Source organism: Cyprinus carpio, chromosome B7 (assembly GCF_018340385.1).
Source record: "Cyprinus carpio isolate SPL01 chromosome B7, ASM1834038v1, whole genome shotgun sequence".
NCBI lineage: Eukaryota > Metazoa > Chordata > Actinopteri > Cypriniformes > Cyprinidae > Cyprinus > Cyprinus carpio.
Window position 1 is genome coordinate 37,136,727 of NC_056603.1, and position 205,427 is coordinate 37,342,153.

The 205,427-nt window shown below is 37.7% G+C and overlaps 3 protein-coding genes and 1 long non-coding RNA gene across 7 annotated transcripts; 3 read left to right on the forward strand and 1 right to left on the reverse strand.

Annotated features, from left to right (window-relative positions):
* Nucleotides 1-30,773: 30,773 nt before the first annotated feature.
* Nucleotides 30,774-69,845, forward strand: LOC109094166. The gene is made up of 2 exons (XR_006155262.1): nt 30,774-31,037; nt 69,583-69,845. It is a non-coding gene; the product is annotated as an uncharacterized LOC109094166 (long non-coding RNA).
* A 5,063-nt stretch (nt 69,846-74,908) lies between these two features.
* LOC109064314 (zinc finger protein 609-like) lies at nt 74,909-133,446 on the forward strand. 4 transcript variants are annotated; one of them, XM_042728515.1, is made up of 9 exons: nt 74,909-75,300; nt 83,583-84,451; nt 111,557-111,782; nt 124,187-124,274; nt 126,300-128,607; nt 128,746-129,064; nt 129,681-130,019; nt 130,426-130,504; nt 131,017-133,446. In XM_042728515.1, the coding sequence occupies exons 2-8, from the start codon at nt 83,708-83,710 to the stop codon at nt 130,497-130,499; spliced, it is 4,098 nt and encodes a 1,365-aa protein (XP_042584449.1). In that variant the 5' UTR covers nt 74,909-75,300; nt 83,583-83,707; the 3' UTR covers nt 130,500-130,504; nt 131,017-133,446. The 4 variants fall into 4 exon arrangements, with proteins under 4 accessions (XP_042584449.1, XP_042584450.1, XP_042584447.1 ...); XM_042728513.1 differs by having other exon boundaries at nt 74,911-75,300; nt 129,666-130,019; XM_042728514.1 differs by lacking the exon at nt 74,909-75,300 and adding an exon at nt 75,373-75,738 and having other exon boundaries at nt 129,666-130,019.
* A 780-nt stretch (nt 133,447-134,226) lies between these two features.
* On the forward strand, nt 134,227-154,242 carry LOC109064313 (GRAM domain-containing protein 2A-like). Its single transcript, XM_042728517.1, has 11 exons — nt 134,227-134,419; nt 138,805-138,906; nt 145,413-145,470; nt 147,086-147,158; nt 148,097-148,200; nt 148,948-149,046; nt 150,948-151,019; nt 151,123-151,191; nt 151,404-151,575; nt 152,406-152,499; nt 154,131-154,242. Exons 1-11 carry the CDS (start codon nt 134,322-134,324, stop codon nt 154,240-154,242), a joined length of 1,053 nt encoding a protein of 350 aa, XP_042584451.1. The 5' UTR covers nt 134,227-134,321.
* A 6,540-nt stretch (nt 154,243-160,782) lies between these two features.
* On the reverse strand, nt 160,783-182,909 carry LOC109066759 (neuronal acetylcholine receptor subunit alpha-7-like). The gene is made up of 10 exons (XM_042728518.1): nt 182,551-182,909; nt 181,704-181,843; nt 180,081-180,125; nt 179,448-179,557; nt 168,259-168,338; nt 166,898-167,065; nt 165,051-165,245; nt 163,345-163,431; nt 162,099-162,208; nt 160,783-161,972 (listed from the first exon to the last, which is right to left on the reverse strand). Exons 1-10 carry the CDS (start codon nt 182,603-182,605, stop codon nt 161,436-161,438), a joined length of 1,527 nt encoding a protein of 508 aa, XP_042584452.1. The 5' UTR covers nt 182,606-182,909; the 3' UTR covers nt 160,783-161,435.
* Nucleotides 182,910-205,427: the final 22,518 nt, after the last annotated feature.

The window sequence follows — 205,427 nt, forward strand, 5'->3', positions numbered from 1 at the left end:
TGAAGGGTGATGTTCGATGCGAGTGAAGTACAAAGCCTATTTCATATTAAATTATATTTTAGCATCCAGATACGTCGCGAATATGAAAACATTTGGATGTGTGCTGAATGAGAGAGGTAGGCATCAGTTTCACTTAATTTATAGGCACAGTTTAAAATTTATAGGCACACACCCCTCCCCCCAAAAATGAGAACCAATCATAATTTTGTGTGAGCTATGAATAAAATATAAGAATTAAAGAATTCATATTTTCTCATTTTATTTGTATTGTCTTGTTATTTTAGTGGGTAGAATAAGTACATTTTGGGATAAATTATTTTCAATTATATTTAAGCCCCATATCCTTGAGAGTCGCAACTCATGATTCTCAACTTGTCGTAATAGATGAGAGGACTCTCTTTTCGTTACTCTCCCGCTTTAGCAAGTTAACTGAATAATGGAAATGTGTCTCTTTTTTTAAATAAAACCGCTAGATACTATTGTAAAAATGTGGCGGACTGATCACTGCTGGCTGAACTGGACAGGCGATTTTCACATGAAGTGATGGCCTTGAGTGTGGCGTGTGATGCAGTATTCAGTTGTGAGTAAAATGGCATCAGTCCTCTACTAAGCATGTACGCAAGCCTTAAGATTCACCCTCAGCTTGTGACAGTAGAAATGGATCTTTTGAAATTTGAAGAGTACGGAAGGACAAATATCCAAACTTTTTCAGACTACACTCGTAAATATAAAGGGGCTTCACGATGCCATAGAAGAACCTTTTTGTCTGAATGGTTTCATAAAGAACCTATAACATTTGAAGAACATTTCTGTTTCACAAAAGGTTCTTTGTGGCGAAAGAAGGTTCTTCAGATTACAAAAAGGTAAGAAAGAGATGGTTCTTTAAAGAACCTATGACTGAATGTTGGGCCCTATGAAATCCGTTTTATTTTTTCCCTAATTTCGTTTTATTTTTTCCCAAATTCATTTTTTTCCTTTTTGATTTTTCTCTATTTCTTTTTAATGGTTAAATTAAATTTTATTAATCAAAAAGCATGTCTAATTAATTAAAATCATGAAACTTATACATTTTCACATCAATTATTTAAAATTATTAAAAGTATAACAAATATTACGTTTAGGCCCGCATAAAATGTTTTATTTTTTTATCACCATATGGTTTATTGTTACCTAATTCTGTGTTTTAGCATGTCTAATTATTTAAATGCATAAAAACAACTTAATTTATTCAATTTGTTCTTAAAATAGCCTTTTTTCCCCTCAGAAATTGTGTTGTGTATTTAAATTTTTCTGGTTATCAAATGAAGGCATAAAACGTTAATTTAATTTATCTTGATTTTATTGAAAATTAAGCAAACTTAAACAAACTGACGCTAGTTTTACTCAAATCAAACAGTCAAATGCTCATGAAGTGACTCTCAGGGCAGTTCTGGAGATGTTCTTCATGTATTTACGTCCTCATTTAGAGACACGGCAGACGCTGAAATCACCGCGAGCGTCACACGCGCTTCCATATGTGTGTAATAAATGAAGCTGCGCTTCTGGGCCATTCATTAACAGAGACACGCAGAACATGCAGGATTCATATTTAAATCAACTTTCCAGCTTAATATTTACAGATACTAGTCCATATCGCGATTTGGTTTATGTGTAATGACCTACATTTGATTAATTCATTCAAAATTTGACAAATTCCGTGACATTCCACATTAAACTGTAAATTCCATTTTTATGACTGGATTCTGCGATTCCGTCCACGTTTTCTGCATCGCGGCCTTATTAATCCGTATATATCTTTTTTTTGACTGTATTTTGCGTTTTTGTGAATGTTTTCTGCATCGCGGAACCTTTTGAAGCACCTTATTTTGAAGAGTGTACTGCAGCCTGCCCTTTGGTTTCTCAGTTATGAGGAGAATAAGAAACTAGCTTGAATCTTCAGTTTTTCTGCATCGCGGCACAGGACAGATTCTCAGATCTTTTCTACCACACATAGAGAACGATTTGACTGAAAATATTAGTGATAATATTAGTGCAAGAAAGAAATCATCTATGCAATTCGGAAAAAGAGGCGGCTTTTAGGTTTGTTTTTAGGTAAGCATTAGGTATGTTTTTTTTTTTTTAATCTTTATACAGCAGTCATTGTTAATTCTAAATGTATTTTAATGTAGAATATATGTAATATATGAAATGCAGAACATATAAAAAAGTACTCCTGGCTCGTCTTCCAGTGGGTGCCCCCCCCCCCCCCCCACACACACACATAAAAGTGAACCTCGTCTATGAATTAATTTGTTTTTGGCTTGACATTTATATAGCCTAAATGCTTTAAATCACCTTAACTTAAGAGGATTTGTTGTGGAGAGAAGGGAACTTTAGCTGTGTTTATAATGTTTGTAAACATTTTGCTTTACCGGCATTTTAGCCTACATTATTTCTGAATGTAATCATAAAATGCGATTTGCTTACACTGTAATAATAAAAATAAAATAAAATAAAAATAAGTGTGATTTTAACTAAAATTTTGTAAAAACGTTACAGAAAAAAACGGTTAATAGGTTAACAGTCAGTTCCCGTACTATATACAGGGAAAAACTGTATTACCTGACACCTGCATTATTATGGTGGTTCTCAGTATGTTAAAGGTAAAAAAACAGATTTTAATAGCAGTGTGCGTTGTTGAATTTACTGGTTTACATTCAAATTTTCTTGTTTGTAAATTACAGTTTTTGGCCGTAAATGTGTTTACAGTTTTTCTGTATTTTTTATAAAAATTATTTTGTAACAACTATAGATTTTTTTTTACAGTGTAGCCTATGTTTTTTTCCTCTCAAAACCCAATTTTATATGAGTAGCATTGTTTAACAATGCAGCAAACATTTTTAAATATCTTGAAAAAATAGTTTAATGTCTTTAAAGCGTTAACAGTTTTTCTCTTTTGTTTAGTAGGCTACATTTGGCCAAAATCTAGAAAAGATGATGCTGTATTAGCTATGATTAAACACAGCGGGTTAAGATACCAGATCTTCAGTTTATTTCTTTTTTTCTTTTTTGAGTAAAGAAAACACTGTACTTTATTATTATAGGCAAAGAAAAAGTAAAAAAAAAAAAAAAAAAATGTTATTAAGTGGTTTCGGAACGATAATAATACATGAGGAACGCAGGAAGAGAAACGATAATATATTGATTCTGCTCTGAGTGAACCGATTGAATTTTTTTTTTTTTTCAAGCCCTGATTTTAAACCTAGATTTGAAAAATAGAATTTTAGAAATACATGTAAATATGTTGCTGCTAAATAGTGACATAAACTATGGTTTAATTTTTGCTCTGTGTGCTTTTTTAAGACAGATCTTAATAATCTGAATTTGCAAACTCAGGCTTTAGATTATCAGTAAATGATGGAGAAAGACATTCTTTAATGTGTTAACTTGTAAATCAATTCCAGATGCTTCTTCCAACAAATGTAAAGTGATCTGCTGGCTTTTGATGGCAGAATTTAATTATAATCAAAGCATAAGTATAAAATATCAATATAGAAGGAAACGATCACTAAATATTTGGCACCTGAGTCACTTGCCATTCTTTTTTAGGTACTCGCGAATGTTACATTAGCTGGGCCACCTTTTTGTGACTTGAGCTAAAGAAGCTAAATTTGTGACTTTAATATTGTCAGATTTTATCTCAATGCATTAAAACCGAATGCACTGCATTTTGAAATGCACATAGACACATTTCAGCATATACAAAATGAGAGGTTAATCATGTTAACTGCAGAAAATCATGCTATTAATTGGGATTATTTTAATCTATTAGCCCTAGTTGTTATTTGGAAAAGGTGCTTTGTCTATTGAGATGCAGATCAAAACAGTTAAGCTGCCCCTTATAAGAAGACAGTGGCCGGTTGGCAGGGGGCGGCAGCCCTCGTTAGTTCAAGTTAGAAGGCCAGCTGATGCCTGTTTCCTTGTGTGGTAATGTGATATTTATATGCTGAAAAGCCTTCCTCAAGTGGGAGAGATGCCCAGAGTGGCTGAACTGGATCTGAGCCAAAGCAAGACAGTTCTTTTTCTCTCTCACGCTATCTTATTCTCTCTTTCTCACTCTCTCTCTCTCTCTCTATTGCCCTACCTATCCTCCCCCCGCAGACATTGTTTTTCCCTGTCAGTATAGAGAGTAAGGATGTGGTTGTTAGGAATTCAATTTCTCCAGTAGCTGCCTTCATTATCTATTGTGAGAAGAGGTGCTTTGAAGCCCTCTCCCTCTCTCAGTGCTGGGCGTTTTGCCGTGCTGGAGAGGTCAGAGTGTATGTGACTGTGCAGCACTGTGTAGAATGTGGCCAGTGGAGTCTGAACATACTGAATTACAAGCTCAGACAGGCTTATGACTACAGCACTCTTCTGTAGGGATGGGAAATGTTTGGGTACTTAATGATCCTTATTCTGATTCCTATTAACATTTGTAGTCTCTCAGTGTTTCTGTTAATAGTTCCTTTATGGAAGAACTTTTTTTTTTTTTTTGGAAATTAGAAAGGCTTATTTTAAAATATTTGGAAATTAAATGTTCACCCAAAAATGAAATTGCTATGGTTTTTTTGTATGTTTTATTTTTAATTATTTATCTGTGTAATACAAATTCATATATTTGGAAATTAATATATTTGTTTGAGCAGCCCAACTGGACCTGATGTAAATTTGGCTCAACTGATAGTGTTTTTGTCCAAATAATGGACATGGGGAGTATTTCAGTTTTTTCAGTGTAATTGTTTTGTTTAGTGGAGGGTTAGGCAACGTCGGTCCTGGAGTGCCGATGTCCTGCAGAGTTTAGCTCCAACCCTGAAAAAAACCCCTCACTTGTCTGTAGCCTTAGTAATCCTGAAGACCTTGATTAGCTTGTTCAGGTGTGTTTGATTGGGGTTAGAGCTAAACTCTGCAGGACATTGGCACTCCAGGACCGACGTTGCCTACCCCTGGTTTGGTGGTACAAATTAGGGCTGGTAAGTGATAAATTTTTTTTTATCAAATTAATTACAAATTAATCGTACATCAAATTTGACTGAGAAATTACTCCCAAAAGATAATTTAAAGGAATTTTTGTGTAAAGCATCAAATAGACATTACAAAAAGTAGCTTCAGCAAGAAACATTTTGTTGCTCATGTGCTCTTTTGAGTAAATGGTGTCACAATTGTCATTTTTGGGTGGGTGGACTATACCTTTAATAATTTATTTTATTAATTTGATTATTATAACAAAGGAAATATGAAATTATTTATTTTATAAAATGATACTCTAAATAATAAACTAAAACTGCCAGTAGGTGGTGTTAAATGTCTTTGATTAAGTCATGAAGTCATTTATTAATTCATTTGATTTGTTTAAATGGCTGATTCATTCAAGAGTGAAGTAAATTATTTTTTATTGCATGGTCCATTGAATAATTAGGCTTGTTCGACCATCACCATCAGTCCGATCGGTGTGTGACATCAAAGTACCGCAAGATCTATAGAGAGCGGATGGCTCCTTATGCTTTTGAATCGCTCTCACGGTACTTTTGATGTCAGTCTGTGCAGCGCCGCTTCAAATCCAATGTGCCAAATGGTTCACCCAATTCGTTCAAAACGTGTATTAATTAAAATGTCGCTGTGTGTTGCTAGGAGACAAACAGTTCTGCTTTGTCTTTATATTTTCATTGGCAAAATTGAGCAAAACAGAAAAAATGTGTCTAAAATAACAGTATTAAATTCTTACTTACTAAACTGTTGTATAAGATCATTATCACATTTGCACTCGTGTGATATTTCACTTAGCCTATTGCTTGTGTGAAATTGCTTATGATGTAAATATGAGACAAAATCTCAAACGGGCATTTTTGCCCCATATCTTGAAATGTAGGGACATTCTAACTACGTTCTCTATGCTCCATCATGCAGTGAGTTGTTGTGAGTTGTCCTGCCTCATATTTGTCATCAGTCAACTTTATGACATGTCAGATGACCCACATTGGTCTGAGGTGAGGCAAGTGCGTTAAATGCATTAATAATTTTAATGCGTTATTTTTCACCGTAATTAATCTAATTAATGCGTTAAATTATCAGCCCTAGTACAAATATTTCATGCTATTTATGTAGAAATGGTAAATTCATGTTTAAAAATGTTAAGTGCTGTCAATCGATAAAAAATTGGTTGATCACATGGTTAATCACATATTAATATAATATATTTGTATTGTCATAATTTTACATTGAATCTCCAAGTTAATGTAGAAACAACATAAAGATGGCATATTTAAAATGTGTTTAATGGCATTCTATTACTAAGTACCTTATTATTAAAGGGTTAGTTCACCCAAAAATGAAAATTAGCCTGTGTTTTACTTACTCTCGAGGCATCCTAGGTGTATATGACTTTCTTCTTTCAGACAAATCCAATTGGAGTTATATTAAAAATTGTCCTGGCTATTCCAAGCGTTATCATTGCAGTCGGCAGGTGTTTCTGTTAAACAGTCCAAAAGACGTCAAATAAAGTGCACGCATACATAATAAAATGTGCCTTAGACGACTTCAAGTCAAGTTGAGATTTATTGTCATTCCACTACATGTGTGGACATACAATGGAACGAAATGTCATAAAGGGGGTGAAAATAAAGCCTCCTGTAGCAAATCCATGAGTTTTCGTAAGAAAAATATCCATATTTCAAACGTAGTAAACACTTTTCTCTCACTTCATCTAACTGTCATAAACGGAAGCCATTCCAGCGGATGACGCAATACGTAGCGTGTAGCGTGATTAGTGATGAACACGGAGAGAGAACAAAAAGCTATTCACCAATTAGAAGCACAAAATGAGGATTTGTAAAGAAAAAATGTTGGAGAATTTTGATATAAGCCAAGTGGAGAATGGTTTTTCTTTGCTAAAGGAAACTTTCCTTCTTTTGCTTCTGTAAACAAACTCGCGAGACTAGCTTATCTCAGAGGTGCGCGTGCTGTGCATACTTCCTTCATCATCCCCCGAAACGGCTTCCACTTTAATTAACCCTTTAATGCAGGCCAGCATGATTGATGCCAATACTGTAATACTGTTACTGATTTCTCTATTAAATGCATTTTTCCCTTTTAGCCATTAATTATAGCCATTCAACATTACAGTATAATTTAAAGGTGACATATCATGAAAATCTGACTTTTCCTGGTTTCAGGTGCTATAATCATGTCCCCGGTGCATCTACCAACCAAGGAAATGTAAAAAAAAGATTAACTCAGTAACTTTGTTTTGGTAAGCCTTTTTCTGCAAGTGTCTTAAAAAATTAGCACGTCTAATTTCGCTCCCCTAATGACGTTGCAAAGGGATCTCACTATAAAATTACCACCCGTTAATCTGTTAGTTTCCACCCACGGCACCGTCAATTTGATTTCATAAGTGACAACGGTATACCAGTTCTAATGCCATGGTGAATGTTTGAGCAAAACATGTTAACTGTTCTGCCTTTGGCTGCACTGACAAGCACAGAACAGTATTTAGGGTCCCAGCCTCAGAGGAGACAAGAAAGCAGTGGATTTATTGATTTATTTACTGTATATTATGCTGCTGCCACACAGATCTAATATAAAAATGTGATTTCTTTCCCAGCTGCTTACCTTCACAGACATAACCGACTGTTTTTGTAACACGTGTTTTTAATGTAAACTTATGTGTGAATGAGAACTAAGTTTAGTACTCACATGCCCTGTAACAACCGCTTTCTGTCCATGTGCTTCGGATGTGTGCGTTTAGAAAACGTATATCAGAAGTTTAAACTAATGTGTCTTAAAACGCATGATTGCAGCGCATTAAACATGATAATCTAAAGCAAACAGATATTTTTTAGCAGGTACGAGCTGTAATGGCGCAGCTCTATTCTGGAAAAGGGGGCAGGGAGCAGCAGCTCATTTGCATTTAAAGAGACATGCACAAAAACAACCTGTTTCTGCTTCCACTCAAAATAGGCATTTTCAAAATGATATAATAAACTTTTTTGTTTTGCTCTTTGTTTTGCATCAGTGACACAGACAGCAGCAGGTATCACTTTAAAAGCTGTGCTGTCTTTTTAAAATCTGATGCACAGGACGCAGACTTGACAAACATCCAGTTGTCTCTAGGGCTGTCCTCGACTAAGGATTTTTCTGGTCGACTAGTAGTCATTAATTTGAAGCATTAGTCGACTAATTTACGTTTATTAATAAACCATTTAAATCATTATAATGAGCCTTTAATTGCCTACATAGGTTAATAAGCACTTAAGTACATGCATAAAGCTTGCCACAGCGCACCGACTGAAGTAATGATTATGTATGTGTCAGGGGAAACCAGTAAGGAGACTGCATTAACATTTTAATAATTTGATAAACTAGTGCATTCTTTAGGGTCTTTCGCACTGCCGGACTGCCTTTTTCGAGAACCAAATTAGCTCCTGCTCCGGAGCAGGGTCTAACCAGCACAACTGGTACTACCCGTGACGTAAGTATACATTGATTGTCCAAACGCGTACGAAAAGGCCCTCACCCACCATGATTTAAAACGCTGTGTAAACATACTGTAAACATTGTGTCAACTTATTTTGCAAGTATGGAGAACAGCGATAGATGGACGGACGCTGAAGTGCAGGCACTTGTAGCAAATGTAGCACTGCCAGTTGTTGTTGGAGATTCTCAGTCTTCCTTTCCATTCTTTCAATCGCTTTACGTATACATCGACATTCCATGTCCATTATTGTGAAACCCACGAGACACAACAAAAACACAGCTTCGATCACAGCGTCCTCCATCCTCCTGTTGTTAACGTTGTTCTTCTTTGTTTTCATTGTTGAACACCATGCACAAATGACGTCGCTGTCGACCGGCTTGCAGCACTTCCTAGTACACACTGTCGGTGTAAATGTAACCCTTTAAATGGAACTGGGAAATAGTTCGCGCAAAATCATCCCAGTACTTTAGTACTGTACATTTAGTTCTGGAACTAAAGCAGTGCTAAAGGCCCTTTTGTTTTCAGCTTCAGAGATCCGCAAGCTTCAGAAGTCGGCAACACTGACTCGTCATCTGCAACTCGCAGGAGTGAAGCGTCTGTATGCATGTTTCATACAGATTACATAATCTGAGATTTTGTATTCCACTTGAATTGTTTCATTTGAAAGTAGTCATTTCACTCTCTATAGATATATTTTTAATGTCTGTAAGGCAAATATATACATAGTTTTGCACTCAAGTTCACAGACTGAGATGGCAGAAAGCGCATCCTGTTTGCTTTATTTTACAAAGGCGGTATTGTGCTCACACAAATACACACATAAATAAACGTAGAATCTTTACAGAATCAAAAGATGTATTACATTTATCTGTATGACCAAAAATGATGGAGTATTTTAAGAGCAAGTGAGTGCACCAGCGCCTCCATCTGTCCTGCAGTGAGCTACTGTTCAGCTTATACACAGACACTTGAACAGCACATATTTCTGTAGGTTAACATTAGATTGAGCGGACATGTATAGTTGCTAATACTTACATATTTCAGATGAAAAGCCATATTTGAGGTCGATGAATGGTAGGCGAGCATTCTGCGACTATTACAATTTTGGTTGACCAAGCTTCTTCTGGTCGACTAACAATCGACCATTAGGGGGCAGCCCTAGTTGTCTCACAAATCTTTATGGTCATTTAGAACTTTTTAAATAATTTAAGACTGTGTTTACAAGGTCACTTGCCAAAAACAAATTACATTTAGACATCATTTAGTGTGTTTTTGTCTGTTGTCTGCTGTCTGAAGTGGCTTTCTGTGCATGCGTGTTGGATGCCTGTGTTCACATAGAGCGACTTCAAAGACAGCACGTCAGTTGTGAATTAAGTTTTCTTTTGCATCTAATCATGCTTGATAGTGTTGTCATATAGTCTACTGTAACACTAGCAGAAAGGTTGCCAGGAAAAAAATGAATGCTGCGTCAATTGTGTGAAATGTTTTAATGTGTTAAACTGAAAAAAATTATTAATTGCACAATTAACGTGTTAATTTTGACAACCCTAAAATTTCAACAAATTAAAATACTCTAGTAGTGCAGGGATACTGACAAATTCTGAGGTTTTTTAGAACATACATAAAGCATTTTAGAAAATAAACTTAAATACAGTACAAAGTGAAAACCTGATGTTTTTATCAATTATAGGGACATTCAGATTGGCCGAAAACAGCCCATGCCTGTTATCTTGGACAAAGCTTTTATTGTAATAATTAATCTACACCTTTTAATTTAGATCAGTGTTAACAGCAATTAATGGTGCTTTATCCTACATCAATGTTGTTTCAGTTGGCCGATTGATTTGTTCTTGAAGATCATTGTTATGGTCAGCGAGGGGTCGTTTTTCACTTGCCCTCATGAATGGAGGTCATGTGGAGTCCAGCAGGTGCTCTGCTGGGTCTGTTAAAGAATTGTGGCCCTGTCCCCCACACAGCAGTAATGGCAGGTGTCGGCCTGCACCACAGCTATTGAACTGAGGCAACGTTAATGCATCTGACGTTCTCCTCCCTTATCCCAGCCGGCCCTCGGTTGTGAGCCACAAGCTGTCAGTCAGAGAAAGACACAGGATGTGCAGAGCTCACCTAGTCAGCCATACACTGCAGCGCTGCTCCATAGGCATCTGTCTTCCTGACAGACTGAGCAGAGAGACCTGCTGAGGGTGTCGTGGGTCAGAATGTACAAACTCAGCTGTGTTATTCTGGAAATGCATGTCCCTCTAAGCCAACCCCAACCCCGTCAGGGCTGCACCTTTTACGGGAAGGGATGTTGCACCCTGTTAAGCACTGTTCCTCAAAAAACACCTCCTTCTTTTAAGGGATTCCCTAATGAACTGCCCTGCAGAACTAGTGCTTGTTCTAACATTTCCTTTTTCAGCTGATCATGTTGTGGCTGAACCCTCCCTGGTCTTTTCGATTCGCCATTTCTCCAGGTCTGTTTAATGAGGTGTCAGTAGAGCTAGGTGGGATCTGGATGAAAGGCATCATCTCGTGGTCAGTTAGTCTCCGTCTTATGGGACTTTGTGGGAGCAACTGGAAGTTCACCGCAGGGCAACGGCTTCCAGCAGACATAGATGGGCTGAGGTCCAGAACCTCAATCAAAGCAAACATTCAAGTCTACTTACTGACATGCTCATAAACATATCTCTTACTTCATGTCAAGACCTCTGGGTGAGGACCTGTGAAGAAACGGTTGCTCATTGGACTGTTGTCATTTCCCAGTTCTTCACATGGTCCATGTTGACAGATGAGGCGAGATTTGTGGGGCTGATAAGATTTATTTCAAAAGTGCACTAAGTTTAACAGCTGAGCTTTGATCCAGATGGAAAGACTTCCCTTTAATAACACTCTTGAGAAAAACCAAGTTGTGATTTTTATTGGGTTTCGATGTCAAACTCTCTCAAAGGCGTGAGGTTTGCTATGTATGCAGTTTAGCAGCTCTCATTTTTTTTTTAAATAAAGATAGAGTTTCACATGTGCTCTTTGCAGCATTTGAGTTCAAAGCTAATAGGCATGTCCATTTTGGTGGTTTTGACTTCTCTGGACACTGACAGTTAAATCAGCAGAATACTTGGGATGAGATGGAAGTTAATGGACCACATTCTGTCTAAATCACTTAGAGGGCTCACCAAAGAGTCACATACACAGCTACACATTCAAACGTGATCATGAGGCTAGAGGCTAAATAATTTGGACTGCATGCACATCCAGAGTCCAGGCGGACCCTGCTGTTGGCACTGCACAAGATGTAGCAGCAATACAGTAGAGCTACACAATTAATCGAAATCAAAATTAAATTGCAGTTTAAATTGTTCAGTTTAGTGTGATTTATGTTAGTGTGAAAGTTGTTATTTGCAGCTTGTCAGTTAGGTATGGTTTGTGATCAGTAGTAAATGCTTGAGTAGTAAATGACTGAGCGGCTTATAATGTGGATTTGAAAAAGCAACACGCATCAAACACTGCAGATGTTTGATCACAGAACCGTGCTTCACTAACAAGCTTCGCATTAAAAAATCATACATACTCTATGCAAGTATACAAATCCTGACGTGAATGCTTGGCCAATGCATTGCAAACATTGTTGATCAAACCTCTGTACTCAAGGAAGGTATAATAACAATTAAATGTCTGTTCCAAATAAAATTGGATGTTTCTGTTCACACATTTAGCTATTGTTAAAGATTCTCTTTACACTCTTGCCTCGACAGCTTCCTATATTGACCCAAGTTGCACAATGAGTTGCAATTTGACACATTTTGGAATGCAAATTGCACGTAATCTTCTTAAAAATGCAACACTGAATGTTCTGAATTGAAAGTCGACTTCAAAATAGTTGCCCTCCCAACTCACAACTAGGACAGACATTAAGCTTTGTTGTAACCAAAAACAACCAAAAAATAAAAGACAAAAAAAAGTTTAAGTTGTTTAAGTTGCTGAAAAGGCATTAAATTTTTGTGCTTTACTGATTGGTCATTGTTGACACTTCCATATACTCAAGTACTCCTCAAAACAACTTTTAGGCATTACTGTATATCAAGTATGCATAGCATCAAATGTATGGAATGCCAAGTCTGCCAAAATAAAAAATATATAAATACATAAATAAATATACAAATAAATGTAAAAAAGAAAAAAATAAATAAATATATATATAAATAAATATACATAGAAAAGCAAAAAAAAAAAAAAAACGAAAATAAATAATTATTTATACATTTATTTTCTTTTTTATGTATATATTTATTTTTTCTCCATATTTATTTATTTCTTCTTTTATTTATTTATACATTTATTCATTTATACATTTATTTATTTCTACATTTATTTATTTTTACATTTATTTATTTCTAAATTTATGTTCTTCTACATTTATTTATTTCTTCATTTATTTCTTCCTACATTTCTTCCTGCGTAGGGTAATGAGGAGGGCTGGGTTTACCTCAGACATAGCAATCGAGCTCAGAGTAAGCGAAGGCGAAGGGTTGAGGCCACAGTGACACCCTGTGGCGAAATACAATAAGTATCACTGACGTTGATACGGTCTGTGACTGCGAGGTATATGGTTAAAATCTTACTGTGTGACATGGATATGCTCGTCTTTATTCCGGACATGGTCGTAGAACATCGTTTGGTCTGGATTTGTAAAATGTCCTGGGCTAACAAACATGAAACAGGGACTCTGAAACAGGGAAGCGCTTTATTTTTTCCATTTTTCGGTCAAAACTCACGGAAAGGAAGCAGGGCACATAGGCTACAGTGAAGTCAACGCAAGCATATTGACCAATGCTTTTGAAACGAGACCATTGCATTTGAATGTAGCCTAATTTCCAAAAACAATACTGACAGCAACAGCCTTATTAAATGTATGAACGTCACGTTAATCCACATCGATAAATTCAGTTAGAGGATAAGACTGTAGCCTATAGGACAGTTAGCCTACCACTAAAATCCAACCAGAGCTTCATCAGAGCCATCAATACAGAAGAGATCTTAATGCATTTACACAGCAATTAGCCTACAAGTGCATACAAATATTATGAAGTGTCTTACGCCTACATTTTGAAGACATAAATATGACATGATGGAATCAATGAAGTGATAGCCTACGTTTAATATGAAACTAAAACAGACACCAGGTGGCAGAAAGTCACTGTCTTAATGAGTGAGTTCAATCCACTCGTTTGATACACCGAATCGAAAACAACTCGACGTGTTGAAGCGATTTGTTTCTGGTCATTTATATTTAGGCCTATGCGTTATCTAATTATAATAGACTAATAATAGACTAATAATAATAATAATAATAATAATAATAATAATAAATAAATGACCAAATGTTCAAAAAGTTGGCAGAGAGGGGTCATGTTCGGGGAAACAACATAATTGTTGATAGGCTATATTTTTCGGGGCCATGGGTTTAATGCGCAAACCTGCGTGACCATATAGCAACTATTCAGAAATGGAAATAACGAATGCATTAATATTTTGTTTTGAATTTAAGAAAAGTCGATTGAATATTTACAGGTTTTATCTCGTTATTATTTTCAGAATAGTAACGTCTTTGTAACCAACCACAGTGATCAAAAATCTCTATCTAATAGGCTACTTCAAAGATCAAATCAAATTATATATTGTAAAAGTTTGTAAAAATTTATGTAGCCCAAAAACATAACAAAAAATAGCCTACATAACTTTTTAATTATTATTATTATTATTATTATTATCATTCTTTCTTTCTTTTTATTATTATTATTATTAGGCTATTGTTATCATCATCATCAGCAGCTGGCAAAACCATAATGGAATCTATTTAAAGGGAATGATGTGTGGTGGGGAGTTTGGTCAAACTATTGCAGTGATAGCCTACTGCGAATATAACGGGTTGAAATAAAAGACGTCGCCGTCCACAGAGACATTTCTATGTGCACTATTTCATCCGTGAAAACCTTAGTCCCCTGGCTATCATGTCAGAATCTGCAATTCAAAATAAATTTTGCCTGCCACTGCAGCAAATTCAGCAGCTTTTAGATATTGTTGTTGGTCCGACTTTGTCAAGACAAACCCGACGGAGCTCAGCCCCGAAATTCAACTGCTGTCGCTCTTCTCTTTCTTTTACTTTCCGCTGTAGCTGTTGGGTCCGTGTATATTTTGGTCATTCGATTTTCTATTTAAAAAATAAATAAATAAAGATAAATGAGAAACGGTTTGATTTTCGTTTTTTTTTTTTTCGTTTTGTTTAAGAAACGGAAAAAGAAAATGTAGCTGGATTTTACGTATTTTTGTTTGTGGGTAAAAAATGAGATTATGTTTTAATATTTGTTTGAATGTGTGGGTGGCGCTGAAACGCCCCTTTCATCCCTTCTGTACCGCACCGACAAGCGGCAACCGCAAGCTCAGCAGTTCATTTTCACCAGGAGAGAAGCGGCAGACAGCAGAGTTTATTAATCCTGCGGATTCTTTGCTAGTGGTGCTTGCAAGATAAAATAATAATAATAATAATAATAATAATAATAAATTAATTAAATTAAAAAAAAAAAAAAAAAAAATAATATTATATTTTTCCGGCTGCTACATATTATTGACAAAGCAGACTTGACAACTTTATTCATAAAACACCAATTGAATTTTACTTTAGCCGGTGATCTACAACGACATGGAATAAAATATAGGCCTAGCTACTACTAATTTTTTGCCTACTTATTTTATTCTAGGCCATTCATAAAAAAAATAAAAATGGGGGAAAAATCCAACCCGCACATTTATAATAAAATGTATATTAAAATAAGTTTTCCCCATAATTAGTCTACTTTAAATGTTTTAATTAGAGGCTATAGGCTACTTAGAATTATGAACTGAATTCACGAATTCTGTAGATGACCTTTTGAATATAGTGATGGTGTGACATAATTACAGATAATGAGTTCAGACGGGAAACACTGCACCTCTGGTTGGTTTCATTTGAATTACATAGGCCTAAATATAAAATTATTATTATTATTATTGTTATTCTATTTAAATGGCTTATTTTAAAAGTAGACATGTCCAGCTAGACATGGTTCGTCTGATGCATGAGCCTGGTTCATTTCTGACGTTTCAGAAAGAAGTTAATGTAGACCGAGATGGCAGAAAGCAAATCCTGTTGAGTTTTTGTAAGGTTTTAATGTTATTTAGGGCAGGGCCGGCCCGAGGCATAAGCGAACTAAGCGGCTGCTTGGGGCCCCCTCGCCACCAGGGGGCCCCCCAATAATTTTTTTTTTATTTATTTATTTTTTTTACAATTAAATAACTTAAACAAGTGATATAAATGAATGAATGAATGAATAATGAACGAATAAATGAATAATTCAAGACAAAAAAAACTTATTTACCAACAACTGCTGCTGTGTCTGCTAGCGTTTTACAATTCGTGCATTGACAATTCGCGCCGGAACGCAAGTGCGCGTCACTGTAATAAATGATAAACCCATGTCACAAAAAGGATGTATCCCTCTGGTGCCGAAAAGAGAAAGAAGAAAAGGACATAAAGGTGGCTTGTCGTTGTACGTTCGAGAGTCTCAAATTTAGGGACCGTCTCTAAAGTTACATGCGATATTGTTATACACTTTTCCAACGTCAGTAGCATTTGAGGAGAATGACTTACAGTCATAAAAACCACTGTAATTGTTCATCTAGGTGTCAGCTATAATGCACAGTTGAATATAATGTTGAATATTTATTAAAACAAACTGTAAGACATATGTAAATTATGCTACTTTTTCACATGGGCTCAAAGGCAAATTTGAAGCTCATTAGCATTTGAGGAGAAAGACTTGCAGTCACCTTATACATTTTTAATATATATTAAAATAAATTATAAATCATTTAGGTAAAAACGAGGCCCGTTTATCACTTTCAGGCACATTCCTGTTAAAGTTTTTTTTTTTAAGGTTCCCTTACAAAAATTACCCATGGGTTTATCAATATCACCACAAATCATTGTTCTTGTAGCCATGGCAACTGCAAATTAACCATGGTTTTGTTACTTCAAATAATAATTTACAAAGAAGTATTAATATACTGTAATATTTTTGTTGTTGTTGTTGTTGTTACAGACCTAAGCCATCAATAGCCTTTAAATTAACTTCATATAAATTATTGCATTATATATAAAAAAAATATGAGGCAATAATGATTGGTTAATAATAACACTGTTAAAATACATATTGTAGGCACATACAAAATAAACAATTTATGTACATGTTATTACAAATGCCTGCACAGGAAGCCAAATGCCATGTAATTGCTGCTGTTACATTTTTGCTATAGATTACATAGCCTATATAATTTCTTCAATTTGGCAAATTATTTATTTCATGTTTTGTGACAGTTTGTATTCAGAAGTTTAAGAGTGAAGTATGTTAAGTATTGATTTTTATTTATTTTGTATTAATACATAACCTCACTGTATTCATTTATAATGTAACATTATAGTGTGACATTTGTGTCAATAATCTTGAAGCACAGGTGACTGCGCATGGTGGAAGGGGGGCCCCCAAATCAAATTCTGCTTAGGGCCCCCACGAGGCTCGGGCCGGCACTGATTTAGGGTGTCTTACGACCCAAACTGACGGAGCTGAAGCTCTTTCCTGTTATCGGGATGGAAGCTGTGGATCGGGATCCGCCGATCGGAGAAGTGCAGCAGACTACACTCTACAAGATAAAGCTTCAGTTGCTGTTGTTTGTATAGCAAATGAAAACATGTTCTGAGGTTTTTCTTAATAGGCATAGATTAAAATTAGTAGGCTAAAAATCTGCACATTTCATGCCATTGTAGATCCTACAGTTAAATTTCAAATGTCATTGAATAAATGAATATTCTGTTTGGTCAAAAAAAAAAAAAAAAAACCCCTAAAAAAAATTAAAAACTCAAATGCTGTCTGCCGCTTCCTGGTGAAAATGAACTGAGCTTGCGGTTGCCGCTTGTCGGTGCGGTACAGAAGGGATGAAAGGGGCCTTTCAGCGCCGCCCACACATTCAAACAAATATTAAAACATAATCTCATTTTTTACCCACAAACAAAAATACGAAAATTTTCGTATTAACTAATTTTCGTTTTCCGTTTCTTAACATTTATCTTTATTAATTTTTAAATAGAAAATCGAATGACCAAAATATACACGGACCCAACAGCTACAGCGGAAAGTAAAGAAAGAGAAGAGCGACAGCAGTTGGATTTCGGGGCTGAGTTCCGTCGGGTTTGTCTTGACAAAGTCGGACCAACAACAATATCTAAAAGCTGCTGAATTTGCTGCAGTGGCAGGCAAAATTTATTTTGAATTGCAGATTCTGACATGATAGCCAGGGGACTAAGGTTTTCACGGATGAAATAGTGCACATAGAAATGTCTCTGTGGACGGCGCCGTCTGCGCCGATTTCAACCCGTTATAGACGGTTTCATCGGGCGCACGCGCCTGGACCTAAGTTAACTTCCGGTCTGTGTTATATCGGTCTGGCTGCGGTCCCATTTACAAACGCAGTTAAAGCCAAGGTGATGAGTAGACTGAAGTTGGGCTCAGGTGGTTGTGCTGCGGGATGTGTTTCCCATACATTTATTTATTTTTGGAGACTCGACACAAATTTTAAAACTGATCAATTTTCAAAAAGGCTTCGTTAAATAAACATGAGTAACGTAACATTACGTAACGTACTGCACGTTTAATAATAATAATTCCTTACATTTATGTTTAAATATCAAAACGAGGCACAGTTGTTTTTATATCGCTGTATTTCTGAAGTAGGACTTGCATGTTATATGCCTGATAGCAGCGTATGAGCGTACCAGCTCTGCTTTGTTTACAGCTGTTACTGGGGAAATCTCTATTTCTCGCGCTTTATGTCTATGCTTTAAAACATCTCCTGCTGGCAAAGAATGAATTTGCATATTCATTAAGTCCGCCTGATCCACGCAGCAAACATATTTTGTTTGTTATCAAAAAATATCTACTCTAGAGGGACTTGACTGTTGTTATTGATTCTATTTGGAGTCTACCGGAAGTTAAGTTAGGTCCACAAAAGCGCTCACGCGCATTAACGTTTGTTTATGTTGATGCCGTTGAAACCGTCTATATTCGCAGTAGGCTATCACTGCAATAGTTTGACCAAACTCCCCACCACAATCATTCCCTTTAAATAGATTCCATTATGGTTTGCCAGCTGCTGATGATGATGATAACAATAGCCTAATAATAATAATAATAAAAAGAAAGAAAGAATGATAATAATAATAATAATAATACAAATTAAAAAGTTATGTAGGCTATTTTTTGTTATGTTTTTGGGCTACATAAATTTTTACAAACTTTTACAATATATAATTTGATTTGATCTTTGAAGTAGCCTATTAGATAGAGATTTTTGATCTCTGTGGTTGGTTACAAAGACGTTACTATTCTGAAAATAATAACGAGATAAAACCTGTAAATATTCAATCGACTTTTCTTAAATTCAAAACAAAATATTAATGCATTCGTTATTTCCATTTCTGAATAGTTGCTATATGGTCACGCAGGTTTGCGCATTAAACCCATGGCCCCGAAAAATATAGCCTATCAACAATTATGTTGTTTCCCCGAACATGACCCCTCTCTGCCAACTTTTTGAACATTTGGTCATTTTATTTATTATTATTATTATTATTATTATTATTATTATTATTATTAGTCTATTATAATTATTTAGATAACGCATAGGCCTAAATATAAATGACCAGAAACAAATCGCTTCAACACGTTGAGTTGTTTTCGATTCGGTGTATCAAACGAGTGGATTGAACTCACTCATTAAGACAGTGACCTTCTGCCACCTGGTGTCTGTTTTAGTTTCATATTAAACGTAGGCTATCACTTCATTGATTCCATCATGTCATATTTATGTCTTCAAAATGTAGGCGTAAGACACTTCATAATATTTGTATGCACTTGTAGGCTAATTGCTGTGTAAATGCATTAAGATCTCTTCTGTATTGATGGCTCTGATGAAGATCTGGTTGGATTTTAGTGGTAGGCTAACTGCCCTATAGGCTACAGTCTTATCCTCTAACTGAATTTATCGATGTGGATTAACGTGACGTTCATACATTTAATAAGGCTGTTGCTGTCAGTATTGTTTTTGGAAATTAGGCTACATTCAAATGCAATGGTCTCGTTTCAAAAGCATTGGTCAATATGCTTGCGTTGACTTCACTGTAGCCTATGTGCCCTGCTTCCTTTCCGTGAGTTTTGACCGAAAAATGGAAAAAATAAAGCGCTTCCGTTTCAGAGTCCCTGTTTCATGTTTGTTAGCCCAGGACATTTTACAAATCCAGACCAAACGATGTTCTACGACCATGTCCGGAATAAAGACGAGCATATCCATGTCACACAGTAAGATTTTAACCATATACCTCGCAGTCACAGACCGTATCAACGTCAGTGATACTTATTGTATTTCGCCACAGGGTGTCACTGTGGCCTCAACCCTTCGCCTTCGCTTACTCTGAGCTCGATTGCTATGTCTGAGGTAAACCCAGCCCTCCTCATTACCCTACGCAGGAAGAAATGTAGGAAGAAATAAATGAAGAAATAAATAAATGTAGTAAAAAACATAAATTGTAGAAATAAATAAATGTAAAAATAAAATAAATGTAGAGAATAAATAAATGTATAAAATGAATAAATGTATAAATAAATAAAAGAAGAAATAAAAAAAATATGGGGAAAAAATAAATATATACATAAAAAGGAAATAAATGTATAAATAATTATTTATTTTCGTTTTTTTGCTTTTCTATGTATATTTATTTATATATATATATTTTTTTTTTCTTTTTTACATTTATTTGTATATTTATTTATGTATTTATATATTTTTTATTTTGGCAGACTTGGCATTCCATACAAATGTAGTAAACAGGCTTTTACTGAATGTCAACATAAATATCTTATTTTAAGCTTTATCGAGCACCAATTTAAATTTAACATTGCTCCCTGACAAAAATCGCTTTGAGAATATTAACATAGTGGGCTTGTTGTGTCTAACTCAGCGTCTGGTCGATTCTTAGGCGACCTTGTTTTCTCGTTGCTTGTGGTTTGTTCTCAAAGGTGAGGTCATAGGCAAAGCTCAGGGGCCTGAAACTGAGCAAAACATTTAGACTACATAAATCTTACCACCATAATAAATGACCTCATAAAATCTATCATCATCTTGGGAAACAGCATTTTTTTCCCCATTCGCTAAGCCATGATTTTCAGTAAGTGAAGGTCTGTCGAATGCTAATGTAGAACCTGCAATTCGGCCAGCTCTGGCTCCATTGGAAGCCTGCTAGTGTTTCATTTTGCTTATGCGTTTTCAGTGGGAGCCTGATTCAGTGACTCTTTTTTCGCATTACCACAACGGTGGTTTTTACCCCTGCGGGCCGCTGCCCAGCTGCTCCTGGAAGTTTTGTGCTGCTGCCTCTGAGAAGAACATTACCTGTTCAGTATGCATTAAGGCGAGCATTTACAATCAGCTTGATTGACACAGTGGCAGCTTGTGAAGCGGTAATAGCTGGACATGAATTTTCTTGTGGCTGAGACATAAATTATGTCAAAACACTAGTGGCAGTGTTGGACAGTGCTGTATAATTAATTTGCGCTCCAACTTGACACCAGTTGTGTTTGTGTGTGAAGGAGTATGTTTAAATATTAATCACTTCAGAGCTCTTCTACTAGAGAGAGAGGAGCTCTGTCTGCCATAAATATAAATAACTGCATTTCAAATGTTTCCGTTTGTCTGGAAGGGTGTAGGCCTGCTGTGGGCCTCTTTATTAAAACCTGACAACATGAGAAAACCACATTCAGATTTCAGTTTTTCTCCAATGTAGTGCAAGATCCTATTTCTCTTCAAAGACTTGACCCCCCTGGACCCCAAAGCAATTCCACTGACTGAGACAGCTTTTAATACAGATTCACTATTAAGTGCATGATTAGAAATAATAGAAAATCATTTTACCATGTATTTAGTCATTAAAGAGTCTTTTTTATTATTATTATTTTGTACTGTTCTCTGAGGACCACTTATAATGTTATCAAGATTTTTACAGCAAAGAACATAATATTTTAGAATAGGCTATTTTCTGTCCTCTTTTTGACCCACCTCATCTAAACGTTCTGTTTAGGCGTGGCAGATTGTAGACTCAGAAGTACATGCCCACCGCTATTATTGGCTAACAGTTGTGTATGTTGGACAGCCTACATCCTTCATAATAGACAATAGTGTTTTAGGTTAAAAATAGATAAATACTCAGTACAAACAATCTTTAATAACAGACAAAGCATCACTTAATAAAAACACTTAAGGCTGGTTTATACTTCTGCTTCGGGCATACGCCGTAGCCTCTACGCTGTAGGATGTGCGTTTGTTTTCATTTAAACTTCTATGTCATTGTCCGCACCGACGTGCAGTACACATGAAAACCGCTAGTCTGCAGTGTCCACTGGCATGTTACTTTTGTAATCCGCAGACCACGACAAAAGCTGAAGAAGCAGCAGCTTGTTGGAGAAGCATCAGCTGTGACGGTGGCAAATAAATATCAAATAACAGATAATTTATTTAAAACTACAAAAAAGAGATGACCATGGAACCGCAGAAGATGGCATTTTTTGTTTGTTGCGGACAACAAAGTAAAGTAATGCTACATTTTATAATAAATGATAAGACACTTGTTCTTTGCTTTGTTTTATTTTGTAACATTAAAACATATTAAAGTGCAAAACACACACACAAAACTGAAATGCATACGGAGGGAGGGGTAATAGCCCCCAACTGCTCCCCATGCGCTGCATCATAAATGGCTGCCCACTGCTTCTGGGTGTGTGTTCACGGTGTGTGTGTGTGTGTGTGTGCATAATGCCAGGTTCACATTACTCAGTTTGCAGTGCATATGTAGTGCTTAATTTTTCCGTGCTCATGTTAATGGATTAAAGTGTTCACACTGCACATGGTTGCGGTCCGGCAGTGTGTTCCTGTAGCAGTGCAGAGATCTTTTCCGCACCGAGTCTATTTTTGAAAAATTAAAGTAACAGCGCATTGTTTGAGGAAATTATGAACATAGATTTGCACAAAAATGTAGTAGTTACACCATAAATGCTTATAATTAAAGTCTACTCTGTTTCACAGTCAACGGCAAAGCATTGGCTTTGGCTTTTTGGCTTTTTGGAGGTAGTAAATCAAAGTTCTTCATGAACCGCAGGATTCCTTGTAATAAAGAAATTGCAATTGAATGCAAAAGTAGAGATGACTGTTTCTGTCAATGGTAAGTTTTAATTTAGAATGTCTGTGATAATATAAGAAAAGTAGTTTAAATGTTTTGCCATTTGCTTGAGCAACTTAATATATCAATTTAGAAGTAGGCCTAAATGCAAAAGTAAAAAGCATTGAATAATGTATTTCTTATATTTATTGCGTTTAAACACGTATATGAAAGACTGTAAAAATAAAGTTAAACAAATCTCTTTCTTTGCGTTTTCTTTTTATCTGCCAGTTTATCTTAATGTTAATTGGTTAAGAAAAGCTCTTTTTAAATTTAGCTAGAAAAATATGATAACATGCTTTGCATGTATGCAACCATAAGAAGTTGAGCTGATGAAAACCCATCTTAAATGCATTAAACAACAGTCATCTGGCAGTAGAACAAGCTGCATAGGTTTGTGATTTAGCTTGAAGCACTTAATATAAAGCATGTATCATGTATAAGACAACTTGGATCTTCCACTTTTCCAGCAGCATCTCACGATGTGTCCTTAGTTATTTTTCACGTGTGTTTGCAGCATCAAAGTATAGCAATATAAATGATAATGTCCCATTCTAGAGGGAAACTCAGTTTAAAATTACATTTCACACACAGAGAAGTTCAACGCTTGCAGTGGTTAAAATAACACTGTATAATGGAAAGGCCCATGCTGAAAAATTTCTATACAAATAGGTGTACTGTTATACCTATATTATGTATATTATGTGTTTTCTTCATGGGACATGATTTGTTTTCTAAAAATATTCATATTATTATTGTATCTTCCATACAATGTCAGTATATAGTGAGCATGTTCCAAAAAAGATAAAAATGCACCATTTAGGTCACTAATAATTCCCACCTCTGTGAACAATGATGACTTAAATTTGGGTCTGTTCATCACACAAAGTTTATTGTGCATTTCCCCCTTCCCTTTTGTAGTTGACAACTGTCTTAAACATTGCATTAATTAACACTTATTTTACACAATATTTTCTCAAAATTCACTGCAAAAATGTTTGCTATCAGTTGACAAGCTGTCAGTTTTGACAAGAGCGAGAGCTAACATTTTTATTAAGAACAATATCAGCCAATTAGTCAGCCTGTCAAGAATGTCTATCAGTTTCATTGAGGTATAATAGCAGTAAGAGCTCAGAAAGCTGTCCGTTCTTCTTGGTATTTCATGGTTTATTCACTGTTAGCCGTCATAAAGCTGGAATGCTGCTCAGGCATTATTCTCACTATAGCTCCCAGATGGTCTTTGGCTTGCAGGGGTTTACAGGATTTTTCCCTTGTTTTGTTTTTTGAAAAGGCTGCTGAGCTTTTTATTTTCCACTGAGAGTTGGTCTTATGCTAGTGAAGAACATTTAAAAATGTTGAAATAGAGCATGAAAGCAGTGATCCTGACAACCTTCTTTTTTCTCTATTCCCTTTTTCTTTTTAAGGACCTCTTCCTTAGTGCCTCTCCTGTATCAGGAAGTCTGTGCCAAAGAAGCCTTTTTATTTGGCCGAGATTGAGTGCAGCCAAGCAGGCCGGCCCTATTACCACTGCGCCACATTGCAGGAGATTGCTTGCCTCGGCCATCTAATTGCGGACATCGGCTGAAGGGCTGTTGCTCTGCAGTGGTGAGCAGACAGCCAGTCTCAGATTCATTGCTCTATTGGCTAGTTAAAGCACCAGGCTGTCTTTGTTTGGGGACATGGGGAGGCTTATAGGCTATGGTGTGCTCTGTCTGCTCACTAATTTTATAATGTTCCCTGGCAAGGGCTGCTCATCCTTTGATGCCCTCCTCTGCACTGGACAGTATGAATCTCTCATCACACTGCTTATAGCTGGGACACACTGGCAGGATCCCAGCCTGGAGAAAAAAATAAAGTCTTTCCACTTATCTGGCACCCTGTCAACAGATAGTTGTGGCTACGCACACATTTTGCACTCTGCCGGTTGAGTGTTTTGGAATACATTTGGACATGGTGTGAGCTGTCTAAAATGCTCTTCGGTGAAGGGCTTTTACATCATGTTTTCCATTTTAAAGGAGTTTTTGTGGGTTAAATACAATTTAAGCTCAGTTGACAGCATTTGTGGCATGATGTCAGTTGGCGCAAGAAGGTATTATCAACTCGTTACTCAATTTTTTAAAAACGAAAATGTGTGTACAGTATTACTCTTGCAGTGGAAGCTTAGCAGGCAATCATCCAGAACCAAAAAATAAAATAAAAAATCCTACTGTCACACTGTTTTGAATTAATAACCATAACACTTAAATCAATAGGTGACCAAAATATAAATTCTGTGCTTAATTATTCACCTTTGTATTGCCCCAAAGCCATTTGACTTTCTTTCTTTCATTCATTATACGCAAAGCAAGTTTTGAAGGTTGTACTAGTTAATCTTTTCCATACAGTAACAATGAACAGTTTTCAGGCTTTAAAAAGAAAAAAAAAAACAGTATAACATTTAAAATGGAAGTAGCCCACATGACAGTTTCTGAAGCTATAAAAATGCTTTGTGTGATGAACAAACCAAAATTAAAGTATTTATTCTCAGACAATTTTCAGATCCATTGAGCTGTTAATTACTGCGTCCCGATCATCTAGTCAGTGAGTTGATAAACTTGAGGAATTTATTTGTCAGACTGGTGAATTGTGAATGAAATCATTCATGCCGGTGTTTGAACCAGATAAACCGATTAAATGGAATTACAATTTTGCAGTAGACTCAAAACATGAATGGCGTGAATATCATGAGCACGTCAAGAAATCAGGGGCAGATGTAGAGACTTTCGTTGATAATGACTTGAAATTGTGGTCTGTTCCTCACACAAAACTATTATAAAGCATCAGAGTGCAATATGGTGCACAGACTAATGGAATGATGAGGGTTTGTAAATAATAACAGAATTCCTTAAAAGCTGATATATTTTGTAATTGCAAATATAATGGATGTTTCCAATCTCCTAAACACTGTCACCATTTGCCGTATTTTAGCAGAGTTAAAAATTTATATTGCATAACCATTCACCTAAAGTGGTAAATTTTTAAGATTACATTATAAAATCTGCTTTAAAACCTAGACTTCCAAAATGGAAATTACAAACCTATGAACAGAACAAGCCTACACTACATTCTAATAGGCAGCAAGCTACATCTACATCCCATAGAGCTTAAGTTATATTTAACCCACAATATTACATTAATGACTGATGCTGAGATTGTATCTTATCTCAGTGATACGCCTGAAGCTTTTGAATGCAAGCCCTTATTCGGGGGATGGATATGAATGTAACATGACTTTTCAATTAGTCAGGTATTGAAACTGTCACGCGGGGGAGGGGAGAGCTGGCCAGTGCAGTTCAGCAGCATTAAATCCTAATTAGCCATGGAAGGATGAAAGGGAAGCATTTTTGAGTTCATTCTTTGATCAAGATTATTAGATTCTGAACATTAGCCATATATATCTCTTCCATTTTGACTATAGGCTTCTTTTTGTTAAGGCAGTTGGCTTGAATTTGAGATTAGTTTCTTTGTCAAACAAAGCACCTCCTTTCTTGCTTTTATTCACTGTTTAATTTGAGATACATATATAGAGGCTTTAGGAAGGTTGTCTTGCAAATAAGAAGACTGAGGCAGAGCATTGAAGGAAGCTATTAACGAATAGTGCTGTTATTCTTTTGTTCAGTAATCCTCCCACCGGCTCATCATGCAATCTGTCATCCTTTTAAATAAGTCTTAGCCCACACGCTAATCTTTGCACTCTGCAGTTACTTCTCCCATTAAAATTATTTTAAAAATAGAGACTTTTCAACGTAAAATCAAAATGGAAGCTTTTTTCTTTCTTAATACATGTTCCAGGTTTCATTGTGCACAATTTATCAGTGCACATTTCTCCAAAGAAAACAAATGAATTTTCTCTATGAATCACTCCCCCTCTGAAATGACGTTCTGTAAGGTATGACCAAAATCTTATTTCATGTAACATTAGTCATTTAATTTTATGTCACAATAACGTTATATATCATGATATAGTTGTTGTTTTTCTTTTATTTTTGTTCTTAAAAATAAGAACAGACCCATAATGAAATACAAATGAAATAAACATTTCTGTAAATTTTCTGGTGACAATAGTGATCAGGTGCAATTGAATGATCAGATGTAAAAACAAAACACTGCATAGTGTTTGCTGTAAGATTTACATTAAATTTACATTACATTAAATTAGATTCTAAGTAAAGCAATGTAAAGTGATTTTCTTTGCATCTTTTGTTGTGTAATTATCATTAACAGAACAGACAGCAGCAGGTATATCAGGCAGCTGTCACTTTAAGACCAATTGCAAAGATCCAATGTATTGACACGTCTGCTTTCTTTCCCTACTGTTACATTCACTAGTGGGTTTTTTGACTGATTTGGATTTTTTGTTGGCGGATGCTGACAAGACAATGTACATATTCTCTTTTGTGGCTTTTTGTGCTTAACCATTTTTAACATCAAGCATGCCCCGCATTTATATGCATTGCTGAGCCGGAGACGAAACATTGTCAATTATACAGAAAAAGCTAAAGGCGAAAATTGTCCTTTGGAGAAAGCAGCTAGTTACACCACAAGCTATGTCAGGTCATCTTATTACACTGAAGCTACTTCATATTTGTTTTATAAATAGTAAATATAAAAAATATTCAGCCAGTATTGTGTATTCTAATTAGTTTTAATACGTTTTGGCAAACAGAGAAACAAAGACCCTCCAAAAGAGGCACAACATTAAATCATAATGCGAGACTGTTGCTGCTAATCAATAAAATAACTTTGATACTGAGAAGCTGCATGATTACAAAAACAGCAACACCACAAGCTCACTAATGAGAAATGTAGTTAAACAAACACCTTTGCTATTTGTAGATAAACTTGTTATCCACAATGACTAGTGTATCATTTATTGTATTTTCAAATAAGAGATTTGACGTTGGAGTCTAAAAGGAGATTTTGCAGCCACAATGTTAAAAACCAGGTTCAAAAACACTGACACCTATTTATGATTACTATCACTGTTTTCTTAATTTCTGCACACCAACTACAGCTGCTTTTGATGTTGTAACTGTGCTGTTTTATGTGTTCAGTTATTCCAAATATTATATTTTTGTTATGTTTTTGTTACAGTGATTATTTTTTGACAATCAAGTGAAGTTCCTAGTTTCAAAATAGTTAATATATTAATTAGTGCTGGGCAATGATAAAAATTTGTAATCGCGATTAATTGCATGATTTGTCTGCGATTTATCGCATTATGCACAAAATTCAATAATGGATTAAAAAGTAGTGTATTGCGCACTATTTTATTTAAAAGTACTGCTATATTAACAAAAGTGCAATAACATTTGGTTTTCAAACACTTTAAACAAATAAGGTTCATTTTTAACAGCAGTATTCCTTTTACAAAGTATCAGTTAAAATATTTATTGTAAATCTCAACTTAAACATGTAATCAAATTAAATGGAATCAAATTAAATATAAAATCAAAGCTATTTGCCAATGCAAGGGCATTAACGTTTATTAGAAAATATTTTATAGTTTGTTATAGAAAAACAAGTTATGCTCACAGTCCAGAGCCATTATAACAGGCACCTTCCGAGTAGCGACCTGCGCTATCACGGGACACAATGCAGCAGAGTGTGGCATGGGACAACACTTGATGGGCGAGTGCGGGCGGGTAGAGACTCATCTGTGCGGGATGCAGGAGAATAAGGGTGTACTCACACTAGGCAATCTTAACCGTGCCCGAGCGTGTTTGACCCCCAAAGCCCGGTTCCTTTGACTAAGTGTGATGGCTCTGTGCCCAGTTGGGAGAGGTGGGCCAGAGCGCGGTTCAGTTGGGCTCGAGCACATAATTGCATAATTGCATAATTGCCTGTACATTTCTGTGTCTGTGCCAAAAGTGATAGATCTGTAAAGCAATATATTGTGAGAGGGCCGTGTGTTACCGCATCCCAAACGACTTAAAATAATAAACCACAAAGTTAACAAAAGCGATACACTCCACTGTGCTGAGCGAGAGCGCTTCTCTGCTGTTTTCTCGTGCTATCGGAAACTTCCTATTTCCCACTTATGAAGTCGTGATTACAAGCTAGTTGCATTCTTTTTTGTTAAAAATAACAGTGAACAGTGGTTTGTGAATGTTGATGCTTAGCCTAAATAATTTTATCGGGAGTGTATAATTTTCATGTGAGTGCTGCTGCAGTCTTAGGCCAACCCCAAATGCTCTCATTGGTTGAGACCAGAGTATGTGAGTGGAGCGTAGTGTTGAGTTGAACACAGTTCTGTGCGGTAAGGCTCGCGGCGAAGGCTTTTGTGTTTGGAGCGTCGTGGTTTTCACTGCATATTTAGCAAGAATTCACATGTTAAACATATTTAGCAGTAGCTTGATACAGATGGATCGCTCAGATCGGAAGGTTATAATGATGGCAATTATTGAGCGGGAAGTTACAGGCTATTTCTCAAGGAGTTTGTCTGTTCTTTTTACTGAATATTTTCGGCACATTCACACGCAATCGCTTTTGCAATAATGCATTCAAACAAATGTAATCTTACAGTGCTACTTCATCTGTATCTGATTTTTGAATCAGCAGAAATCTGTAAGAAATGCATTTATCTGTAGATAAAATGACATAAATGTACTGTTATTTTCATTACAAACAAAATTTGCACAGCAGAAAGCAGCAATTATACCTTTTAATGCTGACAACCATGTTATTAGTTTGGCATGTGTTAGGCACACAATAGCCTAAGCCACTTTAAAACTCTCCTGTTATTTTATTTATTTTATTTTAATATAGGCTACGTTATGAACATAACATTTCAAACATACTGAAATACTCAAGCCACGGAACGAAAGGGGAGCGGTGTTTCTGGTATAAGTGAGTGCGGAGTGGAGCGAGAACGGGAAATGGTGAACCCGGAGCGGAGCTGGAGCGGAGTGATTATTAAATGCTCGGAGCGCGGAGGGGAAATTGTTGCCGCTCACTCCGCTTGCATACTCTGGTTGAGATGCGTGATGACGCCCATCCCAAGCCAGTACTGATCAACATCCCACCCCTCCTGTGACCCATGGTTTGGCTGTATGTGTATTCAGAGCCAGTGAGCAACAGACTTTCAAAATAATAATAATAATAATAATAAAAGCTGTGTTAATGCACCATAAAATAATGTTGGCGTTAATTAATTAATGCGTCAACGCGATAATAACGCGTTAACTTGCCCAGCCCTAATATTAATATCTTTTTTTTTATAATCTTTTTCTTGCATAGTTTTGATCATGGTTTTTGACAAGGGCATGTTACACACAATAATTCTGATGACATGTTCAAGCAGAGTTTTGAATTTGTGTATACAACAAAATGTATATTTGTCTTTTTATTTGTCACACTGCAAGACCGTTAAATTGAATTGAAGAAAGGTTATTAAAATGCCATAAGAAAAATAAAAAGAATTGTTGACCACTAACAACTAAAACCAGATATTTTCCCTCATATTTTATACATTTGAAATTTTTAATGTAAGGTAGGTATTTCCACATTAAACCTTACATAGTTTAATATTAGGGTAAGAACAAAAACCTTCAAGGTACTTGTCAACCTCTCATCTGCTGATCTTGAAGCGACATTTCCCAACAAGCATTTCAATCAGATATGTGGGCGTATCACAACACGAGTGTAAGTAAATCTAGCAGTGGTCGAATTTATCCACATTTCCTGCGAGACACCTCAAGTATGCAGAGGGACCTCATATCTGCAGCACTCTTAAAAGCCCTGATTGTGTCAAGCTCTCTTTGGCGCTTTTAGTGTGGGGATGGGGGGTGGAAATAGTGTTGTGAAAAGCTTGTGCTTCTTGAATGCTGTGATACAATCATACGACTCTCTGATGGTCTGGAGGAAATAAGATGACCTGTGCCTTCCCCCGACAGATTAGATAGATGTCACCTTTCTTATGAAAGTGCCAGTCAATTTCGTCTCTCCTGTGTGCTGCCTATCAATTACGGGGAAGAGAAGCCTTTCAAAGCCACTGTGCTTTCTGTGCATGGTAACCAAGTGACTGAACACAGCTCATTGTTTCCTCTCTCTCTTTTCAGTATCCCCAGATCGGCGAGGAGTCGACTTCTCCATTTGTCTTCATTTGTTCCAACCCCCAGGAGTTGGTGGTGAAATTTCCCATGAAAGGGAAACACAAGATTTGTAAGTCCTGTCTGACTCTTTTCATGTGCGGGCTTTAGTTGCTCACCCTTTCTACACTCTCAGATGCACATTTAAACATATGCAGTAAACCTAGTGAGCAGCCCATGGGAGCAACAATTTTAAGCGTCATATAGGCCACCACACACACACACACACACACACATGAGATGCAACAACATATACACACACACACACACACACACACACACACACACACACACACACACATATACAGAGGTATATAGCTTCATTATGCTCCCAATAAGACACTTTTTAACCAAATTCTAAGGCAATATCACACATGGTACTGTGTAGACGTTTTTAGATTCTTAAAAAAAAGCATTTATTTTCAAAAGTTTCATTATATCCAGTTATGTATATAATACAATATTTGCACAAGGAATGTTGGCGCACCAAAGCAAAAGATATAACGTTTTAAATCAAATGTTTTTTAGAAATATCTAATGTACTCTCCTGTACATTACCTAATATCATTACTGCCCCAAGCCTGGTGAAAATATGAATTTGTTAGATTAGGCAAAGGCAGTGTTGCTCATAAATAATTTTGTATTTTTTGTATTTTGAGTTTGCCAAAGTGCATAATGCCAAACTCGAAAAATAAGTGTTCAGTGAGAAACTATTTTTCTCATCTAGACTGTAGGCATCGAGGCAGCTCACTAGTTTTTGAAACAGAGCTATGACGTTGCACATCATCTACTGCTGTAATTGGTCTTGCAGGTATTCAAAATATTATTTTCATAATTACTTTTGTGGATGTTTGTTTACTCCACATGCAAGATTATGTATAGTGTTGGTGGTGAAATATCCCTGGGAAACACAAGATTATTCTTTTCTTCTCTCGTGCTGGTTGTCCTTATCAGTTAATGCTTATAATACTATGGAGACTGATTGCTTGAAATCATACCATAGTGTATGATTGAAGAAGGCGGTTAACGTAAAAATATTAAAACAATATGAAACAAGTAGTTGTTGGTCTAAATAAAACAAATGTTCTCCAGCTGGACCCTGGATTTGATGTCCCAGCTCAGGATAGTCACTAATAAATGATTTGGGAAGCTTCAGAGTGGTAAGGCGCATTGCATTTACAGTGTTAGTGATCAGCCCTCCATAAAAATAAAAAAAAAAGCACATGGCTGTGTACTTCTGGGAGGTCCTGCACCAGCTGACCAAGTGCCATTGAGATGAATGGGACTGCTAATGGAAGAATGTTAGCTTTCTTCTAAGAACGTTAAACCTCCTTGTTCCAGTCACATGACCTAAGATTTGTCACCAGACAGCATAAAAAGACCTATATGAAGAAAGAAAAGAAAACTTTGACCTGCAAATAAGCCTATATGAATGCATTGTTTTTCATCCACAGTAATGTTCACAGGAAATCTCTGCTCTTAACGGAGATGGTTTGGTGCCCTTTTCCCAGTCATTCTTCACAGCAGCTCGATCGTAAACAGTGGTGTTATTTCACAGTACAGACTGGAAGCATTTCACACTTGGATAGTATATGCGTGACGGTTCCTCCTTAATCACATTTACACATTCTTTTCTGTTTAACCTGCAAATAAAATTGATCAATTAATTATACAACTTCAGTGATAGTAAATGCGTGAATTCTCGGGTGGAAAGCATCTCTGACAAGCATGGGTGATTGCTTTTACAAGAGCAGTTGTGACTCACTGTTCGGGGTCTTTTGTTTTCACATAAAGGAAGCACAAAGCCAGGCCCTCAAAAGCGATCCTCCCCTCTGACATTCGAAACTCCCTCCTTCCTCCAGCAGCTTTTTATATCGTAATGGAGAATTTTATATCCAATTTGACCTTGTGTCTAGCCACCATTTCCTATTCATTTTCATTCTCTCCTAAGCTGCCACAGCTCTCCGGAGAGCCGACCTCTGTGAACTCCTCACGGGGTGAATGGGGGAGGAGATATGGACTGATAAGCTGGGAGAGCAGTGACGAGTTAGAAGTGACCACAGAGATGTCCTGGCCTTTATCTCCCACTATGTCTTCCATGGTTTATCCAACATTAGGGTCAAGGTGTCACCCTTTTGGTCCTGACGCTCTGAAAAAGGCCTGTGAGCCAAAACGCTTCTATTTATCTCCATGTGTAAAATAAAACAACAGAAATTATTAGATTTTCAAATGCAAATCACAGCTGAATTTTGAAGTAATAGGGTTTATGCACCAAAATGTGATATTATATGAGATAAGAGAGTGTGGTGTATATAACCTTTTTTTTCCATTTTCTGTACCCTATCATCCCAACAGTGTGTTGATATATGGATTAGCAATCACAAAAAAATGCTTGCTGTCTAGGAGAACAAAGCTGTTATGGAAAACTGACTTGTATAATAGAACGCCATCCATCTACCCCTCATTGTTGCTGGAATTGCTGACATTTAGATGTGGGGAAATTTGGACTCTGTCATTCCATTACAAGGAAATTTCCATTCGCTGATTAAAATGACTGTATTAAAGCTGTGTGGGTGCTGAGGTTTCTGTTCATCAGGCACCAGAATCTTTTATCCTGTCATTTCATCTCCTCACTGAAGGTCATCCTCGCTACATCGAGCTGTCGGAGATATCCTGACGAGTGGCTTCAGCCATGTGTGAATATTGCAAGCTCACATCAGTGATTCTGTTACATGCTAGCCTTTTAAAGGCTAAAGGTTGTCTCTCTCTTCTTGCTTTATTCGAATCAATACGGTTTCATTATCCAAACAAGCATGCCTTGCAAGCTGCATGCATTAATAATATGCAGCCCAGCTTCTAAGCACGCTGTGCTGAACTGCTTTGCTGAAGGACAGACTTGAAGTAGATGATCTGTTTATTTCCTCGAAGGAAACCACTTTTGTCTGAATTAACCAAATAAAGCTTTATTTTAAATAAAAAGGTCACCTTTTAGTGCTTCTGGAGACTTATAGCCTGGTCTCTGACTATAATGGCATAATGTCTGGTTCACTTGGCAGTTTATTCTGGCTAGAACTACTATCCACTTCGACCAAGAGGAAATTGTCTGACCAGAATACAAAACAACCAATTGCAGTTTGTTTAATTTTTCCATGCCGTTTAAGGGCAACTTTATCTACAAAAGTTGATACCATAAAAATAAACTGACTCTCAGTCTTTGAAGTTATTGTTTCATTTCAGTTAATGAAAAAAGAGCTGATATTTGTTTTATTCCCTAACAAATTTGGGAACCCCTGGACTATTTCACAGACTGAACAAAGTGAAATACTGTTCCTCACATGGATATCTAGTTACTTCCTACTGAGATCTCTCAGCTCCTTTAACACTTTTTACCATATTTGAATCCATTCTGCAGATTTCTGCCAGATTGTCCCACACAATCGGTTCAGAAAAGTGTGCAAAATCACCCACCAGTTACCACACCACCCACTAGCTATACCTTACCGAGGGGCTACAGTAGCCTGAGGCCATCAGCTTATTGACAACTTCTACTCTTATCGCCCTTTCTTTTACTCTCTGCAGTGCCCTTGTTTCTTTTTCCCTTCATTTCTCCACTGTCTTTTTTCATTCTCTTCCATAGGGTAAGAAAAAAGAGGTTTTGATTTATTCATGGACTCCTTTTTTATATTCATGTATTTTCCAGGGCTATCTGGGTGCGGTGGAATTTCTTGCTTCAGCAGCTGCTGGGATGCTCGACAGAAATCGGGTTTCAGGTCTATTGAGCCTTGCGGTGGGGGAAGGGAATGTGTATTGGGGGGTTATATATTACCCAGGAAATGTGCAGCAGGCTTCAGAGGTGACAGGCTGTGTTTATTACAGATCTGTCACACAGCTAATGGGCAGCCGGGAACTGGCTGCTTCACTAATGTGAAGGAGAAGCGTGCAGTGAACAAGAGGACTTCAGTGCTGAGAGGAGGGCTCCCTCCCCCCACTTTGCCCTTTAAACTCAAAGCAGTGACAGTGATCCGTAAACAGGGAAAAGGTGAATGGCGTATCCGCATACAGTGCTGCTGACACAGAATAGCATACGTTGTTTATGTACACTTCCGTTCAAAAGTTTGGGATCAGTAAGATTTTTAATGTTTTTAATGGAGTCTCTCATGCTCATCAAAGCTGTATTTATTTGATTAAAAATACAGAAAAAACAGTAATATTGTGAAATATTATTGCAATTTCTAATATTGGTTTCCTATTTTAATATACTTATTTATATAATAATTTATTTCTGTGATACAGTGCTGAATTTTTATCAGCCATTACTCTAGTCTAGTGTGCTGCTTTTTTCTTTGATTCTTTGATAAAAAAAAGAACAGCATTTATTCAAAACAGAAATCTTTTCTAACAATATAAGTCTTTACTATCACTTTTAATCCATTTAACACATCCTTGCAGAATAAAAGTATTAATTTCTTTAAAAAAAAAAAGAAAGAAAAAATATACTGACCCCAAACTTTTAAATACTACAGTAGTGTATGTTGTAACACAACATTTCTATTTTGAATAAACACTGTTCTTTTTAACTGTTTATTTATCAAATAATTCAGAAAAATGTATTTTATGTCATTAAAGTATTTTATGTTGTGAAACTGTTTACAACATTGATAATAAATCAGCATATTAGAATGATTTCTGAAGGATCATGTGACACTGAAGTCTGGAGTAATGATGGCGGAATGATGGTGTTTTGAATGATGGGATTTAATTTTTTTTTATAGTATGTTTAAATTGTATACTTTAATTTAATTTTTAATATTATTTTTCAAATTTTGATTTTTTTTTTTTTTTTTTACAGTATTTTTGGTCAAATAAATACAGCCTTGATGAGCACAAGAAACTTCGGTAAAAAATATGAAAAATCTTACTGATCCCAAACTTTTGAATGGTAGTGTATGTGATACTCTCCAAAATGGCGGCAGGGTGATGTGGAGGAGACGAATTGTTGAATTAAGTTGTTATTTTTGTTTTCTTTGTGCACAAAAAGTATTCTTGTAGCTTCGTAAAGTTACGGTTGAACCATTGATGACACATGGATTATTTTAATGATCTCCTCGTTATGTTTCTGAGCAACATGAGTGTGAGTAATTAATGACAGAATTTTAATTTTTGGGTGAACTATCTCTTTAAAGTCAAGCACCTAGCACGTCTTGTTTTCTGTTCTTAAATGACAAATCCAAAAATTGGAAAACAACAGGGTAATGTGTAAACAATCCAACCAGCTTGTTGAATTCATTGGAAGTGGAGAAAGGCTGGAAAAGCATGTTGAATTTTCACTCCCCTAACCTAATGCTTTTCCAGGAAACTACTTGGCACAATCATGTGTCCCTATATTATTACAGGGACAATCCCCCTAGAGAGACCTTGGGTTAAGTGCCTTACAAGGACACAGTGATGTTGGTTCATGGCTCGTTCCTTATGAGGCTCGAGCCAGAAACCGTCCAGTACACGCTACTCCACACCAGCCTGTTTTTGCAAGCGAATGAACATAAGACATTATGTAACATTTTCATGTTCACAGTGAACTAGTGTTTTTGGGAAACTGTTGGGTTGACTGAGTCTGTACTTTAGAAATTGGCAGAAATTAAAATGAGTCTCCTTTTAATAAGTTGTAGTGTTGTGCACACTAGTGCGAATGTTGAAAGATTTGAAATTGTTAGCATTAGCACAAAGATAATTTTTTAACCATTTTTTTATTTTTTATTTCATTGCATCTTTAAAGGGGTCATCGGATGCTACATGCATTTTTACAAGTTGTTTGAACTGAAATGTGTGTTGGCAGTGTGTGTACACATCCACCCTATAATGATAAAGATCCACCCAGTGTTTTCTTTTTTTTTATCTCATTAAATCATTTCCCCTTTCTCATATCAAGCCATTCTCAGATGCTTGTCTGTGTAATGTCACACAGACCCAGGCCCTCCCACGATAGTTTTAGAAAATAACCTGTTTTTTGAGAATATATTGAATTCCCTTTTTTCTGACATAGTGGACATGGTTATTTTGGTGGGTAAATACCACATTTACACATGCAAATGGACTAAAAGTAAACCCTACTTTACTATATTTCATAATTTTGTGAGAATATTTCAAAGTTTGCTTACAAATACTTTAAAGAGAACTAAGTACAACCCTAATTCTAGAAAAGTTGGGAAGTTTGTAAAATGATAAAATCTGTGATTTGTTAATTCTATTTAACTTTTATTTAATTGACAAAAGTACAAAGAAAAGATTTCCAAAATTTTCACTGACCAACTTAAATGTATTTTGTAAATATACACACTTCAAAAAAAGTTGGGACAGAGGCAAAGTTATATTATATAAAATTAAATTATAGAATAACCAAATAAACTGTTTTGACAGCAGCAGGTGAATTGGTAATAGGTGAGGGCATCATGTTTGGGTATAAAAGGAGCTTCTCAGTCTTTGCAAGCAAAGCTGTGTCATGGCTCAAAATATGTTTATGTTTACAAAATAAAATTAAGTTGGCCAGTGAAAACATTGGAACTTTTCCTTTGTACTTCAGTCAATTAAATAAACGTTAAAGAGAACAAACAACATTTCTTGATTTTATGGCATTTCACAAAACATCACAACTTTTCTGGAACTGGAGATGTAGAAAGATGGGATACATATGCTCCTTTTAGTGCTGTATACTAAAAATAAAGGTGTTTCAAAAGGTTCTTCAAGCAATGCCATAGGAGAACCATTTTTGGTTTCACAAAGAAGCATTCAGTCATAGGTTCTTTAAAGAAGATCTTTTAATAATCTGAAGAACCTTCTTTCACTACAAAGGACCTTTTGTGAAACAGAAAGGTTCTTCAGATGTTAAAGGTTCTTTATGGAACCATTTAGATAGAAAGGTTCTTCTATGGCATCGTGAAGCACCTTTATATTCAAGAGTGTACTATTTTATATATTTGTTATAATCAATTAAATTTTAAAACTTGCTTTTTTGTCAGTGTGGTGTGCCAGCTATAATAATAATAATAAAATATCTTTCTTAAGCAACAATGAGCATGATTTCTGAAAGATCATGTGACAGCTGGAGTAGTGAAGCTTAGCATATGAGGAAAACACATTTTAAAATTTATTATTTATTATTTATTATTTATTATTATTATATTAAAATAGAAAGCATTTTTTTTTTAATGGTAGATTTACTGTTTTTACAACCTTTTTTTCTATTAATCCATTAACAAATCTTACTGACCTTTTTTAATGGTAGTCCATATTATAGGCTATGATTTATTTATAATATATAAACCTATTTCAGAAGCATGTATTTTAACCCAAATATAACAGCCCACATTAGCCCATACATATTTATTTATTTATTTTTTGTCATTGAATACCACATGACAATCATAATATATTTGATTTGACTGTACTTATATCATTATCATTAGTTACACAAAAAAAAAAAAAAGCCATGTGGATATAAATTAGGCTATATTTGTGAGCTTTGAATAAACTCTTTAGAAATTTGTCATTCCATCCAACTGCAGCCAGTCAGCAAACAAAAAGCTATCATAATCTTTCTAAATAAGAAAAAGCATCTCATGCTTTATCGTGTCTAAATGCTTGCTATTGTTTTAAGTCTAAAAGCGGGAGTATCGGTGTAAACTAGCAGCTAACATGCTGTGAACGGCACAGCATTTTGCGTTACAGCACATAGATCCCGTTATAATCAGTCATTCAGTAACTGAGTGCAAGCGCTACTGTAAACAGATGCCGCATTCTATTTCTGACGCATTCCACACACTTGCACTACCAACAAGTTGACAAATTGATATAGAAATTGTGATTTGATGCATCCAGTGTAGAGACGGCGTTAGGATGTGGCAGGACATTTTAGTGTTGGGCAATAGGGTCATTTTTCGTCAGCCCGTGAGATCGATGATACATGATATTATCGTGCATGGGTGGAGCAAGAGAGAGACTCTTTGTTCTTGTCATAGCATAACTATTTGGTGTTTAAACAGTGCAGGTGTGCGAGAGAGAGCCTATGGAATCACCAATAATCTAAAAAATATTCTTTCAAACATACTGATAAAGTAACGTTAAATATAAAAATACTGTATTTAAAACAGCTAGTTCATATATAGTCAGACACAACTGTCATATCGCGCATCCTGTGACAGATTTGCCGCATCTGTGCACAGAAGTTATCAGTCTAAATGTTCTGCAAAATCAGTCAACAGTGAAAATCAATAGTAGATTTCATTTAAAGTTCAACAGTTTAACACTAATATTGGACGAACACGTTAAATATAAAGTATTCAAAACAGTTAAGTTCATATATTTGGAGTAAAGTTAAATTGAACTGATGCATCAGTCATACAGCGCTCCGCACCATGCGCCTCATGACGAGCCCGACGCACCGCCACAGAATCAAGAATGAGATAGAGTCTAACATAACTGTGGCATTAAACTCAGTTAGTGAGGGCTCATTTAAAATATTACACATATATAGGCCCTTCAGATTACTTGTTAAAGTGCAATGAAATACCTTATATCTGCAGATGATGTACATCTGTTTGTGGATGGAGACTTCTTCACCGGCTACAGGCTCTAATCCTCATTTGCGCGCCGAATTATAATAGGCCGCCAAATAAAAAGAATAATAATTATTATTATTGTAATTTAATACATTAATAGGAGAATGAGCCTAATATAGTCTTAACTATCGACAGAGACATCAGCTATCATCGATATCTCTGACTATCGTTGATACACAATACTATCATCTATCGGCACAACCCTAGGCCATTTTCTCTTGCAAGCTTCAGCTCATACATCTTTGGTGTAAACTCGCCTTAACCAAACGGCCCCCAAGAACGTCTCAGCGCCCCCCTTTCAAAAATATTGCTTCCAGCACCCCCCGATGCTCTCCAAACGCCCCCATTGAGAAACACTAATTTAAAGGAACATGGACTAAAACAGCTTGCTGAAAACAGAGCTGATTTTGACAGGGTAAAAAGGGGGTTGTTGTACACTACCATTGAGAAATTTTAACCAAAGTATGTTATAGACTTTTCATTAAGACCCTAAAGAATCATATCAACTTGTGGAAAATGGGCATCTGATGACCCCTTTAAGACCACACAACCCACTGAATGGACTCTTCATATTCATATTTCTACTTCTGTTCCTCACAGCCTTGTTTTCATTCATGTCACATTAAATGTGACGTTTACCCTGAATAAGATCTGTTAATGTTTCTTAGTAACTGAAAACAAATGTAGTCTGCTTTGAGAGGTGTCCTGGAGGCCATGTGGAATAGAGTTTAAGAGTTTAATTGCTGACTACTTTTCCAGGCTCCCACACAGGATTGTTCACTCGTATCGTGCTGTGTGATCAAAATATCAACAAGCGGTTTAATATGCTTGTATATTTGTCTCTGTGACACAATCCTTCAGTGCTAAGAAGGCTTGCTAGCTTTTAAAAAGAGTAGACCTACTACATAAACACATAAAAGATATGTGCATGGGAAAAGGGAATGGGGGAGACTGTTTGACAGTGCCAGAAAAAACCAAGCAAGCAAGCCTTTGAAGGTTCTGTGCACTCAAGCGGTGATCCAAGAATGCAGTTGGTATTTGGCTACGAATTGAAAGAGATGTAGCTCTCATTTCAAACACAGTTCAGCCTAGCATGAAATAAATGATGCAACGAGACGCAGATCCTGTTATTTAAACATAGTTTGCTTGTTTGTTTTGTGTTGTTTTCAACATCTTCGACTAGTTTTTAAAAGGCCTGGCCCAGATCTGTGGGTTTCCACCTAGTAGACCCACCAGTTAATGCAGTGTGTTCCAAGCACATGTCAACTAAGTAAAACTGTAATAAAATTAAAATTAAGAGAGTGAGTGTAGACCACTTTCTGCTACAGTACATCTGGTAAAATCAGTGTTCTTGAAATCGTATCAAATACATTTGTGCTAGTTATCACCTAAATATACACACTATAAATGGCATTTCTTTGGAATTCACTTTCTTTGGATTCTTTGGTATGCATTAATTATCTGTGTGAAAAACAGTATGAAAGACTGAAATGTTTATGCACAATCAGGGTACACTAATACTCTTTAAAGCAACATTGCTTCTGTGAGTAACTGGCAAACCGCGCTCCGTTTTGAAATGATTAGAGCACAAGGAAAGGAATCGTGTGGGCAATGCTTACTGTATTACATCTATTGTACTGAGCTTTTTTCATCAAGGTTTTCGTTGGCGAGTCTGATACTCTAGTGCTCTCATCTAACAGACACCCGATAGTGAGTGCCATTTAGGATCACCAATAAATAGGTGTTTTTTTTTTTTTTATTATTATATAAAGAAGAGCTCATGTTCAAATCATGCACATAATGCAAATACTGGAATATATTTATAGTGCTTTATAGTATTTTTCTTTCTTTTTTTGTCCATCTCGGATTTGGCTTGGTCCCATCTGATACCCATTCTGTCAAAAAAGGTCTGTATTGGACCGATACTGAGGATCAAATCGGCAAATAAAGATTAAATTAATACCTAGTGTCACCAAGTGGTATTGCAAAAAATAATGTTTTTCAGTCCCCTTCAAGTCTCTTCCTCATCTTAAGTTTTTCAGAGATATTGGTTGTCCTGGCTTAAACTCATGCTTTGACATGTTGGACCCCTCAAAACCGTCCAACCTCACAGCAGGAAAGCGCCAAAGTCTACAAATGGCTTGCTTTTAGCTGTCTCCACTCATTACGCTGGAAAAGTATTTCAGCACTGAATAAAAAAAAAAGAACCCTTAATGTCTCCCCTTACAGAATGGCAGTACTTCTGTGGTACTGAGAGGCAGATCTGCAGTGATCTGGCATGATGTTGCCTTCCATTTGTTACCAGTAATGACCGCTCTGCTTAGAGAGCCCAAGTCCTCAGAGAAGAGCGATGGAGATTGTTTCTATGTGCAGGCTGCCTGCTGCTCCCATGTTTCTCATGCTGTCTGAGGTTTAATTTTCCCACTGCAGCACGTATGAATAATGACATGAGGCAAAGAGCCCTCTTCTTTATCTTAATTTAATCCTAATTTACACAACAGCCAACTGCAATAGAGCACTAGTAATAGTGTGGGAGTACTGGAGTCCCACACCATATGATGACAAAGATTACAAGATTTCAGTTTGGTGTTGTCAAGTGTGCTTTTACAGGCTCATCTGTTGACAAATACATCTACTACTTTTCTTACTGGAAGTAGAAACCCTTGACTCTGTGCCCTCAGCCTCTGCCAAGATGGCCATTTAAGCTCTTAAAAAATTAATGCATGAGCAAGAGAGAGGAAGATGGTGGGAGTAAATGGAAAGACTGTGTACACAGATGAAAGTCGAGTTGCTGGTCTCTGGTTACTGTTGTTGCTCATTTGCACCTTCCATCTTCAAGTGTTGCATGAGCACTTTTGTTTGACACAAGCTTTTCTCTTAAAAAAAAAAAGAAGAATCAAATGTCTAAAAAAACACAAATTAAAAAAAGCTGCTTTTAAAAATAACTGCGTTTGTGTGGACAGGACTTTAAACTTCCATAATAACCTTTTTATTTTTATTTTCTTTGATGCCTAAATATTCTTGCCTATTTTTCCCTTCAGTTGCCTTATAAAATGTTTGTTGACTTGGACTAGTTGGAATATTGGATATCTATTCAAACTGTGGTCTGCAACATTTGTTCTTAAAGAATTTTGGTTTTAAAAACATTGTATTAATACAACCAAATAACTGCAGAGGTTTAATAGGAAAATTGACCATTTTGGATTCTAAGTGTTTCTTGAGTTCCAAATCAATGCATTATAGTAGGCTTAAATTAGATTTTGTTGCAAATGAAGCTGTATTTAGTTTGGATCGTTTCCTTTTTAAATTAAGCCATTTTCTTAATGGTTTTTTAAGGTTGAGGCCATGTTGAGCAATTTGTCCTTTCTGGCATTTTCCTAATTCGATTAACTACTACCAAATGACAGATGAATTAGCTCAAAAGTGCTGTAGAGTTTGATTGGATGCATTTTATATATACAAAATATATTGAATGTAAATTGTGCAATATACCCAGACACTATCTTACTGTTTTTCGTTATTTTTCCTTGCTCTCCACAGCCCTATCACAACATGCCTTACACACTAGGTTGCCAAGCACAACACCTTAAATGAAAGCTTTGTTGTAACCACTTCAAATCAGTGGGTGTTTCCCTCTTCATGCTGCATTACTCCTTAAGTGGCTTAAAAACAAAGGCAGGGTTATCCTTTGACCATTTACTCATTGTGCAAGTCTAACTGGAGAAGTACAATACTACTATAGGTCAACACAACTTGATGTACATGGTTGTAAATTGTTGAAAAAAAACATTTGACTTGTCTAAGCAGATTGGTGTAAAACACAGAATTGCTGTGAATATTTAATGTTATGTGATGTATGCTTACTGCTGGTATGATGTAGCTCTCAATTAACTTCAGTATCTTTATACCAAGAATCTGTCCAAGAAATTCAGTGACAAATAGTTACACATTTGCTTAGCGGTCAGAGGTCACAACTGTAATAAAGCTTGCTGGTGTTCATAAGAAAGGCAGAGCATCGGTGCATCACACATGGCTTTCCTTCATGCTACGTTTCTGTTCTGTTGAATGTGAAAGGGTCTTCAGAGAGTCCTCAATGGTGTGTTGTGCTCTGTTCTCATGCTCGCCATGAATATTGCATTAACACATTCCCCACCATATGTGGGCTAGGTGCCCTGGCTACTGCTGCAAGTGCACTCAGCATGCAGTGAGAGTCACTCCCTTGCCCTGACCTGCCAACAGCAGCAGCTCTGTATTATGTACAGAAAACATTCTTTTAGTTTTGTTGACAAGCTCCAACATGGAAATTAGTAGAATATGTATATTCATGTTTGGGTGTTCTAACTGCCACCCAGTGCAGAGTTAAACACTCTTTGAAACTTGATATAAATAAAAATGTCTGTCTGCTTCCTTCTGAATGAGAATAGTTAAATTTGACATTTTTGTGCCAAATATCCCAGTAAGGGATTCTCAGACCTTTTCTGAATGGCCTTTCCTAAATGTTGATATTCCAACAGTGCAGTTAGCCTGATTGATTATCTCAATGATGTTATCATGCTTGGATCAATTTTCGTGGCTTATGTGCTCATTACTCTCAAATCGAGTCTAGCCGGGACTTTGACCCCAGGGACGTGGCAGAGGTGCCCCTTTAGTAGGCAGTGTAGGTTACAGTATGATGGGTGTGTATTTCACTACATTGTGAACATTGTGTCGAAATTCATTTTACATTTAAGCCTATTATGCATCTGCAAAAACTACTTCATAATGGGGTTTAATTTTGTAGGTAGTGTTTCGCTCCTTTTCTGCTGATTATTGAACTTTGCCTTTCATGGTTATTGTCTGCAGTCAGTGCACTGCAAAAAAAAAAAAAAACCCTGACAATAATTATGTTTCTTTCATATTTTGTTTTGGTGGACTAAATCTGTTATGCTGCTGTTGGGAATGACATACAGGAAATCACCATTAGCAGATCTAGACAGGTGGAGCTGGGGGAGGACGGAGGGTTTCTGATAACACGCTGCAAGACTTGCGTAAAGCAAGCAGAGACAAACTATTTAAATGTTAGCTACCAGATTGCATTAAGGACCTAGATTTGGGTGGAGTAGTAAGTGAAGGAGTATTTAAATTTTTTTTTGTGGATTGCATTAAGGGTCAGTCGCGTGTTAAATTCATTCGCGAAACTACCGCCAGGTGACGCAAAGGGACGGATTGCGAACTGAATGTAATTGTAAAATGAGATCAAAAGGAGGAGGTAAAACAACAATAAACATAATGATATAACATTGTACCATCTTTAAAAACCATTAAAAAATGTACAGTGAGTTAATTTCAAAATGTAGGATAGTCTTAGGCTACAGTCTACTCATCAAAAATTAAAAGAAAGACCTTTACACAAAGGATCTTATGCTTGCTATTGTTATTAAACAGTCATTAAATATAAGGCCTATATATACAAATAAAAAGCTAAATTTTTTCATTTCGGTTCATTCTTGGTTTAAAAAAAATCCTTCCGGTTCCATTTGCAGATCGAAATGAGAACGGTCCAGCATTTAGCAATAATTATTGTTAATTCTGTTATTATTCTTGATTTTTCAAACTGCTGACACTTTGCATTTTTGAATTATGCCTTTACTGTGTGACCAAAAATTTTGTATTTTCTGTTTCAGCTGTTTGATCGCGCTGGTGCCTCGCGCACATTCATTGGAAACAGTAGCCGTTCACGCGTGCCATCCGGCGCGAGCAGCGGTCCACTTTGGCATATTTTTCCTAATGAATAATAGTTAAGCTTGAAATAGGCAACATCACGAATATGGAAACGTTTGGATTTTTCCCGAATGAGAGGCCAACCTTACCTTATGGTTCGCTTTAAATTATTAATCTTTTTTTTTTTTTTTTTTTTTTTTTTTTTTTTTTTTATTTATAGTTAAGCCTAGGCTATATTATTATATACTGCAATTTTATTTATCCATTAGAATTATATATTTGTAATTATTGTTCTGTTTCTGATAAATTTGTTACATTTAAAGGATTTGTTGTTAAGTGAAGAGAACTAAAAATATCCTGTTGGCACAATATAACATTATTAGGCCAGCCGTTATTATTTCTGAATGTAACAAAATGCAAACTTATACATGACTTATATTTTTTTTTTTTTTTTCCTCTCACAAACTTAATTTATTTTTTAGCCTGTTTTAAAAATAAATAAATAAATAAATAAATAAATAAATAAAATAACATGCAGCAAACGAAAATAGGCGATTAATCGGTTAAAATTTGTTACTGTGGGGTAATTATAATTATTATATACTTAGGAACAGAGTCTGGGCCTAATCTAGGCTATCCAGGGTTTTTTTTTTTTTTTTTTTTTCATTGCATCTGAAAATGACTTTGTGCAGCACATTCACTTCGCACGCTCAACCTGCCTCGCGCGTTGCTCAGCTGTGGACGATTTAAAAATTTTGCTATAAAGGTTGCTGTCCCATTTTATACATGAATTGTTCATTAAAAAAAATCGAATTATATTGATAGTTCTAATTATATTGTTAACACAAGTTCATTTAGGCTATTTAACATGCACTGTGACATTTTACCCTGTTTTAACTTATAAACTCCTTGAGATTTTAAAGTCAGTTTAAGTGTATTGAAGTTCAAGTAAATTTAAAAAAAAAAAAATAAAAAAAGGTTTTAAATGCTTAAAATATTTCTATGAATTAATAATATGTTATCAGGTTTTAATTGCTTAAATTATTTATATGAATTAATAATATGTTATCATGTTTATTCTTGTAGAAAATAAGTGTTTATTCTTTAAGAAAATATTTGTTTTGCTTCACCTATTTATGTAAGCTACAATTATTCTAAAAAAAAAAAAAAAAAAAAAACAATGTAATTAATAAGTGCCATCGGCCTGAGTAAATTTTACCATTATAGAATTGTGACATTTCATAGGTTAGTGATTTAGGAGGTGAAAATACTGTGAAATTACAAATGTCATGGGATTTTAAAGCAAAACAACTGAAGGTCTATGAAACGTTAGCCAATAAAGCATTTTTTTTTAACAATGGAACTTAAAGTTTTGAACTAAAATATTATTTCAACCATATAGCCTGTGAATAAACAAAATGCATACTTTTCAATAAAAGAAACACTGAGAGTTTGGTTCTGGTGTTTGGATTTGTAATTTTTTTTTTTTTTTTTCTCTCTCTCTCTCTCTCTCTCTCCAACTCTCTATTTAACAGCATTAACTTACAATGAAATACATCTTCCTCCAGGTAGAATGAATGTTTTTCTGTCTTGCTAAATGTTGGGCTCATGATCAGTAAGTTGTATTTGCTCAAACTGATTTAGTTAAATCAAAACTTGCGGACTTTGAAGCTGGGTCAGTTAGCGCGAGTCCCGCGCGCTGTGAATCGGGAGCAGCTGATGGAGGACTCCGCTTGGTCTTAAAGCCTTCCGCAAACGCTACGTTCACAAATAACAATGATTTTCGTAAAATAATGATTAATTATCAATTGATAATTTGTTATTATTATGGTCTTGTGAAAACAATAATATGGGCTGCGGGAAAATAATGAATAAAAAGAGTAGGTCTGCTGTGAGTGCAGGCATGTTTCAGCTAAGTAACATGAGAACACACCGTTCCTCACAGCCAAAAAACAGACCGAGTTCAGTTCAGCTCGAGGGGACTGGGTGGGTAGTTCTGTATAGCTTGTGGGGGTTGATATAAATGTGTGAATCTCTTGGTCTTTCATATGCACAATGTCTTATGAGGGTATCAAACTTGCAGAAACAGGTTTTAGATAGGACTCGTCACCTCGTCTCATTTGGTTTTAGGGCAACTTTGAAGAAAGGTTTTGATCCACTTCAAATGTTGACTACTGTATAGCGCAATATAGTTTTTTAGTTATTACAACTTCAGAGGAAGTTGCCTTAACTCAAAAAAAAAAAAAAAAATTTGCAAACTGTTGCGTTAATTTTATTTTGTTTCGTCTAAACAATATTATTTTTAGACTATGAAATATAAATTCTCACAGAATGTAGCCTTTTTATAACCATATATTGTCTTTTTATTTATTTATTTATTTATTTTTTTTGTAGCCTATTTACAATGCACAAACCAGAAGCAACAATATCTGCAGAGAAGGTTTGGCCATTTTCAAAAAAAATATATAAATTTTATTTCAATTTTCGTTTTTGTGTTTCAGAGGAAAAATCAGTGTTAAGGCATCTCTCCATTTACACGACCGTTCTGAAAGAAGAATTTATGCAAAAGCGTATAAAATGCTTTAAAAACTTTAAAAGAGATGTCTAGAGGGGTATTTAATAGGTCTGCCTCCCATGTAAGATTTTTCTAGTTACTAGTCGTTCATTTGTCATTATTCAACTAATCGCAGGTTTATATTACATTTACATCTATAATCCATAATGAGCCTTAATATATTCTGTGCTCAAGCACATGCATTAGGTTGGCCCCAAAGCACAGGCAGAAGTAGCCTAATAATTGTAAAAAAGGAGACATTTTAATTATTTATTAATAAACAAATGTTTTCTTGTCGGCTGCTAGATGAAATTCACAGTGCTGACTCTCTCCACATGGACGTGCCTTTAAATAGAAATACAACCTTCACAGATTACATAATGCTTTCGTTCTGAAGTGATTCGTTTAAAAGACATTTCAAGCTTTCTGTAGATATATTTATCATGTATGTGAGACACCACAATTTTAAGTTAATTCATTATCAGGAAAAAAATTCAAGTTGATCTAGAGGGCGCCTCCCTGTCCTGCATGCGCATTAATAATTTTCGCACAAACACTTAAATATGAATAATTATTCACATTTTGCATATGCATTACAACGTAAATTATTTTTTACATGCAATTATTCAAAATAAAACAAAACAAGATTTGTAATGAAGATAAAACAAATGAGAATAAATGCTGCGCGTGCACTCAGCATCACTCGCGCCGTCTCGCCGCGCAAATCTTGCACACGCAGACATTTTACACACCTGCATTTAAATGTGGCTGCAATTTTTTTTTTTTTACTTAAATTAAATCTATGTAAGCAAGTAACGGTGGCTCCCTTTAAAATCACTGAAGTTGTCTATTAATGAAGCTCTTTTTTACATCATTTGAACTTTGGTGATTATAATGAGAGAACTTGAGTTTAAACGTGAGGACATTTTATTAATCAGTCCATTCTTTAGAATTTCAATGATTTAGCTAAATCGTGCAGGTTTAATTTATTCGTTTCTTGTTTTAATTAGGCCTAAATAATGGGAACGAAATTACAGTGCCTCACGTTTTACTAAAATAAAGAAAAATAATTTATATAAACACGCAACAATTTCTTAATCAGTGTACAGACAAATATATTTTCCCAAGAAGTTGTCTGTCAAAATAAAGGACAGGTAACGAATAACAATTGCATTTTGTTTTATTAAAGGAATTTTAAAATATAAATTAAAATATAGGCCTACTATATGAGATATTGACATTTTGCATATAAAATCCATGTAGCCTAGCTCACTAAAATAGGCTACCACTTTTAATGCTACGATGCAAAGTAAACCACAATTTATTTTTGAATAATATAACACATAATTCATATTATATAAATAATACTGCACACCTATTAAATGTGTCAAATATAAAATATGGTGTAATACTGTTTAGCTTAGAGAAAATATAAGCACAGGCTCAGGCACAGGGCTTGACATTTATCTTGCTTGAATTCGTTCTAAGAAATGCACATAACTTCATAATTACCAAACTTTCATCTGTGAATATTAAATATTTTAACAATAGTGTTTTTCTTTCATTTTCCCTGACTGCAGCCGTCAAATGTAACACATCAGCGAGGCAAAACTGACGTCTATTTGTGAAAATGTGATTTGATGCGCTTGTTTGAAAACTTGTGATTAAAGCGCCACTCAGCGGTCAAAAGCTGCAAATGCACTTTGCAGACGCCGCGGCGGCGGTACGAGCGGCGGTACGAGCGACGGTAGAAGTAAAGTTTTGGATGTCCACCTACTGTTGAGAAGTTGTGATTTATTTAAATGTTAGCTACCAGATTGCATTAAGGACAAGATATTTTGCAATAGAGACATTTACGAAGCAGTACAAAAAAAATTGTCATTCTGGAATTTATTGCTCTGCAGTTTAAGATTTACCCTCCAAAAATAAGTCAATTTTTAAACTTTTATACATTTAAATTCAGTGATAAATTTCTATGGGGGAATATTTGAGTGGGTCATGTTATGATCCTATAACAGTCTAGATCAAATAAAAATTTGATGTTTATCTGCTTTCCCCCAGGGCATCCAAGATGTAGGTGACTTTGTTTCTTCAGTAGAACACAGATGGAGATTTTTAAATGAAACCGTTGCAGTCTATCAGTCTTATAATGTAAGTGGATGGGAATCACGGCTAAAACATACAATAAAACAAAAAAAAAAACACAAACAAAACAAAATTAAACCCTGCAGCTTGTGACGATACATTGATGTGTAAAGACACAAAATGCTCAGTCTGTGCAAGAAACTAAACCGTATTTATATAGTTTTTTTTACCTCTGATTCACACAATGTCTGAACTGTTAGAACTCTCTTGAGCTGATTATTATTTGTGTTTTTTTTTTTTTTGTTTTTTTCTTCTTGCTGTATGGCGGATCGCAGACTTAGAAGTGCATTACCGCCACCTATCTCTCAAATGGACCGTTGACACTCCTAATTGAGAATGTAGATAGACTGTAAGTGGTCCATTTGAGAGATAGGTGGTTTAATTTGTTTTTGTTTTTGTATGTTTTTTTTTTTTTAGTCTTATTGTATGTTTCAGCCGTGATTCCCATCTGCTTACATTATAAGACTGATAGACTGCAACGGTTTCATTTAAAAATCTCTATTTGTGTTCTACTGAATAAACAAGGTCACCTACATCTTGGATGCCCTGGGGGTAAGCAGATAAACATCAAATTTTCATTTTTGGGTGAACTATCCCTTTAAGAATATGAGTGTTTTTTTAATCTTATGTTTGTAACAGGAAAATAATATGATTGTCATCCAGTTAACTTTTTATTGACACCTTCAGGTAACAAAGAATTTTAGAGTGCTATTATGTGTGTATGTGTATATATAGTGGATCATGTCGTGATGTATTGTAATGGCTTCAAGTTGTGGATTGTATATTTGAAATTGGCCAGGGGTGGGTAGGCTTGGTGCCATTTTCTTGATTTGGGCCACTGCCCCTCAAAATGTCTGTGCACAACCCTGTTTGACCCTGAACTCATGCGCTAACCATGCTTTCACACCTTAGTGAGTTGGGCTTTGGCTGCTTAAGTTCTACACAATCTTTCATTACCAAGCAATTTTCTGCATATTCCTGTCATAATGTGCACTTATCTCTGAGCAGCTGGCCCTTCTGCTAACGTTGATAAAACATCCAGAAATAAATTGTCTCTGTTAAAATTATTTTTTTCCTCAACCAACCATGTGCAAGCAACTGTAAGTTGCAGTAATGCGATATAATGACTAACGTTAAAAATGAAGATCTTTAATGTTACTAGGGCAACCATTTTACAAAAGGACAATCTTAAGAATGCACTAGAATGGACAATTTTAATAGTGAATAAGACTTAAGTTTTCAATTTTTAAAAATAACAAAAATAAATGTATGATAATAGTGCATTGGACTGACACTATATTCTAAAGATTTTTAGTGAACAACTACTTACATTTTGATATGTTCCACACATAAATAGTGCAAATGTACAGTAAATACATTTTAAATTTCCCCTTTTGTGTAACAAAAGAAATTTGTACAAGATGGAGAAAAATGTGACTTTTATATGTTTTTTTTTTTTTGGTATTACTGTAATGGTTAGGTTCAGGTTTGGATCTTATATTTTTGTTTTCATACAATTTCCCCATCTTGTATGAATTATGACTGGATTGGACAAGTGACTAAATCTTTCATGTTAAAATGAGTTTTAGTTCTAACCAACCACAGCAATGCTGTATTTCTCTTTAAGTGTAGATGGAAAAATTAGTTTTTCACTGAAAACTGTCACGTCCTGCCTGATTAAAATATATAATATTCTTGTTTGCTTTTTTTGGATGCATTGCTGATTATTAAACCTTGCTGAAAAGTCACTGAATGTCACGGCTGTCACTGTGAATCCGGCATTATTTGGGGAGCTTGAAAAAGAGTCAGCACTGGTGTTAGTCATCTTTAATGTTTACTATCTCTCTTTTACCTGGACAGCAGCCACTGCCTGAGCTGAAAGAGGAATGTGTGTCTTTGAAAGACTTGAGATATGGCTGGAATTTCCCCAAAAGGCTGCCGCAAACAAGACCGGCATGGCAGGCATTCCCTTTCTCTAATTGGGCTTTCGCAATCAAAGAGAAATGCTTTTTCAAACTGTCTGGTAGAATTTCTCCAGTACTTGAAAGCTACTGGACGTGCTTTTCCATTTGAATCAGACTCATAATTGAAGCGTGGCAGAGGAGACTGAAAAGATGTCCTTGTTAAGCAATCAAACAGTGTTTTGAACTGAAGATCCAGCCCCAGATCGTGACTGCAGTAATTAGAGAGCTTTTTGGTTATATTTGGAAACGCACTCATGCTTGTCTCTGGAGGGAAAAGCTGCTGCTTCTCTACTGCAGTGCATCAGCTGTTCACCTTCAGGCTGGATTTCCTGTTTTAAACACATTAAGGTCTATAGCATCAGAGCAGAACAACAAAAGAAAGTGGATCACTGCTGAAAAATCATCCAACGCATGTTGGCCTTAAACTATTTAGCCATTCAGACAGTGACATATTTTTTTCCTGGCCTTATTTACTTGTGCTTCAGTTGTTTGTTTCCACAATGACCTTTAAGTTGGTTGTACTCTGGTATTGACAGCTTACATGTGTGCTGTTCTAGAAACATGACCCAAAATGTTTAATAAAAAAAATCAACCTACAAGAAATTGTGGCTGAAATGTTGCAGCTGGCATGAAAAATACCATAGAACAGCACTGTTTCAATCTGATTCCAAATTATGATCACTTGGTTGCTTAAAAACAAACAAAAAAAGTTTGTTACAATGGAAGTCTATGAGACATGAAAAGAATAAACATTAAAATAAACGTGGTTTCAAAATGATATTTTAATGTCATTCTCATCTTAGTATGCAAGTTTAAGAATTATATACCAGCATTCTCTATGCAGTTAAACCTTACCAACAATTACTAGAAGTTAATTCTGCTAGAACTGTAGCCATTTTTGTTTGTTTTAACAAACATCATAGTTGCAGTTAAAATTAGTACTTGGAGCCCACAATTAGTAATTTACAATTTACTAACTGCATCACAACCGTTTCACTATTAGAGAAAGATCATTTGATAATTAGAGTCATTTCCTATTGATGTTTTCCAGTGTGCTCTACAGGGACGAGGCTGTCTTGATGACTAAGTTTACACACAAACACACACTTCCTCATGGTAATTATCAGATCTTTATCTTATCTACAATATTTTGTGCCAGTGCCCTTGAAAGTGTGCTGATAAAAACCATGGGCGAAATCACACAGCGCTTAGAATGCCTCTTTGTTTTACATTTCAGTGCTTCCCACAGCTAGCCCCAGCTTTGTGTTGAGCTCGTTTTAATCTCCATAGCTCTTGTTGAGCTTATTGTTGTGCTTTTGAAAGAAGTGTATTTACTCTCAGAGAGCTGTCTGTAGCCACCTCGGCTGAGCCCAGACCTCTCTCAGCAGGATAATCTGCAGTCTGATCTGCTCACCCCTTACATAGCAGCCAGCTATGTAGCCGTCTTTGTGGCGTACAGCGAGTGGGGGAGGGGCCCTCGCTCCTGTCTCCCCATGTATGGACTAGTTCTCTGTGAGCTGAAGAGGCCCTGAGTGCTCATGTTTATACTGAGTCTCCACAGGCTTTGTGTTTGCCGGCTATAAGATTCACACTTTGAGAACAGCACTCGTGGAATTTTGAGGTTTTTTTGAAGAGTCTGAGGAAGCACCAGTGAGGATTTCTGACATGTCTGATGTTGTTGTTGCTGTTTTTCTGCTTCCCATAATGTCTCAGAAAAAAAAACATTATTTATATACAGCTGCAGTCATACGTTTATAAAAATTGCAGAATATGTCAAATAATTAATGTTATGTTAGATGTTGTTTTATATGGGTTTTTGAAAAATCTCTCTTTTGCAGTTTATAACTTAGCTATCCTTAAATGAAAACAATCTGCAAAGTTGTTAATCAAAAAATTGCATGATAAATAAAGATATTGTCTGTCAAAAGAGAGGGTCGGTTCTGAATCGCCGTAACGAGTCGTTATATTTTTGACTCTTTTGTCTGTTACCGGTGTACGTCACTGGGTACTCATTTGCATAATCCCCACCTGCCCGCGAAATACGAACAGAGTCTGATCTGCCCACAAACACTTTTGCTATTAGTGCGTTTACATCATGTTGAGAAGACGTTCAAGGATACCACAGAAATACAATTCGAGCCTTTTGTTGTGTGTTTGTCATTTTATCAAGAACTGCTTCTCTAATCTGGGCTTTTATCTTCGTTGGCTTCTAACTCTTCTTAATTTGGACTAACAAGCTCTCTGAACCACGACCTTTAAGTAGTACGATTGATACGTTAGGTGTACATTTTCAATTGAGTGCTAAAAAATATAATTTTTTTGTGCCAATATGTGATGTATACCTAGTGCAGCTTTAGGTTTCCAGGTAAAGCACGATATTACTGTCTTACTGAAGTGATGTCGCAGTGAACCTAAGAATATGTCGATTATTGTAGACTGACGTTGTTCTAATTACTTTTTTCAATAATAAAGAATGTAGTGTAGCACACAGACTTTATAATAACTGTGAAACTGCTGTTTATTGTGCTGCACTGGCAGTTACAGGGTTAATGCGGGAGAGATGAGTGATTTCGGCTGGTGCTCCTGTGATACAACTGTTCTGCGTTCTGATTAAAAGTTAAGACCAAGCGTCTTTTGTCTGTCGTTCTTCAAACATTACAGTAGACATATTTTGGTTTACAAACTGTATTGTTTAATCAGTTAGTCACGTTAGCACTCGGCTAACGTATCCACCTAGTGTTCACAGTTTAGCAGCTAAACTTTAGCTGTGGGCACGATTCGCTTGCATAAGTGTTTTTGTATTTTATGTCATTATAAGAACGGATTGATTATATTATTGTTTTATGTAAAGGTGCTTTGTCAATGGTAGCGCTGGCTAACTGGCTCAAGGACTCATCTCTGTGCCAATCACAACAGGTTTGGCCAGCTGACCAATCAGAGCAGAGTAGGCTTGAGGAAGGGAGGGGCTTGCTCCGAACTTGCTTGAAACGAATCATTTCCTAATCATTGGCAAATGACTCTAATATTAAATGTATATTCTGAGAAAATTAGAATGTTTTCTGACCTTACATGCATTTAAACCTGATGTAGGGGACTACAATACAATATTGGGACACTTTAAAATACCATCTGACCTGCTCTTTAATAATTTGAACACTTTTGCTCATGAGTTGCTTGTTTGTTCTAAACAGTTAAACTGCCCACTATTCTTCAAAGATAATTCTTAATTCACTAATTCACTAATATAATTCTTCAATAGTCCTGCGCATTCTTTGGTTTTCCAGCATCTTCTGCATATTTGAACCCTTTCCAGAAGTAACTAAATGATTTTGAAATCCATGTTTTCACACTGAGGACAATTCAGGAACTCCTACACAGCTATTACAAAGGTGGAAAACATTTACTGATGTTCAAGAAGGCAGTACAGTCCATTAAGAGCCAGTGGGTATATGAAACAGTAGCAAATTTTTTTTTTAGAAAATATGTTTTAATTTGGTTTGTTTTTCTTTGTTTTAAGCACAAACCTCACAAAATTGTTAGATTTATGCTTACATGGTAAAAAGCCATTTGCCAGCAAGATAAGAAATTCAAGGATGATTTAGATATTTTTACTGGCCGTTTAGAAATTTTTACTGGAAAACAAGACAAAATAGTGATTTTTTTTTTTTTTTGGGCTCCCATGGCTCTGTGTGTCTAAATAGAAACTATACATCACAGAGTGCACTCATAATTGCTCCTGACACATTTACTTGTAAAAGCAGTGGCTGTGTAGAGGTGTGCGATATACTCCTCTGATGGACTCTCCGTGTATTAATGCTTTGTGGCGTTAGACTGGCAGGTTTCCAGGGCTGCTCAATGAGGCAGCACTCAGTCTGCTGAGCTCTTTCTGCCTCGCGTCACTCTGTTTATTCTTCCCTGCACTCTGGCAAACCAGTTGAGCTTCTGGAATACACTCCTTCAGCTTCTATCTCTGTACTGTGTCCACAGTTACCGTACCAGTCAATTCCTTAACACCCAACACATAACCTTCCAACCCGAGAACCCATTTTGATGATTACCAAGAGCGTTTAATTCCACTGTCTGTGCACACAGCCTTTGGGGAGCCAAACTGACCCAGTTTCTGTGCGAGTCCACATTTAGACTGGCTCCGTAGGCTAAAATCATCTATCCTTGATCTCACCCTCATAAACAAACAACCAATATATATCATCCTTTGCTGCTTTCCTATGCCTTAAATTAGTAGTGCATTTAAACTACAAACACAACTGTTAGATGTAGAACTCTTTACCTGTTTAATATGTTTGAGATCTGGTTTTAAAAAGGCCAAATGTGTTTACTGATTGCTTAAAAAATGCCTATGACTACACCAATAATGTCACAAATTAATTGTGTGCATTCCTAATCATTGTCTTATTTTTGCAAAAATCACCATTTACAGCTATACTCTATACCTATATATAAATACAGGCATCACTAAGTTTTGCATTTTGAGTGCTGTGGTCTGTCATTCCTCCTGAAAGTGCCAAATGACTGTCTTCTCAAATACACTGCTGAAAGACATGGATCCGCTTTGGTAATTTGCTGCAAAAATGCTGCTTAACACAGCTAATGCAGAACTGATTTTTGAGAAGCTTTTAAGCCTATTACTTTCCACTTTCCACCAAACCATACACAGATAAAAAATAGAAGCAGTGTCACTAGTGCTTTCAGATTTTGAACCTGGAGTTTTTCTAATCCTACTAATCCTTTCTGGATATCAGCATCAGCCATTTAAAAAAAAAAAGTCTTATCTGTCTGCTGATTTTAACCCTATATAGTGTTAGTGAAGCGTAATTGAGTTGTGAGTCATTTTCATGCTGCATTGAATTGTTAACCTTAAATGTTTTAATACATGTCGTGACAACCAACTGTTTATCAGTTTTCCTCCCCCACTGTCAGGTAATATAGCTGAGTGTGTGTGCTTGTGTGTGTTCGCTCTCTGGCTTGTGCTTAAATAGAGGCACAGCCATGGCGGTGAGTGGAACCAGTGCTTAGTCTCTGCAGGGAGATGTCAGGCAGAGCATGCAAGGTGAGTGCAAGCCCTGGATATGGTCAGAGACAGAGAGAAAGTGTGTGTGTCTGTGTGTGAGGGGGTAGTGAAGCTCAATTTCCATTTTTATTAACAATCCTGTTACCTCTGTCAGGGAGACGGATGGACGGGAGCTGGTGGATCAATGTCACTCTCCCTCCAGCATGCCAAAGAACCAGCACAAGCACACCATTAACTGCTTCCTGTCCTACCCCTGGTCTGTGCTCAGCCCACAAGGAAGGGCTATAAATACTGCTTATGTTACCTTTCTCAAGGTCTTATCAAAGGAGCTATAGTCTTTAACAGATACTACAATGCGATTTCTTGCCATTACACTGCAGGTAATTGATTGTTCAAGTGCTCGCTGTTAACTTAATTAGTGGTGTTTTCGAAGGCAAGCAGGACTATTGCTATTGCTCTTATGGGGGATTAGGGGTTTGTTCATATCCTTAAATCTAAGTGTTAAACTTTGGTTCATAGCTCATTCTGTTACAGACATTAATGTTTGCCTTAAATCACATGCCTTGTTGAGAAGAGGTGTGTTCTTATCTTTGTAAGCAGTCTGGCTTAGAATTTTTACCTTGGGGATGAACAAACAGGTGTAAAAATCCCATTAAGTTTTATAGAAGGAGGGATCCATGGCCATCTAGAGTTTTTTCAGTCAGCAAACACCCTAGCAGCAGCATTGTTCCACACTAATAATCATGCAGAACACCCTAGCAATACACTGAATACTGTAGCAACTGTATAACAACATGCTAAAAACCACCCACAACACCGTAATAGTATGTATTTCATGGTCCAATACTACTTAAAGGGATAGTTCACCCAAAAATGAAAATTATCCCAATATTTACTCACCCTCAAGATATCCTAGGTGTATATGACTTCCTTCTTTCAGACAAATCCAATCAGAGTTTTTTATTATGGATGGATGCTCTTTATTTCACTTCTTTTAGACTTATGAACTGTAACACCCGCTGACTGCCATTAAATAGCTTGGAAGATCAAAGACCATTTTTAATATAACTCAATTGGATTCGTCTAAAAGAAGAAAGTCATATATACTTAGATTCATTTTTGGGTGAAATAACCCTTTAAGTAACTGTAAAAATCTATTTTATTAACTTCTAGTGCAAAATCTGTGCAGTTGTTCTGTTTATTTTACTGTCGTTTTTCATGGTTAACAGAAATTACTGCAGGAAGATGAACAGTTGGAGAAGTGTTCGGAAAAACCTCTCCTGCTGGTTTTTGATTTGTGACTCACTCACGCCAACAAGAAGAGGACCCCTGGTAGTTAGTGGGGATGATTTCTCCCAAAGAGCCATTCACTCTGACGTCTCAAACTGTAACGGAGCACAAACCATGATGGATTTTGCATGCACGATGATGTGTTTGCAAGAGGCTGTGTGTGCGTTTGGCTATATCTCATGAGACTGGTATAGGAGTGTGTCTGCTGATGAATACTGTGCTTGTCTATTCAAACTATTATTTTGGGGAAAGGTTTGGATCCCTTCCCTGCTGAAAAGACCAGCAGACTCACCTAATCATGAGCGTGAGATACTGCTGTGCTGATGTCAGGTCAGGCTACATGGAGGGGCCTGACTAGAGCCCTGCACGGGGCTCAAATTTAGGCCTTAGCCCAGCCCCGGCCCGTGTCTGACAGCTTATCAGAATTACCGGCCCGAGTCCGACCCGAGCCCATCTTTTTTTCCCCTTCTCCCAAAACAGCTTATTACTTTTCCAGCTATTAAAATAGTTTAGTTTTGTATGAAATGGCAAAGTGATTATATTTAGTTTCATTTTTTTATTAAGTTAATTTAGGAAATGTTTGGAACATTTTTTGTTTGTTAAATATAAGTTTTTGTTTTCTAAAGTAACGACCAAGTGGCCAGCGGCAAACAGTGAGCCTATGTTTGATCAATTTAGCCTTCTTAAATCATCATGACTTTCCTAAAATAAAATCTATAGATATAAAACAGTTCAAGCATGTAACAATGTTTAAACGTTAAACCTAGATAAATGAAGTGCACTTTGCAGGATATGGAGGTGCCAGCACAATCACTTTTCAGTGAATACGCTGTCATTTTTGCTCATAAAGGTAAGAGTAATACATCATTCGTAACTGTAAATGGTCTTCTTTTATTTGTGTGTACTCAAAATATCAACAAAACGTTGTGCTTTTATAAAATATAAAGGCACCTCTAATGAAGAGGTGGCCAGTGGGATCGGCAACTTCATCCTGGCGACATAGACTCAGAAAACACTATTTATAGTAAATAATTCAAATATCACCTTCCTCTTTTCCCCTGACACATTTACGGTAATTACTTTTGCTGAAGCTTTGCGGCAAGCTTAAGCCTATTGTGTGCATTTGAACGCAGAACTCTTCAGCTGCGATGACAGCACGCATGCTGCTGCTGCTGGACACTAAACACCGTCGAGACGCTCTCGACAGTCGTGGTAGCACAGTCTTGTGTTGTTTCCACCAGCGCATCATTTTTTTCATCACTAATTGATGGTGTCTAAAATATAAAAATAAGGAGAAGCCTAAAACGGGTCCGAAGCCCGGCCCGCGTCTGAACTATGACGTGAAAATTGGCCTGAAGCCCGGCCCAAGGGGCGTAAAAAAAGTCTAAAATGCAGGGCTCTAGGCATAACGATCACCTCAAACTGAAACCTTTTGGAAACTTTATTTTTAAGAGTGTATGCTGGTTGACCACCTCTACCAGCCAATGTCTGCTGGTGAACAACATGAGTATGTCGGTCCACAACCACCAAACCTGAACAAACCAGTACCAGCATGGTACATGTCTAAGCTGGTCTTTTCAACTGGGCAAACCCCTGCTTCATTTCCAATTGATGCACAGAACACTGTCGACCTTAGTCTGGGTGTACACCATATTTGACACATTCTTATATTTTCAGCATATTTTGATCAATGTGTCTTTCCAAAAAACTGCAGAGGACAAAAATCTCAGGAAAGCATGGAAGAACTTATTGTTACTATCTATCCCTCACAGCCTCACATTCAATATTAATCCACCCCGGCTAAGGTCTGAACAGTATGTGATTTTGCCTATGTTTTCCCATCTTTATTTGTTCTCTCTTAGTCTAGCTCTGTACCAGCCACACACACACACACACACGTCTCCATTTGCCCTTGCAGCAGGGAAGGTTCAACTCTCCCTCCCCCCCAGAGAGCAGATTTGCACTTGAGCTGACCGTTAAACATGCTTTGCTGGGTTGCCATAGGAGGGCTCAGCACAAAGGTACTGGTCCTGACCCCCGAGTGGCTGTTAGCAGGGCTCCTGCAGTCTCTGGGAGAGAAAGAGAGGCACTCACATTGAGCTTAAAGATTCTCAGGAAGCTGTCAGTACTGACACATTTCTCCCTCTGCACTGCTGCACATATATGCAAATCTCAGTGCCTCAAAAAAACAAAGCACCAGATAACCCTCAATTTATTCCCCCCTTCTCTTTCTCTCTCCTCCTTTCTCTCATCTGCTTTCTTTTGCCACTGCTAAGCTAATGATGATTTTCTTGCCCTGCCTCCCCCTCACAGAAGAGAAGTGGAACGGAGAGCTCAGCAGTGTTTGAGTGTGGGGGAGCGGTCATGTACTCAAGTGTTTCTCATTAATGAATGATAATGGAGCCATCATGTCTCACGTAAAGAGCTCTGTGACTAATTGTGCTACACTGTTTGCTCACAGAATCTGCCTGATCTCTCTTCCAGAGGCTTTAGTGAGTTACTGTCAACAACATATTTGTGAGATTTTCTCACCTGGATGTAGTTTTGACTCGTGGTGTGTTGCGGAATCGCCCTAAAAAGAGACAGCTTTAATAAAATATACAGTGGTATCTGTAGCTTGTTAAAAATAGTCTACTGTGGTACTATCATGTTTTTGAACATTGTTGGTCTTTGTTGGTATGTGAATAAGATGGTAGTTTGTCAACAAGCTAGAGCTATACCATTGTATATAACATTGTAGGGTTGAAACATTACTCATGCATAATTAAAAATCTTGGAAAAGAGTCTTAAGATTGGTACTATGGCAGAACCATATATATTGTGGACATGGTATCATGGTAATACCGTGGTATTTTTTTGCGCTTTTCCACTGCATTGTACGACTTGGCTCAGCACAGCTCAGTACAGTACGTCACGGCTCAGCTCGGCTCGGTTTGCATTTCCACTGCAGTTTAGTGCCGCTTTAGAGTGGGCGGGATTATTCACATGTCGTTATAGTTGTGCCGACTCTAATGCCGCGACTCCTAAAAAACGTTTTCATTCCGCTTCGACCCATCAAGCTCTCGTGGATCCGCTCCTCTGAGAGGAACATCTGTACGTCCTCAACAGACAACGAAACAGCAATTTTTGGTTGTTAAAAAAAGTGCGCTTGTTCAAAACAGCTGCATTCGATCCTTCGTTGGCTGTGCTGATTTAAATCTAGTGGTTCTGTTGTGTTTGTGTAAAGGTTTGATTGTTACAGGTAGTGACTATACTCTCCTGCCAATCCGTGATCAGCAGAGTTTACACGTAACGTTTTAGTAATGGTACGGTTCACTTGGAACCTCAACAAAAGGTTGTACTAAAAAAAGTACCAGGTACTGTACCCAGTGGAAAAAAAAACAAAAGTGAACCCTACCGAACCGTACCGTGCAGTACCATGCAGTGGAAAAGTGCCATATGATACCTTGGAGTACCATGCAAAAACACCAGTATGTTTCTTAATATCACCTTAAAGGGGAGCATTAATGTACAAGAACAACAACAAAGGGCCTAATGGTGTGTTCACACCAGATGCGAAGTGAATATGTCTATCGCGTCATTTTCTTTATATGAGTTTTAAATATGTCTTTAGTGTTGATGGATATAGATTAGTCTAAGTGTGTTTTTTTTGTTAATTGTGTGGAGGAGGATGAGTAATGTTAGGCTATTGATCCTGCATTAATGTGTGTTACATTTTACTACTGTATATATACTGAAATAATAATTATTTTTTATTATTGATAGCAGCATCTCTGTAGCCATGCTAATAAAATACAACTACCACTACAACTGATTTTAATTGTTTTCTATGCTCCAGACCTATATCATAACAGATGACTACCGGATGTGTCAATAAGCTCTCCGCTGATTGGCTTTACGCGTCATGCAAATTTTCCGCTCGAGATGAATTTTTTTAACTTGTGCGGAAGATGCGATTGAGGCGAATATCACGTCTTTGCATTGACTTTAGCTGCATTCACACTAGCAGTGACTTTTGTTGCTGCATGTCGCCAGGGGTTGGCGATGAGGTCACTAGTTGGAGTTCTCACGTTGACAGCAAATCAGTTTTCTTACCACTAAATACAAACATTTTGGAGGCAAAAGACTAAATACAATATAAATTGAATCTGTAAATAAAAACAAAAATGAATGATGATGGCAAGGATTAGGCTCTTTCCATCACTGCTGAGCTGAGAGGAAAACGATCACGTGAACTCGGTCTTCTTTCCTATTGGCTGTTGCTCTCCAAAGTCGGTCTTCATTTGCATAAAGTTGAAGGATTCTGAACTTTGTCGCTTTGCTGGACACACACAATCCGTCGCCAATGGCCGTTGTCACTCGTGTTGCCAGAAATCACCAGCTTTCCATTGAAATGAATGGGATCGTGTCGCCTTGTCATTGCGTGTCACTTGTAGTGTGAACGGGGCTTTTGTATGTAATCTGCTCGCACAAATAATTACAATTGCATTTGGTGTGAACACACCATTAGACAGAACCTTTTGGCATTCTATTCTTTACTTCCATGATTTTCATAGATAGAAAGATAGATAGATAGATAGATAGATAGATAGATATTTGTGTTTTGTTTTTGGCATTCTGCTTATAATGTCTACATTGCTTTATGGAACAGAGTGAGTATGTTTGTGATTGGGATTTAGTTTAGTCTAGGGTAGTGGAGTTGGATTTTTTCTTTGCTTAGCCCCAGGCTCTTGTGCTGACAGAGAGGGGAGGTGATTAATTGCCTCAGAGGGAACAGTTGCAGGAATTATTAATGGCTGCAGGATTAATCTGTTTTCTCTGTTTGGCCCATTATTATGGGAGACCCTGGTGGTTGGAAGATTTTTCTCTTGGTCTGGAGCTCCCTGGCAGCTCATAGGACTGAGTTGTGTCTTTCTTTTGATCAGTGTCTTTTCTTTGTCTTTCTCTTCATGTGTCTGGAAAATTCCCATCTTCAGCTGGGTGTTTCGGCAAACTCCAAACTCTGTGTGGCAGGTGGAATTGATTAATGTCACAGCATATTAGGGAAAGTGCTGTAAACACAGTGTGTCCCTGTTTCAACATACCAAGCACTGTGATTCCTCTGTATACCTATCCTAGTCTCTGTGTGTGGGTTTGCATCTAAAATGGGGAAATTGCATTGAATTTTATGGAACATGTGCTTCTCTCAGCTTTAACCCTAATACCCAGCCCTTGAATCTGACACCACAGAAAGCTTTGCAGACATTAAAATGACCATCTTTCACAATGTTCAACATGTTGCCTGACTCTTGCATGTTTTTGTTTTGTTTTGTTTTTTTGATCATGGACAAACTCGTTTTACTGTATTTAAGTACATTTAGCGGAAAGTACTTAAGATGTCCACAGAATTCTGGCTGCCTTCATTCATAAAATTCTACTCATTGCTTGCTTCTTGCTTGTTTGTTTGGTAGGTAATTTGGAAAATGTGTTCATACTTTTTTCTTTTTGTTTTTTTTTCTTTTATTTTTTTACCAATAAAAGTGTTGTACTCTAAATCTTCTTCCAACAGATTTAAAACACGTTTCATGTGGATCTATTCATACCTATCATTTTTTATTTATTTTTTTATTTTGATCCAATCCTGAAGCAAGGGAAGAAGTATTTCAGTAAATTATAACAAGTAAACCAGCTGAGAGTCTCTCTTTCTTTCCAGGAGCCTTGAGTGCATTCAATTTACTGCATTGAGGGAGCTGTAAGTGTCTGTGAGCATTCATGACATGCTCTAATCATTAAGGTACTTAGAGTTAGATTGGAAAAATTAGCTGGATTTCCCCAGACGGTGATGCGATTCTCACTTGACTCTGCTATGTGTTATCCATGATTGAGACCTTCAGAGTTTGTCAGATCCTGAATTGAATAATGATTTGTTTTCTTAGACTTTGACTTGGCACAATATCACAAGTAGAGCACCAAAATATGACCTGTCTATCTTTATTACATTATTACTTCTAGTCATTTATTCAAGCTCAACTTAACACACTAACATGGATAATACCTCTAGAGGTAGATCACAACTCTCCAGCTGTCTGTGTTTATTACCCCTACTGAGTGCATGTGTTGATGTCCCTCCACCTACCTTTCATTGCCCATGGCAACAAGACAAACAGCCTTTTCAGGAACAGATATGATTGAATACAGCAAAAACTAGAGAATGTTTTCCCTTGTACTGTACCTTTGGGGATCTCCAACAATGAAATCCATCTTGAACATTTATAATACCATTGGATTTCTGCCACTTGTGGTCTACGTGGACACCTAAGTGAAACATCATTAAATGTAATCAAGGCTTTAAAGGGGTCATATGACGTTGCTAAAAAGAACATTATTTTGTGTATTTAGTGTAATGCAATGTGTTTATGCGGTTTAAGGGTCAAAAAACACATTATTTTCCATATAATGTACATTATTGTTTCTCCTCTATGCCCCGCCTTTCTGAAACGCGATGATATTTACAAAGCTCATCGTTCTGAAAATTGAGGTGTATGCTGATTGGCCAGCTATCCAGTGCATGGTGATTGTCCGACTGCCTCAAGCGTGTGATGCAGATGTTACGCCCCTTAACATACTGTGATGCCGTCTCCCAGCAGGACGAGACTCAGTCCAGCTGCTCTGCTCGTGCACATCCCATCATCGTTTCTGTTTTAGCAGTTCAGTCAATGTACTGTTAGGAGTAAGTGAATAACTTGGGATATTGGTTTATTTCGCATTAGAGGGACTGTTAGACACGTTTATAAACTGAAAAATTTAAGTAATTTGTGGATTAGTGCATACTGGAGATGCGAAACGTTTCAAACGATTCAGTTTGATTTGGTGAACTGGTTCGACCGGTTTACTAAGAAGATCTGGTTAAATAGAACGATTCGTTCACGATCCGGACATCACTAGATGAGACAAAACCAATAAAACCCATTACAAATGAGGCATTTGTTGCATCTAGTGGAGACATAATTACAGATTATAATGACTTATACTGTCTTTTTACGCATTGCGTTTCATATCGCTGGGCATAAACATAAAACCATGTCTGCATTTGTGATCAGAGAAACAACAGGCCTACTCTACACTGCTCAAAACTCACATTGGAATCATCATTGGAAAATTATTTGAATATAAAAAACTTACTTACAGGCTGTGAGTCAGAAGCGCCAGACTGTCCTTGCAAAGTTGGAACTGTCAAACTTTATAGAAACAGCCATTGTGCCACAGACGCATTGCAGGATACTGGTTCAGGAAACAGTCCTCATCCTCCATAAAATGCGCAGCACACTTCTGAATATTTGGGTTGAACTGTCCTGGAACAGTGTTGTAAATACAACTTAACCACTGATTTTTGTTGTGTTTTGGAAGGCCAAACAAAGTAGTTTCACTTTCACAACAAAACACACAGCGACTCCACAACATGGTGGCAGTGGCAACAGAGAATAAAAGTTATGCCTTCTTTCTTTGCGTGAACATTTGGGCGGCATTATGCAAATCTTCCCACATCATGACGTAGACATGTGGGGGCATGTTAGAATTAGCTGTTTTAGGTAGGAGTGGTTGACTCTTAAATTTTATAAAGAATATCTCTTTGGATTTGAGACTTTAGTCTTTGCAACTTTACAGATCTTCTTTATGCACCAAGAGCTTGTAACACTCCAAAGAGAAAGGAAAAATTGAAATCGCATCATATGAACCTTTAATGAGATTAAAGAGGCAGTTTACCAGAAAATGAAAATTCTGCATTGTCTAGAAAGTTATGGGCCATCCAGTAATTACAACCTTAATACAATCAGCTAACTAATATTTCATGTGGTCTAGAGAAATTATAAAGCTGAGTTTCATCAACATATCAGTAATAGCTAATGTCATGTTTCCTTGTAATATTACATCTGGGAACAACAAAGGGCAAGAGACAGAGCTTTGTTGCACTCCATACTTAGCTTACATGATTATTAGGGTGTAACAATTTAAATTTCAGTCTTTTTCTCTCACAAACCTATTACATGACTTTAAATAAGTATTAAGGATATAGTGCTGTATTTATTTATTTTTCAGTCTTTTTCTCTCACAAATTTATTATTTTAGTTTATGGTTGATAAGTTTTTAGTTTTTTGTTTTTTTTTATTTTTTTTTCTATTTATGATTTTGTTGTATGTAATTGATAAAATGACATTGGAAATTCTATTTTTTTGGTGCGCTTGTTCAAAACAGTTGCGCTTGATCCTTCGCTGGCTGTGCTGATTTAAATCTAGCAGTTCTGTTGTGTCTCTGTGTCGTAAGTTCAGTGACGCAGATAGTGACACTCTCTACGGCCAATCAGTGATTGTGAGTGAGTTTACATGTCACATTTTGGTAAACAGTATACCAGCTACTGTACCCAGTGGAAAACCCGCCAAAAGTGAACTGTACCATGCAATGGAGTTCCAGCAAAGCCCCGGACACACTGCACCTATTATTGGGCTGGCTCCCTTGCTGCAGTATGGGTAATAAACTGCTTCAAAGCAGCCCCCAACCAGAGCAGTCAATGGGAAATTATCTTGCTAGATCGATGTTTGGGCTATTAGAAATTGCCTCACCAGCTAATGCAGAATAATGGGACTCAGCAGCTCAATGCAACCAGAAGTGCTACTGTTGAAATGCGTTTGTGCTGTGACATGTCTATAATTATACAGAGTATATAATATTTCTATAATTCTTAAAGTTTTGATTAAACATTATCCCAGAAAAATCTTGACTGATTTTAAATATGCTTTTATTGCTCATTCTATGTTTAAAAACTGTGTTTTATAAAATATAAAGAACTCTTTCTTTTTGTTGTTGACCTGATCTGATCTGTTCATTCATGTCTTGGCAGTGTGAAATTATCTTCTTACTGCATTGTGACAGCTTGCTTTGAAATAGCATTCAGATACATGTTCTGAAGGATTGCTTACAGGTTTTTGCTTTCCTAGAGTCAAACTAAAAGACAACAACTGATAAGCTGGCTTTAGTGTATGTCATGTTACGTGATTCAAATTTTGGTCAGGTAACATCTTTCATCAGTATGAGCTGTTTGAAGTGAGCCAGATTTTGCAGTCAGAGGCTGACAGATGCTACTGCTGTACATATTGTGCTGAATGCCGGCCAAATCATCTGAAAAAGCGGCCAGCTAAGATCAAGGGTGGAATTGAAAGTCTTTGTTTTCCCACAGAATAGAGATGCTGATGTCAGCCAGATCAGCATCATCTCCTTTCCTATCGATTGAGTGGCTCCAGTTTCAGAAGTGAAGACTACACAGAGCCTTGTGCAGGCAGCTCTTGGCCATGGTAATACAGCATTAGGCATCACAAAATCTCACCCCTGAAGAATCTGAATGAACAACTGACCCTAGCCCACAGATCATACAGATCAGATTTGCTTGAAATTGAGATTTCTTGATCCTTTCTGTTCTTGCCCTAGTAAAAAAAAAAAGTAATTTATTTAAAATAAATTTATTTCATAATAAGTATAGTTCAAATCTATGAAAGAGGTCATGTGACGTTGCTAAAAATAACATTATTTTGTGAATTTGGTGTAATGCAATGTGTTTATGTGGTTTAAAGGGTTAGTTCACCCAAAAATGAAAATTTAGGCTGCGTTTTACTCACCCCAGAGGCATCCTAGGTGTATATGACTTTCATCATTCAGACGAATCCAGTCGGAGTTAAATTAAAAATTTTCTTTGATCTTTCAAGCGCTATCATTGAAGTCAGCGGGTGTAGCATTGCTTCATTCCAAAAGATTTTAAATAAAAACAGCCCATCCATAAAAAATATTTTCTCACACTGCTCGGGGGTTGAACAAAGGGTTCCTGTAGTGAATCAATGCATTTTTGTAAGAAAAATATCCATATTCAAAACATAATAATCACTTGAATCTAGCTTGCGCCAGCAGTTGTACACAGAAGCAGTTCCGGAAGCATGACGTATGGGGTATGTGCCGGTGAGTCTCGTGAAAAACAATGTTTGTTAACAGGAGCAAAGGAAGCAAAGTTTCCTTACTGTAGCAAAGGAAAACCAGTCTCCTCTTGGCTTATATCGAAATCATCTGACTTCTTTTTTTACAAATCCTCGTTTGTACTTCTAATTCTTGACCATTGTTCTGTTTTGATCTCTTCTCTGCGTTTCCGCGTGCGTCACTTCTGAGCGATGCATGCGCAAATCTGACCTCTGTGAGTTTCGTTGCTTTTACAACGAAATACACAGTGTCTCCACAACATGGTGTTGGCTGCAACAGCAAGAATAAAAGTTATGCTTTCTTTTTTGCATGAACATTTGGGTGGTGTTATACAAATATACTTTCCACATTGTGACATAGACATGTGTGGGGGGGGGGTGTTAGAATGAGCCGTTTTAGGTAGGAGTGGTTGAGTCTTAACTTTTTGGATTTGAGACTTTAGTCTTGAAACTTTACAGATCTTCTTTAAGCACCAAGAGCTTGTAACACTCCAAAGAGAAAGGAAAACTTGAAATCGCATCATATGACCCCTTTATAAAGTTAAAATTATTTATTGAAGCTCAAAGAAATATGAATACCATTTATACAAACACTCTTTACTGTAAAGAGAAAATAGCAGGACAATTGCTACAGCATCAATCAAAACTTTTAAAAGAAACACTCTTTTAAAGAGAAAATAGCAGAAAATTGCTACAGCATCAATAAAACAACTTTATTACATATTTATTTCCTTACAAGATTAACAGAATGCATTAGAACTGCATTTGGAGAGAAAAGACATTTGGACAGATTAAAAATCAGAAAAAAAAAATAATAATAAAAGATTAGACATGATGGAATATTTTAATCTATTGACATCCATACAGATGGTACTACCGTACATTATACAGCAGAGCAACTTTTTACTGTCTTCTCAATAACAAATTACATGAATTGTGTTGCACATCATTCTAGGAAGAAAATTATAGCTCTCCGAGCTGTTTTCTAAATGCTAGTTGGTTGTGAGTCCGTATTCCCAAAATTTCTTGCTCTTCTCATGCAACAGATGGGCTATTCTGTGAACGTATCATCTAGATTTAAACCTGTCCCTGAGTAATCATGTGTAAGTGTGACATTTACAGCACTGCGATCCCTCTATGTATGATGAGAAAGTGTGAAAAAGGTGTTGGAAGTGTGAACGTGTGTGTAAACAGATTCATAAATTCTCTCTTCCTGATCCCAGCCCTCACCTCAGCAGGGCAGCTTTTCGTTGTTTGACAGGGAGCTTTGAAAAGGTCACTGGGACTTGAATCACCATTAACCTCACCCCTCCCCATTCTCTCACACAGGGAAACTGGAGAGCCAGAGCCACCAAAGTGCCAAGAAGTGTTTAATGCAGCCAGCGTGACCTAAACAAAGCCACGGTGATCAAGAGACGAGGAACAGAGAGTCCCTTTGGAAGCCTCACGTTGGCTGTGTCATGCAACAGTGGGAATCACCATGTCACATATGGGACGTGTGGGACTAATGGTGACATCAGTAGCACGGCAAACGCACAATCATTCCCTGATTAAATGTTATTGCTTTTCCTGCAATAAAAGGCTGAAGACTACTTGCGTAATGGTTCTTTAATGCATTTCAGTTGGAAAGCATTTTAAAATATTATTTATTTGTTATAATTTAGTCTTTTGGGTTATTTTGCGTATAATACTGCTGTATAATTAACCAGCTCCCTTTTAATCTCAATTGGATTTCCAGCTCATAAAGTCGACGGTCTGAACCTGAACCGGTTGGCTGAGCATGGAATTTTCTGCTTACTAAAGAGGCAATTGTGCTGGAGAGCTCATATTGGAGCTGCTCTTGTTATTTGGGCCACAATGGCTGTCAAAGCCAGAGTCTCTCAGGTTTTAGGCCTGCTGCTCTCAAAGTGATTTAGTGGCCTCTTTGTGACACAAGCGTCTCTGCACCAGAAAGAGCAAAGACTGGCTCCATTAACGGTAGATTGCACGATGGGAACTGCATTAAAGTATCCTGCCGTGTATTGAGCATGCATTTTCCTCTTCTTGTGCAAAATGGGCCATCGGTCTTTCTACGTATTTCAACACGGGTAAATACATCAGCATGATAAATGATCAGCTAGCATCTGCAGTCTGTTGAATATATAGACTTTTCTGGGATTGCTTTGTTTTCATTTTGGTTTTTATTATGTTGTGTGAATCTTTCTTGGTAAATCTCACAAATATGAATTAAAATAAGTAAATTCCCACCAATTCCTGCCATGTGAAAAAATTATCATTATCATTAATGTAATATAATGGTGAAAAATCTATCCATCTATCCATCCATCTATCTTCCACAGAAAATCATGGAAGTAAAGTATGGAGTGCCAGAAAGGTCTGTATTAGGCCCTTTGTTGTTCTTGCACATGCACCCCTTTAAGATGTTATTAAGAAACATACTGGTGATTTTGCATGGTATTCCAAGGTACCAAAAAACACAATGGTATTACTATGATAGATTGAAATGCAGATTTATTTATTATATTTTATATCTCACCGTAGTCTAAGGATTGAGAGAGAAAATGTACTTGATTGTCATGAAAATACTGTCACAACATACAAATAGACAAATAGAAAATATTTAAGAGTAGGTATCATTACGGTTTTATGATCTAGGTGTACATTTTACCAGTTGTTACCTACAGTTTATACAAACATTATGGTCATCGACCAGTGGTTGATATCTCAAACATAATAATAGCATGCTGAATAATACGATCGCATTATGATTCATTAAATAAATAGAACCGAATGTCAGGGTTTTACTGAATCATATTATGTAAACCTAGTGTTTATATTTAAACCTGTAAATTCATCTGAAACTCACGCACATGTTTATTATGTGTTAAAATTGTAATCTTAGTTCAAATGGAACATAGGCAGCATATTCCCCAAACCTGCAGCTCCTGTCAAAAAACAACCAGACCGTTATTTCCAGCGTGACGATTGAGTCTGTCCCAAAAATACCTCTCAATGCGCCCTTGTGGACTCGCGCCAAGGGCCCTATAGGTCTGCACTACATGACGTCACCAAAGTGTGGACTCTGAGGAAGTCCACAAGTCCGGAGTGTGCCATTTGGGACAGGGCTTTAGGATATCAAGCCTACTCCACGCAAGGAGAGTTAGCATCAAAATGGATGTGTCACTGACCAATAACACAGAGATGCCAGAAGTATCTATTTGCGGTCTAATTTTTATTCAGTACTATGGAGCATCCAAAAGCCATCACTCAGTTAATTTCGATCAGCACTATTTAGCCCTTCCCAGTGCTAAAATTGTCATGGGCCCTTTGTTTTTATTGTTTAAATGCTTATCTGAATGTAAAATTAACATTTAATGCTTATAGATTTAAAAGCAATACTACTAGTTAGTCTTTTAGCTCCCTTTTCAGAAACATGTGGTTCACCATCTCTCTGTCTCTTATACAGAATTGGCAAAAGTTAAAGTATACAAAAAGTTAGACTACTTGTTTTATAAGAGAATGTGGAGTAAATACCTGACATTTATCTAAGGTAAAGGGTAATGACCTGGTGGTGAGATGCAAAATAATATACTATTTGATGACAAACTTTTCACATTCTCATTTTACTTATGTATTTATTTATTTTTAATTCTTTTTGCAAGTTAACTTTCAATTTATTTATTTGTGCAACTTAACATTCAAATGTTTTTGTTTTTGTGGATTCTAGCAATCAACATTTGTGACTGACATGTTGGCTGGGTGATAAGGTGAAGGGGGTTGAAAAACAATATTTATAAAATGGAGAGTGCTATTCTAGAGAGGTAAAAATATTAAAAAGTATGAATAGATAAAGAAAAATGGATTTATGTTAATCCCTGTAACTGTTAATTGCTGTGTTATATATTGCTTGTCATTGTAAATGTTAAAAGTGTCTTAAATGATCACACAACGCCTTGATGTGTTATGCTTATTGTTATTTCAGTTTTTAGTGATAAATTAGCTATATGAGCTGATTAAGTCTTAAAATTTAATTAAAATAAAACAAACATTAAATCCAGAGAATGATCCCATGATGGAACCCCTAAAGGGTTCTATATGGAACCTTTTAGGGGTTCCATATATGAAGCGCCTGATAGAACCTTTTAAGGTTCTATATAGAACCTTTTCTTCTAAGAGTGTTGCCTAAAGCCAGAGAGCAGCTAATCAAACACGGTCATCTCAACAACCTATGGGGTACCGGGCACTCCTTTGTGCCAAAATACAAAAGACATTTTCTGAGTGCTGAAGAGCTTCCAAAATTCAGTTTCACAGAGCTGTTGTCGGCGGTGGGCTTCGATGCACGGCCAATGCTTGGGATTTATAAATGAAAAATGATTACCAATAAAACAACAGTATCATGAAGCATTGAAACAAATTCTCTGCATTTGTTCAAAACAAACAGTATGAGCTATTAAAAGCATGATTCAAGTGTGAAGGAGCTAATTATCTTATGAAAAGCTTATGTTTTTGCATTTGAATTAGGGGGCATTTTAAAAGAGGCTTAGGTTGTAGAAGGAATGTCAGCAGCAGGTCTTCCTGTTCTCAGTCAGCACTTTCCTTGCAGGCATTTCCTTCTCTTACCACTGTTTGACAGGCCTCACTCTGTTAACCCCGAATAAAAGAAAGTGCAAATGAGCATACCCGTAGCTACAGACACGACGCTGCCACCCAGGCACCCAGAAATAGAGTGAAAAATCTCTCCCCAGGGCTGAGTTTATGATGAAACCTGGAGCTGCTTGTCTGTTATCAGCCAGTTGGAATCTAGCATTGTTTAGAGGAGCTTTCCAGTGTTCACTGAGCTGTGGAAATAGTAAACGAGTAATAGCCTAGCAGCACATCAACAAATAGCATTTTTACATTATTAAGAAATCTTTGAGTGTTAAAGATGCATGGAATGTAGGTGTTTTTTTGCTATATTTAACACTTAAACTGATATGCATGGGTTTTGTCAGTCTACTGCACAGTAGCAAAATGAGTCATTAGGTAATAAGTGTATGCCCTTAGTGTCTTTAAAAATGATTAATCCCTTTCTATCATGTCAAAAGCAATGCTGTCAGTCATCATGTACCAACTGAAAGCAAAAACATTACAGATAAATCACTCACCAGCAATGTTACTGTACTACCAAATGTGTTTGATAATTTAACTCCATCCTCTTTTAAAGGGACTGTTCATCCAAAATGTAAATGCGGGCATAACTATTTCACCCTCATATCAGTTAAAATATGTATGATTTTTTCCCCTCTCTGAAAAAGGATATGTAGCAGAATGTTCACGCTGCTCATTTCCTATGAAACATATACATAACTGGCAACCCGATCCCACAGCAATTCATACATATTTTACAAAGTGGCTAATTCATGTGAATTCGTACGACCTCACTCATACGAATTTGTATGTTTTTTTGCTAAATCATATGTATTTTACGAGTTCCCCAATTCGTATGAATTCGTACGAATGACCTACCCCTAACCCCGCCCCTAAACCCACCCGTCACTGGGGTCTATACAAATCGTACAAAACCGACCGAGTGAGGTCATACGAATTCATATGAATTAGCCACCTCGTAGAATACGTATGAATTGGTCGTGAGATAGCGATGTAATTCCACGTGCAAATGAGGTTTCTGAGCTACAATAGAAGGGAAGATTTTCAGTGAATCTCTGGAAACAAGAGTTTGCCAATAGAGTTTACAAATGTTTTCAGGGTTTTATGTTCAAAAGTCAGCCAAAATAACTAGATTGTGACAAAAACTGAAACCAAATAAATAAGTAAATAAAAACTTTTAATGCACTTATTTTTTTCATCAAGTTGCTAAGGAAAAATGTCTTATTTTTAAATGATTATCAACTATAGACATTAAAAAAGATTAAAATTAAAATATGCGATAGTATCTCAATACTAAAATAGCCTGATTTGATAATTTATTATGAAGGTAAAAAGCACTGTCTGATCAAACTTTTTATCACCCATAATTAATTTCTTAAAGTGACCCTAAAAGACACTCTGTTTTGCAGTTATTAAAATGTAATCTTAGAATAGGTGATGACAACTGTTAATATTATCTATTTTTATCCATCAGACTGTTTCAACTCAGATAAACAGACTGCTCATAATTGATTTATGGAATATGAGGAGTTACATGATTACAACTCTGAAGTATGTTTATGTCATTCATTACAAGATTATATAAACAATTGTGACTAAGGCACAAGTGATAATTCAATCACTGAAAGACTAATTAATTGTAAATGAATTGCAAAAACAAATGAAACCAAAATTAAACTACTTGGAAACATTTGCTTCTAATTGAGTTTTGTCTGAAATTGTACAAACAGTTTATCATTTCATATTAAAGACATACAGTATAAAGAGTTGCTATGTAAAAAAACAGGATCTGGAGATTAGAGGAAAATAAGTTAAGGCAGAAAAGACACTACGTTTCTGAATGCGTTTTAAACGCTTTGGACTCGCAACACATTCAAGCACGTGGGAAGTTTCAGAAAGAATGTCTGGCAGCGGTGGAATGGAACGACGATCCAGCTTCCGCGTCTTATCGCGCACTGCGCGCGTGGGGTTCAATCCATGCGGATCATTCTCCTGGATTTCATGGCGCTTCCTCCTCCTGTCCTTTAGTTACATTGTATCTCCCTTACTGAAAGGAGCAAGGGATCTAGGACTCAACTCAAGGAAAAAATGAATGAATACGTGAAAATGGACGTGCCGATATGTTGGATTTATCGTCCTGGAGTTTAAGAAAGACCTATTTGAAGAACGCTTTGAGATTTAGATCCTGCTATGCCAGTTTTAAGGCAGTGTTTCCATTTCTGAACGGGATCTTTAGGAGTGTGGTGGCTGCTGGCCTTCCCTTTCTCTAGTTGCTGGATGTGTTGGAAAGTGCACTGCTTTAGGATCATTTTTGGAATTCCGTACGCAAATCCAGAGGCATTTCCACCTTTCTCTATGGAATGTACATAAGTATTCTCTGGATAGGGGTTCGCGTGTGGGGTAAGTGGCGCTGGGATTAATGCATTTCTTTTGTGTGTGTGTGTGTGTGTATGTATGTGTGTGTGTATATGTGTGTGGGTAGGGGGTGGTGTTTTATTGGTGCAGATGGAGACTGGAGGTGCTTTAGCCCGCTAGCTTAGCTCGGTTGGTTGTCATTGGCTCACACATGCTTTGACCACCTTAGCGAGTCATTTCTTTAAGAGCAACGCGGACCAATGCGTTAGAACCGCGCGTTAGGTGCGACGAATCGAACAACGAGTTCCAGTTTACTCGATTACACCAGTAATATTCTTTTTTTCCCCTCGCGAATCAAGGAAATACACGGATTATGGAGTCAATAAACACTCCGACAGTGTTTAAAACAGCACTGGCTTGTTTATGCTGGAGTTGCGGTTCTCTGTGGAAGAGCTCGAGTCTGTTATGAATGTCAAAGGATGTGTGAGTATCAGCAGATTCATAGTGAATCACTGCTTTCAAACACATATAAGATACAACCTCCAGCAGCCATGTCTTCAGAGCAGCCCCCGTACACTAACAAAAGATACCATGGTATTACCATGGCTTTGTAGACATGGTACCATGGTAATGTCATGGTTTTTGGACGTGGAGAATACCATGTTTATGAACAAGTATTACAGTATCCTTTTAAGTAACTAAGAGTAATTGAAATGTAAATAATGTATGTCAAAGTACCATGGTATTAACATCTGATACCATCTTTATAACTCATCTTATCTGCTTGCTTGATTTTCCCACTGGTTCAGAATAATTGTATCAAGCCATAATTCTGCTAGTTTTATCACTGTGTTGATTGAGTAGAGGCCAAATGTGTTATCTTTATGATGGGGATTATAAGCTCTGTGGCTAATCTTCACTGCTTTACACTCATCCTTGTCAGAAACGGTAGTTATCTTTCAGGTAAATTAAAAATGATTTGTTTCTGCAGGCTAATGGGAAATACATTTCAGTGTCACCATACATTGTTGGGAATTGGACATTTTGAAACATTTGTATTACCATGATTGTTTTAGGTGTACGATATTACAGGGTTTCTTTGGGTCTTAAAAAGATATTAAATGTTGTAATTTGCCCTTCCAGATATTAAGATATAAAAAGGTCTTAAATCAGGGCAGAAACTCTTAAAGGTGACCTAACACACACAGTTTCACCCAATCTCATGTTAATCTTGAGTATCTATAAAGTAGTATTGCATCCTTCATATCTCGAAAAAGTCTTTAGTTTTATCATAGTTATAAAAGAAAGATACAGTTCTCCGATTCTCTCCGAAAACAGCCGAGCTCCCGGAGGCGCGCGGCCCGTGGGCGGAGCTAAAGAGTGACGAGCACTTGAGAGCTGATTGCCAACAAAACAGAGACATTTGATGCAGTTTAACTTACTTTCTGCAGTTCTGAATCATGAACGGGATCTTTTATAGCTGGGACCGCTCCATCTTTCAGTATCAAACGATTTGCAAATCCAGCGTCGAACTGGGCCTTGTTTATAAAACGTTCATCAACAAACACACTTGCGAAACTCGTTGCTGCCCCGAAAAAACAAACTACATACACTGTTTATGTAACTCTGGGTTCTTCTGGAAGCTGAACAAAGTTATCTTTACCTTACAAACAAAAACACACTTCTTTGGAGACATTCTTCACGAGCGAGTCCAGTGCAGCGCTGCCGAGTGAAGCACATTGATTGGTGTGCTCTTGTTCTCACTTTGGTCGATGTATGTGCGTGGACATGCTTTTCCGGGAGAAATGCCCATATAAGGAGTTCCACCCTTCATTACGCAATGATCGAAAAACTTTCAGAAACTTGTAAGAAACTCGGAAGTGTGTATTTGGCACAGAATCACTCTATGTCCAAATTGTTTTTTGAAACTTTGGCCATGCTTAGCATGAAAATCCAACTCTTTAATAGTGTAAATAACTCTGAATGCAATAAAACAGCATTAGACCTCCCATTTAAATTCATAAAGTGATGGCTTAAAAAGTTGGATGCATTGCAAAAATATTAAAGTGTTTTTTCCTAATACAAATATCAAAACATCTTTAAATCAACATGCATTTACTTGAAATGCAAATTGAACATGCAAGGTCTCGTTTTCTGAGAAAGTGAATCAGATTTAGTGTAAATTGGCAGATGTTTGCTCTTGTTTTAATCATAAACTCCCTTAACTTTGATCAAATTCTCATAAAACAAGACTTCTTATTTTATATCATTTTGTTTTTCAAGTAAATTTATCCATTTATAAATCTTTAGACATTTGCAAATGAAAACAAGACAAAAATACTGATAAAGAACATCACTATTTTCCAGTGTGATTAAAAATAAATAATGGATATCTGCTGGATGTTGTATTTTCAAACCTCGAAGCATTGCTAATACGAGACGTTTACTTGCTTATTTAGAGATCATATTGACTTACCGTTTTCCATCATTTTTTTCCCCTTAAATTTTCTCTACTTATAAATATACTTATAAAACCTGCAGAAACCCTGATATTATCACTATGATATTATTTGACATACCATGGCCATGTGAATACATAGGTATGTCAGTCCCATCATGGTTCCAAGTGCAACTATTGTGCACTATTGAGTGTGTGTGTGAATGGAACTGAAATGCATTTACCCTATTTTATCTATTTAAAGATTCAGCACAGATATCAAACAGCATCAAGTGAAGACAGATATCAAATAGCATCAAGTAAAGACAACATTTACAAAGCAGAAAAATCATTGTATATAGCATATGGAAAATAATCAGCTTTGAGAAGAAAACCCAGAGTTCATTTGATCTTAGAAAGAAGTGTAATGAAATGTAATGAAGCACTGGTGCAGATACATGCTGACATATGTTGAAGATGTTTCAGAAATCATTTAATGAGTCTGAACTTGACTTTCATAAATAAAGTATTTTATTTTATTTTTTTACATTTTTATCCTTTGGTGAGAGATTATGTTAATACGATGTAGCACGCACATTGATATAGGTTGGTTATATTGGCCACACATTATCTGCCTTTACGTTGCAATACTCTGATATTATTAGATGGTAATACTATGATCCTCAAAGGAACTTCATTCCATGACACCATGTCCAAAAAACATTGCAATAGTTTCATGTCATCTACTTTCAGTATGATTTGTTTTTATCAGTAATAGAGTACTTGTGTGGAGATGAGTTGGCAGTCAGCCGGAGGGCAAATCTATTACCTGCATCTCAGACAGTTTCTCTCTCTCTCTCTTTAGCTGTTTAGTGTCTGTAGAGTTGAGATTTGTCTGCAGGTCAGAGCTAGATGTTTACTATCTACACTTTACACTTAAAAAAGCTTTTGCTCAGCTTTGGTTTAGACATTTGTGTTTTAAAAAAAAAATGTTTTTTAGTCCATATATCGTAGTGCTTCTACCACAAACAAGCTTTGATATTGAAAGTTCTCTTATCCTGTGTTAGGATAGTCCAGAGAAATCAATAGGTCGGAGCCGATGGGAGCATACAGCTGGAGATATTGCTGTAGCTCTGTAATGTTTGTGAATGCTTAGAAAGATCCATACACTCATTATGAATTTACTGTTGTCACCACCTAAGCTATGCACATCATTCAGTTCAGCATTTAATCTTTATTGACGTTACAAGTAGTCTGTTATGCACTTTTGTTAGATTGTGCCTTTAAGTTATCTTTCTAATGCAGATCAATGTTATTCTCTGTCTGTTTTTTTTTTATGACATCAATAGGGATGATAATTCTAATTAATTTTATCAGCCATATAAAATTGGACAACATTGTGAAAAGTGTGATGATTTTAATGTACTTTTATCTGGCATTAAAGGGATACTCCACCCCAACATTTTTGTCATTAATCACTTACTCCCATGTCGTTCCAAACCCGTAAAAGCTTTGTTCGTCTTTGAGAAACAATTTAAGATATTTTGGATCAAAACCGAGAGGCCTGGGACTGTCCCATAGACTGCCAAGTAAATAACAGTGTCAAGGTCCAGGAAATTTATGAAAGTCGTCTTCAGAATACTCCATCTGCCATCAGACGTGCAATCTGGGTTATATGAAGCGACGGGAACACTTTTTGTAAGCGAAGAAAACAAAAATAACAACTTTATTCAACAATTCCTTTGTCAGCGGTCTCCTCTGTGTCTTTCCATATCACCGTATGCTCTTCCGTATCATCAGCTTTCTTTCAAATCAAAGCTAAATACACGTAGAAATAGCGCGTCCTTATGGCGTGGATGATACAGAAGAGCATATGCAGCATACGGTGATATGGAGAGACTTGGCAGTCTATGGGACAGTCAAAGGCCTCCCGGTTTTCATCCAAAATATCTTAAATTGTGTTCCGAAGACGAATGAAGCTTTTACAGGTTTGGAACGACATGGGGGTAAGTGATTAATGACAAAATTTTCATGTTGGGGTGGAGTATCCCTTTAAGTTTCCTAAAGACAGCCTGTCATTAATTAACAGCCTGAGTTTGTGTTTTAATATCCAGGGCCCTATGAAATTCGTTTGATTTTTTTTTTCCTAAATTCTTTTTTAATTTAATTAATTTTTCTGGATTCTGTTTTTTTCCATTGTAATTTCTTTTATAACTCCTTTTTAAATTTTTTCCCTTTTAAAGTAAATTTTATTAATCAAAAAGCATGAGTAATTAATTAAAATCATGAAACATATACATTTTCACATCAATTTATTAAAAGTTTGACAAAAATTATGTTTAGGGCTCACCATATTTTTTATTGTTACCAAATTTTGTGTTTTAGCATGTCTAATTATTTGAATGCATAAAACAACTTAATTTATTCATTTGTTTCTTAAAGTAGTCTTATGATTTTTTCCCCTTAGAAATTCTGTGTTGTGTGTTTAAATTTTTCTGACTATCAAATGAAGGCATAAAACATTAATTTTATTTATCTTTTAATTAGTGAAAATTAAGCAAACTTTATTTTTTAGCAAACAAAGGAGATCTACAATTACAATTAAAACATGGAAGAAACATGGAAGAAATGTTGTGTGATTATTCCTTAAAAAATAATGTTTGTTTCATTTTAGTAGTAGTAGGAGGCTATGTGCATTCTACTGAAAAATGTCTTCAAATCAAACCGGACTTTCATTTTGATGGCTTGCCGTAAATACCTTTACAGTTCTGTGTATGTGATATGGCACCATTTACACACACAGAGACATGCAGAACATGCAGGATTCATATTTAAATCGACTTTTGCAGCTTAATATTTACAGATACTAGTCCATATCGCGATTTGATTTAAGTGTAATGGCCTACTTTTAAATAATCATTCAAAATTTGACAAATTCCGTGACATTCCGCGTTAAACTGTGAATTTAATTTTTATGACTGGATTCCGCGGTTCTGTCCGCGTTTTCCACATTGCAGAAATCATAGGGCCCTAAATATCTTATGTTAGTGGAATTTGATTCTTTCTAATTAGTTCCAATGAACTTTTATAATAAATCTGTTCTAAACACTAATTCAACATGTTATTAGAAATGTTTCAAAAATCTCTGTATGGCTTAAAAATGCTTTAAAATGTTTTAGCGAAATGTAGCTATTTATTACTATTACTGTGTTGTTGCATCGGTGCACAAATGGACATTATATCGCATTCTTCCTTGTATAAATGAAGCAAGAAAGCAAGCCTTTTTACACAGATCTATACTCTATTTTAATTTTTTAATTTAACTTCTTAAATTTACATACTTGACAATAATGGCTGTTTGATCAAAATAAGTTCCCTTGTTCACTATTTTATATGATTTTAAACAGAAAAACAAATATCAATATGCATATTACATATTGTGATCCCAGAAACACTCATTCTGTGATGCCATGTTTGAAAGGGCATTGAATAAGCTGTACATCTCCTAGACTTTTAAAGGGATCAAACAGGCTTTTCACATGAAACCACGGTGCACAGGTTAGCTACAGATGTTACAAACTGACTTTGACCCCTTTGACTGTTAGTTCCAGCAGAACATCTGGAGTCTTTAGATCTGCCCACTGTGAAAGAATGACCATCTGGGATTATGTAGAGCACGCATGGTCGTCAGATGATGGCTCATCAATGAAGGGGCCTAAAATCAATACAAGGTTTTGTGTCTTGTTCTTGGTGGGCTTTGTCATTTGCAAGGCATAGTTACAGAGAATCCAATGGCTCTGTTGCAGTAGAAACCAAATCCTTATTTAAATGGCAACACAATTATCTCCATCAGGACTGTCAATCTAGATTCACAAAATTCAGGAGGATTTTAAAATTTTGGATGCTATGGATGCTACGGTTTTCTTAATATCAATGAAAAATTTCAAGACGTGTATTAGACATTCAAGCTAGAAGCACAGTCAATTCATGTGAGATGCTTGATTGGGGAATTTCAGTGTCTGAAACGATATTACTCACATTCAATTCCACTCTGTGGCTTTTGTGATGATCAGAGACTTGTGAAAACCTAAATGAAAGGCTGATACAAGCTCCAGCTTATTGAACAAAGCCCTCTCCTCGCTGAACTGATCTGCTGTTAAGCTTGGTGAAGCATTTCAAACATGGATAGACATAGTTAATCAGATTCTTACAGATTTAGTGTAAGGCTGCGGTTTCATTTTTATTAGAACACTGTTGTCGTTGCTTACCAGCCCTTGTTTGCAGCCCCAAGCCCCTTAGCACTGCAGGACAAATTCTACAGACTTGAGTGTTAATTATTTACACTGTCAGAAGTCAAAGTGCATGCTCCTTTGACTTGTGTGAGCTTACTTGGACGTATCCTTGCTAAGCAGAGATGACCTGTGAAAAAGAATGGCTGCCTTAATTAGTTTACAGACATAAGGCATTGAATGAAGCCCAATGTCAGCAGACACATGCTCTTAACCAATACTATGGCACAACATATAGGTCAGAATGCTTATAATTTCACACATCAGTGTTCTGTTTAGAAGTGAATGGCTTTGCAAAAAATGTTACCATTGTTATCCAAACCTTGCTCGCTCTTCAGAGTGTAACATTGTGCTTTTGTTTGCAAGATTATAGATGTTTGTTAATGACTAAAGTAGTGGTCAAGTGGTAATAGGGTTTGTGATAGCCGATGGATGCTGATATTTAGAGAGCAGAGAGCACTGGCCGATACAATGCCATGCCTATGAAAAAATTAAACCCCATTACCAGTGTTTATTATCTGTTGGTATGATTTTGGAAATGGCAAAAAAATTAAATTCCAATTGTAAATCTTAAAATGGCAAAGTAAAGAGTAATTTTACTTTGGGCTGTGTTTCCCAAACTATTGTTGCAAGTTCCGAAGTTACCAATAGAGATCAATGTAACTAAAAACCATAGTTAGCTAACGATGCTTTTGGGAAATGCACCCCTGGCCAATATACCAGTCCCAATATAGGCTATCACTGTACTAATAAATGAAAAATGTTGTGTGTGTGTGTGTGTGTGTGTTAAAAATTCCACATCTTCATAATCACCAAATTATCATCTATTTTTATGTTTGCGAAGGTTGCATTTTCAACTTTATGTGCTTTTTTACTGACAGGACTCTGCATATTAGTATCTGAATAAATAGTAATATGAAACAGCATAGATATTTGAGTATTGTTTCTACCACAAGTGTTGTTTAGAAAATCTTTTGCAAATGTTTCTTCACCAGATACCACAGCAGCACAAGTTATTTACATAAGTTGAAGTGTGTGGTGCAATTTATTTTACTGTACATGCACTTACAATGTACAATGTAGTGTTAATCAAGAAAGTACTTAGTAATGTAAGGTAACTACATGCACTTAACATAGGTTAAGTTAAGGTTTATGGATAAAAGCATCTGCTAAATTACTAAATCTAAATGTAACCTAGTTATTACCCAGTTATTACTATATGTACGTAGTATATGCATGCATAACAGGACTGTAAAATAAAGTGTTACTGAATTTGATTTGAATATGATGAAATAACAATACTGTGTAGCTCAAAATAATGGCAAGAAAACAAGCCTGTTTGTTGAGTTTCTCAGATTAACAAGGAAAATATGGATTGCATCTGGTTAAGACACTATAACTCTCATGCTTTTCTTTTATTCAACTTGTGTACTATGTAAAGAAGGTTATGTATACTATTTAAAAGTCAATGTTATTGCTTACAATTTGCTCTTGTGTGGTAAGTCAAGTCTGTGTGTAGTGCTGCATATTTATCGCTTACCATTTCATTTTCAGACTACAATTTCAACCCAGATAATCCCTTTTGTATGTCTCTCCTCTAGGGCAAAATGTGGGTGACTGGGAAGTTGACATCAATACGTTGAGGCTACTGTTCTCCTTCTCCCCACACCCTGGCAGTCTGAGGAATCAGACGTTACTGTGACAAACCTGGGCCGCTGGCACTAAAATGTCCCTAAGTGGTGGCACTGCAGGCGGGAAAGGTGTGGACTCGAATGCGGTGGACACTTACGACAGCGGTGATGAGTGGGATATCGGGGTTGGAAATCTGATTATTGACCTTGACGCTGACCTAGAGAAGGACAAACTCGAGATGTCTGGCACCAAGGACGGAGGGGGAATGGCAGCTCCACCGAGCGCAGTAGCGGCTCTGCCAGACAATATCAAGTTTGTGAGCCCGGTGAGCGCCCCTCAAGGCAAAGAGGGCAAATCGAAATCGAAACGCAACAAAAATTCTAAAGACAATAGCAGCAAGTCTTCAGCTGCAGATGGAGCAAAAAAGGACCATCAGGGACGGACCCAAGGGGAGGTTACTGGTGCGACAGGTAGTTCAGGAGGCGGCAACTCCACTCCTGGCAAAGGCGTCGAGAAGGGCACCAAGGCCTCACGCGGCGTGCCCAACAGCAAAAAGGAGAAGGAAGTATCGAGCGGGAAAAACAAGAAAGAAAAAAGCGAAAGCGGACCAGTTGCAGTCGTGGCAATTGAGAAGGAGATAGTAGCAAACGCTCAGGCGTTTGGAAGCACACGCAGCACGCCCTTTGACAATACACAAAATGCAGACATGGCTGTGACAGAGCAGCTTGGGAATAACGCTCTGGAAACTGTTGGAATTGTCTCTCCATTAGCTATTAAATCAGAGCCAGAGGAGCTTGACGGTGAATGCAGAGCTTTGAAGAAGGTGAAAAATGAAAAGGTAAGCGCGGAAGGCCCGCTTGTGAATTTGAACTGTTTAGTGGCTAATGGAAATTGTGTTATTGAAGTATTGATAACGGGAGTCAATATTAACGACCTAGTCGCCTGAATGCAAGTAAGCTGTTTCCTCTGCGGTCATGTTTTCTTTGCATCGCATGTGCTTTTTGATTGACATTTTGCCACTTTTATGGATCAGATAGTAAAGAGAGGACTGGATATGATATGCGGAAGAGGAAGGAACAAACTGAATAAATGTTGTGAGCCTGATTCAAAATTGCATTATGCAAATAAGCATCATGGTTATTTAACCACTAGGTTAAAGCTCTGGCATTTAAAAAAAAATCTTTTTGAAGGACTAAATAAATTGTCATAGTTTGTGTAAAAAAAAAAATGCAGTATTACGCAAACACTATTACATTACAAAATTGTTTGCTTGGTTTTCTTTTTCTTCCTGTGGTTCTGATCTTTGAATAGAGGGAAGTTTAGGCCTGGTTTGACTGTCCATGTCGCTTAATCCCAGGAGCCAAAGATGTGGTTGAGGGGGTAGGGAAGAGCTCAGACCCTCCTAACCCCACTGGCCTTAACTTGCAGTGGGGGAAGGGCTGGAAGAAGGTCATTTAACTGCATGTATACAAGCTTTTAATCAGAACAGCTTCTCTGCTTCTGGGGATCATTAAAATTGGGAAGGAAATACCAATTAAAGCTTCAAATCCAGTTTCAGATCTTAAGAAGCTAAGTGATGCCAGAGTTTGTTAGTCACTTTTACATTGGCCTTTTATCTGTTTGAAACTTAATGATGTATCTTTTTGCAAGTACATACTGTTCGACTAAAAGAACAGCTGTGGATTGTCATATTCATTTCAGGATTATGTTTGCTACTGTTGTGCTTTGTTATGGGGACTGGCCAACATTGAAATTTCAGTCACGGTAAAGAGCCTACCTTGTGACATTTGGAAATGGTTTAAAAGCCTATTTTAAAGTCACTCCCTAAGGTTTTCTGTCTTTTTGATGAGGTGCTGTGACAAGATAAATCTGTGGTTGATTAGGTCTGTAACTATAATTTCAGATCGCTAAAGAGTAGCCTAAATGTTGTATTGATGACCCAAATGATGAAAATCAAAGCCAAATCCTGTGCTTTCCCCAGATTTCCAGAGTCTTCTTTGAAGCAAGTCAGTACAAAATAGAGCTTTGCTTCCCGGTGTTTGTTCGAAATCACATGATTATTTCCCCTTGTGTCAAGTAGATATTAAGTAATTACAATGTTTAAAACTCTAAAATAAGTATGAAATGATTTGTATAATAAATTCAATTGGTAGCGATTCTTCATCTGAGATGTAGAGCACTGTTTTACATTTTATGCTGTGACAGTTGATTTTACACTGGTATTTCATATAATTTAGGTTCCTTTAGGCCACTTTTAAGGAAAGACATTCAACATTCAATATCTTGTACGTTCAATATAATTTATAAACTGTTGACTGATTAATAGATTTTCTGATGTTTTCTCCACCTTCATTTTTAGTATCTGCAAAATCCAATAGACCAACCTCTGTTTTTTAGTTTTGGTAATAGAGAGGGTGGTGCAAAAACATGTGTTTTCTTGATAGCATTTAAAATGTTTTCTTATGGCTCATGATGCAGCACGCAAAAGGTAATTGATTAAAGAATACAAGGTGGCAAAATGTCAGCCATTAAAGCAATGGCAGATCTGAGAAACAAAGCCTTTTCGTGGTGCTTTTCCCTCAGCTTTGTACATGGCGACTTCTAGTATGTCTGGATGGGTGTTAAAGCCAGCAGCAAGGGTGGGGGAAGGGAACGCGGTGAGCTCGCACTGCTAATTCAGCTCATGAAAGGCTTGAGCAGTGAGAGCAGCTGTCCTCCATTGTCAGCCAGCAAATTTCCAGCATGCCTCATTTCACCTCTCAATGTGAGCAGAGAGAAAGCTAGAGGGCAGAACAGAGGGGGATAAACAAACAGAGACCAATAAATGAGGGAAGGAATGACTAAATGAGAGAAAACTGTTGAATGCCTCAAGTTGCCGCAGTGCTTCCAAATGGAGGTGAGGAGAGATCATGTGTTAAATGCCAGCGGTGAAGTCTGCTTGTAGCTTTCCGAGAGGTTGGAAGGTGCTCTGCTCAGATCTGCTGAGAAAAAAAGGCCACTCGAGGGCCAGAGGAAGGAGAAGGGGGAACAAATGACCTGGCTAAATGAAAGAGGGGAAGGGGGGTTGCATTGTAAGTGGATGAAGTCTTTAACTTCCTACACATCAAGGAGCTTGTCAGCGCTCCCACAGTTCCACTGAGGCGAAAGAGGACTGCTGAAGACATCAGGGCTGCTGCACAGTTCACATGCTTGCACTACTTAAAGTATAAAGTATTAATTGGGACACAAAACCACCATATTAAGTGATACTATAACAGTTGAAATTTCAAAATTCCAAAGAATGAGCCATTAATTGTTGGTTCCAAATTTTAGATGAACCACAATTGCGAAAGAAGCGTTCTGGCCAATGCCAAAAGCTGCTAGTTTTCTTCGTTTTATTGTAAAATATTATTTAAATAAATACTATTTTGTAATAAAAAAAAAAATGTTAGTTTTTTCCCCCCCCTCAATGTTATGGTGCTTGTAGAAAATTTAAAGGGGTCATATGATGCAATTTAAAATGTTCTTTTCTCTTTGGAATGTTACAAGCTCTTGGTTCATAAAGAAGATCTGTAAAGTTGCAAAGATTAAAGTCTCGAATCCAAAGAGATATTCTTTAGTCCACCACGCCTACCTAAAATGGCTAATTCTAACACACCCCCACATGTCTACGTCATGATGTGGGAAGATTTGCATAACGCTGCCCAAAAGTTTAAAGAAAGAAGACGTAACTTTAATTCTCTCTGTTGCGACCGCCGCCATGTTGTGGAGACGCTGTGTGTTTCATTGTTAAAGCTAAACTACTTTGTTTGGCCTTCCAAAAGAGGACACAACTAGAAATCAGTGGTTAAGTTGTATTTATAACACTGTTCCTGAACAGTTCAAACCAAATATTCAGATGTGTGCAGTGCATTTTACGGAGGACGAGGACTGTTTCCTGGGAGAGTAGCCTACAATGCCATGTCTGTTTCTATAGAGTGGGGCAATTCCAACTTGGCAAGGACAGTCTGGTGCTTCTGACTCACAGCCTTTAAGTACGTTTTTACATTTAAAAAATTTGCCTCTGATGATTCAAACATTTTGAGCAGTGTAGAATAGCGCTTGTTTGTCATTTCTCAGATCACAAATGCAGACATGGTTTTATGTTTACGCAGCACGATACGCAACGCAACGCATAAAAAGACAGTATAAGTCATTATAATCAGTAATTATGTCCCCACTGGGTGCAACAGAAATGGGTTTTATTGTTTTTGTCTCGTCGCGCTGGGACACGGCATCACAGTAGAGGTCTACATGGGTCCAAATATTCGTACCCGAAACCGAAGAGACCCATAAATGTGCTACACTGAACCGACCCGGACCTGTCTATTATTTTGAAAGTTGGACCCGGGCCCGTGCAGAACCCGAGAAATGTCTAAAATGTGCTACCCGGAACCGACGTGGACCGTCAATTATTTGAAACTGGACTCGAACCCGGCCAGGAAGTCACAGACCAAACTGGACCCGATCTGCACATAATCCACAGCAAATTGCTATTAACAAGTCGATAAACAAGTTGCGAAAATTTAACTTTTTGTCTTACCTGATGTAAGAAGCCTTCTCCCTTGTACCTGACTGTAATGCACAGAATCCTCCTCGCCAAGAAAGTTCCATCCATGTTATTCCTCTCTTGCCAATTGAAATGCTTAATCCACTCATTATTCCAGCTTCAAAAGTCCACTTGCTGTCACGGTGACGGATGACAAATGCGACTTTGCAGTTTTGCATTTTTTGTATCTCGAGTCAACTTGCATAATAATTTAGACTGTTTACCCATTTGGATTATAATAATGATTGCTCATCCAGTGCCATGGCTGCTGACGTTAGCTTTAAGATTCAAGATTATTTATTATTTTTTTATTAGCTTTACTTATTTGCTATCATCTCTGTGCTCTCTGAGCCGAGTCTGAGCAAAAATTTTAGATATAACAAGACGGTTCATTCATAACATTATTATAAAAATTGGAGAAACTGCAAAGCGCGGTATTGCGGAATAAGTTCCAATTGTCAAAGGTAAAGTCATTGCATCGGGTGTTTTTTTTTTTTTCCATCTTATTTCAGATTATCGACTCTCACTTTTCTCATCGTAATTTTACAAGTTGAAAGTTACAAAACAACACACGTACAGCGCTGACTGACTCTGATAATGGCCGGGTGTTCTCAAAGTCTAATCGACTCGGGTATTACACATAATGTTAAACGGACCCGGGACCGAAGTAATAGATTGGGACCCGACACGGCTGACCATTAAAAATATAGCCTTGAACCTGTACGGATCCCGGGTCGGGTCTCAGGTCCTGTGTGTAGACCTCTACATCACAGTATGGTAAGAGGCGTAACATTTCCGTCATACACTTGAGGTATTCTGCCAATCACAACGCACTGGGTAGCTGGCCAATCAGCTTACACCTCGCTTCTCAGAATGGTGATCTTTGTAAAAATCGTTTCAGAAAAGTGGGGCATAGAGGAGCAACAATAATGTGTAATACATTGTGTTTTTTGAACCTTAAACTGCATAAACACATTGCATTTCACCAAATACACAAAATAATGTTATTTTTAGCAACATCATATGACCCCTTTAAAGGGTTGTCATAATGTACTCATCCTCATGTCATTACAATCTCTTAAGACTTACATTCATCTTCAAAATATAAATGGAGATATTTTTAATGAAACCTGAGAGTTTTTTTTTCTCCATTGAAATTCCATGTAAGCAAAACTCCATATGAATCAAATATAACGGTTACAGTAGCTTGGGACGATGTCAAATAAGAGTACTGTGTGGACCCTAAAACCAACTGGGTTAGAGGTGTGCCTGAATCCGTTTTCAGAATGGCGCGGAAAACAAATAACGCATTCTACAGAGCCACTAAAGGGACATGGTTAGCCGCTTGCTAGCAGTAGCCTTTTACATTACAGTACATAACATTTCACTTGCCACATAAACAGAGTAAGGAGAGATGACTGATAGAATGATGGCGAATGATTTGCAGATCCTGAGCAGCACAGACAAACATCTTGTAAAATGTGTGGTAAATACTGCAGTGCTGCTCCATATGTGTGATCGCGAATCTCGAAAAACAAGTGCGCGGTCAAAAGCGATTACAATGCCCCACACATTAATAACGGCTCCCTGATAAACTCAATTCTTAGGGGTTTGGATTTTTAACAGAAATGTGTAACAATTTTTGAGTGAACTAACCTTTTAAAGATTAGAACATATATAATGTACAGTTTAATATATGTATAGCTATTTATTTTGAAATTAGCTAAGATGGCTGCAGGAGCAATTTAACATTTAAAAAATTAGGAGAAACAAGCACATTTAATTGTCAACTATTCAGTGCCAATACTGATAAGTCAATACAAAATCACTAATATTGCTTGATAATCAGTATGGTTCCATTATGTTGTGCATATTTAGTAAAACTGTTTTAGCTTCAGCCTTGGATTGTTAAAAGAGTTGAAAAAGAAATGCTGCATGTTCCTGTCTGGTTTTGTGAACAATCCTAGCCTGAAGCACACTTTGAGAAATCCACTGCAAACAGTTCATCATCCCAGAATCTTTTGGCATAGATTATGCATTATGTTTGAGATGCACTAATCCTACTCTGGCTGACTGCTTAGGATGCATATTATGAATCGTGATGTGTTCGTTTAGGGTATGTGGTCTGATCATTTGAACAGCTCTCACGATACAGAATGAGGGTGGTAACTTGCAGTGATTGGCTGTAATTTTTGTAGAAAACTTTACATAATGCATAGCATGTGCAGCACATTTTCAAAATGAAAATTTATTTAGCCTCCTCCTTTAGCAAAAACAGCTGTTGTATAAAGTAACCCGGTGCTGTGGGGGTGGCCATTGAATCTCTTTGTAATGGCAGTTCTTTCATTTTGACAAGCACAATACTTTAAGCCCTTTGGCTGCTATGAAAAGTGGAACATTATTGTTTGATCAAGAAAATCACAAGATCTCATTCTTACATCTTCCTTGTACTGCAGAACCTGTAAAGAGCTGCCATTCAATGTTGCTTAGTCTTGTGTGTATGACATCTTTGTGCTCTGGCATTGTGTGTCGAGTTACTCTTGCTCTAATGAGGTTAGTGTCACTGGAAAGATCCTTTTAAGAAGATTAGAGGGTATTGTTGAAGATTTCAGCGACAGAATGATTTAGCATTGCTTTGTGCAGGAGACAATCCAGGCTGTGTCTAGTGCTGCTTTAGTTCGCAATTTACATGTCTATGCATATTGGCATTAAATGTTGCATAAAAGTCAATTCTGGTACTTGTAATTATGATGGTGTGGTTGAATCTGAAATGTTAAGTTTGTATCTTACTTTAACTCTTCTTACTTACATGAATTTAATTGTTTTTAATTTCTGAATTGAAATGAATTTGGATAATTTTTAGGAGAAATTAAAATTTCAGCATGACACAAATGTCTTGAGTTCATAATTATATAGACTTATTTGTATTTTAAAAATGTTTTTCCAATAAACCACGTGTGGTCAAGTAGTGCCCCCCCCCCCACAGTCTCAGTTACTCATTATGTCATGTAATGCTATGGATGTTTTATGTGGAGAGAACGTGCTGTGAAGTATGTTTTGCTGCTTCAGGGGTGCAGAGTGCACATGTGAGATGAAAGGCTCATATTCCCATAATCAATGTCAGCCATGACCACAGCTCTGTATGCCACCCCTCTCTTTGCTCTGAACACTGAGCTCATCCACATAATTCTGCAAAACTATGTATCCACTAGGGGTATAACGGTTCTCGGTAAAAAATTGAAGCATACCGTAACCACCGTTCGGCAAGTACTTGCACCTCGGTTGGACTTAAATCTGACAATGCATCTGTAATATGTTTTTTTTTTTATAAATAACAACACGAAAAACAGACAGAGTTCGGCTAATGTATGTTTCTGTTAATGGATTCGCATTCTGGCTTCCCAATACAGTACAACAGCAATGAGAAAAAACAAAAAAACATGAACAAACCAGTTACTCTTTTTTTTTTTTTTTTTTCAATGCGAGTGGCGTATGCTGGAACCAGTCATTTATGCCTTCGTCACCTGTGTGTTGATAGCGTGCGTGTGCAGGTGAGGCCTGAGTAGCACATGTATCTGTGTTTGAACTAGTGCTGGGTGGTATACCGGTTTATACCGAATACCTGTGTTTATTTTGGTTATATGAATTTTAATATACCACAATACCGGTGTATGCTCCTTCACAATGTTTGGAATGCAGGGTGGCGCGACACTAGGGAAAAAATGTGTGGTAAACTCTCATTCAATGAAATCTTCAGTTTCGCCATCAGAGGATGGCTGGGGTTTTTCACTGATCATATCACGAGATGTGATCCCTGTGGGAGTTGCCTCCTGTAGTGAAACTTTGCACTGTTTTCATCACTATGGGAGCATAACAAATTGTAGGTCATGTGATAACGCTGCATTCTACAGTTTAAAACCAAAAAAGGAGAGTCATTTCAGAAACTTAGCCTAACTTAGAATTAAGTATTAATTAAAAGCTTTAAAAAAAGCTACATTTCAGTAAGGCTTGATAAACCTTTTAGTAATCAAATTTAATGTATAATTTAACTTAAAGGGATAGTTCACTCAAAAATGAAAATGCTGTCATTAATTACTCATCCTCATGTCGTTTCAAACCTGTAAGACCTCCTTTTGTCTTCGGAACACAAATTAAGATATTTTTGATGCATTCCGAGAGCTCTCTGACCCTCCATAGACAGCAACGATCCTTACACAATCAAAACTCAGAAACGTAGCAAGGAAATCTGTAAAATAATCCATGTGACATCAGTGGTTCGACCGAAATTTTTCGAAGCTACGAGAATACTTTTTGTGCGCAAAAAAAACAAAAATAAAGACTTTATTTAACAATTCTTCTCCGCATCACCCTATAGCGCCATTTTGGAGAGTATCACATACATAAACAATGTATGCAACGTATGTACACAGATATGCTGTTTACGTTGTTTACGCTTTGATCTGAATGTAAACAACGTATCCGTGTACTTGCATACATTGTTTACGTATGTGATACTCTCCAAAATGGCGCTATAGGGTGATGCAGAGAAGAAAGTCATTTTTTTGTCCCTTTAAGCTTTGTTAGTCTGTCAGAGGAGGACTTAGCATATTGTGAAAAAGTTCATTATTTTCCATAATGTAATGATAAAAATTAAACTTTCATATATTTTAGATTCATTGCACACCAACTGAAATATTTCAGGTCTTTTATTGTTTTTAATACTGATGATTTTGGCATACAGCTCATGAAAACCCAAAATTCCTATCTCAAAAAATTAGCATATTTCATCCGACCAATAAAAGAAAAGTGTTTTTTAATACAAAAAAAAGTCAACCTTCAAATAATTATGTTCGGTTATGCACTCAATACTTGGTCGGGAATCCTTTTGCAGAAATAACTGCTTCAATGCGGCGTGGCATGGAGGCAATCAGCCTGTGGCACTGCTGAGGTGTTATGGAGGCCCAGGATGCTTCGATAGCAGCCTTAAGCTCATCCAGAGTGTTGGGTCTTGCGTCTCTCAACTTTCTCTTCACAATATCCCACAGATTCTCTATGGGGTTCAGGTCAGGAGAGTTGGCAGGCCAATTGAGCACAGTAATACCATGGTCAGTAAACCATTTACCAGTGGTTTTGGCACTGTGAGCAGGTGCCAGGTCGTGCTGAAAAACGAAATCTTCATCTCCATAAAGCTTTTCAGCAGATGGAAGCATGAAGTGCTCCAAAATCTCCTGATAGCTAGCTGCATTGACCCTGCCCTTGATAAAACACAGTGGACCAACACCAGCAGCTGACATGGCACCCCAGACCATCACTGACTGTGGCTACTTGACACTGGACTTCAGGCATTTTGGCATTTCCTTCTCCCCAGTCTTCCTCCAGACTCTGGCACCTTGATTTCCGAATGACATGCAAAATTTGCTTTCATCCAAAAAAAGTACTTTGGACCACTGAGCAAACAGTCCAGTGCTGCTTCTCTGTAGCCCAGGTCAGGCGCTTCTGCCGCTGTTTCTGGTTCAAAAGCACACGCCTGTGCACGGTGGCTCTGGATGTTTCTACTCCAGACTCAGTCCACTGCTTCCGCAGGTCCCCCAAGGTCTGGAATCGGTCCTTCTCCACAATCTTCCTCAGGGTCTGGTCACCTCTTCTCGTTGTGCAGCATTTTTTTGCCACACTTTTTCCTTCCCACAGACTTCCCACTGAGGTGCCTTGATACAGCACTCTGGGAACAGCCTATTCGTTCAGAAATTTCTTTCTGTGTCTTACCCTCTCGCTTGAGGGTGTCAATGATGGCCTTCTGGACAGCAGTCAGGTCGGCAGTCTTACCCATGATTGTGGTTTTGAGTAATGAACCAGGCTGGGAGTTTTTTAAAAGCCTCAGGAATCTTTTGCAGGTGTTTAGAGTTAATTAGTTGATTCAGATGATTAGGTTAATAGCTCGTTTAGAGAACCTTTTCATGATATGCTAATTTTTTGAGATAGGAATTTTAGGTTTTCATGAGCTGTATGCCAAAATCATTAGTATTAAAACAATAAAAGACCTGAAATATTTCAGTTGGTGTGCAATGAATCTAAAATATATGAAAGTTTAATTTTTATCATTACATTATGGAAAATAATGAACTTTTTCACAATATGCTAATTTTTTGAGAAGGACCTGTACATGTGTACCAAACCGACATTCTAGTGCATTTCATCTTTTCTTGCTAATTTTTCATTGTCCCTCATCATGAGGCACCAATTCAAGTTAAAAGTAGCTCATTTAAAAAAAAAAAAGTGTTGCAAACCCTCTATCATTTTATTCTCTAGCTGCACTTTATTATTACTACCAAACTGTGTTAAATTGAAAACCTTAAACATTCTGACATTCTTCTTAGTATGCAATTTTTTTTTTCTGGTTTATTTTGATACTGTTATTAATGGAGAGGCTGTCATCCACTCAACAGTGTTCCAGCAGTTTCAGATTTAGTATCATTTATCAAATTTCAAGTGACCCTTCAGCAAATTCCTGCACTATTATGTGAGAACCATTGCCTAAAGTACAAAATCCCAACAAAAGTGTTGTAGTAAAAAATGTATCTTCTCAATTCAAGCTGTTTTGTGTGACATTTATACACAACATTCATATCTTTATATATTTTGACATTTATATTTCAAGTGTCTTGAGAGCCAGCTCAGAATAAAGGTCTGTGGGTGACTAGATGTTTTTTCCCATTGTAGTCACCAGTCAACATCTTTTGTTCCGTTTACTAGACCCAAGTTCAGCTCAAAGGTCAGAGAATCGTGAAAAAGCTGTTCCTCAGACGGAGTACCACCCACATAGAGTCTTTCCTCTGTTTAGAGGAAGCAGCAGAATGCATTACTTCCATAAATAGTTGGCTTGTGGTTCTCCAGGGAAATCTAGCAGCATGAAAAACAACTTGTCTTGTAAGTGGGTATATAAAACATTGTTTTCGTTCTGCCAATGTGCAATATTTTACACTCGGAATTTGTAATAAGATGTTTATTCTGTGTATTTTAGTGATATAATTCCAGTTCTTAAATCATTTTTTGACTTGTTTTACTTCAATCTCATCACAACACTTGAGATCTGAGCTCATAAAATGAATAGAAGATAGTTTTTTTTTTTTTCTGAAAATCGTAAACTCTCACCACATCTCAAATGGTGTATTGTGTTTGAAAGCATTCTGTGGTCGAAATTATGGTTTTTAAAATGACACTTTAAACATACCTTGTCTTGCTCAGGCTGATTTTATAGAAGGGTTTGCACTGATGTCATAGAAAAAACATTTTTACTTCCCCAAAGAAACTTTGAGTAAACATTTCTTAAAAGAATTATTATTATTTTTTTATTTTTTTTTATCCTTATTTGAAGATCTTTTGAATCTGATCTAAAAAACACTTTTCCACTATAAAGAATCTTCACTCTTATAAGTGAAGAGGATTTTTGGAGTGCCATGGAAGAACCATTTTAGGTTCCCCAAAGAACCTTTAAGTGAACAGTGTTCTTGAACAATGTTTTCATTGTGTGAAGAGCATTTTAAAAATCTAAAGAACCCTTTCCACTAGGGCTGCAACTAACGATTATTTTGCTAATCGATTAATCGGTCGATTCTTTTTACGATTAATCGATGAATCGGTTTATGTACTTATATTTTAGTTTTGCCCATTTTTTCCCCAAGAAAATTATTAACAAAGGGTCTTTATCATTCAACATAGACTTTTTAGAGATTTTAAACCATTTTGCATTGTCATATCCTCATCAAAAACCATACCTGGAGTTGTGTTTTATTATGTGATGGTTATCCTTTGTCGAACTCTTCTGCAATCAAAAACACTGACCCATACATACTCTAGCAAATTTCACAAGGAGGTTTCAAGTAATGTTTTCACCATGGCAGTCCTTAGGGCTCCTAAAGTAGTTTAACATCCCGAACAAAGCTTATTAAGGAATCTTTCAGAACATATTTTCACAAAGAATAAGAATAAAACAGAATAAAATTGCAGTAAATTGCATTTTATTTTATTTTTTCCTGTAAACACACAGCTTATACCTGGGAAACAGCTTTATAGCTTATGCTGTGAAACTGTAAACAATCCTTCGAATAAAGTGCCAATGGCATGAAACCTGAATGGAACTCACATTTTAAAGTAAAATTTAAAGTAAAATCCATCAGAAGGTTGTCCAGAAAAAAAATTGGACACACACAAAAAACCTGCTGTGAAAAAGAACAGTGAATACTTAGAAAAAAAGTGCATTTCAAATACATTTAAACATTAACCTCTCTCATTCAGTCATGCTGCAAGACTGAATTATGAACTGGTAAACGACAAAGCTTTAAATGTTAATTGTTAAAAAGCAATGTTATCAGCTTTTACGACTAAACATTTGCAAACAACATTGTACTGCAGAATCTACACAAATAAAAGTCTTTGCACAGTGTGATTTTCATCGGATTTAAATATGTAGTGGTCCTTTTAACAGTGCAAAATTCAAAACTGTAATAAAGCGATAAAATGTTAAACAAAACAGCTTATGCCTGAACTGACAGGAATTCGACTACCTGTGGGAAATGAGGCAGAACACTATTCAATTCACTCATTATTTGAGAAAAACTTTGCATTGCAGTGCAAAAAGGTCAACATCATGTCCAAATGTTCAGGGCTTAGGCTTGCTCTCTTTAGAGGATATGTTTCCTGCCGCAGAAAACAGCCGCAGTTTACAGGTTACTCTTCTTTTTTGAAGGCTCAAAGTAAAGTGCTCCCACACTTTGGATGACTTCGTTCGATTAGTTTTATCTTCCGCTTTTTTCTTATTCTTACTCGAGCTTACTCCACTGCCGCCTGCCTCACCCATCACGCTGAATGCTGCAGAGACGCTGTGCGGGAAGCACGTGACATAAAACGAGGCCAGCTATTGGCTATTCGCTGCTTCTCCTGCTGTACTGGCTGAGTAAAACCTCCGGTGGCTCATTACTGCCACACTTTGGTCACCGCAGATTTAAAATATGCACGAAATGAGCCGCTTACGGCAAATAAAAATTATTTAGCAACGAATCGATTACTAAATTAGTTGACAACTATTTTAATAATCGATTTTAATCGATTAAATCGATTAGTTGTTTCAGCTCTACTTTCCACTTTAAAGAACTTTTGGTGCAATGGAAAAATTCTACAGATGTTAAAGTTCTTCATGGAATCATAAATGCCATTTAAAAACCCTTTATTTTTAGCATTTTATGTATTTTAAACAAAAATATTTTTTCCCCACACATTCATAATTTGGATTAAATCACATCTTGATTGTAAATGACACACAAAAAATATTGTTTGTGGTGGAAATTATGTGTGGCAATGACTGTGGCATAGTTTTTGAAAACATATAATTTACACAGTAAATTTAATTCTTTCTGTCTCACTTTGTTTTGATTATCATAGTTGTAAACATAATGCAGTGTATTTCATATTTCTATTATGGATATTTTATAGTTGAAGATTAAAAGTTTAAAAATCATTTAAAGACCAACAAAAATAAACTAAAATTATGTTGTAAAAAGACTGCTTTAACCTGACTTAATAAAGGATAACAAACGTAAAAGGACCATAACAATGGGCATGTAGGAAAATGAATTATAAATAGACTTGTTTTTCTCCAGGATTGTGGGCCAAAGTTCTAGTTCATATTGCTGGAGCGCTGGATGTTGATTTTGGCACCCAGCACCGGCTCGTGTTGCACTTTTGCATTTGTTGTGAAAAGGTGTATGACCAAGCAGAGTGTTAAAGATGCTGTGTTTCTGAGCTGATTTCCTCTCAAACCAGCCTTTTCCAGAGAGGGTGACCTTGACAAGAATGTGGATTATTATTGAAATAGATACTGTTGTTAGTGAATGACTCACACCAGGAGGTGGTATTATGGAGGAGGGGAAAGAATTTGCTTGCTACCTCCTCCTCCACGTCTGTTTTACTCTTTATCACTCTCATTCTCTGATCTGTTACATATTATTAGTGCTTGGCTTGACATCTGGATCTTTTTTTTTTCAGCCACCCTTTTTGCATTTAAGAAAAGAAAGCAAGATGTGGTTTGACAGAGCACTCAAAACAACGTGAAATTAGCTGGATCTCCTGTGTCTGGAACAAGCAAGCTGAATTTTTATTCACAGAAAACGTTGTCACTTGATGACAAGATCGTAAAGCATGTGTGCTGTCTGTTATTCTAACAGTCCTGAAAGGTTCCACATCATCAGACACTTAGAATGAACTGCAGTCCTTTTAAGAAACTGATCTGCAGCCTTTTTGTATTAATATTTTTATTTATGCATTAACGCAGATTTCATACAGTTCAGTTAATCAGAGATTTTCAAGCGGTACTTAGGGACCCACAAGGGGACTCCAAAAGGGTTGTATGAATCTGTACAAAATTTGAGGAATTATTATTATTTTTTTATTTGAAATGTATTTTTTTTTTGGATAGGCACTTGTCTGTTCCATAATATGTGGACACTTTGGTATTATGCTTTCTCAGTACAAATTTGACAGCAATAAAATCTGGGCATGTTCCTGTTGGTGGAAACGTGATCTTAAATGAAAAGATGTTCACACTGACATTGGCTGAAAGTCATTGTCCATCTTCTACACTGGAAAAAAAATAAAAACAGTTTTCACTCAGAAATTGTTAGTAAATTGTGCAATTAATTGCAAAGAAACAGCATGTAACATTGAATTAAGCATTTAAGTCTGAAGTAGAAAGACTAAAATAGTGTTTTCTTGTAAAAGTACTATTTCCAACCAACTTTGAATTTATTTATTATTATTATTTTTTTTACAGTTTTTCATTTTCAGTTTTCTTTTTAATGTTTTCGGTGATTCGAAGCAACATGAATGACAGCAACTGTTGGTAATGAAGCAAAGATGAAACAAATTCAGCTTTACGCAAATGCACACCAATGGGAATATAGACTGAACTTCACAGCAGTTGAGCAGAAACAGCTAGCAGCAACCAAGAGTAAAGCAACTTGTCGACCTCTGGTGATTTAATCGCTGTCAATGTGAACACCCGCCCCCAAAAAAAATCATTGTATGGAATGATTTATCTTGGTTTTATAACAGAAATCAGTTTGAAATTCCAAAGGTGAATTTTTGCACGAGTGCAGAATCATCTGCAGTGCTTCTGTGAAGCCTTTCCTTTTTGCTGCTGGCGTTCCTCTCTCAGGCATCCATTTTCTCTGGCAGCTATGAGGAATGCAGGTCGCCACTCTCGCTCAGCTCAGGGGCCTTCCCTCTTCCCCTCCAGCCTCCCACAGGCCCGTAAACAATACTGGGCATGAGCCCAAGCTAACCAGCTGCATGGAGGAGGCCAAATGAGGCAGGATGGAGGATGGGCAGACATGACCAAGCCATGTTAAAAGAATGGCGCTTAAAACACCTGCTGTGCAGAAGCCAGTCCACCATCCAACCACATTTTCAATGCAAGAAGGTGCAGTGTAAGGAAATGCTCCCCGTGGCTGTTTGCGGTAGTAGTTGTCTTATTTTATTTTGGCATAATTTTATTTTATTCCAGCCTGATCTCACAGCAATTTGTACATATTTTACAAGGTGGCTAATTCATAAGAAATTTGTATGTCCTAACTCGTACAAATTCATACGATTTTTACTAAATTGTATGTATTTTAGGAGTTGCACAATTCATATGAATTTGTACGAATGACCTGTACCTTACCCCGCCCCTAAACCTACCCATCACTGGGGTCAAGACAGGTCGTACGAATTCGTACAAATTAGCCACCTCGTAAAATACGTATGAATTGGTCATGAGATAACGTTTCTTCAAATGCATTTTTTATGCATTATCTGTTGTGTCACATCTTGCGGCATGAGAATTGAATTTGATATGATTAAAAAACCACTATGTTCAATTCCATTTTACACTCTGTCTAGTCTTTTGTGTAGCTCTAGCTCCCCTTTTTTCATGCATGCAGTTGCATCTTTTATAGTGATGAAAAAATTTTTTACCTTGTCCAGGTCAGTAAAGAATTTGCCTTTACTTCCATGGAACTGTTCAACCATTTCTGTTTTTAAACCACTGGCCTTCCACTTTAAAAGCATTTATCTCGCCATCCTATTCAGAGAACCAAAAGGACATATGAAGGCATGCTGATGGACAACATACTGTTTTAGTGCTTGAAATAAGCTTCAGCTCAGTTGATCAGCGTAGGTCATCTGTTATCTTGGAAAGCGCAGAAGCAGTTAAGTAAAGCTGACAGATTACTGCCTCAGAGCCCCAGTCCAGCTGCTATCAGAGCAGAGCAGTTGATTTCAGCCGTGGTTTGGTTTAACTGACTCTTTGCTTCATGTTTTTGTGCAGGGCAATTTCACACGAGTCTGTTTGACATCAGAGTTGGGTTTTTGGTCTGTGTGAAAGCTGTTTAGCGTAATGTGTAGATGGGAACCTTTGATGCTCACCCAATTTTGGAAAACACTGCGGAAAACCCACTTGAGAGCACATTTACTGCTACCAATTGGTACCAGATTCTGTAGGAATGTAGAAATGGTAATAGGGAGTGTATTTTAAAGCTTTTTTAATATATTATTAGGACTGAAGTTATTATGTGAACTTGAGATATTAAGTTTTTTTGTTGTTTATTTTACAAACATTAAAACACACATACTTAATTCTGCTTTGTAAATACTGGCCAGAAATCATGTAATGATTTTAACATGATCACTTGTTCCTCTTTACTATCACTTTTACCTGGAAATAAACATGAATGAACATCTCATGTAATCGCTCAATCAGTGTTTCAACCGCGGAAATATGTCAAAAAAAGCAGCTTGTAAATAATGTCACATAGTGTTTCATTTACCTCAGTGTACAGCTCATTATTTGTTAGAGAAATGAAGCCTGGAGAAGAGCATTTTGCTAAATATTAGACTATAGGCTACTTCATTATATTTACTTTGCCTGTTAGTGATGTCTTAAAGTCCCCATGTAGTCAAAAATGTTATCCCTTAAAACTCATCTTTGATCATCAAAATTACATATTAAATGTGTCATATGATGCGATTTTAAGTTTTCCTTTCTCTTTGGAGTGTTACAAGCTGTTCGTGAATAGATAAGATCCCTAAAGTTGCAAAGACTAAAGTCTTAAACCCAAAGAGATATTATTTATAAAAGTTAAGACTTGTTCACGCCCTCCTAAAACACCTCGTTTAAACATGCCCCCACATGTCTACATCACGATGTGGGAAGATTTGTATAATGCCGCCCAAATGTTCACGCAAAGAAAGAAGGCATAACTTTGATTCTCGCTATTGCCGCCGGTGCCATGTCATGGAGATGCTGTTTTGTTGTGAAAGCAAAAATACTTTGTTTGGCCTTCCAAAAGAGGACACAACTAGAAATCAGTGGTTAAGTTGTATTTAGCAGTGTAGTAGAGTAGCGCTTTTTGTTTTTGTCGTTTCTCCGATCACAAATGCAGACATGGTTTTATGTTTATATTGCGCTATGCAATGCAACGCGTAAAAACACAGTGTAAGTCATTACAATCCGCAATTATGTCCCAACTGGATGCAAAAAATGGCTAATTTGTAATGAGTTTTATTGTTTTTCTCTTGTCGCACCGGTGTTCTGACCGGGACAAGCATCACAGTATGACACGGGGCGTAACATTTCCGTCACACGCTTGAGGCATTCGGCCAATCACAAAGCACTGGATAGCTGTCCAATCAGAGCACACCTCGCTTTTCAGACCGATGAGCTTTGTAAAAAACACAAGTTTCAGAAAGGTGGGACATAGAGGGGTACCAATAATGTACAGGATGTGGAAAATAATGTGTTTTTTGAACCTTAAACCACATAAACACATTTCTTTACACCAAATACAAAAAAAAAGTTATTTTTAGCAACATCATATGACCCCTTTAAATGTTTTTGTCTTGTGAAAATAATTTCCTCATGCCTTAAAATAGTATTTTAATATTGCTTGAATAGCTGCTCCCTTGCCTCATTTACTATACGCGGATCTATGAATATGCAAATTAGCCCCACCTCCACTCAGTCACACCAGCCAGGGCCTCCTGATCCACTGATAATGACTGATAAAACTTTGTTTCTTTGTGCTTTTACACACACACATACGCGTGAAGTGTGGACGCCAATGCCGGAGAGGTGGGTCTGACTCCTGCCTACGTTTACACTGTTGCCACGGGTTGTTATTCGAGTTAGCGGCTCTAAATTCGTGTTAAACCACGGCTTCATGGGTTTTTGCTGTTTTATTTTTGGTTTTGTGCTGGTAATCCTATTGGAATATTTTGCATGTGATCTCTATGTGTGCTGTGTTAGTATAAATGGAGAGAGGGATATGCTAATGATCAGAATCTATCCCTTGACATGATTGGTTATTGAATTTTGTGATGTAGCCAACCGAGGGCCCTTTCAAACCATGTTTCTGGGACTGCCTTTCGGAAACTACAGTTTTAAGGAGAAAATACCAAGCAGTTGTGTTGATAAATGTATTGGCACGTGGATAGTATAAAGGCAAATTAAAAACAGCACATAGACAAATAAACAACATAAAAAAATCTTGATTTTCACTGCAGGGGGACTTTAATTATTTAATGTAGCCTGTGTTTAAATGAATCTGTTATGAAAAAGTTATGACAGCCACTGTAGCCTATAAATGAATGGCCTATATTTCAGCAACAAATAGAAATGTTATCATTTAGAAGTTAATTTAAAAACTGCATTTTGTGCAGTCTACATGGTTGCATACAATTCTTTTTAAGTTGAGTGTTGATTATTACATTTAAAATTGAATAGAAATTAAATTTAAGTTTGGACACCTTTTAATGTTAAAGGACTCCCTATAGTTTAGAGCATAAACTGAGGCAGATTTTTGTTCCTAAGAAAAAATTTATTATAATTGAATTTATTTAAAGAAAGAGCAACTTAAAAATAAAAAAAAAAAAGTTTAGTTTCCCCCTGCTGTACTGAAATCATATCGAACCGTGAAATCAAAGCCGAGATACGTACCGAACCGTCAAATTTGTGTACTGTTGCACCCCTAGTGTCCTTTTGCATGGGGGTTCATCTTATTTTGTGGGCATCAAAGCATTTGAAAACCACTCATCTAGGATATAGTTCATGTTGAAATGAAAGCAGTCTGACCATTCATGCAGAAACAGACTACAGTTAATCATGTGTAATTTACCTATTTAGGTCTAATTGTTTGTCTTCAAGTAGCTTTTATTCTTCGTATTGATTCTTTTTCAAACTCAAGTTTGGAGCAAAGTAATTGAACCAGTTGGGAAAACAGCTTGAGATATTCCACTCGAGCTACATAGCTTTCCAGTTGAGATTGATGGGTCAAGGACGTTATAGAGCCCATCATGCGTGCGTCCTGATTGCCTGTTTATTAGGCTCCATTGATTCCATCTCAACGTTTCACCCCCAGGCACTGCTATCATTCTCAGATTGATTCTTGCTGTTTTGTGTTTGGAGTCGTAAAAGGCAATTGTTTTATTCCCCAATATTATTTTTTTCTAAGGATGTCTTCTGGGAATGCAGAATCTGTCCTTATAGCAACAGGCGAATAAGCCAGACATCAGGCTTTTTGTCTGCCTGTGGAAAACGTCTTCATCATTTATAAAAAATGACTTCCATATTTGCGGCTCTAATGGAAGGCTAAGCATCAGTGTACTGGATACAGGGGAGGGGCGATTATTGTTTTTTAATTAGGCAAGAATAAATCTCTGCTGTTGTGGTTTGGATGTATTTGGGCTCCCTGCTTTTGAATCTCTAGCAGTGCTGGTTATTAAGCCAACAGGAATGCAGAAACACTGTTTTCTCTTACTTGGAAGGGGGATGATATAATCTTATCTCATTGTTTGTAAAGATGTCGACGAGAGACCTGAGCATGATTCTCTGTTTAGACCTTGTTTGTTTAGTGCATCTCCACAGACGGCTGAAGATTAAGCTGTTTCATCTGGCAACTGCTGTGAAGTTTCGTCTCATCTCCTGTGGCCGCTTCGCCTTTTTCCTGGCTTAGTGAAGTTATTGGTTTCTCTGTGAGTGAAATAGAGTTGAGCTTTGAACTCTTAAGTATGCGTGGCTTCTGCTTGCTTTTGCATTCTTCAGGCCTGAGTGTACTTCCACTCTTGTGGAACTGGCTCGTAGTTTGGCCTCTGGTTTATGAATGTAGCCAGTGTGTACTGTTGATCACAAGGGTTTTATGAGATCTGATAACCTCTTGAAACGAGAGTTTATCAGTTACAGTTTTATCTTCATTTTTGTAAGTTGAATTGCTTTTAGACTCAGCGACAGACTGCCAGACTGAACTAATACACTTGTATTAGTTCATCGTTATCTTATTGCATTTAATACAATATCAAGGCTCTAACTCAAACTGTATTGAATATTTAATTATACATGCTCATTTCTATGTATTTTTACATTTTGATTATCTTTTCTTGTCATCTAATGCTTGCTTAAAATCTGTCTTTATTGGGGTCATCAGATGCCCATTTTCCACAAGTTGATATGATTATTTAGGTTCTTAATGAAACGTCTATAACATGCTTTGGTTAAAATTTCTCAATGGTAGTGTAAAACAACACCATTTTTACCTTCCCCAAAACAGCTCTTTTCACAGAAGCCCATTTTGTTGCATGTTTCTTTAAATGCTAATGAGCTCTGCTCACCCCGCCCCTCTCTTCTGTGGAGTGAGGGGCGCATTTCCTTCAAAGACAAAAGTAATCCACTGCGTCTTCGGCGGCTCTGATGTCGGGAGTAAATGATGACTGCTATGTCCATTATCACATTCAACAACAGAACACCTCAATCACTTAGGAGCCATTCTTATTTAGCCCTGCTCCAGCGTCGAAATAAAGGCGGACTGTTGACAGTAGGGGTGGGCGATATGAAAAAAAAAAAATCACAACAGTGAATCTTTATATTTTTTGCATGCAGAATGTTAATTCATGATTCATTCAAGGCTTATTTAGTTGATCCACAGCAAAAACGTACAGTAGGGGTGGGCGATATGAAAAAAAAAAAATCACGTTTTCTTTTAGAAATATCATGATTCACGATTTTATCACGATTCCTTGTCAAGATGCTTTAACTATTTTGCAAGTTGTGTGAAAGCCTTTCAAGGTTACAGAAAAAAGAATGGCAGATATTTAGGCCAAAGAGGATGAAGATAAAAATCTTTGTTCTTATTTTTTAATAACAAAGATAAAAGAATGACAAAGATACACACATATTACAACTGACTGTGCCTTGCTTTGAGAACAAACAGTGCTTTATTTTCAGATACAATAGGTGTATTCAAGGAGCATTCAAGAAATTGAATGAACAAATATAAAAATAAAACTTTATAAACTATATAAACTAGCTATATAAACTGATTCCTAAAACAACTGTATTAAATTTCTTCAGTCAAGAGCAGCAAGTGATTTTTCTCTGTGTTTTGTTGTTTTATTAATGTTAAAGGAATAGTTCGCCCAAAAATAAAAATTCTATCAGCTGTCTGTCAATTCTGTCATAGTGTTTTCTTTTTATACCATCATTTACTCACTCAAAAGTTGTTTTAAACCTCAATGAGTTTCTTTCTTGTTCTGAACATAAATGCTATTCTGAGGAACGTGGAAAACCAAACAGTTGCTGGTCCACAGTGACTTCCATAGTATTTTTTTGCTACTATCAAATTCAATGTGGACCAGCAACTGTTTGGTTACCCACATTCTTCAAAATACCTTCTTTTGTGTTCAGCACAAGAAAGAAATTAATACAGGTTTGGGACAATGTGACAGTGAGTAAATAATGACAAATAAAATTTTGGGGTGATCTATCCCTTTAATGACAGCCGCATGTTTAATAGGCCTACTGTCCCTTTAAGACTGCACGCATCTAATATACAGGCACGAATACGTTTTTCTCTCAACTGTTAACTTTACTTTTAGACATAACCAACTATGTCTACATGTAAACCTTGTGTGTTTTGACAGTATTAGCGCAAAAGATAACTTAGTTCAATAATCAGGCACTGTTTGGCAGGCTTTAGCGCACGCTTCGGGTGTATGCAGCGCTCAGAAAAAGCACAGGTCAGACCAGCATGCGAATGAAACATTTAAAAGCACATGCAAATAATGAGAGAGTAACTCCTGTGAGAGTAACTCTTCCGCTGAGTTAACACTGTTGTGAATGCATGTGGCGTTTTACAGTACATGATGGAGGCGCCAGAACTGCAGCTCATAGAATGTGCACTGTAGCACGATACTACAATATTTCTTCAAAAGCAGATCGTGGAGACATTTTTATCGTCCACGATCAAAAATCGTCATATCGCACACACCTAGATGCAGAAAGAAATCCTGACAAGCTCTTCCTCACAATGCAGCTTATTTTGTTCAACAACCATACATTTAAACAGTAAGGCACTGTCTGACCAAAACATAAGGCTACCAACCACAGTTTGCTTTGTTTCAGGGGAAATAGATATCTAGATTAAATAGATATCAGGTGTACTTGTACTTGCTGAGAGTGCCTCATAAAAAAGAGTATCATTTAAAGATTTAATGCCTACCTACATGAAAACTTGATAAACTTTGACAAATCCAGTAATTAATTTTTCCTCAGAAGTCTTAACTGTTTCCAAGTGTACTGAAAAAGACACTGTGTACCACTAACTACCAATCAGATTAAAGCTTATAAGATCAGGAAAGTACATTCCAGGTTTATAAGCATAAATGCTTTAGACGCTCAGCAAATGGATTGTGGGTGTGCCGACTGCTAAAGAATAAGCTCTTTATCATCATTTTAAGAGTTTCAGGGTATTTTCTTCATGTCTCTTTCACTTCTTCTATCTTGTTTTAGGCTGTGTCGGTGTTTTGCAAGAGTATTAAAAGCATCTGTGCTTAACAAAAATGACTGACGTTTGGGCAAGATTCATAAATCACATTGAATTCTCATCTCAGGAAAAGATTAAGAGGAAGAACTGGATTTTTTTTTATTTCATTTAAGGGTCTCATTTTTTCCTACCCTTCTCTGTATACACATGACAGTTGTTTTCTGCCAAAGATCTGCTGGCAGTACAGCTATTTTGTGGCACTTGGCATCAAAACCACTTGGACGTTTTTTTTCCATTTCCATTCTGAAGGCTCATGTGTCAGTATCAGTGGTCTGTGCGATGTGCTCCTCATTACTGGTCATTAATAAAAGTCATGAATGTGCTCGCTGATGTACAGCAGAGCACGTCCAGTTCCTGCGAGGTAATCACTTGATGAATGTGGTATGGCGGATATTAGTGCTGTAAGTATATTTGAACGGCCTGTAGTGTGTTTGAGCATGTCTGTGTGTTTTCTGGGAGAGCTGACAGCTGGATGTTTGCTCTTCTGTTGTGTCAGCGCACCAGCTACTACTTTGGCGAGTCACGCATAATCATAAATCAGCAGGCGGTTGAGATGACATGAGCTTCTCTCGCTGGTGTGATGTTTCATGCAGGAGGTCAAATCAGTCGTGGAGCTTCTGAACCTGTTATCATCTCAATCACAAGTGATAACAGGTCATTAGGCACAATTCAAACATGCTTTACAATTTTTCACATGATCCTCCTTCTCATAATGAGGGTCCTCCATTTAGATCAGGTTTGGGAACCGTTTTAACAGGAAGTTCAATCACCATTGATTTCTAAGTATACTATATTCGTTATAACACATAAGGCCTTATATTTAGAAAATACAATAACATTTGAAAATTTAGGCTTGTCAATTTTTTTTGCTTTGATTTTAAAAGAAGTCTCCATTGAAAAAGATTGCTCAAAAATATTTGATAAATACAATACAAATATTCTGAGATATTACATTTTAAAATAACTGTTCTATATTTAAATAAAAAAGTAATTATTTCTGTGAAGACAGCTACATTTCCAGCAGCCATTACTCCAGTCTTCAGTGTCACATGATCCTTCAGAAATCATTATAATATGCGGATTTGAAAACGGTAAATGTTGAAAACAGTTGTACTGCTTAATATTTTTTGTTGAAAGCGTGATGCTTTTTTCATGCTGCTTTGATGAATAGAAAGTTCAAAACAACAACATTTATTTAAAACAGATTTTTTTCTTGCTTAAATAAAGTGTTAGTTTCTTTAAAAAAAAAAAAAATCTTCTGACTCCAAATCTTTAAATATACTTTCCCATCAGCATTAAAGCAGCACTATTGTAAATGTTAGTGGCACTAAATTTCCCAAATAAACATTTACCTTTGTGACCCACTGCAGTGCGCATTAGTTTTTGGTTTGCACTGTCATTTCTTCCTTATATTTGGTGACTTAATGTGAGTAATATTCCACATGGAGTCCTGGAGGAAAACACGTGATGGCAGATATTTTCTCTAGTAGGCGGTTTGTATAATTTCAACTTGAATCATGTAATTTTTTTATTCACATGTAATGTTGGATTTACTCACAAAAGCCTCTCATTTGCTGCCTAGCACCTGTTAATTTTGGACCCTGACTTTAGCGTTTCTAAAGTAAACAACTAAATATAATTACAATCATGTAATATTCCCCTCTCAGTCTCCATTTGCATTTGTGCACCAGTGTTTACTCTTCCACGTGCCAGTGGTGGCACACATACCCTGATGTTGATGAACCCTGGTTATAAATACATGCAGTCATCTTTTATGTTTTCATTGCCTGTGTATTTTTTTATTGCATAGAAGTGCAACACCCTTTTTTATTTAGGAGGAAATATGTATGTGACCCTGGACCACAAAACTTGTCATAAGGGTCAATTTTTTGAAATTGAGATTTATACAGTGGGGAAAATATTTATTTGATCCCCTGCTGATTTTGTAAGTTTGTCCACTTACAAAAAAATTATTGTTGTTTTATTATTATTGTGGTTTTTTTTTTTTTGTGTAGAGTAGGGATAGAATAAAAAAAAAAAACCCCAAACAACCCCCCCCCCCCCCTAAAAAAACACATTATATAAAGGTTAGAAATTGATTTGCATTTCAGTGAGTGAAATAAGTATTTGATCCCCAACCAAAACATGACTTAGTACTTGGTGCAGAAACCCTTGCTTGCAGAGGTAATACGTTTTTGTAGCTGGTCACCAGGTTTGCACACATCTCAAGAGGGATTTTGATCCACTACTCTTTACAGATCCTCTCTAAATCCTTAAGGTTTCTTGGCTGTCGTTTGGCAACTCGAAGTTTCAGCTCCCTCCACAGATTTTCTATAGGATTGAGGTCTGGAGTTTGGGTAGGACACTCCATGACCTTAATGTGCTGCTTCTTGAGCCATTCCTTTGTTGCCTTGGCGGTATGTTTCGGGTCATTGTCATGCTCACCAAGCTTCTTGCTGATGGTCTTGTAGCCCATTCAAGCCTTGTGCAGATCTACAATCTTGTGTTTGACATCCTTTGACAGCTCTTTGGTCTTGCCCATGGTGCTGGGAGAGGTTGGAATGGAAGATACAGATTGTGTGGACGTGTGTCTTATACACCTAACAAGCTGACACTAGGAGTAACTTGTGGCAGGACTAATCTGTGTTCCACTTGGGCACATAACCAATCTGTCGGAGCCAGAATTCTTGCTGGTTGATAGGGGATCAAATCATTTTGACCAATACAATGTATTGTTGGATATAGCTATAAATATTCCTGTGCTACTTATGACTGGTTTTGTGGTCCAGGGTCACATATGACATAATATAGCATTTTAGGATTAATTAAACGGCATTGCAAAATACATTCTACATAATTTTTTTTTTTTTTTTTTTTTGAATTTTGCAGTTTTTCACAATGGTCATGAGTCGTGGTTGAATATCATTGGATCATCTTATTTCGTTTCCTTTTCCATTAAAAGCGACATTAGTGGTAACAAGAAGAAATGCAAAAATAATTTGATTTTACCCAAACTTATCAAAATAATAATAATAATGCATGACCTCAGAGACCCTTTAAAGGAGTAGTTCACTTCCAGAAGAAATATTTACAGATAATGTTCTCACCCTCTTGTCATCCAGGATGTCCATGTCTTTCTTTCTTCAGTTAGTTTCAAATAGTTTTTTGAGGAAAACATTTCAGGAACTTTCTCCATATAATGGACTTCTATGGTGCCCACGAGTTTGAACTTCCAAAATGCAGGTTAAATGCAGCTTCAAACGGCTCTAAATAATCCCAGACAAAGAAGAAGGACCTTATCTAGCAAAGCGATCAGTCATTTTCCAAAATAATTAGCAATTTATATACTTTTTAACCTCAAATGGTTGTGTTTTCTAGATCTGCGTGAACTCTGTGCATTCTGGTTCCTAACAGTTAGGGTATGTTGAAAAACTCCCATCTCATTTTCTCCTCCAGTTTCAAAATCATCCTACATCGCTGTTTTACCTTTTTTTATAAAGGGCCTTTGACCTTCTTTGCATGTTCACTTTGTAAACACTGGGTCGGTACTTCTGCAGCAATGTAGGACGATTTTGAAGTTGGAGGAGAAAATGAGATGGAAGTTTTTTCGACCTACCCTAATTGTTTCGAACGGGACTGCACAGAGTATGCATGTGCACTGCAGAGCTACACAGAACGAGCATTTGAGGTTAAAAAGTATATCATTTAAAAAAAAAATGTTTCAGAAAATGACCGATCCTTTCGCTAGATAAGACCCTTCTTCTTTGTCTGGGATCGTTTAGAGCTCTTTGAAGCTGCACTGAAACTGTATTTTGGAAGTTCAAACTCGTGGGCACCATAGAAGTCCATTATATGGAGATAATTCCTGAAATGTTTTCCTCAAGAATCATAATTTCTTTACGACTGAAGAAAGAAAGACATGAACATCTTGGATGACAAGGGGGTGAGTTCATTATCTGTAAATTTTTGTTCTGGAAGTGAACTACTCCTTTAAGTAGGAGACAGATCCCTCCTAGGAAAATACCATGATGGCCACCAAGTGAACTTTTGCTGCCATGTGAACCAGCATGCCCTATTCATACCGGACTATTTCTGTCTGTTTTCCTGGCTGGTGTCCATCATGGCCCCTGAATGCAGGTAGGGTCAATTAGAGCGCCTGACCGCACAGCTACAGGATCTTAATTGAATAAACAAGCCTGTGTTCACACTGTGAGATGATGTGGTGTCAGTGAGCATGCTGTGTGGGCCCTGTTTCCCTGGAGTGAGGCTTAAGTAGCTCAAAGCATCCCTATCTCTTAATGAGCTCCACTGTCCAGCAGGGTGCAGGTCAGGTCCTCTCTGTAACTGCCTTCTTAAAATAGAGTCCACCTTAAGGGCATGTGCAGATATTCTCCAGGTGTCATTTTTTTTCTGTCAGAGATCAACCAGCTCTTATCTTCCTTGTTTTTGTGTCTTTCTTGCTGTTTTTCTTCAGATGGAGTCTCCAGTCTCCACCCCGGCCCCACCGCCGCTTCACCTCCTCGCCTCTATGGGAAACAGTGACATCGCCTCACCTTGTGAGCAGCTAATGGTGCGAACGCGCTCGGTGGCGGTCAACACATCTGATGTGGCCCTGTCCACTGAGCCAGAGTGCCTGGGACCCTGCGAGCCAGGCACCAGCGTCAACCTGGAGGGCATTGTGTGGCAAGAAACTGAGGACGGTAAGAAAATATACTGTGGTAAGAGCTTGAGCTATAAGTGTTCAGTAGACAGACTTTTGATTGGACCTTTGAAAAAGTCTGGCCAATAGCCAACGCGGTTAAGAGAAAGAGACAGTCTGATTGACATGTAAAGCAGCCAAGCCCGGGATAATAAATAAATACACAAGGGAAAATAAATAAATAAATACATTTCAACATAGTGACCATGATTGGTTGTAAAGAAAATGTGAAAAATATGTCTAGATTTCTATGGATCTGAATTTGTGTCCAACCAGAAATATTACATTTTAAGACTTAACTTGAGATACTGTATTTCTGCTCATAGATATCAAGTTCACTCCAACAAAAGTCTGGTTACTAACTTGCAACAGCGATTTGTTGTTCCTCAGAGCTCATTGTATCAACACAGAAACAGTTTCCAAGTGGAATGATGAAAAACAAGTCAATCATATTTTGTATGCACACAAGCAAGTAACTTTGTTGGCACAATGTTTGAGTAGATAAAAAGGAGATCCAAACATGAAAAAAAAACTGTATTGGGTCAAAGATCCATAGAACTGTTGACACCCCATTTTAATTGTTCATTAGTTTAAAAACCCCCCAAAAAAACAAAGCAATGAAGGAACCAATTAAGAGAAGCAGAAAATGATTGTTGATTCCTGGATCAAAATGCTATATTTACAGAATTAGATGTTTAAAGTTTCCTATTTGTCGGCCTCCAGCAAGTGTTTCTGATCGAAGACAGAAAATTGGCAGCAAGTAACAGTGGTACTTCAGAACAACACAGTTACTGAGATGGTGCAGTTTAAAGTCCTGGGGAAACAAATCTGTTTTGAATCTGTGTTTGGAACATGATGGCTTCAGGAGTGTGTCTGTTTTGCTAAGCCATCTATTTAAGTGCACATTACTGGTCATTATTCAAATGAAATTGTTTGGCTGTTTATTCAAAAAACTGTCAAGCGCCAAAAAGTCTTTGCTATTGTTAAAACATTAAAGGGTCATGAACTGCCTCTGTTTTTTATTTTGTACTGTTTTCTGAGGTCCACTTATGATGTTATCAAGATTTTATACATCAAAAGACATCATGATATAGAAAAGGCTATTTTCTGTCCTGTTTTTGACCCCCCTCATCTAAACGCTCTATTTGAATAGGCGTGGTGGATTGTAGACTCAGAAGTAAACGCCCACTGCCATGATTGGCTAACAGTTGTGTATGTTTGACAGACTATGTCCTTCACAAATGGGATACTGCTGTGATTTAGGTTAAAACTGCATAAATACTCATAACAAACAATCTGTTAACAGACAGGCGGTGTTTATCCAAAATATTACATCATAGAGTTGTACATTCCACAACCTGTCTTTTTGGCAGACTGGCTTCCAAATAATGTTTTTAGACTTATGAGAAAGTTTGGAGTTCTAAAACTTACAGGATGTTTTTAGTATAATAACCTCTTATATGTGAAAAGATCAAGGAAATTTTGGTTTCTCAGTTCATGACCCCTTTAAAATAGCATGCCACAGAAAAGTGTTCTTATCCACTACAAATATTTATTTTTAAATTAATATATTTATTTATATTTACTTAATTACTTTGCTTACATTAGTCTGGAGTGTGTGAAGAGTGTGCACATTTACGCACCAAGTTTATTTATTTATTTATTTATTTATTTACTTGCAAAGTGCCATCATTTAGCTCAAGTCAGTTTGATGTTGGTTTAGTTTAGATCAATAACACTGTTAAGTTGAACAGATATAAGCAGTTCTACAAAAGGTGTTGTTATTCAGCTCAAGTCGTTTCAATATGGGCAGTTTTGTAGGTGCGTAGAAAATGTTGTGTGCACAAAATGGGCATTGAATTGTGTGTACTCCATTTTCCATGCAAATATCCTACTCTCATTAATGGAGCACTCAAATTGCGTAAAATCATTATCCATATATTGCATATGCATTTCATATCTCCAGCAAACCTGTTGTCTGGAGACTTGTTTGCTTTTGATCTTAGGTGTTATAAAGAAGCAAATAAGGCACTTCCAGGAAAACTCCCTCCATATTTGTGAGCTAGTGGTAGTTTGGTGTATTATCCACGTATCGTGCCAATCCATTTCTGGTATTTCAGTATTTAGTTCTTTATCCCATTTCAGTTTTATATATATAGTGTGGAGGAGGGGCTGTAACACATTAACACTTCATATAGGGAAGAAATTATTCTGGGTAGTGTATGATCATAGGCATCCATTATCATTTCAGTAAGGGAATTGATATCATTTGCATTAATTTTCCCTTTTTATGGTAGTAATCCCATAATTGGAAATATCTAAATAAGTCCTGATTTCTAAGTCCAAAATCATCCTTTAAATCCTGAAAACTTTTAATTTCACTCTCTGTAAGTACACAGCACAGTGTTGTTATTCCCCTCTCCTTCCGTTGTTGAAATATTGGATCTTCCCTTCCTGGTTTAAATTCCTCATCATGCATAATCCACCTAAGTATTCCAATCTCTTTCTCTAATTTGAAATGTTTGACAATAGAATGCCAGATCTTTAATGAAAATGTCACAATTGCTGCCAGTTTGTCTTTACTATGTCCATGAGTTTCGCTCTCCCCTATAAAAGACTAACTTGAAGATCTTGTATATTTGTTTCTATGTCTTTCCATTTAGCTATGTAACTAGAAGTACACCAGTAAAAAATGGAATGTATCTGTGCTGTATAGAAATAATTTTTAAGATCTGGAAGAGCCATACCACCTTTTTCTTTAGGTAATTGGGGTGTTGAATAGTGCACTCAGGGTCTTTTACCACCCCATGTGTATCTGGATATTAATTTATTCCATTCACAAAATTGGTGGGATTTCCCCAGGGAGTGATTGAAACAGATACAGCAAACACTGTAAAATATGAATTTTTACTCCTCATATCCCATCACTGAAGCTCATGGGGTATGCGGACCACCTCTCAATATCGCTCTTTATATTATTAGTAATTAGATCGTAATTGTCCCTATGCAATTTTAAGTCTTTAGTTAAATTTACACCTAGGCATTTTATTAATTTGCTGTCCCAATTAATAATTTTATCATAATCATAATGTATCATAATAATGTCCACCACTAGACAGTTTACCACTAAACATAGAAATTTGGGGTTTTGTTAAATTTAATTTTTTATCCGGCATATTCATAAAATTTCTCTAACACTTGCATAAGGTTTGTGAAATATTTCTTGGGCTCATCTAAATAAACCATAACATCATCTGCAGACAGACTAATTTTATGTTCTATACCATTGATTTCCACCCCTGGTATCAACAAATGCTGTCATTTACTCTCACTCTATCTGTTGGGTTTTGATATATTGACTTCTTTCACTGGATAGATTTGTCGTTAAAACCCATCTTCTCTAGTGATAAGTAAAGATTAGGACAACAGGTAGTTTATTTCGATGAGCCCTATCTATTATATGGAGAGTTCTTCTAATATTTTTGTCGACCTTTAACAAAACCTATTTGGTCCTCATCTATCAAATCTGGTAAGAACAATTGTATTCTGGATGCTAAAATAGAACTATGAATTTTGTAATCTGTATTAAGGAGTGATACAGGTCTATAATTTTGACAGTGTTCCCTGTCTTTATTTCCCTTTGGGATTACAGAAATTATAGCCTCTTTCCATGACGGAGGAATTTTTCCTTCTTTTATGACCCAGGTGAAGGTGTCCCTTAGCAATGGCATCAGTTCTATATTAAAAATTCTGTACCACTCTGAAGGGAATCCATCACTCCCTGGTACTTTGCCTGACTCTAGTTTACCCATGGCTTGTTGTAATTCCTCAGTGGTTATTTCTGCAGTTAAGCTTTTATTTTGTACATCACCAATAGAGGGCATATCTAATGTATTAAGGAACTCTAGTACTTTTGTTCTGTCCATTACAGAGGTGTGTTTGTATAGTTTTTCATAGTAATTCTTAAAAATACTTTCAATATCTTTTGGATCGTATTTAATTTGATTTGTTTTGGGATCGTGTAATTTAGAGATTAAATGATTAATTAGTTGCTTTCGCATTCGCCTTGCCAATAATTTAACTGCTCATGGTACTGCTTCATAATAAGTTTGTTTTAAAAATCTTGCCTTTTTCTTTACTTCTAACTGTAATAAGCCGTTAATTTCCTTTCTCAATTCTCCAGTTTGAGCCATCACCTCTTTATTTGCATTATGTTTGTTTGTTTAAGCTCCAATTGTTTTTCATAATGAGCTACACTTTCTTTTTTGAAGTGCTTGTAATAGCTATTAATTTTCCTCGAATCGCTGCCTTGAGTGCATCCCAAAATATGGAAGGGTCCACCTCACCATTGTTATTTTCATCTAAATATCTTTTTATTTCCATCCAAATTTGTTAAATTATTATTAATTTTTTTTTATATTCCTAAATTAATTTCCACAACGCGTTTCTTTTTTTTTCCACCCAGAGAGATCCTCACATAGATAGCACTGTGATCTGAAATGTCAACTACCCCAATCCGACATTGCTGTATCTTATGTCTGTTTTCCTCTTGTAAGAGAAAGTAATCTATTCTAGAGTATACAGAATGCGTGGTAGAGTAGTGACTATAGTCCTTCTCTAATGGGTGTAGTTCCCTCCAGACATCTATTAGTCTCATTTCTGTACATATGTGATTCATTAATTATGTTATATGTTTTTTTTTTTTGTTGTTGTTTGTTTTTGTTTTATGGCTTGTAGTGTCCAAATCAAGGTTAAGCACTATGTTTAGGTCCCCTCCACATAAACAACCCCCCTCCATTTCCTTAGCTACAATATCAAATAATGATTTGAAATATTGTTTATTGTTTTTCGTTGGGGCATAAACATTCATAAGGGTTACTGTGTAACTATTAATTGTTCCTTTAACAATAACATATCTCCCTTCTTCATCCTTTATTTCTTTCTGAGACTCAAAATTGACACTTCTTGAAATTACCCCCCTCCTACGACGGTTTGGGCATGAACTATAAAAGGTATTAAAACCAAATATTTTCAATTTTTCATGTTCCTCATTTGACAAGAGTGTTTCTTGCAACAAGAAGATATGCTTCTTTTCCTTTTTCAATTTAGCTATTGCTTTAGACCTTTTAGCTGGATTCCCCAATCCATTAACATCCTGCATTTTCTCTCACTCAACAACAATCCTCACAGAATGATAACCCCATTGGCTAACTTTTGAACAAGTATGAACTACTAAACAACTTTTACATAAATCAAAATGATTTAAATGAACTGAAAGGATATCAACTGACCTCCATTTGGGAATGTTCTCCCACAACTTAGGGGTTTGAGTCACTGTCTCCATAGAGGAGGAGAGCCTCAGCTGAACAGAGAGCCCTCTTCTAGATGAGGTGCAGCCTATTATAGGTTATTGCACCCATACCAGATAAACTATACTTTCTTCAATGGACTTTTCTGTCCATGTCTCCCATTAAGTCAAGCATATACATAAAAGCCCCTTGCTGTATTATTTTATTTATTTTACACAGTGAATTTCGATTGTCACTCGCGTTCATTTTTCCCCCTTGACTTAAAGTATTAGTTCCTTGTTCACGTCGTCATATAGAGGGTCTCTTATAAAAAATTCACCTGGTTCTTTCATCGAAAATCCTCTAGCCATTTCCGTGCCCTTCTGCTTGCTCGCTGCCATGCCAAACTTTTCCTTGCCTCGAGCTGTTCCAGTAACGTTGTGGGGCGATCTGCATTTTCGGAATCAGCCACTTTATATCCTCTATCGCGCAGATCTTCCTCCACTTCATTTGCTTTGTTGTACATTTTTACTCCATTATCCCAGTGGACTCTTATCTTAGTAAATGGGGTCTGAAAGAGTATCCCCGCTTCTTTCAGGATTGTCTTGGCTTTAACGTAAGACTTGCGTTGCTGTACCACAGCCGAAGGGTAATCATGATCGAAGAAAATGCTCTGCTCTTCAAGTGTGATTATTTTCTCCTTCAAGGCTTTACTCAGGACTTCTCTTTCATATTCTAGTTAAAAAAAAATCACGATGATGGCCCTCAGGGTTTGATCTGCTTTAGGCTTCGGTGCCAGAGCCCTGTGCACCCGCTGAATTTGATAGTCTGTGTTAATGTTGAGTTCCTTCTGGATGAGTTCTTCAACAAACTGAGTAACAGATCCCTTCTCTGCATCCTCTGGCACTCCAAAAATGTGCAGGTTATTCCTTCTGGACCACGACTCGAGGTCAGTCAGTTTTTCCATCATCTTTTTGTGTTCTTGTATAAAATCCTGTAGTAGGCCATCAATCTCGGAGCTCCAGCATTCCATTTCTTCAACACGCGACAGTAGCCTAAACCTTTGCATTTTGTTTCTTTATTTCTTGTGTTGTTAGCGCCATTTTTTTGATTGATGTCCTCCTTAAATTCCTCTAATTTGCATTTTAAATTCATCTTTAAATGTATCGAGCTCTACTTTCAGCTCGCTGCAAAATTCCCGTAATTGCTTATACTGTTTAAACCCACGCGTAGAGAGTCTGTAGTTTCCTGATTGCCATCTTCTACTCCTTGCATGTTATCTGTGTCTGTTCGATTAGAGTTTTTGCCTTTCTTTTCGGGGTTTCTTTTAGCTTTAGATTTTGTCCCTCCAATCAGCACACATAAATTACCAGTGAGTATAAATTGAGTTTAGCAGAATTTTAAAACTGACCTAAGGGAGCTCGCAGCTTAACCTGCCATGTTTCTTTGCTGCCCAACCGAAAGTCTAGTTATGATTCATTTTTAAGCTAATAATTAATTTAGAATTAAGTTCAAATGTGATTGTTTAAAATTTTAATTAAAAATATAATAAATAATTATTGTATTTACATAATCAATAAAGTACATCTATCCTATATATCTTAGTTGAAAACACCTGCTTCCTAATGATTTCAGCCCCTTGTTCTGTTAACAGCTTCTTATCTAGAGCATGACTATGGTGCCTTAACGCTTGCAGATTAATTTCTTCTAACTGGATTTGTCCAGATACTGTAGGTTTGATTTTTTTTATTTTATATTTTTTCATGCCTGTTAATCATAGCCCACTGCAGAAACGTCAGTGTGTTTTGCTCTCCACATCCTCAGTCTTGATTGTTGAGCATGAAAAGGAAAAATCTCCCTCAAGTCCCTAAATGAGAGCATATCTAGGCTATGGGTAGGCAGTGGAGTATGTACCGCCCACACTTTGCCTGCTGCCATCCTCCCAGTGCCGCCATATAAAGGGCTGCCTCATCAACATTCAGAGCACATTGGCTGTCTAAGTGTTTTCTATTCCTCTTGCCATGGGCACTGTGTGTCTGATTCACCCTACTCCTCTGTGGCCATTCTTGTGTATGTGTGTGTCTCTGACATGGAGAGGGAACGTAGTTGAAGGGTCAAGAGGGAGAGAAAAACAAATCCGTTTGTGTGGCCATTCACAGCCTTGCACAACCAGTGCCACACTACCACAACATCAGCTCAATCTTTTTGCAGGACAGCTCCCATACACAGGGCTCCAATCATCTGCTCTTTCACTTTAGAGACGGAACCATTGGTGTGGATGTGTTATCTTCACCCTCTCTCGCTCTCTTTGGGGTGGTTCCACTGGTGTGCATTTCTCCTTTTGATGTGTTATTTTTTCTCATCAGGGTGTTGGACAGATCTGTATCGTGGTGACACTTTTGTGTGGGTGGAAAGTAGAGCAGCAAGATCCCGTGGAAGGGAACACATCTCTCAACCACTTTGAGATGTCTTTCCACTGTGCTGCACTCTCTTAAAGATGTTGCAGACAGTCCACCCACACTTCCTAAATCCTATCGCTGCCAATGTGTTGTTTATTTTGGTTTTGAATCTCTATGGCGAAGATGATCTGCCTTACCGCAGAGTTCAGATCCAACTCTAATCAAACGCATCTTAGGATGAAGGTTTTGAGGTTTGTTAAAAGTTATAGATGTGTTAGAGTTGACATTGCAGGTTGGTAAATATATATTGGTGTGTTCAAGTACTCAGAGTTGGGAAGTCATAATTACGACAGCAGGTGTGTTCTAATAACTTAAATCAGAGTCCGATGGTGATGTACCTTTTCTGCATAAAATTCAACAAGATTGTTTTTTTTTACTCCACAAAATGATGAATAAATGCATGTCAGGTGTGTTTTTGCTTCATTTCAATTGAATGTATGAAGGTGCTGTAAATTTAACATTCCCTCATGGTTGTTCAATACAGTGGTATTTTGTATATGCCAGTTAGTTTTATTTTAAATGGAAAAACAGATTATTTTTAACAAATTCACCATTTATACAGATGCTGCATCCAACATGTTTGCTCACCGACATGACTTGGAAGTCGGAAACACAGGGCTTAAAAAAAATTAAGAATTTTTGAAAATGTACAACTTTGTGGTGACGTTCACGTGCGCTCCTAAATACGATCTTTCCAACATGACTTGAAGGATTGAGGACTCAGTTGACTTGTTTGGAATCATTACAGTGGCTGCCACTACATTACTTATTTTGGATCGTCCTTATTTAGCACACCTAATTTAACTCATTAACTTGTTAGAAGACTGCTCTAAGATCTAAAGTGGTTAGAAATGAGACACCTAAAATATGCAGTGCTGCTGGCCTATATCTAGAAACCCCACAATACTGCCATGTTTTTATTTTATCACTAATAATAGCGTGTGTTGCCTTTAGGACAGTTAAAACAATAAATCCTAAAGCAATACTTTGGTAAATGCTTTTAAGTAGGGAGGAAATGGAATCACAAAAAGAAATCTCCAGATTGTCCAGCTTTGTTCAAAACCTATTTTCTATGTAGGCAATGGGCAGAAATGAAGATTGGAAGATTGTAGTTCTATAGCATATTATGAATCCATAATAAAATCGGACAACAATGGGATCATAGATTTATCTTCTTTAGCTCATCACATGGCTTTCAAGTTGGCATGTGCTAGATTAAATAAATTATCAAAGGCAATTGGCAGGACTTCAATTTATGTAGCAGCTGTATTGTGTTATCTCCTATTCATTGTTCTATGAGTGATCAATCTCCTCCTTGCACCTTTTCTGGTTTGAATTTATCAATTTGCTAAGCCAAGAACCCAGTACCCTAAAAACAAACAAGCAAAAACAACAAAAATGATTGTGCATGTTTTATTACACTTAGTAATCAATACTTTTACGTAATTAATAAAATACTTTACCGTTCCCCAGACACAATCCTCCATCTTAGATACGGATATTCATTGCATTGCATAATTTGTTACCTCCACTAAAGATGCATGCAGTGCTACCTTAGAATTCGGCCAAAAGCAAGGCATCTTGTAGGGGAACATAATTTAGAGTGGCATTTGTGTCAGGAGCGCACCTAGTAAAACAACAAATGTTGCCTAGGAAGCTCGCTGAGCTTTAGAACACAGCATCCATCTTCCAGGACTTATTGCAGATCAAGTTGTTGCTGAGTCGCAGTGTCCTCTCATGACTTACTCAAATAAACAGTGGTGTGCTTTATTTCAGCCAAAGCCCAGTGTGGAAATCTTATCTAGTGTCCTGCAACCTTTTATTTGCAGATGGACTTGCTCATGTTTCAGCCCAGTGCGTGAATCCCAGAATGGCAGGAGGTTAAGGGCAGACAGCTCTCAGTTCATGATGAAACAGTCAGAGGCAGATTGGAGCAATATTTCTAGGCATCACTCTGACACAAATCCCCTCTGCAGGACGCTGGAAGCAGACCAGGGTTGTGTTGGTGTGGCATCCACTCTCACTCTCCGTGCATGCTGATGCCTCCAAATGTCAGCCCTAAATCTTCTGAAAGTTTATTGCTCTTGAAGTAGAGCCCAGAAAGCCCTCACCCACAGACTATGAAGGGCTTGATGCCAGCAAACTCAATCGTGCCAAACAGCAAGGCTCATATGCCAGTAACCTGATTCAACCCTCTTTCCAGGGCCACCTCAACAAGCTATTTGATCAATGTGTTATTTTATTGCCTGAATTAGCTGTTGGTTTAAAGGTGCCATAGAATGCAAAAATCACTTTTATAAGGTGTTTGAACACAGTTGTGTGGCTGCAGTGTGTGAAAACAACCAGCCTATAATGTTAAAAATCCACCCATTCATTGTTTTATAATCCTAATAAATCATAATCAGTCTCTCCACACTAGCAGTTCCAGATTTCTCACTACTATGACATTATAGTCGGGGAAAGTCCCACCCATATGTGATGCTCTCTGCCCTTTTTGCATATACACAGCCCTGAGTGAGAAACAGCGGTCCGTAATTACTGTTTTCTTGCTATAGCTGCTGGAGATACAATGTCAGCACCAAAGAGCCATTAAAAGTGTTGTGTGTTGGGATATACCAATGAACATAGGAGTCTCCAGAGACCACTGAGGACACAGTGGTTAAATTTTATTTTCGAAGGAAATGTCCCGGAAGTGCTAACATTTTACTACCTCACAAACGAGGGTCAGTTCAGTGCTGGAGTTGTGCAAAGATTGCTTCTGAAAGAGGCATCGGTACCAACACTTCGTTCGCAAACGTCCAGACTACAGACAAAGTAAGCATCACACCTCATATTTTGTTTTCCAAAAGAGCTTCTTGGCTCTCTGTAAGGCTAATGTTGCTAAAGCTACCATTTGTCTCTGCCTGTTTTCACTAATGATGCCTTCATGTGCTACCAGAATGATCGTAAATAGGAATGTGGTAGTTAAAAAATTGCATTTGGAAGCAATGTGAAGATCAGTAACACTCTCACCATCAGTTAAACCGTAATACCGGTATGCCCATGAGCATGAGCTCTTGAAGCTCCACACTCATCTGAAAAGGGAACCGGGAGCACCAGCTCATTTTCATTTAAAGGGGACAAACACAAAAAACAACGCGTTTTGGCTCATACCCTAAAAGTGGCAATTTCAACAAGTGGCTATTCTTGGATTTCGCTCTGAGGTCAATAAAGTACATCTGAACTCAATCAAACCTGCCTCCTGATGATTTCAGACTCTTTCAGAACCCATGCAATCTCAGGACAAGTGAAGTTTATTTTTTTTCATGTACTGATGTATTTTCTATTGAAATGGAATGTTTGTGGATGGCAACTCCCTTGTTTTTAAAATATCACTAGGCTTTAGTTATGTAACATCAGCCATGAACCATCATATTTTCATTATGAACCATATGTTATATTTGCAATTGTTTTATCCTTACTTGATGGGGGAAAAGACTTAAACCAGCCTAAGATATTTTGCTGGTCTCCTGTCCAGCTAAAAAAAAAAAAAAATGATGACAAATCAATGTAGAGCTGGTGTAGCCTTTAAACTCCAATAGAACCATTTTTAATGGTGTTAGGGTGTCAAGCTTCACATGTCAAGCTTCTGTTTGTTCCACTTTGGCTACTGAAGGGCATCAGAGGTGAAATGCCAGCCATTTAGCCTCATTTAGCCTGGGTTCAGACAGGTGGCCAGGAACTGCTAATGACTGCAAGTGAAATAGGAAGGGGCCCCCGCTAATGTGCTCTTCGACTGACCTCCACTGACATTTTTCAAAGGAACGTTCATGAATTCAGCTCTCACATTTCGAGGCCCACACTACGATGTTTGGTGGAAAACAAGATTTAGGCCTATTATTTCTTTAATAAATAAAAACAATGACTAAAAAAACACTTATTCTTAAAAAGCAATGAATATTTTTTTTTTGTTAATTTAATTTAATTTAAAAATGTTAATTTAGTATACCAAGTAGTATACTGAAGTTTCAGTATACTCGCAAAATTTAACATAAGCTTATTTTACGTTTATTAGCCTGACTGAAGCCTTATCAATGTTACACAATATCATTCTGCCTTTCATTACCTATTAAGGGCATATTATTGTAATGTGTTATTGATTTTGCCTGCTATTATGGTAGTGCAAAATCACAGAAACATCCAGCACTTACCTGTCTGAGCTTCTGCAGCGAAACCTCTGAATCACTGCCAGATACAAGCATTTTCATTTGCTTCAGCTGTTTTCACACAATTGCTGAACCATTTGCAGAGGCGGCTCACAGTACTGCAAAGTCAGATGGAGGACACCATCAAACAATTTTCCTCCCAGAAACAACACACTCTGCTCCTTACAGCTTTTAGCTGGTGTAATCATGAAGTACACAGTAAAAACAGCAGGACTGCTTTGAGAGTGCTGGCCTTAGAAAACCTCCATTTGCACTATTTAAATGGGAATTGTGGCTTCTGCAAGGACTGTGTTTGGAATATTGGTAATGAGGTGGAGAAGCAACCAGATGAGTAGTGCTCATGAATCAGAAAACTGACATTATAACTCTACTGTATTGCTGTGTCATTGAGTCTCTGTATAGATAACGGAGATATTCTTGCATTATAGTAACTGTTCTCTTAATGTTTTACAGGTATGTTGGTGGTAAACGTTACTTGGCGGAACAAAACGTACGTCGGAACACTTTTGGATTGTACCCGTCATGACTGGGCTCCTCCGAGGTATGTAAACCCCTTTAACATATCAAATCAAGAAAATCAAATATTCCTCCCTAGGATACTATTCTCTGCTTGTCAGCCCCCTTTCCTTAGTACCACATCAGTACTCCCTCTGGACTAGCAGTAAGCCAGGTGTATCCCATCATAACCATTAGGGACAAGGCACACTAGGGCTGAATGATTTATTGCATTTGCGATAATATCGTGATATGAAAAAAACGATTATGCTCGGTCACGTGACATGCAAGAGTAAAGAGTTGTGTTCGACTGGACTTGAAGATCGATTAGTGTATGACATAAAAGTATGGTGAGAGAAAGCATGAGGAGAGGTCTGCTATCTTATAGCTCTCAGTACTTTGGAATACCAGTGGACCCCCCTCGAAACGTGATTGGGCTAGTTTTAAGTAGCAATTGGGCGGGTTTTGTTGTGAAAACCTGGCAACCTTGGCACGCTACAAGCGGAAATGTTTGAAAGCGTATATAATATGAACGTATTTCAAAGCAGTAACAGTTACGGTGCATTTTATTACTAAAGACTTCGACCTTAAAATAATATATATAATAAGGTAATATATATTCTTATTTATTTATTTAAAGTCTTTCTAAAGCAGTGGTTCTCAAAGTGTGGGGCGCAGGAGTATCGAAAAGCCATCGATGATGTCGCACAGACCCAGGCAGATGCTGGTCATTCAAAAGCTAAATGCAGAAAATATGACGAGGCATATCTAGGTATCGGCTTCACTCACTGTGTCTGTACCGGACGCTACAGTTGTTGTTGTGTAGCTCTACTGTACACTGGATGCGACAAAGTGACCATTGCAAATCATTTTAACTTTGTGTCAGTACGTCAGAAATTAGAGCAAGGCATCAGTTTGGTTTTGTCGCGTCGCATTGCTCCGCTCCGCATTCAGTGTAGACAGCGTCATGGGTTCTACTGTATTTTGCCACTCGCGTCTGCTATAGACACAGTGTTTAATGTCATTGGTTAGGAGGGAAGCCTGTGTGTCCTATGCCTTAGCGGACAGCATGAAACCCACAATAAATAAATAAATAACAGAGAGAATTATAATAATAACAGTTCTCTCTATGCTGTTTTTCAATATTTCAAATGATGCAGGTGTTTTTTCCTTTTAGGTTAAAAAAAAAAAAACATTAATTTTTCTTACTGTTTAGTGAAATTATTTGGCAAGACCAAAAAAGTTTAAGTACCACTGGTGGTTAACAGACAGTGTTTAAAAAGTGCAGTCCACGTTTACACGTTTATTATAGTGACTTTGAATTACCTAAAGTAGTGTGGTAAAGCAACAGATTTTTTTAATATTTCTGCAATCTACTTTAGTTTGTATGATTTGTATATTAATGTTTACACCAGGCTTATCTGTCAGTGCTTTGTGTTGTCATAATTATTACATGCTTTCAAGGTTGGAAGTTCAACAAATCCGTCAATATACTACTGTGATTGTAATTGTTTAATAAAAATGTCATTGATATCAATTCATGCACCTAATTTCATCGTAACATAGGCCTGGCCTACAGAAAAGAACATTTCTGTTTAATCAATCTAATATTGTGTTGGTCATACTGTACAATAATTTTTTAGCTTGTCTTTGTTGAATAATACAGAACATAAAGAGCTTTAAAAAATAATTGCATATTAAATCGTAATAGCAATATTGGTAAAAAAAAAAATCACAATTAGATTATTTTCCAAAATCGTTCAGCCCTAAGGCACACTATTAAAAACATACACAACGCCAAGCCTATCAGGTGATAAGAATAGAATCCCACCACTGGCTGTATGCAAGAATCTAAATAGAATAAGTTTAATTTAACTGTTTAAATATTCAAAAAAAATGTTTAGATGTCTTAGTCATTAGGAATTTATATTTAATATATTTAAATGTATATTATTAAAAACTTATCTTTTTAGACACTTGACATCCTTTAATATCATCAATATCATACTGCCAAATTATTATTATTAAGGAAATTGGGAAAATCTTGATATAATCTTTCTTTTTCTTTAAGGTTCTGCGAGTCTCCCACAAGTGATCTAGAAATGAGAAATGGACGTGGCCGTGGTAAAAGAATGCGACCCAATAGTAACACCCCAGTCAACGAGAACAGCAACTCGTCTGATAATAAGGGCAGCAACAACAACAAGACCAGAGCAAGTTCCAACAGCAAGGGTCGGCGCGGAAGCCAAAACTCCTCTGAGCGCAGGACTCCGCCCAATAGCAACACAGAGGATATAAAAGCCAGTCCCTCCTCAGCCAGTAAGCGCAAGAACAAGCCTGCTTCAGACATGGAGCCCAACTCTAGCTCTGAGGATTCTAAAGGCAACAAGCGTATGCGCACAAATTCAAATGGTGCCATGACCTCCTCTGCACTCCCAATTCCCATCATCAAAACGGAGTCCCTTCCTCCTCCTTTAGACCGAACTTGTCCCTCACCTGTACTGATTGACTGCCCGCATCCCAATTGCAACAAGAAGTACAAGCACATCAATGGCCTGAAGTACCATCAGGCTCGTGCTCATAATGATGACGATATTAAGTTGGACATGGATGGAGACAGCGAATATGGGGAAGAATCCTCTCTCCACCCAGAGCCAGGAAGCTGCAACGGTGCTTCGATTACACAAAAAGGCTCTCTCTCCCCAGCACGTTCTGTCACACCAAAAGGAAGAGGTTTTGATGCTCAGAGTCCATCCCCTTCTCCTGGAAAGTTTGGCTCCAAGTCAAAGAAGAAGAATGGTGATGCTGAAGCAGATGTTTGTGGCACACCTATGGAGGGTTGTGAGGACGGGCCTTGCATCACTGCTGATGAAGCTAGCAATGATGGCATGGATGACAGGAAGTCCAAAAAGCCAAGCAGCAATGTCAAGTCTGACAAGCTGTCCCAGAAGAACATGAAGTCTTCCAGACCCATGGCTCCATCCCTCCCTTCTCAGCAGATGTACTCTTTGCAGCCAACATCATTTAGTGGCGGAAGCCCCAACCATCCTCCAGGGATGGCCAACATGTTGCAGGGCATCCCCAAGAGTCCCCAGCTAAAAGGCATTCAATCTAAGTTGGGTGTAACTGGAGACTCGTCGCCAATTAATCCAGCTTTGAGCAGCTCCAAGGACAAAAAGAAAAAGGACAAGAAAAAGAAAGATTTGGGCAAGGAAGCAGACAGTCCTAAGCTCCCAGGAAAGAGTGGGAAAACAGAAGAGGGGAAAAGTCCATACTCTGAGTCCTCTGAGCCAGGAAGCAGGAGTGAGGGTCATCTCAATGGCTCCTCAGACCCTCATCAAAGCCGCCTTGCTAGCATGAAGGCAGAGGCGGATAAGATATACAGCTTCACAGATAATGCTCCCAGTCCATCCATTGGGGTGGCCAGTCGTGTGGATAGCAGCGGACAGCCTCTCACTCCCCTTCACACTGTCACCCAGAATGGGGCCGATAGCTCCTCGGTAAAGACAAACAGCCCTGCATACTCTGACATATCTGATGCCGGGGAAGATGGTGAAGGGAAAATGGAAGGGGTTAAAGGTAAAGCGGAAGATCAGTCAGGCAGGGACGGTGCGAAGAAGGCGCTATTTCCCTCTCAGGCATCCTCTAAGGAATCTGCATATTATGGTAGCTATGACAACTACTACTCCCCCAGTTACACCCACTCTAGCCCTGGTGGTGCCACTGCTGGTGGGCCTCAGCCAGAAGGGCAAGCTCTGAAACTGAAGAAGGAAGATGAGCAAGAATCGCCCGAGGAGAAGACGAAGGTGGACGTGCAGGATGAGCGCAAAGCTGAGGTTGCTTCAAGTCAGCCACACCAGCAGCAAGCCTCTGTCATTCAGCAGCGCTCCAATATGTACATGCAGCCACTCTACTACAACCAATACTACGTTCCCCCATATGGATACCCAGATCAGGTTTATCACAACCACCTCATGAACACTAATCCAACCTACAGGCAGCAGTATGAGGAAAGGCAAAGACTCATATCTGAGCAGCACAGGTCTGCTGAGAAAAAGCCTGATTCAGGAGTAAAGGACAGGGAGGCCTCTCTGAAGGAGGACTGGAAACAGAAGGGCCCTGTTCCTCCTGGCCTAACAAAAGCCCCCAGCCTTTCAGACCTGGGAAAGCCACAGGCTCCTGGCAAACAGAGAGACACTTCTTCCGAACCTGCCAAGTCAGTCATCATCCCTAAAGGGGAGGAGACCAAGCTGCAGCCACAGCAGGCTGAGGGGCTTAAAATGAAGCTCAGTGAAGCTGGCCATCATGGAAAGGATGACTCAAAGGCAAGTGTGGAGTCTGCCAGGCTGGGTATGGAACAAGCCATGTGGTACAGACAGGTGAGGCAAACATGTGATTGTTGAACGACTGCATAGTTCGCAAGCTAGAGGGATAATTCGCCCAAAAATAAAAATTTAGTCGAAAAACTAAATTTATTACCTCTCAAAACCTTAACTTTAACATCTTTACGCTTTCAGTACCCTGACAGTCAGAGACCGCCAGATGAGGACCGAGACCGTGAGCGAGACAGAAAAGGCAAAGATGACAGGCCAAGGCCAAAAGACAGCAGCTCCAAAGAAGATAATAAAGATATAACTGATGGTTTGTGTCCTTCCAGCTCTGAGGACCAGCGGAGCAGTGGGAAAGATTCCCGGCCCAATGCTCACATACCTTTCAGCTCCCACTTAGCACAGCACCAACCCTACCTGCATTACATGCATGGATATCCTTTTGGGCAAAGCTACGATCCCAGCCATCCTGGATACAGAGGCATGTCCATGATGCAGAACTACCCAGGTAAGACAAATAATCACATCTGATTGATGTTCATATAATATTATTAGCATATTAATCTTAAAAAATGACATTGCCTACTTACTAGTAAACTTTGTTGCACAACAATTGGTTTGCACAGATTGGCCAACAACATACTCTATGCAAATTACAAAAAGGATTACATCTTATATTACGTTATTGTGTCAGTAACAGTTACTTTCAAATATTGCTGCTTGTTAATCTAGTTTTGTTATTACTCAGGTAACTAGCTATAGACATGTCGCCAGTTTAACTAGCTCCTCAAGAATGTCCTCTTTTTGTTGACAATAAAGAAAACTGGTTACTAATGATGATAGTGCCCCTTGTGGCAACACTGAAAATGCAACACATACTTGCGCTGCTTTGTTAATTGCATTTTGATGCATTTTGGAACACAATGACGTGTAAAATCGAACTTGGGTAGCTAGAAGTGTTGGCATTCATGTACTTGCCTAAAGCATGTTTTGAGCCTTAATGGCATTCATGTACTTGCCTAAAGCATGTTTTGAGCCTTAATGTGCGTAAAAAGTGCATAATAGCACTCCTTTAAAGTAGAAAAACAGTATGGTCTTCTAATATTTAGGGTCCTATCTGCCAGCGGGATACCCTTTCTCCCCTTACGGCAGTAAAGTGGTCAGTGGAGAGGAGGGAGAGAAATCTCGCTCCAGCCCCACAGTCAGCATCAAGTCGGCTTCAGAATCCAAAGCCTTGGACATACTACACCAACATGCCAACCAGTACAAGAGCAAATCACCCACTGTTGCAGACAAGCCTTCCCATGAAAGGGAGCGAGGAGGAGGCGACCGAGAACGGGAAAGAGAGAGGGAGAGAGAAATAGATCGCCCGCGTTCATCTCCTTCCCAACGCATAATGCCACCTCATCACCACCTAGGCTATTCTCTTGTAGCCGGGCAGTACGATCTGTCTTATGCCACAGGTCAGCAGTCTACTACTCTTACACATTAACTTATATCCTTAAAAATGAAAATACTCTTACACATTAACTTACAATTTAATCCCAAAATTTTGACAGAAATTAAAGAGCATTACATTAAACGATTATTTTATAATTATACAGTAATATATTGTGCATTATAACATTATCTTAATATTGACATTATTATAAATTATTTTCTGTATTACACTAATGAGAATTAGATTTTCTAAAGATTGTTTTGGGGGGTATAATGTGAACCAGGCATCTCTTGATGAGACTTCAGATGCCTCGTCTGATGTGTTTAGGGAAAAAAACAACAAAATATTGCTACTATAAAACTGTGCCAATTCCACAAAGAAAACTCTGAGAGTAAACAACATCTTTACTGGATGTTCCTTAATTGTAGGCCTTTCATCATCAGCAATTGTTGCCAGTCAGCAAGCCTCAGCCCCTTCCCTGTACCCACCAGCACGGAGGTGAGAATGGTAAGAGAAAACAAAGATCAAGGAAAGGAGATTTGGAATGTGGCCAAACAGAGAGTGAATCACATAAATCGCAGTGAAAGATGGCCACGGTAGTTGCAAGCGTATCCCGATTTCTGCTTTCATATAGAGTAATGTAAAAGCTTTTTTGATGCACAAGCTTACAAAGAGGTGCTTATAATTGAGGCTCTTCTCTCTAAAGGTTTTGTAGACTAGAGCATTATGATTATTTAAGGCCCCTTAGATTGAGACTACTAGTGCTTTTAGGACAGCAACTTCGCTTTAGAAGCCTATAGTGACCTCTGGTGGAGAAACTTGTAATAACATCAGGAAGATAAAAAGTGATAAGTATATTATAACAATACATATTTTTATTCATAATATTATATAAAAAAAAAAATCTTAGTTTATGTGTATGTTCATATTTAAAGTAGTAGACTATATTTGTATTTATAATAGTTGAACATATTCTTTATTCTAACCAGTCCGTTCTTGTGTTTTCTTTTTTTCTTTAGGGAAACCTGATTGTCTTGCCCTTCTTTACAAATGATCATGTGACTGGATCACATGGGGAAGTATATGGAGTTCATTTAGACATCAGTTGAATGGTGTTTCTATATTTTTAGTTATTCTGCCGGAATGTGTGGCAGATTGATGTTTTCCTAGTATCTGTACCTCGTACCCCACTACAGACTGTGAGACCAGGTTCAAAGCCATCCTGCCCTGCTCAAAGCCCAGCAGGCCACTGAACTGTGCCTGTGAACTGGTGAGGGATGATTGAAAAGCAAGGACTGTCATTCCACTCACCCGATGCAGGCTGTGGCCGGACAAGAGGCAAGGGCTCGAGGGGACATAATTATCACACTGAGATAACTAAAGTTGTTTCCTTTTTTATTTTAGTTGCCATCCTCACTGAAAAAAAAAAAAAATCAGTTTGACCCACGGTTTTTAAATTGTTGTTCTCTAGATACCACCAGTGAAAGCTGCAGATATTATCTAGCATTGTCTCATAACTCTGTCTTTCTGCCAGTGGTTCCTAAATGGTTCTCATCGCCACATGCCTCAAGACTGCTCTCTTTTTTTTTTTTCCATTTCTCTTTTCTATCATCAGAATGGTTCCAGGTATAAAGAGCATGACATCAGTTTTTATTTTATTGCTACTTTTAGAAAAAAAAAATTCAACTGTACTATGTTCTGGTAACATCATACTGTTTTTTAGCATTACCATCCAGCCTCTCGTGGACAAGCAAACCCAGGAAAGTGTTTAAGACGCATGACTGCCCTCACACAACTGCTTGAGAGACGTGAGACGTTTCACTTTCAGATTCATTTGTGACATATGATTTCAGCGAGCACTGTTCCGTTACGGTCTTTCATTACAACATCAGTGGCCGAGGTTTGTTTACTCCAGGGAATTCTCTTCGATTCCACTTGGTTATCCTTCAACTTGAAACCGACTATCCTCGTTCCCGTCTTGGCTACCTTACCTCATCGCAAACAGAATTTCAGATTTATCGCTATGGTTCTTAAAAAATGGATGTTTGTTAATGTGACAGGTATAGTAAGTTCTTTTTAGAGAGGCGCTTACGTGCTGGCCGTCTTGCTGCAGCGTTATGGGGTGCGTGACACCAGAGGCCCAGTAGTTTCGTTCTAATTGTTCTGAAGTTCTTGCATGGGGCCGCTCTATCCCTGAACACTTATTGTGGAAGTGTTGTGGTAACTCCAGCGTGTTTTATGAAACCAAGTGAGCGTTTGACCCGAACATGCTTTCATAGCCCATCATGCTCTGTGTATTTCATGTGTCGTCCAGCATGGTGTACTATAGCACTAGAAATGTGACTTTAAACAGTGTCTCCTCAGGCAAAGCAAACTTTGGTTTCGCACCAAACGCTGTTGCACACACTATGTGATGTCTGTATATGATGTACAGAGGAACTCTTTTAAATGCAATCAAGAAACCATCTGATTACTCAGTTTTGTTTTGATATCTGTCACTAGGGTGTGTTTTTCTTTTTCTCTACGATTTTGTCCTCTGTTTTATCTTCCATAGCTTTGTATTGGCTTGCTGTCAGAATGCTTGCTGGTTTTTTAACATTCACTAGGTCCATTAAACTCTTAAATGAGGCTTGGGAGTCTCTCAATCCAAAATCTCAATTAGACACAGCTCTCTGTGGATTTCGGGCGGTTTCCTGATCGTCTGCTGCTGATTTTGGGTCATATTTTCATACGAAGTGTTTCGAGCAGGTAGATTTTAACAGGCTCTGTTGGAATGAGAGACGGAAGACAGGTGTTCGGAGGATTACGTTGGCTCATGCACTCTGTCTCGTGTAAAGTCACAATGAAAAACAGCAGTAAAGCACCATGGTACACTGAATACTGAGAGAAATGAGCTTTAAGTTACACATCTAATATATTCATCAATATGCCATTTGATATTAGGTACATTGGGATGTTTGAGCCGCACAGAACAACTTTATGAATTGTCAAGACTTTGGAAAAAATGTTTAATCTCATGGTTTTTGGCCGTTAAGAAAGATTCTCAATACAGATCATGAAAATTGTCAGTGCAAATTTCAAATGGTGCTCAGTTGACATGCTGTGATTTGTTGGAAAGAGGATGCAGTGCACTATTGCATGCTTTGTGTCATTTACACAATAAACTACCACCTCTTTCCTTTTGAGCTTCATCCCAAGTGTTTCTCAAAAGACAATTTATCACCAAGTATCAGGCCCCGGTACTTAAAGAATGTTTACATTTTTTTAATGGCTTTGTTTGGATTTTTTTTTCTTCTTTGGCTGTATCACCCAAGTCCTCCAGGTTTTTTTTTTTTTTTTACTGTTTCTCTTATGTAAAGTGTACATTACCACGTTTCTTTTTTTATACAATACTGTTACTTGCCTTTGTACATTTAGGCAAAAAAAATCAAATAAATCTTTTTATGAGACAATCACATCTGTCCTTGCGTGGCTCTCTTCTGTTTTATAATCATTGAAATAACTTTTATTTTTACGGTTTAATAAAAAAAAAAAACGTTTTTGTTATCTTATCATTTTATGTTTTACATAAGACCTGTTTCCAGGTAAATTATCATATTGAACACTGTAAGATCCAGTTACCACTAGAGGACACCCACTTCCACTCTATCAATGTTTTTTGTCTTTTTAAATACATTATTTCCTATTACCTATTCATTCCTCCTATATAAATCTTAATAATTTTCCTCAATTGTTCATGAATTCTGGATAATGTTTTTTAAAAAGCATTTTATAGAGGTTATGCAATGAAGGTTAGTCAATGAAACACTAGAAAATTGTATATGCATTGCAGAACTGTCATTGACTTTTTTATTATTTTCCATGAAATATGCATGCCTTTTTTGCTCAGTAGCTGGAAATATTGCAAAAGCTTCACCATTAAATATCTTGGATGCATGAAATTCCAAATCCCTAGCATTTTAATTCAGTTTCTCTAATGCTGTTAGACTGTCATATGACAACAATGAAATGTCTGAAAGGGTAATTGTTTTGAATCATCGGAGTATTCGCACAGTAAGAACCATAAAGCCCTTTCAGCTTGTGTAAAGTGCTTTGTCTCTAACAAAAGGCGCTTTTATGTGCAACGTGATGCAGAAGTGGAGATTATGCGGGGATGATTTTGTGGAGTGTAAATGTAAAATCTGATTATCGCTGCTGGGAGGGGGAGGGCAGGGAGGCAGGGAGATGCTGAGGCAATGACTTTTCCTCTGATATCCTGCAAGGGCATGGAAGTAGACTTTTCTTCTTGCTGCTGAGCAAGTCTGCATTGGACATCTGGGATTTCATGGGATGCACTATATACGCAGCCAGTTCGGCGGAGGGGCCTGAGCCACAGAGACGCCCCCATGGTCACAGCACCAGGACCTGTCGCACCCGTGACCGGTGAGGCCACAATGCAATGCCCCAAGAGTCTTGTGGTTTTTCAATGAATCTGTTGCTCAGATGCATAATAGTATGTGTACTGGTTGTTGGCCTATAAATGTATCTTTTATTAATGCTGAACTTTAAGCTATTTAAAGCTCAACTGATCTCTGTGCAGTTTGCGTTCATGCTCAAACACACCAGGTTGTAATTCTGCGTGCTTTATTGCTATCAGTTATCAAATTTTGTGCACTTTCACTTTGTTTTTGATCTCTTTGAACATTTTAATTTACACAATCTTTACTGTGTACATTTGTTATCTTGGTTTTAAATCTTAACTTAAGATCAAGGTCAGAATAGATTTCTAACAACTATTAGCCTAAATGAAATAACCCTCTTTTTAAAACGGTTTTCTTTGACAGTAGGCTAAGTTACATGAAACTTTTCAAATACAACCTTTGGTGTGAAATGTTAAACACAAGCCATACAGATCCATTTTCTCACGCGTTTGCATAGCGCCTGTGATGAAAAGTGGCTGGACTAGGAAAATTAACGCTTTAACGAAAAAATGGGTATTTATTCCGACTCTTCATCTAGTCACTCAGTCTGTATAATGTGTGTGTGTGCGTTCATACCGAGCAGTAAATCCAGCGAGATTTCCTGAAGCTTCCTAATAACAGCACGAGTCTCTGATGCTGCTGACGCTCCGGCTTTCATAAGACATCACACTACATAACGCTCACTATCACACTTATGAGCCTTTATGAGCTGGGACTATTATAACACCGCTATATACACTGACACACCTCTATGGGATACGTCGAGCGAGGGTTTGGATATTTCCTGTCCGTCAGGTACGTGTCAATTAACCTCAACTCACTGGAATGGCGAACGTAATGACGTCTTCTGTTTTGAATTCACAAATATTGTTTGCGTGCGCACAGGCTTGTATGGCTGTTCACCCATTGGATTTTGTTAGATCGATGCATGCGTATTAGTTTGATTTGTGGTGATAATAGCCAAATTATTTGATCATTGTGATTGAAGTGTCTGACGATAAATTTACATTGATTTGCATTGACCCCATTCCACATGAGTAAATCCTAATTTTAGGTCCAGCTCCAGTCTGAGCCACGTGCAAGACCTTTAACTGCACACTAATTAAGTTAATTAATTTTAGCTATGTTAAAGTGCCAAGTTATGTTGCTTGGATTATATGAAGGCGAAGTTGAGCGATTTATTTTTATTTTATTTATTTTTTTAATATTATTATTATTAAATTATTTGAAATTACTATGTTTATTAGACTATGTTACAAAGGGAATTCGCTCGGAAGCGTTGCATTAGTGATTTTAGAAGTTTAGGCTGCTATAAAATTTATTTAGCCTATTTAACAGTTTTAATTTAAGCAGATATGTCTCGTCTGCGTACACCTATACAATTAAACACCGTACATTTCCCCCTTTTAGTCTGTAGCAAACGCTAAACAGAATTATTTTTATTCTGCAAGTCATTTTAACTTGTCAAAGCATATCCACTCTATATAAACTGTGTATAAAGCACTTGCCTGTACGGTTATAAATGGAAACGCCAGTGGAGCAGGCCGCAGGAGCTAAGACTGAGTTAAGACGGTAATGTAGGTCACTCTCAGGGAGAATCTGCTAAATTCTTTACAGTAATATGTCACCATATGAGATATGACAGTTCAGTGTTTCAATAAAAACTTACTAAAATAACTATTTATTTATTTATTTGCCAGAATACCAAAATCAAAAATAAGGTGACACATTTTATAAATATGGTTTTACAGTAGTAATAATAAATGCAGACAGTAACATGGGTTTTTTGTCAGAAAATATGATCACATGTTTATAAGGGCAGGGGAAGCTAAATGTTTTTGAAGGTGTTCCAGCATTGTCAAAATGAAAGAAAGGCTGCCCTCATTTTCTGTTACTAAAAAAAAAAAAAAAAAAAAAAAAACTATCACACAGGTGTCTTCCAACTTGCATGTCCTCACAATACAATGTGGATACAAAAATGGCATAATCCAGTGTGAGTGGCTTGCAAAGTATCCATCAGAAAGCTCTCTTGTGTGTCAGCTGCCTGGGGTGCAGTTACAGCCTGCAGATGTGCATTAGCCTCCTGCAGTACAGCTGCCTCTCTGTTATTGCTGTGAACCCCCCTGAGGGCCTTTACACAAATACAGCCAACCTCCCGTCATCGCCCTCTGTAAACCAATAACATTAACAAATTATAGCAGCTCTTTTATTGTTTTTATTTCATTTCTGAGCATTTTAGTTACTATGGCTTGAGTCTTATTGTACCTGAAGAGTTGTAAAACATGTGCAATACTGCTTCCTTCTCAAGCATACATGCCTTTTTTCAGCATGTGCCAATTTTGTAATCAGTGTCGTTGCCAGGTTTTAAAAAATTGGCGGTGTGCCTTTAAGAGAGGCTTCTGTGCCTGTAGGCTAAATGGATTAGCAGTTATCCTGTGATGTTACAGCCTAGTAAACAAGCACTAATATAGCAAGAAAGAAGAGGGGTCCTGATTAACTTTCCACATTTAGGACAGATCTGTCATTATTAAAGGCTTCATATCATCAAATAAAACAGTTCAGCTATAGGATGGAGCTATAGGATCTGCTGAAGCTAACCAGACAGATGAATACATCAACACATGATTGTCCATTTACATGTCTGTTCTGGCCTGCCCTGCAATGGTTATTGCTTTTAAGATTACACATAAAGCATGGCTTCCCCTGAAATTTCTTCAGAAATGTAGTTGTGACATGTTTATCAGTGTACAAATAATATACACTATAATGTACATCAGTGGTTATCAATCTTTTTGACTCCAGGCCCCCCATGTAGATGTTTCAGGTACTCCTGCAGTAATAAAAAGACTGCTTTTTTTAAGCTTTTTTATTTACAAAAGCTAATAGTATATGAAAATGATAAAATTAGGCCTATATTAATTAATATCATTAATTAAAAATATTTTTTTGTATGTTTAGGAAAACAATACCTGATAAAGGTCGCATGACTCAAATGTTGCATTAAAATTGGATTTGCAAGCAATAGCAGTGTGCAGGATTCATCTATTTTATATATTAGTTAAAACAGATGCATAAGTAAAATTTGTTATATTTGTAATATAAGTAAAATAATAAGTAAAATTTGTTATATTTGTAATATAAGTAAAATACACAGGATACAGGTGTTTTTAATAGCTGATTCTTTATTTGTAATATAAGTAAAATAATCACAAATAGATATTTTCTTTAGCTGATTTTACCAGGTAAAAGTTTTTAAAGGTTGACATAATGAAGTTTTCATGACATAATTAATTATTTAATTTCCATCAGTGTTATTTTACTGATGTTTTACTTAACTCTTTTATATTGAGTTAAGATTCAGTAATTTTGTTGTGCGTTTTGTAATTTCTTTGCTAAAGAAACACTCATTTTCTTTATGATTTTAATTTTAGTTTTTGTTAACCCTGATTTCAATTACTTTTACAGGTGTAGAAATCACAGGTTTAAAATTTAGCTCATATATCCAGGTTTTGCAAAGCTGTGGGAACCCTTACTTATTAAACCTTATAAAACAAATTAAAATAAGAAATATGATGTCAGATTACATCTAGATTTTTAGTTAATATTTTGTTTTATTTTAAATCATCCTGTGGCCCCTTGCAATTCTGCATAATATCATGTTATTACCAACACTTTTAATTTACATAACATAATCATCATCAGGATCAAAGAGAATTAAAAAAGGTTATGAAAAAAAACCTCAATTATAATAAAGAATAGATGAATAACCAAATATGTATGATATGACCCCTTAAAGCACATGAAACATCATTTGGTTAACTGTCATCTCTTTACCATTATCATGCACTGGCTGTTTAATCCTCTTGTCTATGTATTTCTCTTTGTATTTTTAAAAACACGGTAGGTTTGCAGACCTTGTACTTTGCTCTCCGCTCATTTCTGTCCTGTAGATGGATTTAGCACTATGCCAGCAGGATAACTACTAGTTAAGCGATTTGGAGGTGCAGTACACCAGCTGCGTGTGTGCGATGTAGCAGAATGCATTAATTCTCCGGGATGCATTAAGCAGCGGATCAAATGGTGTGACCTTCAAAAACAGGAAACGGTCTGTCAGTGCACACACAGATGACTTAAACTCCACCCTAATGAAGCTTCCCAATTAAAAATAACAAGGGAGAGAACAGGCCCATGCAACATTCAGTACAGCAGTGGTCCATTTATCACACTTTTTTAATTGTGCTCCAGAAATAGCAGGCGCTTTTTTGCAGTGGGAAAAGACTCGATTTTCGTGTTGGCTCATTAGAAGTGTGTGTGATGTTTTGTTCTGTGTCTTTGTGTGTATTGCAGGCCTAAGACCATGAGTGATCATCAGGATCAGGCTGAGGATGTTAGGCTCCTAACGCCTCACGATCAGTCAGAGCCCTCAAAGGATGATGACATGCACTTCAGGCAAGTTATATCTTGACTGGTAAAAGTAGACTCAACTTCGCCTTAATATAATCTGGTTTAAACTATTTTGAAAGTTCTAAGTATTTTAGTGGTTGATGATAGTGGGCGGCATCTTGGCATAGTGACTAAATCTATTGTCTCACAGCAAGAGTGTCCACAGTTCGACTTCTGGCTGAAGGCCTGTCTGTGTTGAGTTTGCGTGTTCTATCTCTGAAGGTGTGGGTTTTCCCCACAGTCATAAGATGCTTCAGTTAGGCTTCAGTCTCACTTTAACCCAACATAAGTGATTTAGAAAATAGATTAGCTATAGTGACCAGGAAGTCATAATAAATGGTCAAGGCAAGAAGTGACACACTCTCACATGGAAACATCATTTCACTGTTTTGTACAGAATCTGTTTTTGCTTCACTTCCTGTACCTGGTCTTAAGTAAACGCTAAACAAACGACTTTTAATGTTTGTTAAATTTTTTGTGTGTGTGTGTGTGATAAATGATCTTTTTTAGACTGTTAAGGTATAATTCATACAAAAATATAATATATAAAATATATTTTTTTATTTTGTTGCAGCCCTGTAGGTTTAGTACAATCACTTACTTAAAGGGTTACTCCACCGCAAAATGAACATTTTGTCATTAATCACTTACCCCCATGTCGTTCCAAACCCATAAAAGCTTTGTTCGTCTTCAGAACACAATTTAAGATATTTTGGATGAAAACGGAGGCTTGAGACTGTCCCATAGACTGCCAAATAAATAACACTGTCAAGGTCCAGGAAAGTGATGCGCTGTTTGCTTTCAAACCAAAGCGTAAATACATGTAAAAAACGTATCTTTGTGGCGCGGCTGGTACAGAAGAGCGTAAGCCACTCATGATTTGTCAAAATGGCGCTACGCTGATTTGGAGAGACACAGAGGAGAGGAATTGTTGAATAAAGTCGTTATTTTTGTTTTCTTCGTATACAAAAAGTATTATCATCGCTTCATAACGTTACGGTTGAACCACTGATGGCAGATGGACTATTCATACTTTCTTGGACCTTGACACTGTTATTTATTTGGCAGTCTATGGGACAGTCACAAGCCTACCGGTTTTCATCAAAAATATCTTAAACTGTGTTCTGAAGGCAAACAAAGCTTTTACGGGTTTGGAATGACATGGGGGTAAGTGATTAATAACAAAATTTACATTTTGGGATGGAGTATCCCTTTAATCAGCTGTCCTTTCTATAATATCATCTCACGATAAATACGTTCTCATGATTTTTACTGTAAAGCATGTTCCCAAATAGCTCTCATTTTATTCTGATCTACTCTTACTGTTTTGTTTTGAAAAACATATGGTACACTTCAATCTTTCAACTGTATGCTTGACATTGATGTGGTACCAAGTAAAAAGTCTGGTCACACTTATACTATTATTACTATATTATTGATGATAAATTCATCCAACTTGACATAAATGTAAGTGTTATGCAGTGATGAAACATTTTAATCTAATCAAAGATCATTTAGATTTTATTTTTTTAAAATGTTTTATGAAATCTGTTCCTAGGCAGAATTTATATTAGTTTCCAAATTTATTATTAAGCCTTTAAGCCTAAGCCTTTTTAGAAAAGAATTTTAGAAAAACAAGAACAAAAAAATCCTCATGTGACACTTAAAGGAATAGTTCACACCCAAAATGAGCTATGCTGAATATTTTTTATCCTGCAGACCATCCAAATTTGTTTCTTCATGGGGACAGATGTGAATAAACTTGGCATTATATCACCTGCTCACCAATGGATCCTCTGCAGTGAATGGGTGCCTCCAGAATGAGAGTTCAAATGGCTGATAAAAACTTCACAGTAATCCACAAGTCATCCACAGCATTCCATCAGTTCATCAGTTCATCAATTAACATCCTGTGAGGTAAAAAGTTGCATGTTTGTAATAAACAAATCCATCATTAAGACTTTTTTAACTGTAAATAAGTCTTCTATCCACAATATTGCTTTCTCCATGCAGTGAAAAAATCATCTTGTCTGAATCAGGAGAGAAATATGCATACATCAAGCATCGTTCATTTGTGAAAACAGTCCAAAACAGTTCTAAACATATATGTCAGTGGATTTTGAGTAAGAGAACAACTGGGATGGACTTTTCCACCGGAGGAAGCATTATTATATATTATGGACTATTTCTGCCAGAAAAATATGCAGCTTTTCACTTCACAAATGGTTAATTGGTAGATAAGAGTTGTGCTGATTAATTGTGGATTATTTTGATGTTTTTACCAGCTGTTTGGACTCTCATTATGACGGCACCCATTCACTGCAGAGGATCCATTGGTGAGAAAGTGATGTAATGCTAAATTCCTCCATAGCTAATCCCATGAAGAAACAAACTCGTCTACATCTTGGATGGCCTGAGGGGGAGTACATTATCAGCAAATTTTCATTTTTTTTGGATGAACTATTCCTTTAAGATTCACTCATTTAAGAATTTGTATTGAATTTCCCATTATATGTGTAGTGCACTTCTTATATAAGCCCGTTCTGTGGCAGAGTGTAATTGTAGGAATGTTTCCAGATGGGGTTTAGTTGAGCACTATATCATGTGCTCACACTGTCATCCGTTCTGTTCAGAGAGCTGACGTCCACAGGGCAGAATGACTGAACAGCTCAGTATCACAAAGGCTGTATTGTGTTTCCTCTGTAAAAATCCAAGTTTGACGATCTTTGTCCCCTTTTACTTGCTTCTAAATGAATTATTGACTGTACATTGCCGCTGGGACATATTCCCTTTCTGGCTCTAGATGTATTTTGGCTGTTAATCAGTCTGCCTATGCAGAACCTCAGCCAAGGGCATACAGACACCCTGCCAGTCTGGTAACTCTCCACCTCCGCAGGCGGGGCAAGATGAGCCTGCAACTGTGACATGCTGCAGTCACCATACGCCAGAGCACAGCATAATAAGAGCGCGTGACTCATGTCTGGATAGCACAAAACACACAGTAGCAATTGTAATGTTGCTCTATCTTTCTCATTTTTAAGGTATCTGCAAGCAGAATTCGTAATTCTGCTTAAATAACAACGAGAAACTTGAATTTAAAAGTAGTTTGAGGCTGCTGAATGAACTGTTATTTATTTTAGACACAGATGTCTTTAAAGATGGCCTGTATATCCCATGACACCAGAGCCAAGCCTATTTATAAAATTTGCTGTAAATTTACTCACCTTCAGGCCATCCAAGATTTAGATGAGTTTTTCATTGGAACAGATTTAGAGAAATATAGCATTTCATTTGACTGCTATACACACTTGCTCACCAATGGATCCTCTGCAGTGAATGAGTGTCATCAGAATGAGTGTCCAAATAGCTGATAAAAACATCACAATAATCCACACGACTCCAGTCCATCAGTTAACGTCTTGTGAAGTGAAAAGCTGTGTGTTTATAATCTAGTTGCTTACAAGCGAAAACAGTTCTAAACAAATATATTGGTGGATTTCGATGTGAAAGTATAACAGGGAATGATCTTTTTCATTGGAGGAAGCGTTATTATGAATTATGGACTCTTATTTTGGCCAGAAGCTATAGTTTAAAGTTAAAAAACTTTAATGATGGATTTGTTAATTACAAACATGCAGCTTTTAATTTTACAAGACATTAACTGATGGACTAGAGTCATGTTGATTATTTGTGGATATTTTTATCAGCTGTTTCGACTTTCATTCTGATGGCACCCACTCACTGCAGAGGATTCATTGCCCTGAAAGATTCTCACAGGACCCATTCTACTCCAAATATGTTCTGATGAAGAAACAAACTCATTTACATAATGGATGGCATGAGAATTAAAATTTTTAGTGAGATTTCTTTGCCTTAGTACTATTAGAGCTACAAAATACATTTTTGAGAATGAAAAGTATGGCCCTGAAAAAACTATAACCGCAAATGAATTTATTTACAATAAATATTTAAACTCCTCATAAGCCTCACTTGCTCGCTGGCCAACGTAATTAAATATTCTGGAGCAATAGCCAAAGGCCATTGCTCCCAAACACAATGCAGATTTGTCAACAGGCAGGACCTCGGCCTAATTTTCAATTTTGGGTGAACTACCCCTTTAAAGTATCCAGGATGTGCATGCATAGTAAGTCATTTTGGCTGTAATAACATTGATATGTACTGACAAAGGCAAGAAGTTATGAAGAGGGGGGAAAAGCACAATTGGTGTGTGTGATGTTTTTCAATGTATTTTTCTTCCAAGTCAAAAAACATTTTAAAAACTACAAATATAATAGGCCTATGACTTACATACTGTATACAGATGATTCTTATTTCCTGCACACCATAGTCTTTCACATTAAGTGGGTAGAATGCCATTCTGAACATGGTCACGACTAACTCGCCACACAGGAAACCACATCACATCTTGCTCTTAAAAAACAAACACTTCATATTGTGTTTCACACGCTACTGAGATACTGCTGGCGATTTCTATTTGTTTTTATTATTTAATTAAAGCATGCAAATGTTTGCAACTCAGTTAGTGCTGCATGAGGCATTGTTTCTCTGTTGAAATGGTGACAAAAGGAATATAGAATCATCTATAATAGACTCAGATGTTTGTTTTTATTGGATACAGCAGCACAGTGCAGAGATAACAGCGGCCTGGGGGGACATAATATTATCTTCTCGGGAACAATAATGTGTGAAAAGAAACATGTTTCTGTTCACGAGTGTGGGTGTAGCGGTGTTCCCTGTTACATTGAATGATGGTAAAAGCATAACAGATGCATTTGTCCTGTCAGCAGCAGTACAGTGAGATAGAGGAAGATGTGTGTTTGTGCCAGAGGACTTGCTGCACTCTTGGTCACGTGCCTGTGTTCCCACAGCTCTTTCTCTTAGGTGCCATACAATAAAGTGTGTTAATGTCCAGAATGACTGATCATTTTGTAATCTAATTTCTGAGAGCCTCTGATGTCATTAGTTGTTATTATTTCATTCTAGGCCATCACTGAAGTTGAGATTTTTTATCCGGTGAAACTTATAGGATGTTCCCACTGCAGCAGAGTAGCTTTAAAGGTGAAGTACATCAGGTGTCCCAACTGGTTAGCCACTGGACAGATATACTTGTGGTCCCCCTTCAAATCACACCATCGGTTTAGCCAAAAGTTGACATGTCAAACCTGTAACCCATAAGTTACCAAGCCCAACTCTTAACAATTTGGCAATGACAATAATCATTGTAATTAACTTATTCAATCACCAGCCAATTTGGCTGCTAAATTTTTAAGAGGCCGGCCATTGAGAAATTCTGCTATCCAAAATAGATGACATTAGGATTTACTACAGTCAATCATTGTTTGCAGACACCATAAAAATAAAATAAAATAAAAACAAAAACAATTCTCAGTGACTATTTTGATAAAAAAGCATTTGTTTTGTTGTAATGTCAAAATATAACTCACTCCAAAATGAATGTTTAATTGTAAGCACATTGATTGATTAAGTGATCAGCTGTTTCCTAACAAAACTCAGTGATGTTTATGATACATTACAAGGGTATTCTTAGGACATTATAATGAATTAATAATGTATTCTAAAAAAACTCATAATATGTTGTATCAAAGCATAAGTACAGTTTTAATGTACGTTTGGTTATAGCTTTTAAGAGTATGTTGATTTATAACAAAATGAACACGTTGCATCCACTTAAGTTACAATGGTTATATTTCATATATTTATAAAATATTGTAAGTCTCATATCTTGCCTTTGTTAAAGATCTGCACAATAATTTAGTACATCTTATTAGTGTTGTTACTGTACAATGACAAATACAGTCCTCATGAAAACATCCAAAAGGCTTTAGAATGTGGTCTTATTACAGTATACTTATTACACACACACACACACACACACACACACACACACACACACACACACACAGTAAGATACTGTTTAGATCTTAAATAAACAATGTCAATATATGAGATAATCCATTATAAATTATTTAGATTTAATATGGTGTTCATTGTGTGTTACAAATAATCATACTCTTTAAGTTACAACCACAAATGTGTAAGTTATTATAATGCCTTAAGAGTACCCTGTATTATAAATAAGGCTTTATAGAAAGTGTTACCAATATGTCTAACAAAAATCAGTTTGTGCAAAAAGCAATTTCATGTTTCACATGAATGTCTTGAGCTCTTCTCTGGAAACGTTATTAGTGTGTCAAAGTCATAAGCTTTTTGTTATGGGATGGCCCTCTGCCTCAGACCTGAGCATGAGCGTATTTGGAGGGCTTGTATGTATTCTCTGTCATGAATTCACCCTCAGGTTAACCAGGCTGTTTTCATGCTTACCTAAATAAATTACATATTGTGTCAGAAAATGTGCCTTTTAGTTCACAAAATGTGCTTTTACCATAACATTCTCATTTAAACTGCATCATGTTGGACATCCAGGTTAATATTTTTCCAGATCCTCTTTCATATTTCTTTCTGTATCACAGGGTGCATCTAATAGATGATCTGTCATATGAGGACATCAAGAAATGCTACCGTGGATCTGTAAGTACCAGATGACATACAGTTCAATAACATTTTGTCCAACCTTTAAATGCAGTGACCCAAAAACAGTTTGACACTTAACCATATTTAAAAATGTCTGTATGTAAATATAAAAATAAAAGTATATTTGAACATGCATTAAATATTTGTAAGCATTATAATACATTTTCTATCAGAATAAATATTTCCCATGTCTTCAGCTTTTGTTTCATGGCAAAAACCAAGAAAGAAGAGCTGTACAGCTTTCCATTAATATTTAGGTTAACTGGAGAAAGATGTGTTTTGCCCCCAGATGGTGTAGTTACAGCATCTACCAGCAGGTAGCTAAATCTTGACCTCTGGTCGTAAACAACAACAAAATATTATCTCAAAATTTGACAAAATCGAGTCACTTGACAGAGAGATATAATGAATGAGCTGCAGCATTTTTGCAATTATTTTTAGCCATCATGGTGTTTTTAGTGGATAAACAAAGTCAATTCCCCTCCAGGTCACTCGTGTGTCCTAGCAAAGTAACGTTCAACACATTAACCACTTTTTTTCGAAGTTGTAAATAAAACGAAGATTATTGGAGTATGTTTTACAAGATAATATTTCAATGTGTTACTTCTCAGTTCTTTATAATTATTTGCGTAAAATTATTGCAAATTGCTGCACATATTTATGTCAGTGTATGAAGAAATTCCAGTAACATTTAACAAGCAGAAAATATCACAGAGATTTTTGCCAACAATAAATTAATTTTAAATTAAAGTCTTAAACTAAAAAACTGCTGTCGTATTTCCTAAAAATAAATGCCAGTTGGTTTAATATCTTGTTATTCTACGAAAAGACTTGATGAAAGTCTTTCTTTCATTTTAAGTTGTGACTTAAGTGTCCTAATAGGTTTTGGGTCTCTGTAAAAATGATTTTGGTGCCTATCACAGAGTAATTTGGTAGATTTTAGCGTAGATTCTGTGACCACAGCTTTGCTACACAGGATGTTTGAGTGAAGGTCACAATGAAAGATACTGTCACACTGCACCTCCAGGCCCCTAGCCTTGGTTATAGAATTAAGACATATTGTTTTTATTACAGCTTATAAACAGACAGTGTAGCTGTACAAGCAGGGTTAAAAATTGGACTGGATCAGCCCATCTACATAATGAACATCCATCATCCTAATGATCTGTTGTGCATCAGTCTGCTCTGAAATGCTCTGAGCTGCAGGAAGCAAAAGTGAGAGAGCGTTGGTGAAGACAAATGTGCTAGAAACAAGCCCACAAGTTTTTCCGTCAAGGTGCAGTGGGTGTTTCTGCTGCGTGTCTGTGATTGGCCAGTGAAAAAAGAGAGACAGAGCGAGCGAGCAAGAGAGAGAGAGAGAGAGATGCTTCTGAAGTAAGAAGAAACGCTGTGTTAGTTCACAGGAAGAGGACGAAGCTAAGTTGGCTCTTGTGTCCCGGGACAGTGGAGAGGGACGGGGTATCTGCGAGGCTGCCTCTCGGCTGGTGTGGAGTGTGTGTGTCGTGTCAGCATGCTCAGCTTGGTGCAGAGCTCACATCCCTTACGAGAAAGAGCCAGGCTGCAGAAGAGCTGTGCGAAGCAGCTGATTTCTCTTTCCTCTGCTTCCTCACAGACCGTCAGCAAGTACAATGCGCAGTACCACAAGCTTTTCCAGAGCGTTGCCAAAGAAGAGCTCCTAATGAAAGGTAAGTTCTAGTTTCCTCAGTAACATCTTGCAGTTGATTTAAAGTAGTTTAATTTATTTAAAATCAGACTGGTGCACACGCTTTGTTAATAAAAATGTCCATTACACACAGAGGTGGGCAAAGGTCTGAAAACACTAGTTAGTAATACATTTACCACTAGTGAACTATTACTAAAAATGCTTCATATCATGCTTCTTATTTGTATTATATTATATTATATTAACAATTTACAAGTGTAATTATTTTAGAATATATTTATTTTATAATATATTTAACATTATATGTAATACCTATATTTTCACAACCACTATTTCATAATTTAATATAGTTTAAATATCTATCTATCTATCTATCTATCTATCTGTCTATCTGTCTATCTATCTATCTATCTATCTATATTAGATTTTTTTCATCAGCATAACACTGCCACAAGATGCTTATGTACATAAATGCACATTAATTTCGAGTTTTTTCTTAGTGTGTCACTCTTTAGATTTGATAGCAACACTGGAGCTGCATTAACACAAGATTGCATAAAACCTGATGATTATATTATATTATATTATATTATATTATATTATATTATATTATATTATATTATATTATATTATATTATATTATATTATATTATATTGATAATATAATATAGTGATCTTTTTCAGGTTTATGTCATAACTTTTCTGTTTCAATTGTTTTAAAATCCTAAAACATTTATTTCAAGGATTAAATTACCCGTTTTCAGTCATTTGGACCTAAATTAATTTCATGTTCATCTTTGTGTTTGGTAATATTATGCTGTTGCAGTCTGCCTGACATTGATATCAAGATGCTTTGGGCTAGTTCAAGTGAAACAAGACGTCAGAATTTGATGCTGTTCAGTATCAGCTTGCGTGACTTGCAGATCTCTTGTATAAGTGCACTTATGACCCGTCCTTTAGTTTACTCCTGCGCCCTGCTGCGAGACATCCTGCTACAAGGCCGACTCTACATCTCTCGAAACTGGCTGTGTTTCTACGCCAACCTCTTTGGTAAAGACATCAAGGTGAGCATGGTGCCATTTGTGTTCGAAAATAGAGCAAATTTTTTTAACATTTAATTTGAAAACTGAACGTCATATCAAATGATATTTTGCACAGTAGCCAAAGTAAGGCATGTATATAAATACCCGAGTACATTGTGAAAATGTCAATTTGAGTGTACTTTATAATAAATCAGGTTACTGTATAACTGGAATACATAATTATACAATATATAATTACAATAATGATTGTAAATCATGGAAAGTTTAATATTGTTAATTCAAATAATAGATATTGTAATAAAAAATTTAATAAAAAGAATTAACCCAATACAATTCTTTTTAAATTTGAAGTTTTGTGCCTGTTACTTTTAAAATATTGTGAAGATCAGTGCAGAAATGTCTGAATGACCCAGAAAACCACACAAAACAGACATGTTTCTGGTTAATAAGGTAGTACAATTTTAGCATCAAAACAAACTCAAAAGGAATAATCACATAGAACAAATTAACAAATTCGTAAGGAATGATCATAGAATGACTGGTGTTTTGTGTACTTTTGGCTGCACGCCACATTGCAGTTCGTTGTGCTGAATTAAGCGTAATGTTATATCGTTCCTTTGTGCACCACATTATTTAGTAATTAGATTTAGCTGGTCCAGTTTCCATCCTTGTGAGGGAAAATGTTGTGTGCAAGAATTTGTAAGTTTAGATGGACTCTGAAACAAGGAACTTCTTGGGTTTTTTCTGCCACTTTCTCTTGCCTCTCAGGTGGCCATTCCTGTTGCGTCTGTGCGGTTGGTGAAGAAACATAAGACAGCAGGTCTGGTTCCTAATGGCTTGGCTATCACCACAGACAGCAGTCAGAAGGTGCGTTTCCATCAGGTTCCAGGTTATCGACCGGCAGATTGAAATACAAAGCTTAGTCAGCATATGATGTGGCGCTGCTGCAAAACAGGGAAAATTCAAATCTGAATCTATGTCTTCAGTCAGCATATCTCACAACTGTCAGAATTTATACAGTTTTGTTGATTCAAGTCAGCAAAGTAAGACTGGTTTAGAAAGGAAGACCATTATTCAGTAGGCTGGCAACTAGCCAGTGCAAAGAACGGATTTGTTATCAGATATTATGGTCTTTATGAATTGTTATTTGGTGATTTGATGAAGTGATTGTGCTTTCACAGCTTTGGAGATCAAATTGTATGTCTCTTGATGTTTCTTCTAAAATTTCTTGGTGATGAATAGAAATGGACTGAAATGAATGTGGATAACATAAGCTCAGATAATTTGGTCTTGAAGCATTCTAATGAGAAACATTTGAGATTAAAATCTCTTGAAAAGTTTGATTTGCAGACTCTAGTATCTTGGAACAGTTTGTGTCTTATTTGATATCTCTAGTTCTGAAACTCTAGAAAAAGTTAAAAAAAAAAAATTAATGTTTCTTCTGAATTTCCAATAAATGAAAATAGACACAAATAAGATATGTACACTCTAAAAAATGCTGGGTTATTTCAACCCAACTTTGAGCCAAATTTGGACTAACCCAATTTTTGGGTTAAAAATTTTGTGTAAAAATTTTGCCCAATGGTTGGGTTAGTCCATATTTGACCCAAAGTTGGGTTGAAACAACCCATATTTTTTTTAGACTGTACTATAGCAAGAGAATACAACTATAAATGCGACTAGCATAGCTCAAATAATTTGGTCTTCAAAGTGCAAAATGCAAATGTTTGAATTAATTTTGAGGTCTTGTGATTGCAGACTTGATTTCTTTTCCATTTAATCTTATTAATCTCTAGAAGAAATTCACTGACATTTCATGTAATTTTTCTTTCTGTTGGTTGTGTCAGTGGACTCAGCATCAAATTCTTTACAGTTAAGGCTTCATATAACTGAAGAACTTGTGGGATATAGCAGTTGAAAGCAGTCTTGTTGGGCGTTGCTTTGAGCATTAATTCCTGTGAATAGTCAGTAATTCTAGATTTCTTTAAGGCAGTCATTAGCTTCCTGTACAGTGAAAGCCAATCAAAATGGCCATTGTGAAAAATAAATATAGCTGCTTTGAAGTGCACCTGGTAAAATCCTAGGTAGGCAGTTGTTATTGCAACCACTACTATGCATTCAAGTTAAGGATACAAAATAACTAAATCATAAATCATACAGTCGCATCTCTTATACACAACCTATATACTGTACATTATTTACACATGGCATCTCCCAAATAATGAATTCATTTGCATTAAGCTGACTGAAATTTTTTCTAATGGAAGCAAAATTTCCACAGCTACCACTGCCCTATGCAAACATGCTTTTCAAATGTTTTTCATTTGAACATGCATGCAAAAGTTGGGTATCTTTTGTTCTTCTATATTGGCGTCACTGTGAAAATCCCCTTTTGGAAACTTTATTTTTAAGAGTGTGGTCCAAGCTGGTTTAGGTGGTTGACTAGACGGTTAAAGGTTAAGAGTTGTGCTGAAATAACAAGGTTTTACCAGCTTAAGGTCATCAAGAAGCTGTGTTTTGAAGCATGTTAGCTGTTTTTTGAAGGTCCGAGATCTTCCAGCATAGTTCCACCATTAAGCACCTAAACCAGCTTTGAGCATCTAAAGACCAGCTTGGACTAGCTTGAAACCAACATGTTTAAAAACACACCATCTATAGCTTGATTGTCTTGTTGGAATATAAGTGAACATGCCAAATCCTCCATGTACTGTATTGTAGTCTCTGTTTAAACTGCAATAATTATATGTTTGTGTGCTTTCCACCCACAGTACGTGTTTGTGTCTCTACTGTCCAGAGATAGCGTCTATGATGTGTTGAGACGCATCTGCACACATCTACAGGTGAGAGTTTAGCCAGTACCTCTAGACTATTATGTTGAGAACATGTAAACAGTGTTAGCCTAATGACAGGTGGGGTTTTATCATGCTGCTGTCTGTCATTCAGGTCAATGGGAAGAAGATCCTAAGCCTCAAGCAGTACATGGAGGAACCCAACTCTTTATCTCTGGTAGGTGTGAGAGTCTAGACTGTGTTTTTTTCACAAATCTCTGCCATTTGGTAAATTTTCATTCACAGTATTGCCACCCAATGACAACAAGCTGCAAATTAATGTGGTGTGAGTGTTTATACTGAGTTTATGTATGAAATGATTGCATTTTAGTTTTGGGTGGTTAATGTTTAGTAAATCCTAGTGTGGCCTTATTTCCATTTCAATGTAGGATTGAGTTCCCTGTCCCTGAAGTTTTCCCTGTACCAGATGAGTTTCCTCCTGTGCTGAAGTGGAGGAGGAAGCCGTCAGTAGTGTCTGTAGCTTCATCTCTTCCTGACTTACTGGGAAACTCCCCCGCCGGCCTGAGTGCCGTGGACGCCCCCTTCCAGACAGACAAGCCTCTGGAGGGTGAGTGACTGACTAAAAAAGGTATTTAGATATTTTTTGGAAATGATGCCATGGTAATACTAAGATAGGGTTTTATGGTTTTCTAAAGTCACACTTCCTTTTTTGATACAGATAATGATGGGTTAGAAGTGATGAAATGTTTAGTATTGCATATTTTAGGCTAGCACTTACTGAAATAAACATAGTGTGATGAGATCATGTTACAAGAATATAACATACTGGCCACCGATGAGAGAAAAATTCCCCCGGCTTTGCACATTATCAGTTCATTTTTGTGCCGTGCTTGCTGATGGTAAAGCCAGATGAAATTCTGCAGCGGGCAATGCATTAGCCATGAGCAGATTAATTTCTGAGACCAGACTGGCAGTTAATGTCCCCATTTTTATCAAATGTTTCTCAGATGGAATGAAAAAATGTCCATTAAATGATTTTGTTCTGTTCGGGAACAAGCTGATCACTTCAGTTTGACGTCATGTGTCTGCTCATGTTGTGAGTGCTTGGTTCTCTCAGTGTGTGTGGACATGAAGCAGGAACGCTCCTGTTTGCTCGGGTTTACAGGACACAGGATTAAGCCCAAAAGGAGATTTTAGGAAGTAGAGATAAAACATTAAAATACCAGCCTCTGCTAAGACTAATAGATGCTATACATTTAAATGCTTGTTTGAGTAATTATTTAAAGGCATTTTTTTGGGCTAAGGGTTATGGGTAGATCACATATAATATAGATATTTTACAAATTTTCCATGTAGTTAAGATGCTAACTGTATGCACTTATAAAAGAATTAGAAAAATGTTAAAAATCGATTAAGATAATGCTGTGTCCATTTCAGATCAAAGTCTGGAGACCAAGAAGATCCTCCTGACGGAGACGATACCAGAACTGGGCCAGATGGAGTACCAGCTTCTGAAATTCTTCATCCTGCTGTGAGTTTGGCTGGACAATCCTTACTATGTGGTCATGCGTGCTTTTTCACTCGGGCTTATATGCTGTCACAGAGACTGGTGTGTTGTTTAAAGACACCTAATTCGGTGGTTTCTGTCATTTTCGAACACAAAAAAATCACTTTATCACCTTTCATTTGAAGTGTGGGTACTGTGTCAAAAGACTTCAATTGAAAATCAAAGAAGAAAAGGATGCACATACTTCAGTAAAAAGTCAACTTTTTTTCCAAGCTCTATAAATAGACCAAAATCAAGAGGCTGGGCAGATTTTCTCATTACTTGGTCTCACAAACTTGCATTTTCTTGCCAGTCCACCTGTTCCAGTAATCCGTCCCCATCGTCATGTGGCCTGATTTATGTTGTTTATGTGGTGCAGCAGGGATAAACTCACTGGACAAGTAAACTGCTATACATGTAAACTGGCTATCCAGTGGATCACACAGACCCAAGTGCACATGCCAGTGGAGTCTGCCGTTTGATTTCAGAAAAATACAATCTCAACAGAATAAGATGACAAATTGGGACCTGCAGATTATAGTGATTATAACAACAAATTCAAACAAACACCCCACCAAATACATTACCAGTTAAAAAGTGATAATTTTTCAGAACCTTAATTATTAACACAATATATTACAGTTAAACTGTTTACAATTATGCATATCATATGTGACTAAATATTAACAGTTTTTTTTTAGCAATAGCCAACAGTGTATGGGTCAAAATGATTGATTCTTCTTTTATGCCAGAAATCATTAGGATATAAGTAAAGATCATGTTCCATGAAGATATTTTGTACATTTCCTGCCATAAATATATGGTAGGAAATGTGATTTTGGTGATTGTGACTTTAAAGGTGATTTTCTCAATATTTAGAATTTTTTTTTGCATTCTGATATCAGATTTTTAAATATTTTTGTCTCAGCAAAATATTGTCCTAACAAACCATACATCAATGGAAAACTTATTTATTTAGCTTTCAGATGATGTATAAATCTCAATTTTTTTTTTCCCCCATGACTGGTTTTGTGGTCCAGGGTCATATATATATCATATAGTATATTTATAATATAATATAATATAATATAATATAATATTCAATGTATTATATTATTAATATTCAATTTATTATTATATTAAATTACATTATATTAATATATTACAATATATTAGTTAAACTATTTACAATTGTCAACCTATATTAAATAAACAACATAATGTTTCCAAAATTTGTATAATAATAATAATAATAATAATAATAATAATAATTAAAGGTTTTTCAGAATTAATATTTATGAATATAAAATTGTCTGAATTTTGTGTGATATATATATTTTTTCCCAACCAATGAGGTGGTCCCACACAGACTCTGTAGTGTTCATGCATCTAGCAGTGGACATGGTTATATGTTTAAGTTGAATTTCCCTTAGATATGAATCACAAAGAAATTCACAACACTGCCATCTAGTGTCCAACTGAACATACATAAAGGCTCTCTGTGTTCTCATCCCTCTAATTAGTTTCAAGCGAGTCACGTATAGCTACAGTGTTCTGGTCTTCTATTTCCATTTGAAAAGCGAGCTGTTTATGTAAGTCTGACTTCTGTCTCATAGCATTATCCTGCTCATCCTGTCGTCGTGTTACCTGGCCTTTCGTGTCTGCAGCCTGGAGCAGCAGCTCTCTTTCCTCAGCAACAACCCTGCACTGACTCTCAGAGAGAGGTAAGGGTAATTCCACACTGTCTTACATCAGTCACTCTGCTCTTACAGATCATTTACCAGCGCTGTCTGTCTGCCCACACAGGTAACTACTGACGGTCAGCACTGCACTTTACAGGGAAGTCGGTCCAGCGCTGGCGCTCTCTCTCTCTCTCTGTGGCCACCTTGCAACTATGCAAACAAACTCTCTTATGTATTCATGCAAAGTACATCTCGGATTGTGTTAACAATGAGCCTGACTTAGGAACAGAAGACTGGAAGTGTTCTCATTCTGTGAAGAAAGGACCTGACGGCCTACACAGAATGTGGACTGCAAGGCCTGTTTATTACACTGAAGGCTCTGTTTCCATCAACAAAAACTCTTCTTGTGATCACTTGTCGCCTAATAAGGGCAAATGTATCAGTCGCTCTGCATTAAACCAGGTGAATGACTTTCAATAGGTTATAAATATCTTGAATATGTATGTATAGCTCAGGATCTAATGCAGTACATTTAGATAAGATTATTTTATTTATTTATATGCAAGTCACTTGTCATGTCCTAGCTCTTCCAACAGGATTTAGTTGACAGCATCTTGAAAATATCTCTGTCTACATATGGTGTGATCCGGTCATCATCAGTCTTACTATGTGTTGTTCACAGCTTAATCGACTCAAGTCAGGGACCTGGGCAGAATGTTTATGGCAAATTGAATGTTTGCTCAACATTAAATCTTGAAGCTGTAGAATTCATGGGCAATAAAATAGAGCATTTTCATGTACTTTCCAGAGGTTATCATAGTGATGTTGTTGATTCCTAAAACCTATTGTACATATGTTTAAGCATGTAAATCCTGACTTATAATACAAGAGTTAGAAAATCATTTCTTTTCAACGGAGTGGTTTATTGAACCACTGAAAAAAGATGCTTGTATTATGTGTCATATTTGATACATCAGGCATTTATGGCTCTTACAGTATGATATAGTGAGAATATGGAGCTCATACTAAAGCAAAATAAAAAAAAAAAATTAAAAACACTTGCACAAAGGCCCAAACTGTGCAAAATTAAGCAGTTTGGTTCAGTTTCTGATTTAAATGGCCAAAAACTAAGATGGAATTCTGATAGCTTGTGATGTAAATCAATGTGATCTTTATAGCAGAATTCTACTAATAACATTGTCACTCCATTTCTCCCAAAAATATGTTGTATTAAGATTATATTTAAATGCTTTTTTTATGATCAAAGATTTTATTGTGAGGGGCAAACACTCTCAGATGGCATTGTCTCAGTTGTCTTGTTTGTCTTGTTCACTTTGTTCACCTGAGATGCAAGATTCAAAACAGGACAGTTTTAGAATAAAGAATAATGTAGGGGATAATGCAGTATGTTATTATTATGAAATACACTTTGCAATTGCTAAGTTGTTAATCTACATTTTACTGATTAACACGTTACTTAAACATACAAGCATGAAATATTGCAAGAGGGTACACAAGCTGAATGAGAATAAGAAGTTTTAGGGATTGGTGATCAGAATTACCCTAAAAATGATGAAATGTTTAGAAAATATTTTGGTTAACTATGTAACAGTGTAGGCAATATATATATATTAAATATAAATAAATATAATTTTATTAAAGATTTAAAAGGATTTAGTATGATTGTGGCATATGTTGGTTTATTATTTTATTTGCAGTAAAATATGCACGTGTCATGTTTTAATAAAATTATATTTAATAACCGATTAATTCCACATTCCCAAATATAACAACATGTGTTTAATAACAAAGCAATTCTAACAATACATTTTCCTGTATTTTTGTACAATAGACTAATTGTTTGTGTACACATTACTTCCCGCTTTAGTCAAATATTCAGAGGAACTCATGCACTATGCTGATTTTGAGTCAGCTTGACTGAAATAAAACTTCAGTTACTGGAAATGGTTAAAGACAACCCCATTTTGTACCACGTCTCTGTCTCAACACAGAACCAGTGTGTCAAAGGATCAGTTAAGAGAAATTGAATCTTGAAAGTGCAATAGGTGATTGTCTTCAGAAACATTTTTTTTTTATGCTGGTTGTAAGTCTCTTCACATCCCGATAGCAATCATTATGTTAAGTAGTCTTAATGTATTTATCTGTATTTATATGTTCTGTGGAAGGCGTAGGACCAAGAAATGTTCATCCAATCAAAATGCTCGGTCCAAGTAAATTGACATTCCCAGAATTCCCTGCATTACAGTTCAAATTTGATGGTATTTTTTTTTTTTTTTTTTTTTTTTATTGAAATAACTGTTTCTTCTTAGTTTTTTCTTATTAGTTGTGTACGATTGTTGTTTGTTACATTTTATGTTGTTCAGTTAATGTTTATTACATTATTTCAGTTTCATGTGTGTTACCATGATGGTGTTTAGTGTTTGTGTGAATGACACTGTGCACCTTTTACATTTGTTAATATTTAAAAGCTGCTTGTGATAGACTTTGGTTTATCATGATTTTTTTTTTCATCACCAACTGCTTGTGTGGTGCAGTGATTACAAAGGTACAATACAGATTTCAGTACTTCAATGTGTTTGTATATTAACATTACAAACTTAATTTACATTAATCAGTTAATGAAATGACGGTACTTAACTGTAAATATAAGTTAAAACCGTAAAACCTAAAACGTTGCTACCGCATTTTTTACGGTAAAATTCTGGCAACCACAGTTGCCGTTTTGTTTTACCATAAATTTCACAGAATTTCTTTTACAGTGTGTGCACATACTGTATAATGGTTGGTCGGAAGCAATGGTTTATAGTTCAAAAAGTTTCAAATATTAGTATTTTTCTAACACACACACACCTATCATTTCACCTCAGAAGGTGGATTACGGTCTTGAAGCATTTTTGAAGCGTCTACATTAAGGGACCTATCCACTTATATTATGGACTCACAAAAAGAAAGTCATCTGGGAAAGCAATAGGGAGAGTTAATGATGAAAGAATTGTCATTCTGGACATTCTGGTGAAGTATCAATTAACCCAGCAAGAGCTTACTAAATGGACTAATAATATTGTGTCTCCTAACAGCGCTCTGCTGAGGATTTTTACAGAGCTGAGAGAATTTGCTCTGAGGTGACTCAGCTGATAAAAGATCAAGAGTTGTTGGGGCTGCAGTGAGTCGGGCTGAAGAATTTTTGAAGCGACAAGAGCAGAAGAATGAGACTGCTGATCTGAGGAAGAAAGAAGCTGAGCTTGAGCAGCTTTCACATGCTGAGGAATGCTCCAGGTAACAAGAGCTCTGGTAAATGAGATTAATGTAATGTCAGGAATTCTCTGATTGATGATGATTTTTTTTTGTTATCAGCTCAATGATTGGCAACTGGTGAAGTAAGCACAGGGCATCAGCTGTTTAAAGTTTTTTTTATCAATTTAGTTTCTAAATTGAATAAACGCAGAAGTAAAATAAAGTGTTTACTGGGATATGGCCCATCAGCTTTAACATGTTCAGCAGGGTGAAGAGATAGTTCACCCAAAAATATGATAATAAAGTAATATTAGATACTAAAATGTACCATTTAAAATAATTAAACAAACAAAGTCAATTCTAAACTTGTTACACTGACATTTTACACTTTTCATGTGAAAATCCTGTTGTTTGTGTGTCTGTAGAGTTTCCAGTCTCTCTCTGTCCTGCCTGTGTACTCACCCCCAGCATCAACATTAGGGCTCTCCTCTCCTGTGATAAATGTACAAAAATGTCTCTCATCTGAGAAAGAAGCTTGAGGATTTCTGCCAAGAGAAGACAGAAGCGATGTCTTGTAGAGGTAAAGTACTGGATGATATATTTACTCTCAGAAATAGGTCAATATGCAAGCTCAAAGCTGAAATGTATTTTTTTATTTTACATTTATTTAATAAGACACTTGCTTCTCATATACAGGTCCTTCTCAAAAAATTAGCATATTGTGAAAAAGTTCACTATTTTCCATAATGTAATGATAAAAATTAAACTTTCATATATTTTAGATTCATTGCACACCAACTGAAATATTTCAGGTCTTTTTATTGTTTTAATACTGATGATTTTGGCATACAGCTCATGAACAAAACCCAAAATTCCTATCTCAAAAAAATTTGCATAGTTTCATCCGACCAATAAAAGAAAAAGTGTTTTTAATACAAAAAAGTCAACCTTCAAATAATTATGTTCAGTTATGCACTCAATACTTGGTCGGGAATCCTTTTGCAGAAATGACTGCTTCAATGCGGCGTGGCATGGAGGCAATCAGCCTGTGGCACTGCTGGGTGTTTATGGAGGCCCAGGATGCTTCGATAGCGGCCTTAAGCTCATTCAGAGTGTTGGGTCTTGCGTCTCTCAACTTTCTCTTCACAATATCCCACAGATTCTCTATGGGGTTCAGGTCAGGAGAGTTGGCAGGCCAATTGAGCACAGTAATTAATGGTCAGTAAACCATTTACCAGTGGTTTTGGCACTGTGAGCAGGTGCCAGGTCGTGCTGAAAAACGAAATCTTCATCTCCATAAAGTTTTCAGCAGATGGAAGCATGAAGTGCTCCAAAATCTCCTGATAGCTAGCTGCATTGACCCTGCCCTTGATAAAACACAGTGGACCAACACCAGCAGCTGACATGGCACCCCCAGACCATCACTGACTGTGGGTACTTGACACTGTACTTCAGGCATTTTGGCATTTCCTTCTCCCCAGTCTTCCTCCAGACTCTGGCACCTTGATTTCCGAATGACATGCAAAATTTGCTTTCATCCAAAAAAAGTACTTTGGACCACTGAGCAACAGTCCGGTGCTGCTTCTATGTAGCCCAGGTCAGGGACTTCTGCCGCTGTTTCTGGTTCAAAAGCACACGCCTGTGCACGGTGGCTCTGGATGTTTCTACTCCAGACTCAGTCCACTGCTTCCGCAGGTCCCCCAAGGTCTGGAATCGGTCCTTCTCCACAATCTTCCTCAGGGTCAGGTCACCTCTTCTCGTTGTGCAGCGTTTTTTGCCACACTTTTTCATTCCCACAGACTTCCCACTGAGGTGCCTTGATACAGCACTCTGGGAACAGCCTATTCGTTCAGAAATTTCTTTCTGTGTCTTACACCCTCTCGCTTGAGGGTGTCAATGATGGCCTTCTGGACCAGCAGTCAGGTCGGCAGTCTTACCCAGGGATTGCGGTTTTGAGTAATGAACCAGGCTGGGAGTTTTTAAAAGTCTCAGGAATCTTTTGCAGGTGTTTATAGTTAATTAGTTGATTCAGATGATTAGGTTAATAGCTCGTTTAGAGAACCTTTTCATGATATGCTAATTTTTTGAGATAGGAATTTTGGGTTTTCATGAGCTGTATGCCAAAATCATCAGTATTAAAACAATAAAAGACCTGAAATATTTCAGTTGGTGTGCAATGAATCTAAAATATATGAAAGTTTAATTTTTATCATTACATTATGGAAAATAATGAACTTTTTCACAATATGCAAATTTTTTGAGAAGGACCTGTAGTGTGTTTAATGTACAAATGTTAATTTCCCAAAACCATCAAAAGTCGTAGATCATAGAAACTATTGGTTTACAATGACTTTGGAAAATGCAGCCAAAATTAAATATTATAAATGTATTGAATTAAATAAATATTTTTTTATATATAAAAAACTGACATCACAAGAAAACTGATTAGATTTATAAACTGTTGGGCTTCTTTTCAGTTTTGTCATCAAAATGTAAAGAAATGTGTAAATGCATGCACAATGAATAAGCTTCCAGAGCATCAATAAAGATATTTATGTGCAGAGCCAGATTGGGTCAGTATTCTTGCATGTTTACATGTTGGTAAGGTTATGTAAACGTGGTGAACATTGGTTAATGTGTTGGTTTATTAAGGATAATCAGTGTAAGACTGATTGTCTGTTGTGTTGGAAATTTTAAAATACACTCAAATGCATCTTAAAAATGCATCTTCTCTCTTCTGTATTTCCCAGATTGTGTATTAATCTAACTTTACACTTATGACATATCAAATCTTATGACAAATTGATGTTGTAAGTTTGCAAGTTGATTTGGGTAAAAGTGTCTGCCAAATGAATAAATGTAAATATGTATAACATCTTGTTTTTTAAACGAATTCACCAGTTTATGTTGTGAATAATTTTTAGAGTGAAAGAACCTATTTATAAATTTATAAATGAGACCTAAAAAGGGAACTGTTTTTCCAGATTATAATTAGATTAATAATTTAAATTTGATCTGATATATGCTGAGGGAACCAGAAAAAAGAAAAAGAAAAAATACCACAAAAAATAGCATCTAAAAATTCATAAAGGCATATAATAATGTAAAATAGTGTGTAGCATTTGTGACCCAAACATGTCCTGGCTTTGCATTGTCTCATATTACACAGTTTTATTACCAGCCACCAGATGGAGATGTTACACACTTTCTATTATGTCAAACAATATTCTGCTATTTATGATCTGAGAACAGGTTGTTAAATGAGGTTAGTTTTCCTAACACTATCTGAGTGGTTAATGTAGTGATTTTCAGCCACAACATTTTGCTGGTTTTAACACATTTAATAAGTTTGACAAATCATATTCAACCTACAAAAATATGTTTATTTGTCATTATACTGTACAATATTTTTTAGGGAAAAAAAGGTCTCCACCTTCATATCATCACATACACAGACTGATTCTCCAGCAGTTATAATACATACAACGAAAGACTATATATAACAGCAGTCAGAAGTATAGACAAAGCATAATGGCAGATATGACAATACAGAAATTCATAGATGCATGTGTGCAATGTGTGTAAAGCAAATGGTTACATTTATGAAAACAAACAAACAATCAATAATTATAAGCTTTTATAAAGTGCATATGAGGCTACAGTCCTGTCTCTGGTGCACACTTCAGTTAATACATCAATTTATACAGACACTAAAACACAAACACTCAAAAACTTGTATGTTGAGACCAGTCATGAAGGAATGGTTCATAATTTATAAATCATTTACTCATCCTCATGTCTCTAAAATTAATTTCTTGCGTGAAAAACTAAAGAACAGCCTAAGCAAAATGTTCACGCTGCTCTTTTCCATACAGTTAAAGTGAATCTCCTTTTTGGATAAACTACTAGTTCAAATTAAATTGTAATTAATCGATAAAAGAAATATATTATGACACTTAAGAGGCTCTGAGAAGTACAAATATCTCAGGTAAAGAAATCTTTGGAAATGGCCTCTACAAAATTAGGGGCAGACATTAAGATACCAATGGTGCAGAGGATGGTGAACAGAGAAAAGGCCATGAGACAAAGACGGTCAATGACACATGCTGCAAACTTCCACTCATTACACATAGTCTCCTCCTCGTCTTGGTCCCGGAAGTGTTTGGCAATGTACCGAACTTCATCCAAGATTTTGGACAGTTCACTTTCTCCAGGGCCGCTACTAACGGAAGAAGCCTGAGCACCAGGGAGCAGCACATCCTCCTCGCCCGTGGCGACGAGCCGGCTGCAGATCACCCCTGAATCGGGTGAAGTGGCATAGTGAATAGTGTCCATTCCACGGAAGCCGATGTACAGCAGGTTTCCATTAGTGGACTGCGTGGCTCCAGTGCTGATGTTCAGATCCACGCTGGAGAGGCTGCAGCGCGGCTGCTTATTGTGACAAGCTGAGCGGACTCTGTCCTCACCAGGCCTCTTCATCCGCAGGAACCACGCGCACCAGTTCAACAGCACCACGCGGGTCTGACAGAAAAATTAACTACTAAATAACACTGTTTTCCAAACAGTGGAAGTAATCAAAATACCATTAATTTCAGCCAGATGGGTTTATATGGTAAGAAGAAATAAAAGCAGCAATGAGATCCTCACCCATTTTGGCATTTTTCCTCCATCCGGGTCATGGTAGTGGTATTGTAATACCCAGACTGTGGCTATCACAGACAGGCCAACAATAACCATGGTGGTGGCAAAATACTGAGCTAGTCAAAGGACAGAGAGAATTACATTTAACAACCTAGAGGAAATCCTACTTAAAATAAAACTGGTTTCAGACACTGAGATTAAATAAAAGCAAAATCTACTGACAGTATCTGTCGATTACCACAAATGTATTTTGACTAAATGTTAGAGTTTGTAAAACAAACAAACAAAAATCTTTGTACCATAGATTAGTACCATATTAATGGCATCAGACATTAATTTCAGTACTGTGGAATATAAAACCCAAAGTTCTACCTGATTACCATCTGATACCATTATTGTACCAAGTTTTTTTTTTTTTGGTAATGGACACATTTACCTTTGTTTCACAAACTGATGTAAGTGTTCCCTTGTGAAAAAGAAGCACACTTTAGCATACTTTTAAAAAGAGTACTTTTTACTGAAATAATATTTAAAAGAATATTATTATGTACAAATTCCATGCAATTTTTTGACTCTTAACTGAACTTGCAATTAAATGAAATTATTATAGTTTGAATTTGTATAAAATTAATTTAGCTAAACATTAATGCCTTTCAGACCTACTCAAGTAGGACTTAACGCCACAGTTAATCGAGTACTTTACATGTGCTTAGTATGTTAGCCAACAAGTGTATTTTAAAGCACAACAAAAGGTTATTAGAGTAAGTTAAAATGTACTTTAATTTTTTTTTTTTTTTTACATTAATACAAAGTGCCTTTTTAAAGTGTTAAGAAACATTAATGAAAAGTACACTTAAGTGGCCTTTTATTTTATTAATATTGCATTATCTTCAAGTACAGAAAATATACTTTCAAGATTTAAAGTACAAGTTCACATTTAATACAATTAAGTGAATTTCTTTTCAACAAGGGATTAAATTATTGCAGCTTTATTAGGTCGATAATGTTGCAAAGTTCATTTTACTGACTTTATTCAGATGGATTGTATCAATTACTAATTCAAATAAGTTATTAAAATCAGCACTCATAAGTGTTCCCAGTTGTTTTTGAAGTTTTACTACAAAAGTTCTCCTTTTCAGTGATTTATAAGGCTATGCAAAGTGATTTGACCAAATTATTCTAACATATCAATTCATTCAATTCCGTCGATCCCACATCTGACATCATTATTTACATCGTAGATTGGCCTTACCTATTAAAGGCACAGAGTCTGATGTTGCGGGCATTATCTCTGCTACCAGAAGCATGAAAACTGTCAGAGAGAGGAGGACTGTGATCCCTGACAATCAAAACATATATATTACTCCCTCATTGTACATGTGACAGACACATTTTCACATGAAACCATAAAACTGTAAACAGATAAAGAGAAAACCGAGGCTTTTTGTTGCAAGTGCTATTTCAATCACGACAACTCTTAATAGTTTTAAGGACATGCTACTGCCGATAGATACACAAACACACTGATGTGAGGATGTAAGATATGCTGCTACTAAATTAATAAAGGCACACATAAAACCTGTAGCAGATCTAGACAGGTGGAGCTGGAGGAGGTGGAGGGATTCAGAGGAACTCTGAAGGACCAGCTTACAGCGAACACTGAACCAGCCTATTTAAATGGTGAGCAAGCAAGCCTACTGGCTACAAAATCAGCAGAGGCCAATCTGCTTGTGCCCCACAGTAAATTATGTGATTGCATGTAAAGGACCTTCAGTATCAGCCCGAGCCATCTAGAGTTTCATGACTGAACTAAATATAGTATGTCAGTTTCAAACAACCAGTGCAAACTAAATCAGTATATTTCTATGAATTCAATCCATCTAATATTTGGTTACTGTCCAAAAATAGACCCACTATGAGAAATATTCTCTCGGAGTAAAAAATGTGACAACTAGCCCCAGTCTCCCCTACCTAAGTGGCTACTGTCAAAGTGATGAAAGAGAATGCAAAAAAGCAATTAAGTCTTAAGCAGGGTTAAGTCTTAATTTGGTTACAAGAAAATAGCTTCCTTCAGTGCACTACTTAGATAAAAAATTAAGCAGAGCTATATGAAATTAAACTTCAATGTACTGTATCATACAAAGTCGGCTAATTGCTGGTATTTAGAGTATTGATCTTGAGTAACTCACAGAGCAACAGCCAATGACTCACTCTGTGGAAAGTAATATTGGCAGCCTCATAACACTAATACCATTTAGGAATAACAAAATGAAAAAAATAAAATAAATTGTGTTCTGCTGTGACTTCAGGTTCAGTCTCTTCCAGAGCGTTCCCTCATTCACTGTGGCAGCATCCTCTAAATCCAGCAGGCCAGATAAATAAAGGCATTTGGCCTTCAGAGGTCTCCAACTGCATTAATCACTGAAGCGATCTTTGGCAAGCCATCAATCTCACTTCACGCCACTTACAGTAGCTTACAGGGATTTTGGCATAAATTGTGCGCCTGTGCCAAAGTGAATTTCATTTTTAAAATGAAAAATTAAACGGTTTAAATGTGGATATTTCACTTAGTCAGCAAAAAATAAAAAATAAATGTAAAAAAATGACGGAGAGGTTCGCCGATGTGAGAAGAATGATTTTTAAAATGGCAAACATGACATTTATGCACTTCTGGTTATGACAGAGGCTGGTCATGCTTAACTCCCATAATAAACCCTTTTAAAGGTGAAGTGTGTATCATTTCCTTCAATGTCTTGCCGGTTTCCTAAAAGAAGACAATTCTAGGCAAGGAAGTTGAAGAAAACATGGCATTTCAAACTAAATGCAGATATGCAAATGCACACTTGAATGAATACAGTTCACTATTATTAACATAAAAATTACAACGACATCACTTTATAATCACATTTAACATTAGCATTTTAAAACGATGACAAAGGCACTAAGTGTGTAGCTCACCAAGAGAGATCTTCTCGCCTGAGTCAGCAGGCAGCAGGAAGACCAGCAGGGCCAGAGTAGAGATGAGCACACAGGGGATAAGCAGATTTAGACCGTAGTATAGCGTCCGTCTCCGCATCACCACCGTGAAAGTCACATCTGGGTACGGCTCTTTGCAGCAGTCATAGAATCTCTCATTCCGTCGACCTGGAACCTCTGTGTAGCATATAACTGGCAACGTCAGAAAATTTATGTTTTGTGCAATTACCATTCAACACTGTTACTGTACATTCACATTTTTGAAGGTCAGTGCAAAAATAATATGTTGTGCTTAATATTGCCATAACTAGCAAATGCATTGCTGTCTTATTTATCAGACCTTATAAAATAAAAATCTTTAACAAACAGATCACTTTTTTTCACAGCTTTATTCAACAATTTCTTCTCTTCAGTGTCAGTCAGGAGAGTACTATGGATGCGTGTGGTGCTGCTGACGCAGGAGCCGATGTTTTAATTCATAGAATCCGGATGCGCTGCTGCTTGTTTGCAAGCAGTGGAATGCATACGCTTGTGTCGTGATACTGTGTGAACACACATCGAAGACTGACACAGAAGAGAAGAAATTGTTGAATTAAGTCATTATTTTTGTTTTCTTTTCACACAAAAGGTATTTTGGTAGCTTCATAACATTAAGGTTGAACCACTGATGTCACATGGACTATTTTAACGATGTCCTTATAACTACCTTTCTGGGCCTTGAACATGTCAGTTGCGATTCTCTCTATGCAGAGTCAGAAAACTCTCGAGTTTCATCAAAAATATCTTAATTTGTGTTCTGAAGATGAACAAAGGTTTTATGGGTTTGGAACGGCATGAAGGTAATTAATGATAGAATTGTCACTTTTAGGTGTGCTACTGTATACCTTTAAGCATACTTAAGCACTTATAATTGAAATAATATACCTGTGTGCAAGTTGAATGTATTGTTTCTGACACTTAATTGAATGTTAATTTTGTTTAAATTAAAATGCAATATAGTTTACATTTATATTAAATGCAGCTGAACTTTCGTGGGTCCCTTTTTAATGTAATTTCATAATTTATTCTATTGTCTCTAAACATGAAATATGGTTATATGCACTGACAAGTATTAATGTCAAATGAAATATAAATTAATGTAGTATGTACTATTTTTTTAAATATATTTTGAGATTTTAAGCACACTAGAAGTCAATGTTTGATACAATTAAGCACACTACTTTTCACAAGGGAAGGCTAAAATACTGTAAGTGATGAAAACAACAATATACTGATAAAGATTGCAAGAGATTACTGACTCTTCTAACCCTCAGGGTAGTATCCATCATTTTGACTCGGAAAGTATTTTCTTTTCCAAAAAATACTAGTTAAGATTATTGCATATTGAGTGGTCCTTGCTGGCAAATCTCTCAATATGCTATATTATTACCAAATATTGACTTTTTTATCCACTTGTTTTCTTTCAATTAGCACAGGTTTTGTATTTCATTTTGGAAATGATTGAGCCTCATTGATCAGAGCCTGTGCATCTCAATCCAGGAATGATGCTTTTTCACTCCAAAACTGAGGTACATAAGTACAGATCAATAAGGCTTATGACGGATCAGATTCAAAAAGCAATACAAAACCTGTCGTGATTGAAAGAAATCAAGTTCACAAAAAGATTGAATACAAGATTTGGTGATAATATATAGCATTATGAGAGATTAACAAGCAATTTTCGAAAGGCTCATCACTTTTTACCAGGAACACCAAATTAGGAAATGGATTTTCAGCATAGCATAAGGGTGAATAATGCACATTATAATTTATAATGTATATCACCCTACCCACAAGGTCCCACTCTCCATTTGCAATATATCCTGTGATGTCAGCATCGATCATCTGCAGATCCAGGGACCATCCTCCATACGTCCAGGAGCCAAACTTCAAATCACACCTCTGAAGATCAAAGGGGAACCAGCGAACATCGATGTGGCAGGTGCTTTTGAATATCCCTGCGAACAGAAATGTGAACTGACTGATGTGGAACAGTTTTAGTGGAGAGTAATGAAGCCCTTGATGTCATAATAGTAATAACTATAACAAAAAATACTTACCATTAATCATCATAATTATGAGTTATATTACTTCGACATATAAGAGAACTTTGAAAATTCGATTTCTATAAACCATAATGGTGATGAAAATGAACATCGGAGGAACCGTTTAATAAGACGATCATAAATTGAAGGTGCCAGTAAAGACATACGCATGTAATTTAGCTCAAACCGTTGATTGTTTAATAAATCATCTTCCCTCTATGTTTCATTGCTTTCTTTTGCCAGTAAGCATAATAGGCTTCTGACAAAGCTTTATGGAGGTTCAAGAGAAGGCAATCTCTTCAATGTCACTGCAAAAAGAATTTAGTGCAAACTCGCTGCCTGGACTACATCCACTCATGAATCAAAGGTTTATCTCAGGATAGAGTCTGCTTCAGCGTTCACAGCAAGAAACAGGAGGAGAAAAGTAAATGATGTAGTAGAGGTGAATGCTGTACAGGGAAATCTCCATGCACATCAAATAGTTTGTCAATAAGACAAACCTATAAGGAAAAGGTTTATGTAGCTTTCCATATTAGCACAGAATCATATTTGCTGATAATATAAATAGGTTTAAATGTGCACTATGCATTTTTTTCTTTTATGTTGCAGGCCAATACAGAAGTGGTTTTGGATCGTACTGATATTAATGATGCTGATGCAGCATCTTGCCATAGGAAAGCTTTTTAGTTTGTCACACCATTGCATAAATACCCCATTTGTCAGCAATATAAATTTTACTTCCACCACCAAAAGTGTCCTATAATTGGACAGTTATCGAGATAAAGCGAGTAGTGAAGTACATCTCAACTTGGCTGCCTTCACCAAGTAATTGTGACTTTATATATTGAAACCGTGACTAAATTTATCATGATTCTGACTTTCTTTTTTGTAATTGTGAATTTAATTTTGGAATTTTATACTTTATCTTTTACCTGCGACTTATTTCAGAGTCTGACTTCATTCTTTATTTTTAATTATCACACAAATACGTATTTTATTTTTAACTCTGGTCTGAAAAAGGTTTTCGTAGCAATCCTCCCCCTTTTTTTTTTTTCTAGATCAAGTGGGAAAAATTACTTGTGGCATCATAAACATCTGAAAAGTACCTGGTGGTAGGTACTGGCAGGCACCAGAGGAATTCACCAGCACGTTAGTATGAAATGTGGCATCAAACCTTTCATCAGCACTGTGAGGAACACAAGAAACATTTTAAGTAAAAAGAACAAAACGATGATTTATGAACATCTCAGAGGAACACTTGGAAACACTTTCAATTAGTCCAATACAAAGTAAATGCATTTCATCTACACGGAATTATTTTGCACCACTAATGGCTGTGCAGAAAGTACTGGATTTCAGGGAAATGACAAATCAAAATTGCCTTGTGCCATGCTCAGGTTTATGTTCCAATTATATAAATGTGTTTGTCTAAATTAATTCTCATTCAGATAATGGAAATTGTTGTTATTGAATTGATGGTGTTAAAGTGAGTGTTGAATATGTTTTTTTTTGATCTTTCAAAGGAAAGCCACAGGAAAATCCAAATAAGGAGTACAAAAAGTAGGAAAACCAAGGCAGACCCGCAGGCTGGGTAAAAGTAACACAGGAGACCTCTGTGGCTGGAACCACCAGCAGGCTGGCGAGGCGGCGGAGGCTTGACCGGGCTCAGGGGAGATCCGGGGAACGGAGCTCGCAGAGCGGGGAGGCCGCGGCGTTGGACAGCAGGTAAGGTTCTGTGGGGTGCAAAAGGGGTGAGCACAGAGACGAACGGGCAGGGATAGCAGATGACTAACCTAACCTAACCCCCGACTAGACCGGACAGGACAGGACAATACTAATCTCTTGTGCAGACGGCAACAGCTTCATTAGGAGATAACAATCTGACAAAGAGACACGAGAACGAGAGGGTAGAAGTAGCCCAGATAACAAGGCAATATGAGAAGCAGGTGGAGGGGAAATTATCTTAATGAGAAGTGAAGTCAGCTGTGACACAGAAGCGAAGAGCGGGGGAGACAGGAGAGGAGAAACCAGCAGGGGGAGACAGAGAGAGAAAAAGAGAGAGATAGAGACAGGATCATGACAAGACCATGACAGTACCCTCTCCTCAAAGAGCGCCTCCCGGCGCTCCAGCGGGGAAATGCTGGCGAGACCGGAGGAAATTATCAATGAGCGAGGGGTCCAGGATATCCTTAGGGGAGACCCAACTCCTCTCCTCAGGACCATACCCCTCCCAATCGACTAAGTATTGGTGACCACGACCCCGACGCCGCCTATCTATGATCCTGCGGACGGTGTAGACCGGGGAGTCTTCGATACGAACGGCAGAGAAAGAAGTGGGGGGGGGGGGGTCTGCGGGAGACCGGTTTAATGCAGGAGACGTGAAAACACCGGGTGAACACGACGAAGATTCTGCGGCAACCGGAGTTTGACAGCGACAGGGTTAACGATCTTGATAATGCGGAACGGTCCGATGAAGCGGGGGGGCCAGTTTACGGGAGTCAGACTGGAGGGGTAAATTAGATGTAGATAGCCAAACCTTCTGCCCCGCGACATAGCGAGGACTTTTGACACGCGATCTATTAGCAGCCACGCACATGCGTCTCTTTGAACGACATAGTGCAGATCTCACCCTCTTCCAGGTTCGCTTACAGCGACTGATAAAGGTCTGAACGGGACGGGCAGTAAGAGTCGGTCTCTTGGGATGAAAATAAGGGTGGTTGATAGCCGAGGCAACATTGAAAGGGAGAGATACCAGAGGCCGAGGAAGGGAGGGAATTATGAGCATACTCAGCCCAGGATAGCTGTTCGGCCCAAGACGAGGGATTGCGAAAGGCTAGACTGCGGAGCATGCGGGCAACAATCTGATTGGCTCGCTCGGCCTGGCCATTAGTCTGTGGGTGAAAACCCGAGGAAAGGCTAGCAGTGGCACATATGAGACGGCAAAATTCTCTCCAGAACTGCGAGGCGAATTGCGGGCCCCTATCGGACACGACGTCGGTGGGCAAGCCATGAAACTTAAACACATTATCAATCATAATCTGGGCCGTTTCCTTAGCAGAGGGTAGTTTGGTAAGGGGAATGAAGTGCGCCGATTTAGAAAAGCGGTCGACTACCGTCAGGATGACCGTCTTACCGGCCGAGGGCGGAAGACCGGTGATAAAGTCGAGAGCGATATGGGACCACGGGCGAGAGGGGAACAGGTAGCGGCCGGAGGAGACCAGCAGGTGGGGAATTTGCCCGCCTTGGTCTGGGCACAAATAGAGCAGGCGGCGATAAAACGGCGCGCATCACGTTCTAAAGAGGGCCACCAGAAACGCTGGCGGATAAATGCGATAGTACCTCGAACACCGGGATGGACCGCTAGTCTAGAGGAATGAGCCCATTGTAGAACTGCCAATCGTGTGGGAACCGGGACAAAGAGGCTGCCCCCTAGGGCAGTTACGGGGAGTAGCGACGTGAGAGAGTGCGCGCTTAAACCTGTTTCTCGATTCCCCAGACCGTAGCCCCCACCACCCGACCGGGAGGAATAATCGCCTTTTGGGGGGTGCGGGCCGATCGAGGGGTCGAAAAGTCGAGACAACGCGTCCGGCTTACCGTTCTTAGAGCCCGGACGGTATGAAATGACAAAATCAAAACGCGTAAAGAAAAGGGCCCAACGAGCCTGACGCGAGTTCAATCTCTTGGCGGAGCGAATGTATTCTAAATTGCGATGATCAGTCAAAACGATGAAAGGGACAGAGGACCCCTCTAACCACTGCCGCCACTCACCCAATGCCAAGCGGATGGCGAGGAGCTCACGATTCCCGACATCGTAATTACGTTCCGCGGGGGAAAGGCGGTGTGAGAAGTACGCGCAGGGGTGTATCTTATTATCCGACGCTGACCGCTGGGAAAGAACGGCTCCCACCCCTACCTCGGAGGCGTCGACCTCAACGATAAACTGTCTTGAGCTATCTGGAGTGAGGAGGATGGGTGCGGACGTAAAAAAGGGTCTTTAGCCGGTCAAATGCCTCCTGCGCAGGACCGGACCAACCGAAACGAGACTTAACCGAAGTGAGGGCGGTGAGTGGCGCGGCCACCTGGCTGAAGTTGCGTATAAAGCGGCGATAGAAATTAGCAAAAACCGAGAAAGCGCTGTAGCGCGAGACACGAACGCACGTGCTGCACATGAATCTAACGGAGAGAGGAAGCATGAAAGGAGCACTTCTCGGAAAGAGTCGATTCTCGAAAATGGAGAAAACGTGTCATGAATCTGGAGAGAGAAAAAATAGTCATCGAGATAGACAAAAACGAATAAATTGAGCATATCCCGAAGGACGTCATTGATCAGAGCTTGAAAGACAGCGGGGGCGTTAACCAATCCGAAGGGAAGGACCCTATACTCGAAGTGGCCGAGGGGCGTGTTAAAGGCGGTCTTCCACTCGTCCCCCTCCCGAATGCGTACGAGATGGTAAGCGTTGCGTAGGTCGAGCTTGGTAAAGACTTTTGCCCCCTGCAGGATATCAAAGGCTGAGGACATCAGCGGCAGTGGGTAACGATTCTTAACAGTGATGTCGTTCAGCCCCCGATAATCTATGCATGGGCGCAAAGAGCCGTCTTTTTTCTTAACAAAAAAGAATCCGGCGCCGGCAGGCGACGAGGAAGGGACGATTGTGCCGGCACTGAGGGACTCAGATAAATAATTCTCTAAAGCCTGCCGTTCGGAGAGCGGAAAGGGAGTAGAGCCTACCCCGAGGGGGCGTGGTCCCCGGGCGGAGATCAATAGCGCAGTCATACGGGCGATGGGGCGGAAGAGACATGGCTCGAGAATGGCTGAAAACCCCCCGCAAATCGTGATACTCCTCCGGTACCCCAGTCAGATCTCCCGTCTCCTCCTGCAACACAGAAAACAGAAGACACGGGGGGGAACAGCCGAGGCTAAGCACTTAACATGACATGACAACTTCCAGGACAACACAGACCCCTTAGCCCAGTCAATGTGTGGATTGTGAAGTTCTAACCAAGGGTGCCCCAGTACTAAAGGAGTAAAGGGAGACTGAAAAATAAAAAAGGAAATTGTCTCTTTATGGTTGCCAGAGATGGTCAGAGTTAATGAGATTGTCTGTTTCTGTACCCTAGGTAGGGCGCTGCCATCAAGGGCAAATAAAAGGGTGGAGTCTCTTAGCGGTGTGAGCGGAATACCTGTTGTTGGAGCGCCCACTTCTCATCCACAAAGTTTCCCTTGGCCCCAGAATCGATCAAGGCCGCACAGGAGGCTGACGACCCCGCCCACTGGAGATGCGCTGGAAGTGTCGTGCAGGAAGTGGAAGGGATAGTGTTAGTGGTAGCGCTCGCCAGTAACCCTCCTCCTACTGGCGAGCGTTGGCTTTTACCGGACAGGAAGACACAAAGTGAGAGGCACTAGCACAGTACATACAGAGGCGGTTCTGAATCCTCCTCTGACGCTCCTTAGAAGAAATACGCAGGCCACCCAGCTGCATAGGTTCAGGTTCAGAGTGGGAGGGGCTGACACGAGGCGACGAGAAAAGACTCTCCTCCAGGCGATGAGCACGATGGCGTTGGTCAAACCGTCTCTCCACACGGATGGCCAGGTCGATTAGATCGTCGAGCCGGGTAGATGTTTTCACCAATCCCAGGGTGTCCCGTACCTCAGGAGACAAGCCCTCCAGGAAGCGAGCGGTCAGGGCGGGTTGATTCCACCCGCAGGTGGTAGCGAGGGTCCGGAATTCAATGGAGAAATCCGGCACGGATCGTCTCCCCTGCCGAAGTGTGGAAAGCCGACGGGAAGCCTCCTCTCCATAGGCGGAGCGGTCGAAGACCCGGATCATCTCCTCCTTAAAACGCTCAAAGCTTGAGATGCACTCCGCCTCAGTCTCCCAGTTGGCCGTTCCCCACTCGCGAGCTCGCCCGTGGAGGAGTGAAAGAACAAAAGCAACCTTGGCTCTCTCCTTAGCATATGTGAAGGGCTGGAGCGAGAAGACCACCTCGCACTGAGTAAGGAAGGCGCGGCACTGTGTTGGCTCACCCGAATAGGCCGGAGGATTATTTATCCGAGGCTCCGTCTGAACAGGAGGACACTGAGAGGCGGACGGCTGGAGACGGAGGTTGTGAACCTGGCTGGACAGCTCGGACATCTGGGCGGCCAAAGAACCGACGGCGTGTCGGGTAGCAGAGATGTCCTCCTCATGCTTACCGAGGAGGACGCCCTGGTGCTCAACGGCGGTCTGGAACGGGCTGCCACTCGCTGAGTCCATCATTTTTGTCAGATTGTTCTGTGATGGGTATTGAAGGAAGAGGACTCAAATGCGAGGGCAAAATGACAGTCTTTAATCAAACAAAGGAAAGCCACAGGAAAATCCAAATAAGGAGTACAAAAGGTGAAAACCAAGGCAGACCCGCAGGCTGGGTAAAAGTAACACAGGAGACCTCTGTGGCTGGAACCACCAGCAGGCTGGCGAGGCGGAGGCTTGACCGGGCTCAGGGGAGATCCGGGGAACGGAGCTCGCAGAGCGGGGAGGCCGCGGCGTTGGACAGCAGGTAAGGTTCTGTGGGGTGCAAAGGGGTGAGCACAGAGACGAACGGGCAGGGATAGCAGATGACTAACCTAACCCCGACTAGACCGGACAGGACAGGACAATACTAATCTCTTGTGCAGACGGCAACAGCTTCATTAGGAGATAACAATCTGACAAAGAGACTCGAGAACGAGAGGGTAGAAGTAGCCCAGATAACAAGGCAATATGAGAAGCAGGTGGAGGGGAAATTATCTTAATGAGAAGTGAAGTCAGCTGTGACACAGAAGCGAAGAGCGGGGGAGACAGGAGAGGAGAAACCAGTAGGGGGAGACAGAGAGAGAAAAAGAGAGAGATAGAGACAGGATCATGACAAGACCATGACAGTACCCTCTCCTCAAAGAGCGCCTCCCGGCGCTCCAGCGGGGAAATGCTGGCGAGACCGGAGGAAATCATCAATGAGCGAGGGGTCCAGGATATCCTTAGGGGAGACCCAACTCCTCTCCTCAGGACCATACCCCTCCCAATCGACTAAGTATTGGTGACTACGACCCCGACGCCGCCTATCTATGATCCTGCGGACGGTGTAGACCGGGGAGTCTTCGATACGAACGGCAGAGAAAGAAGTGGGGGGGGGGGGAGCGGGAAGCGAGCGGGAGACCGGTTTAATGCAGGAGACGTGGAAACACCGGGTGAACACGACGAAGATTTTGCGGCAACCGGAGTTTGACAGCGACAGGGTTAACGATCTTGATAATGCGGAACGGTCCGATGAAGCGGGGGGCCAGTTTACGGGAGTCAGACTGGAGGGGTAAATTAGATGTAGATAGCCAAACCTTCTGCCCCGCGACATAGCGAGGACTTTTGACACGCGATCTATTAGCAGCCACGCACATGCGTCTCTTTGAACGACATAGTGCAGATCTCACCCTCTTCCAGGTTCGCTTACAGCGACTGATAAAGGTCTGAACGGACGGGCAGTAAGAGTCGGTCTCTTGGGATGAAAATAAGGGTGGTTGATAGCCGAGGCAACATTGAAAGGGAGAGATACCAGAGGCCGAGGAAGGGAGGGAATTATGAGCATACTCAGCCCAGGATAGCTGTTCGGCCCAAGACGAGGGATTGCGAAAGGCTAGACTGCGGAGCATGCGGGCAACAATCTGATTGGCTCGCTCGGCCTGGCCATTAGCCTGTGGGTGAAAACCCGAGGAAAGGCTAGCAGTGGCACCTATGAGACGGCAAAATTCTCTCCAGAACTGCGAGGCGAATTGCGGGCCCCTATCGGACACGACGTCGGTGGGCAAGCCATGAAACTTAAACACATTATCAATCATAATCTGGGCCGTTTCCTTAGCAGAGGGTAGTTTGGTAAGGGGAATGAAGTGCGCCGATTTAGAAAAGCGGTCGACTACCGTCAGGATGACCGTCTTACCGGCCGAGGGCGGAAGACCGGTGATAAAGTCGAGAGCGATATGGGACCACGGGCGAGAGGGAACAGGTAGCGGCCGGAGGAGACCAGCAGGTGGGGAATTGCCCGCCTTGGTCTGGGCACAAATAGAGCAGGCGGCGATAAAACGGCGCGCGCATCACGTTCTAAAGAGGGCCACCAGAAACGCTGGCGGATAAATGCGATAGTACCTCAAACACCGGGATGAACCGCTAGTCTAGAGGAATGAGCCTATTGTAGAACTGCCAATCGTGTGGGAACCGGGACAAAGAGGCTGCCCCTAGGGCAGTTATGGGGAGTAGCGACGTGAGAGAGTGCGCGCTTAACCTGTTTCTCGATTCCCCAGACCGTAGCCCCCACCACCCCGACCGGGAGGAATAATCGCCTTTTGGGGGGGGTGCGGCCGATCGAGGGGTCGAAAAGTCGAGACAACGCGTCCGGCTTACCGTTCTTAGAGCCCGGACGGTATGAAATGACAAAATCAAAACGCGTAAAGAAAAGGGCCCAACGAGCCTGACGCGAGTTCAATCTCTTGGCGGAGCGAATGTATTCTAAATTGCGATGATCAGTCAAAACGATGAAAGGGACAGAGGACCCCTCTAACCACTGCCGCCACTCACCCAATGCCAAGCGGATGGCGAGGAGCTCACGATTCCCGACATCGTAATTACGTTCCGCGGGGAAAAGGCGGTGTGAGAAGTACGCGCAGGGGTGTATCTTATTATCCGACGCTGACCGCTGGGAAAGAACAGCTCCCACCCCTACCTCTCGGGAGGCGTCGACCTCAACGATAAACTGTCTTGAGCTATCTGGAGTGAGGAGGATGGGTGCGGACGTAAAAAAGGGTCTTTAGCCGGTCAAAATGCCTCCTGCGCAGGACCGGACCAAACCGAAACGAGACTTAACCGAAGTGAGGGCGGTGAGTGGCGCGGCCACCTGGCTGAAGTTGCGTATAAAGCGGCGATAGAAATTAGCAAAACCGAGAAAGCGCTGTAGCGAGACACGAGAATCCGGGACGGGCCAATCGAGCACGGCCTGGACCTTGGCAGGGTCCTTACTGATCCCCTCTGCTGAGATAAACGGAGCCTAGAAACGTTATAGACGAAGCATGAAAGGAGCACTTCTCGGCCTTAACAAAGAGTCGATTCTCGAGCAATCGTTGGAGAACGCGGCGAACGTGCTGCACATGAATCTGGAGAGAGAGGGCGAAAAAATCAAAATGTCATCGAGATAGACAAAAACGAGTAAATTGAGCATATTCCGAAGGACGTCATTGATCAGAGCTTGAAAGACAGCGGGGGCGTTAACCAATCCGAAGGGAAGGACTCTATACTCGAAGTGGCCGAGGGGCGTGTTAAAGGCGGTCTTCCCACTCGTCCCCCTCCCGAATGCGTACGAGATGGTAAGCGTTGCGTAGGTCGAGCTTGGTAAAGACTTTTGCCCCCTGCAGGATATCAAAGGCTGAGGACATCAGCGGCAGTGGGTAACGATTCTTAACAGTGATGTCGTTCAGCCCCCGATAATCTATGCATGGGCGCAAAGAGCCGTCTTTTTTTCTTAACAAAAAAAGAATCCGGCGCCGGCAGGCGACGAGGAAGGGACGATTGTGCCGGCACTGAGGGACTCAGATAAATAATTCTCTAAAGCCTACCGTTCGGGAGCGGAAAGGGAGTAGAGCCTACCCCGAGGGGGCGTGGTCCCCGGGCGGAGATCAATAGCGCAGTCATACGGGCGATGGGGCGGAAGAGACATGGCTCGAGAACGGCTGAAAACCCCCCGCAAATCGTGATACTCCTCCGGTACCCCAGTCAGATCTCCCGTCTCCTCCTGCAACACAGAAACAGAAGACACGGGGGGAACAGCCGAGGCTAAACACTTAACATGACATGACAACTTCCAGGACAAAACAGACCCCTTAGCCCAGTCAATGTGTGGATTGTGAAGTTCTAATCAAGGGTGCCCCAGTACTAAAGGAGTAAAAGGAGACTGAAAAAATAAAAAAGGAAATTGTCTCTTTATGGTTGCCAGAGATGGTCAGAGTTAATGAGATCGTCTGTTTCTGTACCCTAGGTAGGGCGCTGCCATCAAGGGCAAATAAAAGGGTGGAGTCTCTTAGCGGTGTGAGCGGAATACCTTGTTGGAGCGCCCACTTCTCATCCACAAAGTTTCCCTTGGCCCCAGAATCGATCAAGGCCGCACAGGAGGCTGACGACCCCGCCCACTGGAGATGCGCTGGAAGTGTCGTGCAGGAAGTGGAAGGGATAGTGTTAGTGGTAGCGCTCGCCAGTAACCCTCCTCCTACTGGCGAGCGTTGGCTTTTTACCGGACAGGAAGACACAAAGTGAGAGGCACTAGCACAGTACATACAGAGGCGGTTCTGAATCCTCCTCTGACGCTCCTTAGAAGAAATACGCAGGCCACCCAGCTGCATAGGTTCAGGTTCAGAGTGGGAGGGGCTGACACGAGGCGACGAGAAAAGACTCTCCTCCAGGCGATGAGCACGATGGCGTTGGTCAAACCGTCTCTCCACACGGATGGCCAGGTCGATTAGATCGTCGAGCCGGGTAGGGATCTCACGAACGAGGACCTCGTCCCGTACCTCAGGAGACAAGCCCTCCAGGAAGCGAGCGGTCAGGGCGGGTTGATTCCACCCGCAGGTGGTAGCGAGGGTCCGGAATTCAATGGAGAAATCCGGCACGGATCGTCTCCCCTGCCGAAGTGTGGAAAGCCGACGGGAAGCCTCCTCTCCATAGGCGGAGCGGTCGAAGACCCGGATCATCTCCTCCTTAAAACGCTCAAAGCTTGAGATGCACTCCGCCTCAGTCTCCCAGTTGGCCGTTCCCCACTCGCGAGCTCGCCCGTGGAGGAGTGAAAGAACAAAAAAGCAACCTTGGCTCTCTCCTTAGCATATGTGAAGGGCTGGAGCGAGAAGACCACCTCGCACTGAGTAAGGAAGGCGCGGCACTGTGTTGGCTCACCCGAATAGGCCGGAGGATTATTTATCCGAGGCTCCGTCTGAACAGGAGGACACTGAGAGGCGGACGGCTGGAGACGGAGGTTGTGAACCTGGCTGGACAGCTCGGACATCTGGGCGGCCAAAGAACCGACGGCGTGTCGGGTAGCAGAGATGTCCTCCTCATGCTTACCGAGGAGGACGCCCTGGTGCTCAACGGCGGTCTGGAACGGGCTGCCACTCGCTGAGTCCATCATGTTTGTCAGATTGTTCTGTGATGGGTATTGAAGGAAGAGGACTCAAATGCGAGGGCAAAATGACAGTCTTTAATCAAACAAAGGAAAGCCACAGGAAAATCCAAATAAGGAGTACAAAAGGTGAAAACCAAGGCAGACCCGCAGGCTGGGTAAAAGTAACACAGGAGACCTCTGTGGCTGGAACCACCAGCAGGCTGGCGAGGCGGAGGCTTGACCGGGCTCAGGGGAGATCCGGGGAACGGAGCTCGCAGAGCGGGGAGGCCGCGGCGTTGGACAGCAGGTAAGGTTCTGTGGGGTGCAAAGGGGTGAGCACAGAGACGAACAGGGCAGGGATAGCAGATGACTAACCTAACCCCGACTAGACCGGACAGGACAGGACAATACTAATCTCTTGTGCAGACGGCAACAGCTTCATTAGGAGATAACAATCTGACAAAGAGACACGAGAACGAGAGGGTAGAAGTAGCCCAGATAACAAGGCAATATGAGAAGCAGGTGGAGGGGAAATTATCTTAATGAGAAGTGAAGTCAGCTGTGACACACAGAAGCGAAGAGCGGGGGAGACAGGAGAGGAGAAACCAGCAGGGGGAGACAGAGAGAGAAAAAGAGAGAGATAGAGACAGGATCATGACAAGACCATGACAATGGAGGCATGTTTGAGAATAAACAATTCAGTCTCAGAAATTCCCGTAGAACGGACCACAGTGGGCCAGGCTGCTAAACCAACATAACCAAAATGAATGCTTTTTCAATAAATAAATATACCAGCGGATGCATTTTAGTTTCCATTCACTGACTTGATTCATTTGACCTCAACATATTGTGGCAAACTCTTAATCTTCTGTGGCAGATTCACTTGAAGCTGATTCTTTACCATCTGCTACTGCTTTTCCAGTAGACAGGGACAAATGAGGCCAAACCTTTGTTTTCCATGTTGTAGTGCAAACTCAGTGTCCATTTACTGTAACCAGCACTTTTTTTTTCCAGGCAATTTACTAACTCTCAAGAAATCGTTCACAAACAGGGTTTTAACTTCTAAAGGTATGTTTTGTTTCTATGGAACTCTTTTTTGATAAGCTATATTCATATAGGTTTATCGATTACTATCTGTGTGAACATGACAAACCTGTTATACAGTAAGATGTCAGGCTTCCAGATCTGACTGTCAGGAAATCGTACATTCGTCACTCCGGGATATTCAGACATGTTCCAGTGAAGATAGTAGTCGTACCAGTACTAAAATAAAGAGAAGATCTTCATCATTGTCATTCAGGAACAACAAGGCAATTTACACTTAAAAATGTATGCTTGGTGCAATTAGGCATGATATTAACTTGAATTTGAACATCAATCTCTGTATAGTCTTCTTTAAGCGTTAGTTATGTCAAATAATCATCGGAACCTAAAGAGGTTACATGCACATACAGAAGATACACAATTTATAATCTGTTAAGATTTTTTAATGGAGCAAAGTCAAATAAATGTAAATTAGATGTGATTTGTATTTACTGATAGACTGCTGAGATCTTTAAATGCAGTTAATTAAGGTTTTCAGATTCATAGCCACACAAGGACAGCATCTGAAGGACTGTCATGGAAGCAGAGACAAATCCATTGCATTACCTTCACAGTTATTAACATTCAGCTATTAATAACAGACCCACAGAGAGGTCTTACAAGTCACATTAAAGGAACATGACTGTATCACTGCATTGCTGGAGAGCAGTCTGTCAGACAACGGTAAGTGCTGGTGTCTTACCAGCTGCAACCAGATGTTGGTTGTAAGTACTTGATTCTTCTCATCCTGTAGATGGACAAAGATGCACTCTCATGAAAACTGAAAATATGATTAAAGAACTACTTCCAAAACATATTTTACATGCTCTTACCCCCAAAGACAGAATAACTAAGAGTATGCTTTAGCATACTGTTAAAAAGAGGACACACATAAACTACAATCAGATTAAATTGTATAATTGAAATGTAGAGTGCTTTCTTAATCATTTCATAATCACTTTTTTTTAAATGTTGTTGAAGTGTTAAGCCGAATATACTGTACTGACATTCGTTCATGTAATGTCATTTCTATTAAAACTTGTAAGTTATGTATTTAAATGTATTTGTAATTACACAATAATTGTGATGAAGTTGCAATTTAGTATATTTAAAATACTGTATATAAACATTAAATGCAATAATGAACAAACACTACAAACATCATTCTATGAAATCTGTCACTCAACACATAAAGTGTACTTCTTTAAAGCATAAAGATTTTTAATACAAATTTATGTAAATGTACTTTAAAGAAAAACTTTTAATTTGACATTATTACAAGGTGCACTTTAAGAAAAAAAGTGTACATAAGTGTGTTAAGAAACTGTCAAACTCACTTTAAACTCTCTTTATACTTTAGTGACTTTTTATTTCATTGGTATTATATTATCTGCAAGGTTTTTTATTTTTTTTAAGTGTACTTAGATTTGAAGTGCACATTCATTACATTTAAGTGCCCAATTTTTTCAAAGGGAATGTAGTTAACGTAATTTGAGGCATTTTTATGATTTTTTTCACATCTTTTAGAATACTGTTGAGCTGATCAACTGGGAGATGCTTGAATTTGTATGTCTATTAAACCTTAATGTTACTAAAAAAATTATATTGAACTGAAATTATAGACCTTATTAAGTGCCATATTTAATTTTTGACAGGTAAAAAAGGCTACAGGGACAGAAGTACAGCGCATTTAATGGATTGTACTGTTGCTTAAGAACATGCCAGTTGTTCAGCTGATGAAAAATCTTCCCCAAAGAAATTTCCGTGCAGACAAACTAAACTTAGGACTTTTATCCAGTGTATGCAATTGTACGGACTGTAGATCTATCCCTCACAGCTTAATTTTCATCTGTGTAAGATTCAATATTGCATTTAACCTTCAAGGTCTATTGCTGCATGAATTGTGACAAATGATCTGTCGTGGCTTTCCAAAATGTTTATGTTGCAGTCTTCGAAAGCCTGATGTTGCTACATCTCTACCTTTCCTCACTTCCACATTTTATGTTAAAATGCTTTCCCTCATCCTAGTCTAATGTAAAATGTGACTATGCATGTACGTTTCCAAAACATTAAATAGGTAAAGTACCTGCAGCAACAAACTGCTGTAATCTTGGTGGATTTCGAAGTGAACAGATCATTGTTTGGAAAATCATTTTTTGGTGACAATCGGTGGACATTTTCTTTGCAAAAAAGACTAAAGACTAGAGTGATTTGGTATAACCTGATGGTGGAACAAATTTACTTAGATTATCCTAAAGCATTGTTCATTGTCATACTTTATCAGGGTGTGTTAAGGGTTTTATCTTTTATTACTGAATTAACTTACCACATCCATAATCTGCATGAGACTGAAGCTGAAATACACGGTGAGTGAGTGTGTGTCATTGAACACAGGTCTCTCCAGTGGGTTATAGTCTTTCATCAAGTCTCTGTAGAGTCTCCTCTGATGCTGTCCCTGAAGTGACACTGTCAGAGAATGAACAATGTGACACGGTTGCAGAGTTTCACCTCGAGTCAATCTGCACTGCGAACTGCTTCCAGAAGAGGTTTGCAGCGTGCAGTGAATGAGATATTCAGGAGAACGCTTGCAAATCAACAGAGGCAGCTGTTCCAGCTCATTTGGATGTACGTGTATTGATCTGAAACTCTCATCAAAGCTTTTCTGCTGGGTTTCAGTGATTAAATCTCCACCAGGAAGTCTGACTGATTGGACTCAACCACTTTCCTTAAGTATGCATAACTCGCTGTTTATTTTTAACATTTGCCCGATTTGGACAGCAAACAGAATAGAGAACTTTATAGATGTTAAAGTACTTTTTGTATGTAAAAAGCAAATGATGGAATACATACATGTGCAAATGTAAACTGCCAACATAATGACCTTACATTTGATCAGATTTAAATATTGTCCTATTAACCTGAATTGGCATTCTGGCCTGTATCCTCAACACAAGCCTCAAACCAAAACATCAGTTTTAATTGATTACACAGTAGCAGCTGAATTATTGAAATCCAAATAGAGCAGACATGTAACACTAATCTTACAAGTAAGCAGGAAATATTATTGAACAGTTTGACTTAAAATAACTTAAACAGAGCAAAAGAGAAAAAAAGCCAATAATTCAACAAAGCTCATGAGTATTTTATAATTAAATAACCATTAGGTTTCTTACCACTCCATAGGCAGGTTGTGGTGGTAAAATAAAGAGTATAGTCCCAAATTCCCATGTTCCTATGAAAGTTAAATTGCAGTAATGAATAGAAAAGCTCTAGGTGATGTAGGTTTCAGTGTCGTAAAGAGACTTTCTCAGCATCCCATGCAGAAGTGAATACAGTCTCATGCAGCAGCATCAACAAAAGGCACGGTGCCCCGCCTCCTCCAGCACTACATTTATTACAGTCTCTCTCTCTCTCTCTCTCTCTCTCTCTCTTCAATAAAAAAATCCTGCTAGATTCAAAGAATAGAACTGAAAACTGCAAAAACTGAAATTCAATCAACCGATCAATCAATCCTGAAAACTAGTGTTTTCAGTCTATTCCTTACTTTATCCAATTCATTGTCTAAGTAATAATAAAAGAGTAACAGTGAGAATAGCTCTACTTCTCTTTATTTGTATATTTCATTAAAATTGTTACCACTGTGGAAATTATATATAAAAAAAATGTTATGTACTACAGTGCTGTATTAAGCAGAACACTGGTATCCCAATCCACACAAAGCTTCATGGAATCTGTGAATGCACTCTCATGACACTATCTGTGCCAACATTAATTCTGCACAAGGGCTTTGATCATGGTCGTCAAATTCAGTGGTTCCGAATCCTGGTCCTGGAGGCACCCCTACACTGCACGTTTTGCATGTATCCTTAATCAAACACACCTGATTCAGATCATTGGCTCATTAGAGACTCCAAGATCTGAAATTGGTGTGTCAGAGAGATATGCAAAATGTGCAGTGTTGGGGTGCCCTCAGGACCAGGGTTGGGAAACAATTCATACATTTCCAAGGCTACTGAAATGTCAAACATGAAGTTACTTTTACCTCCTACAGTTCCTGGTGCTGCATTTGGGTGGGAGATACTGTATAGGAGCAGAGACTTGGCAAATGCCCCACTGCACTGAACAACGAGACAGCCAGAATAAGCTCTGCAACTTGCTGCTCAGCACATTAAGAACAGATGTCTTAAAGGTGCACTCTGTGATTTTTTGCTCATTAAAAAAGCTTTAAACATAAAGAAATTAATAGCAGTGTTTAAAAAAATAGATTTTTCATGGAGAGGCTCACATCACGCCCTCACGCACTGATGACTTATCACATCTATGCCAACAGGGTGCATGGAAGTATGCAAATACATATGTCGACAGACAGGTACTGTACTGTAGGACAGCCTATCATACAGTTTGGACAGAATAATCTGATTGTTTGAACATTTTATGGACCTATGCTTCCTTAAACTAAATACATGTAGACAGTTTCATCGGACGCGTGTTCGAGGGCATGAGGCCCAAAGTTAACTTACGGTCTGTGTTTGTTTATTGGTCTGGCTAGTGGATAGTAATATGGCATTGACTAAAAACACAGTTAAAGTTAAGGTGATGAGTAGACTGAAGTTGTTGAGAAACCTCTATTTCTGCAACTCCAAAAGCGCCTTCTGCTGGCAGAGAATGAATTAGCATTTTAAATCGGCCCATCTGCTGTTTTCATTCAGATTGATGTTTTTACGCACGAAACATGTAGAGCAGAGTTGTAAATGTGAACTGGTATATACAGTGTAAGTCCGTGGGAAAGATGAGGGAGACTGCGAGCATGGATCACACTGTGCAAAGAGAGGCTTGGCAGCCAGGCAAAACATAGCTTTAACTTGCAAGTTAATCTAATATACTTGTTATTTATGTTATCAGAAATGATCTACTCTCGAGGGTCTCTGTTGTTGATTCTTTGCAGAAGTCTACCGGAAGTTAAGTTTGGACCACAAAAGTGTACATGCACAGTAACGTTTGTTTATGTTGTTGCTGATGAAACGGTTTATAAATACATTTAACTTAACTTTGCGATTCCTATTCGGATTTTAAGAGACTTTCAGTCAGCATAACAAAAATGTTTTTGAACCAAATCACCTCCACTTTAATTGAAATGGTTTTAAATTCTAACATATGCTTACATGTATTGTAAATGTAACTGCACATTAAACATTATCCAGTTTACCCCCTTTTTTTCAAAAACACATAAAATAATACTTCATTTCAACAGTTTTACTCTACTCATTAAAGGTATAGTTCACTCAAAAATTAAAATTCTATCATTAATTACTCACCCTCATGTCATTCCAAACCCGTAACACCACATAAACACAAATTAAGATATTTTTGATGAAACTTGAGAGCTTTCTGACAGTAGCTTTTTAACATTACGGTTGAACCCACTGATGTCACATGGACTATTTTAACGATGTACTTACTACCTACCTTTCTGAGCCATAGAACGCTTCTATGCGTAACCGAATCGTTTTATGGCTCAGAAAGGTAGTAAGTACAGTACATCGTTAAATAGCCCATGTGACATAAGTGGTTCAACCGTAATGTTAAAAAGCTACAAGAATACTTTTTGTGCTCAAAGAAAAGAAAAATAATGAAAATAATTTATTCAACAATTTTCAGTCTCCACCGCCATTCATGTGCTATGTGGGCTGCTGCTGACACAGGAGTTGCAGTCTATGCAGGGTCAGAAAGCTCTTGGATTTCATCAAAAATATCTTTCATTTGTGTTCTGAAGATGAACAATGGTCTTGGAACAACATGAGGGTGAGTAATTAATGACCAAATTTTCATTTGCGGGTGAGCTATTCCTTTAAGTACCCATGTAAAGCATGGTACTGTTTCAGTAATCTCAACAGCAAAAGATAGTTTTTGACTTACTTGACTAGTTTACATCTGCCCTACATAATTGAATGTAGTACACTGTAGATTTTAGAGAATTACATTTACCTTCTTGAAGGCAAAGAAATCAGACACTTAGGACAGAAATATTTTGTTGTGTATATCTCTACTAATATGATCTGAAAACAAATGATTACAGTAAGCTGGTGGCATAGGCGGAGCGTGGGTGGGGGGGGATACATTCAGATTCTTGAGTTGAAGCGGACGAGTGTTGGCAGAGCTGCAGGGTAAGGCTGGAATGGATTGAAGAACGGAGAAAAGGATTGGAGAGTGAGATCCACTGGGGACGAGGCTTGAAGCACAGGTCTTGTTTGCTGTAGCAGTAGGTTGGGTCAAAGATTGTTTAAAAAAGAAGCTTGGGGTGTTTGGACACATCCCACAATCCAACTCTCAAAGCTACAGTGAAATTATTATTATTATTATTATATAACTGAATGCCTACATTGAAGAATTATTGAACAGTATTGAACAGTTTGTAAGGTGCTCACCAAGCAGAAAGAAATAAAATTAGACCAAGTGGCCTTTCACCACGTCTTTGAGCTGGGAACGATGATATACCCTTTTACTAGCACTCCGATACAACTTTTAACCCCACAAAGGCAGCAAGGGAATATGGATTATTTTTTAATTTCGCCATGCTGGATCTATTCCCAGCAGACAGACAGATGGCCAATGTATCTACATGAAATCTACAGTCCAGATTTAATGCTATTTTCTGTGATTTCACACCTAAGCCCTTCATCATCATACAAACACATCTCATGCACTTTAGTGTTAGTCCCATCCAAAGGCTACAGCTTGAGCAAATAACAGAGAACGAATTCAGTAACTGTTTCTGTGAACATGTCTGAAGCATGATAATGTCACCTAGAAAAAAATTACACTTTCACATGAACAGTAGATTTTATCACAGGTCTTGTTTGCTGTAGCAGTAGGTTGGGTCAAAGATTGTTTAAAAAAGAAGCTCTCTTCATTCTGGAACATTTCCCTCAACATTTAAGCACGCTCGGGTAAGCCCACTGCTGAAGAAACCATCTCTAAATCCAGCACTTCTAGAAAACTACAGACTGGAATCCCTTCTTCCATTCATTGCAAAGACACTTGAACGAGCTGTGTTCAACCAGCTCTCTATGTTTCTTGTACAGAAGTACCTCCTGGACAGCAACCAATCTGGCTTCAAAAGCGGCCACTCAACTGAGACTGCCCTGCTCTCGGTTACTGAAGCCCTGCGACTGGCAAGAGCAGCTTCAAAATCACCAGTACTCATTTTGCTGGACCTGTCTGCTGCTTTTGACACCGTTAATCACCAGATTCTCCTGTTCACCCTCAGAAAGATGGGCATCTCTGGAACCGCACTCCAGTGTTTTAAGTCCTACTTTTCTGATAGATTCTTCAGGGTGTCTTGGAGGGGTGAAGTTTCTAAGTCACAACAACTTGCTACTGGGGGTTCCTCAAGGCTCAGTACTTGGACCGCTTCTCTTCTCCATCTAGATGACGTCATTAGGATCTGTCATTCAGAAGCATGGCTTTTCCTATCACTGCTATGCTGATGGACACTCAACTCTACTTCTCATTCCAACCAGATGACCCGACGGTAGTTGCTCGCATTTCAGCCTGTCTGAGTGACATTTCTAGCTGGATGAATGACCATCACCTTCAGCTCAACCTTACTAAGACTGAACAGCTGGGTTCGTCAACCATAACTCCTTCCAGGACAGCCAGAAACCTAGGAGTTGTAATGGATCATCAGTTAAGCTTCACAGACCCGGTCCTGCAGATTTGCCTTATACAACATTAGGAAGATTAGACCCTTCCTGTCAGAGCAAGCCACATAACTTCTTGTCCAAGCTCTTGTTCTCTCCAGACTGGACTATTGTAATGCTCTCCTGGCGGGCCTTCCTGCATGTACTATCAAGCCTCTGCAACTGATCCAGAATGACAGCAGTGAGGGTTGTTTTCAATGAGCCAAAAACAGCTCAGGTTACTCCTCCTCCTCATCAGGTTATACTGGCTACCAGTAGTCGCTCACATCAAATTTACGGGGTACTGATGCTTGCCTACAAGACGACCACTGGCACGGCACCAACATACCTAAACTCACTAGTTCAATCTTATGCATCCTCCAGAAGTTTGCACTCTGCAAGTGAACGACGCCTTGTGTTGCCATCCCAAAGAGGTTCGAAATCACTCTCACTGACTTTTTTCTGGACTGCGCCCCAGCTGGTGGAATGACCACCCGATCTCAATTCGAACAGCTGAGTCTTCCTCCCTCTCTGATACATTAGCACTGCTTCAATGTGAGATATCACAAGAATACATTCACATCTGCTTCCACTGACTGAATCCCAAATCTCTGTGAGACAGCAGGTTCATAGTGAGGTCAAAACTATTACATGTCATTAGGTGACTGCCCTCAAACAGCTGACTTTTTGAAGGAAATTTCAATGGCAGGTTTGCATTAAATTTTCTGGTATATTGTCAAATATTCTGTAGATTATGACTGTGATCAGCTGCAACACGGTAACCACAAGAGAGTTTCTAGAAAGCCCAATACCACCAAACAGGATGACATTTCATTTCACAGTGCTGTGGATGTAATTGGAAAAGAAATGATTTTCAGTCATGGAGACTAGATGGCAGGAGAGCAGCAGTGAGATGGCCAGTGTAACACGGCTCCTGTCCACAGCAGACATAGATACACACACAAACACACGCAAACACTTAGACATGATTTTTATTTTTTTCCAGTTTTGCATGCCAAGAATGTTTCCTCAAATTTCTGGAAACTTAGTTCTGGGTGAAAAACTTCTAGCTTGTCAGAAGAGGTAACTGCCAATAAATTTTTTGCTGATTGTATCTCTTCAAGTCAATTTATTCACATCATGCAATGCCAGATAAAAAAAAAAAAATAAAATAAAAAACCAAGGAGGATTAGGCTATCATTTTATTCGCAGCATAAATTCATTTTCCCACATAATTCTACTTTGGTGGTTTAATTCCAAGAATGTGTTGCTACATGAAGTTCTGCAGTTACAACATCTTTTACTGCAGATTTCAGTTTGTTTGTTTTTAAAAGCATTTGTTTGTCCATATCAATTAATTAAATTTATCAGCACATCAGAGCACTAACTTTAGATGTGAGGGAATAATACACCAACACAAACTACCCAAACTGTGAACTAACAGTTTGAACAAACACAATATAGCCTACAACCTGATCAACTTTGTGCTACTATCAACCAGGTCTCACATCTGAAGTAAATTCAGTGTTTTTCCATTGAGAATATGTGAATTGTTTGGTGATATACGTATAGCTATAGCCATTGACTTGAGAATTTTTTTTCTCTGTACTATGGAAGTCAAAGCCTACCGCCAACTGTTTGGTTATCAGCATTCTTCAGACTATCTAAAGAAACTCTAGTTAGATTTTTTTAATGCAATTTTCAAATTAGATTTATAAAAGGATGAGTCAGAGGTCTTTTTTAGATTTCCACTTCTCTTCAGCTGTCATAAAATACAACCATAAAGAGTTATATTAGAAATAATACAAAACAAAATACAATACAATACAACAATAAAATGTGTACTGTGTGTGCTAATTGTTAGTAACCAACAAGAAACTTATGTACAGGCTAAATATTTACACATTTGAATGTGCAGTCTGTAATCGAAATATCTGTCATTCCACCAGTCCATGATCCAATCATAATTTCTCAACAGTAAGTCCTTAACTGTCTCCCAGTGCTTAATTCAAATAACCTGAAATGAAATGTGCTCATCTTTTACACTTTGTTACAGTCTTACATTCTCAAAGAGTTGTTTTCAACTAACACAACCGTGGCTATAGGCTAGATTTTATAAATGAAGCTTATTTTATTGTGGTTTATTTAAATGGGCTGCTCATCTGACTTGTGTTGTCTATTGCTGCTCTTCTGTGATCAACTTGTTAACTATACAACGGTGGTTAGATTCTTAATGTCGTCAAATTTCTTCCTCAGAGGTACTGATGCCTATAAGATTTATAAACGAAAATGCAATATGTTTTGTGCTGAAATAAAACATAAACAATACCATTAGTAAGCAGCAGAGGGCAGTGTCAGACCGATGAGTACAGTACACAGGACTCCGTAAGAACACACGAGTAGAACTGCATTTCTGTTGGTCTAGTAGAAGTAAATTAGGAAGGCATAATATTTCTGTTTTCCCTCTTATTACACATTTTTAGATGAAAAGCGTGTGAGGACGCGTACCAAATTAAACCAGCGAATCTGCTGATTCACATTTTCTGTCATGTAAAATATGTAATATCACTCTTTAGAATCAAAAAAGGTAAAATGTAACTTTAGACTCAAAATTTGATATTGTTATATTACCATTTTATACTTAGCCTATGAGTTAGGAATGTAACCTTGTTAGGAAATCACGTGATATCGGACGTGTCAGAGAACATTCAGGAACAAGTGCAGTGTTTTTGCCCTCAGGTCATGTACCCCATGAACACAGGTCTCCCCAGGCTGTAATCTTTTCATTGTGAACATTATGTAAATAAAACTCATATTTATTCAATTACCTCTACATACCCTTAGCTCTGTGGCACTTAACACTCCCCTTTCACAAATGTCCATGCTATGCTATGGATGTCACGTCCTGTTGTGGTTTTCGATCATACTTTAATTCTACTTTATTGTATTGTGTTGTGTTGTGTTGTATCTCATTGTAGTATTTCTCTGTGCATAATAAGCTTCTGTAACCTAGACAATCTTGGCAATAAAGCTTATGAAAATTCTAAAGCCATATTTCAAAATCACTTTCTATGATAAACTTATCTTATTCCTTCCCTGTGATGTGTGACAGCTTTTGTTCCATTGACAAATACAATAGAAATGTTAGTCATTAAAACAGCTTCCTGATGTATTCATCTCTGTCTGGCTTTTTAGGCATAATACATTTGCACATAGCAAACTGGGTTTTATTTGCTGGAAATGAGACTGAAATGAGTCCCAAACTCAGTATCCCATCTGCATATCCTGTATCACTGCACATCTGCCACTGTTACCTGCAGATTCAGTCAAGACCCAAATCAAATGAATCAGTTCTTTATCATGCACAGACACACTTTAATATATTATATGCTACTACACTCAGGATTCCTCTGATACACATTAAACATTCAGTGTTTCTTCTTTTTCTTCATAATGCAGTTGAGGGCATCTGAGTACAAATGTGCGAGGGATTCTTTTTTCAGTGACAGAAAAATAGAAAGAGAAACAAAGAGAGGCGGGGGAGAAGAGGAGACTTGACTTGTATCCCTGAATATGGAACAGATGAAAAATTAAAATGGAGAATAAGAAATTGCCTCCACCAGGCCTGGTGAATAATTGAAAACTCTGATCTAGCTGGTCCTGTCGATCAATATGATCATGTTATCAAGGCTCAGACAGTTTTACGTGATATGACACCACTGAGAGACGGTCAGTTTAATTTATCATGACACATAGCAGTGATACAGGTAATATAAAATATTTTATTAATTATTAATTATTAAAATATTTTGAATCTATTTTTATTAAAAATATTCAATTTAGCTAAAAAAGTATACTTTTTAATAATTATATAATTTATTATATTTATATAGTACATTTCTTCATTTTTTTAATATGCATTGATTTAATATTTTACAGTACCTTTTAATTCAGTATTGTTCTATAGTGACTCATACAGTGTTGTGTCCTGGCAGTACATTTCCCATTAAGTATAAAGACATTTTCTTTAACCATATAACACAAGGTAATAAACACCTGTGTGACATATGCAAAATTCCTACATATTAACATGGTACATTGGTCTGTACTTTTACAGACTCTGTATACAAAAGGTGCAAACATTCATAGATCCTCAGGAAGGTAAAGAGGATGTAAACATTTGTAAACAGGATGACTATGTAAATTAAATAGTTTTTTTGTCTTGTTGGAAATATGTAAAATATTTTATGTAGGTTCAGCAAAGGTAGTACTAAATAAAATATTAGATCTGTTATATTTATATAAATTCTGCAACAGGTTTATATAGGTTTATAAACTTTGGAGACAAACATGGTATGCAAAACACATAGTCATTCACATGTGTTTTACATTATATTACAATAGATATTCAAATGTTAAAAATTAGTGAGCAAGCTGCACAACTAGGTTAGTTATAGGGCACTTTTCTATGCAAGAAGGCCTAGGTAAGGATCACACTCATACTCATAAGTAGTAAAAATGTCTAATAACCCCGTTTCCGCAGTCCGGTTTGAGAATTCTGAGTTTTGTGATAGCGCTGCAGGTGAGAGTGTTGTGTTCTGGTCACATGAACAAAAACTGCATTTATTGCAAAATACTATTGGTGGGGGTCACTTTGATATCCCATCAATCACAGCCCGGCCCCACACTGTAATAGCTCCCTAAGCAGTCATTGCATTGTTATAAATACTTGGCCAGACCAACCAGGCAATGCAATTACTGTGTTTAAGAGAGCCTATGGACAAGTAACAAATGCCCTTAGAACATAATTGCATTGCTAGGGGTTGCTTTCTGGTCAGGTCTGAAATTATGCTTCTTTGGATCGATTTCATTCAAACAGGCATAATTTGAATTAAAGTTGTGATACTAGGAGACGGTTGCAGATTAAACAGTTGAAAGATTCATTCATTTACTCTGGTCTGACTGCTGTTGTAGCTGACAGCAATGAGTTTTTAACAGCAGGTCATAAACAAACCCCTTCAGCATCTATTGTTACTACTGTTAACCTTTAGACTATCATGTGCAATACCTTAACCATACTGATGCAACACTGAAAAAAATTAAACCAGCATGTAATTGATTAAAAATGCATGTTTTATTGGTTTGTCTAAAAACAAATAATACGCTCCACAGAAAAAGTTTAAAAGAAACTATTTTATTTAAATAATGTTTCCCCTTCACACCAAAGTGTTGATGTGCATATGACATACTGGCTAGCTTTAGTGACAGGAGAAATGATGGGGACAAAATGTCCCTGCAAAGATGGCGATATACCAAATCTTTGTTCTTATGGGGAAAGTTTTTGGTCCCAATGAGGAAAGTTTTGTGTGAGGGTTTGGGTATAGAAAATATAGTTTGTACAGTATAAAAACCATTACATCAATGGAATCTCCCCATAAAACATGCAAACACAGTGTGTGTGTGTGTGTGTGTGTGTGTGTGTGTGTGTGTGTGTGTGTGTGTGTGTGTGTGTGTGTGTGAGAGAGAGAGAGAGAGAGAGAGAGAGAGATGAGATGAGACGAGATGAGAGAGTGTGTGTTTTGTATTGTACTAAAATTTGAATGTAATTTGATTAAATTTGGATGTAACAAATTACAGTTGGTGCAAAGTACAATTTGTTTTCCAGTGTAAGGTGTAATAAACTATATAGCTCATTCATTGTATATTTCCTCAGCAATAAGTCTAAAATCTATTAATTCTATTAAACCTGTTATTTTTCATGACATATCTGTAAAAGAATAGTAGAAGACAGAAGTTTATGAAGTATTTAATAAAACCTGGCAAAACAAAAGTAAAATTCTACAACCATATACTTTCTGTAAACCCCACACAACTAGCATGCACGGAAACTCAAAAAGATAAAGAAACAGCAAATTTTCCATAGATGATTCAATAGCATGTAAAAGAATGGAGGACCAATGTGACCCCAAAACAGTAAATGCAGCCAAAATGTCTACAGTCTTTCCAACATACATCTCTGTATCAAATCTTTGTATGCACATTCATGACCTTAACTGAGAAAATGGCACACAACTTGAAGAAATAAAGTGTTAAACCAGTGTTTCAAGCTGTTCAACAATCAAGTATGCACCAAACTGACACAAGAGGAACAATTTTGCATTATCTGCGCTTTCAGAAACCCTCCACCTCCCCTAGCTCCACCTGTCTAGATCAGCTACAGGTAATTTCATGTATGCTATTTGTTCAGCAGCAGCCTGTATGTGGATTCACTGGCAGTAGCAAGTCTCTGTACTTGCTCTGCAGCAGCACCAGCAATAACAGGAGCAGCAGCGTAGCAGATCTGTTCCACCAAGACCAAATACATTAACACTGTCATACTCTGTACCATGCAAAACATTTCTGAAATCTGTAATGATAGAATTTCAGATACGTTTAATATCTTTGAAAACATTAATTTCAAAATGATGTCACAATCCTTTCAAGAAAAGGTTGTATTTTCCTTCATAAATGTATTTCAGAGAGACACATTGGATGAGCAGCAGGGTTCTGGCCTCCCTCTTGAGGATTGGCAGCATTAGTGGAGAAGGGTTCTGACCCCTGGCTGAAAGAACGAGGGCACCACCTAACAGACGCACTTCAGGTGTTGGGAAACACGGGGAGCTGAAGCGGCAGATGGGGAGGACATGACCTGAGACTGCTGGGACAGCTGGAAGCCTCACACCCCCTCTAGCCCACACACCTGTTATTTATTATGTTCAATGCATCACACTTGCCCTAAGGCCCACCTTAACACAGGCCCGAGCATCACTGAAGCACACCGTGAGCAAGCAGGGCATAGAATATTGCTGGAATAAAAGAGAGATTGAAAACTGGTAATAAACTGCTATTGTGTGGGCTCTTGACATGGCTCATACTGCCTAAAATTATGCGATCATATACAATACAGTGAATATGAATATGCCGTTTAACATACAGTATGTATTTACGTATATAGATACTGTAACATTAGGCCTTTTAATGCAAAAATATCAAACTAAATGTGAAAATAATTTGTTAATTCTTTATTTGGAATGTCATGTGAAGAATATTTTAAAAAATGGGTGCCATTTATTATATTTGATAGGACAGCAAAAGAAATGAGAAAATGAGATTAGTTAGCATTGTTGTTACTGATTGTGTGCATATACGATGTCTGGATGTGGCTGTCTCTAATCGTTGGGAGTGAGGAGGGAAAGATGATTAGGAACATAAACAGCACTAGCGAATGCCAGAGCAAACAAGCTTTCAGAGTTCAGAAAGTGGCTGAGGGAGCGTCAAATGAACCTCAGATTTCCTAATGCTCTTCTACACCATTCTCATAGTGATCATCTGTCTCCATTCTCAGAACAGGTTGTCAGGAAACTGAAATGGAGACTGTTGCGTTCCAAGTGTAACAGCTTTTAATGTGATGAATGTGAAAATACTCAAAAATGGGCTGGTAATGAAGTGACTGTGCAATGTTAACACTACTCCAGAGATAAAGAGGCCATGCAACATCATGACAGGCGGACTTTTGGGTGGAATCTGTTTAGTTTTGTTTCTTCTAAGATTTAAGGAATAGTTCACCCAAAAGTGAAAATTATCCAATGATTTACCCTCAAGCCATCCTAGGTGTCTAAGAATTTCTTTCAGTCATATACTTCAGTCATAGGTTTCTTTCAGATGAATACAAGCAGAGTTATATTAGAAAATGTCCTGGCGCTTTATATTGGCAGTGAACGGAGATAGAGATTTTGAAGCCCAAACAAGTGCATCCATCCATCATATAAAGTACTCCACACGGATCCGAGGGCTTAATAAAGGCCTTCTGAAGCGAAGCGATGCATTTGTGTGAGAAAAATATCCATGTTTAAAACCTAATAAACCGTAATCTCTAGCTTCTGCTAAATGTTATGGTAGCTAACTGATGGCGATCCAGCTTATGACTTCGACCAGAACATTTTTTAATATAACCTTGATTGTATTTGTCTGAAATAAGAAAGTCATATACACCTAGGATGTCTTGAGGGTGAGTGAATCATGGGGTAATTTTCATTTTTGGGTGAACTATCCCTTTAAGGCCTGTTCACACCAAGATCAAAAACTATGAAGATAATGACAATGTTAAGTTCATTAGTATATAACAGACAATTATGTTAGGTTTATTCTAAGAAATCATTCTGAAAGTGTTTACAATGATACTGATTATCAAATTACATTTTACGATTTAAGATACACTACTTTTCAAGAGTTAGTTTGATCAAAAATACAGTAATATTGTGAAATATTATTACAATTCAGAAGAACTGTTTTTCTGTTTTAAACTGTAAAACAGAAAAGCAGAATTTTCAGGGTCAAATGATCCTTCAGAAATCCTTCCAATATGCTGATTTGGTGCACAAGAAAATGTTGCTGTTATTATGAATGTTTAAAAACAGTTGAGCTGCTCAATTTTTTTTTTTCTTTTTTTCTTCTGGAAACGGTCATATTTTTTTTTAATTATATAACTAATAGGACGTTCAAAAGAATATATTTTTTGATTCTATTTTTTTTTGTTACATAATGAATGTCTTTACTGTTACTTTTGAACAATTTAATGTGTTCTTGCAGAATAAAATTGTTATTGTAATTTCTATAAAAAAAAAAAAAACTAGTGTATTTTGTATGCTTTGTAAGGGTTTGCTTAAAGTGGTCAGATCGTTTCTATGGCCATTTCATCTGATCTCGTCTCCCTCCTCCTCTGCTGGCTGGGTCGTGTACCTTTCATCTACTCATAATCTCTAATTTGGCCTTCATCAGTCACTCTGAACAATAGGTAATAGAGACTTCCATTGTGTACTGCAGCAGTGGTTACTATAGGCAGCAGCCTGCTAGAAGTGGCCAAGAAAGAAGCATCATTTTTCAGAGGTTCTACAGCTGTACCACCACATAGAGAGCTGTTATGAGAGCAGTCAGGCACAAAACATGACAGAAAAAAAACACTTATTTAAAAGACTGAATCAAATTAATAAAGCACTCATGACAAAAAAACAAAACAAAACAAAAAATGTCATAGATTCAGATTGTCAAGCTCCTTTTGTAACATAAGTGATGGTCCTGTCTGGTTGAGCAAGATGGCTGTTCAGGTTTAAACCAGATCCAACTGGTACTCTGAATAACCTTCTTGACCAGTTTGGACAAGCTACTAGGTGTGTCTGAATAAAGCTGCGGCTGGATTTAACTGATCGGAGGAGATTGCTGCAGTATGAGTTTTTTCTTTTATTTTTTATGCATGTCATACAGTATATGGGGCTCCATAGGCATAATATAACATATAACATTGAGAGAGAGAGAAAAAATTGGGAGAATTATAGCAGAACTGAAGGTTAGATAGATCGTTTTTACGTGTTAAACACGCATGAACTCCACCACAAAGTAGTTATTACGAGTAGCAAACCCAAAATGTTCGTTAAGCCCCCGAGTTCACGAGTTAGGGGCATGTCAGTGGAAAAATGTGTCAGATGCAATGGACTCAGCCAAAGACTATAGATATGCAGTGTCTGTATTGACAGAAAATTTATTGAAATTAATAAAATATTTTTTTCTGTAATATACAATAAAACAATTTGTGACATAAACAAAACATTATATTATTGTACAATTAACATAAAATATATGATTCAGTTTACATCACCCCTATAAATGGAATAAAAACAGAAAAAAGCACAATAAAACACAATAATGGACATTCTTTATTCATCATTTTCTAGATGTAGAGTTTTAAAAAATTATTGAATTTTATATAGAAAATTTAAATCGCAATCTTCTTACGACCAAACTGACACTACGCAGGCGGCAAACGCTCTTCTGTATCAGCCGCGCCACAAAGATACGTTTTTTACATGTATTTACGCTTTGGTTTGAATGACAACAGTCCATCGACACAGCGCAGCTGACACAGAAGAGCGTACGCCATCTGCGTACTGCTCAGAATTGCCAAAATGGCACTACACTGATTTGGAGAGACACAGAGGAGAGGAATTGTTGAATAAAGTCGTTATTTTTGTTTTCTTCATGTACAAAAAGTATTCTCGTCGCTTCATAACGTTACGGTTGAATCACTGGTGGCAGATGGAGTATTCTGACGATGTCTTTCATACTTTCCTGGACCTTGACACTGTTACTTACTTGGCAGTCTATGGGACAGTCTCAAGCCTACCTGTTTTCATCCAAAATATCTTAAATTGTGTTCCAAAAATGAAAGCTTTTACGGGTTTGGAACAACATGGGGGTAAGTGATTAATGACAAAATTTTCATTTTGTGGTGGAGTAACCCTTCAAGTGAACTTAAAGAGACACTTTCATGACTATGTTTTAGAATACACATAAGTAAAGCTTTTAAAAGTGTATTTTTTAATAATGTCAAATTAAAGTTTTACTTAAAAGTACATTTCAAATTATGTTTTAATATTGTTTTGTCATGCTTTAAAACAAACAATGCTTATTTTGAGATCCTTGAAGGACCACAGCTTCCCTTCGTTTGTATGGATGGCAAGCAGAAATGATGTACCACTCAACAGAACAGAGGTGGACCTTTCGTTGACGGATAAATTAAAAGGGGGCCCAAACATGAAGGTTTGTCCCAGGACATGTAATTTTAGTCATTAACAGTCGTTAGCTGTGAGTGATGATGATGTCATGAGGACGCTTCATTCAGTACTCGGAGTCATTCATTTGGGGATTCATCATAACTGTGTAACTCATTTGCTTTTGAGTCGACCATCGCTCTCTCCCTCCTGCCTGAACATCCATCTCAGCCACCTGTTACCAATCAGAAAGCTAGAGGGAGGGAGGGAAGGATTCTGGGACTGCAGTGATGCCCCAACAATCCACATAAAAATGGAGGGGGTTTGTGGAGCTCCACCTCGACTGCATGTGGTGTTCTCATAAATCATCTTCTGTCCATCATTCAGAATGTCTGCCAAATCCCTGTGGCTGTGAGCATCGAGCCAGCTCTCTCACATTATCTCCAATGCTAGTCAGTCACAGTGAACCAACATCTACAAACAACATAATACAGACTAACTGCCTGACAGTCCTTGAAACAAAAGTTTGCGCATAAATGCTAAATTCTGTGAAGAACAAAAGAATAAATAAAAAAATAAAAGCACTGACCTGATTTGACTTATGTGATACATACCAAATTTTGAACAGTCTGAAATTGAACTCATTACTTAGTAAAAATGGTGTTATCCCAGAACTCTTACTGTATATCTGATTTCTGTTACGCAAACTGGCATGCTGCATTGAGCTATGACACTAAAGAATATATTTGGCATCATTGTTGTCAACATCGGGTGTGAATTTCTGAATGTGAACCTGGTGACGTGAATAAGATTTCAGAGTTTCAGTTTTAAATTTCTGTTTGTTCCTGACAGTTATTGCATTTGTGCCCTTTCAAGTATTTTTTTGTGTGGTGCTTTTTTGTTTTTTAATGTTTCATTGAGAAGAAAAAAAGGTTATGGAGCATTTCTTGGAACAACATGTGTGTGGGTAAATAATGACCAAAGATGGTGAATACACTAGCACAAAATGTAAAAGCTGCCAGAGTTGGAACAAATTCAGTCTGGTAAAGGGCTTGGAGGGACAGTTTGGAATGAAGGTGGGTAAAAGTATGTCAGAACCTTCATTTTTGGTCATATATATGTTAAAACCTTTCATGAGATGAGAATGAGAAGGGTGTTTATAGGAAAGCTCACATCTCATCTGAACTTTGTCTCTCCAGAAGATCATTTATTACTCAAAACTTTATAATTCATTACTCAACTCAATGGATTTATTGAGAGCTATTTCTCCTAAAACTGAAAAATTTCTGATAGAAAATGGGTGAACTACTGACATACAGAATGTACATTAAGAATACGATGTAAATAGCTTATCAGATTATTTGGTTGTGGAAAAGTTTATACTGGTAGGTTCATATTCGAACGCGAGCACAATTTGAGATCTTGTTGAAATAGCAGAACCTAAACATTAGATCAGGGGTCACCAACCCTGCTCCAGGAGATCTGAAGATTTCAGCTCCAACCCCAATCAAACCCACCTGAACCTGCTAATCAAGGTGTTCGAGGTTACTTAATAATTACAGGTAGGTGTGTGACTGATGTCTGCAGGATGGTAGCTCTCCAGGAGCAGGGTTAGGGTTAGACATTCCTGCTTTAGAGAGATTGAATAGAGAGCAAATGGCAAGTTTTCCAAAACTGTTCTCCAAAGTGTGTTTTTTGTCATTGTTGGCATGGAGAAACAAAAGTTAAACTGAATGGGTTACACTGCAACCAAAATACAGAAGTATACTTATTTGATTAAGCTTTATCATATAAACTGCAGTGTAGGGATTTAATAAAGGTTAGTTTATAAAGTTTCATTAGTATGTTAATAGAATTTTCTATATAAGATTCCATTCATTTAACTCTTGAAAAGACATGCAGGGAACTAGAAAATATGAAATTCAGTAGGTTTATATGAGATCTAAGGGGAGATTTATGGGTAGAAAATATCATTTGCTGAGTATTAAACAACAGAAGTCAATGGGAAGTCCCCACCATGATGGAAAAACTAACATGTGTGTACTAGAAATAAGTTCAGACAAAAACCAAAATATACCCTGCTGTTAAACATGGCTTCATCATGTCTCATCGTGCATGTAATGAAACGAATGGCCCATCATTTATCTGTTGTAAGTTCTTTCATTTGTCAAGCTGGAGCTTCAAAGCTCTTTGGACTTAGTGGGAGGGAGGGTTTTGGTTATCCCAGATAACTCTGCCCGTGTGGTGCATGGGGGGCCTCCATCAAATGTCATACTGAACAAAAGAGAACAAAACAGATTAGTTATTAGCAGTTGTGGGAAGAAAGTCACATCAGATAGCACTGCTCTGCTTTGAATGTTCAATAATCAGATTAATTTGACAATCCCACACCTTGCTTTCCCGTCATCCAGCTGGTCTCCATTCAAATCTATTATGTTACCTCTCCCTTAAAAGACTGCCTCTCAGGTATAGTGTTTCAGTGTGAAATGAGCTTGCTCCCATCCGCCCGTGTCTTTAGAGAAATGAGGCTGTATAATGGAGCTGGTTGTGTGCAGAGAATATTGTTCGGCAGATAATGGCCTCCGTGTTAGACTACACAAGTGTGTGCGTTCCATTGTAAAAATCAGAGAGCTGAGTGGGTCAGGGCCGTAGAGTAGCACCTCATCAGTCATAATGACCCGGGCGAGGGCGGGGGGTGTTGTGGGATAGACACAGAGCCCTGGATTTAGTTTCATTAGATGTTCCCTGAAAAGCCTGTGGAATCTGCTCTCAGAGTTCAGAGTTTGTTTGCAGAGCTCTAATGATAGATGTTTACAGTTTCCATGCTTACTGTCTCTCCAACCCTGCATTGTTTAATTTCTCCACAAGGTCAAGCAGAGGTATTGTATGTTGAGCATGCTTCAACAAATTGCTTATTATTCTTCTTGTTTTCAAACGTTAAGAGTTGACAAAGCTCAACCAGAATTAGAAACAAGAGGAAAACTGTATTGCTCATTTAACATTCTAATATTTAAATTTAGATTTTTCTCCTAAAAATAGAAACAAATGAGACAATGGGTGTAGAAAAAATGAATCAATCATAGTGAATGTCTATTTACACTAAGGGTGTGTTCCACTTCACTTTTAGACATGTATTCACAAACTTTCCTAAGCACTTTCCCTCTAGGAATCCCCATTGCCATTTTGCTTCACTTCTTGAAGTGGAGGAGGGTAGCTTATATGAACACACCCTCAATTTTGACAGAGTCAGTGAGTTTACTTCATATGGACACTTCTAGTCACTAATAATGCATAAACGATATAATGCAAAATGATTGTAATGTTACCCCCACACCAAACAACTCTATTGAATATTAATTTTTTTTATATAGAATGCTGCACCAAACAAAACTGTAAGGGAAAAAATATAAATAATATATCAGCTCCATAGTAGATTCCATGTGATCAAGGGCTCTGTGTTTTCCAATTCAGCCGATTTGCAAGAGTTTTGCCAGTAGTTGGCACTTGTGCAGTGTAAACAATGATGTACATCAGAGTCAATGAGACAGAGGGAAGTTAGCGAGTGAAGGGCATAGAAAACATGAGGTGTAATGCAGCCCAAATCTAGTTGGCAAAGGCTATTTCTCCACCCACCATTGTCTAGTTGAGCTGGTGTGTTTCCCAAAAAAACTGCTTTAAGGGATAGTTCACTCAAAAATTTAAATTCTGTCATTAATTACTCACCCTCAAGTCATTGCAAAGCTGTAAGACCTTTGTTCATCTTTGGAACACAAATTAAGATATTTTTGATCTTACCCTGCATAGACAACAATGCAAATGTTCCCAGACACAGAAACGTAGTATAAGGACATCATTAAAATACTCCATCCGACAACAGTGGTTCAACCGTACGCTACGAGAATATTTTTTGTGTGCAAAGAAAACAATAATAACTTCATTCAACAATTCTTCTTTTCCACGACACCATCCTCCGCTGTTATCGAGAGTACTATTACGGATGCGTGTGCATTCTTCTGGACATAAACAAGGCGCAGAACATGCATGTACTTCGTCAGCACCACACAAATACGTTGTGATACTCTCGATAATGGCGAAGAATGGTGACACAGAAGAGAAGAAATCATTAAAGTCATTACTTTTTGTTTTCTCTGTCTGAGATGTGTTTACAATGTGGTAACAATAGGCTAACAATGCGTCTGGGAAATGCAGCCTAAGAGTGCTGATTGTTTATACACTAAAATATGTAACACAGGTTGAGAGCTATAGTTGCAGCCTTGTATGTTTGTGATGCTGTTTGTAAATGTTCATTTGAACTGTGGTTTCAGGAAATACTGATATGTTGAACTATGTTAGTAACAATGGAACTTGCATCCATAGATGTCTAACAATGCTTTTGGGAAACACAATCAGTAATTGGGATGTGGCATAACAGGTTTAGCTTTTAGCACTTTTGATGCTACTGACAGTGCAGCTCATGTTTCTATTATTTCATATTGTTTTATAGTGCACTACAATACACTGAGGTGCAAATAGTAGTAAGTGTCTATAGCATCTAATGTTATTCTAGCATAGCTCATACAGTTTGGCTTCTACGGAGCCCCGCACATGGCATGCAGGAAAAAATAGTAGGTTAAATTCGTGTGCACAATTTAATATTTCGTTCCCTCGATTTATAAATTGTTCGCACGATTTACTAATTTGTTTTATATATTTTGTAAATTTTGCACACGATTTATAAATCAAGAGAACAAATTATTAAATTGTGCACATGAATTAGCAAATCGAGGGAACGAAATAGTAATTGTGTGCACGTTTTAGTATATTAAGGGAAAAAGTGTGCGAAAATCGTGCACACGATTTATTCATTTTTTTCTTGCATGTCATGTGCGGGGCTTCGTAGGCTTCAAAATAATTTGATAATTTTTGAATTCCTTCTGAAATGTTTGACTTGACTGCAAATGTTTAATGTTGGCAAATCTGAAATTATGAGGGTCTCGGGAGAAAAATCTGAGAAACAATAATCCGTTTGCTCTCCACTCAATCGCACTGCTATCAAGGAGATAAAAACTGTAATATAAATAAGATCTCATTTATTTTTTATAGTCTAAGTTTAGGCCTCAGAAGTATAAATACACATTCACACAAGGAAAAGAGTTTCTCTTACACCAGTAACATTATCTGTCCTTAAGATGACTTTTCGAAGATTACATCTTTCTCATTATGCTAATACATTATTCCCACTATCAACTTGAGCAATATCAGATGTAAACATCCTCTATGTGCTTTATTAAACCCTTGGGATGAAGAGCTCCCTCTGTTGAAAATCCAGGGTTGTGAACTTAATTAGATGGAACTAGCTGATAGAACTTTCCAAACAGATTTATGACAACAGTGAAACTGCTCTTATTTATACTGGCGATGACAGACTTGACCTATGTGTTGCAGAACAGAACTAAAAAAGTCAAGAAAGTAAAAAATAAAAAGGAACACCATGACTGTGAATAATTACTTTATTCACATGTTTACTAGATTGAAGCCTGTATATTCACTTTTCCAAGTCAGATTGTTGCAGTGCATCCATAATTAGCTATGTAATACCTTGGGTACCTAATTATTTCTTTCTGCAAAGCTTGTTATAAAATCACTCACTGTTGAGGACAACCACTGTGAAAACTAGAAAATGTGCTGGATTTAGAAAAAAAGTATCAGCGCTGCGGTTAGCCTGGAAGACCATGCGTGTGTCTGTACGTGTCTGTGCATGCGTGCCTGTGTATCAGGTGTGTGTCTGCATCACGCTGTGGCCTTGCGTTGAACAGCTCTGAGGTGATGAATAACACATTATGGTGATTGGTTTTGTCTGCTACCTGCAATCGCTCTGCCTGTGGAATACGAACAGCCTGCTTTATTACAGCCTTTCTCTCTGACTAACACAGTACAAATGATGGGCAGAATAAATTGGCCAGAGAAAATGGAAGAGGAGCACTTTGGAGAGGGGCTCGTTATTTAAAAGACTGAATAACTGATTCCACCAATAAGAATGCAGATTTTTTACATGTGGAAGAAGAATTTGGCAAATGACTATTGTATAGTACGTACTCTTTTAGTGAAGAAAGTACATACTTCAGAACGTAAGAGCTTTTAGACATAAACGTCTTTAACAGACTGCTTAGTTAAATTCATTCTGTCACTGTTTAAACTGTCCTGTCAATCATCTTGTCACAGTTAACATTCTCCACATTTCATTTCATATAGGTAAGAAATGAAGTTGACCTGCTAGTCGTGTGTCTTTTATGCTGAGAAGAATTCTCCTCGTGTGTTTGCATATTGATGCATTTTTAAGTTAATGACTAAATGTATATGAAAGATTACAATATTGTTCAGATTAGAAAAATGTGGATAACACTGAATAAATATTTTTAGGATTTTTTTTTCATAAGGTTAGATATTGATTATTCATTACTTAAACCCCTTCATCTAAAACTCTTTTACTTAACCATCCACGCTTTTAACACTTTTTTTTATTTAAGAGGTTGTGGGAAGCAGCCATTAGAGTGTGCATGGATCTGAACTTAAAATTTCCATCTAGGTACATCTGGGATTCTCTTTTCAACATACTATGATTTGGAACACACTAATTCTAATTTAAATACTATTTAGGATGGGTAGTATGTAAATTGGGATGCAGAACATGTCTAAAAAGAGACTGGAATTCTGAAAGAAGCTTAAAAGTATAGTTCACCCAAAAATGGAAATCCTGTCATCATTTACTCACCCTTCACTTGTTCCATACCTGTATGAGTGTCTTTTTTTTCTATTGAACACAAAGGATGATATTTTGAGGAATATTGGTAACCAAACAGCCATTGACTTCCACAGTGTTTTTTTTTTTTTTTGTAGATTATGTAAGTCAACTTCAAATAAAATCTATTTTGATTTCTATGCTCATTCAAATGTAAATTTGTATTCCTATACAATTAATTAAAAATGTAAATTCTCCATTATGATTGCTTCCTCAATTCGAAAGGCAAACAATGCTAGAATCAAACAATTATATCATTATGTACCTATCAGCATCCAAGAAACTTTGTTTTAGACCCTCATTACAGCATGAGAATGCATGAACTCATAACACAACATTTATGAGGACGTTGGCATTGCTTTTGGTTCTGTGGCATCGTGCCTTGGCTGGCAGAGCGCTGTATATTCAGGATCTGAGACCCAGCAATGAGGGACTGTTGCCAGTTGGTGCTCATCAAATTATTGTTGAGCTGTCCCCGCCAGTAAATTGCTGTTACACCTGTTCAGTAGAACTGGAGGAGCTCTAGCAGAGGAAGCCCATATGTCATGCCAACACCAATCCCTACTGCGCCTCCCATCCATACCCTGTCTTACATTCACAACAGCCAATAATCAGCCATATTCCAATATGCTTCAAAATAAATAAAAACGTAAAAAATTAGACCTAATGACAAAAGTAAATAGTGCTTATAAAATACATACAAGCAGATTTATGAATGCACATTATATTAAACTTGACTTACTTAAGCCAAATTTCTGCAGATTGTTCTCAAAACAAACTTTATTAAAAATAAAAACTACCTAGACAATAAAAAATGAGAAACATTACTTTAAACATAAAAGAAAATGTTACAGCGAGAATTACCAATTATCTATGTTTCTAAATTAATTTTATTTTATTATTGATTTGAAGATTATAATTGCTTTGAAGATTATTAGTATGAGATTTGAGAATGCTAGCAGGAAATAAAGATCTTCATTGAAGAGTGA

What these genes read in the sequence shown, in the direction of transcription:
- LOC109064314 (XM_042728513.1), top strand. Translation starts at nt 83,708, where the DNA reads ATGTCCCTAAGTGGTGGCACTGCAGGCGGGAAAGGTGTGGACTCGAAT. An exon ending in CATGACTGGGCTCCTCCGAG is followed by an intron (nt 124,275 to 126,299) that starts GTATGTAAACCC and finishes TTTTTCTTTAAG; the next exon opens with GTTCTGCGAGTCTCCCACAA. An exon ending in AAGCCATGTGGTACAGACAG is followed by an intron (nt 128,608 to 128,745) that starts GTGAGGCAAACA and finishes TTACGCTTTCAG; the next exon opens with TACCCTGACAGTCAGAGACC.
- LOC109064313 (XM_042728517.1), top strand. Translation starts at nt 134,322, where the DNA reads ATGGGATGCACTATATACGCAGCCAGTTCGGCGGAGGGGCCTGAGCCA. An exon ending in TCTTTGGTAAAGACATCAAG is followed by an intron (nt 148,201 to 148,947) that starts GTGAGCATGGTG and finishes CTTGCCTCTCAG; the next exon opens with GTGGCCATTCCTGTTGCGTC. An exon ending in GCATCTGCACACATCTACAG is followed by an intron (nt 151,020 to 151,122) that starts GTGAGAGTTTAG and finishes TCTGTCATTCAG; the next exon opens with GTCAATGGGAAGAAGATCCT.
- LOC109066759 (XM_042728518.1), bottom strand. Translation starts at nt 182,605, where the DNA reads ATGGGAATTTGGGACTATACTCTTTATTTTACCACCACAACCTGCCTA. An exon ending in GACATCTTACTGTATAACAG is followed by an intron (nt 168,339 to 179,447) that starts GTTTGTCATGTT and finishes TGTTCCTCACAG; the next exon opens with TGCTGATGAAAGGTTTGATG. An exon ending in GAGGAAAAATGCCAAAATGG is followed by an intron (nt 161,973 to 162,098) that starts GTGAGGATCTCA and finishes TTTTTCTGTCAG; the next exon opens with ACCCGCGTGGTGCTGTTGAA.